Raw genomic sequence first — 288,358 nt, forward strand, 5'->3', positions numbered from 1 at the left:
CATTCGTCAATCGTGAAAACAAATGTCAGATAACGGTTGACTAGTTAACAATGTGTAATTCGACCAAAGGTTCATTTTGCGCCGGAGTTCTCCTTTAACTATTGTGTTAAAGTCATATCTTTTGTGATACTTTTGTAGTCTTTTTAGTTTCAACGCTCATTCGTTCTTCACTTTTTCCATTTGCATCTACATGAGGGCGATTAAATGATGACAGAACTTTCATTTTTGGGTGAGCTATCTCTTTAAGTAGTTCAAAGGAAGTTTCAAGCACTGATGTAGACAAATCTGAGAGATTAATGCTTGTAGGACAGCAACCCTCTCTCCACTGCAGATCCTCAGTATACAGGCACTGCCAGATGAAGATGATGTCTGTTCATACAGAGGCACTGGAGACAAATTGAGGACGTTTTTCCCTTTGTGCTGGAACTGAATTAATCGCTTGTCTGCAAATGAGCAACGTTGCAGCCCAATACTCTGGGTGCTTTTGTCGTCACTATCTGGGGCAGCAGCCACCACACGCTTGACTGCTCCGCCAGCGCCTCCCGCGTGTCCCGCTGTGACTCACACTGGGGCGAGACATTCAACAGCAGTGTGTGTGTGTGTGTGTGTGTGTGAACATGCCAGAGAAAAACAAATCTTGCACAATGCCTGTTTGTCACTTGAGGAGAAAGGAAAAGTCTAACCAAAAGGTGTGTGCTTGTGTTGGTGTGTGAGAGACTGAGAGTGACTTTTATAGAGGGTTTCTGCACCGAAATAACAGGATGAAATATCTTTTATGAGCTTGTTTTGCAGCATACATCTTTGATTGTTCTGTGACTGAAGGTCGTTCAGACAGACATGCCGCTCTGTTTGGTTTGGACTTATGAATATTTTTTATTGAAGTGTTTTCCAAGTGCAATGACAGAAACTTCTTTATGAGGAAATCAAAGCAATGAACCAACAGTAATGAACCTTTCTTATCAACTCCAGTGTTTATAATATCATTTTTCATTAAAAAGTTATATTAAAAGTATATGTAGAAAAAAGTAAAGTTTTCTAAAGAACTGGAGAATTAAAAATTCTGTCTTTCTCAAAATATGTCCTTGAATTTTCAGACATGAAAGGGTTTATAATTTTCAGCGACAACCAAAAAAAAAAAAGAATAAAGGCACAATTCTATAGCCTAATATTCTATTAAATATTTTTTATCATAATTTCTTACCTACCTACTTAAAAAAAGAAAAATGACAATTGCAGATAATACAAATAATTCTATAACCTAATATTTAATGAAAGAAGAAATATTTGACTGTATTGATTTACACATTTATTTATTTATTTACTTACTTTCATGTTTCACTAAGTGTTAGTGGAAAGCGTTTAAAAATTGTGCAACAAAGCAAACCAGAATAATACAAATAATTTAAAAACAATGTGTATCCCTTTATTTCATGACATTGATCTTGTCAACATTAAAAACTAGAATTACAAATACTAGTTGTCCCTAAAGCTTGTGCAGAACGAAGCGTCCACGCCTTCAGATCCCTTGGACGTGACTGTGATTACAAGAGGTAAAAACAATATAAATACTGTTCGTTTTCTCACACAAACCGCTCGTTTTGTGTCTTAGGCCATCAATGTGTACTTACATTTACGAGTCATTAAATCATGTTTAATTTGGACTTCTCTGTGCATGCTCTTTGAGGTGGTGACCATAGACCTCCATAATATGACTGACAGACAAGAACGGTTTGACCCAAAAATATCAAAATTGAAACTACTGCGGAAAACAAAGACACCTACATCTTGGATGCCCTTGAGGTAAGCTAAAACATATCAAAAATTAATTTCAAAGTGAATCCCTTTAAACAGGAATCGTCACACACCGCTCTGTAAGACTTTCCCATTACAGGCTCAAAGGCAGTGGTTCATTAGGCAAAATGGACAAAGATATAAATGGCTATCCACTTTTTTTTCCATCAGTTTCTTCAATTATTTTTGCACTTCTGTCAGGATTGATTGGCAGGTGTGGCTCAAAGTGGACTGTGAACACAACGTAAACGTGTCAATATAAAATCCAAATTTTGAGACGCACTTTCTCCATTGCATAATGGATATTATAACCACAGTTTTGACAGATCTATTATTTTCCACAGAAAAAAAGGTGGTTCAGGGCCGTATGATTTGGAACCGCGTGCCGCTTTTGAGAGAGGTTTATAAATCTCCTGGCCAGAGTGCATTTTGGCCAAAAGGCCAAAATGTGCTGCGAAATGGAGCTTCTTCCCTGACCGTAGGGTGCCAGACCTGGAGGGGAAGGGCCTGCTGTGAGAAGATTTGTGCTTTCACTTTGGACCCTATTTCAAAGCCCCGTCCCTCCCAGCTACAGATTCACTGCCAGTTCAGCGCTGATCCACAAGTCCCAGAGCTTACAGCTGCAAGATGAATCAATACTGGGCTGATTCTGAACTCAGCCTCTTCTACAGTCACCTCTTCACCTCTTCAGAGAGCTTCTCTTGAAGGGCACTTTGTTTTGAGTTTGGGGGTAGTACGGCACACACAGACCTATGCAATTTCACACTCATTTTAGGTGCTGACACATGTTTGGAAATGTGTCGTATTTGTAGTGTACTGTAAATGCTAATCATATCTAATCCATCCCATTGAACAGTAAAAGTGGCATCACATTACTTTTCAGTAAAAACAAGGTCAGAATGACTTCAGGATTCTGTATGCAGTGACAATTTGGATTAAAGGAGTAGTTCACTTTAAAAAAAAAAAACTTTTGTTGATAATTTACTCACCATGTATCATATCGATGTCTTTCTTTCTTCAGTCAAAAAGAAATTAAGGTTTTTGATGAAAACGTTTTAGGATTTTTCTCCATATAATGCACTTTAATGGGAACCAAACGGTTCAAGGTCCAAAAGACAGTTTCAGTGCAAACTGTTTAAAGGGCTTTAAACGATTCCAGATGATGAATAAGGGTCTTATCAAGCGAAACGATCACTCATTTAAAACATAATAATAATAAAGGTTAAGTTTTATAAGCTCAAATGGTCGCCTTGCTCTGTTCTGTGATGCTCGTTTGTGACTCTCCTGTTTGAACTCGTTCATCAAAATGAACGAATCTTTTTTCGAGTCATTTGGTCCATTCAACGAACGTAATGAACAAATTGACTTGGAAAAAGATTTGTAATTTTGATGTTCAGGAGAGTGCTTTATGGTGCTTTATTTAGTTGACATAATACATGAGATCAAATGATTGCAGAATTAATCGCGAAGTACATCTTTGATATTTGTAAACAAACTAGGAAAAGCGTGGCATTTCGTCTCCGATTACAGCATGTCTGAGCTAAAAGTCAAAAATATACATAGACTTTCACCTTAAAACATGTTTTATCCGCAATCTTATGAAAAAGAAAAACTACACTAACCACAATCCTAAGTGTAGTAGCAATGTCTGCTGATTGGTCCAAGTCGCTGTTACCATAGAAACGTTTAAATTACTATAGAGCTACCCACGGCTGTTGTTGTAGTGTACCGGGTTGCTCTGCATCAGGTCGTAGACAGCCACACCTCAGCTTTCACGCTTTTACATCGCCATATGTGACTTCAGGCAGGTTGCGGAGAGATTTGGTCCAGCGGTATCTATCGGACTCCACCACTGTAAAAAGCTAACCGGAAGAGCCGTATCCCTACCGAAAGACGTACTTCCGGTCTTCAATTTTTTCGTGACATAGGCCTATTAAGCCCTACACTCAATAAAATCCTGCATTTGAGACATGTTAATACCAATTTTAAACAGTGAGGTGTCTCAGCTGGTGATCAAATCACCTGAGACAGATGTGAACAGCTAGAACCTCCCTGTCCCGATGTAAATTCAGCAGATGATAACCTCCGTCATGTAATCCGCAATGCCCAAATCAGGTCTAACATGCTGTTTCACCTTCTGGCATCTAAACCTTGGCATTCAGTGTCTCAGCCGGAGAAAAAGAGGATTCGGTCTTGTTCGTGTCTGTGGTGGTTGGTGCAGAGATTGCTGGTGTTCCTCTGTTTGCTGCAGTGAGTTTGACACTGATAAAGTGGACTTTGCTCTCGTCTCTCCGGGGAAACGGGAGGACACGGAAAGAAATGCTGTCTGGGTAGCTAACACAGATCTCTGCTGTGTTGAGACTTCAAGCCTACTGTATATGCTGCAGTTTTGCATACCCTCGTGAAAACAAACAACTTGTGCCAAGTTGCAAGATATTTAAAGTGCACCTAAAGTATACCTAAATACAAAATCAGCACTGTCATGACAACTCTCTGAGTGTTTGGCATGGTAATGGGTATGACAATGTTGCTACTGCTGTTGTTATTGCTGCTTTTTCATTGCAAGAACTGGATGATTCCTAATCCCACCCCTAATCCGACCCATCTCCGTCCTCTGATCCCTAACTCCACCCCTAATCTGACCCATCTCCGCCCCTGATCCCTAACTCCACCCCTAATCTGACCCATCTCCGCCCCTGATCCCAAACCCCACCCCTAACCCTATCCATCTCAGCCCCCTGATGCTTAACCCCACCTTCAACCCTACCCATCTCCACCCCTGATCCCTAACCCCACCCCTAATCCGACCCATCTCCGCCCTCTGATCCCTAACTCCACCCCTAATCCGACCCATCTCCGCCCCTGATCCCAAACCCCACCCCTAATCCGACCCATCTCCGCCCCTGATGCCTAACCCCACCTTTAACCCTACCCATTTCCACCCCTGATCCCTAACCCCACCCCTAACCCTACCAATCTGCACCCCCTGATCCCTAAACCCACCCCTCATCCGACCTATCTCCGCCCCTGATCCCAAACCCCACCCCTAACCCTATCCATCTCAGCCCCCTGATCCCTAACCCCACCCCTAATCCTACCCATCTCCACCCCTGATCCCTAACCCCACCCTTAACACTACCAATCTCCACCCCCTGATCCCTAACCCCACCCCTCATCCGACCCATCTCCGCCCTCTGATCCCTAACCCCACCCCTAATCCGACCCATGGCCGCCCCCTGATGCCTAACCCCACCCTTAACCCTACCCATTTCCGCCCCCTGATGCATAACCCCACCCTTAACCCTACCCACCTCTGCCCCCTGATCCCTAACCCCACCCCTAATCCCACCCATCTCCACCCCTTAGATCTGGATCCAACTCCGCCCCTGGATCTCAATGAGGTGCTACTGCCAATCAAAACACTCTGGGCTTTTCAGAAGACTACAACATTACAGTATGTGGGAAAAAATGTGTTTTGTGAACTTTAATAGATGCTATCCTATTGTAGTACACCCAATAAACTAAATAATGAACTTTTAAATAGCATCACATGGCCTCTTTAATAGTGACTACATCCATTTCATTGTAAAACAGCCTAAACAACCCTGTTACTTACACAAAGCACTCAATGCTTTAGAAGGCTTGTATTCATGTTGACTGTTTTAATGATTTTCTGAAACTGTTTTTCCGTTTTCTGTTGTTTTATAGAGAAGAGCTGCATGACGTTTCTTCAGAAGTTCTCCTTTGGTGTTCCAAGAAAAAATAACAGCCTATAAATTTGGAACAATAAGAGGGTGAGTAAATAAGGAGAGAATTTTCATTTTTTGGTGAACGGTTAAACAAGTCATTAGGCTGAATTATTGTTCCTAATTGCCTGTGTATTTGGGAAACAACTGAGAAAGTATGCGGTTGTGATGTTTAACACCTCTGTTTGTACTCCCTTATGGTGATCCACAGAAGATGGTTGTATGAGACAGGACTAGTTTAGATTCAGTTCCACTGTGGTCACTGCACTGAGCTCAATCAGTCAACATAAATACACTCTCGAGCCGATTTACGTCTGTCTCCAAGGATACAGCAGAAAACACTGTAGTACAGACTGCACGTTTTTTGTTTTTGGCAGAGAATGAGCACAGATGTTGAAAGCTTTCTTCATGACCATACATATACGTGATTACATATTTCAAGTGTGGTTCCATATTGTTGTTCTATAAATGAAGAGTTCAGATGCAAAAGCCTCTAAGTGCCATTTGAAATTTCCTTCTAAAATGATCATTTTTATCAAGCTTATATATTCAAGTTCAGTAATTTCACTTAAATGACAATTAATAGGTAATCCTCATTGCAATTTAAGTGAAATTACTGAACTCGAATATATAAGCTTGATAAAAATGATCATTCTAGAAGAAAATTTCAAATGGCACTTAGAGGCTTTTGCATCTGAACTCTTCAAATGTACTGACTAGTTTCTAAATTTCATTTCCAGCAAAGGTCCATATTTCATCATAACTATTTCAGGATTTGTAAAATACATATTGACTCATACGTATTGACTAACCCTACCGTTTAAATGTTTGCAGTCTGTAAAATGTTTTTTTTGTTTGAGGACAAATTAAATTGATAAAAAATGACAGTGACTTTTACATTGTTACAAAAAAATCTATTTCAAATAAATGCTGTTCTTTTGAACTTTCTATTCATCAAAGAATCCTGATTTAAAAAAAAAATGTGTCACTGAAAAATTTGACTCAAAAAATAAAGACGCACAACTGTTTTCAACATGGACTGGATTCTGCTTTGCCATCATAGAAATAAATTACATTTTAAAATATATTTAAACAGAAAATAAGTTATTTTAAATTTAAATAATATTTCACAATATTACTGTATTTTGATCAAATAAATGCAGCCTTGTGGAGCCGTAAGAGACTTCTTTCAAAACATTTAAAAAAAATCGGTAACACTTTAAAATAAGATTCCATTAATTGAGGTTAGTTGATGCATTAATGAATATATGCACTAATAATGAGAAATTTTCTTACAGTTCTTATTCATCTTTGTTAATTAATAAAAATAGAACCGTTTGTTAACTTATTAATGTTAACAGATACAACTTTTGATCATGTGTTAGTAAATGTTGAGATTAACATTAACTGGGATTTAACAAATGCTTTAGAAAGATTTGTCATTGTTAGTTCATGTTCATTATTAATGTACACTCTAAACAATGCTGGGTTGTTTTAACCCAAATGTTTGGTTAAAATGTAATTTAAAAATTTTTAATTATATTTTTAACCCAACATTTGGGTTTGTCCATATTTGACCCAAATTTGGATTGAAACAACCCAGCATTTTTGTAAGTGTGCAAATGAAACAAATGAAATGAAAATCTTATTGAATCCAAATTCTCGAATTGATTGATTGATTGATTGATTTTCTGTTTGTCTTTATATATGAAAGTGGAGGGCTGCCACTTCAATACTTCCTATTCTGTACTGCAGATGATACCATATATTTACAGTTACATTATGAGAATTTATGAGAAATGATTTGTGATCCACATGGAACCAATCATAAGTTTGGATCTGGACCTCTAATTAGTACTAGGTTGTGTTGCACTTGCAGTAAACAAAAGAAAAAAATGTGGAAACGTGGTGTATCCATTGATGCAAAACTTTCTCTAGTTGCCTTTAAAAGGAAAGGGAAGTTTCTTCCCTGGAATATCACAAACATAACCGTGATTTTTCTCATTCCTGAGGCTAGTCTGTCATGCAGATTGCCTTCCAAGAGCAAAATTTTGTTGCTTTGTCTCAGATGTGTCTCCTAAAATTCCTTAGGAGGAATGAAAATAGACACAAATGAGACAATTGTTGTCTAAGTGCCATAAAATGAACGAGGACTGAATATACAAATATTATGAGAAATACTTATGAGTTCATATCAAGATCTTTATTATTTAGATGAATGTTAGCAAAGTTTGAGTCAATCTTCTTAAAAATTACAGTGGTGTTTTTTTTCAGGAGAAACGTCTTCTGATAAGTCTCCATTTCGTTTTAAAATTTCAGAATTTGTAAATTTTAGAAATGGTAAGACTCATTTCTAAGTTCAGATAGTGTATTAAAAAGATATCATTAGCAATTTTAAGTTTTTAAGCATGGTGCATCTGATCTCCGTGCATCGATTCTCCACCTGAAAAACGTCTTGGTTTGTGCAAAAGAGGTGCGGTATGGGTCGTAAAATTCACAGGCATGAGTTTTCATGTTTTAACTGTGGAAATAATGAGCGCAGGAACACTATGCGTCGCTGGTGTGTCAGTCTTACTTTTCCAGCAGCGTTCTGGGCCACATTATCCTCATAAAGCAGTTGATTGACAGGTGACGGAGGCGGCATGTTCTTTGCCTGTGGGCACAGAACCTGTGGGAGTCATTGATAAACACTCGGTTTGACTGCCGAGGTCAGCTTTCTGCAACTAGATTGACTGCAAGCCTGATGAGGGATTGCATTTCCCCAGGTTAAGTAGGACGCGGCCAATATAGATGAGTTAAGGAGTCTAAACAAACAAACTGGAAAATGTGTGTGTGTGCACGGTTCGCTCATGGGGAATAATGATATCATTTGCTTCTGTTGACGTTCTCCGTTGTGTTTAAGGAGCCATTATTGAAAAATCCTATCGGTCTCAGCGTTTCTCCGGAGGAAATCGGTCCCGTCGGTGGGTTTTGAAAGGAAGCTGAGGGGGCAAAGAAAATGTTTGCTACGCTTTTGCTCTGGTTCTACGGCTCTGATGTGTTGCCTAAGCTATTAGACATTACTGACCTTAAAAGGCAACAGAACAGAGCTAGAGAGGGCATTCATAATTCCTGTAATCGTGCACTTGGCCATCAGACAGAATAACTTTAAAATAATCATGAGCTACATATATACATGCTCACTTGCTAAAAAGACTATATTACTCTAAAGTCACTTCCATAGCAACAACCATGAAATGTTGTTGTTTTTCAGTGGTAGTTATGAATCTTGATATGAGACATGCTGCAGCAGTTCTTATCCAAATAAAGGCATTGTAGCATGACTTGCACGGCACCTGGCATGAACAGGCACACCCAATGTTCTGTTTTCCTTATTAAAAAAACGCAAATAACAGCTCATTTACGACATTCACTCGCCGGTTGGGGTGTTTATGGCTGTACCCTCAAGCGCTTGATGTTCTGATTAAACAATGTCGGATGGATATCAACTTCCTCAATGTGTCGAGGCATGGATGAACGTGCTGACAGAAGGATTCCACAACAGTGCTTCATATGATGACAAGTGTCTCTAAATTAGCATTCTGTGTTATTATGATGACCTCTTTGCAATGTAATGTTGCATGCACGTAGTTTATTTAATTGTTGCATGCACCGTTCTCCTCAAAAGTGTGCCAGAGTGTAATGTATTGTAACTTCAATATCGAAGCGCTGATGTTTGGTTTGGTGTACTAGTAATGGCTTAACGAGACATTCATGTCATGAGATAATTCAACCCGGTCTCATCCCAAGACGTCATATAACTGACGTTTTGGGACGTCTTTTGACCATACGTCAAAATTCGCCTTTTTAGGGCCCCCTTAAACGTCGGTAGATTAGGTTATGGGATCCTAACTCTACCCCAGACCTAAACCTAACCCGTCACCTAACTGACGTTAAAGGTAAAGCGTCAGTTGAATGACGGCCCGGGATCGCCATCTACCGACATTTAAGGGGGCCCTAAAAAGGCGGATATTGACGTACGGTCAAAAAACGTCCCAAGACGTCAGTTATATGACTTTTTGGGATGAGACTGTGTTAGATAATTCTATTGGGATCAGTTTACATCATCGACAGAAAGGGACAGAAAGCTCTCAGATTTCATTAAAAAAAATGTTATGGAAAGTGTTATGGGTTTGGAATGACATGAGGGAGTAATTCATGACTGAACTTTCATTTTTGGGTGAATTTACCCTTTAATGGCTTTAAACAGTAGTTGAAAAATGTCTCCCTGTTCGTTTAAATGTTATGTGAGACCAAAAATTCACTTTATGGGTTCACATCTGGGCTCTGACCAGTCCAGGACAAAACATGAGTCTGATGAACTTGTACTTGTAAGCAATTGACGTATAGCTAAGCCACGCCCTCAAACACGATGAGCCAATCACAGTGCGCAGCTAACCCAATACACTTGGACATCCTCTGCTTCCACGTCCATTGAAATGCATTAATCAGTTTTCATTTGTTTTTTTCTTGTCATTTTAAGTTTAAAATGGTCAAACGGTGTGTATGGGGTGCATGCAATTATGACACTAGGTTCCTGGGAGGCTGGGCGATGTTGTCTTTTTTTTTTTTTTACCCATTCCCAAGCCACATCTCAACCGAGATAAGTGTCTGCTCTGGATTAAGTTATACGGTAGACCACAACACCAACTAAACGTGGATAAATTAAACAAAGATGTCTACATCTGTTCTAAGTTAAGTCAGCAACATATTTGAACGTTAAATCTCTAATGTAACGTTAGGCTAACATTAGAAAACGTTAACGTTAGCTTCTAGCTGCGTTGTACATCATGTCACGTAGCTTCATTAACGTATCTGTAATTAACTGAGATAACAAATGTTAATGTCGTGCTCAATGATTCATGTAAATAATGTAGTGCCAACGATACGCGGTTTATCACGTTTACACTGTGACCTGTACATTTTTGCCTGGTTCTGAAGCTTTTCATCGAACTTCTCAACAGTAAAATTATTAATACAACCCTCAAATGCATAGTTAAGGCCCTTTAGGTGATTTTAAGATGATATGTAATCTTTCTGTCTCCAAAAATCACCAATTGCCTCCTGTGAAATGTCTAATACTGTAAGAGAGCCATAGCGCCTGTCCCCGAATGTTGTGTGGAGGGAGTGGAGTGGAGGGGACGTGGCTTAGCCATTGGTCAATTCGGACTGAAGCATTTTTCATTCTGCAATATTCTCCTGTACTCCAAAGCATTAAATGACTTTTCACAGTGAAGTAGCTCAACAATACCAGCAGATAGAAAGGCTCCTCACACAATGACATGCTTCACTGTGGTAGAGATGCATTTATGATTATATTTCTCATCAGATTTTTGAAGACACTGCTCTGGAGCATCACCGTGCAACTTGTATTGCATTGAAATTCATCACTCCACTTTGAATCAAACTTCCCATATTCTGCCAAAAACTTTATTTTGTCTTTGTTATTCTGAGACCGCATTGAAGTAATTTCCTGACCAATAAACCAATAATTGGTGGCTATAAGAAAAGCTTAGTGTTTAGCCATTTCGGGCTTGGCCTTTTTTTTTTTTTTTTGCCCAAGAGTGTATTCCCACACTTATTGTTAGTGCATGAACATTTCCTATCCTTATGGTTTTATAGGACCATCTGAAAGCTCTTAAGAGACGAAAGAAGGGTTTGGGGTTGTACACTAGGAATGTCTTTGTCTGAATCATCCCACTCTCCGTATTGGCACTTTTTGCAGTGCATGGTATGGTATTCATTAGAAATCAATTCTGCGCTGAGGACAGAATCCACATGTTACGAAAATGATGGATGTCAAATGTAAAATTGATTATTTTTCATTTGTGTAGTTATTGTTGTATGATAATGGGGGAAATTGGAGGAATTACACAACGGAGGACATTACCTTCACAAGCACTTTGTTTAGAAATCTAATTTAGAAAAGACACAGGGGTTGGTCTCAACTGCAGGAATTAATTAAACACTCCCAAATGACATGATTACGGTCAGATGATTTTTTTTACAGAAGGTTGAGTCTAAGTCTGTGTTTTGTGTACAGCCAATTATGGCATCATGCTGGATGGTTGTAATTTCAAACATTTGTCTTAGATTATTTCAAGACTGTTTTATGTCTTGTCACATACAAGTAAAAAACCCAAATGATTAATTGCCTATTTTTTCCTTAAAATCCCTATTTGGTCCTGGTGCCATTTAAAGTGTCCATGAAGTTAGTACATGAATATAGACGGGCATTTTGGATCAAAAAATACATCTTTAAAGGAATAGATCTTGTAAAATGAAACACTTTTGTCATGACATAATTTTATTACCTTCTTTCTTTCTTAAAAAAACAGCTGCTCTTTTCCATCCAATAAAAAGTCTATGAAATAAGTATAGTAGTCCAATTGATGTATGCACTATATTGCACAGTTTTCAGAAGGAATACGACTGAAATTTCCGCTGGTATGCTGATAACCCCTTGTCAGAACTATCAAAAATCATTCATGCTTGTTTAAATTGGCATTTTTGCAATTTTGTACATAAAAATGCCAACAAGTATGACATCATTGATACCATGGAATTTCTTGGATGCCACATAACCTCTTAAAATGGCAAATTTGCAAAGCACAGGTAGACATGTGTCTGGTTTACTCGCACAAATACTGTATAGCTTTAGAAGAATTATGGTCTGTTTTTATGAAAGTTTTATAGGCCTAATGATTTTTTTGTCCTTTTCAGACCTTTTCAGTGTCCTAACTACACGCGATGCCACGACATGCGATAAAAGGTATCTTTTCCATGTTAATCAGAGTTTTTGTCCTAACCAGACGCAACCGCGACACGCAAAGTTTCTAATTTAGAAATGGTTCCTATTTCTGCGACATCGCGGTTTTACAGATCCGCCCACACACAGAGATAGCCTGTTACACTGGTTATGTGTACACATTATTTATTTTTAGTTAAAAACAGGTCACTGTGCCACAAGCGATAATGGATAATTTACCTCAGATTTTGAAAGCATATAATATAGCGTTCAAAATGAATTCCATCCCCCGCTTCATACATGGAACTCCAAAATGGTTCTATATAGAACCATTTTTTTGGGTAAAAGGTTGTATTGGCCAAGTATGGAAGTATCTATATAGAACCCAGAGGAACCCTTTTTTTAAGAGTGTATAGAACCTTTTAGGGGTTCCAAATATGTAGCGCTGATAGAACCTTTTAAGGTTCTATATAGAACTTTTTCTTCTATGAGTGAATGAGTATATTTTGTTAATGTTTTGATTTGTAATAATGTTATTTCTTGATTTGATTATGTCCTTACTCATTTCCAATGCGAGTGCGGGCCAGCAGTGCGCTTTCACAGAGAGACTCCGCCCACACGTTGTTCTGAATGGCTGTGATTTTTGATTGACGTGTGGCGTCTCACAGTCGCGTCGCGTCTAGTGTGGACAGACACACTTGCTGTTGCTGGAATTTTATCGCGTCGCATCTAGTTACACGGTGTGACAGTATAAATCACTATCCATTTTAGTTGTCCAACATTTCTCTTTGTGAAAGCAAAAACAGAGGTTTGGAACAACTCGAGGGTGTGCATGACGACAGAATGTCTATTTTCAGGTGAACTGTTCCTTTAAGACTACACACACTTTACACACTACAGAGATTTGCACATGTCAGGATGTCTGCACGAAGAAGTGTTGAATTCTCACTTATTCTGACTAATTAAGCTGACAAAACGCAGGCCTCAGTATTTTCTGCCTCACTGCTTGTAAAACAGCACTATTCATTGTTTAACCGTATTCCTCTATCCTTGGAAACACCCAGCCTGCAGCACCATGTTCTGTGAAACACATTGAGAAAGCAGCTAATTAGTATGAGACCATGAGGGTGAGCAACCACTTTTTTTCACAGCTTCAGGCTAGGCTAAATTGTTTGACTTTAATTATTTTTTTTTTTTAGATATGTAAAAATATTCGACAATTTATTTATTTATTGCCCCACGGGCAATGTCTCAAAAGCCCCATTATTTGTTTTCTTCACCAGGGGTTCTTCACAATGCTCTCTCTCTCTCTCTCTCCCCCTCTCTCTCTTTACATTGGCATCACCGCTGACAGACCACATTCACACTTGCCAAAGTGAGATGTTTTTGAATGGTTCCCTGCACGTAAGCCAGACGTTTCGGCAGCTTTGTTGAAGCGAGAGAAAGAGACGTATTTATGGAGTTGCATATTGCCACTTTGAGTCTTGTTGTTTACCAGCTTTGTGACAGTTTATAGTGTAAGTGAAGTTGAAGGGGAGGCAAATTTTGGGTTAATGTTCCTGCCCACTGTGCCAGGCCTGCCAGAAGGTTCTGCTCGGCAACCATGAGGGACGTCTGACTGCCTAGTCTTTTTTGCCACCTTGTGTTCTGAAATTGATAGCTATGTTAGTCATTGATTAGCTAGGTTAGTCTGGGTTAGACAAACGGGGAAACGGTTCCAGAGCCTATCCACAAGTTTCCTACGCCCCATGAGGCCTTGCGTCAAAAGTGGGTGCGACTTCCGGTTGGAAGTAAACAAAGCGCGATTTGACATGTTTGACACTCGTTCATTCAACAGTTGACAGTCATTCAAGTTATAGCGATCCAAACTAGCTAACGATGTGGGAACACAACCTCAACGAAATTCAAAAGGGTGAAATAACAGTACCTTTACCCTCCGCAGTAGTTGATTGGGAGTATTATAATAACATTATTAATAATCAATACTCATCAAGGCATGGTGACAGACAGTTGTGCGAGCTGACAAACAATAAAAATAAAAAATACACACTTAGTCATTGTGCTTTGGTCGGAGTTTATTCAAAATTATAAATGAATGTGCTGCTTGAATACATTAACTGGCAAATTTGGAATTCTGTCAACACAGGCTTTGATCCTGAGTTTAGGTGTAACATCAGTAGCGAACAGCCAATCACATGCTGATAGAGTTTATAGAACATTAAGAATTTAAACAAATGTATACAGGAAGATTTGTCGTCTTTTGGGAGGTGATGGAAACTACAGTCGTTGGCAGGATCACTCTGATTTCGTTTTCAGCTTATGTTCAAAACAATCACGTTTAAGCCACTGAATTAGTTTAGTCCGGTTATACATACAACCGTGAACAGCACATGTTGTCCCTGAGCTCCGTAACGACATCTCTCATAAAGATTTGCGTCTTTAAATAGTAAAATAATTCTCCGAAAAACAGCTAGCCTCTTCGCTAACTAACACACAAAATACCATTGGAATGCTACTTCCGCCGCGTCACCGGAAGTTTCACCCACTTTATTTTTTACTGGAGCGCCCCTCGGAAACTTGTCGATACTGGTAGAATATTCCATTGCTGGAAAAGGGTCTCAGCCAATCAGAATCAAGAACCAGAACGAACTGTTGTATATAATACATTAACATTGATGCAAGTGTATACCCAAGCCGCCATATGAAAATGTAATACGTCTAACCATAGCCCAAGAATGGACTATTAATCAAAGCATAGAACATGTCAAAGACATGAAACCAAACACCTTGTATTCACTGTTGACTTTTCTTACATGAGGAAATATCTCTCAAGTTATTTTGGCAAAACCGACATAACCAAATTCAAGGTTATTTTGGCTAGAAGTTGGTTTCTCATACCCAAACTGTATCGAAATGAGAAATGAAGGCTATTGCTTGGCACCAAAACATGGCACCAAAAATACTAACCCACGGCGCAGCTCTTTTTATCAATAGTAATTCAGGCTATCGAATGGTTATTGAACATCAACTGTGCTGACAAAAGGAGCTGCTGATGTTATCAAAGTCAGGGCAATCTCTGTCTCCTCATGAAATGCAATGCTTCACGTGATCTCTGCGTACAGGACTAAACCAATTCGCTAAACCACTCAGAATCTCCATAAGACGTAGGTATCATGTGTCTCAGCAGACAGCTGGGACAGTGAGAGACACAAAAGACGGCAGAAAGTGTCACTCGATCCCACGGAGGTTTCACCTGCGTTCAAGGTAGATCGGTAAGGCAAAGCTCCATTGTCCGCCTGTTGAAAAGCAGAACCTGGAAAATAAGGATTCTGACATGACAAAGCTCTTGATTGATTGAGACGACATTGAGAAGCAGGGAGCAACAAAGACGCATGAAAACGAGAGGAAATCCTCCCTTACCAATGCATAATTGATATTTGTCTACCTAAATCAAATGTAAAGACGTCATACTCATACTAGCAAGTTGTGCAAGTACAGGTTGAATGAAATGTTTGGTAACCGTTCTTAAATAGATAATGCTAGAATCCAGAACAGGCTTTTCAAAGCATCCTGAATCGCAGAGTTTTTAACACAACAGCTGATTGTGTATGAAGAGGCTTATGATGCCCCTACAAGAAGTTTGAAATTTTACCATTTAATTTAAAAAATACACTTCCCAGCTTGATCTACTACGTGTCCCTTCGTTTAATGCCATACTTTTTCTATATTAAACATTTAATTATTGCAGGTTTGTGTAAGATTCTGAGTTTGGATTCCACTGTTTCTATTCATTTTGATGAATACTGAATCTATTTTTGTGCAAGTGAGATGAATAAATGCATGCTCACATTTAAACTATATGCAGTAGACTAGAATAAGTATCATGTTTACACAGCGCACACAACTCCTCTTCACTTTACTCCTGATTTCTCGGGGACAGGAGAGCTTTCAGTCAATAAATGTTGTTGTAAAATAAATGTTGTTGATATTTTGTTGTAACAATAAAACGTACGTGTTACGTAACGTTACTAATTACTTGGAAAAAAAAAGTAATCTAATTTGCATTAATTGTAATGTGTTTACGTCCAACACTGTTGATACTATATGTGATGTGTTACCCCAACACATGATATTAACATATTTAATGTTTGATTTTGAGGATGGGTTTGTCCGATAATCATTTTTGCCACTTGATGTCCTGGGTCTTGAAGTTAATAATTTGAGAAGCACCACTATAGACAATATTCATTCTTGAACGGTTAGTTCACCCAAAAAATGTCATTAATGACAGTTGTTCCAAGCCTGTAAGACCTCCGTTCAACTTCGGAACGCAGTTTAAGATATTTCAGATTTAGTCCGAGAGCTTTCTGTCCCTCCATTGAAAATGTATGTACGGTATACTGTCCTTGACCAGAAAGGAAATAAAGACATCATCAAAGTAGTCCTTGTGACTGACATCAGTGTGTGAGTTAGAATGTTTTGAAGCATCGAAAATACATTTTGGTCCAAAAATATCAAAAACTGCGACTTTATTCAGCATTGTATTGTCTATCCGCGTTCTGTTGTCAATCGCGAATTTGACGCCATAGTTCAGATTTTTCAACTCGTGCAGCAGGCGCGAATTTGAAACGCGTGAATGCACACATAGCACTAACTAAAATAATCATTCGCACATAACATGCTTGACGCGCCAGATGCTCAATTCGCAGCATTCATGCAAACCTGACACGCGAATGAGGCATATCTGTGTCTACCTTCACGCCGCAGGAATTTTTTTACGTGCATAACCCGTCTTTACATTGATTTAATCATTCGCGCTTGACGCGCTAATTGCGTCCGGAGTGAACGCACCATTAGACGTGTTTGCGAAGATTGTTTTGTTTACAGCATGCATCTCCCTCAGACTGTAAACGAAGCTCGGACGCACTGATAACAGGTCAGCAGCGTCTTACGTCCGCAAGAACGCGGATAGACAATACAATGCTAAATAACGTTGTAGTTTTTGATATTTTTGGACTAAAATGTATTTTCGATGCTTCAAAACATTCTAACTAACCCACTAATGTCACATGGACTACTTTGATGATGTCTTTTTTTCCTTTCTGGACAAGGAGAGTATACCGTACATCTCCAATGGAGGGACAGAAAGCTCTCGGACTAAATCTGAAATATCTTAAACTGTGTTCCTAAGATGAACGGAGGTCTTATGGGCTTAGACATGAGGACGAGTCATTGATGACATAATTTTCATTTTTGGGTGAACTAACCCAGATAGCAAACTGACATTGAATCAACGTGGAAATATGACATCGAAACAACGTTGATCTGACATTGTTTTGCTCATCGAATTAACGTTGAACCAACGTCAGACGCGTCATTCTTTCAAAACTAACGGAAAATCAACTTGAAATCAACGCGTTGTTTCAACGTTATGAAAGCAAACCAATTTTCGATTTCATTTAGCTTTGAAGAATGCCGCGTCTGACGTTGGTTCAACGTTAATTCGATGAGCAAATCAACGTTGTTTCAATGTCATGAGAGACGTCGTTTCCACGTTGATTCAATGTCAGTTTGCTGTCTGGGAACCCTCTGAGTATCGAGCTGTAGTCACCATCAAATGTGGGATTGTGTCATCTCGACCACTGGTCTCCGCACGGCTGTATACCCTGGAGAGAACCCACCACACTTGTTAAATTCCATCTCTCGGCTTTTCCCGGTCTTTCCCACCTCCCTCCCCAGTCATTGCCTCAGTAGTCTCGTTAATCCATTATGAATTCATTATCCATGCTGCCGGGCCCAGTGTTCTTTAATCTTTATCTTTCAGTGCCTGACAGCCTCGCATCGTGAGTGGAGTCGTCTCATGCTTTCATCGGTAAACACAATGTTTGAGCACTAGAGCAAAGAAGGGAACCCTGACCCTTAAACAAAGACTATACTAGTGTTGTGTAATACAGATGACTCTATTCCCATTGTTAATTTTATAGTACAGGGGAATTGCAGGGGGTTCATGAGTTGATGGAAAAACTAATAATTAAGTCAAATGTAAAATCTCAATCTCTATTGTTTTAATTAAGTATATCATCTGTGTTTCAGAGTGCTGTTAAAAATAAAATAATATGTAATTATCAAATATATATATATATTAATTGTACAGGACATACAATTTAATTTACAACAATAAAATGTGTATAATTTATTATTGTAATACTGTATTATTATTATTATTATTATTATTATTATTATTATACCTCTACATGGGGTAGGCCAATCTGCTTGCAATCGCGTCATTCTCTATAGGGCACAGCTGATTGGTGCCTGCTATATCAGTAGCCAATGAGCTCGCTGCTCAACCTTCAAATACTTCTCACCATTTGCTGTAGCAGTTGCAGTGTGCTCTGCTTTCCGAAACCCACCTGTGTCTGAATGTTGACGCGCCAGATAATATAATTTATTTAGCCATTAACACCAGACAGAAGGATATTCACATCACCATATAAGGAAGCGCATAAATTGATGGAAACGCATAGGTTACTGTACTGAAAGCCGAGTGCAAATCACCATGATGTTATAACATCTACTCTCGAGTAATGGATTTTTTTTTTTTTTTTTTTTTTTTTACATCTAAAAGGTTTGGCTGGCAAAAAAAGTCAAGACTTGCATTACTATTACTACCGGTGATAACATTTTCATAAATGCCAGCCCTAAATATTAAACTTTTTTTCTTTTACAAGCAATCAGACTTCATTTTGTGGAGGACTAATGGTAAAAAAAAAGAAAAAAAAAGAAAGAAAATTCGAGTTACATTGACTCGGGCCGTCCATGAGACTCTAGCAAGGAACCAGTTAGAGCTGAGGAAACTCGCATATAGCAACACCCTAGCATCATGGCAGTGATTTTGCATGGTACACCACTCAAAAATCTGACATTTGGCTTTATTCATAAAAACACATGCTAAATGAATTTACATGCAAATTAAATAGTTTATAAATCCATTCGTACATGATTTGAACGCAACAATTTATTTATGAAAGATTTTACGAACGATTTACGCAGATTTCTTCTGCTCTTGTTTCATGAATAAGGCCCATTGATCTGATCTTACAATCCAATCAAAGTCATAGACAGGAGATGAAAAATGCAATATTTTCAGAATGTGCTGTTTTAAAGATATTTCTGACCTCAATCGAATGCAGAGAACTGCCATAATCCAGTAGATGGGTAAAGCTTGTTGGAGTTCAGACAGGTCGGGATGTGTTTTTCTGGCTGTGTTAATAGTGCTGACCCCTTTCCTGTCTCTGCTCTCTATCAATGATGCAGAAGGCTGGCAATCTCCGGAGATGCTCACCATGTTCATATGTCCACACTCACCTTGCTCATCTTTCCTGCAAAGCTTACAGAGATGTATATTTAGCAGCTGAGTGCAATACCACAATATGATGGTGTTGTTTGCACTGGGAGGAAGTGATTTTTATGAAGTTTATTGGCAGGGGGAAACCCAGACGCAATTTGGAGGTTGCTTTTTCATAAAGAGTAGTGTTTTGTCTGTAGTGTTATATTTATCACCATTTTTTTAGATATTTCTCCTTAGATTCCATTTTATATGTAATTATTTATTTATTAAGTATTTTATTTTTTAGTTTGTCCAAAAAATGTTTTTTATGCATTCATTCAGATTCAGAGGCCCTTTGAGCTGCTTTTAATGTATGAAAGATTCTATATTAATAAATAAAACAATTATTATTATTGGTTATATTTGATCAGAATTCTATCTATCTATCTATCTATCTATCTATCTATCTATCTATCTATCTATCTATCTATCTATCTATCTATCTATCTATCTATCTATCTATCTATCTATCTATCTATCTATCTATCTATCTATCTATCTATCTATCTGTCTGTCTGTCTGTCTGTCTGTCTGTCTGTCTGTCTGTCTGTCTGTCATCCATCAGTACTTCTGTCTGTCTGTCTGATCCGTACTTCTGTCTGTCTGTCTGTCTGTTTGTCTGTACTTCTATCTGTCTGTCTGTTTCTGTCTGTCTGTTCATCCGTACTTCTGTCTGTCTGTTTCTGTCTGTCTGTTCATCCGTACTTCTGTCTGTCTGTATCTGTCTGTCTGCCTGTCTGCCTGTCTGTCTGTCTGTGTCTCTGTCTGTCTGTCTGTGTCTGTCTGTCTGTCTGTCTGTTTGTTTGTCTGTACTTCTGTCTGTCTGTTTCTGTCTGTCTGTATATCCGTACTTCTGTCTGTCTGTATCTGTCTGTCTGCCTGTCTGTCTGTCTGTCTGTCTGTGTCTCTGTCTGTCTGTCTGTCTGTCTGTGTCTGTCTATCTGTCTGTCTGTCTGTTCATCCGTGCTTCCATCTGTCTGTCTGTGTCTGTCTGTCTGTTCATCCTTACTTCTTTACATCCTTACTGTCTGTTTGTGTCTGTCTGCCTGCCTGTCTGTGTCTCTGTCTGTCTGTCTATCTGTCTGTCTGTGTCTGTCTGTCTATCTGTCTGTCTGTCTGTTCATCCGTGCTTCCATCTGTCTGTCTGTGTCTGTCTGTCTGTTCATCCTTACTTCTTTACATCCTTACTGTCTGTTTGTGTCTGTCTGTCTGTCTGTCTGCCTGTCTGTCTGTCTATCTGTCTGTCTGTCTGTGTCTGTCTGTCTATCTGTCTGTCTGTCTGTTCATCCGTGCTTCCATCTGTCTGTTTGTGTCTGTCTGTCTGTCTGTCTGTCTGTCTTTTCATCCGTACTTCTGTAGTTCTGTGTCTGTCTGTCTGTCTCTGTCTGTGTGTGTCTGTCTGTCTGTGTCTGTCTATCTGTTCGTCCATACTTTTGTCTGTCTGTGTCTGTCTGTTCATCCGTAATTCTGTCTGTCTGTTTCTGTCTGTCTGTTCATCCGTACTTCTGTCTGTCTGTCTATCTGTTTGTCCGTAATTCTGTCTGTGTGTCTGTCTGTCTGTTCATCCGCACTTCTTTCTGTGTCTATCTGTCTGTCTGTCTGGTCGTCCATACTTCTGTCTGTCTGTCTGTTCATCTGTCTGTCTGTGTCTGTCTGTCTGTTCATCCATACTTCTGTCTGACTGTTCGTCTGTACTTCTATCTGTCTGTCTGTCTGTCTATCTGTTCGTCCATTCTGTCTGTTTGTGTCTGTCTGCCTGTCTGTCTGTTCATCCGAACTTTTTTCTGTCTGTCTGTCTGTTAGTCCATATTTCTGTCTCTCTGACTGTTTGTCTGTTCGTCTTACGTCTTTACTTCTGTCTGTTATTCTAGCTATTCATTCACTGGCCAGCTTTCTATTGGATGACTCAAAGGACACATGCAAGATGATTACATCATGTTTTTCCTAAAACATAGGCGTACACTTGCAGTTAGTGCTCTCAAGCATCTTAACATCTCAGACCTGAAGACTTCTGACCTTAGCATTTGGTACCTGCTTTTCATGAGTGTTTAGGATGCCTGCTCTCTGCAGACTCTGGCACAGAGAGAGAAAAAGAGGGGTCAGATTGCTGGGGCAGCTCCGACGTCCCCTGGAACAGACGGGGTAAAGATGAGAGAAATAACAACAGCGATTGATGGGCGCTGCAGGCTAGCTTTGGAAAGTCGTTTCCATTATCTGTCTACACTGAATGCAAAGGTCATGTGTGACGTGAAACAGTGGCAGCAAACCCGAAAAGACTTCATGTGTAATATGCAATTACTGTAATGTACAATTAGTTTAGGATACCCAGAGAACGACCTTTTACTCATCACTTGAATGGTCTGACTGGTTAAGTGATTTGTTGGAATAAAAATAAGCCTTATGTACTCTTAAATATTAAGCTTCCAAAGGTTTTTATTTATTTATTTAATTAACTAAATTATACAATCAATGCAAAGTTCGTAATGGAATGCAGTGGATGCAATAAACCTTAAATTTTTATAGTTCAGTTCCAAATAAAACTACATTATGATGATTTTACTGCAGAAGACTTTATTTGAAGTGTCAAAGTGGTCAAATAAATGACTAAAAAAGTGTGATGTGATGTGTACCGTATATATATATATATATATATATATATATATATATGCTTAATTGGCTGTAGAGCAGTGACACAAGTTGTATTGAGGTTGATGAGTTTGGACTTCCAGAATGAATGACATGGATTAATCAGGAATTTAGGTCTTTATCATTTAAGAAACTGTAGTTGGTCCAATGTGCTTTTCACATAACCATTGACCTTAAAGTCATACTGTCAAAATTCCCACTGATGCAATCTTGTGAAATATTTCACATTCCTTCCAACATCTTTCTGTTTGTCGGACAAAGAGGACAGAGTATGGAAATTTTTAACAAATTCACCCCAGGCTTTAATAAGGTGAGTCGAGGGTGGACAAGGTTGTCTTTTATCCACTGATATGGAAAGTAAAATGTAACATAAAATGTTACATCCAGTGCTTTCAATAAACTGTGCTTTAAAAGCACAATTTCTCAAAGGAACAGTTCATCACCAAAAATCTAAAAACTATTGTGTCAGTCCAACCTATAATGTCTTTCCAAACCTGTATGACTTTCCCTATGACAGAAACAAGTGTGCATGAAATCTCTTATTGACAAAAAAACACCATCAAATATGACACCATTAATGTCTGTTCCTCGCTAACACTATCAAATAATTGTGTAAATATTAATATTACATTTTATATTTCAATACTATTATAATAGCCTACTGTATTTTTTGTTTAGATAATTGTATATTTATATTTTAAAAACACAAGTTTCGAGCACCTGGTTTGGTACTTTTATAGTGACATATTTCAAAATCCTAATTCTTGCTCTCTATAGTAATGATGAGAAAAATGCTAAAAAAAAATGCTCTATTGATTTCTCTCCATTTGTCCTTCCAATTTAGTCTGGAAACAGAGTTCACTATTGCAGATCAGATGCGTTGTGCCCTACTTCATTTGGCAAATTAACAAAAAAAGGAGGGTAAACAAACAGAGGTGTATTGTGCAATCTGTCTTGATTAAAGGTACAACATTTTAATTTTCCTTGGGATGATGCAGATCTGTTGCAGAGCTCTTCTGTAAAAACTAAACAGTGTTCCCTACTTACAGAAAACCTGGAAATATCAGGGAATTTATGAAAATGGTATTTTAAAAGTCACACTATCTTAAAAAGTTGAGGAAAAGTCATCATTTAAACATTTATTTGTCTAGACATCGCTCTTTGTGAGTGTTTGGCTGGGTCCAAGATCACATACTTTCCATAGCCTACTAGTCGAAAAAATGGACCAAAAGTGGTAAAAAAAAAGAGACATTTTTAAAAAGTACTTGTGCCTTTTGTCAGGCCAGAGAAGTACAATTTCTTTAAAATACATAATGTATTTTTCTATTTTAAGTTTAATATAGCCTATTTCATATTTAGCCTAAGTAAGTTGCGAAATGTATGTTAAGACCATTATTGTGATCATATTTAATTATTATAAAACTGGAAACGTTGTATTTTACTGTAAAAAGTAATGTCAAGTAAAAGTATCGGACATGTTTTGTCCATGTCTCAAGAAAGAATCAGAAAATCACAAAGTGCGGGTACTCAGTATAAAACTAACATAAATATTTTAGTAGACTGCAACCCTGTAATAGCTGCAGCCAAGCCAACTTATCATAATCACTCTGTCGTTTACAGATATAATTAATTAAACACAACAAATTTGCATTTTTATCTTACAAATGTAATCATCCGTTGTGTTTACATCCAATCAGTTTCCCAGTAGTGTGCTCCGCCAATCAGATTCGTCGCTTGGGTTCAGCCTCCCGCCCTGACGGACGCATTATGGGCGGTCCCTGCACTCCTTCAGCCAATCACACTGTGTTTCTTTAACCACGTTGCGCGCTACCGACGGGCGAACCCGCAAGAGTATTCTAGGCCGCTCGTGTGATCAAACAGATCTACTCCGTTCCCGTGAACATCATCGAGATTAGAGGTGTGGGCTCTCAACTTTATTCCAATGGCGGACTGGGGTCCTATGAATCTGTATTAAGGTGCCGATCGCCGCATTCACACCCGTGAGTATTGACGCTTCTCCACTCTTGTGTTATTTTTAGACGCTGGATATTTTGCGCGTGTTCCCGCTGTGTTTATGTAACGTTAACGCAAATTGTTTTTTTAGTCGAAGCTCCTGGGATCCTTACGCAAGTTAGGTGAAAATCTGGTTATTTGAGAGGGATAGAAGACGTAAAACTGGTGCATAGTAGATGTTAACCCGCCCCCGCTGCTGGAAGGTGCATATTATGGTGTTTTGTGGTGGACGGGAACGCGCGTGTAGTGTGGAACTGTAATAGCGAACGCGATGCATCGCTGCAGCTCTGGTCGGAAGCGGGGCACGCGAGCCTGTCATAATGCAGTTCCACAGTCCACAATGGAAACGCGCACGGAGGATAGATGGATAGAAAACAACGCGCTTGTGGTAGTGAGATGGCTTGTTCTGGATGAAAACACGATGTTATTAGTCAAGCGCTTTTACAATGCAACTTCCAAATAACATTTCTGTCGAAAAATGTGGTTGTGTGAAGCAGCGCCGTGGCAGAAACCCCCCATTCACTTGTGTAAATTTGGCCGGCCAGCTCAATTTAGTCGTCCCTTCCGCAAATATTTTGCATACACTGACAATTCTGTCATCATCTATCTAGTTAACTACCGTCATTGTTTGGCTTTTTTTTCCACCAGTGAAAGAAACACTATGAGTTCTCAAAACGTCAAAGGTCCTCTGTGTCATATAGTGAAGGCATATGGTGGCATACTGTTTAACGTTACCCTGAAAAGTGCTATGTAAATAAATTATTATTAATATTAATATAATTTTGATCAATAACCAAGGTGCAAGTTTAAATATAAACGACAAATAGCATATTTCAAAAACATTTATTTACTCGTATCCAAGTCACTTGAAAGTCCCATCAGGTTGGCTAATTTTTTTCTTAATGCTTTGGAAATCTGTTTCAGGTTGATGTTTTGGTTTCTGGTTTGTTGTTAAATTAGTTATCATCATTTATTGATGGGGAATGATATGTTGAGTTTATTTTTTATTTTCATCCTTTTGTGGAGGGGGCAGGAAAAATAAGATATTCTTCGTCCTGCCTCCTTTTCATTATGGTTTTATAAATTACATAAATGAGAATGATGAAGTAATTTAATGGAAAAAAATATCCATGAATGAAATAAACAACAAATCAATAATAAAAAAAACTACTCTAAAAGAGTAACAAACATATTTTATGTAGGGCTGTCAAACGATTAATCACGATTAATCACATCCAAAATAAAAGTTTGTGTTTACATAATATATGTGGGTGCACTGTGTATAATTATTTTGTGTATATATATATAAATATAAATACACACACATGCATGTATACTAAGAAAAAAATATAGTTTATATATAAAATATTTATATATAATATAAATTATATATAAATCTATATACAGTATATACATGAAAATATTTCTTAAATATAAATAATTATACACAGTGCACCCACATATATTATGTAAACACAAACTTTTATTTTGGATGCGATTAATCGTTTGACAGCCCTAATTTTAATGTATCTTACCACAAATGTTGTTAGGCTAAAAAAAGTCAGTGTTTTTTTTATCATCATTTCTCCAAAAGTTTTATCATGGCCCCCAGAGTAATTTTTTGTTTGAATATCTGAACATGCAACATATCAAAAGAAAGAACAGACCTTTGCTTTTAAACAACCAAACCAAGAAACATTTTATTTTAGCTTCAATCATGCATTCCTTTTTTTTATAAACGGTAAATGATTCCATCAACACCCCCAAAGCTTCACAGTCCTATAGCTCGTTCTGCGTCGACATTTTATTTGGTAACATTAGGCAGTTTTGATTTATATGTTTAATATTGGTGATTGCGTTACATCTGCTTGCATACATCACTTGTTTCTGCTTCTTTGCCAGTGTTTTGATCAGGAGATTCATTATTCTTTCAGAAGATGTGTAATAGCACCCCCTACTGTATAACAGGGAAAATTGCGGGGAAAGAGTTAGGCCAAATAGTCACCTTTTTCAGACCATTCAGACTGATCTCATGAAATGGCATATGTATGACACGCCAATTCATATTTCCATTTTTGGCGTACATATCAACACACATAATCGCTTTTCAGCGTGTTTATGAATGCCGTTGACTTAACGTTACATAACTGTATATTTAAATATATGACCTACCCCAACCCGTCACTGAGGTTAATAGCATTTACGAGTCTTCCCCTACCATCCTAGGAAAAAAATATCGCTCCCCAGATGTAGATCTACATTTTGCTTCTTTTCGCTCGGACATTTAACGGCGTGTACATACACGCGGAATCACTCGGACATTTAATGGCGTAGACATGCACGTGGATCTCTCAAAATGCGTATAGATAACACGCCACTTGACTTGAAAGTGGCGTATATGTTTACACAAAAGTCATGATGTCATCAAATTCTCGCTAAACACCATAATAAGTGTTAGCCTGGGAAAACCCAGACAGCTTCCGGCAAATTTAGATTTGCTCTAAAAGTTAGTCTGGCAAAGAGCTCATTAAAGCCCATTTCCAATCCGTCGAATTTGCGGCACCAATCAGAAGCGTTGGGGCGGGCTTTACACGATGACGACAGCGCTGGGATTTTGAAGCAGATTTTGTAGCCTACATTACAAAGATGGATGCCGCCATCGAACATCACTCGTTCGAATCAGCTATCGCGTCTGTTTTAAGCGATTTGAACGTTTCCTTTTTGTTAAAAACCGAGCAAGGAACAACACTCAGAGATGTTTCTCCGCCGACCGCCGCTCTGCATACGTTATCTCCTTCATCGCTCTGATTGGTTTTAGGTCTACCCGCGACCTCCGTTGGTGACGCCCCTCTGGAAATGATTTGTCTATGATGCTCTGCCAGACCATAACCCAGTTACAACTGAGAATGGTCTGGTTTAACCAGGCTAAATAAGTGTACATTTATGTTGCAGCTTTATCATATAGCTCACTCTCATCAACAAGAGTGTACTGTTGTTTTTTCCTACTTTGGTCATGTCTTTTCATCAAAAGACAGCAGTCATATTTTAATGCTCATATCAGTAGTGCTCAATTGTAGAGTTCGTCTCCTTTTTACTGTGATACTCATGAGAGGTCACTCACTGTGATATGTTTTGTCCTTTGTCAGATCTCTGGACCGTTTTATGTTTCTCATCAAGGCTTTTGAAATGGAAAAATTGAGTTGAATGAAAACTGGTTAGTATTGTATGTCAAAGCAGTTCTATTATCTTGACATCCTGCTGAAGTTATTAATGCCCAGCGTGGTGTGGTGTGTCATACACAATAGTTTTAATATTGTAAGGGAAGAGCATCCATCAAAGCAGTTTAACCATCCAACCTCAGAGTAGCCCGTGAGATAACCCGATGATGGGCTGTTGTCCTCTGCGGAAAAGAAGTGCATGATTCACTTAGAGACAGCCAATCTCATACTGCTTACTGCTTCTTAGTCATATATACCCTGAAGACTCCAAATAATGACTTGGCTGCGTTAATCAGAGATGTGGAAAAACATTATAAGCAGATTTTTTTTGAGAGCGTTGATATTTGACTAGCTGTTCTTATGTGGATGTTAAGTTGAATTCGCCACATGCTGTTATACATGCGCTTTCTCTGACACTCTGTTCGCCACTCAAACACACCGAGGTGCTGCTTATGTTTGGCCTGTCGGCCACCCTGGCTGTTAAAGAAGTGTGTAATCCGTCACATGGTATCACTGCATCCTTGTTAGCAGCTTGTTTTAGGGTCATGCCATTGTCTACATGAGCAGTGCATCAGTTAATACGTTTTCGACCAGTTCGTTTGCTGTGACGTGGAGAGATTCCTGTGCTGCGATCGTCATTGGTTGGACTGACGAGTTTAGCCACAAGGCACTCAAAAAGTGCCATTGAGTATCGGGTGTCTCATTTGATGTCAAGTTCAGAGTTGAAGGTTAGGCTTAGCTGCGTATTTGTTCTTCTCGTGGCACTTTGTTACGGCAGGCGTGTCAGATTGAATTTCATCTCGAGTCAATTGGCTGCAATTTGTCCATTGGGCTTACTAACAAAATGGCTGATAAAATGATCTGGAGCAAAACTATTTTTAAAAACGCACGTTCTAAACACCCATTCACTCCGCATCATTAACAGCTCGTTTAATTTTACTGAAGTTTATAGAGCCGCTGTCCAGGGACGTGCACAGGAATTTTGAGGGGCAGTTGCTCTGACCTGAAAAAAGGGCACCCCCCTCCTCCTCCCCCCTCATGGGCTATATGAAGGAATATATTCAGTTGAATTTGTCACCTTCCAAATTGCCTTATCTGGCCGTGTTTATGTCCAAACGCAATGCCTTATCTTATGGTCTTATTATTATTTATAAAGATTGCAAAATGTCAGAGATGAGACAAATGAGCAAAAGAGTTCCTCATATTGTTGTTTATTGTTTTTTTTTAATTATTATTATTTATTTATTTATTTGAAAAGAAATAATCTGGATTGAATGGAAAAACTCGAAAAAAAACGCTTAGATTTCGGGAAAAAATACAATCCTTTTTTGCCAATCCTGACCTCCCCCTGCATGGGGCCCTAAGCAAAATTCTGCTAAGGGGCCCTCTACCTGATCTGTGATGCCGTGAGCCATGTAAACCATTTGCCATTGCCACTCAATACCGCCCATACAATCCTCCCTCCTTTAAACAAAACAGTCAAAGAACAAGTACAACAATATAGAACAGAATGAGGTTCAAACAAACAATATTTACTGAATAAAGCATTTTTATAGAATGTTAAGATAACAAGTGAATATTAACGTAAACATAAAGAAGAAGAAAATAATAAAGTACAACCCTGAACTTTGGCTTTTGGGATTAATTTTGATTCACTCTACAGCCAGGGTATTTTCGGAATCAGTAGCCTATGATTTTTATTTATTTATTTTTTTTATGCATGTTGAAGCAAATCTTGATTTATTGTTATTTACTGAGGGATTTGCATTCATATTGACCAGAATGTCCAGCTAATCATCATTTTAAATTCAATATAGCCTATAAATCAATAGTCAATCAATGTCAAATTGCCAATACATTGGTTTCTATCTTGCATAATTAGTGCAGTTGTTTAGAGTTTTTAACTAAACTGAGACTAGATAATCAGTGTCTTTATAATGTGTACTTTGATTGGGAGTGCCATCATTCACATATTGTACAGTATTTCTGGTCTCCACATTTCTGCTTGAAAAATGCCAGTTTCATTTCGTGCACGCGCATATGAACGCAACACACGCGACGTCGTTATGTTTTCCGAGCTGCAGTAAACAAACACTGTTGTTGCACTTTGTCGTTTCTCAAAAACAAAACGTAATAAATAATGGTATTTTACTCTCACTTTTGTCAGGCAAAAAGTGATGCAAGAGATGCACTGCCTGCCCAGATAGGTTAGCAAGACCAAAAACCATCAAACTTTGCTGACATCAAACTAGAGAGGAAAGAACACATGTTTACCTGACTGCTGTTCCCGCAATTCACTCTCATGTTTTTCTTCTTCCTCTTTTCGTGACGAGAAGGAAAGTTTCGCTTCATTTTGTCATGGACTTCGTACACAACATTAATTAGCGCGCGACACGAGATGGAGGCGCGGCCTGAGTAATTTGCGGTGCCTTACCATACACACCGGTCGCGTGCAGTCTATGGTCGCGTGCGGCACTGCAGCCACGTAAACAGTTTGACTTTCACTTTCAGTGCCCGAATGGAAGTGAATGAGGCTTTGCGATTTTTATATTATTTTTTTGTCTAGGCCTACGTGAAATTCTCCATTGTACGATTTTTTTTTTCCTCGGAAGGGCAACCTGAGTCGAGAAGGGCATATGGGCAGTTGCCCGGGCAACCTGAGCAACCCCCCTGTGCACGTCCCTGCCGCTGTCATATTCTTATGTTGCTTGACATGGAACAAACAATTGTGAAACTAGTCTTCAGGGAAGTTGAATTAAAAAGCACATGTTGCTTATTCATCACAGATATAATATTCATGTTTCTTCAATCACCCAACCCTGTGTTCAAGTAGCTTCTTTTCTGGAAAGGTCCTGTTGCACAAAACCTGCACATCTTAGACAGTTAGTCGGGTGGAAACTAGCAGCACTGATTTCTAGTTAGTCTAGAGGGAAGATTGAATAATGTGCGTCAGCAGCAGTAAGTACAGTAAGTTATTGTATGGTGCGATGCACATAAATAATGAACACAAATGAGCTATGTGTGTCACGGAATGAAAGCTGCAGCTTTGTTCATGTCCTTATTCTACCCTCGTCTAGAGCCGTGTTAATGATATCGGCATCCTTAATACTTCATAAGGATATTTTTAGTGTTAAAATTTAAAAATGCTGCGAATACTTGAAAATCTGAAATCTGAAGAAAGGGCTATACTGAGTTGTTTCTAGTATATTGATAACGTATCCCACAACGAGTTGCTAAATTGCATCTGGGCTTGTTTACTTACTTAAATGTTCCTCGAAATATGCTGAAAAAGATATTTTTTTGTAATTCTGTTTGTTTTGTGTAGTTCTATTTCTATTTTGAGGGGTGCTGCTATGTTGCACAATATAAGGAGCTTCTTTTGCTGACGTAGTATGTGCACAAGTAATGCTTGATCATTATAATACAATTGCATATTTCATAATTTTCATACCAAAATTCAGCAATATATTTAAAATAGATGTCAAAAAGTGATCTCTATTTTTGTAAATTGATTTGGGTTTTGACATTTTCTTACATCCATCTTGTTAAGAATTAACTTTTTTTGAGTGGGGGAGTTTTAGACAATAAAAATACTCTCTTAAATGTTTGCTCACTTATTGTATTTGTTTTGTTTTTGTTGTTTTTTTGTTGATCATTTTTTTGCTTAAGAGTTTAAAGACGTTTTTTTTGGGTATAGGTCTAACACTGGTATTACTACAGTAACGAAATAAAGACGTTTTTTGGGCAGGTCTAACACTGGTATGACTATAGTAATAAAATAAAGTAATTAAATGTAAGATAACACTTGCTAGTCTTTTAGTCCTGTATAAATGAAATACATAGGCTAGTAATCCTGATTCCTTGCTATTAAATCTGTCTTTTGCTGTTTTATCAACATTGACAGACACATGTTGCTGTCACTTTAAGATCTGGATCCATTACACTGTTACACATGCTTATTTCGACATAACCATCTGTTTAAGGGGATACTTGCAAAAAACTTTGACACAACTTTGTGTGCTTTTGACCATTAAAGCGCTATAATCCATGAAAAATTTGGTCCATTTTGGTCCTCCCAAGCTGTTTGTGAGGCGGCTTTGTGTACATGCGCTGAGAACCATCTCAGAGAGTATGTGAGTACTGAATACTTAAAAATCGCTGCAATTTTTAAATTGGTAAGACTCAAAAAGACATGCAAATGATAAAATTTAATGTGACGATGCAACACTGGCCCAATTTTGCAAGTGACCATTCCATTAACTGTCCCGGCTCCTGAATCGCGAGAGTCTGATATGGACGTCTTCGGCATACTTGCCGCTAACCTTTTGCAAGTTTAGCGCATTTTAAGAGAGAGAAGACTCACGAGTCACGCTGTTTGTAAAATTACATCTCGCAGAAAATTTGAAAATTACTGATTTTATTTTATAATCTATGTGGACTCATTTACTATTCAAAGTGAATCAATTTTTGCGGGAATTACCTGCATATGCGCGAGACCTGCAGAAATGATTAAAATAATGCGCAATACCCACAATCCCGTGCCGAAATTTGCTTGAGAATAAAAGTCTACTCATCTTTCATCGCTCCCTGCCAAAGGAGTATACTTTGAAAGGCTTGCATGCTCAATTGTGTGCAAGAATGAGTGTAACACAGAAAATAAAGTATACCCGGGCCTTCAAAATGGCCAAACAGGTCTTTGCTGCAGTATTCTGTTTGATGGTCTCTGGCTTCGCTGTAAAATTCAGTCTCACTGTTGAGGTTTCTTGCTTTTTCTCCTCTTTTTATGCTTTGTTCTATGTTTATATTTGGAAAGTGTGACTCAAAGTTGTGTTAAAGCTGGTGAGTAAAGTTTTAAGAGCAGATTTATTGGACTGGAAGTATTGGCCCTTGGGTCACAGGGGTGGGGGAGGGTGGATGGGTGCTTCTTTAGGCTGACTAATTGGGCAGCAGCATGGCCAATGGAAATGGAGGAGCGGGATGCAGGGTTTTTGTCATGGGCCTGGTGATGAAACCGAGGCTAACATGGCTGAGACATCCTGAAAGCTTCCCAGAGGGCACATCACTGCCGCCCCATCTCCTCGTCACACAATCTGGGCGGCGCAGAACCTGCAGGTTTGCTGCAATTACTCATGCTGAATAAGTTTGTATGTTGAAACTGCGGTTGCATAACTCCTTTTAGAGCAAGCAAAAGGCCTTAAGAAAGTACACCAATCGCATCAGCTGCGCGTAGAAGGGCTGGGGCACGGCCAGCCCGTTTCATAACTTCTTATACAAAAGGAATCAACCATTAGCGAAGAGGGGGGGGGTAATGGCTTCCTGCATATGACAATGTCTGGATCTGTGAAGCACGAACTATGACTTCTCCGAACCCCCTAGTTCCAGTGCTCGAAGGTCGTCCCTCACTGCACAGATGTTTGACCACAACACGCACCTTAAGGAGACATCTTTTAGCATTTAACATGGTTGTGCGTCATCCATATTTACAGTGCACAGAATGTTTTAAAACACTTGCCCCAGTTTGTTCCAAACTCTTTCACCAATGCTGCGGCCTACATAGTGAATATAAAATGTGCATTAATGAGCTGTATGCTGTTTGTGCACTTTTTATATAGATTGACTGATATTGTTTTTAAGATAAGTTATTAGAGCCAGACCGATATTATCGGCAGGCCGATATTATCGGCCGATATTAATTGTATAAAACTGTTAATATTTTGTTGTGCGTTTCTGAAATAAAAAAAATATTAATAATATCGGCCGATATATCGGAATATCGGTTTATTTTATTATTATTAATTATAATTAATCAGCCCGTTCTCATCCCAAGGCGTCATATACTGACGCTTTTGCCAATGCATAGACATCCAACGCACATGGCACCCTTAAGCGTCAATGAGACGCTGATATATATGGGCTAGAAGGCGCCTCCTAGTTAGGCTTGGGTATCGTTTGAATTTGAACGATTCTGATTCCGATTCCTTGTTTCGATTCCGGTTCCTAACGATTCTCGATTTCGATTCTTTTAAGAGGCAGGGTCAAAAAAGTTTAGCTAACCTTGCTAACCAATGGTCTTTCTGAAGGAAATACTCCTTCTGTCACAAATACTTGTCACAAATTTTGCATTTTGCCGAGATTTCGTTAATTTTTAGAAAAGTGAAGCCACACTTTGGACCGCCGACGTAAGCTACTCATGTTCGACTCGCGCGGTTATGCCAACACTTCCGGTAGACGCTTCTTCGTTGGTGTTTAGTAGGGGTGGCACGGTTCACAAAACCCACGGTTCGGTTTGTATCACGGTTTTAGGGTCACGGTTTTCGGTTCTGTACGGTTCTTGTTATTTTTTCTTTTAATCTTTAACACTCCAGAAATGTACTTCAGCATGTGATATATAGCTTAATTATCCACACTTTAGGATACAGTATTAAAATATATATATATATATATATATATTATATTCATGCAATCATGCACAAACTGAATATGACTCTTTGACTTTAAGCACATTTTTGGACTATCTCAGAGGAAAGGTGAGATTTAGATACAGCAAGAGAGAAGAAATTGACATGCTTTTTGTTTATTTGGCAAAAAAAAGGAGAATGTGTATCACTATCTCTACAAGAACTTGTGCATTTTTATCACATAAATCTTATTAACACAAAGAAATTAACTTTCATGTATCAACTGCTAACTTTTAGCTCTTACCAAAATTCTATCTTTTAAAAGAAAAAGAGAGGAACTCTTAAAACACTGTCTTTTAAATGTCAATAGCCTATACATGAAACCTCATTGCCTATAGATAATTTAGCTATAGCAATAGCAAAGGCCATAAACATAAAGTGAAATTTAAGTTCAACCTCAACACAAAAACAGTACTATCAACAATGCTTCTATTCCCAAAATGTGAGGGTACTTTTTTCAACTTAAAATTAAAGTGCAGGGTTTGGAAACGTATGACTGAAGCTCTTATCTACACATAAAGTGCCACTGTAGTTAAATTAATAACATAACATAACATGAAATCCAAAATGTTCCCACACACTGGACTTATACCATAGACTTATACGACGCTGGCGCATCCTCCAACTCCCTCATCTCTCCCACTTGCCATTTCTCCGCGTGCCGTGACCGCGCTCCATACTCCACTTTTACTGGCTTGTTTACTAACTTGAACCGGCGCTGCACAGAGCGATCGATAATGATATCAAATACCGCGAAAGTGATGAATGCATACGGAGCCGACTCGCGCTAGACTGATGTTATTCCGGTCGCTCTGTGCAGCGCCGGTCCACGTCGAACAAGTTTATGTCGCGCGAAAAGAAAACACACGTCACATACGGGCACGAGGTTACATTGCGCATGCGTCGAACCGTGAGACGCACACACGCTCCGAACCGAGACAAGCGAACCGAACGGTTCGGGTGTTTTTTCATGTACCGTGCCACCCCTAGTGTTTAGCGGTTTCTCCTTCCGCTCGGCAGACTGTGAATATCAAAACTAGGAATTGAAATTTTAACTTTTGAACGATTCCGGGAAAAACGAAAAGTTAGTCCCGGTTCCAATCGATACTCGATTCTCGATACCCAACCCTACTCCTAGTGTTCCAACCCTAACCCTACCCCAGACCTAAACCCACCCATAACCGAAGCGTCGCACTCGCACGTGAACAAAATGGTTCTGTATTATAGTACAGGCAGGTGTCTTGGCTTGTTCTCTCTTCACCTAGACGTTTAGCCTGCGACTTTCTCATTGTGAGACAAGTGATAGACTTTGCTTGAATTTAAAGGTGCTTTAGCCTGCAAAACTGAATCCTCTTTGAACATCTCCCTGAAGTGTCTTTATACAGCTATACACGTTTTAGAAATGCAATTAAATGCAGAAAGACACGGCCAGCGAGAAGAGGTCTTGCCCTTCTATTAAATGACAGTTAGTTAGCAGTAAGCTAAGCACCAGTGACAAATGTACTTGGACATGTGATGCTACGGAACGGCTTGCTTGTATGGAGGCACTGAGAAGTGATTAAAGATACCGGTTTAGGCTTTGATATGGTTTCTCTGATCCTACACAAAGTGGTTTGTTTTGATTTGTCTGGATTCAAGTCAGATTTTAAGATCATGGCCTTAGCCACAATGAGTCATAGCATGATGCTAAGATGCAACTGCCAGGCCTTTAGCAGTTCAGCTTGGTTAGCACTGATGAAAGCTTCTGTCAGCACTGTGCATTTCACAATTATTCAAACCTTTTGGTTTTAGTGCAGTGAAATAACAACAGAGGACAAGCACATATCTGCAAGTGTGTTCTGTTGCTTTCTCAAGGAGTCATGATCGAGGAAGACTTGTGTTTTAGATGGAATGAAAGGTTCATAAATATTACACATGTGCCTCTGGGGGGAAAAATCTCTTGTTTGTTTTCTTCACTGGCATAGACTGGGTGTCTTGGTATCCTGTGGAAATGAAGTGTCTTGGTTGGAACAGTGTTTGCTATAGTCAATAAATCAACCCCACATTACAGGGTCTTTTTTTTTTGCCCAAAGAAAATGGGAAACAAGTTTCTTGTTATTTAGACTAGTGTCAAGACAAATAGTTGGATTTTCAAATAGAGTAGTTTAATTTCTAAAGGAAAAAAGGTGTGTTTTGCAGTTTCATTTGGCTGAATGGATACAGATATATTACCCAGAGGAACTGCAGTTTTCATCGGGAGAGCAACTATTTTGTTAGTTGATTAAAACTTAATGTAATTTCTTTGGTTAATCAAGAAATGCTCTCCTTCAAAATTGAAGTATATAATGAATGCTATACATTGTATTATGAGGTGCCTACTCCTCAGAGTATCCCATTACATTTACTGTTCATATGAAAATATACTTGTTAAGTGGAGGATTTCATTTAGCCACAGCTAATTTAAAATCTAAATGATATCCAGCGAAAAAAAAAAAAAAAAACACATTTCCCACAAGTTGGTATGATTCTTTAGGGTCCAGTCTTCCGTCTCATGATCCTTCAGAAATCATTTATATACCAATTTCAGCTCAAGAAACATTATGTATTATCAGTTTTGGAAACATTGTGCTGCTTCAGGAGTCTTTGAATAGAAAGTCTGTAAAAACTGCATTTATAAATTGGAAATATTTATTTGAACAATTTAATGCGTCCTTGTTAACACAGTCATCCCAAACTGCATTTATAAATTGGAAATATTTATTTGAACAATTTAATGTGTCCTTGTTAACACAGTCATCCCAAGACGTCATATAACTGACGTCTTGGGACGTTTTTTGACCATACGTCAAAATCCGCCGTTTTAGGGTACCCTTTAACATCAATTACATGACGATCCTGGGACGTCATACAACTGACGCTTTACCTTTAACGTCAGTTAGGTGACGGGGTAGGTTTAGGGGTAGGGTTAGGATCCGATAACGTCAATTAACCGACGTTAAAGGGTACCCTAAAACGGCGGATGTTGACGTATGGTCAAAAGACGTCCCAAGACGTCAGTTATATGACGTCTTGGGATGAGACTGCGCGGTCCTTGTTAAATAAAAGTATTAATTTCTTAGGAAAAGCATACTGACCCCAACATTTTGATCGGTAGTGTGTGCATATATATTGAATAAAAAATACTGAATAAAAAAGTTGCAATATAGCTGCAACGAATGGTTGTTTTAGTAATCTGTCTGAATTTCCTGTACACATCTTCCGAGAAAATCGATCAATGCTTTGTGGCCTTTTTGATTAAAACATGTTTTTGACATCACTATCAAAACCTTGGTTACCTTTTCAAATGTTTGTTTGCTCTTCCTGTTCTTAGCAATTTAAAAGAATGAAAGGCACTTATTCGATGTGCCGCTGCACCAAGATTTACTGTCCTGCTGTTTCCGCTAGCGTTCTGTGGCCCAGAGGCTGAAATGAACATCTCGTTTTTTTTGCCACTCAGTGATTGGCCGGCGGTGGATTCCCTCCGAGCCATTGTTCTGTTGTTCCGCAGCGAGGCCATCTGCTCTTTCTTCAGTGTCTTTGCACAATCTGCCTCGTTGTGTCTGTCCATCCTCCGTCTCCCACCGCAGTAGATGGAAACTTCATCACACGCTCCTCTGGCTTGCAGTGAAGGTTGTGACGTAGTGTGTGTGACTGTTGTCTGATTTTATTTGTCTCAGGATCTGCGCAAGCTTAGTAATGGGGATACAGATGTACTCTTTCTCGCACAAATGCGTAACCGCAGTTAGTGGCGATGTGGCTATAATGCATTATTGTACGTGACAGAATGTTTCTTTGCTAAATGATGGGAGAAATCGGTTGTTTTATTCACAAACGATCCAGCGCAACACAAACTTGGATGTTCTTAGCTTTCGGCCTCTGTCATGACCAAGAGAGATGCTGCTGTAGACATCACCCCAATTATGTGGGTCGGTGGATTGGCTTTCAGGAATTAATGTAATGAATAATTGATCACAGTCGCCTTCATGTGGATGCTGACTAATCGTGCTCACCTGAGGCTGTTTTTGAACTGAAGAATCTTTTTTTTTCAAGACTGGATTATATTCGTACATGGTGAATATTCAATCAATCATTTAAGAAGTTTTTTATGAGTAAGGAATCAGCACTTAGCAGATAGCTAACATTATAGCAGATAGGAATCACCAGTTAGCTAACATTTTAAAATATCTTAAAATATCTATGGTACATTCATGACGCAAGTAATGATTTCTAATTTTACGAACGAGTTGTTCTTTTGAGTTGAATCTCTAACTTAAGGCCTGTTTGAATCAGTGATTCACTTCTTAAAACTGGTTAATGTTTTGTTCACAAAAATGCAGCTTTTTCAGTAGTTTCAAAATAATTAGTCTGTTATTTAAATTTAAAAAAGGTAATATAAAGAACTGGTTTATCATTATATTTGGTACATGTTGACGCATAAACTGTCAATAATCATAAAGCTAAAAATACACTTGATTTGAGAAGTTTTAATCATGATTATTTTTGACTAATTGAAAAGAGTCATTCATACAATACAATTACGCTCACTGGTTATGCTGTATGTTTGTAGGCCCCACAATTAATTGACTTTATGCACTGCTGCACTACTTCCTGAACTTAAGCCAGCTCCCTTTTTTCCTGTCTGCCATTATTGGCTAAGCTTGATTAATTCAGGTGTGTCTGATTATTGTTGTCGTGACTACTGAGGTCAGGCACACCTGAATTAATCAATTTGGCCAATAATGGCAGACAAGAAACAAGGGAGCTGGCTTAAGTTCAGGAAGTAGTGCAGTTGTGCATAAAGTCAATTTGATATAGAAATCTTTTTTTGACATTTATAAATGTCTTTTATCACTTTTCATCAATTTAATGCAACCATACTGAATAAAAGTATTATTTCTTTAAAAAATATTTTTGCTATCTCCAAGCTTTTGAACGATTGTTTTGTTTTGGTTTGCGAGCTCACTAAGCTCCTGATTCCCAGCCCCAGTTAGCACAGTCCTCAGAGGAACTGTCAACCTCCAACTCTTCATTTCTGTCATGACTGCGCACAGCTTTTTTAATGTGTGTTTGATGGATGAGTCAGACAGTAACCCCACCATTCCTCCTTATGTCCCCCTTCCTCTGTTTGATCTCTACTTCAGGGCAGAGGTTTGCTTGAAATTATTTGAGAATTGAGTTTATTTTTTGAAGAGATTGTCTCAAGAACAACTACTACTATGAAGAGTTGAGGTAAATTACACTTAGGTAAGCTTGTATACACTTCCCAATTCCCCCAGATCAATTTTTTTTCGGGTGTACGGAGTTACGGGCCTGTATTCCACCCCTGGCACCTCACAGCCCAACTCAATGCTGGAGAGAACAGTGTCTGAGGCAGGTGGAGCTAAAATCCACTGATGAAAAAATAATGAAACGGCTGGAAAACATAGGTTGTAAGCACTCTACTGACTGGTTTTGAAGGCTGGTGGATTTTCGGTGTGGCTTTTTATTTATTTATTTTTTTTATACGTTCCCTTAGCAGAAACATTTTAATGTGACCCAGTTTTTCTCTGTGTATGGTGCAGTGGCTGGTGCTTAGGAGGCAGCGTGAGGAAGATGGACTACTTGTTGAAAAATGAATGGGAAAAATCTCTAACCAGTATTCTGGCATCTGTAGGAATTAAAGCCCCACATTTCAATTAAAACAGCCAATTTTAGAGGCACAATTTGTGTCTTTACTCTAGTAAGTGTGTGCAATAGCTGAATCAGTCTAAAACATTGTAATTCGAATGGTTTAAAGTAGAGATGGACCGTTTGCAATTTTCTTTGTCTTTTGTTCTCTTATTAACATAACAGATTGGAGCAAGAATATTAGGCTGCTGTCACTTTAAGAGTTGCACTGGTCCGATATACTGTTACACAACTTGCATAATCTTTCTCAACTAATTAGGTTCCAAAACTGACTGTTTAATTGAATACTTGTCAAGATTGGCATTTTGGCATAATTTTGGGATTTAGTAAAATTATGCACAGTACAAGCACTATTTAACCGGAGCGAATGAGACGAGTGAGTGAGAGGAGGCGGGTGTGTGTCACTTCGTCGTCAGAGAAGAGAGTGAGAATGTACAGCTGACGTTATTGCCTGTGCCGCTGGCAACAAAATGAACTATCTCGGAATTGGAGATGCGTTCGAAGCCGTTCTAAATAACGAGATCGAGATTGAGATCGAAGGCGTTGTCTTTTTATCAAATAAATAGTTTTGTGGACTAACCATTTTATAAAAGCAATAGCCAAAGCCCTGTGAAGCCATGGTTTACATCGAATTTGTAATTTCTAGTGCCTAAAAACACCCCTTAGTTGTAAACCAGAGCTTCTTGTGGCTTATTGCTTTAAAATCAGCAATACAAATAAATTAAAAATATATTTTGTTAATATAAATATAAAAATATGGAAGATTTTGTTCCTTCCATATTTAGATGATGTACTTGCATTATAAAACACAAAATGCACATTAACATCAAGCTAGTTATAGTTTACAACTTCAATCTTTCATAGTCAGAATAGCCTGTCAGCACTTAAACCTATTTTATTTTGTCAGCATGTTAATATTGTGCCTAAAATAACACTGTGGAAGAACTGAATTCACAGTAGCAAGAAATAGTTTGGCAAATTGCTTCCCATGGGCAGTTTCAGTGTTTAGTTTTGCTCTCACACCCTGCCTATCAGTGTTTTCTGAAATATCATGTGTCCACTTTTTGTCATGCCTAAATACACTCCTTAACTCTGGTAAAGTCATAATATCCCGATAGCCTTGAGTGACTTACTGCTACAAGACTAGCTATTACTTTAAAGGGATTGTCCATCCAAACAACACGACCCCGTTGACTTCAATTGTATGTACAAAAATAGTAATTTTTTGACAAATCATCTTTTTTAATATGCAATAAACAGTTACATTTTATTTATTGCAATTTTGAAGAATTATTTTGAATTATAAGCTTACAAGCTTCTATACGTTGTCATGCATCCTCTATCAAGAACACATCTGGCGGGTACTTTCATGCATTATCTTTACTTGCATTCTTGAGTTTTGGAACCGGACTTTTACGGTTGATGATGGCGTTATACGAGAACATAAGGACTCTTGATCGCTTAAGAATGCAATTCTCTGTGCAGCATCCAGGTGACCTAAAAATTTAAACATTTTTCACAATCACGACAGAAAATCGGAACTCTGCCTTTAAAACCTGTTCACCCAGGGACGAATTTTTTTGCACATTATTCGCCGACGTTTAATGCCTCGTGACTAAACAAGGGGTGCCAATGTGAGTGTGCACACCGATGCGTAAAACGCTACGTGTAAAAGATTCTTTTTTTTAAAAAACGCCTCGGGTTTGCGTCAAAAACTATCCGACCAATGAGATTGGCGCTTTTACTTACGTGTTTGGAGCTTCTGAAGTAAAACACAACTTGGGGGGGCGCTCAAACACAAAACGATCTTGCAGAGCACACGCATGCAACGGCAAAGAAGATCTACGCCAAGTAGCGTCTCCGTCTACACTGCCAGGTAGAAATAAGACGAGGAAATTGCAAGGCAAGATGAATGTAGAGCTGTTGTTCTCGTTGGTCTCGTCCCACAGCGTGTCGATCCCGGGAAATTGCCAGATCGCCTTCTGTGTGAACGCAAACACGACCCGGGATTGTGTCTTTCTGGGATTTTTACGGGTTGTGTTTGAACGCACTCACAGATCCCGGCAAATCACTGGCAGTGTGAATTAACCCAAATCAAACAATCCCGGGACAAATGCCGGGTCACATTATCCGTGTATTTTCCAGAATCTCTGTGTGAAAGAGGCTTTAGTGATGTTACATTCTTTCTCAGCCCTTAAAGGAGAACTCCGGCGAACAATGAACCTTTGGTCTAATAAAACATCGGTACATAGTCAACCGTTCTCTGAGATTTGTTTTCATGATAATCGATTGTAAAGAGTTTTATCTCTAAAAACTGTTTAGCGTATAATGCTAGTACTGGGGGCATTGACTAAGTAAAAGAAATCGCTAGTTTATACCACTAATAAGGCTCAAAATAGCCCCACACTCACACAGTAATATAATGAGGCTCCATACATGCAAAACGAAGCATTGAGAACTTTGTAAGTGTACAGACCGTTTAATAAGAAGATACTTTATGAAGACAGTTCACTTCGCGTATACAGACAGGAGCCATCTTAAAAAATAGTCTCGATAAGTCGATCCCCGAACGACGTGCTGAGTGATCTGAGCTGTATGAAGTTCAGCGAACTTCTGAACTGTATGAACCGCTTTCGGGGATCGACTTATCGAGACTATTTTTTAAGATGGCTGCTGTCTGTATACACGAAGTGAACTGTCTTCATAAAGTATCTTCTTATTAAACGGTCTGTACACTTACAAAGTTCCCAATGCTTCGTTTTGCATGTATGGAGCCTCAGTATGTTTCTGTGTTAGTGTGGGGCTATTTTGAGCCTTGTTAGTGGTATAAACTAGCGATTTCTTTTACTTAGTCAATGCCCCCAGTACTAGCATTATACGCTAAACAGTTTTTAGAGATAAATCTCTTTACATTCGATTATCAAGAAAACAAATCTCAGAGAACGATTGACTAGGCACCGATGTTTTATTAGACCAAAGGTTCATTGTTCGCCGGAGTTCTCCTTTAAACTCAAACCATTTTCCAATGCCACCTCCCAGTATATATATATATATAAGTGTTTAAATTATTAGTCAACTGTTGGCTTAAGTGAACAACTACTTGTCGACTAGGAACATCTTCAGTCGGGAAGCCTTTTTAAAGAAAGTCTCTTTCCCCCTTTCTTATATTCTTATATGTGCCCAGAGGTGCAGAATATCTACCATTACAAATTGCGTCATGGATTTTGAGGGACAAATTCTTCTCTTGCTTTGTTTCTGAATGCCATTCTTTCATGCACAGTAAAGTTCCTGTGTTTTGACCGTCCTGTTTGTCATCAGGGTCACATTTCAAGTGCACTCAGATTTTGAACGAGGCCCGGTAATGAAACCAGAATACCAAAACAATGTCAAGTGCAATGAGGTGCACTGTGGACAAGCAGAGGGTTCCTGTTTATTTTGCTGTTGTCATCTGTCTTGCTGAGATTGTTTATTTCTGCCATTTCCCCCCTTGCCCCCCTCTTCTCTTTGGGTTTTGTCAGCATGTTTTCTCTCTCTCTCTCTCTCTCTGCGTCTGTAGTGGTGCACTCTGCAAGGGTGAGTGTGATGCAGCAGTGTTTTCTAGTTCATGTCAATCACAGCCAAGTGTTTCGTTTTCTCTCTGTATATTCTCCAGCACTTGCTTCTTTAATAAAGCAATAAGCCACGAGAAGCTCTCCGTTTGGGGTTTTAGAACAAGCATGAGGTGTTTTGTTGCTTAAAACACCTTTGACCATGGTAAAATCATGTATTGTATTGTTATTGCCGCTTGACCAGTTGGATTAAAGGACCAAATATATGTAGTTGTTAGGGGTGTAACGGTACACAAAAATCACGGTTCGGTACGTACCTCGGTTTTAAAGTCACGGTTCGGTACGTTTTCGATACAGCAAAAAGAAAGAAATGCCAGAGAAATTTCCTATTTGTTTAAAGAAAAAATATTTTTAAATAAGTGTGAGTTTTCCTAGATCTTGAAACTTTCAGGTTTATAAATGGGGGTCATCTTTGAAGAATGAACAAATAATGTTTTGGTCATCACATTAAAAATAACATTTAAATATATATTTATATAATATTTGAATTTTGAAGTGCTGGAAAAAGATGTGTGAAGTACTTGAAAGCATTTCACCATCCCAGCCAAACTGGTTCCAGTTAGTGTTACTATATTAAATCCATGGTGAATGTTGCTGGTCTGTGGACGTAAAGTACTAGTTCATTCACGGCTCAATGTTTCTCCTGGTTTCCATGACAGCGCTGTTTGATCTAATAGAGATCTACGGTTAATAACGGAGAAATGTGAATGCTTCTCACTAGATCTCGCAGCGATGTTATTACCTCAGTGGCGAATTCAAATGTTTTCTTTACTGGATCTCTTAGCGCGGTGTGGTAACAGTGTTGCTTGATGGAGATCAGCTCGCGCTGCACAGATGTTGCTGGTCTGAACTGATAAACGATCCGTGAAGCACATAACGAGTAGCGCAGTTTCGTTCTGCTTTCATTACGCTTGCCATTTGATGTTGCGCAACGTTGTGTTGGCCGCGTCAGCACGAATTTTGCCGGCAGGGAAAATGGTCCAAGCAATCGTTCGGTTTGTATGCGTACCGAACCGGAAGCCTCGAACCGAAACGGTTCAATACGAATACATGTACCGTTACACCCCTAGTAGTTGTCCATTGAACTCTGGCCATTGTTTAACTTTTTAACTTTTGATCGACTGTCTTTTAATGCGGCTTATCCAATCAGAATCTAAAGTCCGACTCATTGGTTTCATGTCAAGCCTAAATACGTCTTGCAGCTTCTGTTTTGGGTATAAATGCAGTGCCTTGTTTATCTGGAAATACATGCTACGCTTCCTCTCCATCTGTCTGTCTCTGTCCTGTCTCACAGACTCTCAGCATATGAGTGACAGCTTCCGCCGGGAGCACTCATAGAGGCCATAGAGGATTGTTTCCTCTCCTTTCTTAGCACTGCTGACAGGCTGTCTGGGACATATTTGGAATCCAAGGGACTGAGACAAAAATTTGATATTTGTGTCTCCGTCCTTGTGGATGTAGCGCTTGTGGTTAAAATAAGAAGGCCGCGTTGTGTGTTTGTACTTTCCACTGATAGCTTACCTCTTCATTTGTTAATGATGGAGAGTTTTGCATTCTGTTACACTGTTACATTCAGTTTCCATAGCTCGCCTCGGTCATGTTTTAACTTGAGCTAATGTAAGGACAATGTACAATGCTCTCAATTCAAAACAATTTGAGGAGAGCTGCATTGAAATTAAACACTGTTCTAAAACTTTAAGCTGCATGTAGGCTGTATTTTAAGGCATCATTGGCATTTTGTAACTTGGATGCACTTTTTAAAATCCTTCTGGAAGTAATTGAAATTCCCACAAAGCTTTATTAAATAATTGTGTGATAAGATTTGGTCAAACACCATCAGATTGACTAAAGAAACAGTGTAGTAAATTTGCATGTGGAAATCTTTTACCCTCCACACAAAAATCCTGATTGTCTGGATTCCTATTGGAAGAATGACTGTATTTCACCTGAAAAACGGCAGTGAATGTGACGGTACCTTGAGTGTTTGATTATAATGCTTTTGAAAGCACTTTTGCACTTACTGTCCACGATATATGTTGTCACTATCCACGATACGTATTGCTGCATTTTTGTATTGTGGCACGATATAAAAAATAAAACCGTAGTTTTTACTGTAAAAAAATCGTGACTATCCACGATATATATGTTGTCACGATCTACGATACGTATTGCTGCATTTTTGTATTGTGGCAGCTGTGGTTGCCAGAACTTTACCGTAAAAAATACGGTAGGAACGTTAATGGTTTTACAGACTTAAATTAAAAAATTTACAGTAATAAACCATATTTCATTATCTGATAAAATGATTTACCAACCTTTTGAAAAATTTTAATCTGTTTTGTTCAATTGTAATACACTGACAAGCAATAATCATCACAGCAGTGCTGAGAGTTACTTGAGCAATCAAAGCTCATCAGAAGTAGTCTTCCATAAGAAGGTTAATACTTAATATTAATAAAGAACCTGCACAGTGTCATTCACACAAACATTAAACACCATCATGGTAACACACATTAAATAAAAAAAAAATCAATAAACATTAATTTAAAAACATTAAATGTAACATAAAACCCTAACTGAGTACATAACTGATTTGAAAAAAAAAAAAACTAACAAGAAAACTATGAGGAACTAGGGCTGGGCGATATATCGAGTTTGTACGATGTATCGTTATATTTTTTGAAACGATATGGAATGAGGCAATACCGTTTATATCGATACAGTAGTTTGATATGAGCACATCTGAAAAATAGCGGAGGTTGCAGTGTGAGCTGCTGCAGTGAAAGTAGCTAGGCTACGTAGTACAATTTGTCCTAAACATCACACAAGCTTATATTAATTGCGTCAAAATCACTTTGATATAGTTAACAAGTTTAAGGCAGCTTGCTGCCCGGTCAAATGCTCTGACAGACACTGTTGCTGACTGACAGATATACTTGCGCTGTTTAATGCGTTTGAGATGTGGTGCTTTCCCAGTGCTTAACTTACGTTTCACATATTCTCCATCTGTAAATGTTAGAAAGTAAAGCAAATATGTCCATTTCACAACAAATATGTCCATGTCAGAAGAGGACGAGCTTCTGCAAGTGAATCTCCGCTAAAATTCATGCTTCCTTGAACGAGCGCCGGCGCGCGCATGCGCGTGAATAGTACTACGTAGTACGCAATAATTCTGACTAAAATAAACATATTGCTAAAATATTTTTTGTTGGAGAAAATAAATGTGCCATATGTGGAATTTTAAACCTACAAGTATATATTTTTAATGAAAGTGAAAGTGATTATAATGGGGTAATCAAATGCAGGCTAATATAATTAGTTTGTGCTTTTGTTTTTGTTTTTATTTTCATTTTTAGTTTAGCCTTTAGTCAATATAAAAACAAAAGCTTTTTGCACATAATATATTGCATAGCCTATATTATATTTGTTTCCATATCCTTCAATATCAACATTGTAGGATATCATTGGGCCGAATGTGAATATATATATATATATATATTTTTTTTTTAAATATAAAGATTTTCTTTATCTAAATAGAAAACGTAGAAAGTACCGAGATATATATCGTATATCGCCATTTGACCAAAAAATATCGAGATATGATTTTTTGGCCATATCGCCCAGTCCTATGAGGAACCATAATTATTTCAACAAAAATACATACAATGTTAAGTGTCACAGGGAATTTTGGGAATGTCAAATGACGTTTTTTCACTGTAAATTATACAGTGAGTTGTTGTTTTTCACTTTCAAAAACTGTAAATTTAACGGTACTTTACAGTAAAATTATATCACAGTAATTTACCGTATATAGTACGGAAACTTTGTTAACCAATTAACAGTTTTGCAACGTAGCTTTTTTACAGTCTTTTACCGTTAAAAATCACGATTGTTTTTTACTAAGTATTGTGGTAAATTTTCCTTTAAATTAGGAATTTTAGGAAACCACTCTCCACCGAATTATCCACAGGTTAAGAAGTGACATTGCTTCCCATAAGAAAATTTTAGCTCATTTAATTTTATGCAAAAACAGTTCTGTGCCTTTTTATGTAGAGCACTTCAGCTAAACAATCTGCTTTTGAGACAAAAGCCACTTAACTAGCAGCATTATTATTTAATGAAGCAACAACCACATTCCTCGCCACCCTGTGTTTATGGCACCAGATTTAAGGGTAAATTAGATTGTTCACCTCCATAAGGATCTGCATCTTGATGTTTAAATAATTGCTGTTTTGTGTAATGACACCCACCTTGACAGGATCTGACTGTCTGTTTATTTGTTTGTTGTTTAGCCAGTCGTGTTCTAAAGCTGTTTGATTCCGGGTCTTTCTGCCGCTCGGTTATGGATCGTCGTAGGCGTCTGGTGTTAACGCTTATTTTAACCTCAATAGGAAGTTGGAACAAAGCTTCCCAGTGTCCCGCTCTCACCGCGCAGACAGGAATATTACCTCAGCGGACTGCCTGTGTCTGAACACATTTATGTACATTTTTATAGAAATGCGTACACGCTGGGATCTCATTAAGTTGTTTTGTGAAAATGCTACTGCATCAATTATTCAAGAGTTGGTTTATTGTAAAGGCTTGGATTTCCTCTTGGATTCCTGACGGTTCGGTTTCTCGTGGTCTTTTATTCATGGGCTGGTGAATACGGTGTAGCAGGCCGGTTTCCCTCAGCAGTTGTAGACGCAGAAGTTAAGTTGAGCTGCATCAATTATAGTGGTCTGAGGGACGTTTTTCTCTTTGTTGGACTCATTATTACATGCTGAATTAGTCAAAAGCCTTGCCAGATGTACTGCCCTGAACTTCGTACATTGACGTGGAGCAGAGCAGAGCAATGATGGCTTAATATTTAATCATCTCAGGTCTTAAAACAAAGGTTGCCGGATAGATTTAAACCAGGATATCTTATGTGTGTGTTTGGATGTGGGGAAATATGTATAAATGCATCATTTTTGGGTGGTTTCACCACCATATTCAGTGAGGACTTTGGTTGGAGCCTTCAGGCTAGTGTCAAAATTAAATGTTATTTATGTTATAAATACTTGCCCCACTAAAATTTTGTCTTTATTTTTTGCCTCAAAAAACATTGATTCATCCAAAAAAGTGTCATATGGATTACCGTCCCTATTGCTGTGTGTGAGGTTTTCAAGTGTCAACCGAGCAGCTCCCATTCGCAGAGACTTGCATAGATGGATGATTTATCTAAAAATCGTCACTATCCCTTTAATTTGTGACCCTGATGTGGACGCTAGTGTAAGTGTGTGGCAGTAGCTGTAAGAAAAGGGGACATATGAACCCCACCAGAGACTATGAGTTTAAACACTTTTTCGCTGCCTCCATCCCTCCCTTTATATGACTTTGGCCTGACCTTGTGGTCTGGAGAAAAATGACCAATCTATGAGTGTCCTCTGACACATCGTGCCTGTAAGGACATCATTCTGCTGACAAAGACCTTGTCATAATAGTCTCTCTGCATCTGCAATTCTTTTGTCCTAGAAAACGTATTGGTTATGCATTGGGTTGTGCTTGAACCCTGGGCAACCTTCGCTTGCGTGCGGTGGAAATTCAGCCGTTTTGAGCGTGTGGGGTGTCACCCGTGTTGCAGTGTGCAGGATAAACTTACAGGCTCCTGTTGCACTGCCGACAGTGAATTACAGTTCCTGGTGGATTCCTCCTAACGATGCAGGAACGGCGAATAACAGCGATGGAACTTCCTCCGTCTGAAAGGCCTAATTGTTTGGAGCTTGTTAAGGCAGAAAGTGTCTGCATTAGTAATGTGTGAACCTGAATGAAGGATATTGTGTCCCTGTTTTACAATTTCTGGTTTGGAAAGTGTCAATTATGCAGAAATATGGGCTTCAGCAATGATGGTTTAATTGCTGTATTGAGTGAGCGAGTCTGGGGAAAAACAGTGGCTTTGTGCTACATGATAAGCATGTAGAGCATACAAGTTCTCATGAGATATGAATGCCTGAAGATATTATTTTATACTATATTAGGTGTAAGTTGGTTTTAGTTTTGTGGTGCAAAGGTTTAGATTGTCTAATGTCAGTGCTAGAACTTTTTCCAAGAATAAATGCTCACCTGTGTATTGTGTAGGGATGCACCGATATGAAAATTTTCGCTGATGCCGATAACCGATAATTCTTTATATTTGATAGCCGATATATCGGCCGATAAATTTAAATCCAAATTTTTATATAATTAAAGTCTCACAATTAAACCCATGTCACAAGCGCACAATTATAATGATGTTCTCATTATAGTGTTATGTAGCCGATATGACAGATTTGCGCTGCACATGTTGCAACAAACCGTATTTTCCTTTTTGGAAAGGCAAGGCAAGGCAAGTTTATTTAAATAGCACATTTCATACACAATGGCAATTCAAAGTGCTTTACATAGAATAAATTAAAATAATCAAAAGAAATCAGAATAATTAAAACAGTTTAGAATAAGAAATAATGAAAAATAAAAATTATGATAAAAATAAAATACAGTAAATTAAAACCTTTTGAAGAGATTTCAATCATATTTCAAGAAATTCAAAGAAGTGTCTCAGCCCAAGGGAATAATACATTATTTATCGACTTTAATATAACGGCCACATTTTCTTACCAGGCCGATAACGATAACATTAAAAATAAAAATATATCGGCCGATACCGATATGCTGTCCGATATATCGTGCATCCCTAGTATTGTGCATTTAGATTAGTAAGCTACTTAACTAAATTAAGAATATATGTACTTATTTTATTTATACCTTCATGTAATACACTGAATGAACTAGTTTTTGTACAACGTGTATATTACAGTATATTGTGAACCCCAGATTTTTTTTTTATTGATATGGTATTATTTGTAAGTTAATTTTAAATAGGGATTGCACTCATGTGGAAGTGTTAATATTAATAGAAAAAAATATACAAATGTTTTGTACTTTTCCATTTTCATATTGGTTTTGGTTATTGGTTAATATACTCTATAAAGTTTAAACACTGTAATGTGCAACTCCAATATTAGCATAATCTTAACAATGCTGAATTATTTACTTATTTAATATTAGATGGATCACCAATATTTTGTGCACACTTAATTTCAATTGAGCTTTTATTTTCTAATTTTAAATTTAGTTGTAAGTAATGTACTTCCATCACAATTTTGTCCCTTGGGCAAAATGTAAGCTAATGTACACTATAATATAAAGTAAAAGGCAATTAAAAACTTATACTTTTGTATAATATGGTGGGAAATGATGAGATATTATTTGGTTTGCAGTATTTGAATGTCCAAGAGCATTAGTTAAACGTTGATTTCAGTTCATCTTTAAGGTTATAGGTTGTGAATGATAAAAATATGGTTTCTCTGATCATGTATTTTAGGATATAAGTGTGTTTTCCAAGTGAAAAGATGTGAGGGCCCATGGTAAAAATGATGGGCTCCTTTGATCTGTATGACAGCTGGTCAGTATTTATGCAGGACAGAAGTTCTTCTCTTCTCTACAGCCCAAAACAGCCTGGTCTGAGTAAAACAAAGGCCTCGGTGGACGAGCTGCGTAATGTTGTGTTCAGCTGTAGTCATTTAAAACTGATAAACCGAGCAGACGTTTCAGGCTCGATGGAGATGAGTTTACGAGCGCAGGCTCTCGAATGGTCTTGGTGGTGGAGAATGTTCAAGCCCCGGGGGGAGCTGCGGCGTTTCGGTCCCTGTCTCTGTGAATCAGCCCCATCGCCCAGAGACCCAACCACATCTGGCACCGTATACCACTACTGAATCCCCCATGCAACATGTAGGGCCCTATGAAATTATATACGGTATGTCATACATATACCTTTATACTTGCATTTTAATCTTTCTAGTTATTGGAATAGTGAATCTTATATAGTTCTGGATTGAGTTTAATGGTTTAAGTTAATAATCAAAAAAGGCATGTTCGATCAATTGAATATTTTGTTTTATTATTTATTAAAATGTATTTTTACCATTTCATTATTATTTCTTTGAGAAGTACAATAGTATTTCAGTCAATTTCTTCAAGTTAAACTGAACTTTTATTTTGACATGTTGCCATTTAGACCTTTCTTTATCTGCGTGTATATGATATGAGGATGGTTATAGTTTTATATATATAGTTTTATCTCTCATGGTGACATTTTTGTGAGGATAAAATGTGGACAGAGACATGCAGAATTTGCAGACTTCATATTTTTTTTTACACTTTAATAATCACAGAAACTTAATCACATTACTGTGTGTGTGTATATATAAATAAAATCGTGTTGTGATCCGACTAGACGTACTGTCCTAATTCATCCAAAATTTGCCAAATTCCGTGTTACTGTAAATTAAATTATGACTGGATTCAGTGATTCTGCCCGTGTTTTCCGCATCGCTGAAATCATAGAGCCCAACAGCATCGCGAAAGGCCAAAGATGAGGAAAAATAATGCCCTACTTATCTCCTCAGAGCTGCAGCGTAATGCTTGTTTGCTTTGCGCTTTGTAATGTGTCCTTGAGGGACGTGTCCCTAGCGCGGCGGCCGCTGGACCGCTCGTCTCTCCGTGGGAGGTTTGTGTCAGACTGCAGTCTGAGGGGATTTAGCTATTCTAAGCCTTCTCAACAATTGTGCTTCTGACACGAGCGTGCTTTAGTTTACAGGGATGGCGGAGAGCGTGGCTTTAATCCAGTCTTTTCTGCTGACGTCTCCAGTCTTGCGAGCAGCTGCGGACCCCGAGACCTCTTCCGCAGATTTTCTTCTTTGTGCGCTGAGCTGTGTATAATTATTTCAAAGCAAGCCAGTTTATTTTGCTTTCCTGCTTTTTGCTGCGGTCAGAGACGTTTTGCGGTCGTTTTCTACCCCTCTCGCTCGCTCTGGTCGGCCCCAGGGCCTGCACGGTCCTACTGTTCATCTGAGTGATGCGGTTCGCGATCGGGGAAACGGTCGCATCTAAACTTGGATGCTGTGCGCTTGTTCAGGCTTCTGCTGAGACTCTCTGTCTTTGTCTCCCTGTATGAAATGACACATTGAAACGCTGCACCCGCTGGGCTGCCGAGTGGACTCCCCCGATCTTCTTGCACACAGATCAATGGCGTTTCGGTCTTGTGCAAAGATCTCCCTAATCTCCGTAATAGTAGAAATGGGCCGCCTGCTGCTGCTGGGTGTTTGTTTATGATGAGTGGCCAGAAATCGGATCAACATGCGGGAACAAATAAGCAGTATCTGTTTTGTTGATGTAAGGACATCGCGGCATATTTACAACTGACACCTTCTTCCTGTGTGGGGCTAAACAATGGGGTGAAATGATATTGTGATTTCGGCACATTAGAATTTGAAAGGAGATTTTGTTGACGATTAATTATCAAAAATCAGTGTTTAAATCATAGGGCTGTGAACGATTAATCGTGATTAATCGCATTTAAAATAAAAGTTTGTGTTTACGTAATATATGTGGGTGTAGTGTGTGTAATTATTTTGTATATATAAATACACTCACATGCATGTATATATTTAAGAAATGTTTGATATAGATTTATACAAAATTAATATTATGCATAAATATAAATATTTGATATATTAACAAATATACATGCATATATACACACACACACACACTAGTGTTGTCACGGTACCAAAATTTCAGTATTCGGTACCGATACCAGTTAAAATTCACGGTTCTCTGTACCAATTTCGGTACCAAAGCTTAGTTTAAATTTACATATATTTAAGTGTTTATCACGGTTACAAGTATGGAAACTGTACATTTGTATTATAAACACTTTAGAAAAAGATTAGATAAAATGATCTAAAATAAACAATAGTATACACTAACACATTTTTAAAGTTGTTTGTAAAGTTTTAATCCATTATTTATTTAATGCACAATGAATTAAGTGAACAAACATGAACAATCAGGTGTTTGTAATAAATAACATTTTCAAACATTAATTAATGTTGTAAAAATATATTGTTCACTCAATGTGTTGATAACTAAGTAATGTTTATGAATGGTATCTTTGTAGCATTACCATAAAACATGTTTTATTTGACTTGACTGTCCTTTTATTAATCTAAAACTGCATTCATATTTAATTTTAAAAAGGCTTTTTAAACCTGCTGAGTTATAAAGGCAAGAATACGCCTAGAACTGGCATTGACATTAAATGACAATACTAATACCAGCAGCCTACTCTGGTGTCGGATGGATACTACTGTGCTCATGTACTCGTAAAACTACCCCGAAAGCACTTTAGAGGCCGTTCACATGTCGCGCGTGTTTTTTAATTATATTTTTGCGCGTGCTTATTCTTTCCAAAGCGCTTGCTCTCACGCGGCGTCTGTCGTTGCTATGCAACGCCAACGAGTTTTTATTAGGAGCGCGCTTGAATCACGCCTATATTTGAAATTGCGAATTTGCATGTAATCGGCCTCTTATGGCAACGTGACATTAGCCTAATCCAAAATATTTCCATATGTGGCTCTTTCCTCCTTTCGTTTCGTTTCGCGTCTAGAACAGAACTGGATTAACCTGGTACTCGGTACCTAGAAAAGCTGGTACCGTAACATTTTTTTTTTTTAGTACCGACTTGGTACCGAAGTACCGAGTTTTTTGACAACACTAACACACACATATATTATGTAAACACGAACTTTTGTTTTGGATGCGATTTAATCATTTCACAGCCCTAGTAAATTAATATTTTAAAAATGTAATATTTTTATTTTTTTTGTTAAGCTCAAATAACCACCATCTATAATCATGACTGGCTTTTTATGACCAGAGCAATTGCAATTGGTCCAATTTCTGGCTGATGTAAATTGCACACAAATTGAACAATGAGAATACAGTTTGCTCACAGTAAAAGTTGTGAATTTTAGTGACTGAGTTTAGTCCGTTTTGAAATATTGCCTTTTGAAATCGAATTGAACCAAGGAAAAATTGCTACGTAACACTCTTTAAAGGTGTTCACAAAAAAGTTTGAGTTTTACTCAACTGAAAGAGGATTGAGACAGTTTTCTTTGCGTTCACATTTGTACTTGTTCTTGAAAATGGATTCCCTCTTGTTGGTAATTAGTTGTGATAGGGTCTCATTCATGTTTTTATTTTATCCATTTTTTTTTACTTATAAAGTTTCTTGTTAAGTTTTAAGTTTTCATACAGAAGTGAAATTTTATAAACAATTATGCTTTTACCTTAAGAGTAGTCCAATTTAAAGACGTCTGATTCGCTACATCAGTCATGTCTCTCACTGGTTACAATGCCCAGCCTTGCAAAAAGAAAAGTTTGACACCCTAGGAGTTGTCCAGAATGTAATGCTGTACTTAAACCTTTTAGCCTAATCATAACCTTGATCATTTATTCGATTAATTGTGCAGCCCTATAAACCATAAACATTCTTCATTACTTAGTGATTCACCGCTGTGGCGTTCCAAATAGCTTTAATTAAACAACCTGCATGGGATTAAGATCATAACTCAATGTGACGCATGCAAAATAAAGAACTAACTCTGAACTGCAACCTCTAATTAAATGAGAAAAATATTTATTTGTTGTTTATGTCTGGCTGCTTTATTGTGCATAGATTGTCACTGCAGTTACTGCTGTTATTTCCATTAGTCATGTTTATGAACCAGAAAGAGAGGGAGTCCACTTCTTTTATTTCATGTAGAAATTACATTGGGATGCTGGCGATTGCATGATGGTTACTTTGAACAGATGATGATTTTATTGCTGAGGGTTATGGGAAACTGTGTCAGCCAGAAGCTCAGGACATGCGTCAGCACGGTTCTTGAAGGATCTCTGAAAGGGTCTGTCAGCTAAATATAGGGCGCCGTAGCGCAGAATGCCACTGGGATTCCCTGGCATTTGATTTTGTCTGCTCACAGAGCCTTGAACATCTCAGACGAGAAATTATTACGGCACTGCGTATCTGGATGTTGTCATTCCTACTGCAGTTTTTCACTAATGCATTCTTCTATGTCGCGTCATTTCTGTGCGATTGAGCCGTTTTATCTGACGTGGACAAGGAAACAACTGCATATTTGAACGTTTCAATATTTTTGAAAAATGCCCATCCCAAGCCCTTACCCTAAAACACATTTAGCCTGGTTACAATGTTTAGAAAAACAAAAAAAAAAAAAACAGTCGGTCAAAAAATCATTACCATATATAAAAATACAATGTTTAGAAAAATAAGCAGTTGGTCAAAAAATCATTATCATATACAGTGCATGAATACATACATGCGCATATATATATATATATATATATATATATATATATAATATATATATATATATATATATATATATATATAATATTTGTGTGTGTATATGTATATATATATATATATATATATATATATATATATAATATTTGTATATATATATATATATATATATATATATATATATATATTTTTTTTTTTTGTTTTGTTTTTTTGAGTACCAGATCAGCATAGAATGATTTCTGAAGGATCATTTGACACTGAAGACTGGATTAATTATGCTAAAAAATTCACCACAGGAATAAAAATATGCTAGAATAAAAATGCATTTTTTTTAATTGAAATAATATAAAACAATATTGCTGTTTTACTTTACTTTTGATCAAACAGATGCAGCCCTGGTGGGCATCACCAAAAAAATTATAAAATATAGAGTAAAATGACAACTGGAAGGCCAAGCAGAAGCTTCTGCCAAACGGTTGCGTTGGCAACAAGCAAGCGCTCTGCGCCGATCCTATTATATCTAATGCTTATTTACCAACGCCAGCCTGTCAGCGAGTCCTGTAGGACTTCTGGGTGAACGTCATGTCATGTAATTCATGAGTCAGGCTGAGTAGTTTTATAATGTGTCCCCCAGCTTATCTCTCCTGCTTTGGACGACTCTCAAGTACCCGCTTCAGTGCAAAAAAAGGAGTGTTTAGTGACCCTGATGAAATGAGGGCTGTAAAAATGTTCTGCTTTTGTCCAGAGGACGACACGTTTTGTCACCATCTTGAAGATGTCCCTAGACCTCGTGAAGTGGAATGGATTACGTGTTGGCTGACACCCTTGAACCAAAAGACTCATATGGGGTCTTCAAAGGGGCCCCGGGGCCCTTTCTCACTGAAGACTGGATGCCAGACAATCTCAGGCTGGCCTTTATTCCATATCCAATCAAACCAGATCCAGTCTTCTGCCATTTTTTGATGTTTGGCTGCTAGAGAACCAGAATGAGCATCATCCAAATTAGATGGCTGATTTGGGCCTGCCGCTTCCAAAAGCAATTAAAGAGTTGGCGTAATAACAGACCCCCTTCCCGCCTGGAAGGCTGAAGCTGTCAGATCAAATCGCAATGAATGCATAATTGCGAATTTAAATACCATTTGCAGTAGACTGAAAGCTAAAATTATCGCATTTGTCCCATGGATTTTTCCATTTATTCATTCTGTACTCAAGTGTACTGCCTAGAGGTGTGGTGAAGCCCCATGATGCATGCAGTATGGGTAAATGTGGGCCGACATCTGCGTTCGTCACTGTTCTTTCTGTGCATGGGGTTCAGTCACACCGGACCCCTTCTGCCAAGGTTCTCCTTCTGTTTGCACTGGAGCTCAAGTCTTATGCTCGCTTGATATTTGTTGCAGGGCTGAGACCAAATCAACAATCAAATAAAAAATATTTGTTTCCTCCTTTTTATTTGTTTTTTCTTCGGCCGGATAGTGAAATATGGGGCGTTCACGTGCTATTGAAAATATGATATTTTCCACTTGTGAACTGGTATTTACCAGTGTGTTGCGTTCAAGTGCTTTGGTTGTCCTAATGTGGTAAAAAGATGGAGATCCAGACCTGTTATTTAGTTAAACTATTTTAGATTTCTTAAGTCATATGCTACAGCAAGAAAATGATTTATCAAAACTCAAACGGTAAATAAAATACTGGATGTTTTCTAGATCATGAATAGTACATATTTTTACCATTCATGACTCTCGCGTTGCTCTCCGCCATTTTGAAAAGGTCTAACCTCGGCAAATCAATCAAATATTCTACGAGCTGCCCTGTGGAAAATACCACATGAGGGGGTGTTCATGTGGATTTTCCACATTGGCTTTTGGTATTACTATAATTACGTATAATTACAATCACATAGCATGTGAACACACCATTATTCGCTGTGGCTAATTTATGAAAAAAAGCTTGCCGTCTTGTTTTGTTGACTATGAACAGTGGCTATTGTTTTGACTGTCAAACAGAAAGGTCTTGATGGGCCTTGCTAGATGCCATGTTTTTCTTTTCTGACATGTTATTAGTAGACCTCAGAGGGTTAAGTTGTTGTATTGTAAATGTGTAATGCATGGATCCTGATCTCTAGATCTGCACTGATGTCACGCTTTAAAAAACGCTGTAGTAAACTTTGCTTCCAGTGTGAACAGCCTGAAGCTATCCGCATACCGCTTCTGGGTAAAATATTGTCTCGTGGATTCTGCTATAATGAAACTTGTTAATTTTGACAGACCTGAAGTGCTGTGTCTGACATGCTTTCTCATCCATTGAGATGAATATTAGTGTTCCTTTCCATTCCATTGGGTTTTGTGATTTTCCAGAAATCTGTCGCTCAGAGTCTTAGAGTGGTTTCTATCCATGTAGGATGTGAGCGTGTAAGTACTGTCAGGTTCCTCTGCTGGTCTCGGCACTTTCTGTAATTCATGACCAGGGTCATGTAATGAAGGAGAGACACTTGACAGAAAGGCTTTCCCTGCAACCCTAAATCACCAGCTCATATGAATAAAGGCCTGTACGAGCACACACACACACACACACACACACACACAGAGCCTCAGTCTGGGCCCTGGCCATCTCTAACAGGCAAGGGATTGTGGGTGTAAAGACACTGGAGGAGCAGTAAAAGTCAGCTGTTGAGGGGAGTGGAAGCCCTTGTCTAATTCCCTGTACAGTTTTAGAGCTTGTAAAAGCCTGTTACAGACAGACCCATATCTTAGGAATCATACAACTGATGTGGTTTAATTTCATGAGTGTCTTCTTTACTTTATTAAACATGACTCACTTACTGTCCTTTTTATATTCAGGACATCTGGGAAAGGTTTGGTGATTAAAATATACATTTGCAAATCATTTGTAATTCTCCAAGAGGTAAAACCATTTATTCGGTTTGTTTGGCACTCAGATTCTCACGTAAAAAAAAAAAGAAAAAAAGAAGAAAAAAAAAATATATATATATATATTTATATTTATATATATATATATATATTTATATTATTTATATTTATTATTATTTATTTATATTTAATATTTATTTAATATATTTATTATTTATATATATATTTATTACAAATTAAAAATTTTTAAAAAAAATGTTAAACATTATTATTAAAAAAATAATTGAATAATTGCTGATTTTGTGCTCAAACTATTTTTTTATCAATGTTGAAACAGATTTTTATGGAAACATTGTGCATTTAATTTTTTATTTTTTTGCTGAATAGAAAGTGTAAAAGAACATTTATTTAAAATATAAATAGCATTTATGTCTTTACTGTCACTTTTGATTAGTTTAATGCATGCTCGTTAAAAGAATTTCTTTCAACACAAGTTTAAAATATTGTGGCGAGGACGAGGGACGTGAGAGAGCGGCGCGAGGCCGGTGGCGTGAGTGACCGTGAACGACACCTGTGAGACGCACCACTCTCGCGTCTCTCGCGGAAACCTAAAGGTGGAGGTGACACAGCAGTGAAGAGTGAGAGAGGAACAGGCCAGATTTTATGTTGTGTTTGGTTTTGTGTGGCCAGCAGTCGTTCGCGAGGGGTTCCTGGCATACTTTCATTTTTGTATTTGTTTATTTATTGATTAAAATGGTTGAATAGTCGCCAGTTCCCACCTCCTCCTTCCCATCACAATTAAACCCTGTTACAAATATATTTTACTATATTGAGTGCTGCCTGTCCACTTGTCCCATACATATGTATTGTTTGCTGATTAATCATTTTTAGAAATATTCTGAAATATTTTAAAATGCATTACAGATGTGTGTTGCAAGCTCATTTGGACATGTTGATTTTAAAGTCCATGGACGTTACAAGGACATTTACAATCAAGCACAAATCTTCCAACACTGCAGAATCATTAAATCTTTCAACTGGCTCTGCTGATGTACGGCTCAAACCTAATATGTGCTTAAGGTCACGAAGAGACTTTAATAATTAATGCTTATGCTTAGTAAATATGTTTTCACCCCCATCAAGACCATGTGAAGATCAGCATGTGGTGACGACTTTCAATTACGGGCTGCGTTCTTCGGGCAAATGTCTTTGGGCTCGGACAGACTTTCTTGGAAACCTTTTGGAGTTGATGTGTCAGAGACGAAGTGGGCGTTGGTTAATTAGTCAGCCAATGAGCTGAGACGCTGGAGCGAGTGTCATTTTGAGAAGCAGCTCTTCCGAGGGGCCGTGGCGGCTGTCTGTTGCACTGATGTTGATAGATGTGATTGATAGTTTAGTCCGAGTTATTTGTCAGCCTCCATCCCTAGATGTGACATTTCGGTATTTGTTTTTTTCGAATGCTGTTGAAGCATGAAGATAAGTGGGCTTCATTCTTTGCCTGCTGTTGGACTGATGCGCTTTTCAATCAACCAATTTAAAATGTGCGTCAATTGTCGTTTGCAAACTATTTTACTTCCCTAATCTGACGCATTTTGGAGTCACTCCCCCGTCTTGTTTTATATATAATTTAATTAAATTTGTTTAATTTTAATCTTTAATTTTATTCAGTTGAGCAGACGCATAAGTCATTCATAGGCATCTGTTTAATAAAAATATTTTCCCACTATGCACTAGCAAATGGCATGACTCTAAATGTCATATTTTTTTTTAGCTGTGTAAAAAACATGACTCACCAAAACTTGTCACCTCTAGTTCAGGACACCCTGTGGTTTTTCAGTTCATACCATCCGTACGTCAGACGTGACTATTCAGAAATCACTGCCCATTATGCACTTGTCTATACTTTAGGAATCTCTATTATAAGAAAAAAATAAAATAAAATAAAATTATGCTTCATTGTTGTTGGAATATTCCTGACACTATCCACAAATGGTACTTTTTATTTGCCCTCAAATTCTGCTTTGTATTGATGCATTTACATTTGGCATAGTTAATTTCAGTCAAATTTATGATTACATAAATTACTTTACACCAAATGTAATGGCAACTCTTTACAATAAGGTCTCATTTGTTAATATTTGTTAACTAACACAAACTAAGAGTGATCAGTATTTTTTTTACAACTTCTATTCATTTTTAATGTTTGTATATACAAATTGTTCTTTGTTTCATTTAAAAAATATATTAATGATTGTGGAAATTAACATCAACTAATATTAATAAATGTAAAAATATTGTTCATGTTAACTAATAATAACTAATGTTTACAAATTAAGTGTTACCATTTAATTTATTTTGCAATCATTGGTGATCTCTAATTGGTTGAAATTAGGGATGCACCGATACCGATACCGGTATCTGGTATCGGCCTCGATACCACATTTTCTAAAGTACTCGTACTCGTTAAAAGTCCCCCGATACCGGGGACCGATACCATGTTCTGAGAAATGGGTTAATCACAGGCGCCGAGTGCCCACCCCCAGGCTCCGGCTGCAGCTCAGAGCGGAGATGGGGAGACATGTCAGCCGTGTGGAACAGTGATGCGCGGGTCAATGTATATGTATAAACAACCCGCACACTACCAACGTTTTCAACTACCCGCCCGCTACTCGGACCGCAAAAAAAGTAAGAAAATATTGTACCCGACCCTCTTCCTGACCGTATTTTTTAAAAGTAGTACATGCTCATCGTAGCGTCATTGGGCCATAAACGTGTAACAACACCGCATCGCAAGAAGACGTAGCCTACATATAACAAAGGCAGCACTTTGGTCATCATCTTTCATTATTTCGGTAAATGTCTCCCACACTTACTCTTTCTATTTGTGTATTTGCGGAGCTTCCACTCCCCAGTCTTCACCTTTTCTCTTGCCGCCTCCATCTCTCTGCAGACTAGTGATCATAGACATGGCCGGTTCGTGAACGAATCGGTTCTTTTTAATGAACCGGTCGAACCAGTACGCTAAATCGAACTGAATCATTCGCATCAGTTCACGTCTTGCGTCAGTGCTGAATCTGCTGATCCACAAGTTACTACAGTTACTCACTTTCAGACATGCCTGACAGTCCCTCCGAGTTGAAATAAACCAATATCCCGAATTATATTTTACTCCAGTAACTCTAACAGTTCACTGAACTGAGACATGTTGTTGATACTGCTGATACTGCGCATCCGCGTATAGTAATGAACGCAGAGGTACAGCGGTTCTCGGATCACACCAGTACAGAACTGAGAACTGTTTAGACTGAGCTTGTGTGTCATCTTCGTGCCAGTTATTCAGCCAATAAATAAATTCGGCCTATATATTTCATAGAAAATTCTATCTAGTACTATATAAATACAAAGGTTTAATTGGCATTTTTTTTCCAAACGACCTGACCGACCGCGACCCGAATATCATTAAAAATATTTTTGGATGACCCGTAACCGCGGCGCAGGCACCCGCTCATTTTGGATCAACCCGTGCATCACTGGTGTGGAACAATTTCAAAGTGAATGGCTTTGGATTAGGAGAATAAGTTTACTTGTAGTCAGTTGAATGTCTGTTGGGGGACCAAATAAATAAAGTGTTATCAGATATTAAGCTGATCGTACTAATAGGCTACTCTAGTCTACTAATACTCTAATGACAGTTAGTTGACATGTAATTGAAAAGTTACTTATAGTTAGTAAAGTGGACTATCGAAATAAAGTGTTACCCAAGTAATTTAATCAAGGACCTAAAAACCCGTATTTAAAAATATTTAAATCATGTTTTTGTTTTTTTTATTAAGTACTTGGTATCGGTATCGGCGAGTACTGAAATGCAAGTACTCGTACTCGTACTCGTTTTCCAAAAAAGTGGTATCGGTGCATCCCTAGTTGAAATCAACTCTGGGTTGTAGATGTTAAAGAGTCGATACCCATAATGCACTTAGCCAAGCCTTTACTTGCATTATTTCTTGTATTATTAGTGTTTGATCTGATCATCTGCTGTCAGAAGATGTGAAGGATGAAACGAGTTGAGTACATTTGAGATTTGAGTGTTTGTTGATGAGTGTGTGTGTGTGTGTGTGTGTGTCTGAGAGGCATGTTTTCTGCACTATGCTGACTGGATGTTGATGTGTCTTGAGGGAAAACAAGCTGTTGAGCGCTGGCTGATTGCTCACAATATGCACATTTTCTAATTGATTTTAATTGATTTAACGATCAATGCGTTTACACCCATTTTTTTGTGTTTTATGATCCTGGAATCATCATTTCAACTAAACAGTCGTTGTTGGGATATTTGTTCAAAATGCTATAAATCGAGTAAAGGCCAATTCACAGTGATCCAACAGACGCCGACCAATACAGACAGTCATCAGATTATAGTGCGCCACTTCTCAGGCAATCCAAGTCCCGACACACGCCGATTTAAGATGTTTGATCTGCGACACCGAGTGGAAACCGACGCCGACAGCTGTAACACACTGATCCGACGAATTGTTGCATGCCGTCTGTCAGTGCAGTGCAGTGTGAATTAGCCTTATAAATGGCTTTTTTTCCACTAAATTCACACAAGAATATATACCAATTTAAAAATTCTTAGCAACAAACAAATATGTAACTCTCTCTAAAATATGAATGCAGTTGCATAACGAATCATAAAAATACATCATTTTAATTAAACAAAATAAAAGCTAACCAAAGATTTGAATGCCACCAAGATTTCAGCCAATGGCGCCTGGCTCTGTCTCGGTCATCTCCTCTGCTCTGTCTGTGTGAGAAGCTTTCTCCTCTGAGCGAACACTGACGGGTGAAGAAAACGTGTTACTTGAGGTGTTCTAGCGTTTTCATGTCCGCTACAGACACTCCAAATGGACTCGAAGCTGCAATCCACTGTTGTGGTGCAAAATAAACACAGCAGCATGAAATGACGCACACCCACCGAAAGCATTGGGGCTGTTCGCGATCTGTGTAAATGTGTGTTAGACGGACATGTTTGACAGTTGCGTTCGCGTCGTTTGCTGCGATGACGTGTAAAACGTGGTGCTCAAGATAAAAAAGTTCAACTTTTAAAAAACATGTTTGTAGCAGCGGATATGACCTTTTGTGGTATTTGTGCCTTTGTCCATATGGACATCAGACTGCTAAATAGGGTTAGTGTTTTTTAGCCTTAATGCCGTTGCACATTGTCTACAAAGGTTTATTTATTATGTATTCAAGTTTTAGTTATTTAGGATAGGATATATATATATATATATATATGTGTATGTGTGTGTATATATATGCATACATGCATACATACATACTAGAGCTAGACCGATATATCGGCAGGCCGATATTATCGGCCGATATTAGGCATTTTCAATTACCTGTCTAAATATTCTTAGAAATAACAGTTGAAAGTTAATTTGATAAAGTTTGAAATCACTTGCTTTATGATGCTGTTATATTACCATTGTATAATCAAATACAATTATAGTATTTTTGGGAAAATACTCTATATCACCCAACAAAAAGTAGTTATGACAGACCTGCTTCTGTCAATGCTTTTCTGCTTCTCTGTAGCATTTTTCAGTTTGTGTAACTAACTGTAACTGTTTTTCTTGTTTTAAGGAAATTATTTTTTGTTTTAGTGAATATATTTTAGTTATACCACAAATACTTTCGATAGAGCTTAACTTTGGTGAACCTAAAATATTTTTTTTTAGTTTATTTTTTTTTCCTGTACAGATTTTGCCACACATTGAATTGGCATTTGAACATGGTGTATGTACATGATTGATTGTTGTACACTGCTGACTGTGGTATGTTATGTGGTATGTCACGGAATCAAAATAATAATGTGATTAATAATTGATATCATGGCTCTGCTCTGATGAGGGATTGCACACTGTATTAAACCCCAGCGTTTCATCAAGGTCATGTCTGTCTCTCAGTGAGGAAAGTGTCGAGGTAATGAAGGATGAGAGAGCGTTTCAGGCCTGTCACTTGCCCCGTTGAACCGTTGCTCTATTGCTGCTACATCTTGATCTTGATTTTCTATGCCTTGCAAACATAATCTTTTAGTTTGGGCCATACTTTTTAAAAACGTGTCAGATTTTTCAAATGTAAGAGACCACAAACAACACGATGATAAAAAACAAAACAAAAAAAAAAAACCCATAGATTTAACAGTTGTGTTCCTATAGTGTGTGGGGTAATGTGATGTGACCAAGACAGATTCCCTTCATAAACAACCCGAGTGAGAACATGGGAAATCTTGCAAGATCCTTCGTGGTCAAACATGACTTTAGATTAATCAAAAATAAAATATGACGTGCTCGAAATTGTGATATGTGTTTGGACTGTTTTTTTTACAGAACATTACAATTACCAACATGACATCATGACTTTTGCGTAAACATATACGCCACTTTCGCGCCAGGTGGCGTGTTATCTCTACGCATTTTGAGCTATCCGCGTGTATCCGCGTGTATGCGTATATGTCTACGCCATTAACGTCCGCGTCATTCCACGTGTCCGAACACGCAGTCAAATCCCCAGTCATAAATGCCATTAACCCCAGTGACGGTTAAGTTTAGGGATGGGGTTGAGGTAAGTCATATCTTTTTCTTTCCTAGGATGGTAAGGGAACAGTCATAAATGCCATTAACCCCAGTGATGGTTAAGTTTAGGGACGGGGTTGAGGTAAGTCATATATTTATATAACGTTAAGTCAACGGCGTTCATAAACACGCTGAAAGGCGATTATGCGTCTTGATAGCACGCCAAAAATGGGAATACGAATTGTCGTGTCATACACACGCTACTTCATGAGATCAGTCTGCAATTACAGAGGACAACTCAGCAACTTGTCTTTTGTTGTTTGATTAACATCGAGACAAACTGAAGCAGTAATTTTAGGCTGCTGTCACTTTAAGACCAAATTCACAGATCCAATAAACTCTTACACACATTTTCTATCTCAACTGTTTACATTCACTTAAGACATAACCGACTCAAGGATGCTTACCAAAGTGGCATTTTGTTGTGTGTGTGTGTGTATATACTAGGGGTGGCACGGTACATGAAAAAACACCCGAACCGTTCGGTTCGCTTGTCTCGGTTCGGAGCGTGTGTGCGTCTCACGGTTCGACGCATGCGCAATGTAGCCTCGTGCCCGTATGTCACGTTTGTTTTCTTTTCGCACGACATAAGCTTGTTCAACTTGGACCGGCGCTGCACAGAGCGACCGGTGAATAACATCAAACTAGAGCGGGAACGACGGCTCCGTCACTCACTTTCGCGGTATTTGATGTCATTACCGATCGCTCTGTATGCCGGTTCAAGTTAGTAAACAATCCAGTAAAAGTGGAGTATGGAGCGCTGCAGGTCACGGCACGCGGAGAAATGGCAAGTGGGAGAGATGAGGGAGTTGGAGGAAGCGCGAGCGTCCTAGTCTATGGTATAAGTCCGGTGTGTGGGAACATTTTGGATTTCATGTTATGATATTTTAATATAACGCTACAGTGGCACTTTATGTATAGATAAGAGCTTCAGTCATATGTTTCGAAATCCTGCACTTTAATTTCAAGTGAAAAAAGGTACCCTCACTTTTTGGGAATAGAAGCATTGTTTATACTGTTTTTTGTGTTGAGGTTGAACTTGTTTCACTTTATGTTTATGGCCTTTGCTATTGCTATAGCCTAATTATAGGCAATGAGGTATTCATGTATATTAACTTATTCATAAAAGACAGTGTAGTTCCTCTTTTTTTCTTTTAAAAGATAGAATTTTTGTAAGAGCTACAAAAGTTGTCAGTTGATAAATGCAAGTTAATTTCTTTGTGTAAATAAGATTTGTGTGATAAAAATGCTCAAGTTCTTGTAGAGATAGTGATACACATTCTCCTTTTTTTTTTCAAAATAAATGAAAAGCATGTCAATGTCTTCTCTCTTGCTGTATCAAAATCTCACCTAGCTGTCCTCTGAGATAGTCCCAAAATGTGCTTAAAGTCAAAGAGTCAAATTCAGTTTGTGCATGATTGCATGAATATAATTTTTTTATACTGTATCCTAAAGTGTGGATAATTAAGCTATATATCACATGCTGAAGTACATTTCTGGAGTGTTAAAGATTAAAAGAAAAAAAATAACAAGAACCGTACAGAACCGAAAACCGTGACACTAAAACCGTGATACAAACCGAACCGTCGGTTTCGTGAACCGTGCCACCCCTAGTATATACTGTTTCAGTGTGTATCGGAACCACACTGTTGGCTGAACAGTGTATCTTTCTTAATGTGCTTTTAATGACACTCTTTAATATAAAACGTATCATGCAGTTCTAAATTCTTCTAGGTAGCTGATTGTGTGGTCAACTTTATTTGGTAAATTTGGAAGAGCTGATATATAGGGATTTTTTTTCCCCCAATTGACAAGTAAAAATGCTGTCGTGCTGCATGGCCAATGTAAATCTGGACTTCAGGCCCCGACGGGGCTAGCACAAAAACCTTACTGCCCGGTCATCTTTATCTTCTCTTCCACTTCTTCTCCTCTCCCTCTCTCAGACACTCTCATCAGTTTCTCATTCAGCTGTTTTCCTCCTCTGTCCATATGAAGTGAATTTATCCTCTGGGATTGGGGGTTGGGGAGCTGTCACAGGGTGAAATGCTTCGGCAAATGCAGCATTCCATGTCAGGAAAAGCACAACTCCGGATTGTCAGGTGTGTGTGTGTTTTTGTGTGTGGCTTCTGAAGCCAACTATATGTCACCCATTTTTGCCGCTTTCAATAGGTTAAAACGCGCTACTACTCTATAATTAATCCTGAATGAAAATCATATGTTTATTCAAGCGAAACCGCTTGACATGCGAATCCAGAAATGCGAAGTGCAAATGTTTCCAAAGAACAATCAGGCCTTTGTGTGCTTTGGCCTGCATTTTTCGGGACATTGCTTTAGCATTTCTGCCACGACGCTAGAAGAGAGCAGTCAGTCAATATTTAATTTCATGTTTTATTGAGATCAATACAACATATTGACAGAGATTTTGTCTGTTGAATGGCTCAGAGGTGGTCTTTCATCTGGCGTTACTTTAGTGCGACTGGGGATGGTTTTCACTCGGCCAAGTCGATGGAATTAAGTTCTGCCATCATGGACTGATAAAGTAAAGCAATAAGCCACGAGAGCCGTGGTAAAAAGACCGTAACGCGATGCCTCGAGTGGCTCATTGCTGCTCAGTTTTATAAAACCCATATGATGTTCAAAGATACTGATGTTCAATGAAGACTATATTTTATATAAAAAAATAGTAAAATGTAATTTATTCCTGTGATGTCAAAGCTAAATTTTCTACATTGTTACTCCAGTTTTTAGCATCACATGACCCTTCAGAATTCATTCTAATATGCCATTTTTCTGCGCAAGAAACATTTCCTATTATTGTCAATGTTGAAAACAGTTGTGCTGCGTAATAATTGTGTTGCTGACTGTGATAAAAAAATCTGTTTTTTTATGAATAGAAAGTTCAATATGTTACTTTCAATATGTTAATATGTTACTTTTGATCAATGTAATGCATCCTTTCAAAAAAGTATTGATTAAAAAAAATCTTACTAACCCCAAACATTTGAATGGTAGTACGTTTTATTCTTTAATTTGTTTTAAACAAAATCGTTGACTGATATTATTTAATGATTTATGATTCATCATAATGATATGATTTATACATTAATGTGTGTGTGTGTGTGTGTGTGTGTGTGTGTATATATATGTATATATATATATATATATATATATATATATATATAGTCTCTCATAGACGGGACCAGAAGATATTTATATACATCCTCTGACACTCAAATTACAGCGAGTAAAAAAAGTCCTAACGGTTTTGATGGGTTCATCAGAAGTTTAATTTTCCAAGCTCTGTCCTCCTGACCTTTAAAATAGGAGTCACGACCTCAGTTTGTTCATTAGTCTACAGTGGATGGAGATAGGCACAATCTTTCCCGCCACTGAGTATAGAGGCCTCCATAAGTGTCATGGCCGCCGGTCTCCGTTTGTGGGTCATTATGGAAGAAGTTGCTTTTGGTAATGGCTGTCCTGCCTGACGTGTTATGGAGCGTTTCACAGACTTAATCCCTGATGGCAAATGGATGTGGATAAAGTACCAGCCCGTGGTTCTCTGCATTAAGGATCTCTCTTCTTTGCATCCCAATGGGGGAGGGGGAAACGGAGCACTGTCCTGGTTTTGAGCAGATTGCTGGCTGCACTGACGTTTTTAGCTGTCGATTGTGGTGGGATCATGGACTTTCTGGGCACGGGGAGGGCAGGGTCTGTCTTGAATGAGCTTTCGTTGTTTCCCATTTCTTTCACTTAATGATTCATAGGAATGATCATAATCAGTGACATAATGATGGATGCTTCAAAGTAGGATATGGCAGTTATATTGAATATTTGCAACGTAAAATGAAACCACATTGTGCGTGTCATTGGACTAGTTTGGCAGTCTATACTTGTTTTATGGTCATGAATGTCATTAATAGAATGTCATTAAAATTTTGTTTAAATAGCCTCTCTGGTTAGTTAAAATATGGTTTAATTTTACGTTGTAAATATTCAATATAATTGCCTTATCCTACTTTGAAGCATCCATCATTGTTATCATGTCACTGATTATGATCACTCCTCTGAATCATATTTAAGTGACATAACAATGATTAAACCACATTGTGCATGTCATAGGACTAGTTTGGCAGTCTATACTTGTTTTATGGTTATAAGAATGTTGTTAATTTTGTTTAAATAGTGTCCCTGGTTTTTATCTTGTGTAGTTAAAATGTTCAAGGAAACAATTTGTTTAATTTAGCCATTGATGGAAATTTCCATCATTTATGAGACCGCGCATCCCTGCCATTGACAAATTTCTGACTTTCCGTGATTTTTTTTTTTTTTACCGTTGTATTATACGTATATTATATTTATTACGCTTGCCAGACGCTTTTATCCAAAGCGATTTACATTCTTATCAGTTCTTGCTTTCCCTGTGAATCGTACCCATGACCTTTGGCGTTGCAAGCGCCAATGCGCTATTGTTTGAGCTACAGGAAAGCGGTAGGGGGCGCTATTCCTATTACATATCTTCTGAAAGAGTAATCTGCATCTCCTGATCAAAACACAGGCCAAGAAGAAGCAAAAACAAGCGATATCATATGCAAGCATAATCCATATGTGAAAGAACCTAAACATCGAATTAAATTAAATGTGCATTATAGTCTATAAAAACAATTCTACTGAAACATTTCATTTCAAACTTTCGTTTTTGTTCTTTTGTTAAGTCTTTCGTTCTTTGTTCTTTCTCTCTTTCTTTCGATCAAACTAAATCAGTGCCTCTTTCAATGGTTTCCTGAAAACATGACCTCCGTGTGAGGGCCTGTAGATTGCACAGAGCTGAGCCATGTGGAATACAGGACTGAGAGGACCAGATCATCTCCATGATGACCATAATCACTTCTGTTGCCTGCACTCCCAATGCGACCAGTTGATCAGCTCCAGATTACGCCAATGCTTTTCATTTATTCTAAGACGTGCCAATGCTGAAATGGCAAATATCCCTTCAGGGCGCCCAGGATGCAACATAAGTGAATCGGTGTGTGAGAGGGGGTGGGACACGCTATCAACACCGACAGCACACCTCTGGAATCCATTTACAAAACTGGACCCAATCGATCCTGCTTCTGTGTTAGATTTTGGTCGTTCAGTGATAAAGGCTACCAGATTACTCACTGAATTCATCGTATCTGCTGATGTCACTGGATGGGAAGAGCTGCCTGGACCACAAGACTGCAGTAATGACCATCATTGGGACTGCCTGAAGAATCTTTGTGAGCACACTAGCTACCCAAAAATGAAAATTTTGCCAGTATTACTCACCCTCATGTTGTTCCAACCCCTTAACACCTTCATTTATCTTCGGAACACGAATTAAGATATTTTTGTTGAAATCTGAGAGCTGGATCACTCCTGCATACGAGTCCATAGGCTTCTTGAGGAATCGAAACTTGCCGGGCTCAAAAAGTTATTAAAGACATCGTTAAAATAGTCCAAGTGACTACAGTGGCTCAATCTTAAGTTTATCAAATGACGAGAATACTTTTTGTGCGCAAAAACAAACATAAATAACGACTTTTTCAACTATTCAGTTCCTTCTCTTTTAATTAGTCTGTTAAATTTTAATTAGTCTGTCAGTCGTTAATATTAGGCTTCAATCATTTGAAACAACATGTTCGTAGATTAATGTAATGTTAACCACGCTTAATGTTAGCCAAACTCAGTCTAATAGTAATGTTAACCTAGGAAATGTGTGCCATTGGGCACATATACAATTGTTCTGTGGAAGCTAAATTTGTATTTATTAAATTAGTATTGATAAGATAGGTTTAGTATTTCTCTTTAATGTATAACAATGTTACTGTATAATATTCTTTCTCAGCCCTAAAACCATTTTCCAATGCCATATATTTAAGCAAATTAACATCATAAACGTCCAACCAATGACTTAAATGAACGACTACTATTCGTTCTTCTGCTACTAGAAAGTTTTAGTCTGGGGCAGCCATTTTTATAATGATAATTTATATTTTAATTAATTTTATATCATCATTTAACAATTAGAAGTAGTAGAAGTTTCTTTCTGTGCTCCTTTTGTAAATAAATGTTATTTATTTAGTTTGTTGATTTAATGCTGTTTTGTAGAACGTATTTTACGACATTATTGTTTGATAGGTGCCTTTAAAGTAGGCATAAACATTATTGTGCCTATGGTTGAAGTTTCCATATGCTAGCCTTGTTAAATTACTCCTTTGAAACACACTGCATTGTGGTCATTATAGATAATTCACTAGAATTGCTTGTAATGTTTTCATAATGTAACTGATCCTTAGCAATATGTAATTTTCCGCCACTATGAAAGGAGGGATTAAGACTGACTGCCTGTCTTGGTAGGGTTCATTCAAAATGCCATGCTTAACGTAGGCCTAATTGCATGTTATCGAGCAAAGGAAAAATAGAAGAACCTCCTCTACTCCTCTGCCATTTTTTTTTCCTTAAAGAGAGTAATCCATCATATTCAAACAAAACGCCAGTGTTTCTTTTCAGTCATTTACATTTCACAGTTGAACGCTTACTGGCCTGTTGTCTGCAAATGGGAAGCCTTTTAGAATGAGACACTGGCTAATCACTTTTTCGGGACAACTGATGTCTAGAGTCCTGGGCAGGAAGCTGACTGATTTCTTTTTGTACCTCAGTGTTGGCTGGATGGTTAATTTTGTTTATTGTGGTTTTGTATTTATTATTTCATTTACTTATTTAACCATTTATTTTAAGTAGCTTCAAGCCACAATGTAACACAATTGCCTTCCATATATAATTTTCCTGTATTCAGAAAGAAACGTCTCCTTTTATATCACCCTCAACATGACCATCCAATCCAAATCTCACCACTTTGTCTCCCATTCAATGGGAAATCCTCATTTAAGCATGTTTCTTTTTAATAAATCCCTTCACGTCCTTTTAATGACATTGTCTTGTTAAATCAGAGTGATGTTTACCTCAGTGTGAAGCTTGTCATTTCTTTTTTTTTTCAAGACCACTCATTCTCGGTGGTACATCATCGCTCCCCCTGCTGATTAACGGTTTCCAACTTTTCGTCTGAGCCAATTTGGGTGATGGAGCTGTTACTTGAACCTCCCCAAAATAGAGGCCGCATGGAGCGAGATGAATTTTAATCAAGCCCATGCTCAATTAGACGCCACAAACGGCCGCCTCGGCGTGAATATAAAATTGCCCTCAGACCCATAGTTCATCTTCTACAACAATCAAAATTGATCTTTCTCATTACAGGAGGTTCAGGCATGGATCAAAGTCTTAATGCTTCTCAAACAGTCATCAACGCTCATTGAATCCAGAGCCGTTGTCCCCGCAGCCATGATGTCATCGATTCTCAATTTCATCTGGGTGAAGAAAAAAAAAAAGCAATCCATTAGCGGCATGCAGAGGGGCTGTCTCCGTCTGACTGAAATGTAGTTTTGACAGAGCGAGATCCTGTCAGGTTTCCTCTTGCCACTGTGGCAGCCCAGCCTAAACTGGCCCCCTGGCCCCGGGCCTGCGGCTCAGGGAAAATTGAGTGCACTCCTGCAGAATTCAATATGACATGCTGGAAATAATGGGCTCCTGTCGCACAGATATCCATCAAGACAGACCATGGACCCTTGTAGACATTCAGCTGCAATAAATAATAAATCATGTTTGGACGATATTAATAAGGTCACTTGAGAGATGGCCATTGATTTGGTGACGCCACAGTTTCTCTACCAGGAGTGCTGATGTGTTTGAGGGATGTTACGGAGAAAATATCAGATTTTCTTTCAGGTCGCATGACTGGTTCAGACTACAATATATCAGCCCGGTTTTGGCACAATCTGTTTGACGAAGGGTGTCGTGGTGATTCGTAAATGACAATGGGCGACGGGTCGCCAGAATCGATCGTTTAATCTCGTAGAGTGTGTCATAGTGGATGACGTCCGACGCCGTGTCTGCAATGATTCACAACAACCTGGCAGATAGACTAACGTTTAATTGTTTCTGTACTCCATCACATCTGTGACGTTGAACAATAGGAGCACAGAAGCTCTTTTCAAAAATGGCGAAACGAAAGAGACGATGGTATTGGTGCTGCTAGGTGGAATTATGCATTGGAGAAAAGTTTTGTCGAGCTATGGTAAAAATATGCCTGCCTTTGTTTCCTCAAAGGACTACCAGGATAGAGTGAAAAAAAAAGATAATTGCTGGCGAATGATAGCCGAGTTGTATCAGGAACCCGTTGAGAACTGGAATTAGCATTAAGCTAAAACACTGGTTCAGTAGTCATTGTTTGTTGGCACTCTTGTTACCGGAAGTTGTTAGTTCCGCCTTCTCTGACATCACACGTCATTAAAGATAGCAAGCGTGATTGGACCTGTTTCTTCCTCTCTTATTTTTGAAAGAAAACAAAATATGCTAAAGGATCAAAAGTCCTTTATTGACAAATATTTGAGTCCGTGAATCATGAAAGACTCATTCAGAACTTGTTTGAGAAGATCATCAAAAAGAAACAAAATCAATAGAAAGTTTGCTCATTGGACATTTTACTTCATCTCGACTTTTCCATGTATGGGAGTCGTTTTGTTTTGGGCGAGTCTTTTTTGGGGAGTGCTTTTGTGTCGCTGTACCTTTAAATAGATTATTAGCAGATTGAGGCAAAGTAAAGTTGTTTAAATACAAATGATCAACAGTGTTTGTGTTTAATGAGGATTTTGATGGTGATCTTTTCCCAGTGCCACATGAGAGAGTGCAGTAATTGTGTGGGCTGTTTTAGTATGCAGAGGCAGCGACGTTATGTTTCGGGCGACTGCAGTCTGGGTTTCTGCTGAGTCGGCTGCTTTTCCTTGGCTTTTCAGGACTCATTAGGCCTGTAATGTCTTAATTTTGTCCTCTCTACAAAGCCGTACTGACATCGCTAATATTTTACCTCCTGAAATGCATCACACAATTGATGCCTGTTGGGTTGATAAGCTAATTGACTGACATTGACCCTTTTTCTTGTGTGTGTGTGGCTAGTTTAATTTGCTGTCGTTTTAATAATAGGGGGCTGGAAATCACACCACCACACCCATAGATCACATCTGGGCTTTTGGTAGCACTTATTTCATTATTATTTCTGGGAAAGCTGAATTTTTAAAGCGACTGCAGCGCTGAGAGTGCATTTTGACTGCAGGGTTATTTATATTATCGGATATTTATTCTGTCAGGTGGGAACTAAATTACACAATCTCATGCATTCCTGTGTAACACCAGAAAATTTGCTGACTCTGTGAATGCTATAAGCAATTCATTTTTTATAGAAAATGACTTTGCATGCTTCATAAAAAAACAGCCATTTTCTGCAAACATACAGAGCATTTCAGGACAAAACCACATTTTGTTGAGCTGATGTGAATGGCAGACGCTGTGGCTTTAAGGGCAGACTGACCACAGGGGTGAACCGAGTGTCAGTGCCGACCACAGTCAGTGATCACGGTTACTGTGCTCGAATCTCTGAAGAGGGATGTTAATGGTAGTACTCAGATTAAAGTGTCTGGTATTCATCTACTGCTGCAGTGGAGTTGAGATGTATCTGTTTATCTGTCTGTCGTTCTATCCGTCTGTTGTTCTTTCTGTCTGTCTCTATCGTTTTTTCTGTCGCTTTGTCTATCTGTCTGTTTCTCGTTTTATCTGTCCGTCTATCTGTTTGTCATATTGTCTCTTTCTTTGTGTCTGTCATTCTGTCTGTCTGTAGTTGTACCTATCTATCTGTGAGTCTGTCTCTTTCTTTCTCTCTGTCGTTTTATCTATCTGTCTGTCTCTGTCGTTTGATCTTTCTGTTTGATCTTTCTGCCTGTCTCTGTCGTTTGATCTTTCTTTCTTTCTGTCTGTCTTTGTCGTTTGATCTGTCTTATCTGTCGTTTGATCTTTCTGTCTGTCTCTGTCGTTTGGTCTGTCTGTCGTTTGGTCTGTCTGTATGTCTGTCGTTTGATCTTTCTATCTGTCGTTTGATCTTTCACTCTGTCGTTTGATCTTTCTGTCTGTCTCTGTCGTTTGGTCTGTCTCTATGCCTGTCGTTTGATCGGTCTATCTGTCGTTTGGTCTGTCTGTCGTTTGATCTGTCTGTATGTCTGTTATTTGATCTGTCTGTCGTTTGATCTGTCTGTCTCTGTCGATTGATCTGTCTCTCTTTCATTTGATCTGTTTCTGTCGTTTGATCTGTTAGTCTGTTATTTGATCTGTCTGTCGTTTGATCTGTCTGTCTCTGTTGTTTGATCTGTGTCTCTTTCATTTGATCTGTTTGTCTGTCGTTTGATCTGTCTATCTGTCGTTTAGTCTGTCTGTCGTTTGATCTGTCTGTTAGTCTGTTATTTGATCTGTCTGTCGTTTGATCTGTCTGTCTCTGTCGTTTGATCTGTGTCTCTTTCATTTGATCTGTTTGTCTGTCGTTTGATCTGTCTATCTGTCGTTTGATCTGTCTGTCGTTTGATCGGTCTGTATGTCTGTTGTTTGATCTGTCTGTATGTCTGTTGTTTGATCTGTCTATCTGTCGTTTGGTCTGTCTGTCGTTTGGTCTGTCTGTATGTCTGTTTGATCTGTCTGTATGTCTGTCGTTTGATCTGTGTCTCTGTTGTTTGATCTGTCTGTCGTTTGATCTGTCTCTCTGTATCTGTTGTTTGATCTGTCTGTCTGTCGTTTGATCTGTCTCTCTGTATCTGTTGTTTGATCTGTCTGTCTGTCGTTTGATCTGTCTCTGTATCTGTTGTTTGATCTGTCTGTCTGTCGTTTGATCTGTCTCTGTATCTGTTGTTTGATCTGTCTGTCTGTCGTTTGATCTGTCTCTCTTTATCTGCTGTTTGATCTGTCTGATCTATCTATCTCTCCGTCTGTCTGTCTGTCTGTCTGTCTGCCTGCCTGTCTGTCTGTCTCTCTCTATCAACACATGTGATTTAATGTATCGGCCAAGCTGAAAAAGATTGACCTTTTTAGAAATTATCGCACAGAACTTGAGAGCTGAACAAATTTACTTCTGAAAGACGTCAGTGTAAAAAAACAAACAAACTGTACAACGAATCTTAAATGCAGTCAACGGATTCACTATTTGTTGTGTGTAATATTTGCAGTTGATATATTTGTGATCTGTGCTAGATCTTGTCTTTTTCTGTTCTTTTGGCACTCCATCTCTTATTCTTTCTCTTCATCGGTATTGTAACTGTTCCCCGAGGAATAACCTCTAACCTGATTCCCATGCGTAACCTTACCCAGATCCTGACTGAACTCTTGGCCTCCTGCCTACACATTGTTTCTTTCCTCCACCTGGACACCCTAGAACAGGCGCTGCCCATAACCTGATCCAGCCTTTGTTTTCTGCTCTCGGACTCTCAAAACACATTTATTATTTACTCGCTGACAACTATTTCAGCAGCAATCCATGTCAGCTGCTAAACAAATTCTTGGTTTCAACCAGCCTGAACATTGACCTTCACGAAAAGTTGGACAAAAGTTGTAGAAAACCAAGCCATCAAGTTTAGCTTTGCCGTGTTGCATTGAGGCAGAAAATAAGACCATCCTCACACTTCCACAAACATTTTTTGGTCATCCGCCAGGGAAAAAAGCATGTAGTGAAAGATATCAGATGGATGTTATGTTTGTGAAAGGAGGTATGCTTTCAGTCTCTACACAATCTCCTTTGTCTTCCCTAAGCCGCCTAATTGAACTAGCTATGTTGTCACTCTTCTTTGGCAGGATATGCTGCCTATTTTTAGACCTCCATTTCAGGGTGGCCGTGTTGTCATCTATTTTGAAACCTCTATTGAGTTTTCTTTCCTTAGCTCTCAGGGCTGTATTTATGATAACACAGAGGGATAGTCTCTCTTTTGACAGCTTTTCTTTACACTGCAGATGATGAGGGGTAAGCCAATTTTCATTGTGAGCTACAGTCTGGGACCCTTTGAGGCCCTTCTCATGCTAACAAGTCCACTGCCAGGAACTCAACCTTGACATGTATGCAATGACTTCAGTGAGATAACATTTTCAAAAACACGCCCTAGTTAATGTCACTTGAAAGATGCCACCCGCTGTTTCTGTTAGTCATTTTCTAGATTATATTACAGTATTAAAGGGATAGTTCACCCAAAAATGAAAATTCGGTCAGTATTTACTCACCCTCATGTTGTTCCAACCCCGTAAGACCTTCGTTCATCTTCGGAACACAAATTAAGATATTTAGGATATTAAAATCGCTCCTGCATACAGTCCATAGGCTTCTTGAGGGACTGGCTCTTGCTGTCCCCGAAAAGTCATTAAAGCCATCGTTAAAATAGTCCAAGTGACTACAGGGGCTCAATCTTAAGTTTATCAAACGACGAGAACACTTTTGTGCGCAAAAAAACAACAAAAATAACGACTTTATTTCAACTATTCACTTCCTTCTCCATGGGCCTGTAGTCCGTTAACGTAGTGTGATTGCGTAGAGCTACGTCACACGTAGGCTCACTATTGGCCGACGCTGGTCATGTGTGTGTGATGCGTGTGATGTACAATAACAGAAGCTTACGCTATTAAACTAGTAACCTGACTCGCGCAGAGGGAGAAATAAACGAATAGTTGAAATAAAGTCGTTATTTTTGTTGTTTTTTTGCGCACAAAAGTGTTCTCGTCGTTTGATAAACTTAAGATTGAGCCCCTGTAGTCACTTGGACTATTTTAACAATGTCTTTTATGACTTTTCGGGGACGACAAGAGCCAGTCCCTCAAGAAGCCTATGGACTGTATGCAGGAGCGATCTTAATATCTTAAATATCTTAATTTGTGTTCCGAAGATGAACGAAGGTCTTACGGGGTTGGAACAACATGAGGGTGAGTAAATACTGACAGAATTTTCATTTTTGGGTGAACTAACCCTTTAATCTTTCAAGTCAACTTGACACTGTTTATATATGTAAACCTGTCATATTATTATCAATATTAATTAGTACAGGGACAGTGCATATTCATAAATATTTCTAGTCAATATGCCAGAATTAGCCTAAAGGCTATTTTTCATCCGTAGTCCCTAGACCGTTGGTAAGAGTCACCCTAAAAAAAGAAAAAAAATTACATAGTTCATAGCACAAAAAAAAATAAAAAATTAAAATACATTTTGTAAAATATCTATTATGTTAGCGTATATACTCTAAACGCATCAAAACAACAATCGGACAAACATCACGTAAAAAAACATGACAACACATAAGGAAAAAAAGTCAACAGTGTGCAACGAGAGCATGTGTAGAAATGTTGTAAACAGTTTTTGCTGTTGTACATTGTTTTGAGGATAAAGAACAGAACGGGGTTTATTTTAAATGGCTAAATAGTTTTTTGAAATCATATATTTACCCCCATCATGATTTCCACAAAAGATTAAGTGGCAAAAACTTTTCATCATTAATAATAGTAAGAAATGTTTCTTGAGCACCAAATCAGCATATTATAATGGATTCTGAAGGATCATGTGACACTGAAGAGTAATGATGCTGAAAATTATAGGGATAAATTACATTTTAAAAGAAAGTATCATTGAAAACAGTTCATTTAAATTGTATTACTGTTTTTCAAATTCCAAATTCCTAACTTTTGACTGGTAGTTAATATTATATTGGTTTGTATAAAGTTTGTCTTTTATTTTTTATGTGAGGATTTTTTGAAGCTTATTGCAGCTATGAAGCAGAGATGTGTTTAAACAGTGATTAAGAGTAAATGATGAAGTATAAAATATGACTTCTGTGTTTGGGGGAGTTGTTCGTTTCTCTCACCGAGTCTCCTCAGTTTAGATTTGCTCTTATTTGAATAGTTTATGATCAGGATCGGAGAGAGCCGCTTTAGCTCTGGTCTGATGTTTTATTCTCCTTTGTGCTCCAGGAAGACGTTGAGACTGACAGCAGGAAGAGCTTGTTCAAGGCTGGGAGAAATCGGAGCACCATTCGCTGCCTTATAACAGTGGGTAAGTGAATCTGCAGTGAAACGCACTCAAATAGATCGTTCACATAAAGAAAGAAAGGTGGAACGCTGCTGGTAGGATGTAGCGAATTAAATCTTGTGCAAAACAAGCTGTTGCTTTGTGCCTGTAGGGTTTCTTCAAGGGTATAGGAACTATAGTGCTAGGCGATCTATCGCTATTCTGACAATCGCAGTGATTTTAATGCATTGTGTTTTTGTCCATTGGCACAATCCCAAGTGTGAGCCTGTCCAGATGTTTTAATGTTTGCTGACCTCAGCAGTAAAAATGTTAAAGGTATACTTCACGATTTAGCATTAAGCATTGTATTAGTAGAAAACCTGTAGTATTTTCAAATGACCATGCTTTCCACCCTCACATCCCCCTGAGAATAGAGATTTATGTATTTTTTTTGTCTGGAAAAAAATCCTCAGATGACTCAAAAATCTTAATTTTGCATCATCTGAGGATTTTTTGGCCAGAGGCTAAAGGGTCTGTCCCGGATTTTCTCAACCCGCCCATAGAGGGTGAGATCTCACTCACAGAATGAACACATAGTGTCAGCCATCTTTTTTTGGAAGCTAAGCTAGCAGGCTCTTGTTCTGTGAAGAAAGCTGAGTAGTAGTGGTTACCATCCTCTTTTTGCCGCATATGTCCGGCCGTCGATGTCCGGGATTCAGCTTTTGCTTTCTACAGTCGCCATTCACTGTTTACATGCACAGCTTTTGTTTCAATCTAACTGAATTGATTCCATTGGTGAATCTGAATGTAGTGTTTACATGAACGCTAAAACAAGTGATCGGTTGATGTGCGTTTTAACATTGCTAAGAAAATTCCTGCTCCTCCGTGAGAGATACGATACCGGTGTGTCTCACGCTCATCGGTAATCACGCCACCGTTCTCCCGCGGCCCTCACTCGTCCTGCTCGCCACAGTAAACTTAATGAATGGCGACTGTAGAACGCAAAAGCCGAATCGCGGACATTTTGTGCGATCTCGAAACACATTTTCGGGCAGACTCATCGCAGAGACTCACTAGTAGCCTAGACTTGTTGTTTAACTACTGCGCTCTGTTACCGGTAGGCGTGGCCTCCTAGGGCAGTGAAGCAAGTGCATTCTGGGAGTTGTTGTCTTTCATCCACATCAGCCAAAAATACATTTTCTGGCTTTTCTCAGTCTAGAAAGCTCCAAATTCAAAAAATTTCACATTTCTACATAAATGACCCATTTTAAATACACATTCATCTTCCCTGAGGTAAAGTATCCCTTTAAGTTGGCAGGTTTTATTAATTTCTGTGAATCCTTCTGTTTTTATAATTCATGAATAGTTGGCATCGTGACTTGATGTCTATGCCTATTTTTCATAAATAAATTGACATACAAACACTGCTATTGAGTTTGGGCAGTCTTTTCTGCTCACTAAGGCTGCATTTATTTGATCAATAATACAGCAAAAGCAGTAATATTGTGAAATATTATTGCAATTTTAAATAACTGTTTTCTGTTTGAATATCTTTAAAAATGTAATTAGGTTCTCTGGTTTAAATTGTGGATGACCTATGGAAAATAAAGTTTAGTTCTCATGGTAATATGATTAATCTTTTTAAGAATTAAAGAGTTTTATTAATTTATTTAACAGAGGAGGTATGAATATAGCCTTCGTGCTATGTTTCCATGACTTGCCAGCAGAGACATACGGCAGCCTCAGAGATGAGATTACATGGGCCTGGATTCATTTACCTCTCACTTTTCAGCTCTGATGACGCCTGTCAAGTTCTGTTATTGATGTTACCAGTCAGAGCGAGTGCACTTCATGGTTAACTAACACTGATTTACTGATTCATTTCAACTATATGTAGATTTAATAATTCAATTGCGTCGTCAATAGACTTGTTTTAGTTATTTTATATCATTGCTTGATCCCTCACTGTTGATGGACTTCCAACCCCTTCACATTTGCATTTAATTTTGGCTGTTACAGGTTACTGCACAAAGCTTATATAATGACACAGATGACAGCATACTTCCAGATTTGGAATAAGAAGCATATTAAAAAGCTGCCTGGAAGAAGTGACCTGCTAGGACACAATTAATTTTCAATGAGATGAGCCAATGATCATGGCATTTATAGAGTATTCATTTACTGTGTTTCTATCCAAAGTTGCGGATTTAAAGTAGCGTTTCCTTCCATTTCCGTTTTGTTCAAGAGAACAAAATCATCAATTCCTGGAATACCTTTTTAAATAATAAGAAAGGAAGTCAGGTTACGCCACTGTGAGTCATTTTTGTACATCTTAATTGATTTACACCTCAGAGCGTGTGGCCCAAATGCAGTAAACACTCATGTTCTCTTGCGTCCGGATGCCTGGTGTTTGGGAACAAGATCGTTTGTGACAATTCAGTGAGGTTATTACTGTATATAAAATCATCTTCATGATTTTTTTATTTCAGAATGATCAAACCAACGTTTTAGATGCTAAGCAATGAAATTGCTCTATTGTTTAGTCCAGTTGTCTAATCACATCCACTGTTTTTTGTTGCGCATTGAGGGATTTATTAAGTAAAAGTATTTCCATCGTACACTCTCAGAAAAAAAGGTACAAAAGCTGTCACTGGGGCTGTACCTTTTCAAAAGGTTCACTTTTGTATCCAAAGTCTACATATTGGTACCTTAGTGGTACATATTAGCACCTAAAATGGACATATTAGCACCTAAAATGTACATACAGTATTAACACGTAAAATTGACATATTACTACCTAAAATGGACATATTATCTCATGAAATTGACATATTAGCACCTAAAAATGTACATATTAACACCTAAAATGTACATATTAACACTTAAAATGTACATATTCGCACCTAAATGGACAAAAGTTTACCTTTTAAAAAGGTACAGCCCCAGTGACAGCTTTTTTACCTTTTTTTTCTGAGAGTGTAGTGTATTCGCATGTCTTATATTGGATTAAAAAATTTGTATGTGTATTTTTAAAATGTATGCTGCTTTCCGTCCAGCATTTTTATTTTATGTGATATCCGAAAATTCAATAGTTATGACTGCAGGACGTATATTACAAATATTTCCACACATCCACTAAAAGGCTTGGATTAAAAGATCAATCTGGGGATGTTAAGAGTCAATACCGGATTATTCAAATGAAGAAATCAATGTTTTTACCCAGCGAAATACTCTTTCATTAGCAGCACACTTGAAAGTGGTTCAGCATTTACTGTGTCCTCTCAGGTCTTACATCATTTCTGTGCTATTTTAAGGAGATTAATAGAGCAGGGTCTTTTCGTCCCTTCTGTCAACGTCACAACCCGAGCTGATTTTATTACGAGCCGCTCTGCATCACACCAAGAAGCCCGTCAGATTTGAGGGAGATCAGCATGTTCATTCAGGCTGATGGGAATGGCTTTTCAAAGCTTGTATTGTTTGAGAGCCGTTTCTATGGTCTTGTTGCGCCGGCTTAGCAAAACCTTGGAGGCTTTGCATGTCCCTGGTGAAAAGCGCCTCTTGTTTTAGAAGTAAGCCATCTAAAGACATTGGTGCCTGGGGTCTGGGATATTCTGTGATTCTGGGTTTCTTTCATTTGCTTTGAGGAATTAACCGTCTTCCAAAACGCCAGCTTTAAGACTGCAGTGGGGGCTCATGGGAGCAGCGGGGTGGAAAGAGCAGATGAGCACCTGCTCTACAGGTGATGTGTGAGAGGAGACCGCAGATGAGCAGAAGTCCTTAATCAAGGGCATTCACTCTTGAACACTAAATAAGATTAATGGTACCATTTCGTCTCGTTTTCACTGTCCCACAATAGAGGTCGGTGGGGGAACCAAAATCGCATGAGTGATTTAAATCACTGCAACCGTATTTATCACAATATACTCATTTTAGATGGTATTTCATCAAAAAAATTTTCATCTACTACTTTTACTAGTTATAAGAATAAGGATGCACAATATATATTGGTACACACACAATAATTTTGAATATTTATTTTTAAAATATTAATTTTAATCACCTATAATTTTACGTCTTTGGTAACTTTGGCGATAATCTAGCACTCAATTATTGTTTTCGTAACGCTAATAACACTGTCACAAATCATAATATTTAGCAGATCACAAAATTAATGTTTTTTTATATACATTTAAAATATTAGACAGTATTTAAATGTTTTGCATTCATAATTGTAAGTGCTTTTTGACAGAACCCATTAGATTTATTTTTTAAAACTTGGTGTTACTATTTTTTGATTGTATTGTATTACTTTTATTGTCCTGCCAAAGCTGGACATTTTTCTTTGTTCACACCAGACCTATAAAAGCATCTCTATACACATAAAACATATATAAACATACCAACATCATATCTCATCAGTTCCATACATTACATTTCTCCGCTCATCACACAGTAAGTTTCAACTCTGGAGGATGAGCCACATTAGTAGCCAATAACAAGCAACCATAAATCCAAAGCAGTTCAATTCTATATTAATATGCGTCAATATGAACAAACGCCAACAGTTTTGTCATCTTTACTTGTTTAGGATTTACTTTTAGTTTAGTTTACCCAATGTTTCTTCACATTGTTTTTGAATCCTCTCCCGTTTGATGTTTCACAGTGTGGTCTGCAGTCTTCTTTCACTCTTGCCACTCCAGGTTTCTCCCTTACTTACATTTTTTCACAGATTACATCCATTCTCCTTATTACATGTATTATAGAACACAAGAGATGGAGTGAAACCCTGAAGGCAGAAATGTGCTTTCAGGTTTGATCTTTCTTTCTGTCATCATTACTATAATAAGGCCTTGCTTCAGAGTTAGGAGGAGCTGTCTTGGACTGTAAGGGATCTTCAATGACCTTTCACAATAACAACTTTCTTTTTTTTACATTATGTGTAAATGCAGTGTCTAACATGTATTCGCCTCGGCTCGTTTAGGATGTTGTGGCCCGATCCCATTTCACATCTGATAAAGCTAACTTTTTTTGCTCAAGTCTGTGTTTCGCAAAACTCATTAAGCTGTTCTTTGGCTGTTTATTGATCAGAGATGAATATAGTCGCTCCCTGTAGACCTTATTATAAATCTACTCCCTGCTTTACAAAAAGAGCCGTCTTGTTCTCATCTGAGCTTTTGGAGGAAGTTCTGCCCAGACTCCCGACGGTCCGAGACCTGGATCAGAGCCATGAGTTTGGAACAACAGCCAGACCACTATATAAAGCAACAGTGTGGTTATGAAGGTTCAAATCCCATCCGTTTTCTTTAATGAGAAAGTGAGTTGGTCTCTCATTATATTTTGCAGTACACTTCACATAGATTGCACTACTTATAATTCCTAACTTACGGTCTAGTGAAGCACCAATTTTGAAAAGATTGTTTAGTTTGTCCAGAATGTTGTTATTTCCACTAAAGAGTAAATTGCAGACATTTAAATCTCTGTTCTTAAAAATATAATGGTGCTTTTCCATTACCAGTACCAACTCGACTCGACTCGACTCAGCTCGCTTTTCGCCTTTCGTTCCTCGTTGCCCTATCGACCTCTTGGATCCTCTCTTCGGCCACCAAATAAAGGAAAGTCTGCATCTCCTCGTTTGACCACGGGTTTTCTTCCGAGTTGCCATAATAATAGTAGTAAGTTTTAGTGATATGGTACTTGAGACCGGTCTCGAGACCGATTTCTGCTTTCTCGCCTATGCCGAGTCTGAGTCGAGACAGAGTCTGTTGGTTTTCAAATACAGTCCGAGTCAAGACCGAGTCTTTGAAGGGTCGAGACCGAGTCCGTTGGATTTCAAATACAGTCGAGTCCGAGTCGAGGCCGAGTCCCTTGGATTTCAAATACAATCGAGTCCGAGTGGAGACAGAGTGCGTTGGTTTTCAAATACAGTCGAGGCCGAGTCCGTTGGATTTCAAATACAGTCGAGTCCGAGTCGAGGCCGAGTCCCTTGGATTTCAAATACAATCGAGTCCGAGTGGAGACAGAGTGCGTTGGTTTTCAAATACAGTCGAGGCCGAGTCCGTTGGATTTCAAATACAGTCGAGTCCGAGTCGAGGCCGAGTCCCTTGGATTTCAAATACAATCGAGTCCGAGTGGAGACAGAGTGCGTTGGTTTTCAAATACAGTCGAGTCCGAGTTCGGCTGTATTTGAAAACCAACGGACTCGGTCTCGACTCGGAATCGACTGTATTTGAAAACCAACGGACTCGGTCTCGACTCGGACTCGACTGTATTTGAAAACCAACGGACTCGGTCTCGACTCAGACTCGACTGTATTTGAAAACCAACGGACTCGGTCTCGACTCGGACTCCACTGTATTTGAAAACCAACGGACTCGGTCTCGACTCGGACTCCACTGTATTTGAAAACCAACGGACTCGGTCTCGACTCTTCAAAGACTCGGTCTTGACTCGGACTCGACTGTATTTGAAAACCAACGGACTCGGTCTCGACTCGGATTCGACTGTATTTGAAAACCAACGGACTCGGTCTCGACTCAGACTCCACTGTATTTGAAAACCAACGGACTCGGTCTCGACTCTTCAAAGACTCGGTCTTGACTCGGACTCGACTGTATTTGAAATCCAATGGACTCGGACTCGACCCTTCAAAGACTTGGTCTTGACTCGGACTCGACTGTATTTTAAAACCAACAGACTCGGTCTCGACTCGGACTCGACCCTTCAAAGACTCGGTCTTGACTCGGACTCGACTGTATTTGAAAACCAACAGACTCGGTCTCGACTCAGACTCTGCATAGGTGGTCTCGTCCCCATCACTAGTAAGTTTAGTAACTATCTCTGGCCGAACCATTTAAAAATGGCGGGGATATTCTGGATATTCCATCTGGCGCGTGCAATGATGACGCATTCAATGGTGATGATTCTCTCTGACCAATCAGCAGTCTGCATTGTTTTCACGTCACGTTTTAGTCTCGCCTTCGCTCACTCAGAACCTCGCCGGAGATGATACAAAAAAGTACCCGAAAACAGGTACAGGTACAACTTTTACACAGTGGAAAACCAAACAAAGCCGAGTCGAGCTGGTACTGTGTAGTGGAAAAGCACCATAAAGAAATCAAACAAAAATATCAAATTTCCGCCACAAAATTATAATAAATGATTTACTTATAATATTTTTTTTTTTGTTACTTTTTGCTTTGAATCAAAGGTTTTATCATCTTTAATCATGAATCATCTTTATGCTGGTTGTTGGTTTGGTTCAAGGCTTATTAATGCCTTATTGAGGATTTTTTTTTTAAATTACTGTGGAGAGAATGATTGGAAAAGATGCTTCCGGATGCAAGCGCACTCGCTGTTATACGATCTCACTGATGCCTGTGTAGTCACCCACAGATCCTCTCCGTGCCTACCAGTCACTGACATCAATATCATTTCTGCCGCTCCCCCCCCGCTCCTCCTACCTATTGATGGATGACCCCGTTGATGAAGAGATGCAGGACTGCAGTGCAGCATCATGCCTTTCACGCTCACGGATGCAGATCTGGGACTCCTGCAGCGGCTAACGCAATTGGAGAGAGATAAATCTCCTTGTGCTGCTGTCCTTTATGTAGAACAGCAATACATCTTTTCACTGCGATATTAAAATCTCTCTTTTATTTCATTTGTGGGTAGTGAGGCGTTAAATTCTATAATGGTCCAGTACTTTATATATGTCAGAACTGGCAATGTCGAATAAAGCTTTCATCGATCATGTTCACGGGGTAACTGCTCCTCGCTGTGTGATACAGGTCGAGACTAGAAGGGGATCGCAGGCCTTTCCACAGATCCAGCTTCAGTTCTACATGTGCTCGTATCAATTTTTCCCCCTTAACACGGAGCACTGCACACACACCTTATGTATTTCACAGGATCAGTTTGCATACTCTCACATCAGTAATTGCCATTTTCAAACTAAGCATTTCAGCTGAGAAATCATTGGCTGCATTTTACTTGTATACTACTAATGTTATTTTAGTATCATTGAGTTTTTTTTAATTAATTTTGTTGATTTATTTTAATAAGTTTTAAATTTTTCTGTATGTTTTTTATGAATTATTTAATATTTATTTTTAGTTATTTTAGTACATCAATTAAACCTAAACCTAAATGTAAATGAGAAGTGTTGCCTTGGCCACTAGCTGAAATTAAAATGTGTTTTTTATAGATAATTTTGTTTGTACTTTGTTTTGTTTTTTTATTTAAAAAATGTTTAGTTTAACTATTATATTCTTGCTACAATTATTAGTATACAATATATTGTTTATTATTAGTGTTAATATTATTATTTCACTAATATTCTCGATGGGGCTTTCAGTTATTTAAAAATATTAATAAGGAAATCATATATATGCATTCGTGTGTGTGTGTGTGTGTGACGTGTGTATACATATACACAGACACACATATAGATGTAAATTCTATTTATTTTTCAATATCTAAAAGTTATCCAAAAAATAAACGTGGTATTAATTAATTTTAATATTATGAAAATGGAAGTATTCCAAATACTTTTTTATAATTTTGCAAATAACAAAAAATGTAACAAATCAAAACGATCTTAAATTTGACTGCATATATTCTGAACCAATTGATTGTCTATTTGGTGTGACACTTTAACTTCACTTTTTATTAGCATGGATGATATACAAACTGGGTGGCCAGTATTTTTTTTCTGAAACAAATTTATTTATTCGGCTGAACCACATCCTGCTGCAAATATGACCGGTGCGATAATGAGAGAATTAAATGATGCCTTTTCCCTTTTAGCATCATTTATTTTCATTATGGGTGTGACAAATATGAGGTCTCTGGGTTTAGTCGTGGTCCTGTGGGAGTAGGGACGTGGTGTGTGAGTTCATTATTGAATTTGCTGTCAATATAAATAAGTTCAGTGAAATCCAAGGCCAGCTGCCATCCTATCATCTCCCATAACATAAATCCGAGCTGAAGCCCTGGAGGTTTGCGTCCGTCCCGATAACGCTCCACCTCTGCAGACGTGTCAATAGTACCAATTATGTAGATGTGTGTGATTTACGTCATGTGGACCGGGTAGTGTAAGGAAAACCCAATACATGTCCAATCTGCCATGATTTTAATCAAAAGTTTGTGACCTCTGCTAGATAGTCCTCTATTTGTTATTTAAGGCCGTTGACTGAGCTTTTATTAAACTCAACTTGCATCTCATATCAAAAAGGGTGGATTTTGGGAAAGAGGCTTGTTGAATCAGTTGCTGTATTAACCACTTTTTTATTTCTCGTTTGGCTAAGAAGTTGCACGCTGTCAGTGATATTGCAGATCTTTACCCGGGGAACTTGGCGTTGTCTTATCTGGAATATTCAGTGCAGATGTGTTTGACGACATGAACACTGGTTTTCTGAGGCAGCGGTGGTGCTATCTGATCAGAGCTGAATCTGTGTGTGTGCTGCCGGATCCAGAGCTCTTCTAGCGGATCCATGCGCACTTAATTCATGGGAAAAATCTGAATATCACAAAAACATTATGCCAATAAATCAGAGAATCATCACTTCTGGGGAAATGGCAATGGAAATCGAAGTTGTATCCACAGGGGAAGCCACTGTGGCTGTTTTATTGAATGTAAATTACATGCGGTTTAGAGTTATTACATAACTTGAGGCAAAGTCACATTTTATTGTGCACATTGTGGAATTGATTCAGTTAATGTGTTTTCATGATAGTTCATGCAGATCTCTTCTTCCAGAATTATTAGTGGTATTTATATTTACAGAAATGTACGCTACCGTTCAAAAGTTTGGGCTCAGTACATTTTTATTTTTTATTTTTTGATCGTTTTATTCGGTAAGGATGCATTAAATTCATCTAATCTAGTAAATAATTGCTGGAGTCTATTTAAAATGTTTAATTAATGAGTTATTGAGTTATTAAAAGGTTTGAATGAATGATTCAATGACTCACTCGTAAATATGTCACTTATGTGTGTTTCGGTGTTTTCGAACAGATATCTTGAATGAATGATTCAATAACGAATACATTTTTTACATTTACATTTTACATTTAGTCATTTAGCAGACGCTTTTATCCAAAGCGACTTACATCTGAGGACTAAATCAAACAAGTCATCGTGAAGAGGCATCAAAACAACACAAGAAGTGCTCAAAATATAAAGTTCAAACATTGCTCAGAGTAGCATAAACCAGGCAAGTAAGGATTTAAAGCAACACCAAGTAACTTTTCTTCTGCGGTCGCCCTACAGGTTGGAAGCGGAATTGTCCATAACCGCTGTCGTGAATAATTTAGCCTACTGTCACACGCGCACGCTCGCTGTTTATCCAGAACCGGCTTTGGAATCAACAATGGCAAGTGTTGATGCTGTAAAGCAGTCAAATTTTGTAGTTCTTTTGTAGTTTTGTTACTACCCGAAACCCTAAGTTACGTAGTGCAAGTAAAAGCAATACAGACCATGTCAGGCTATGGCAGACATGTCATTTAACCTATTGTAAGTCGATGTACCATCACAAGGGTCTTGGAAATATATTATGAAGGTTGAAAAACTACATAGTGTTACTTTAAAGAATATCTTTTTTGTTTGTTTTTATGTTAAGTGCTCACGGAAGAGTTTTTAACTTTAATTGTTGCCCCCTGGTGGCCAACTGTAATTTGAAAAGTTTTTTCAAAAAGTGATTTGCTCTATTTTGATAGCTTCTCAAACATCAGTCTTTATATCCGAATTATAAACTTATCCCAGTACTTCTATGATTAATATGAACATTTGTAACACAGAAGTAACGAGAATGTGTGGTTGATGGGACCAGTACATTATAAACACCTAAACATGATAATTGCTTTCACGCCAACACAGATTTGAATGATTTTGTCAAAGGTTTAATAGACACAGGGGTGCCGTTGTCATCAAAATCGTTATCTTAACAATTAATCACGTTGTTTTATTTATTTTATTTTATTTTATTTTTTCCCAAGGCACATTGGAACCTATTTTAAGGATTGTGTACTTGAGGGACCAGGCACTGTTGTTGTGTGGATGTGCAGGCCGGAGCGCGTTAAGGGTTTTCTGTTCGAACTTTGTGTTAGCGCCCCCTAAGTTAATAACTAATGATCTTCGCAACGGAAGTGAATAATCAAAACTAACTTTAGCTGGACAATAAATTTATTTTATAGCTGCTGTAAAGCCAAAACAGTCTCTGTTACTTTAATGTCCTATTATCACTGTAAAGCTGCTTTAAAACACTGTCTATATTGTTAATTATAAAACGGTTAGTTCCAATCCTTGATTCTGATTGGGCAATAGCTGTGCTTTATTTATGACCGCTTTACCCAACGGTTCTATTTATCACTGCGCAACACTGCAGTTCCTATGTTGTTTTTATTTGAGCTTTCAGGCATATTACACATTGGAACGTTGTTGCTGTTCATGGTCGGGGACTATTTTTTTCTAGCGGAAGAAAGGTTTTTAGTGATTTTACTTCATGAAAGTTGCACTAATACATTTTTTTTTTACTTTAATGTTTTGATTGTGTGGTAACCGTTTTATAAAAGCAATAAGGTACGAGAGGCTGTGGTGTACCGTGAATAGGTAATGGCTGAAGGGCATTGTTAGGCACGACGCGAAGTGGATTTATTATTGCTTACAAGTGCTCTATAAATGAAGGTGACTTGACTTAATCATGCAGCTCTAGTATTGGCCAGAATTTTATTATTGGTGCATCACTAGAAAAATCCTGAACTTCGTTGTGCGTTTTGTTACGGGCCAGTAAGCAACCACACAAAATGTCCATGAGATTCTAAGTGAGGCAAGCAAAATCCAGTTTGCCCTTTTTTAAAAATTTTTTATTTATTTTTTTTTATTCTTAGTTATGTGAATCACAGGAATGTTTCATCACATTACAGTAATATCTCAATTGTTTCTCTTATGACATTAAATGGAGATTCGAACTTTGAAATCTCACGTTTCTCAAATGTTTCTCCTGAATAAAAACGCAGATAAAAACATCTCACATATGCGTCTCAACGAGGTCTAACTGAGCGTATTCTTGCTAAAACACTATTATCTGCAATCAAAGTCTCAATATTGATTCAAAAGTTTTATAATAATTACATAGTTGTGTGAGGATGAAGCTATAATAGAACGTACCCAAAAACAAACAATTAAAATAGTGTTTTTTTTTATTTATTTAAAAAAAAAAAATTATTTAACAGTCAGACGTACATACAAACAAACCAACATAGTGCAGTATGCCCTTTTTTGTTTCCCCCTTTCATATAAAAATAATAAGAGGTATTCAATTTGAAAAACCCAACTCCTTATTAACGCTTCAAAGCAGGAGTTCGAACGTTTAGGAAAGAAGCTAATATGCAACATGCTGGTTTCAGTAGTGCACAACCACTGGTTTCACATCTGTGGGCTAAATGAAATCAGCACACTCTTTACGTTTTGGAGTTATGGGGCACATATGTGTGTGCTGGTATGAGGCTAGCAAAGGGCCGTTATGACTGAGAGCTGTTTAGACTGCCCTCTGACCCATAATGCCTTGAGCCTGTGAATCAGCCGTTTCCTGGCTGCTGGGCAAGACTGCACGTGGCATTAAACATCAGAGCCGCAGAAGTCGTTTCCACGAGGCTGAGAAGAGACCCGGCCGTGTCTCATAAGGGCCTGAAGACATTCTCTCAAAAGGATGCTGGAGTTCGGTTCTTGATTTATGGAAATCGGAACCCTTCTCTCAAATCAACTTTGATTTGAACCATATTTTAGCATAGGAAATCTGAATAATTCAGCTGTCAAGGGGGCCATTTTAAAATTATATAAAATTAGAAAATGCAGAAGAAAATGCTGTTTTCTTTCAAGCACATGCAATCGACATGTCTGGCATAATGTTAATTTTAGAGCGTTTGTGCTGGTACAACTTTATTAGTTATGCTTCTGAACTTTCTTTTTCATTTGTCCAAAAACTTTTCAATTTATCGCTGCCTTTCTTCTCTTATTTGCTGCCCAACCATCATACCTAGTTTTCAGGTGCGGTCTGTTCCTTTGTGACTTATTTTTTTCTAAAGGTCATTTTTGCCCTTAACACAGCAATAATTGCTTGAGGCCTCCCACTCCCTGAAGGCCAGAGAAGTATTGGTGGCTTTATTTTTGATGACTTGAGTTGAGGGGAATTGGCGTGATTGTATGTGACGAGGATGAGCAAAAATGTGGCATCCAAGCTCTGAGAGTGAGCAATAAAGAAATAATTTCATTATGAGATAAATGACTCCTGTCAGAACCGCCGAGAAAAAAATAAACAGTTTTCTGTTGTTTTTAAAGGTTTCCATATAGCTCTGGGATTCAGCAGCACATCAGTATTTATGATTTTATTTGGCTGATGAGTAATGCAGTTTTTTCAGCTTGGAATATTTGTTGTTTTTTTTAAAGGGATAGTTCACTTTGAAATTAATTTTTGGTATATTTTAGCTTACCTCAAGGGCATCCAAGATGTCGGTGTCTTTGTTTTCACAGTAGTTTCAATTTTGATATTTTTAGGTCAAACCGTTCTTGTCTGTCAGTCATATAATGGAGGTCTATGGTCACCACCTCAAAGAGCATGCACAGAGAAGTCCAAATTAAACATGATTTAATGACTCGTAAATGTAAGTACACACTGATGACCTAAGACACGAAACGAGCGGTTTGTGTGAGAAAATGAACAGTATTTATATTGTTTTTACCTCTTGAAATCACAGCCACGTTTAAGTGATCTAAAGGGACGGGCGCTTCGGTCTGCGCAAGCGCTGGAAAGCACCGGAAGTGATCTTTCGTGCGGTTGCGGAAAAAAAATCAACATTGTGTGTTGATATATCGAAATCGTCTTCCATGTATATCTAAATATGTTTAGATCTTCACAGTGAAGGATAACGCTTCTGATATCTCTGTGTAAACAACGAGTGACGTACACCCGCGAGAGATCACTTCCGACGCTTTCCACCGAAGCGCCCTCGCCCTCAGATCATTTGAACGTGACTGTGATTTCAAGAGGTAATGATATAAATACTGTTCGTTTTCTCACACAAACCGCTCGTTTCGTGTCTTAGGCCATCAGTGTGTACTTACATTTACGAGTCATTAAATCATGTTTAATTTGGACTTCTCTGCGCATGCTGTTTGAGGTGGTGACCATAGACCTCCATTATATGACTGACAGACAAGAACAGTTTGACCTAAAATATCAAAATTGAAACTACTGTGAAAACAAAGACGCCTACATCTTGGATGCCCTTGAGGTAAGCTAAAACTTACCAAAAATGTATTTCAAAGTGAACTATCCCTTTAATGTTTAAGAATAATCATCATCTTTAGGTGTTTAATATTGTTTTATTTACCATCCATATCAGCCTTTTTCCCTTATTAATGACCACAATAATCTTCAGTGTTTATAGTGTTTATAAATGTCAAAAAAAAAAAAAATGTATAGCTTTTTCTTTCGTTTTTCTTTACCCTCCATTAGCCATGCGTGCAGAGAGTGTTAATGATGTTAGATATCTCCGGATAGCCCTAAATTAACTTCTCCTCCCTTAAATCGGCCGTGCAAATGAACAGCTGTTTCGTTCACGCCATTGCTGTGCAGAATCAAATCAGATTGTTAATGCTCACGCCTGCTTGTTTGTAATCAGTGTCTCCTCTATATTAGCTGAATAGCAGTGCATTTTCAGAGCAGGGTCGCTGCCACGGTGATTTCATCAGGCTGTGAGATTATATGTTGGAGGAAGCATAAATACAGGTTCACTAGATTAATGCTGCTGATGTTATGAGAGTAAAGTGCTCTGCCTTCCATAGTCTATTGCGCTTGTTCCTGTTGCGTATTCTCAAACTGGCGGGTTTCTCAAACAACCTTCTCCATTATTTAGAATTTGAACTGCAGTACCCATTACAACCACTAGCTGAAAATATTACATACTGCACCTTTTACGTGAATGTTAAACTGTTGAGAAAGAAAACGCATGTGTAACATTCCATTGGATCTCAGCAGTCTGTCTTAAAGTGACAGCGACCTAATTAATCTGCTGTCATGCGTGTCATTTAATGTTAATCAAACAACAAAAACGAAAATATCTCACTGCTCTTGACTGAATCGCTTGGTTTCACTTTAATAAGAATACATGTATTTACACAATGAAGTTTCTTTGCTCTATAATAGTTTGTTGTTCTTTTGCGTGTCATTCAAGATATTTTAAAAAAGAAGAAAAAAAGTGACAGGCACAAGTGACAGACATTTGTCTTTGACAAGACTGGCTTAGATAATCCGATTTCTTTGGGTGTTGAGTAATGCAGTTTTGTCATCTTGGAATATTTTATCGGTTTTATATTTAATTTTTTGTTAATGTTTAAAAATAATCATCAACTTTAGGTGTTAAATATAGTTTTATTTACCCTCCGTATCAGCCTTTTTTTTTTGCATTATTAATGATAATACTAATCTCATTAGTTAGTTCTTATTTTATTACTGACTGTTTACTTGTCTTCTGTAAGCTTGAGTGTTTTTAATGTAAACTAGCAATTAGTTTTTTTGTGATATTGGAATTTCAATGTTAAAAATTTTGATTTAAAAACATATTTAAAGCTAAAATAACTATCATGATATATATTATTGTCATGAAATAAAATGATGCGTACCATGATATAAGATTTTGGTCATATCACGCACCCCTAGCACTATTTCTGAACTGAACTGAGACATCAGCAACTTATTCTGCTTTTCCAGATATAAGCGACGAATAAAATGGTTTTATGATACTGATTAGACCAATATTGACTTATTTTATTAATGAGATGGAATAAGTGTTTTTCATGTCAAATAATATTTATGTTTGTTAATTTGTTTGTTTATTTCTGTATTACTCATTTATTTAGTCATATTTATTTGCTTATGTACATATGTATGCATGTACACAAATACACATTTATTTAGTTGTATTCATTTGCTTTACAGTATATATACTGTATATGTATGCATGTGTAAATAAATAAACATACATACATACATACACACACACACACACACACACACACACACATATATATATATATATATATATATATATAAAGCAAATGAATATAACTAAATAATATAGAAATAAAATTAGCCACACATACACACGTAGCTCAATATTTTAGGTCTATTTGGTAGCTAAGTTGTTTTAAATAATTATTGGTTTATCTCTATTGATATTAGTTATATTAGATAGAGCCTCTGGTCATGAAAGCAGCATTTTTCATAGGAATAAAGCTGTACTGTGAAGTTCAGCACGTTCATCTCTGCGGGACCTCTGATCCTGACCGTGTTGCTGTGAGGTGCATTAGGGTTGGACTCTTCCCTCGTGTCCTTGATGGCCCGATTCCATCATAGCTGTGGGCCATATGGCTCAGTCATGCTTTCCGTCTGTGCGAAGCGCGATAGTTTCCACCGGCGTGACTGCACCAAGCCTGTCCATCATGTATTGATCAGAGTGCAGACAATGAGTCTGTGAAACCCAGACAGATCACGCGCAGCACGGCGGACGGGGAAATTAGAGTGACAGTGTCATCTTGCATAATATAGTAGCATTATCTTACCTGTAGTGTGCTGAGTACGTGTCTCAGCTGCTGGTGTGAAGTTAAGAAGCTCAGATGGGTAGTCCGGCTCGATTTCTAGCTCGCAGTGTTGTAATTTGATCAGACATTGAAAAATAAATGAGGACATTACAGGTCTAATTGTGCTTTTGTCATTCAGTTTAGCTCATACTGATAGAAGGACCCACTCGGATTCTCTTCCACAGAATTTTAACGCCTGTAATTTGCCAAGTCCTACACATTCCCACCTCTTGCTTGTTTGTTTGAATATCAAGTATTTTGGCTAATTTGATTATACTTTCAATATAAGCTAGCAGTTTAACACATTCTACTATATGTTGAAGTCACCATGATATCAACATTGACAATTCTTGTTTCTTTTATGGAATACCACAGTATTATAAAGTATTATTAAAAATGATTTATTATTATAAAATGATTTTTTTTTTTAAATCCATGTGCCTTTGTAGTCTTCTATCAAAGTAAGCTCCCCTACCTTTTGCACCGACATCTCTTCTCTGATGACTGGAGCAAGGGAGGGACCACCTGTCAATCATATGTGATCGAACAATAGCAAACAACAACAATTCCAAACAATTCCTGGTGGGAAAAAATCATGTCCGACCCTACTTTTTCTTTTCTTTTTGGCCTTTTTTTTTCCTCAGAAGCTGTTTATACATCATAATAGGGAAGAAAAGACTTCTGTTTCATGCCGACTTTAACCCTTGTATTATCTTCATTTGTGTCTACACTCATTACCTTTGGGGTCTCCAGGGATCCCAGGCAATAACATAAAATTTTGTAACAGTATAATATATATATATATATATATATATATATATATATATATTCTTTTACAAATGTAATTACTCTGTTTAATAATGTTTTTACTCAACATTTGTGCAGTTTAAGTATTTTTGAAATCTCATAAATTTCTATAAAAAAAAATAAATAAATAAATAAATATGGATTTTTATATAGGCCTTTTACCAAAAAAATGGCATTGTTTGTAAAATTCGCTTTATAAAAGTTAAAGTGATTTCTAATTTTCATTCATGGAGATAACATGGATAATTTTATATGGTTTAATGTAAGATTTTTGACAATTTGTTGTTTCAGATTTTGATGATGAATTTTGTATATTTACTATCCGGGGTTTCCAGGGACCCCGAAGATTTTTTTCACGCTAACATAAAAACAGATATCATATATATATATATATATATATATATATATATATATATAGACAGTGTTAAGAGGCGTAGAAAGTTTCATACCATTTGGACAAAGAGAACAATTTTTTTTTTAATTTGACCAAAAGTCATAGATAACCAGAGGGTTAAATCCTTTTAACAGATTTTGCCTTAAAATCATATCAGAAAATGTGGTTTATACCTGGATGTGCTGGTAATATTATTGATAACCAATGTCTTAATACATTACACTAAAACTTTTACAGTTAAATCTGCCATGGTGGGCCTGGTTATAGTGTGAACTATCCCTTTAAGAGTTGCAGCTGTGTTAATCACGGTCTTACTCACTGAATTAGGGAAACAGAATGCAGATGTTCCTCAAGCCAGGGAGGATCAGGGCCGATCTGAGCGTGAACCAGACAGGTGTATCTCTTACAACACAAAATCAGCTCGCTGACTAAACCAGTTTTTCTGGACAATGAAGAGATTAGGTAAATTTGAGTTGCACGGATGTACTTAGCAATTTTAATCCCATCCAAATGGAACGCGTCTGTGTTTCCCTGCACAACCTCTGTAAAAATGACAGGACAAATCACCTACTGTTTTTCGGGTTACTTGCCTCCTGTCCAGATAGGAAAGTTTCAGATTGCTGTGCATGTATTTTTGTGTTCGAGTTTTACATCAGATATGACCCTATTATAATTCCTTCTCTTAATATTATACACACCGTTATTTGCATGCATCCAGAACGCATGACCTTTCCGTAACCCCACATTCAGACTATTATAATAACTACAGATCCCAATCCCATCCAAATGAGAACACGAAATCGCAGACTTTTTTTAATTGTAGCTCATATGTCGTTTAGCAAACTAATCCTGTCCGTATAGTCTCTCTCTCTCTCTGTCTAATAGTATTCCTGTAAGCTGATTTTACATTGCTGTTTTATCTTATCTCTCAGAGAGCCACAGGAGAATGTCCCAGAGGGCTGAGATCTGGAAACGTAGAGACAGGTTGATTTAATACGTCTCATGCTGCCTTAGAGACTGGCAATGGAAGACACTGTCACTATAGCTGATCATCAGCATTCCTGTCTCACTCGATCCATCTTTGCAGTGACTTTGGGCTGAGGTCTGAATGTTGGTGCATAGTGCACACATTAATACAACATTACCCTCTATGGATTAGAGGCTGCATGGTTGGAAAGACATTTATTTCCCCCCCGACTCTCCCTTTTTGGATCAATGCAACCCGTTTTGAAAGTCTGCCATACGTCGCTGTAGAAAGTCGGCCGGCGCGCCGTTCTCTGGTTGTCCTCCTGCGGATATTGAGTCGGAACCGAATGAGTCCCGAGGCGAGCAAGTAACCCATTTTGGAAACTGTTAAGTGTCCGGATACTTTTTTTGGGGGGGCTGCTGTAAGACAACTTACTGACTGAAATGAATCTCTTAAAGGAGTAGTTCACTTTAAAAAAAAAAAAAAAAAACTTTTCCTGATAATTTACTCACCCCCATGTCATCCAAGATGTCCACGTCTTTCTTTCTTCAGTTGAAAAGAAATTAAGGTTTTTGATGAAAACATTCCAGGATTTTCTCCATATAATGGACTTCAATGGGGTCCAAATGGTTCAAGGTCCAAATGAGAGTTTCAGTGCGGCTTTAAACGACACCAGACGATGAATAAGGGTCTTATCTAGGACCCTTTGGGTCATGACTTGGAAAAAGATTCGTCCATTTTGATGAACGAATTTGAACTGGAGAGTCACGAACGCACATCACAGAACAGAGCAAGGTGAGCATTTGTGCTTATAAAACATAAACTTTTTTTATTTATTTTTGAAATGACTGATGGTTTCGCTCGATAAGACCCTTGTTCATCATCTGGTGTCGTTTAAAGCCCTTTGAAGCTGCACTGAAACTCTCATTTGGACCTTGAACCGTTTGGTTCCCATTGAAGTCTTCATCTTCATTCGTTTTCATCAAAAACCTTCATTTCTTTCGACTGAAGAAAGAAAGACATGAACATCTTGGATGACATGGGGTGAGTAAATGATCAACAAAAGTTTTTTTAATAGTGAACTACTCCTTTAAGAGTGTGAGATGTCCTAATACGGGTCAACCGTTTGACATCTTAGCGGTCTCACACAGGAAGTTGTTCAAACGGTCGGCGACAAATAATACGCCTCAAAGAAGTTTAGTGGAAAGTAATCACTGCTTCCTGTTGGGGCATGAACGGCTTTCTGGTGAAGGAGGTTTAGGTGAAAACGAATTCTCCAACCACGAGGGTGTCCTCCGTAAGATGATGGGCGTCCCATAGAGAACCATCATTCACTACACCACTTCATTTTCTGAATAAGGGCAGAAAGCAAGGACGAGCAAGGATAGTTCAGCCAAGCGCCGAGTTATTTGACAGAATGCAGTGCTCAGCGGGAAAGCCAAGGCAATCTGTTTCTCGGGGACCTCTGTCAGCCCAATATAGCACACTGCCAGATTTTCAAGTCTCTATATGCGAGTTGCGGTCTATTTTTCTCTTTTTCTTTTATTTTCATCATATTAATGCAATATTTCTGATTTAATTTTTCTATTAATGATTTGGTCTGTTGAAATCCTACTTGTGGGAACTAATACATGTACATTTATCTTGTGTAATGAAACGTTAGCGTGCTGACCATACGTTTTAAAGTGGGCTGCGGTTTGTTTTGCTCAGGCCAGCAGGGTTTTTTTTTCAGCTAATGTTTGTTTTCAATGATTAAGTTGTACCAGGTGTGCAAAAAAACTCTCCATTAATATTTTATAGCCAGAATCTCTTGCTTTGAAGAGCCCTTCTTGTATAAAGCCAGAATGTTCTCACACAAAAACAGTTTTTGTCTAAAATTTGGGTTTCTTCATTTGTTTAAAGATGATTTACTCACTCTCTTATCGGTGCAAACCTGCTTTTGTGCTTCAGAACGAATGCAAAGCACCATTTCTAATTCATGTGTTTTCATATTCATATTCCAAATCTTTTGAAATCAAATGATAGCTTTGTGTGATGAGCAGAAAATTGTGCTTTCTAGTGTTCGCATGCATTGACATGTTTAATGTTGTGCACACGTCATATGGACTGCATGTTTTTTCGTAAAGAGTTTATTAGAAAAGAGTGTCCGTTCAGCATTTTCCTTTTTTTGTAAATTAGCATTTTCCTTTTTTTGTAAATTATAAATATTATTAAGATTGTATGATTTTCAGCAAAAATCTTCTTGAAGATTTAGGGGTGTAACGATACCCTCATGTCACGATTCGATACATATCACCACACTGAACTCACGATACGATATTATTGCGATACTTCAAGACATATGGTAAAAGGTTTACAAAAAATTTACTTTTGATTTAAAATGCTAAATTTGGTATTACATTCTGGGTGTAAATGAATAGGCTTACACTCTTTCACTGACCAGATATATTTAAAATAATGTCAGACACTTTTTACTGGTAACATCAGACATTTGGCATTATCAGGACCCACAAATATTCCTTCATTGCATTATTATACATTAATCAACATTATATATAGTTGTTCAATGTAGTACTTACACTAAAACTCTGAAAACTTGAACTTTTTCTCACACAGTAATTTTTATTTTGGGGGGACCATCCACGATACATGTTGTCACTATCCACGATACGTATTTTAGCATTTTTGTATTGCGATAAATTGTGCCACGATACATTGTTACACCCCTATGAAGATTTTATAGCCAGAATCTATTGCTTTGAGGATCCCAATTTTCTCTTACAAAGCCAGAATGTTGCACAAGTGTTCTTTTTTGTCGAAAGAGTAGGGTTTCTTTTCCTGCAAAAAACACATTAAGTCTTAAAGGGATATTCACCCAAAATTCTCGAGTTGTTCCAAACGTGTATGAGATGCAAAAGCACAATACCAGTAGTCCATTTGACTTGATATGCCATGTGATATCACAAAGAAAGTGTGTCATGATTTATCTAATCAATAGAATTGTGGCAACAGATTACAAGCAATATTATTAACTAAATTTAACAAATAGGACAACACTGTCATGATTTACTCACCCTCATGTCATTTCAAATCTGAATCTTATGTAGAGAACTAGAGGAAAAACACTGAAAAATGTCCACTTTTCAAAATCAACTGTGCCCTAAAATGACAAAACAAAGATCATAAAAAGTAGTCCATACACTGTAAAAATGAATATGCTTTATCTAATCAAAAAAATGTGGCAAAAGATTACAAGCAATATTATTAATTAAATTGAACAAATTAGAATTGAGTAATGATTAATCAAATTATTCCTTAAAAGTTAACCATTTAAAATGAGTAAAGTTTATACCAAAAAAAATTACAAAAATATATCACTAACAGACAGATGTCAAAGATTAATTAAGAACTCTTTATTTTATATTGCCAACATTGAAGACACCTGATGTTAACAAGCAGAATCACTGAAGGAGAAAACCGTCATTTTAAAACAAAAACCGATCACCATAATGGTGACTTAAATTAATGTTTTTTTGGTTGTTGTTGTAAGTTTTACTCATTTTAAATGGTTAACTTTTAAGGAAGTAATTTGATTAATTATTACTCAATTCTAATTTGTTACATTTAATTAATAATATTGCTTGTAATCTTTTGCCACATTTTTTTTTTTTTGATTCGATAAAGCATATTCATTTTTACAGTGTATGGACTACTTTTTATGATCCTTGTTTTGTCATTTTAGGGCACAGTTGATTTTGAAAAGTGGACATTTTTCAGTGTTTTTCCTTTTGTGCTCCACATAAGATTGAGATTTGAAATGACATGAGGGTGAGTAAATCATGACAGTGTTGTCCTATTTGGATGAAGCTACCAAAAAAAAAAAAAAAAGTCCTGTAGAATCATGGCCTCTCAGAGTGTTCTGCTGTCCATGAAGGATTAGTGTAAATGTGTCCGGTTCCTCTGCTGACTGTCTAAAAGCAGGTGCTCTTTCATTCCGGTGTCAGTGACCCGCTCGGTCCCGCTGAATCTCTGCAGACGTCCTCGCGTGTAATAAAGGATTAATAGTTTGAGTCATGGCCCCATCTGCCGCTCCGCAGCGCTCAAGACTGTTTATCCCAGCACACTGTGACCTCATACTCTTGCTGTAGTACACACACACACACACACACTGAGATGTCAGAGTCCGCGGCGTGGGTGTGTTCAAGACTTCACAGCGTATTTGCCCGTCAAAAGTGCAATTCCAAATCATAGGGAACGTTTATGTTTGGTCTGGAGAGCACTTCAAATGGCATGGCATGGGGAGATAATGTACTTCAATATATCACAGCAAGTCAAGAGAGAAATGTACCCACCGGTCATCACACAATGTGAACATTTAAAATGCAATATAATGACAGTGGGTCACACAACAGTTAGGGGAAATATGAACCACATCACTAATAATGCAACGGTCACTTTCATTACATTGAAAGGTTTTGGGGATGTTTAATTCTATTAGTTTAAATATGTGATTATAACAATGATGATGATAATATTAGTAATAATAATAATTATTATTGTTATATGATACTATATATAACCGATAAGACCAATTTAATTAACCAAACCACTTTTTTTTTTTTAAACAAGTCACTTATCATTGAAACATTTCCAGGATGTTTAGTTTCTATATAATAATTGTTTTAGTATTTAGTAATACTAAAATAATAATTAACAAATTAAGTTAACTTAATACATTCACTTGTCGGCTAAATGCCATTTTTTTGAGGATGTATTGTACTAATTTAAATAATTGACATGATGTATTACATGATGTATGTATACTATGAGATATAATATTATGGTTAGACATTAAATAATCAAAGCGCATTGTCATATTTACATTTTTCACATTGCAACAGTTACTAATTCAATTCTGTAATGATTACTAAAGTTTTATAATATAATGAAGTATCATCATTATCATTATTTAATGTGTTATGTTATGTTTGTTATCTTTAAAATATAACAGCTGAGACTAATTAAATTAAATGAATCACTTTTTTATATTAAACATTAGTCACTTATCACTAAAATGAGCTATTTTGATGTATTAATGTAATTTAAAGATAAGAATAATGTAGTGATATTTTGCTTTTATATTTTTATATAACAGTTAAAACAAATTGAATGAACTAAATGGTAGATTTTTTTTCATTAATTACTCATTCATTCAGTTTTTTTAACGTATTATTGTCACAACCAATCAATTCTTCTTGTCTACATTACTTAAAGTTTGTCTGTGCAGTAATGACCTGTTGTCACAGAAAAAACAAACGTTTGCCATCTCTCTCTCTCTCTCTCTCTCTCTCTCTCTCTCTCTCTCTCTCTCTCTCTCTCTCTCTCTCTCTCTCTCTCTCTCTCTCTCTCTCTCAGTATCTTCCTTGAACCTGTGGTGTGTGTTGGTCATGCTGCACCTCATGTAGGTCAGATATAAGCTATGCGAGTAGAGACGACGACTGCCGGTAGATGAGCTGTTTAATATGATCTGTGATTATGCATGAGATCTGCTCTGGAACAGTTGGTGGGTTAAGCTCCAAGCATTTGGATGCTGCTTATAGGGTCTGAAACATGAAGCCTCATGGATGTAATTCAGCATCATAGAGCAGGACAACATCGAATGGAACAACGTCCTGCATTTCTCAGATGACCTTCTCTGATTCAATTCATTGTTTCATCATGCATCAACTGTCCTAAAAAATATTTAATTTGATATATTTATTTTTTATCACATCTGTAGTTTTCTGATTTCAGTGTGACGCACTGTAGAAAAGTGTTGCGTTAAGCTATGATATGTTTGAAGGGTGAACTAAAACTGCAGCTTGCGCAGAATAAACAGTTTAGGGTTAAGGCCATTGATTGATTCGTTGTTATTAATAGTTTAGTCAGTTATGATTATTGTTTGTTGATTAATCAATTTCAGCATATGTTAAATGCTCATGAACATCTGCTTAAACAGCTCTCTGAAGCTCTCCTCCGCAACACTCGCCGCTAGAAATGAAGCGGCTTGACGTAATCTGTGTTGAAGCAACTCTCTATAAATTAAGATTGCATTCTGCCAACACGGGAATTGTGTGTTAAACAGTAGACGACAACAAGCACTGTTCCTCCCTCATTCTCCCTGTTTCATCCTAGTTGACAAGAGTATGTGTCCGTGTTCTTACACTGAGCTGAACTCTCACTTGTAGGGATGCACCGATATGAAAATTTCGGCCGATACCGATAATTCTTTTTATTTGGAAGCCGATAACCGATATATCGGCCGATAAATTTAAATCCAAATTTTTATCTAATTTTGAGAGCCTGATTACAAAAACAAAAGTTCACCGATAGTTGATTGGTGGAACTATCGTTATCGGCAAAAATCCACACCGATAGTTTTTCCGTGTTGCGTCCGTTACTGAAGCGCCTGAGAAGTGCGCGCGGTTTTTACACAGCATGAGAGCGCTGAAGAGACTGCTGGCATTATATAGAGCGAGAGCGGCCTCTAGAGGACAAAAAACAAACTTTCACTGGCTGAGTTGTTTACGTTACATGTGAGGCTGCGCGCAGCACAGAGCGATAGCGCTGACACTTCAGACGGCCATTTAAAACAAAAACACACACAGGCCTGACCCAAATGTTTTATGGCACAATTGTTACCATCTATTTGCATTATTTTATATCCGTCTGGTCACTTTTATCCATTCATTAGCTGACAAAGTTGCGTATTTAAAATTATTGACATGATTGCTTTCTCAACTTCGATATTTATGCAGCTGAACGAAACGTAAACGAATCAGAAATGCGTTCGATTTTAAGATCTTTTCTAATCACTACAATACATCTTGTTATTTTGATTAGATAATCATCAAGTGTTCTAAAATGGAAGCAAGTAACGTGAGAGACTACAGGCTATATTAATACGCATATTGCATAATGCATATACGTAGTTCATAAAAACTAGCTAATACATCCTTGTTTACAAATTGGATTTGCAATGTTTAACCTATGCAATGTACGTATGTTTCTAAGTTATAGTTAACAAAACCTGTAATATTTTAATGTTTAAATTATTTTATGTGTAAAGTTTTAATATATTCATTTTATATATTTATTTAATTTAGCAAATTTCAGTTTAGCACTGTTTTATTGTGAGTATTATGTTTGTTCTTAATCAAGTATCCATTAAAAAAAATATATCGGTTGAATTATTGGTTATTGGCATGTCAAACCTAAATATCGTTATGGGTAAAATCCACTATCGGTCGACCTCCAATATTAAATATTACATTTAATATTAAAGAGTGTGCTCATGATTTTTAAAACCAAAGAGAACCTTAAGTTAAAATGTCCTTCATTCTATATAGATAACCACGTTTTAAAAGTGGAAACTAAAGTTTAATACTTGGGTCACATTATTAGAAATGATTTAAATGATGTATGATTTAAATAAGTTGTATGGTTAAGCTTAGTGTTGTCACGGTACCAAAATTTCAGTATTCGGTACCAATACCAGTTAAAATTCACGGTTCTCTGTACCAATTTCGGTACCAAAGCTTAGTTTAAATTTACATATATTTAAGTGTTTATCACGGTTACAAGTATGGAAACTGTACATTTGTAGCTATTATAAACACTTTAGAAAAAGATTAGATAAAATGACCTAAAATAAACAATAGTATACACTAACACATTTTTAAAGTTGTTTGTAAAGTTTTAATCCATTATTTATTTAATGCACAATGAATTAAGTAAACAAACATGAACAATCAGATGTTTGTAATAAATAACATTTTCAAACATTAATTAATGTTGTAAAAATATATTGTTCACTCAATGTGTTGATAACTAAGTAATGTTGATGAATGGTATCTTTGTAGCATTACCATAAAACATGTTTTGTTTGACTTGACTGTCCTTTTATTTAATCTAAAACTGCATTCATATTTAATTTTAAAAAGGCTTTTTAAACCTGCTGAGTTATAAAGGCAAGAATACGCCTAGAACTGGCACTGACATTAAATGACATAATTTAGGGATGCATCGATACTAATACCAGTACTCTGGTGTCGGGTGGATACTACTGTTCTCATGTACTTGTAAAACTACCCCGAAAGCACTTTAGGGGCCGTTCACATGTCGCGCGTCTTTTTTAATTATATTTTTGCGCGTTCTTATTCTTTCCAAAGCGCTTGCTCTCACGCGGCGTCTGTCGTTGCTATGCAACGCCAACGAGTTTTTATTATGAGCGCGCTTGAATCGCGCCTATATTTGAAATTGCGAATTTGCATGTAATCGGCCTCTTATGGCAACGTGACATTAGCCTAATCCAAAATATTTCCATATGTAGCTCTTTCCTCCTTTCGTTCCAACAAGTGGATTCAGAGAGAGAGAGCCATATCAGCGTTATAAAGAGGACGCAACTGTGCACGGTTCAGACATCGCGTCTAGAACAGAACTGGATTAACCTGGTACTCGGTACCTAGAAAAGCTGGTATCGTAACATTTTTTTTTTTTTAGTACCGACTTGGTACCGAAGTACTGAGTTTTTTGACAACACTAGTTAAGCTAATATGTTGGCTCGTAAATTTTATACGTGTACAGATGATGTTAAAATAGCTCTATTTAGGACATACTGTACTTCTTTTTATACAGCCCACTTGTGGTGTAAATATACTGAAGTTAAAATGAAAAAGCTCCAGGTGGAATATAATGATGCGCTAAGAATTTTGCAGTCAACTTGGCATTATAAATAAACTTCGACTGCCCTTGTATGAAATGCAGAAGCTCAAAACTTCTGCCTTGAATTTTACTTTTGGGTTCATGGAGGAACGAATACTTCAGAAAATGATGACTATTATCATTGTTGAGTCTAGAGCACAGTTGCTAGGTGGCTTTCATCCACAAGCAGAGAGATGCCAGCGAGGTCCTATGAGGTGCACGAAACCCGTGCTCAAGTTGCCAGCCGGATAAAATAAAGGTTTACCAAACTTAGTGTTTATCCCAGTAATTTAGGGCACAGAAAGCTTTTCAAGACCCAAGCTGCCTCCTTCCCTCTGCAGTTCTTCTGTGCTCAGCTCCATGAGGCTTTATCCCCGATCAACCCCATTCTGCAGGACCCGGACTGACCCTCTCCTTTCCACATTCCCTTTTCATATCCGCTACTCAATGCAATAACTGTCAAATGGCCAAACAATGACCCCCATGCAAGTTCTATCATTTTCCAGGCTTGAGACAAACAAAGTCTTCATAATTGGCCCTTTTAACGTAGACCAGAGTTGGAACGCGAAGAACAAGCATGTCAGACCATTTTAATGGAAGATTATTTTCCTCAAGCCCATTTCCAAATGGTCTAACCGTAGAGGGATAGCAAATTGCTCGTATTATTCTCGTGATTATCTCCAACAGTGTTTTCCTTTGTTCTAACTTCTTTTAATCTTGCTCATTTTAGGCGGATAAAAGTCCGATCAGACTCGCGCAAGACGAGCGTGGAGAGAGGCAACACGACACGGGTGACCGAGAGAATATTTCGCTGTTAGTTGCCAGAACGGCTGTTGTGGTTTTGGAAGCGTGATTTATTGCTGGAGCGAAAGTAGTAATTAATGATGAGGATGGAGGTGAGGAAGAGGGCAGGAAGTAGACTCTGCTTTGAAGGCAATGTAGGTAATATTCCATGCACTTATGTTCTGTTGTGTTTCTCGTTATGAGAATGCAGTTCAGACAAAATGTACTGTATATGCAAAAGTGCTTGAACAAGGCAACTCAAAATGAAAATTGTCATTGTTTACTCAATTACTCACCCTCATGTTATGTAATTCTATGAGACTTTCTTTAAGGGGCTGAACATTTTGGGGATCGAATTGGAATATTTCTGTTAAAAATTGATTGGGCTTTACAATTTGGCCCGAAACAATCTTATTGGGATTTCATGGCAATATCACTAGAATTGAATTATTATTATTATTATGTTGACTCTTATTAAATATCTTAATTAAATATCAAAAGCTATTGCTTTGTTGGCAGCAGGTTTATAAAAGGTTCTCATTGCAAATAAAATTATAAGAAATACAATCTCGGATGAAAAGATGTTTGTGTTAAGCAGTGTTTAGTACTAATCCAGATTCAGAAATACATTATCACGAGCCACACTCGTTTAACAGTGCCGTGCTTCACTCTTGAAATGCGCAGCGTATACACTAACCTAAAGGATTATTAGGAACACCATACTAATAGTGTGTTTGACCCCCTTTCGCCTTCAGAACTGCCTTAATTCTACGTGGCATTGATTCAACAAGGTGCTGAAAGCATTCTTTAGAAATGTTGGCCCATATTGATAGGATAGCATCTTGCAATTGATGAAGATTTGTGGGATCCAGGGCACGAAGCTCCCGTTCCACCACATCCCAAAGATGCTCTATTGAGTTGAGATTTGGTGACTGTGGGGGCCATTTTAGTACAGTGAACTCATTGTCATGTTCAAGAAACCAAACCATCAGAGGATGGGTACATGGTGGCCATAAAGGGATGGACATGGTCAGAAACATGGTGCCCAGGTAGGCCGTGGCATATAATCAATGCCCAATTAGCACTAAGGGGCCTAAAGTGTGCCAAGAAAACATCCCCCAACACCATTACACCACCACCACCAGCCTGCACAGTGGTAACAAGGCATGATGGGTCCATGTTTACACCAAATTCTGACTCTACCATCTGAATGTCTCAACAGAAATCGAGACATTATGGATTAATTAGCATCACAATTAAAGCATTCTTATCGAAGTGCTGCTTCTAAAGATATTACAACGTATTTAAACCTAATTTGAAGCTTGTGGACGTCAGTATTCAGCTAGTTGGTTGTTGAATCACTAGTTAACAATTGACCAGTGGTGGAGGAAGTACTGAATCTCAGTACTTAAGTAAAAGTAGAAATACCCGGATAAATATTTACTTTAGTAAAAGTAGAAGTAACACAATGACAACCATACTTAAGTAAAAAGTAAAAAGTACTTTATTTTAAATGTACTTTAAGTATTAAAAGTAAAAGTACTTGCATAACAGTTTATTATCTTAATGTCTATTTTCTAATGAAACTTGCTACTTGCTACTTAACCGGGCTTTTACCCCCTCATAACTTGAGACAGGGAAGTTTGAGGATTTAATTCATTATATTACTCTCCACATTAAGTGTGATAGGTAAGAATAAAGTGATATCAGTTCATAAAGTTGAAATAAATTCAGCAAATAAATGTTGTACTAAAATGTAAATGTTTGACAATAAATATAACAGTAATAGAATAGCTTTACAGTAAACAGTTTTTTTTTTTTTTGCAGTACTAGCCTATCTTATATTAATGACGCAAGACCATGTAAACAAACAAAAAAACACAGCCAATGTCCAAAGTTGCAATTAGTTAAGATAACGGACACAGCGCATCAATGATCATCATGTTTGTAGCATGATCCAGGGGATTAAAACGTCCAAAATATATTTCAGGCCTAGTGGAGTTGGTAACTAATAATAGTAGTAAAAGTGTAAAGTTGCATACAATGGAAATACTCACTAATGCAAGAAAAAACTACCTCAAAAAACTGTTATCTGAGCTGGTGTCCAGTAACTCCAGTTGGAATTTTCACCCCGATATGGCTGCCGCGCTACCGAAGCGCCATCTAGTGGCCGTTACCAAAAAAGCATCAGAGTTTCGCCTCTTGTTCTTCTATACTCTTAATAACTATGTTTGGCAGTAAACGAGATTAATTCATGGTGTAATTCTGAACCTCTTGGCTTGCCATAATCCTAACCAAACGAAACATATATTACACACGGTGTGTTTCCTATGCACGTAAAAACTAATTTTCGCGTATGAGTTGCATGATAAACACACTGCGTGCGAGACGCATTTAGTTGATATACTGTATCTATGGCAACCAAACGTCACTGGTGAGACAAACGTGCAACGAATGATTACGTCAGATTACGTTTTGGCAGGGGAAAAACTGATCCGAAAATGTAACGAAAATGTAACAGAAGTTGTAGAAATGTAGTGGAGTAGAAAGTATAATAATTGCTGCAAAATGTAACGAAGTAAAAGTAAAAAGTAGGCACTATTTATTGTACTTAAGTAAAGTAAAGATACGTGAAAAATGTACTTAAGTAAAGTAACGAAGTATTTGTACTTCGTTACATTCCACCACTGCAATTGACACATGCAAAACATGTTTGCAAACACTCAACCTGCCCAGAGTGCTGAAATTTGTCCTTGTACCAACCTTTTTGGGCATTTTGATTAATATGCCCGCGGTGGTTTCACACTAGTTTTCATTCAGGTCTCTGTGACGGTGAAAACACCCTGCAGATGTCCTGTCCTCCAGTGTCCTTTTCTTTCCATTCAACCTCCCTTATTTTACAACCTAGACATAAGAGCATCTATCCTGACCTCGTAATATGATTGGAAGTGTAATATACTCGAGATCAAATTAAGTCAGAGCCTGTCTTAGTTGGCCAAGGCGAGCATCTGTGGTGCACCAGGTGACTTGAGGACTATTCGGGCGAGATTAGTTGTCCAAACGAAATTAAAAGTATGTTTACGATTTAAGGCAGTGATTTGTACGAGATTGAGTTTTCTGTAGCAGATGGGATTTCCAGTACTTGATTTTATTTCAAAACTGTTGTTTTACTCACAAATTTATCTTTGAAACGCATTCATTCTCAGTCTGTCTTTAGCTTCTATAATGCATATTATATTAGATAAATATAACATGAAATTGTATATATATATTTTTCAGATATACACTACTGATCAAAAGTGTAGGATTTTGACATTTAGACATTTATATTTTAAAATGCAATTAACAAAGCTGAATTTTCAGCATCATTACTCCAGTGTTTAGCGTCACATGATCCTGCAGAAATATGCTAATATGCTGATTTTGTATGAGACACCAGCAGTTTTTTATTTTAAAACCAGAAAGTTGTCTTTGAGGACTTTTTCATCTTTAACGCATTCAAAAAAAGAGTAAAACCTGCTTGTGTGCACCCGTGGTTTGGGACACGTCTGAAATGGCATCGTTTCTGTGTTAAATAAACGTCAACTCCTACTCACAGCTAATAACAGAACAGCAAACAGCTCATTAAAACGCACTGCCATTTACACTTCAGTTTTTTTCCTCCCTCTACGTGCTGAACCATATGCGAATATTTTAGTCGATTCTCATTCTGGAACGGCTAGCCATAAACACTCTATATCGGTGTGTGAAATGGAGTCGTAATAGGCAAAGGATGACTTGCAGTGGTGCAGAGGTACAGTGAGAGCTGAACTTCTGTAAAGGACCTGAGGGAAACTGCCACTTTGACAGAATGAACCGTTGCTCGTGCTTGTCCCTGTTGTGTGGTGTGTTTAGGTCCTGTTGTATATGGAGTAAGAGGCGCTCTGGGAAGCCATTCCTAAGCACTTGTGCTGAGTGAGCCTTCCTCAGCATCCGAACTTGATGATTTCTTCATTTTGCTCTCCGGCCGTGCAGGATCCTGCAGCTTTTATCGGCCGTTCTTTCTCTCATCTCGTTGTTCTTCCTCTTTTCACTGAGCTTGGCACTGTTTACTGTAGTAAAATCAGTTCAGATGCACATCTTGATGTATTTTTGTTTGGAACAAGGGTATTTCCCCCTTTCCATTTTTCTTGCTTTTCCCCCTTCCTGTTCCTGTTCATCCACCTTCATTTTTTTTTTCCTTTTGCTTTGCCTTTTCTGTCATTTCCTTGCCTTTTTATTTTTCCTTTCATTTCCTTTTGCCTTTTCCTTTCACCTTTCATTTCTTTTCACCTTTTCTTTAGCCTCTTCCCTTCACCTTTCATTTCCCTTCACCTTTTCCTTTTGCCTTCATTTCATTTTATCTTTCCTCTTTAATTTCCTTAACCTATTCTTTTCCTGTCCCCTCATCTTATTACATTTCATTTAGCATTTTCCTTTTCTCTTTCCCCTTTCTTTTGCCCTTTCCCATTTCATTTCCTTATCCTTTCCTTTTTTATTTCCTCTTAAATTCTCTTTCCGTCTTTAATTTTAGTGCGTTTACTTTTTACTTTACTTTTGTTCCGTTTTCCATTTCCTCTTTCATTTGGCTTTCCTCAACTTGTATCTTTTCTTCTACCTTTTCCTTTCCTTTTCCTTTTCTATTTTCATTTCCATATCCTTTTTCTTTTCTTTTTTCTTTTTCTTTTCTGTTCTCTTCCATTTCTCCTCCATTTCACTTTACTTTTTCCTTTTCACAGGTCTTTTTCTTCTCCCCATTTTCATTTTTTTCTGTTCTTTCATTTTTCTTTTTGCAATCTTTTCTTATCGTTCGCCTCTCCTGTCCTTTTCTCCTTGTCCTGCAGACATGCTTGACGAACTGATGGCTCAGTATTCTGACATCTGGTTGTCTGCGTTTGGCTCCCGCTGGAGTAAATTGCAGTGTGGTTGTCGAGAGCAGAACTGGAAGCTTTGGCCTCTGAGCTCTCCAATAAAAGGATCAGACAGCTCTGCACTACACCACACTTCTTAAAGTATCACAGGTCGTGCAGGCCTAAGGCACCAGTGACCAGTACTCAAGAGGAACGTGACCTCAGTGTCTATTCATGTCAGATAATGGCCTGAAGCTATCCTCTTTGGTTGTTTGTGTACTTACCGTTCTGTTTTACTATGAGCAGTCTGATATATTCTGTGATGAACAGAGAAGCACATAGAATATTATATTACATTAGTATCAGGGATTCCTACCTGTGTTTTTGTAGCTTCAGAGAGTTATGATCCCTGTATTTCAAAAGTACACATCGTCCAGCTCTTATTAAGAATTGATATGCTTGTATTAATAACTCAAGAGGTCTGGCTTTGATGAAATCAACCCCTCAGAGGTCGCTTTATATCTACACACTAAAAAATGCTGGGTTGTTTCAAACCAAAATTTTTTTTTTTTTTTTTTTTTTGTTTACCGCTTTCTGCTCACTCTGTTTGACTTTTCGTACAATTTAAACATTTTACAGTTGCTGGTCGTCACTGAAAGCTAGTTTTGTGTTGCTTTTTATGAACTTATGTTTGGTTGAATGCATAATGATTTTAGTCTCTATATGACTTTTTAGCTTATATCAAATATTATATATATATTTTTTAAATGATATTCTATAATGTCTATCTATTTTATTATAAATGAATTGTATTATATTTTAATTGAATAGGGTCAGTAAGATGATTAAAATATTTTTTAAAGAAGTCTAGTATGAATTTATTTGATCAAAAATACAGTAAAAATGGTAATATTGTGACGTATAACAACAATTTTCTGTTTAAATGATCCTAGTAGGCTGATTTGGTACTCAAGAAACAGTTATTATTATCAATGTTGAAAACCAATGCATGTGGTGCTTTTAAATATTAATGTGGAGATCGATGCATTTTATTTCTAGATTTTTTATGAATAGAATGTTTAAAAGTCAAGTAAAAACTGCATTTATTTAAAATGGAAGTTTTCTTTAGTTTTATTTGTCACTTTTGATCAAATTCAATACATAATTGCTGGACAAAGTTAATCATAATCATCCGATCATCATCCGACTGACCCCAAACTTTTGACAGGTCATGTAATCCTAATCTTATCATATGGACCACTTTTATTGAGGGTTTTTTTGTTTTTTAAAAGGTTGACAGCCCCATCTCTTATTAAATGGAAAAAGAAACCTGTATATTCTTTAATAACTCACTTTATGTTCAGTGGAAAACATATGGATTTGAGAAAAGACATACGGGCGAGTCAATACTGACAACAAAAGATGGTTTCCCATGTGTTCAAGGCATGTACACTAACCCCAAGGGCTTAGCTCTGACTCCGCATTTCTTTTCAACCAATGTCCTTCTGTAACATTTAAGAATGTTTCTCACGTTTGCCCAAGTTTAAGCAATACAAAAAGCTATTTCCATGCCATACATTTTTCCTCTCACGCCTGCCATTTTCAGTTCTCGTGCGACTTGCCGGTAGATCGCTAATTCATCCTCGGGCTGCTCTGGGATGTGGGAGCTTTTTGCAAGTTCAGCGGAGTGGGAATTTCACAGTAGTGCTTGAGAGAGGAAAAAAAAACACACAGGAGATGAATGATGCCCTGTGCTCCCTGAGGGAAGATATCCTATGTATTAATGAGCGTGAGTGTCTGTCTCTCAGGCAGGAGGTACTAATGACCTGTCTCAGCTGATCATCAGCACCAAAGTCTCGTCTTTATCTTTATTGGAATTCAACCCATAACAAAGACCTTTTCTTTGTAACCCTGTGGAAAAAAAATCCATTTCCGCAGTCTATGTTTTATAATCCAAGTTTGCTATGTCCTTTAGTGGGCAAATTGAATTTAATGAAATGTCAGGGTGGTCGTAGCCGAAAATCCGCATGGCGCTTTTAATATCTTATAATTCAGATCATAAACAGGCTTGACTTGAAATGGATCCAAGGGAAGGAGGAGGCAGTTAAGAGATGCAAACCCATTTCTGAGAAAAGCTGAATGGCAGCTTTGTTCTCAAATTCCTCCTCCAAGAAACAACTGGCATTTCTGCGGTGAGGAATATGTCTGCGTGTGATTTATTTTGTGATCTTTGAAATCGTAGTCGACATATCGGCCCTGTTGGGAAGATTGTTCAGCGCTATCTGATCGGAGTGTTGGTGTCAAATATTGTTGTGTTTGTGCGAGTGAATGAGAGGGTTTTGACTTTTGTTTTTTTTATGAGGAAAAGGCTTGAACCTTTTGTTTGTGGCAACTGGCAAATACTGAATATATATATATATATATTGATTAGGGGTCAATATGTCATATGTCCAACTAATACTTGAATGGGATGATTAATGGAATTCTGATCGAATGGAGTTACTTTCTTCAAAAAAGGAAGCGAAATTATCATGAAAGTAGTCCATATGACTCATTCATAAGTTTCAAAGTCATCTAAAGTCATATTATAACTTTGTGTTAAAATTGAAAGTTTCAAACTGAAAGGTGTTATCCACTGAGTGAGTTGTATGAATCATTTTGTGAACAAGTTCAGTTGTTTCATTGAAAAGATTTGATGCAAAATTGATTTATTCATAAATCAGACTTCACTGTTCAACTTTCATGAATGCTTCAACGAGAACTGGGGCGGAAGTCAAGATTTTGGATGAGAAACGACTTAAATGGTCTTTTTCCTCATGAATCACAGACCATGTTTCTGATACTTTTGTGGTGCTTTTTACTTTTGATGCTTAAAGACTTTTTTGTTGGAAAAACGGTCTTCAAAATGTTTCCATTTGTGTTTCACAGAAGCAAATAACTAACAGAGGTTTGTGTTGACGGAAGAGTGAGTAAATGGCGACAGATTTATCACTTTTGGTTGAACTATTCCTTTAAAATTCAATATTTCCTGTAGCGTCGAGACCCGACCGTCCTCGTCAATTGTAATCTGAGCACATTACACTTAGCGTACCTTGTCTTTTAACACGAGCGGAGTAACCTCATGTAATAGTCTCTCATTATTTTCTCTTACTGAGGTGAAACCAGAACGTGTTTCCATTTCACAGGAGCTCCGTTTGTCATTGAGGGCCATTGAGAATCTACCCACAATGCCTTGTGGCCCATCAGTGGGTGCCGCTGGGGCTCCAAATTACCCTGTCACAGCTGCTGCTGTTCTGCATGGTTGACCCCACGGTAAGGCTCTGACTGAATTGATTAGAGCCTCGAGCTGAAGTGATGATGTGTTTAAAGAGAGATGATAGAAAGTGTCATCATAATGGATTATGCTGCCAATCCATTGGTGATGCCTTGAATGTAAAATATGAACACTGAATATTGATTTTCGGGAGTAGCAAAGCATGTCGCTTGTTTCTCTGAATTTGAGGTTCATGACTAAATCACTTTGTGAAGTCGGGTGTAAGTACTACAGGCCTAGATGGACTTATTCCATATTTTATGGATCTTTAGTAAGTCCAGAGAAGTTCCAGTCGGTGTGGCTAATTCAATGCAAAACCCATGATTCATGACTAATATTAAATATTAAAATACCTAGCATTGCGATTCAACTTCTTGTGGGTGTGATCAATTCAAAAGCCAAATGATGATTTAAAAGTGTACCAAGTCTTAAATCCTGACTGCTTCTAGCCCTGAACATATCCTCGATGATATTAATACGGCATGAATGAATCCGGGTACCCAGAGTTCTCTGCTTTTACTCGTATGCAGTTGTGTTATGTAACCTTATCCCGTTGGCTCAGTGCAGCAGTTTTTTTTTTTTCAAAGCGTTTGTGAGGTGGTACTGAAAACCAGAATTAAAGAAAGTGCTCCTTGCCTTCTGACAACTCAATGAGCTTGTAAATATTTCAGAGAGTCTCAGAGAGCAAGAGAGGCATGATAATGAAAGAGTTGTGTAGAACATGAATATGGGACTTTATATATTTAATGACAGCTCGAGGGTGCAGGAGAATAGCGACATGCTAACCGAATTAGCGACTACGTTGAAAACCCTTGCAAACTCAAGGAAAATAAACAAATGTTGGCACAGTGCAAACACAACCAGGCTTTCTAGTTTCTTATTTGTGTGCTGTAGTATCCCAGATAGCAAACTGACATTGAATCAACGTGGAAATATGACATCGAAACAACGTTGATCTGACATTGTTTTGCTCATCGAATTAACGTTGAACCAACGTCAGACGCGTCAATCTTTCAAAACTAACGGAAAATCAACTTGAAATCAACGCGTTGTTTCAACGTTATGAAAGCAAACCAATTTTCGATTTTCATTTAGCTTTGAAGAATGCCGCGTCTGACGTTGGTTCAACGTTAATTCGATGAGCAAAATCAACGTTGTTTTTTAATGTCATGAGAGACGTTGTTTCCACGTTGATTCAATGTCAGTTTGCTATCTGGGATGATCACCTGCTCCCTCAAAAGATCGTCTGAAGGTTGTGTTTGATCGTGACCATGGTCGCTATATGCTAATGACTGATCTGATTTAGCTCGCGTCCTCTGAAGCCATTTACCACCTCCAGCTCCTCTTTATTTTCCTTCCTCAGGGCTTTTTGTGTCACTGAATTGCAGGTGGGGTTAATGAGGTTTTCTCTGAACATAATTCCTGTGTAATGATATACAGCAGATTGGATGAACCCTTTGTGGATATCAGTCTTTCTGTCAGGCAAACAGTTGCATGGGTTTGGCTTGTGTGTGTCTGGCTTGCTGCGTCTGGGGGTGTTGTAGATGGCCAGATGTTGTGTAGTGTTGGGATAGAGAGCGAATAAAGTGCAGCCTACTGTTGATATCGGACTGAGGAAAGCTTGTCTTGTCGCTCTGAGCTTAAGACCGAATCAGATGGGACGGAGAACAAGGTCTTATACCATGGATGCAGACATGCCCCTTCCCCCATGATGCTATTCGGCAATTACAAGCCTTTACTTCTATGTTCAGCGGAAATGGCTGTTTGCTTTAGAGCGTGCCCACTGATTGAAGAGATGAATGCTGGGCATACCGGCTGCCAGCTTTAGACTCTACTTCCTGTTTCTCTTTATCTCATACAACAACCTTGTATAAACTAATTTGCTTTATTTTGGTCCACAGCTCTTTAGTAGTATTAAACCTGTTTTCCGTTTTGATTAGTTAGATGCTGATTGGGAGAAAATCTCTTGAGCAGTGTCTCCCACCCCTAATACCATCATCAACACTCAAACATACCTGATTCGGCTAATCTGTTCAAACGTAGACTCCAAGACCTGGAATGAGACTGTCAGATAAGGGAAACATCCAAAATGTGCATTGTTGGTGGTACTCCAAGACTCCTGTGATGGGAAAACTGTATTTCTTTATTTTCAGGTCTTTTCAAGTTTAATTACAGGTATTTAATGGCCAATTTCCCCAATCTCTTTCCCCATCTTTCTCTTCCTAAAGGGATAGTTCACCTGAATACATACACAAAACTCTCTCATCATTTACTTACCCTCATGTCGTTCCAAAAATGAATGACTAAAATACCAAAAATATTTGTTTCTGCCATTTTTGTCCATATTATGAAAGTAATTAAAATCAAAACTTTTGAATAAAGGTAGTTTGGAATGAATCTCAAACTGTATGCTGTAAATTTAACTTTGGCATGTGTTTATTTACTCTCAAATCATATAAAAACATCAATTAAACTTTTGAAAACTGGTTTCGATGTGCAAGTCTTTTGAACCGTCTCAATGTAAACAACAAAAAAGTCTATCTCTGAAGATTATGACATCATGGACATGTGTATTACATGTTCAGTCTATGTTTCATAGCCATCTAATGACCTGGCAGCAGAATACAACTAAAGTTACAGACAACTTTAGTTTTTTGGGGGGATCTTGAAAGTTTTGAACTCTCTCGACTTTCATAATTTGAACCAAAACTTCTGGAACATTATTCAACAAGTTATGTTCTGCAGAAGAAAGAGAGCCATACAGGTTAGAAATGACAAGAAGGTGAGTAAATTATGACAGTGTTTGATTTTTGGCTGGTTCAAAGGCCTGTTCAAACCGACCTCAGTTCCCACCTTGAGGGAAGTGTGAGATCCCTCTTACTCTTTCAATCTCTCTTTTAGACACTTCTGGCCTACTTAAAAACAACTGCTGTAACACAAGCTGGAGCACCTCAGGAGATCCTGCGTGGGAAAAAGCTTGAGGCCATTGTTCTGCTTCTCCGACAAGAGTGGTGAACAGTGTTGTGAAAGATCTTATCCTCAGAGGTGTAACTGGTCTGGATTGTCACTGGTTGGTGCTGGACTTTGGTAATCACTGGGTTTCGGTTTCTGCTTTTGCCACAGAGCAAAACCCCAAGCTCAATAGAAACAGGTTTAGTCTCATTGACGAATTTACAGAACGGGCTTTGTTGGAATGTTTGTGTGTGAGGTGATGGGGGGGGGGGGGGGGGGGGGGTTATGATACTTTTCTCATTTGTCCTGGCCTGGAATACTTTTTTGTTGGGTACAAGCTGCACTGCGTCACCCATCGTTTTTGTCATAGTACAAGGCCACCCTCTAAGACTTGGGAAAAGTTTAACTATAGCTACACTACAGTGCTCTGCTCAAAGCATCTTTGACAGATCACCCTCTCAATTTTGAGGGTCTTCTACTGAGTTTTCTTGCTCCCTGGAGGCCTAATCAGTGCCCAGGTGGCAAAGTTGGGTACCCGCCCTTGGCCTCAGAACTGCAGATGTCACCCGGTGGGTTCCATGAGCCCCAGCTGTGCTGGCCAGCTGGTTTCTGCACACTATCCTTACTTCTCCCTGAAGACATGACCCAAATAGCAAGCCCCAGAGAATACTGAAACACACCACAAACAAACAACCCCAATCTGTCAAGAGCAAGTAAAGAGTGGAGGTGCAAAAATGGTTCTGGATTTTTTTAAGTTTCAGGTTGATTAAACAAGTAGATAAAACATGGCCTCACCCATCATTCCACACTGTGACCTATTCGTCTGCTTTGCTCTAGTTGTCGTAACTCCCATTCTGGGGGTCCTATGGGAGTTGACACTGTTGTTTCAGGCAGTGCGATCAACGTTTGAGATTGTCTCCACTTCCGTGTTGTTTTCCAAAGGAAAAACAGTAGAGCATTATTATCATGCCAAGTCCTTGAACATACAGTCAGACCTGGACTATTGCGACACCATGCCAAGAACTCACACAGTGACCATGGATGGTACTCAATCCAAACAAGTCAACTGTGTTTTTTTGTTTGGGTTTCTGCTTTGTGTCAACTGGACCAGAACATCTTATCCTACTTTGGAGCCAGCAAGTCTGCAACAGTGCTGTTGTGTTAGAGCACTTGCACTTAGACTTGTGTTAATGACTCTTAGTAATAGGCCAAAGCTTCCAATCTCTTGTGGTGTAACTGGAGAATAGTTAGAGAAGGTCATACGTCTGTAAATGATATTGGGTTTCTTCTCTACTTGTTAGCGCATGGCAAGCAATTCCCTGCAAGTTTACTACGTCCCTCGATACCTGTACTTTCAACACGGGGAGCCAATATTGTTTATATTACAGAGGAGCTAGTTTACAAGGTACGCTTTGTCCAAATGTTTACACATCTCTGATGTATGTTTGCGCCTTGCCTGTGTATGCAGCGTTGACTTAAGGGAAATAGTAAAACCAGGCTACAGAGGATATTAGCCAGGCATCTTTAAATAAATTTTATATTCTACTGTTTGGCTGTCGGAAGTTCACACTCAGGGCAGCAGCAGTAATTTTCCCCTCGTGTCTTTTTCACTGTCTAATGGCTTTATATTTCCTGGCCGCTCTGCCAGCGTAGCTTCTGGGAGCAGGAGCGGGGGGAAACAGTGTGGCAATGCACTGCGGCAGAGATGGGCACACAAGCTTCTGCTCTCTCTATGTCATCTTCATGATCTCTCTTTCTCTCTCTGGTCATTCTTCATCCTAGCAGGTTCTGTCGCCCTGAGGAAGGCCTCTGAGTCTGGTGATGACTGAAAGCAAGAATGCTTCTGTTCTTCTTTGCTTTCCATGTGCACTCTACTGTCGCATCTTCTGGACAGCCGCCTCCATGTAATCTCTGGTACATACAGTAGGAGTACCCTTCTGTAAGTTTCAGTGAGTCTGAGTGCTTTTGACCACTTTAGGGGAGGAAGGTGATAGTGCTGCTGTTGAGGTCAACTTAAAGGCCCACTGAAGTGCCTTGAAACGCACAGCGTTGTTCAATGTGTTGATGTAATTTCAACTGAAACAGGAAGACAGGATGGGACATATTGAGCAGCTCCTTCCTTTTTTTAAAATGGCCGATAGCGTTTCGTTTATATCACAGCTCAGGCAGAGCTGTTGAGCTCGGCAAAGCCGCATTTGACAGCTTATGACAACCAGTGTAATAGATTCCCTTTTTAGATGTAATAATGAAACTGTTACTTAAAGGGGTGATGAACTGAGAAATCAAATTTCCCTTGAGCTTTCGACATCTAAGAGGTCATCATATTATGAGAATATCCTGTAAGTTTCAGAACTGAAAACGTCCTTGTTAGTCCAATAAAAGCTTTTATTGACACCAGCCTCTGAGAACGACTCGTTTTTAAAAGTGGGGAACTATGACGTCGAAGGGATTAAAACACCACCCTCGCAGAAGAAGATCAATGCCTACTTCAACACGGCCTGTTGAAGGATTCCTCTGGATTCAAATAGGACTGCATGGATAAACTTTATTTTTAATGACGTTCCAGCTGATGAGGTAAAACATTGTCCGTCTGTTCGCTTCACTTCACTGAGGATTGTTTTGTCAACAAGACTGGATTTGCAGACCGATTAAGAGTAAAGAACGTGCTGTGCCGTCTATATTGGATCTGACAGGAATTGTGCTACAAATGGACTCTTGGTTGAACATGTGGGCGAATCCGGTTGCCATTTGACAACATTGGACGTTTTCCCCCACATGCACCGATGGGTAAGTTAAACTCATTATAATATGCAAAACTGTTATCCACTCACAGCAGTGGGCGTTTATTTCCAAGTCTTCAGAGCGACACGCCCATAAAAACCGACTGTTTTTTTTTCAGGTAGGCTCACAACTTGGTTACAAAATAGCCTATTATTCATTTTGATGTTTTTAAATGCAAAAACCAAGCGAACGTCATAAATTGACCTCAGACAACAATATAATAAAATTTAAAAAGCCAGTTCATGACCCCATTAAGCAAAACAGTGAACATAATCATGCTGAGGATGTGTAGTTTGAAAAGTGTGGCATTGGTGTTATCTTTTCTACTTGTTAGTGCTGTTTGTAATGCCAAATCTGTCTAACCGTTTCTCCTTCTAATCTACTCTGTATGTCTTTAAAATATAGAATTATGTGTAGAATTCAAATGGGTTTAAGTCTGATACGCTCTGTGGTCTGCGCTGACTTTCACATATGAGCCGCTCTGTGCTATCGGGTCTCTGGACCGTAGGTGTTTCATTCGTCCCAATGGAAAGCATATTTACACTGTTTGAATCATTCCCTTTCACCTAATTAGTGGATTATGTGCCATTCACAATTGAATGGCATTGATGCGATTGTGTGAACAAGTGACTGTTTTCAGCCACAGCTTTAGCCTCTATTTATAGTGTAGGGAGCTGGATGCTTCAGTTACTAGAGAGTATTTTATTGGACAGAAAATCTGATGAGAAGTTGAAGTGCAGAGTGATGTCATCAAAATCTGTAAGAGACTGTACGTTTTGAATGCTTATATATTCTTAATATGAACCTTGTCATTGTTTTGAAGCACACTAGCTTATATTTACAATTATTCATTTAGCTGACACTTTTATTCAAAGCGACTTACAATTGCTATATATGTCAGAGGTCACACGCCTCTGGAGCAACTAGGGGTTAAGTGTCTTGCTCAGGGACACATTGGTGTCTCGCAGTGGATTCAAACCTGGGTCTCTCACACCAAAGGCATGTGTCTTATCCACTGTGCTATCACCACCCCAAAATATAAAACAGGAAAGCTAAAGATTCATAATAAAAGGCAAAAAAAAAAATGTATTTTGATTTCGTGGGGACTTTAAAGGAGTAGTTCACTTTTAAAAAAAAACTTTTGCTGATAATTTACACCCCCATGTCATCCAAGATGTCCATGTCATTCTTTCTTCAGTCGAAAAGAAATGAAGGTTTTTGATGAAAACATTCCAGGATTTTTCTCCATGTAATGGACTTTACTGGTAACCAAACAGTTCAAGGTCCAAAAGACAATTTCAGTGCAAACTGTTCAAAGGGCTTTAAACGACTCCAGACGATGAATAAGGGTCTTATCAAGCGAAACGATCACTTAATTTTTTTTAGAAAAAAATAAAGTTTAAGTTTTATAAGCTCAAATGCTCGCCTTGCTCTGTTCTGTGATGCGCGTTCGTGACTCTCCTGTTCGAACTCGTTTATCAAAATGAACGAATCTTTTTTCGTGTCATTTGGTTCTTTCAACGAACAAAATGAACAAATTGACTCTGAAATAGATTTGTTCATTTTGATGAACGAGTTCGAACAGGAGAGTCACGAACGCGCATCAGCAAGCAGAGATAGGCGAGCATTTGAGCTTTTTTTAGCTTTTTTTAAAGGAGCGATGGTTTCGCTTGATAAGACCCTTATTCATCATATGGAATCGTTTACAGCCCTTTGAACAGTTTGCACTGAAACTGTCTTTTGGACCTTGAACCGTTTGGTTACCAGTGAAGTCCATTATATGGAGAAAAATCCTGGAATGTTTTCATCAAAAACCTTAATTTCTTTTCGACTGAAGAAAGAATGACATGAACTTGGATGACATGGGGGTGAGTAAATTATCAGCAAAGGTTGTTTTTTTTAAAAGTGAACTACTCCTTTAAGATGTAGTGAAATAATAATAATGATAATAATTAATTATTTTACACCTACTGTTTATTTCCTCTCTAACTGTACAGGGCCTCAGCAGTAGAGACAATCACTCACTGTAATTAGTTTTAAAGTTAGACACCTTTTATTATTTAAGAGGTATCGTTAAACATTAGATTAACCCTAATACTAACATATATGAAACTGTGGGTTGCAAACCGTGCGGTTCTTGTTTTATGGGAACCATTTCAACCCTGACTGATTTCTCACCTAAGCTGTCTGTTGTTGGCAGGGGTTCCTCATTCCTTTATCTGTATTTTTTTGTCCTCTCCTCCCTGTTATGTCTGGAGGTGTGATTTATGTATTCTTTTATTGAATTCCTGTGCTTTGTTTAAACGGAATATGGCAGTGGTGTTTAGCGTTTTTCTCCGTTTACTTGGCAGCTTTAAAACCGGCCTCATCTGGTCTGCTTTGATCTTGAAACATTCGAACGCCGTTCAAGACATTGCGAACGTGTGTGATTTATGAAACCTCTTAGCATATGCGATACTCGACAAAGAGAAGGCTTGTAATTGGCTGGGATGTTTTACCTGCTCTGCTGGTTGCTAAAATTGCACGTGCCAACAAATGTAACTTAGAGCTTTGTTAAATGGGAAGTTCAACTATACCTGTAAACCTTAACAAGAAGAAAAGTGAGCACTGGACAGTTAGAGCTCGTTCTTAGACCACTGAAAAAATGCGAGGGTTGACAGAGGAGTAATTTTATCGTTGTAATGAAGAGTGTATCTGCAATTAGCCTTTTGTCCTCTACAGCTGAAGTTCAGGCTCTCGGATCCAAACATGCGTGACTCCCTCATCCCAGTTAGCCCGACTGAGAAGCTTGTCGTCTAAATGTCTGTGCTGGTTAAAGATCCCCCACTGCACATTTAAGCTGTGGTCACACAATGCTCTTAAATGCAGATTGTGGTGGTGGCTGCTATCTGGCTTATTTGCTCTGGAGTCGAAACTTTTCATCTCATTTGATTTGATGCTGTGGCCCCCTAATTGTGAGGGACCCTCTGGCATTTCCAGCCCTAAGGCTTTTGTTCAACCATCAAAATGTATTTATTGACCCTGAAGAAACTGGCTGAGGAGATGCTTGGACGGTTTTGGAGAGCACATTATGCCATTGTTTTAGGCGTTGCTACCACTGGCAGGCTGGAATGCTTTCTCTCTCTTTTGATAGTCACACTAACTTAGTGTACATAAGTGATTTCTGGGTTTGTTTTAACAGCATGATGAGTTTGATTTGATATTCTCTGTAATGTAGTTGAAGCTTGTTGGGAGAAAACCATCTGGGAGATGCAAGAAAAGGGCAACAGCACCCCCATGTGACCCAAATGCTGTTCTCATGCAGCAGAAAACTGTTTTATATTAAATGATTTGTTTGTTTTATGGATTAAAATATTGTTTTTGGATTATACATTTAGCAGATGCGTCTACCCAAAGTGGCCACTTGAGCTACAAGAATTACAATTGAATGTTTGAATGATTATGCACATTTTTGTCTTTCAAAATGTCTAGGCAATCCGGGTATACGTGACTGTTTTCCTTCTTATTGCTTGATAACCAAAGAAGACCTAAAATGACAGTACTTTTAAAACAGCTCAGACATTTTACTTGGAAAGTATGCAGACTGCAACTGACCTCAACAAGTTCAAGGCTGACTTTTCATGTGCACTTCCCCGCTGGTTTCCCAGTGGCCCCGCTCTCTTTGGTGTTTGACGATAGCTTTAGAAAGATGCTGAGTGCTTCTCTTCAGTCTGTGCTGAACTCAGCTGGCTAGAAGTGAAAGATGTGATTTATATGCCTCACTGCTCACTTTCTGAATCTGAGCTGTCCTAAAAAAAAAGTGTGTATGCAAGAAATGGATTGAGGGGCGCCGTCAGACATTTACTCCTGTGTATCGCCGTTTACCGTGGAGAACAACCCGCATGTCAAACCTAGGTCACTTTCTTCTCTGGAATACAAATAGAAATGTAAATGATGAAAGTAAATGGTGACCATTCATATTTTAAGACTGAAGCCGGATGAAAGCTTTGTGTAAGGAACAGACTAAAATATGTTGATTCATTATTATCAAATTTTGAGAAATATGCTACTTTTATGGTACTTTTCAAAGTGATTTTTTCGGGATACACGTCAGTTATTTCAGTCAGATTGCGCAATACAATTATTAATTTAGCAAATGCTTCTATCAAGTGACAACACTGTAAAAATATTGTTGGTTTAAGTACTTAAAAAATGAAGTAATGTGGTTGCCTTGAAATTAAGTTAATTGAAATAGAAAAATTGAGTTAATACAATGAAGGAAATTGATTTAATCACAAAAAATTCAAGATATTATGATATCTGAACTACATAAACGATTTAAGTTGATTTGACAAAAGAAAAAATGTTGTGATTTACAAATCAGGAAAAAAAAATTTCACACTTTTCTAGCACCATTGAGCCACAATAATTACAATTTGTCTAGGGATTTTTTTCTCTATTATTATTTAAATATTAGAATGATTAAGCAAACGGTTTTGTGCATGTGATGCACGATAGATGTGCAGTTTATCGAAAGCATGCTTGCACAATCAAATGTGATGCAATCCAGGTATTTACTGTTAAAAAATATTGTTAGTTTAACTTAATAAAATGAAGTAACCTGGTTACCTTAAAGTTTTAAGTTCATTGAAATAGAAAAAATTGAGTTAATACAATGAAGGAGATTGATTTAATCACCAGAAACTCAAATCTGAACTACAAGTTGATTTGACAAAAGAACAAATGTTGTGATTACAAAACTGAAAAAAAAAAAAAGATTTTTACAGTGTTTTCGTGCTTTCGTGTCTCTGCGTAAGCTAGCTCCAAAGAAGATATTTTGAAAAATGTTGACTTTCATTGTATGACTTTACATTGTAAACACTATCATGATGACAAAATTTTTTGTTTTTAGATGAACTATCCATTTAAGTGTGCATGCAGTCCCTGAAGGAAGGTGAAGTCGAAAGATACTGTATTATTTATTGAATTTGGATTAGTTTTTCTCTGCAATCCCCTGCAAACTCAGTCAAATATACATATTCTGCTCGCTGTGCCACTAGAATCAGCACTGATGCAGCATCGCTGAATGAACACAAGGAGGCTGTCAGGGTTAAAGAAACGCGCTGCGGGGAGATGTACGGGTTCGGCTGGCCACTTTTTTTTTCTTTTTTTTTTTAAATTGGGCTGTGTTTTATTTTTCCTCTATAAAGCGGCCTGCTTTTGCCCTGCAGGTCTTTCTCGTGATGCAAACAGTCATTTAAGGACCTTGAAGGATGGAAGCTCCTTCCTTTGAGCGTTTCTGCTTGCAAATGACGAGATTATCACCTTTCTTTCTTTTCCTTTCCTCGTTTTGCATCTCCAGGTCATTCCTCCCTCTGCTCGGCCAGGCCTTTGGATCGAGGCACTGTTATTTTTCCTCTTCGTCTTTTACGAGGGACGTTTTACAGCTGAGGTCGTATTGTTCTCGTGCTCACGACACGTCACCTGATGGGTTTAGCACAACCGTTAGGTCATGTTTTTGCGACGTTCACTTGCAGGTGAAAGTTTTCAGACTCTCCGTAACTTGGAAAGTTGATGACGTGAAGGGATTGAAACTAAATCTGCTGTAGCTGGAGATTGCATCTAAATGCTACTGGCAGTGTGTGAGTAGATGATGTGTCTGTGAAGTGGCGTGGTAGAACAAAGGTAGAAACTTATGGCTGTGGTTTGTTTAAAAAGTGCATCATGTTATACTGTAATTTAGTATTAAAATCTTCATTTCTGTTTTCTTTCTGCAGGCTAGGTGATCAAGTAGGAGTGCTGCTCTGACAGCAAGTGCAAACCCAGGTGTGTATCTTCTGATCTCCTCTATTCTTAGTCTAGGATAATAATTTTGGCAAATTTTGGTTCTTGACCAAAGTGACAATGTGGTGCTCTTCATGGAGTTAAGCAGTGTGTGTTGTGACTGTTCATGCGCTGATGCACAGATTCAGTCTGTTTAGCACTTACTGAATTGTATGTTATGTGGAATAATTCTGTAATCTGATTTTTTTTTAGGGAAATAGTAAAACAAGTAATAAGTCACTTTACTGTAGCCTATTTAATACAGTAAATAAACAGTAGCAGTGTGAAATATTATTACAATGTAAAAATTATTTTTTTAAATGTAATTAAATCTGTGAGACAAAGCAAAATTTTCAGCATCATTACTCTAGCTTTCAGTGTCACATGGTCCTTCAAAAAATGATATGCTAATTTGGTGCTCCATTTCTTATCAGTGTGGAAAACAGCTGTGATGCTTAATATATTTGTGATTTTTTTTTTTATGAACATAGTTCAAAATAAAACCATTTATTTGAAATAGAATTTTTTTGTAGCATTATAAATGGCTTTACTGACACTTAAAGGGTTAGTTCACCCAAAAATGAAAATTAAGTCATTAATTACTCACCCCCATGCTGTAGCAACCCCGTAAGACCTTCGTTCGTCTTCGGAACACAAATAAAGATATTTTTGATTAAATTTGAGAGCTGTATAACTACCACATTGGCTCCTAAGGGACTGCCTCTTGACGGCCCAGAAAGTCAATGAAGAAAATGTTTAAATATCCCAAGTGACTACCGTGGCTCAACTATATGTTTATCAAGCGACGCAAATACTTTTTGTGCGAAAAAACAAACAAAAATAACGAGTTTATTCGACTATTTCTTTTCTTCCTTGTAGGCCAGAAACGAGACTTCCTTAGATTTCCACGACGCATGCGCGAGAATTGCTATCTGCTTACACTACTTCAGAGCCGCTCTGCGCTACTTCAGATCGCAATTCTCGCGCATGCGTCGTCACTTGGGATATTTAAACATTTTCTTCATTGACTTTCTGGGCCGTCAAGAGGCAGTCCCTTAGGCAGCCAATGTGGTAGTTATACAGCTCTCAAATTTAATCAAAAATATCTTCATTTGTGTTCCGAAGACGAACGAAGGTCTTACGGGGTTGGTACAGCATGGGGGTGAGTAATTAATGACTTAATTTTCATTTTTGGGTGAACTAACCCTTTAAAGCTAATTTAATTGCATTTTTTACGGTAGTTTAAGTAAAGTTGTTGTATTATATAATGGACAGTGGTTCCGTATTAAATATTGAAATGGCTTGCTTGGTTTTTTAACTGAGTGTGTTCTAGTGTGTTGCCACGCTCAAACGTTTCAGTGAGGTAAAAAAAACATGCTTGCTTGTATTCACACTCAGTCATTGAGGTAATGCTGTAGTTCCGCCTAATTCCGTTAGAGGGTGTAGGAGGATCTCCTTTACACAGTGACCCCTTCATTCACACATTCTTCTGCTAATTCACTGGATACATTATACCAGTCTACAGAGCGGCCACCAACAGGCTTTTTATGCACAGAATCTAAACTGAAATATTTGCTGGTGCTTTTTATTGGGGAAAAAATGGTGCTTGCAAGTTACCGTTGAATAAACCATTTTATTTTTTTTTACTGCATATTAGGTTTTGCAACCATTTTGCATCAAAATGTCTTAATATACATTTTTGTTGGCTCTTGAGAGAAGTCTCTGGGCTTTTTATTTCGAATAGTTGTGTCTGAATGTGTGTGGTTCATTGGGTGTTTTTTGTCTAGTTATTACTGGATGAGATGCAGTGGTTTACTTTGGCCTCATGATGGCGTTAGAGTAACTTCCAGATCAGAAACTAAACGTGCTGATGTGGAGCAAGTGAGTAGATCTAGACCGCTTATTGATTAAAGATTTCTTTAATTGCACTGAAGAGCTGTTGCGTTTAATATTCTTGTGATCATGGCTGGTTCAAAGCTGAACTTCTATTTGGCCATTGGCTTTGGAAATCTTGGATATTTTATTCCAGTTTCACAGTTTTCCTGTTGCCCAACATCAAATATCAGCTCTGAGATTCTTCAGAAGTTGCAGGGATGTGTGTATGTTTGTATAAAGTATTAGACATATGGGGGAGAAGCTTAAACACAGCTGAAAGTGAGTGTGAAATGATATTAAGTTTGTGATGATTTTTTTTCCATCTTACAAATATATTAAAAATGAGCACACATCCTGTGTGAACAACCATTTAGACTATAATTACTACATTTTTAGAAACTTTATCACCATCTTTCCAGCTTGCTGTGATTTTAAAAGAAAAAATAGGCTCATATAGCCAATTTAAAAAGAAAAAAATATTTCAGTTAAAGTTTATTTTAGTTTAGAGTTGAGCTTCGTAACTTTTGGCCTTCTTGTGGTTAAAACGTAAAACCATGCATTTCGTGTAAGAATATTGTTTTGGTTGTGCTTTATCTCAGTGTGATTGTGTGGATAATTATGATACTTCAAGATAATGCTTTACAATGAACTAAAATTAGTACTAAAAACAGCATCTCTGCATCACCGTTTAAAGTTTTAAATCCCTTAGTTCTTGGTAAGGGTGATCGAAATTAATTCAAAATCTCACTCTTCGAATTAAAAAATGGAATCGCCGATGCTGCCACGCCCCCATTTCACTTTCGTCTGGCTTGCCAAGCGAAAAACACTCGTGTTGAAGTGCTGCGAGTCTATGGTCAACCTCCTCTAACTTAGCAACGGCCATTCAAAAGATAGCATGGCAACTCCAGATACAGGAGACCCATCAGCAGAACTTGAACCCCCAAAACTTGTTTTTTGGATTTCCAGTGACTTATGTTGACAACGTTCGCGCTTCAAAAAAGCCATAGTTTGCAGACATCCCAAGTCTCGCGGAAGTTCCCGGAGTCTCCCGCATATTGATAGTGGCTCCACGATGCACGCAAATTAGTTAAAATCTTTTTATGTAATCTATAGCAAGCAAGAATCTAGAGCGAGGAAGAGCAAACGTGCATGCCGAGACAGAAAAAAACTGTGCTCCAAACTGTATTGCGCGAACAGCAGAGAGGGAGAGAGCGAGAGACCTTGCGTGTGTGCCTCATGAAGCGCATGTAAGACAGAGAGCATCCTGATTGGCCGATTGATCAAAATCGAGAATCCAATCGAACCATGACCTTAGAATCGAAAATGTAATCGAATCAAGGATTTGGAGACCCTAGTTCTCAGCATCTCCAAAAAGCCAAGCCGATGTTGATTCTTGTTTTATTACGAGCTCTGTCGCGTTCTCTTTTTTCCAGACTCTCCTCTCCTCTTAAAACATGTGATTCTCTGGTGGTTCAAAATTTGCCTTGTTTTGTCAACCTTTTTCTCTCGTTGTGACAACTAACCTATACCACTCCCAAACCATACATGCGTCAACATTTTTATTCGTTTTTAACTCCAAGGCAGAGCACGCCGCGGCAGAACATGGACTAAAATAGGAAATTAAAATCATATATAACCTTGTAGAAGACTTTTGAATGGATGTCAGGGGAAAACCATGTTTTTTTTTTTTGTTTTTTTTTAAACTGAACCCATGCTTTTGATTGGCTGAGCGCTTGTTGATGTCTTTACCTGGTCTGGCGAGAGCAGACTTCTCTTGCCTCAGGTAAAATAGCAGGATACGTGAAAGACAATGGAAGTGAGAAAACACATCTCCAGCCATCTCTGTTTACCCAGTCTAACCTTGTAAAGCTCTACTAGTGTCCTCTCCTCCGAGCTCCCTGCTTCTCTCTCTCCTCTCACCAAGTACCAAAAGGAGAGGAGGGGGAGGAGAGCACGTGTGTGTGTTTGTGTGTGTGTGGTAGAGCTGAAAGTGTGGAGCGAGGGAAGGGGGCTGGCGGCGCACACCTTCACTGAGTGGCTCAGAAACACAGAACAGGACAGTGCAGTCAGGTATCTTCCTGTCTCCGTCTCGAGCGTCAGGGTCAAGCGGCCATGGCCCTGTTTGTGGACTCTGCGCACTGCATGGGGGCCTACTACTGCCTCATCAGGACCCGGTTCAAGCGGAGACGCAAGAAGCGGTCCGAGCGGAAAGGTGAGAGCGCTTTCATTAACAGGCCTGGCGGAGATCCGAGAACGAGTTTTCCACTTCGAAAACTTGATCGTACGCAGTGCTTTCTTCAGTGCGTGTGATTTTTGCATTTCTAGACAGACGTACAGTAGCCTAGTTGGGGCGAAATACTTTATGGAAGTTGACGTGTACTGCGCTCTTACATTGTAACTGTTTTTTCGAAGATTATTGGAGTATGTTTTATAAGAAAACACTTTCAGTTTTCGTTTGGCAAGTTTACTTGGCAGTTTCTGAGTAAAAATCGATTCAACACCAAATTTAGTGAACTATTTTCATTTTCCATTTGATCTATATTAATTCTTCTGTAATTTGTATCCATCATGACCTCATATTAATTGAGTGAGTGCATGTAGTACTGTTGGCTTTTTTATTTTTCACACTGCATGATCATTTGAAATGATCTAGTGAATGTGAAAAGACACTTTTTATTGTTCTGTCTGGTCAAGTCTAAAGCTTTTCACAGTTTTACGATATTCTGGATGATACAGCTCTGTACTGTACCTTTGCTTGAATGATGGAAAAATGATGGAAATTAAGAGAAAATAAGCTCAGAAATTTCAATCACAAGAATGTATAAATATCAGGCTTTGTCTGCAGGTTCTTTCCAATAATCTTATATTTATAATCAAGTATTAAATATTGTTTTTGCAAGTATCTAAAGTTGGTTCAGCAGTTTGTTTTTAAAATTAATTTTCCATGAACTAAATTAGTGTAGCTCTATTTTAGTTCTCACATTAACATATGAAGAGTTCAGATGCAAAAGCCTCTAAATGCCATTCGAAATTTTCTTCTTTAATGATGATTTTTTTCAAACTTGTATATTTAAGTTCAGTAATTTCACTTAAAAAACAATTAATAGGTAATTATCATTGCCATTTAAGTGAAAACACTGAACTTAAATATACAAGCTTGATAAAAATAATCATTCTAGAAGAAAATTTCAAATGGCTCTTAGAGGCTTTTGCATCTGAACTCTTCATATGTGTATTTTAATGTATTTTTGTTTATATTTTTGTTAGCTATGAATATTGATGTGGTCAGAATTACAGTTCATCTGAGAAAAATCAATTTTTTTTTATTGTTTTAGCCAACTAAAAATAAGTATAAATAAACATGATTAAGATCTTTAAGTCCTTAAATCTTTAAGTCTTTTTTTTTTCTTGAAAGTCCTAAAAGGTCTTACACTTTCATTTCCCCTTGAACATGCAGATACCCTGAAGATTATGATATATTTAATATATAGGCTATGCTTACATATTATTGCATTGGCATAAAAAATTCATAAAGGCAGCATTTTCTGTCGTGGTTTGTATGTGTTTTGAAGATTTAATGATTTCCATTTCTGTGGTTAGTTTAGGTAGAAGAATGAGATGCTGTTCTCAGTGAAATTGTTGTAGTCTTTTGTGTCTAATGGGTCGCCATGGTGATGAGCCACAAACAGAAAAAACTTAAATCACTTGCATGCCTTTTTAGTTGCCGAACTTTGAATTCTATTGAATTAATAAACTTTAGAAACTATATATATATATATATATATATGGAAAATTCTGCAGAGATCGTCCCTGTTATCTGACTTATTTTTATAGATCCTGAGGTGTCACACTTCTCTGTCAAGATCAATAATGCCCTGTCAGTCATGTCATATGAGCGTGGTATTTTAGAAAGGAGTGATCTAAGTAGGGAAACATTGCTTTCAGCAACTGGAACTTTTTACTTGCTTAACTCCTTTCTTTCTTTCTTTTTTAAATTAATTTTATGGGTCCTTTTGAAATGATAACTTATAATTTCGTTTTGGTAGGTGTGAAATCTTATTTAAAATGGGACCATTATTTTAAAGGCTTTTTTTTTTTTTTGCACAGTCATCAGATTTTATAGGAAGAACTAAAGTGTGTATAGAAATGTTAAAGTTAATTAGCTGCTTTCTGCGGTAGGTAATGGAGTCAAGAGTTTGTGAATGTCAGTTTGAGATCTACTTTTTCAGCTTCTTTGTCCCAAATCTGCCTTGAGGACTTTTTGGGAAGTTTTTATCTTTTTTAAGTTAATGTGTGTAATGATACTGTCCTACTTAAACCAAGTACTGTATCATTTTAAGTGTTCAGTGGGAACTTTACAGTAGAGTATGTGTGTATTTTAGGGTCATGGTTTCAGATTGAATCGGTATGTGCGATGTTCAGGGGAAAGATGGACAACTGCTAAATAAAAATGTAGAAAATAAGAACAAATAATCAAGCTTAAAGAAACAGCACAAATAAATACACTAGAGCAAAGATAACAATAAAATAGACACTGCTTTTCAGGTAGGTCTAACAGTAGTTTTCCGATACAGAATTTGAATAATCAATTGGAAAATAACACTGCATAAGTCTTCACTGTATAAATTAAAGATCAATCCTTATTAAAGTTACAAAACGTATTCAGTTAAGAGCAGTTGAGTGATTTATTTGTCATTTGTTGTTTGTTTAACATTAAAAACACAGACAGCAGCAGGAATATTAGGCTGCTGTCACTTTAAGACATCCAATATACTGATACTGGTGTCAGTGCACTTTAAAATGCTGTTGTTGTATGTGTTTCTCCACTTGTCCAGGAGCGGGGTGTGGTATTGGGTGTCACACTCAGGCAGTGTGTGGATAAGCCCAGGCTGGAGGTTTGGTGGCAGCCGCTGAGGTCTGCGTTTAGAGGTTTTATCCGAGCATTCGTCTTTTGCCTTTACATTCTGAGCCACGCGGGTTGAGAACTGAGACCTGTCATCCAAGCAAATCCTCCGCTGCTGAAGTGGCGTTTTTAAGCATGCCTCGCACCCCCTAATGCGGCCTGGCAACTTAAGGCGGCTTTGTCAAACCCGTGAGTTTGTCTCCTCCTCTTATCTAGGGCAGGATGCCGAAAGGAGGCAGAAAACGGAGGCGTGATTCTCTTTAAGAAGTCTTCTGCTAATGTAATTCCCTCACTCACGGGCCTGATTGGGCCACATTGTGTCGGCGGCGGCGTCTCTCTGTGTGGTTGTAGCCTGACGTTGAGCTGGCTCCAAGATATCTTTGGAACTTTAGGGGCTTTCCGTCACTCATGGTTCCTGCAGCATTGGTGGTATAGTGAATGTGTTGTAAGGAAATTGTGTGGCATTGAAAATTACAAAAATGACAATGCGTTTTGAAATCAGGTGTAAATAGTAGTCCATGTTGAGAATCTATACACAGTATAGCTCATAATTTTACTCCGTCTTGCAGAATCTCAAAAACGCTTTTCTTTTTTTTTTCTTTTTTTTTTTTTTTTAAAGTTAACTATTATTATTATCTTATAATACGTTCCTGTTGTAGATATTGCAATAAGACCACACTCATGCAGGCAATATATGATGAAATACTAAACTACTAAAAAATAATTTTGTTTATTGAAAGCTAAAATTAAATGAAATATAAATATTACGTACTTAAAGTACTTAAACTTGTAAAACTTGAATGAAAATTAGAAATGTTGCATTTTCAGCTAAGTGAACTAAAGTAAGTTTCGTCTAAAGCACTGTAACTGAAATAAAATAAGTTTAGTCTGAAGTACTAAAACTGAAATAAAAAAATGGAAAACTAAACTGAACTATTAAAAAAAGACAAGAGCACATTACAAAATTAAAATGAAAACTGAAAATATAAACATTAAAGCTAATATATTATAATACATAATATACTTGTGATATATTTAATAACTATAATAGTATGCAAAAATACTAAAATGACAATTAAAAACATTTTTTTTAAATGCTAAATCTGTTCTTGCAGATTGTAAAAGGACTGTGTAAATTGAAGCATCAGGATTGTAGTTGAGGTCCTTGTGTCTGCCATGTCATTTAACCCTCTCCAGTGGGCCACTGATGGCACAAGGAGGAGAGTTTTCTGCCCAGCCAGCAGACTGGAGGAAATGAAGCTTCTCGGATAGAGTGAATGGATCGTGTGCAGTCTGATAATGGTGTATCATGGGGAAGATCCTCATTGCTCTCCTCTTTATTATGCTATATAAACACACACAGCAGCTTTACATCTCTCTTTAGAATCTTCAGATGTCCATTAAACTAGATATTGGATAAGAAATCATTCTTAACATGTTTTAACTTACTTGGTTAGATTGTCTATAAACTTGCTTAACCACAACCTGAAAAATCTGACCATTGTTGCTACTATATAATGTTCTTGTGGCAATGCGGAGAATGCAACAATGCATGAGCCTAGAATCATCTATGTTGTTCACATACTTGCTTGGAGTATGTTATTTTGGAAAATATTTGAGTTGGTTGTCAGTTTATTAATTTAGATATCTCCAGAAAACTGTGTAAACGTTTTTTTAAATGTTTCAAGCCAAGATTATACATTCAAAGCTATAGATTACATTTCTGAGAACTTGCACATTTGTTTTAAACTAGATTGTTAAAAGCTTTTTGGTTCTTTTTTCATAATCTATGACATCCTTGTTTGTCTGTCATTAAGATGCATTTTGTTTTGAAAATCTAAAGCTTTGTGGCCTTTTTGTGCTATGGCTGTGTACTTTGCTTATAAATGTGCAGATAAGCACTGAAATAATTACAGCTAATGTAACAAATTTACATAGTAACCCAATTGACAATACTCTGTCAATCAGGCAATTAATTCATGATTAAAAGCAATTAATAGAGCAGTTCTCTTAAGTGATACTATTAAGCTTTTCTTTGCATATCGATTAAATTAGCTATTGTCATTGGAAAACGGAGACCATCCCAATGCCGCAGCTCTCCAGTCTAATTGAGACTCAATCCAGCGCATAGTTGAGATGACATAATTAGCCTGGATCAGTGAGGAAGAGTCGTGTGTGTGAGGTGGTTGTCATCCCTCCATCCCTTCATTTCTCAGGCTCATTAACTGCAGGTTGCAGTCTGAAAAACTGCTAATGTTTCTGAAATAATTCCTAAACAAGCTGCCCACCCATATTTAATGACTCACTCAATGCGGTCCACCAACACTCATCTCTCAGATACAGTCCCTTCTTTTTTTCTTTCTTTTTGTTGTTGTTGATATCTCTTTTTAAAGCTAAAATAGATATTTTTCCACCACTAGGGGTCACTAACCTCTTACAATAACAAAGATTGATGACGCAGATTATAAGCGGAATCATGGAACTTGCTCTCATGCTGATGGATCTAATAATGTTTGTGGATGAGTGAAAACATTCATCTAACACTACTGTGGTATGAAGCAGGTCGCGATTGCTAATGAGAGATATCAGTGACAAGACAAATTAATCTTTGTGAAGTCGAAGTTTTTCCCTGAGCTTTCGGCATTTCGAAAACGCCACGCCGATATTGATCCCTGTTTTAGTTCTCCTTTTGTCCCAAAGTCCGCTTGCCATGATCCATAATGTTTGAACGAAACAACAACAGAGTCCCGATAAACGTTACGCAGTTGTTTACTTCTGTCGCCATGGTTACTATGGCAGTACAACGAAACCATAGGCAGAAACCAGGGATAACGTGGAGATTACGTCATTGACAGGTGAGCCAAGTGACATGGGACGGGCACTATTTAAAATAAAATAGTAATTTCTCTGAATTTACAAATTCTTGAAACATTTAGGATAATGTAAGTAAACAATTGAAATAAAAATATAGCACTGTGGAAGTGGTTTATAGATATTTTGATGCAACATTCTTACAAATTGTACCTTTTAAGTGTGCTTCGTTCGTTTGTTCTTATGTTCATTCTTTCATTTATTTGTTTTCATTCATTCTTTCACCATCTTGTATTTTGTTGCCGTTTTCATTTCCTTTACTTGTTACTTGATCTTTTGTTTATTCTTCATTTAACTGTGCTTTTTCTTCTCATTCTTTTATTTAGCTATTTCATCCTTTCTTTTTGTATGTTTCACGCATTTGTTCTTTCCTTCATTTGTGTATTTTGTCATTTCGTTCCGTTTTGATTATTGGGGAAACGGTTTAGAAAGTGTTGAAAGTCTTCGCACATGTCTGTCTGTCTCTCCGTCTGTCAGTCATATCTGCCTGTGATGTTTCAGATGCTCAACGCTCCTGCCTGTCCATCACTGTTGCCTTCAGAGCTGTTAATATCCCAGCCACCGGGTGTAAAATTCACCGGCTAATCCACTGAGGCATGTACACGCACCCAGCGCTGCCTTCCTCCCCGTGGATATTGGAGTAACTGACCTGGCCTTGAATTAGGAGTACAGTGATAGTCATCTGTTGTGAGCAGCGGGTCCGCTGATGCGAGGAAAATAGGCAGGGAAGGAGACGAGCCGAGCGAGAAAGAGAGGGAGAGAGCACCAAAGCACAAAAAGACAGGATGATGCATAGTGCTGAGGCCAGCAAACTTCCTGTCTGTCCAGTGTAGGTTAGGAAAGCTGAGGATTAAACACACACCGGGCTGGATATAAGCTCCAGGGGATCATCTGTGCTCATAACCACGATTTTGAAGCAATTTGTCATGCTTCAAGATGCCACGTCAATCCCTACCCTCCCACACAAGGGTCACGGTTCTGGGGGCAAAAAGCTTCTTTCTCCATTCAAAAGTAAAATATATTCTGACAGAATTATTTTTGTAGCAAAATACATATAACTAATATTTCATTGTTACTCTTAGAAAACAATGTTTAAAACCGGTGGATCGCAAGACAAAAGGCTTGTTAACATCGGGTCACTTCATGTGTTTTCACTGATCGGGTAGCTTTCTGATCGTACTGGAAATACCCTAACTTAATGTCCAATAACTCAAACCACTTCAGGTGGCGGTCAGAGAAGTGTAAATGCATTTTTTTGTTAAAACCACTTGTTAATTTTGACAAGCACCACTAGTTTGTTCATTGCTGCTAATAAACCCATAGGCACATAACATATGTCATCATGAGCTTTAATAGAGTTTGTGGGTTTAATAGGGTCTTGTGCTGGCCACAGTCTCTCCTGGTGGTCTTCTAGCGTGAAGTCTTTGCAGGTACAGTACATGTCTGGCAGCGGCTTGTTCCCATTTTGACCACGGCGTCATTTATCAAGGCCCAGATATTAAAAGCCACTTTATCAAAGTGTCTCGTCGCAAGCTTTTGTTCAGGAACTCCTAAATGTGCCTGCAGTCTAAAAACCCTGTAATTTGCAGCGAGGCAAAAATTAGTGTTGGCAGACTAATTCAAATCTGTTATTGGTCATTAAAGTGCTGAAATTCAATAATAGAGCTGGATGTTCTCAGCAGCGCCTGGTTGCCATGGCGGCAGTCATTCGGGGGGGGGGGGGGGGGGGGGTCAGCTACTCGCGGACCATTCTGAGGTGGCCGCGCTCGTCTTCGTAACATGCCCGACCCATCAGTTCTAATCAGGTGGAGCGACAGCCTGGCCCGTCTGCAGGGACCCCTCTCCATTAGGTGCTCGGCTGGCCAGCGTCTGCCGCACGTGTAGTCCATTAACCATCGTTACGTGGGTGCAGAACCGAGTGAGGAGAGACTCGAGCCACGTTTCATGGAAAGACGGATTTTTGTGGTAGGATCACACCTCCAAAAACCATAGGATGGGACAATCTTTTCCCCTCCATGTATAGTTAATTTCAGGTACCTAAGGAAGCAAGTTGGAAATGTCTTGTGTCCCCAGTTGTATTGTGAAATATCCCTTGAGGAAGTGTAATTTATTGTTGTCTAGGGCTTTTAATAGTCAGGTAGTTGGTACACAATGAAGGTCTCTACTTCTTTACATTTTCCACCTTTTCCAGATAACAAAAGTGATGAATGCCATGACAGAGAAAGAATATATTGACTTTTTCTTAAATGTTGATCTGGGGCTGTAATGGAAGTGGATGCTCCCCCATTCTGGAAAGGGGCCCTTATTTCGTCCTGGCTGTTTGAGACTGTGGAGTGATCCATCTATGTTAGGCCACACAGGGGCTGCTATGATGGTTTAGACTCGGTGCTGAACTTTTGCACGTCTCTCATCCCTCTCCATTTGCACAGCCCATCCATCTATGTCTACTCTCTCTCTCTCTTTTTGTTTTTTACTCACTTGTTCACTCATGATAACTTTTCCTGCACAAGGCCCTTTGACCTGCGGTAGATGTTGGCAATGAGAGACACCTCACAGACTGGCTTGTGGATCATGTTTTCAGCCTTAAAAATTCAATTACCTAGTTACATCTGTGGTTATTGTGCTAACAACTTGGCATTGTATTATATTGAAGTTGACATTAAACAGAAGTTGTGATAGTCTTTTCTTCCGTGTTGTGATGTATATCTGAGTAAATCACCTTTTCGAACAAGAAAACATTTAGGGTGGGACTTGATTTTGCCAGTGGGGAGTTGATTGGGTGGTTGTAATTTTGCTATTGGTCGATCATGTGAGTGATAGGTTGTCCCTCCATTTTTGTCTAAGTTAACCATATACAAGATTGTCTTACCCTATTTTTGTTTTTTGTAGACTTTATACATCATGTTTGCATTTGCTTTCAGCTATTTTCATAATGATGTTTTGATTGGATAGCATCATTCTTGCATATACACTCACCTAAAGGATTATTAGGACCACCTGTTCAATTTCTCATTAATGCAATTATCTAATCAACCAATCACATGGCAGTTGCTTCAATGCATTTAGGGCTGTGGTCCTGGTCAAGACAATCTCCTGAACTCCAAACTGAATGTCAGAATTGGAAAGAAAGGTGATTTAAGCAATTTTGAGTGTGGCATGGTTGTTGGTTGTTGAGTATTTCCCAATCTGCTCAGTTACTGGGATTTTCACAACAACAAGCTTGATGTCAAAGGTAGGGCCAATGTCTACAAGGCACAAGTCAGGAGTACCTTGGAGTACTCTTGCCTTGCCTGGATGAACGCATCACAGACCACCCTCAGGCAGATTGACAACATCCAGAAAAAAGCACTGAAAATCATTGGGGTGGATGAGGACACTGCCCTAAGGAAATATGCAATCAGTCAGCTCAACCATCGGAGAACTGTTGCAGCAACAACTGTGCTTTTCAAAATGCACACTAAAAACTGTCCAGAGGATCTCAAAGCTCTGCTACCCCCACCAGATCTCGTCTGCCGAACCACTCGAAGAGCACGAGCAAGTCACGCACTAAAATTACCCAATTCTAACACAAAATGCTTGGGAAGGAGCTTTCTTCATTCAGCTGTAACAACTTGGAACTGCCTCCCCTCTACCGTAGTAGGTGAAATCACCTCAAAGAATATTCAGGCCTTCAAGAAGAGACTAAACAAACATCTCCTTAGCAAAAAACTGTGATATCTTGATGCTTATTGCCACTTATTACACATTCTTAGTTCTGAGTAGCTGCAGATCACGATAGGCTCTCAGGCCACAAACTGTTAAAGCCTGTATCTGCCAATGCAAAAAAAAAAAAAAAAAAAAAAAACCATTTCTAGGTTTACAAAGAATGATGTGAAAAGGGAAAAACATCCAGTATGCGGCAGTCCTGTGGGTGAAAATGCCTTGTTGATGCTAGAGGTCAGAGGAGAATGGGCCGACTGATTCAAGCTGACAGAAGAGCAACTTTGACTGAAATAACCACTCGTTACAACCGAGGTATGCAGCAAAGCATTTGTGAAACCACAACACACACAACCTTGAGGCGGATGGGCGACAACAGCAGAAGATCCCACCGGGTACCACTCATCTCCACTACAAATAGGAAAAAGAGGCTACAATTTGCAAGAGCTCACCAAATTTGGACAGTTGAAGACTGGAAAAAATATTGCCTGGTCTGATGAGTCTCGATTTCTGTTGAGACATTCAGATGGTAGAGTCAGAATTTGGTGTAAACCAAATGGGAACATGGATCCATCATGCCTTGTTACCACTGTGCAGGCTGGTGGTGGTGGTGTAATGGTGTGGGGGATGTTCTCTTGGCACACTAGTGCCAATTGGGCATCGTTTAAATGCCACGGCCTACCTGAGCATTGTTTCTGACCATGTCCATCCCTTTATGGCCACCATGTACCCATCCTCTGATGGCTACTTCCAACAGGATAAAGCACCATGTCACAAAGCTTGAATCATTTCAAATTGGTTTCTTGAACATGACGATGAGTTCACTGTACTAAAATGGCCCCCAGAGTCACCAGATCTCAACCCAATAGAGCATCTTTGGGATGTGGTGGAACGGGAGCTTCGTGCCCTGGATGTGCATCCCACAAATCTCCATCAACTGCAAGATGCTCTCCTATCAATATGGGCCAACATTTCTAAAGAATGCTTTCAGCACCTCGTTGAATCAATGCCATGAAGAATTAAGGCAGTTCTGAAGGTCAAGTCAAGTCACATTTATTTATATAGCGCTTTTCACAATACAGATTGTATCAAAGCAGCTTCACAGTGATAACATGAAAGTAGCACAACACAGATCAACAACATTGCTAAACACTAAATAACTCCAACTGAGCAAGCTCAAAGCAAGCCAAAAGCAAGGCGACAGTGGCAAGGAACCAAACTCCATCAGATTGGATGGAGAAAAAACCTTGGGAGAACCCAGGCTCAGTCGGGGGCCAGTTCTCCTCTGGCTTACATTCATATTGTTTAAATATAAATATTAAATATAAATATTGTTTATGAATCAAACGGCGCCATAACATATCGCAGGCGTTGAGTCGTCTCTTCACAGGCGTTGAGTCGTCTCATCACAGGCGTTGGGGCATCCGAAATCCCCGTGAGAGGCTGGACAAGGTGAAATGGGGTCAAACACAGTATTAGTATGGTGTTCCTATAATAATCCTTTAGGTGAGTGTACATATACTATTTAACGCCACCTTTAAAGTGCATGGACTCTTTGTTCTTAGAAGCATCAGATTGAAAACACCAAAACAATCAAAACTTTAACTTAGCAAAAGCTTTTGCCGTGGATGCATTTGTATTTCCTTTTGGCAGATGGGAATATGTTTTATTTTTTATTTCATATTCTTGGCTGTGTCTCATTTGGGTTTGTATGTTCAGATTTCATTGTAGCATGAAAGAAAGAAATGCTCAGCAGAGGACCTTGGCATACGTATTTTCTATCCTTGTTTGTCCAACTGCATTTATTGTTTGCAAGACAAGGTCGTACAGTATCAAGGCCATTGAATGCAATTAGCAAAATATAAACTCAAGGCCTCTAGAGTCCTCTAAATCGTCTCTCATTTTTTAAAGAAATATTCAGTAGCTCAAGCTTTTCTTTCTGTTTCCTCTTAATTATTTTATGTAATGGGTTTTAATGACCGTGACTCTTGTGATTGAAAATCCACATTTGCAGCTGCTGGTTTTTTTACCCAGTTAATGCATTTATATGCACTTTAAAAGTTTAATTTAATTTAAAAAGTCATGTAAAGACTTTAGTTTTTTGGGAATGTACACTACTGAACAATACATTGGGGTCAGCAAGATTACTTTACTGTTTTGAAAGAGATTAATGTTTTATTCAGCAAGGTCTCATTAAATGTGATCAAAACTGTAAGGAAATTCTTTTTACATTGTTGAAAAAAGATTTGGATTTCAAAGAAATGCCTTTCACTTTCCATTCATCAAAGGATCCTGAAAAAAAAAACATTGATGTTGAGGACTGTTTGCAAACTGATTTTGCACCAGTGCTTGTTTCCTATGCCGCATAGCAATAGCGTGTAGTGTTTAGCCTGTGCTCCCAGATCTCTGTTTTCCCTGTGCTGTCCGCTATAATCCTGTTAACACTGTGGCATTGAGCTGTTCTGTTTTTCCCAGAAGTTCATCTATGCTGCCGTATCTGTCGAAAGCCGCACCTTTGAACAAATCTTCTTGAAAACCTCAGTAGCATGAGTTGCATTTTATTGCATCACATTTATGCAGACAAGTGTTCAAAGTCAAACATGGGAGAATTCTTATTATTATTTTGGTTCTCTTGCTTGAGACATTAAGTTTCGAACTTACTAGCGTAGACATGTCAAGGTTTTCTGAAGAGTGGATAATATGTGTGTTTTTATTTATTTTTTTCTGCCTGTGTAAAAGTGAAAGGGTCTCCTTGTAAGTTTTGTTATGAAGCTACTAAAGCAATGGAGCATAAATCCTTAGCTCAGCACTGTTTGAGCCAGCATTCAGTGCCGTCGGCTGTATTTCTCAGCCTAAATGGAGCGGAGGTCACAGATGAAGGGGGATCTGAGAAAGGAAAGGATCCAGAAGCATCTGTGAGGTGGGATTGATAGAAAAGGTGGGCTGTCATCTGTCCCCAGTGTGGCGGTCACTCGACCTTGGAATGATGGACTCGGGGAGAGCAGCCATTTGTTGGCCTTCCTCCAGTGCCTGGACTTTCATAGCTACACATGTGGGTGATTTATACCCGAGCGCACATGCAGGGTGTGCAGGTGTAATGTATAAAAATGTGTGCTGTAGGGCTGTGAGGTGGTGGAAATGTGCTTTTGCTTTACTATACTGAGAGACTCCAGACTGCGACTAAGGCCATGTTTACACAAAACCGGGTATTTAGCAAAACGAATATTTTCCCCTTCTCCGTTTTCAAAAATAACATCGTTTACACACCCGCATAAATACGCCGTCGAGCGCCATCATAACTATGCCAAACCTATTGGCGGCAGTGTAGGGGTTAAGGATAAAGCCATTCAAGCCATTTAGAAACGACAAGAGAGAACCTAAAATGCCGTTTCTCCCAGTTCACGCGACAACACAACCGGCGTTTTCAGAAATCTCCACTTTGGCTGGAGTTTTTAAAAATAATTGTTTTCAGTGATAAAAACGGCGTTTTCGTGTAAATGAGAGGGCAAAGCGCAGAGAAATATCTGCGTTTTCCCATCGTGTAAACGGGGCCAAAAGCTTTGAGAGTCGGTATGCCTTTTCATCAGTTATCATGAAGTGAGCTACCATTAGTTTTTTTTTTTACAATACATCTGTTGTGTGACTGTCAACTTGAGCTTTGTGATTAATCGTTAAAAGATCGTTATCTCGATTCAAACACCCACGCGATCTTAGTCCTAAATGACAAAGAATCGCCTGTCACTATTAAACCTTGATACCGAAGTACCGAATATTTTGCAACACTAGTTGTTAGAACCTCTTGTAAATTGCATTTTTTAGTTGTCTATTCAGAATTGTGGGAAAATCATGATCTCTATTTAAAAATAAAATTTAAAAAAACGTATTCTCAATTTATTCAGAATTGAACTATGGTTAAGCCACGCCCCCTCCACTCACTCGGACAAACAGTCAACATTCGGGGACAGGCGCTATGGCTCTGTCACAGTAGGAGACATTTCACTAGAGGCAACTTAAGTGGTGATTTTTGAAGACCGAAAGATTATACATCATCTCGAAGTCACCTAAAGGGCCTTAACTATACATTGGAGGGTTATATTAATAATTTTATTGTTGAGAAGGTCGATGAAAAGCTTCAGCTCCAGGTAAAAATGTACAGGTCACAGTGTAAACGTGATAAACCGCATATCGTTGGCACTACATTATTTACAAGAATCATTCAGCACAACATTAACATTTCTTATCTCGGATATTTACAGATACGTTAATGAAGCTCTGTGACATGATGTACAACGCAGCTAGAAGCTAACGTTAACGTTTTCTAATGTTAGCCTAACTTTACATTAGAGATTTTAAAGATAATGTTCAAATACCTTGTTGACTTAACTTAGATCAGATGTAGACATCTTTTTTTAATTGATCCATGTTTAGTTGGTGTTGTGGTCCACCGTATAACTTAATCCAGAGCAGACACTTATCTCGGTTGAGATGTGGCTTGGGAAAGGGTAAAAAAGACACACCGTCACCCAGCCTCTCGGAAACCTAGTGTCGGAGTTGCATGCACCCCATACACACCGTTTGACCATTTTAAACTTAAAATGACAAGAAAAATTTAATGAAAACTGGCTAACGTGGAAACAGAGAATGTCCGAGTGTATTGGGTTAGCTGTGCACTGTGATTGGCTCATCGAGTTTGAGGGCGTGGCTTAGCCATGGGTCAGTTGTGCAGCTCTAATGAACATCAATGTTTTTCATACCATTCAGGCAAATATATATTTTTGTAACTTGAGTGGTTTGAATCACACTCAGTGATGTGACTTTTTCAAATAACTATATTGTGAAAATAGTTATTATGATTTTGATTATACTGCTTTTTTAGAGACAGATTATTTGTAAAAGAGGTTTTATGCTTAATCTAGAATTTCTGCAGGTATTTCCATACATTTGTGTACTCATTGAGCGTTTGAAGATGATCTTTGCCCTCGCTTACTCCTTCAGCTTCTCACATCTCCCCCACAGAAAGCAATCTCACATAAAACTATTATATAAAAATTTCATCCTGCACACTCGTTCACCTTGCCAGCCATTCTTTTAACTCTAGTGCAGCGTGATGAACAGCCATCTGTCAGTTATTGAATCCACTAACACAGTAAAAGAGTTTCAGCCCTCAGCCCTAGCTCCAAGAATCAGTCTTTTCAGAAAACCCTCACATCACTTGCAAAACCTTGACATTGCTGGAAAAGCAGGATTCCGAAACTGAAGCATATTCATAACCATTCTTTGTCTGAAACCGGTCAGTGAGTTCGAGGAAACTAGGAAACTAGTTTCAGCTTTCAAAGCACAATAATATCATATATGTGTGTGTGTGTGTGTGTGTGTGTGTGTGTGTGTGTGTGTGTGTGTGTGTGTGTGTGTGTGTGTGTGTGTGTGTGTGTGTGTGTGTGTATATATATATATATATATATATATATATATATACTGTATATGTATATATATATATATATATATATATATATATAAATAGATGGTTATATAAATATCAATAAATGGACATGTAGTTAGTTATGTAATGTCAGCTGCATTGATGTAGTGAAATGAAGAATTAATCTATGCTCCCTTTACATGTAGACCAGATGTTATGCAAGTATTGAACTTTATGGCTATACACCTCCTATACAACCTAGAAAGGCATCATTTGTCATGTTTTGGGCACAGATAGTGTTTTTGTCTTTATTGGTCTAAACTCTCAACCAGGATATTTGTATTGTGGAAAGTTTTAAAGGGATACTTCAATTTATTTGGAAATAGGCTCATTTTACAACTCCCCCAGAGTTAAACAGTTGGGTTTTACCGTTTTCGAATGTATTCAGCCGATTTTCTGATATTTAGACGAATATCAGTAACCAGACAGTTTCTGGTCTCATTGACTTCCATAGTATATCCTACTATGGAAGTCAATGAGACCAGAAATGGTCTGGTTACTGATATTGTTCAAGATATCAGAAAATTGGCTGAATGGATTCGAAAACGTTAAAACCCAACTGTTTAACTCTGGGGGAGTTGTAAAATGAGCCTATTTCCAAAAAAAAAAGTGGAGTGTCCCTTTAATGTTTTAGAACGAATGTCCTATGGTTATTAGTAAGCAAATGTTATTCTGTACTTAGCTAAGCTATAAGTCATTCTCCATCTCATAGGTTTGTGTGTCTTCTACAGGAAGTGAGATCATTTGTCTGTGGTCCTGCAGCCTTGTCCGTGGTGCTGAAGTCCCCGGTCTCGTTGCAGGAGTGCGTTCCATCAGCCTCTGACACATGTTGGGCTCTTGGCCACCCTGCCCCCCGGCACTCTATTAGAGCTCAGTAATTGGCGTTCAGGCGGGTGGAGAGCAGGAACTCATATCAGCAGCAGTATTATTAAATTTATTTGGAGAGCTGAATTTATTTGTCCTGAGGGCTGGTGTTTGGCTCAAGCCGACAGAGGGCCACATGTGTAGAAAACGTGCGGTTGTAGTGCATGCTGAAGAAGAGCTAATGTGGTTAAGATTTAGAGGTACCTTTTTATGAATATTAAAGGTGCTCTAAGCGTTGTCACACTTTTTTTAACTGTAGACAGCCCAGGCTCCACTAACGGCAACAAAAACAAACTGGGCCAACCAGCACCACAAAAGTTGCCCGGTCGGATGAGTCTCGATTTCTGTTGAGACATTCAGATGGTAGAGTCAGAATTTGGCGTAAACAGAATGAGAACATGGATCCATCATGCCTTGTTACCACTGTGCAGGCTGCTGGTGGTGGTGTAATGGTGTAGGGGATGTTTTCTTGGCACACTTTAGGCCCCTCAGTGCCAATTGGGCATCGGTTAAATGCCACGGCCTACCTGAGCATTGTTTCTGAACATGTCCATCTAGTGTTGTCACGGTACCAAAATTTCCGTATTCGGTACCGATACCAGTTAAAATTCACGGTTCTCGGTACCAATTTCGGTACCAAAGCTTAGTTTAAATTTACATATATTTAAGTGTTTATCACGGTTACAAGTATGGAAACTGTACATTCGTATTATAAACACTTTAGAAAAAGATTAGATAAAATTACCTAAAATAAACAATAGTATATACACTAACACATTTTTAAAGTTGTTTGTAAAGTTTTAATCCATTATTTATTTAATGCACAATGAATTAAGTGAACAAACATGAACAATCAGGTGTTTGTAATAAATAACATTTTCAAACATTAATTAATGTTGTAAAAATATATTGTTCACTCAATGTGTTGATAACTAAGTAATGTTTATGAATGGTATCTTTGTAGCATTACCATAAAACATGTTTTATTTGACTTGACTGTCCTTTTATTAATCTAAAACTGCATTCATATTTAATTTTAAAAAGGCTTTTTAAACCTGCTGAGTTATAAAGGCAAGAATACGCCTAGAACTGGCACTGACATTAAATGACAATACTAATACCAGTAGTACTCTGGTGTCGGGTGGATACTACTGTGCTCATGTACTCGTAAAACTATCCCGAAAGCACTTTAGAGGCCGTTCACATGTCGCGCGTGTTTTTTAATTATATTTTTGCGCGTGCTTATTCTTTCCAAAGCGCTTGCTCTCACGCGGCGTCTGTCGTTGCTATGCAACGCCAACGAGTTTTTATTAGGAGCGCGCTTGAATCGCGCCTATATTTGAAATTGCGAATTTGCGAATGTAGTCGGCCTCTTATGGCAACGTGACATTAGCCTAATCCAAAATATTTCCATATGTGGCTCTTTCCTCCTTTCGTTTCAACAAGTGGATTCAGAGAGAGAGAGCCATATCAGCGTTATGAAGAGGACGCAACTGTGCACGTTTCAGACATCGCGTCTAGAACAGAACTGGATTAACCTGGTACTCGGTACCTAGAAAAGCTGGTACCGTAACATTTTTTTTTTTTAGTACCGACTTGGTACCGAAGTACCGAGTTTTTTGACAACACTATGTCCATCCCTTTATGGCCACCATGTACCCATCCTCTGATGGCTACTTCCAGCAGGATAATGCACCATGTTACAAAGCTTGAATCATTTCAATTGGTTTCTTGAACATGACAATGAGTTCACTGTACTAAAATGGCCCCCACAGTCACCAGATCTCAACCCAATAGAGCATCTTTGGGATGTGGTGGAACGGGAGCTTCGTGCCCTGGATGTGCGCCCCACAAATCTCCATCAACTGCAAGATGCTATCCTATCAATATGGGCCAACATTTCTAAAGAATGCTTTCAGCACCTTGTTGAATCAATGCCACGTAGAATTAAGGCAGTTCTGGAGGCGAAATGGGGTCAAACACAGTATTAGTATGGTGTACGTAGTATTTATCATAATTAATGTTAACAAATTATATATTGATTGTTTTATTGATAAGTATTTAATTTATAATATTAATTTAATATTTACTTTTTTATTAATAATCTTTTTTAATAATTTAAAAAGCTATGCCTTTCAGAGCAGACCCACAAGACTTATTTTTACCTTGAAATACTTTTTCAAGTCTGGAAAACAAAAACACCTTGTACTCGTGAATTAGTCGCATCTTGAGTTTGAAGTTTGGTGGAAATGGGTGTGATTTAATGTGGAATGCGGGACCATCTCTCTTTTTATATGTGCTTTTCTCTAACAGCATGATTCATGACAGCTGCAGTTAAAGTTAAAGATGTGAAAGAATGTTCTCAGGTGTAAGACTAAAGTGCCCCGGGCGTGTCACCCTTCATCTGTACGTCAATACCAGCCACAGGCCACTTTGGTGAAATTACATAGTGGGCTCTGAAGTGGCATATCACAGTGAATGCCCTCACCCTCATCTCGCTGCTCTCCACTGTCATCTGGCTCTTCGTCAGCTGTAATGTTGATTGTGGATGGATGTCTGCGTCCTATAAGCCTCTCGCACAGAGATTTGAACTCTTGCAGATCAGTCTTCATTTGAATGTGAGCTGTGTGATGGCACTAAAGACTGGCGGTGAATCGCCCCCTTTTTCTTCTCTCCGCCCATGGCTCATCAAACATGCCTTTACGCCGAAACACACATCAGTCTGCTCCAAATCACATCTTTGAAAGATGTAAGAGCGGGGAATGCTTCTGTCAATTTCAATGCCAAACATGCCGCTAAACATAACCTCAGAGAAAATCATCTCTTTATTTTCATTGGAGCCATGTGCAAACCATAAAATACCACCTTCTCCTTAGGCCTGTGCGTTAAATATGTGTTTTGGTGCTCATGTTGACAGTTAGCATTCACACTCCAGGTGTAAGCATCGTGCCAATGTGTAGAAGTGTATTTGCATGTTTTAGAAGAAAATATGGTACAAATGCACTTTAAAGTACTGTTTTTTGCAAAATATGCTTTTATGAATAAATAATGTGAAATTTTACAATAAAATAATTGTTCAGACCACTTCCATATTGTGTGAAAAGACTTCTGTCAGACTTGATGCAAGTTACGGGGACAAAGCACTTTCTATTAGGTAAATCTGCCTGAATCCAGATTATTTTAAGAGATGGTTTATGAAAATGATCATTCCTCGTATTGTTTTGAATCCAAAAGTTTATTTATGTTGCTCTGTGAGAAATGGTTTAAAAATAGCATACAGGTTTTAAAATGACATGATGATAAATAAATAGTGATGTCAAACGATTACAATATTTGATTGCGACTAATCGCATTAACGTCATATTTAACTCGCGATTAATCTGGCATTTTTATCTGTTCTAAATGTCTCTTGATTTCTTTGTCACATTATTTTTTATGCCCATTTTAATGCTCTTATCAACATGGAAAAGTGGATCGGCTTGCTTTGTCCAAAAGTTTTTTATTGAAAACAACATTGGCAATACTGTGTTCAGTTTCACACTAACATTCTCACTTGGAGCAAATAATCTCTGACACAATGTAACACTGTCCATCAATAAAAGGGTGAAAGAAATACTGAGGAGGTCCTGATATTGAACAGGGGGCGGAGAATTCACATCAGCTGTGTGTGTGCTTGGCCATCATCAAGTGGTGTTTCAGACTGGACGTGCTGCGATTTGATGATAGCTCAGTTCACTTTGGTCTTGTCAATGGAACCATTTGGCAACTTTTTTTAAAGTAAAGTTTCCATTCAGAATCTTACTGGCATTCATTTCAGCATCTCGCGCTCCTCATCCACTCAAAATATGACGTTAACATACTATTTGGCCGTCTCGCAAGCCCAAACAAGTGTGTGCGGCGTGTCTGTTGTTTTGTTTGCGGTCTAGCTAGATCCGCTTGCGCTTTGGTCGACGAAGCAACAAAACATCCTCACGCGGCGCAAGCCATTGAAATGAATGGGTTTCAGAGCGCAGCGCCACGCATGCCACGTCCTGTTGCAACAGCATGTGAAAAAAAAACGACTAAGTTTGCTAGGACAAAAAGGACCGTTAATCGCGCAAAAAAAAAATTAACGCCGTTAAAATGGTTTTGCGTTAATGCCGTTAATAACGCATTTATCTGACAGCCCTATAAATAAATAAAGCCGCACTCATCATCCACTCAAAATATGACGTTAACCTACTATTTGGCCGGCCCGCAAGCCCAAACAAGTGTGTGCGGCGTGTCTGTTGTTTTGTTTACTGTCTAGCTTGATCCGCTTGGGCTTTGGTCGACAAAGCAACAAAACATCCTCACGCGGCGCAAGCCATTGAAATGAATGGGTTTCAGAGCGCAGCGCCACGCATGCCACGTCCTGTTGCAACAGCATGTGAAAAAAAAACGACTAAGTTTGCTAGGACAAAAAGGACCATTAATCGTGCGATAAAAAAATGAACGCCGCTAAAATGGTTTTGCGTTAACGCCGTTAATAACGCATTTAACTGACAGCCCTATAAATAAATAAAGCCGCACTCATCATCCACTCAAAATATGACGTTAACCTACTATTTGGCCGGCTCGCAAGCCCAAACAAGTGTGTGCGGCGTGTCTGTTGTTTTGTTTACGGTCTAGCTAGATTCGCTTGCGCTTTGGTCGACGAAACAACAAAACATCCTCACGCGGCGCAAGCCATTGAAATGAATGGGTCTCAGAGTGCAGCGCCACGCATGCCACGTCCTGTTGCAAAAAGCATATGAAAAAAACGACTAAGTTTGCTAGGACAAAAAGGACCGTTAATCGCGCGATAAAAAAACGAACGCCGTTAAAATGTTTTTTTTTTTAATAATCTTTAGCCAGATGCTGAAATGGTTGAACATCTCATTCACACAGTCACGCAAGATGAATGAAAAACATATCAGCGAGTGCACATACATCTCCCAGAAAACTGTATTTCACACTCCTTCACTTTTACATCAGCCCAGATGAGCAGAGATTTGTTATTTTTTGGTTTTCTTATTGGATTGCTTTTTGTCTGTTATTACAGAAGAGTCTGCTCGATATGATGCACTCTCAGAAATGCATGCTGGGAGTTTTAACCTCCAAGCTGGCTTTGGGATCCTCTAAAAGAGCAGATGTCGGCCTCTGTTTGTGTTTCACTAGTAACATTAATGAACTGATGTGTGTCCATGTGCTAGTTAAACTGTCTCTGGACTGTGTACTCCGAGATGGTGGGATCTGACACAGCTGTGCAAACAGGAAGTCCTATAATCTCCTCTCGCTGCCCTCCAGCGAAACCAGTCAAATGTGACATGAGTCCCAGTGTCAACACCTTGTTAGTGGTTACTCTTGATTCTGTGACTCTGGTCCAACACAAGTAGCATCCTGACAGAAATGGAAGCTGATAAATGATGAAGAACTACATCCAGTTTTCAAAAGAAGTTTAGCTTCATACTTTATATTATTTGGGGGTCTGTGAGCAGTCCCAACATCAATCGCTTCCAGTAAATATGTGAAGTGGAGCTAAGGCAATGACCTTTATGCCCTGTGTAATGATCATCCTCCAGTCTCCTGTGCTCCACAGACGCAAATGACACATTCAGCGTCCTCCTGAAACGCTGTCACCGCTCCCTGCCTGTGATTTTTGTGTCTACCACTTGTAGATTGAAGCTGATCTCTTTGCTGTTTATGGATTCATGAGCAAAATGAGAACAGCAGAGGAAGCTAAATCAAAAGCGACAGACACAAAACGAGCTCAAGTCTCCGAGCCGCTCATTACACCATAGACCATTAGCAGACCAGCAAGAGGAGAAAAGAGCAGCGAGATGGAAATCAAGGAGCCGTTTGACGCCTGCTGAAGTTTCAGCTCCGCTCAGACAAATACTCTCACAACACCACTCTCCTGACTCTTTTCAATTTTCTTATGGAATATTAATCTTTAATAGGGTGATAATTGTGGTAGCATATTTGATGTCACCCACCATTAGACCAGATTAATTAGGCCATTTAGTTTAGCTTAAGAAAGTGTCGCCCATGAAGAATGGGCCAGAGCGAACGCAGAGAGCTGTGATTGGCTTCTTTATGTGCTTTCATTGGGCTCTCACATATAGTATTGTGTGTGTGCTTTAGTATTAATAGATGGAAATGTTGCTCGATGACATCATACTGTTTTATTCATTTATTTTTATGGTGCGGATATATCAAGTTATTGCAGACAATGACTTCAAATTTTAAATTAGTTACATTTATTAGTATTTCTTATGGGCTCAAAATGTCTAAATGGCAAAGCTGTTCAGAGATCATAATGTAAACAAAATCTGAATCATGAAATTCCAAACTGTAATTATAAATTATACTTTATTTGCTCCAATAAGCAGTGAAGAGTTTTTGTTTGAAAATATAATTAAAGTCAGAGTAGTATAAGTCGTTTTGTAGTGTCATGGGCCTTCACATTAGGATAATGCTTTACAATGAACTCTGTTATGCTGCGTTCACACCGAATGCGAATAGCGCGTCAAATTCGCGCCTGACGCGTCTAGTTTGACGCTTGACCACTTTGTGTTAATTCGCTTGTCAAGAGTGAAACTGGCGCTCGTAAAAACAAAAGTTTGAAGCAAAATTTATGCGCGTGACGTATATTTATATAATTGTGTCCACGGGACCCTACGGAGGTGAACCGTTTGGCGAGTTTCACCATTTGCTCGCTCCAGGAGCTGCGCTGGATGACGGCCGCTGTCAGCGGTACTTCCGCCTGTCACGCGGCCAGTTTCAGTTTCCGCATCAGATCGAGGATCACCCTCGCCCTCATCCATCTAATCTAGCTGTCATTTTTTTTTTTTTTTGATGATAAATAGAGCCAGCTTTCAAAATGATTAACCTGTCCTGTGATTATTATTTTTTATTTTTCTCTCTCACGTCCAGACACGAACTTATGCACATATATGTTGATTGTCTTACATCATAATACTATTTCATATAATCTAGATATGGAATGAATAACATTCAATACAAAATTAACATGTCTCGTATATAGAAATAATGTTTTAAGTGATAAAATATTTGCTTTGTTGTGCATAATCCCACCATGCATTTAGTCATATTAACAAAATAATTTATTGAAGCATCCAGACACTTCACCAGGTGAGCAAGCAGCTAGGCTCCTGATTGGTTAACGCGGCGCGAATTCACGCCAAAGGCAGTGGTGGAGGAAGTACTGAATCTCAGTACTTAAGTAAAAGTACAAATACCCAGATAAATATTTACTTTAGTAAAAGTAGAAGTAACACAATGACAACCATACTTAAGTAAAAAGTAAAAAGTACTTTATTTTAAATGTACTTTAAGTATTAAAAGTAAAAGTACTTGCATAACAATTTATTATCTTAATGTCTATTTTCTAATGATTAATAAAACATTTAATTCTAACTCATTCAACCTAATAGCCTACTCCTATAATGATGTTCAATAATGATGGAAAAAAAATGTCACCATTTCTGAAACAAGCTTGCAATTAGGCAATATCATGCTTATCCTTACTATATGTTAATAACTATGTTTGGCAGTAAACGCGATTCATTTATGGTGTAATTCTGAACCTCTTGGCTTGCCATAATCCTAACCAAACCAAACATATATTACACACGGTGTGTTTCCTATGCACGTAAAAACAAATTTTCGCGTATGAGTTGCATGATAAACATACTGCGTGTTAGACGCATTTAGTGTGACCGGGTTGATATACTGTATCTATGGCAACCAAACGTCACTGGTGAGACAAACGTGCAACGAACGGACGGTCAGATTACGTTTTGGCAGGGGAAAAACTGATCAGAAAATGTAACGAAAATGTAACAGAAGTTGTAGAAATGTAGTGGAGTAGAAAGTATAATAATTGCTGCAAAATGTAACGAAGTAAAAGTAAAAAGTAGGCACTATTTATTGTACTTAAGTAAAGTAAAGATACGTGAAAAATGTACTTAAGTAAAGTAACGAAGTATTTGTACTTCGTTACATTCCACCACTGGCCAAAGGTCGGTTTTTTCAACTCGGGAGACGCGAATTCTCGTCATACGCGTGAATGCACAAATGGCACTAATTAAATCATTCGCACGTAATGCGCCAGACGCTCAATCCGCGCGAAACGAGGCGTGTTCGCGTCTTCCGTGCCGCACTCCACGCCTCATTCGCGCCGCAGGAATTTTTTTTACGCGCGTAACGTGTCTTTGCATTGACTTAACATTGAAATCATTCGTGCCTGACGCGCTATTCGCGTTCGGTGTGAACGTAGCATTAGAGAGCTTCATATGGCAATTGAATAAAACGTGTATTCGGCTGTTGAATAATATGTTGATTCTTGTTTTATTACGAACAGTCGCATTCTCTTTTTGCCAGCAAACTCTCCTCTTTTCAGGTTTAAAAAACAAACAAACTTCCCCGAAGGTTCAAGATTTAGTGTGCTTCACACTTCAAACTAACCTAACCTTCACTTTTCTCAACCATCTCATCAGGTCTATAATATGAACACTTATAATAGGCTTACTATAGTGAATCAGGGTAAGACAAACATGTTTTGGAAGAAGGATTGACGATGTATTGACTGAATTGTTCATTTTGAAGAAAAAAATACATAGTGTACCTTTTAAATGTATTCAAATCCACATGAAATTAAATATAATTGCTACTATTCTAAGGACTTGGCGTGTGCGTTTAGATTTTTTTTAATGATTTATTTTTGTTTGTTTTATCTTTTTATTTTTACCTTTAAATTAGGATAGTAGAGGACTGACAGCAAGCGAAGTGGGAGAGAGAGGGGGACGGGATTGGCACTACATGTCAGAGTAATGCCAACAAGACCTTTTCCATTATTTCATTATTCCATTATTTTTGTCATAAAACTTGTAGAGGATGATGAATTTGATCAGCAGTTTTGTACTGTTGTTCAGGCGTCTTACCTGCAAAACATACCTTTTGTGTTTCAAGATACAGATTTGGAAAGCCGTGAGTAACTATGCCTTTAAAAATATTCTATTTGAAGAAAGAGAAGGCAGGAATACTGCCATTATTTCTTTGACGGCATCTTTTCTTTCAGTTAATCTAGAAGCTCTTGGTATCGTCTCTGTGTCACATCGGCGTACAAAAGCCTCCTCGCTATAGCCTCAAGTCAACACAGCCCTGCATCTCGGCTCTATTATGAGGAATGTTTTAATGAAATGTAGAGTGTTTGTGTTGTGTTTTTCACCTGAGCTCAGGCGGCATCTGTGTCAAGGGGGACTAAAAGCCCGTTGATGTCAATAACTGTATTTTTCCTCCGAGGCAGCTGAAGATGAGGTCTAATCGAATGGATATTAAAGTCACAATAGACTGCTCCTGCTATTATGGCCTGTCAAGCACGGCCCTTTCTCTCAAAGATTAGTTTCTCCTGCTGAATATTTATACACTTACTGTAGGCTTAACCTCAGTCAATGGTGTTTCATTCCTCTTCTATCCTATTCACTACTCTCCTCTTCTTCTCTTTCCCCCCCTCTTGTTCTTACTGCTTCACTCCAGTCATCTAAATAAAGCCACACGGGATACATGATGCCATTATTCAGAGACATTATTTGAGGGCCTATACTTTCTCTTTGATACTTTCAATGCCAGTTATTTTGGTAAAGTGCAATTTTCAAGTGCACTGACTATAGTGAGATAAATGATTGGAAGGAAGTGTGTTTTATTTTTTATTTGTAACGTCCCCACTTATAGAAAACCTCAGGGAATTTTAAAATTGTGTTTTCTAGTCCTGAAAAAAGTCTTGTGAATTCTATAGCTATTGCTTCTGAATAAAGTGAAGCTTGCTAACAAGGCCATAATATGAGAGCGAATTGTTCTTTTGAGTTGATTCTTTTAATTCAAATCAGTTTGAATCAGTCAAGCTGGGTCAATCAGCATGAATATTTCTTCTGTTTTAATTCTGAATCATTTGGGATTCAGTGTGAATTTGATTTCCAGTCTGAATCTTACTCTTTGATACTTTCAATGCTAGTTATTTTGGTAAAGTGCAATTTTCAAGTGCACTGACTATAGTGAGATTAATGATTGTAAGGAAGTGCGTTTTATATTTTATTTGTGATGTCCACTTATAGAAAACCTGGTAGTGTGAGGGAATTTTAAAATTGTGTTTTCTAGTCCTAAAAAAAGTCTTGTGAATTCTAGCTATTGCTCCTGAATGGAGTCAAGCTTGCTAACAAGGCCATAATATGCAAGCGAATTGTTCTTTTGAGTTGATTCTTTTAATTAAAATCAGTTTGAATCAGTCAAGCTGGTTCACGAATCAGCATGAATATTTCTTCTGTTTTAATTCTGAATCATTTGGGATTCAGTCTTTAATTTGATTTCCAGTCTGAATCTTACTCTTTGATACTTTCAATGCTAGTTATTTTGGTAAAGTGCAATTTTCAAGTGCACTGACTATAGTGAGATTAATGATTGGAAGGAAGTGCGTTTTATATTTTATTTGTGACGTCCACTTATAGAAAACCTGGTAGTGTGAGGGAATTTTAAAATTGTGTTTTCTAGTCCTGAAAAAAGTCAAGCTTGCTAACAAGGTTAGCTTGCTAATATGCGAGCGAAATGTTCTTTTAAGTTGATTCTTTTAATTCAAATCAGTTTGAATCAGTCAAGCTGGTTCACGAATCAGCATGAATATTTCTTCTGTTTTAATTCTGAATCATTTGGGATTCAGTGTGAATTTGATTTCCAGTCTGAATCTTACTCTTTGATACTTTCAATGCTAGTTATTTTGGTAAAGTGCAATTTTCAAGTGCACTAACTATAGTGAGATTAATGATTGGAAGGAAGTGTGTTTTATTTTTTTTATTTGTAATGTCCCCACTTATAGAAAACCTGGTAGTGTGAGGGAATTTTAAAATTGTGTTTTCTAGTCCTGAAAAAAGTCAAGCTTGCTAACAAGGTTAGCTTGCTAATATGCGAGCGAAATGTTCTTTTAAGTTGATTCTTTTAATTCAAATCAGTTTGAATCAGTCAAGCTGGTTCACGAATCAGCATGAATATTTCTTCTGCCTTAATTCTGAATCATTTGGGATTCAGTCTGAATTTGATTTTGAATCTGAATCGTACCCTTAATATGAATCTTAATCACTGGACAAGACGTAGAATGTGCTTGTGGGAGCTTTATAGTAACAACTTATGATAATATAGCTGAGCAGTAGGACATAAATTCAAAATGCATGGTTTTATTAAATATGAATAATTGAGCACCAATAATAATTGAGCAGCAAATCAGCATATTAGAATGATGTTTGACGGGTCATGTGACGCTGAAGACTGGAATAATGATGCTGAAAGCATCACAGGACGATAAAATAAATAAAAATGTACTGTATTTTGTGTCAAATAACTGTAGCCTTTGTGAGAATAAGAGACTTTCAGAATCATTTCAAAATCGTACCATCCCCATAGTATAAATGTGTGTTTACATGTACGTCTATGGACTTTTCCATCCACCAGATGAAAATGATGACTTCAATCACTTGTTGAGCATAATTCAATGTGTCATTCACATTGAACAGTCTGTAGCTCTTTGCTAATCACAGTGAATGCTTATTATTGGGGGTTTGTCCAAGTCACAAGATGGAGCAGAAGTACCTGTGATTATGTATTTATCAGACAGCAATAATGGTGATCCTTTCCTCGCTCTTTCCGTCAGGTGTGGCTGTGGCTCAGCAAGCGCAGGGCCAGTCGAGGCGTTTCACCACCATGGATGTTGATGAGGAGGAGAACATGAGTAAGTGCTCATAACTGAACCCCAAACCCTCCATTTCCAGCACACTCCCCTTAACTAATGTGTCATTTAGTGAACAGTATCACGCTAAACGATCCCAGCAGAGATGTTTAAAGTAGTCTTTAGACATGGGCACGATTTTTACATTGAAACGTCAGTCCGTTCAGATCAAATCTTTTTTTTTTTTCAGTTCTTCTATGTTTAGTAATTTTTATTATTGCAGTTGACTCAAATGGTGTAAAATTTGAATTTGAAATTTAAAATGGTGAACAAACATTTAAATTATTTTAAACATATCAGACATACAGTATATAAGATTTACAGGAAAACATTCACATTTTGTTCTGTTGCTCGCTTGTATTGTGTATTGGGTGTTACACCTTCTACCTTTCAAGCATGTCCTATTATAAAATGATTTAAAGTTTCTGCTGCTTTTTGATGTTGCTTCTAAATCTTGTTTAAAGGGATGCTTCACCCAAACATGAATCTTCATTTACTCACATTTAATGAAAGAACAAATGAAGAACATTGGGGTCCAAACTACTCATTGTGCTGACTGACCTTTTTTTTTCCCCCTAATTTTTTTTTCTTTTGTGTTCCACAGAAGAATACATCATAAAACGTCATGACAGTGAGTAAATGATGACAGAATATTTTGTTTTTTTTATTTTTGGGTGAACTATTCCCTTAAGTGCATTTTTTTTTTTTTGCCACAGCAAAATGCAAAGCATGTTATAGATTATAACATTTTAAATTCATTTTTTTATTAATAAATGATCAAAGGTTTAACATAATAAAGCATAAAAAAATCGGCAAGATGATGTGCTAAATAATTGAATATTTTCCAAATTTCTTTACACTTGAATGTGTTCAAAGAAGATCGGGACTCAAGGCTGAAGAAATACACAGTCCCGTTCTTCTTTATTCAGCAGTGCTGTGAATAGAAGATTCTGGGAAGAGTTGTTAACCCAGAGGAAATGTCCCCCTCTATTGTCCCGTCACTCTGTAGCTTGTCTTCAGAGCCACTGACAATGGAGGGACCCGTCATGTATTATGGATCTGTAGCGAAGCGGACTTTCTCATTTAGATTTTCTGCCGATAGGCATATTTGATATCCAAAAGCTTTCTACCTCTGACATTGCAGCTTATTTCTCTATCAGCTTTAGACGTTAGGAGCAGGAAACTACAGGATTTTGGGCCCCCTTTTTTTTAGTAGCCTGTGTTTTCCCATTCTTGTTCTCCATAGGAATATTTACGTTTTTAAGATTTTGACCAATAAGTGCATTCGACTACATCACAGTGCACCAAGTGAGAATCAACATGGTGGCCTTTTTGACATTGCTAATACACACAAAGGGAGCTGGTGCACTTCACTGTTACTGAGCCTTTGTGTAGATAGAAACAGGATCTTTCCTTTAGAGCCATGATGAACTTCAATGTTATTTAAGTTCTCGCAGGTGTTCACTTTTACATTCCTTTAATACTCCGTATATATTTGACTGGTTACACTAAGTATAGTTTTTAGGATGTTATGCTTTTCATTGTGCAGCTGATTGAATTTTCAGTTGAAGGTCTATAATATCTCTATTAAGCTTAAAGCGGTTTAAGTTGCATTGCATTTTTGGGCGTTCTTTGTTAGTGTAACATTGACTATGTTCTAAAAGCTAGTGACCTGCTCTGGGGTCGTCTTCTAAGGCCACATCTTAACGGAAATTTAACCTCAAAAGTTTGAAAGTTAAAAAAAAAAAAAAAAAAAGCAAAATAGTAGATTAGTTTAAATGTTTTGCAGATATAGTTTTTTGTTACTAAATGGATTATAAAAGTACATTTGCAGTGTCCTGCCTAAGGCCGTGTGTCCACCAAAACGTTTTTCCACGCGCCTGGCGTATGTTTTCAATTGTTTTCAATGGAAGCGCTGCGTTTTTTAAACGCCATGTGCGTAACGAGACGCTGAGCGTTTTTTTGTGTGTTTTTTTTCACGCTGAGCGCCTGACGTTTTTTACTGGTCGTCAAGAGTTAAAAAATGTTCAACTTTGGATAAAATGCTGTGCTCATCACTGTCACTTTTTACCCAGCCGTCCAATCACAATGGAGGAGGGCCGGGACTAATACCACACCGACCAACTTTCGCAACATTCTTTCTGTACAACGGCATCAGCTGGCAGAGCTAACCGAACAACATGGATGAAAAATAAATTTTTAGTATGACACAAATTATCTGCGAAATCAGTTACAAGTAAACTGTGCTGTGCATATTCTGTATCATAGCAATGAAACTTCTCAACGGAAAAAAACGCTGCGCTGCCAAAAAGCTCTCAAGTGCCCAAAGCACGGCGTCTTCAGCAGAGCGTCTGGCGTTTTCAGCTGGCTAAAAACGCTTTGGTGGACACACGGCCTAAGATCCTTTAAAGGGCTACCTATATAGGCATCTCACTAGGTTTTGGAAAAGGGCCGTTGTTTTAGCAAGAGTGATTTCCATGCTTAAAACCAGAGTCAATCTGTGTGTGTGATGTGGATAAGTGTATAACAATTTGACACGCATAAGAAGGGTTTTGATTTCCAGATTCTGCTCCGGTATTTTGTATATTTCTCTCTCTCTGTCTCTTTCTTTCTTTTCTTTTTTTCTTTCTCCTCCACGTTCTCTTTCTTGCTCACCCCCCTTCCCCCCTCGCGTTTTCCCTGACACGACTTTCTCTCTTCTCAGATATCTTCATTTTATTTGTCCTTCTGCCTTGCACCCACTCCCTTATCCACCCTGTTGCTCCTCCTGTTTGCAGAGAGCTCTTACTCTGTTCCCCTACTGTTCACGGACGCTATTCTCTCTACCAGAGCACTGAAAGCAGTAACCTAGCGAGCTTTTGCTGAAGGATGTTATAAATGAAAATTTAGCCAAAGTTCCATCAGCTTTGTCAACAGGACATGATGATGTGTGTTTCCTCTGCAAGAGCCTCTTTTATTAAGCGGAAAAGAATTGTGTGACCTGTAAATATCTCATGAAAACATGCCCAGATCCTATTTCACCCCAAAATCGAAATAAAATAAAATTTCGCAATTTTTTTTCCAATAAAATTAAATAAATCAAGCGTAATTTTAAGGCCATTTTTGATTTAGATTATTTTTAAATGTCTTTGCTCATGCGATTTAAATATGCTGCCTTTTTTAATTACAAAAAATTTAATTATTTTTTAATTACAAAAAATATATATATATATATATTTTTTTTTAATTGATATATTATTGAAACCTTCAGATGAGTGAAAAGACATCCATTCCACACAACAACTAATAATTGCTTATGCATTTTTTGAAATTTTGAACTCTGATTTAAATCTTTTAATCGACTGAGATCCTTATTGTGAAAATGTATTTGTTTTTTCTTTTGATTTTGGGTTGAAATATGCTTGAACAGTTTTGTTACAGTAGATAAGACTATGTTCTCAAAGTTGTGTGAAATTCACAGAAGACCACTCTAAAAACTGAACCCATATTTTTTGGTGTTTTATTGCCACTATTTATATGGAGGGACCTGAAAAATTGCATTTGTCACTCAAAAAGAGCCTCATTTAATTAGTTATTAGGCTTTTAAAGCTTTGGTTTCTGTTCTGCATTAGCACATAATTTATCTCCAGTGAGATGATTGATTGACCTGGTACGAGCCATTGCCTGCAAAACTGAATGCTCAAACTGTACTTTAAATTAAACTGATGATTATGATCATTTAGATTTCATACCTCATGGTCTTCCTTAATTATGTTAATTAATCGGAAGGTTTTTTATTCAGTGTCTTCTCCGAAATTCCTCTCTTAAAAAAGTTTCACAAGATTAGTTTAAAAATGCATCATGCTAGCATACCTCGGCACACACAAAAAAAGGAACACACATCACTTGTTCGGTTACAAAGAAAGATAAAGGAATCTATAAATTTTACATTTACAAGATCCTGCAACGAAGGCGTTGTAAGTTACTCTTTCTGGGCACCGCAGGTTCATGCAGCACCGACGTAAAGGAAAACCGCAACCTGGACAACGTCTCTTCTAAGGAGGGAGCTGGCCTGGTGGAGCAGCTCCCCAACGGTAGTGGAGGAGGGGGTCGCAAGCGCCCCCTGGAGGAGGGCAACAATGGCCACGCGCACTCGAAATTCAGACCCAAGAAACGTAAGAAAACTCCCGGGCCGGTTCTGCCCAAGAACGCCCTGATGCAGCTGAACGAGATCAAACCAGGCTTGCAGTACAAGCTCCTCTCGCAGACCGGCCCGGTCCACGCGCCGGTTTTCGTCATGACCGTCGAGGTTAACGGGCAGTTGTTCGAGGGCTCGGGGCCCACAAAGAAAAAGGCCAAGCTGAATGCCGCTGAGAAGGCCCTGCGTTCCTTCGTTCAGTTCCCTAACGCGTCTGAAGCGCACCTGGCCATGGGCCGTACGCTCACCGTCAACACGGATTTCACCTCCGACCAGGCTGACTTCCCTGACATGCTCTTCAACGGGTTTGAGACGCCGGCACCGCCCGAGGAATCGTTTTTTCTGGGCTCCAACGGCAACGGCTCCTTAAACCCGCTGGGAGAGTATCCCGTGCCCCAGGCGCCAGGTACGAACAGCCTAGTTCAGGCGCCCCTGCAACCGCCCTCCTCCTTCGCCTCCTCGGCCAGCGGCAAGAACCCCGTCATGATTCTCAACGAGCTGCGGCCAGGCCTCAAATACGAGTTTGTGTCGGAGAGCGGCGAGAGCCATGCTAAGAACTTTGTGATGTCCGTGACTGTGGACTCGCAGATGTTCGAGGGCTCGGGCCGAAATAAGAAACTCGCTAAAGCCCGGGCGGCCCAGGCGGCTCTGTCTGCGCTCTTCAACATGCAACTGGACCAGACCCCATCTCGCCAGCCCATCCCCAGAGAGGGCCTACAGCTGCACCTGCCACAGGTGAGAGATCCGCACCTCAGACTCAACTGTCTTTCTTTTTTGCCCTGAAGACTAGGGTTGGGTATCGAGAATCGAGTATCGATTGGAACCGGGACTAACTTTTCGTTTTTCCCGGAATCGTTCAAAAGTTAAAATTTCGATTCCTAGTTTCGATATTCACAGTCCGCCGAGCGGAAGAAGAAACCGCTGAACACCAACGAACGAAGAAGCGTCTACCGGAAGTGTTGCAGGGTCCCCGCGGGTCCTTAAAAAGTCTTAAAACGTCTTAAATAAAATTTTCGCTTTTTAAGGCCTGAAAATGTCTTAAAATCTGAAATTTCAGATAAGGAGGTCTTAAATTTCACGTACGGACCTTAAATTTCTTGTCCGACTCGTCATCCGTTTTTTTGTTTTGTTAACAGACTTTTATGGGCATTCATGCTTGGTTGCCAGATTTAAATAATTAAATCCCCAGTCAGAGCTTTTCTGTTAAAAGAACACGTTTTCTACCCGGTCTTGTCAATAGTATCTGGCAACCATGCTCTACACTGCTGAAGAAGCGCTGATGATCTGAAAACAGACAAGTATCTGGAGTTCAGTGATATTCATTTGAGATTATCTACTTGAATTAATTAAAGTGTCATTCAGTTGGTCTTTATTCTGTCACGAGCTGTTTGTGCGACTAAATCTGCGATCAATACAGGCTAATATCCAGCAGTGTTTTTAATGTTGATCATATTATTGCATATTATTGCTGTTTTGCAACGAAAGCCACTGCAGAACTGCAGCAAACAGTGGTGATTCGAATTTGTGAGATTCAATGACCCGTTCATCGAAACAAGGAATCGGAATCAGAATCGTTCAAATTCAAACGATACCCAACCCTACTGAAGACTATATGCTACACAATGATTGATTTATTTTAAAGGGATACTCTAACCCAAAAATGAAAATTCGGTCATCATTTACTCACCCTCAAGTTGTTGCAAACCTGTATGAGTTTCTTTCTTCTGCTGTACACAAAGGAAGATATTTTGAAGGGATAGTTCACCCAAAAATGAAAGTTCTGTCAGTATTCACTCACCCTCATGTTGTTCCAATCCCGTAAGACCTTCGTTCATCTTCGGAACACGAACTTGGGAAGATATTTTTGATGAAATCTGAGAGCTGGATCACTCCTCCATACTAGTCCATAGGCTTCTTGAGGAATTGAATCTTGCTGGGCTCAAAGTTATTAAAGACATCGTTAAAATAGTCCAAGTGACTACAGTGGCTCAATCTCAAGTTTATCAAACGACGAGAATACTTTTTGTGCGCAAAAAAACAACAAAAATAATGACTTTTTTTAACTATTCATTTCCTTCTCTCTCTCTCTGCCTCGAGTCAGGTTACTAGTTTAACAGCATATGTTCTGTTGTTGTACGTCACACGCATCACACACATGACCAGCGTCGGCCAACAGTGAGCCTCTGTGTGACGTAGCTCTACGCTATCACGCTACGTTAACCTACTAGAGGCTCATAGAGAAGGAAGTGAATAGTTGAAATAAAGTCGTTATTTTTGTTTGATTTTGCGCACAAAAAGTATTGTCGCTTGATAAAGTTAAGATTGAGCCACTGAAGTAACTTGGAGTATTTTAACGATGTCTTTAATAACTTTTCGAGGCCGGCAAGTTTCAATTCCTCAAGAAGCCTATTGACTAGTATGCAGGAGTGATCCGGCTCTCAGATTTCATTAAAAATATCTTAATTCGTGTTCCGAAGATGAACAAAGCTCTTCCGGGGTTGGAACAACATGAGGGTGAGTAAATCCTGACAGGATTTTCATTTTTGGGTGAACTAACCCTTTAAAGAACGATTGGAGCTTTGGCACCATTGTATTTTTTTTTTTTCTACTATGGAAGTCAATGGTGCCAAACAACTGTTTGGTTCTAATCGTTCTTCAAAATATCTTCCTTTGTGTTCAGCAGATGAAATAAACTAATACAGGTTTGCAACAACTTGAGGGTGAGTAAATGATGATTTTTGGGTGGAGTATCCCTTAAAGGGGTTGTTCGTGCAGAGCATGTTGTTGTGTTCAAATCGCTAGATGATGAACTATGAACAACATTGAAACACAATGCGACAGGCATATACATGAGGGTTGGATTCTAACATTAAAAACAGCACGACAGGCACATCTATGTGTCATAAACGGCCTTTAACCCCTTTTTTATTCAATCTTTTTGAACAATACTTTATTTATAACTCACTATGCAGCAGTATAGTAATGGTTTATTTATACCCTAGAGATAGGCAGGCCTAAACTAGTAAAGAAATATTGTATGAGAAGAAAATTGCATTATTTATAGTTTAATAAAAGTTATAGAAAATGTTCCCAAGCACTCTGCAGAAACTTTAATGTTGAATCTCAGTTAAACCTTTTCTTGTTCTGTGGATTCCTTTAACACACACATCAGACTGTCTGATAAAGTCGTGATTTTATCTGATGTGTAAAAATCTGATAAATAAAAGACTGGTCTTTCACATCTCAGAATGTTTAATCTAAGTTTCTGATCCATTTAAGTTTATCGGAGATCATCGTCTAAGCCTTTATGTCGGGATGCACAAAGCAGGCCCATGTTCATTAGGAACAAAGCCTAATGGATATGAAGATGGGCTCTGTATGTAGCTAAAATAACTTTTCTTTTAACCCTTATATATAATATTTATTTATAATAATATTTATTTATATATATATATATATATATATAAATTATTATTTATATATAAATATATATGACATGAAAGGGTTTTTATATATTAATTTAGTTTTTGCTTTGTCATTATATGTACCTATATAACATAATTTATCTACATACATTTTAATATATATTTTTAAATTACCATGTTGAGACTGAGCATTTTTGAGTTTTTCAAACAAAAAAAATCTAAAATGATGCATTTAATTGGCCCGAATGATTCATTTAAAATCTAATTTCCAGCTCCTAATGACATTGTAACTTTGAACCTTTAAGTAATTAAATTGGACCTTTAAATAAAAAGCGCATTGAAGCATTATGGTATTCGCAATGTTTCTTAATGCCGTGTCTCTAGCAGAGTATTGTGATTATGTCATGCATATTCAATATATTGCTCACCCCTACCAGTGAAACAACACAGTGAGCCGAAATGACCAACGATTGGCGTTTGTGTGAGAAGACGTCTATTTACACATTTCTAAAATCCTCTCTTAATCCTGCTTATGAGATAAGGCCAGGCCTGGAAGCGACCCAATCTTAATTAACATCTTCCTCTGAACCGTGTCAAAACAAGAACATTTTGTTTCAGCCTGCCCACTACCTGTCCACTAAAGAGCAGTCCTGTCAGCCGCTTGTTTTGTCTCTGATGCTGATTGCTCTTGGGCCGTCTGTCTCTGTGACACATACAGCACCATGAATGCAAGACCCCATTATCCATTCCTAATCTGATACCCACAAATTTAACATGCTGTCAATATGAGACCAGAGGCCGGATAGGTGTATTTGTTTCAACCAGATGGCAAGAGGTTAAATAGACTCTCGTCATGGGACAACTGATCGCTTTAGTTTTTCCTTCACTCATGTGGCGATACGTACCGACCTTACATCAATGATGGAAGGTTGAAGAATACTATAGGCCATAATGGCCGTCTTAATTAGGAGCAAAGATTAATGGGAACAAAGATTGGCTCTAACACATTGGAGTGGATTGTAGGATTTAGCTAAAAAAATATATATATATATATTTTTTTTTTTTGTCGATATTCTATCATAAATGGACATTATGATACCATTACTTATTATTTTAAATATATTTAAATGTATTTTTTTAATTTATATATTTAGTATTTTACATTTATATAGCATTTGGTAGCTTAATAAATTGCAAAAGGCCACGTCGTCATGATTATTTCACTATTAATGTAGCATTTCTATTGAAAACATTCTCAAGAATGTTATTTGTTGTTAAAATGTTTTTTTTTATCTCTGCGTTAGCCTCCTTTTTTCCACTTTCTTAGTTTCCTAGACTGCTCTCCTGTGTAATCTGTCAGCGTCTAGTTGGCCAGCGAGTTTCCAGTCATCTGTCCCCAGGCGCTAATGGGAAATGAAAGCAAATAAAGATGATGTTGGAAACTAGTGTGTTTTATCATAAGAATAAAACACAGCCTTCTGTTCGCTGGGAGATTTCTCTGTCTCCTGATAATGTATTGGGATGCTCCGCTTTAAAACTCCCATTAGCCGTCTCCGACTGAGTGACTCAGCGAAGTATTTGGGAAGCAGTGTTAGACTAATGTCTCTAATTCGTGCCCATTCGGCCATTGATTTTTCCTTGGCATAATCATTTTCCAGCATATTAAGGAATGTGAAGTGGAGGGCACTGTTAGTGGAAAGGAATCACCGAGGTGCCTGAAGGGCTTCGATGAAATATTGATATTATATTGCAGCAGCAGTAGGTGAATCTGAGGTCTACGGTAAATTCTGCTTTACAGTCATCCGTAGAGGGAAGGGTCAGTTGAATGGGATAGGCTTGTTCCATTACAAATCAGTATAATTGTATAGACTATTTTGTGTTGAAACTATGCTTTTCATCTTAAAGGACAACTCCGGCGCAAAATGAACCGTTGGTCTAATAATGCATTGGTACCGACTGTAAAGAGTTTTATCTCGAAAAACTGTTTAGCTTATAATGCTAGTATTATAGGGCATAGAATAAGTTAAAAGAAATCACTAGTTAATACCACTAACAAGGTTAAAAAATAAACCCTACATGAGGGTCCCTACATGCAAAACAAAGCATTGAGAACTTTGTAAGTGTACAGACAGTTTAATAAGATGATACTTTATAAAGACAATACACTTTGCATACAAGCGCAGGAGCCATCTTGGAAAACATTCTCGACCAGTCAAACCATTGGAGTCTCATATACTTTTTCTTGTAGTTAGTCACCCATATATTTTAATAAACAGATATAATTCATGCATTTCCATGTAATTAGATTTCACAAACGTAATTCCGATCGACCAGCTCATTTAGCACGGCATTCGGGGTTCGACTGGTCGAGACTGTTTTCCAAGATGGCTCCTGCCTGTATGCGCGAAGCGTATTGTCTTTATCAAGTATCTTCTTATTAAACTGTCTGTAAGTTCTCAATGCTTTGTTGGGCATGTTGGGCATGTTAGTGGTATTACCTAGCGATTTCTTTTTACTTATTCTATGCCCTGTATACTAGCGTTATAAGCTAAACAGTTTTTGGAGATAAACTCTTTACATTCGATTATCATGAAAACAAATCCCAGAGAACGGTGGCCTCTGTACCAATCTGTTATTAGACCAAAGGTTCATTTTGCGCAGGAGTTGTACTTTAAATATTTCTGAGAGGAAAATCATATTCAAATCTTGATTTTGTCCATCAGGAATTGATTGGATCATGAGAAGTGTGTATTACATGTCGAAGGGAAGAGGATAAAAAGGGCGAGGATGACTTTTATGACTTAATGTAGAATTTAGTCATGAAATCTGTACTGTTTTCGGTAGCACTTTATTTTACAGCCCTGTTCCTCATGTACTTACTACTTACTACAGTATCTGGGTAATAACAAGGCACTAATCCTGAAACTACCCCTAAACTTAACCTTAACCCATGTAATATATTACCCAGTACCAGTGGTGGAGGAAGTACTGAATCTTAGTACTCAAGTAAAAGTACAAATACCCAGATAAATATTTACTTTAGTAAAAGTAGAAGTAACACAATGACAACCATACTTAAGTAAAAAGTCAAAAGTACTTTATTTTAAATGTACTTTAAGTATTAAAAGTAAAAGTACTTGCATAACAATTTATTATCTTAATGTCTATTTTCTAATGAATAATAAAACATTTAATTCTAACTCATTCAACCTAATAGCCTACTCCTATAATGATGTTCAATAATGATGGAAAAAAAATGTCACCATTTCTGAAACAAGCTTGCAATTAGGCAATATCATGCTTATCCTTACTATACGTTAATAACTATGTTTGGCAGTAAACGCGATTCATTTATGGTGTAATTCTGAACCTCTGTCTTGGCTTGCCATAATCCTAACCAAACCAAACATATATTACACACGGTGTGTTTCCTATGCACGTAAAAACAAATTTTCGCGTACATGAGTTGCATGATAAACACTGCGTGTGAGACGCATTTAGTGTGACCGGGTTGATACTGTATCTATGGCAACCAAACGTCACTGTTGAGACAAACGTGCAACGAACGGACGGTCAAGATTACGTTTTAGCAGGGGAAAAACTGATCAGAAAATGTAACGAAAATGTAACAGAAGTTGTAGAAATGTAGTGGAGTAGAAAGTAGAATAATTGCTGCAAAATGTAACGAAGTAAAAGTAAAAAGTAGGCACTATTTATTGTACTTAGGTAAAGTAAAGATCCGTGAAAAATGTACTTAAGTAAAGTAACGAAGTATTTGTACTTCGTTACATTCCACCACTGCCCAGTACTTTCTTAGGCAAGTACATGTAAGTGCACGTACTGTACAATAAAGTGCAGCCCTGTTTTCAGTATTGCATGTCTGCCTGTAGCGGATGTGTGTTGATGTATTACTGATGTTAGCATTGAAGTGTGACACCTGTGTGTTCTTTACCAGGTTCTTGCAGATGCCGTTTCTCGTCTGGTAGTGGACAAATTCAGCGAGCTCACGGACAACTTCACGTCTCCACACGCACGGCGGAAAGTTCTGGCGGGTGTTGTCATGACAACAGGTAGAGTTCTGCCTAAGAATTGGAACTGAGAACAAGTTCTTATACAGAAATGGTCCCATTTTAAATAATATTTTTTTTTAAAACACTGAATATCTGCATTTTGCCTCCAAACTGCTCTAAGACAGTTCTTTTACAAGTAATCCATCAAAAAATCTCAAACTCATTAGTAATCGTTATGAATCAGCCTAATGAATTACTTACTGACTGCTTTAATGGTGTTCCATGTACTTGAAATGGTCTACTTTTACTAATACTAAATAATCAGAAAAGATATTCCTAGACGTAAGTGAAATAGTTTTCACGTGTGAGTGTTGTGTGATTTTTGTTGGTTCAGTTGTCAGTCCTGGCATGTTTCCACCTGTTTTGAACGCAGGCACTGATGTCAAGGACGCTCAGGTCATCTGCGTCTCCACGGGAACCAAGTGTATAAACGGCGAGTATATGAGCGACCGTGGCCTGGCGCTCAACGACTGTCACGCTGAAATCATTGCTCGTCGCTCCCTGATCAGGTATCTCTACATGCAGCTGGACCACTTCTTAAGGTGAGACGCCGCCAATGTCTCTGTACGTCTCGTTTGTCATCATAGCATGATGGATGATGTTTAGTCTAGCAGAAAGGGAAATTAAACTCATAAACAGGTTTTAATTGAACATTTTGTTATTGTTTTAGATAGAGATGCAGACTGAATAGTGATTAATCATGACATGGGCTTTTGCAATTTATGAAACACCAAATGCCATATAAATGTTAAATATAAAAATATAATATAAACTTATATATTTAAAATATAACAATATATTCATAATAATGAAATGTTAGTATTGATATGTGCATATGAAGAGTTTGGTTCCAAAACGCGATAAACGCCATTTTTAAAAAAAATGAGTTACTGCAAAAATCGGACTTTTCAATACCGACCAGATACAAAACAATGTTTAATTTTACGTAAAATGGGATATCTGCCGTGTTATTATGTAATGTTTTCTCCCTTTCTTTCCAAACCGCGACAAACGCCAGTCTCCCTTTTCTGCAAAATGCCACATATCCGCTAAACCAATCACAACGCACCATTCCACGCAATGTAAACAGTAACGGCAGCGCTTTAACTAACCCGGCTTCCTAGGTTTTCTCTATTGTGTCCTTTCGATCAACAAACAAACAAAGAAATGAATAATTTTGACAGCATTGGTGAACCTGCGGAGGGTAAGGCATCCTGCATGGGTAAACGTGACATCGACATCGAATCATTTACGTGAGGAAGAAGATGGACTCGGAAGGAGGAAATGCCGGCTGTTGCTTGTTCTCACACGACAGCATCAAACTTCTGTCACGCTGACACACTGACCCCCAGAGGATCTTTTGGAAAACTTTCAGTTGTTTTATTCAAAGTCAACGAAAACCGAGCAGGACCAAGCCAGTTTACAGCTGATCGCCGTCAAAAAAGTTTGACAACAGCGATATGCATAACGTTAGATCATGCTTAATAAATCATAATTCATGATGATGTGCTCGTCTTAGTTAATGTTTTAATTAAGGTTTTGTTCATCCATGAAGTCATGAATGAAAAACGTTGAACTGTTAAAAAAAAAAAACTTGATAGTTCCTGATGATATTAATATGAATTAATGCATAATTCATTTATCCATGAATTCATAATTCATGACATGAACCCTTAAAGTGTTACCGAATATTGTTATATTAAAGCAATGGATTTATAGTATGCACAAGAAATTCAATGTCTATAAAATTTTATTTTTATTAATTGCATTTTGAAAAAATTATTATTGGATTTATTGCATTTTGGGGAAAAAACGATCTGTTTTTATAATAAATCTTTGGAAATCAAAACCTGGATTTCATTTTTTAATGTTATTATAACCTACAAATGCTATGTGAAAATTTGAAACCGAAAATAGTGGTTTTCATCTTCCCATTTTCTTGCTAAAGAAAACACAGTTTTACTCAAATTCATCAAAATGGATTTATAGCAGTTTGGAACCATACTCTTCATATATATATATATATATATATATATATATATATATATATATATATATATATATATATATGATATATGTGAGATATATATCTTATATACTGACCACACCTTTAAATGTTTAGAATCTTGCAGTCACAATAGGTCAAAATAATTGCAATATGGTCATGCAAGCATTGTATGTCTTTGTACATGACAAAAAAAACCTCAAAATGTGATTTTTCTATTGTTTCTCTCTGAATTTAGCAACAATAAAGAGGATCACCAAAAGTCCATATTCATGCAGTGTGACAAACGTGGCTTCCGGCTGAAAGACAACGTCCAGTTTCATCTTTACATCAGCACATCGCCCTGTGGAGACGCTCGGATCTTCTCTCCGCACGAGGCGGGCGTAGAGGGTGAAACTTAGTCTTTATTCAATCAAACTGTTGAGGACGTTAGTTTACTCAAACACTTGTTAGAAATAAATGATCAAAACTGAATAGTTGTTCAATTAAGATCGGGATGGGCCCTCTTACGATCAGGTCGCATTTCATTATAATTTCACTTGACTGTCTGACTGCATTTCAAAAACAAATTTCATCAGTGTTTTTAATTAGCTGGCTTTGTCGACGACTCTTGTGAACTGATTAATTCTGCTCTTGAGTGTTGCATTATAGACCATAAAATTATTCAGCTGAAGCAAAACAAACAATTACTCTTCTTTAACTTATTGTTTGATTAAATTAGTTGATTAGTTGAAGTAGATTAACGTTTTCAGAAACATTGCATGGAAGTGTCCCTCTTTCTTTTAAAATGTTTGTTTAACTCTGTTCTCCTCAGACCAGGGAGACAGACACCCCAACAGGAAGGCCAGGGGCCAACTGAGAACCAAGATCGAGTCTGGAGAGGGAACCATCCCGGTGCGCACGAGTAACACCATACAGACATGGGACGGAGTTCTGCAGGGGGAGCGGCTGCTTACGATGTCATGCAGTGACAAAATCGCAAGGTAGTAAACATAGCATGTAAACACACATGTACATATGAGCCTTGCTGTAAAACCCAGTGAGCTGATTAACTGATGTTCAGGAACAACACTAATCCCAGCGGCTCAGTAATGTTTTGCACTTAATGTCATTAAGTGGTGTCATCAAGAGTTCTTACATTATAGCTAATTAGTAAAAGAAAAAAAGAACATTAGTAAATGTATTAACTAACATGAACTAACCATGAGCAATACATTTGTTACAGTATTTGTTAATCTTTGTTGATGTTAGTTAATAAAAATAAAGCTGTTCATTGTTTGTTCATGTTAGTTCACAGCGCATTAACTAATGTTAACAAGATTTTAATAAAGTATTAGTAAATATTGAAATTAACGTTTACAAAGATTAATAAATGCTGTATAAGTGTTGTTCATTATTAGTTCATGCTAACTAATGTAGTTAAATAATGTTAACTAATGAACCTTATTGTAAAGTGTTACCAAAAAAAACTGTATATTATTGAGGTATCATTATTTTTAAAATGTCATATTTGTATATTATTATTTTCCAAAAGATCTTATTTAATACGCTTACATTTTTCAGTGTAAATGATTTAATTTAATTTAATTTAATTTCAGTTTAAGAATTTGAAATAAAAGATGAAGCATATACAGTATTTAATAAAATTAGGGGGGAAATGCCCCTTATAAAGGTTAAAAAAAATCTGATAAAATTAACAGTGAAGCCTTTGTTTAGGCTTTTAAAGTCCCTGTGAAATCAAAATTGAACCTATTTACTTTGTTAGCGCATATTACTAGTCTTGTGGTGAACAATTAATCCGTGCAAGTGAATATATATTAAAAAAATGTTTTACCTTTTTATTAATCTTTAATCAAAATCTGAAAAGTTACTTCCGGTCTGGAACAGTTTCTTTTTCTGATGACGTAGGTTTCACAGTTTGGGTGGGGAAACGCTTAACCACTCCCCTCAAACCGTTAGTTTGCTATGAGCGAGAGATGAAGAGGAGGAGCGCTAGAGTAAAACCCTGCCCTCTGTTCAATATTCCGTTTCACTTGGAAATACGTCACAGGACTGGAGAAAAATCGTTTGCAACTTCCGGTTCACGGGGACTTTAAGGATATGTAATTTTGCCAAAATAACCTTTATTTAAAAAAAATATATATTTTAAAGCAGCCTAATTCAGTGTGATATGTTACCTTATCATCATGCTTAACACATGATGGTGAAGATCAGGTGCAGATATCTAAATCAGAGAATATCGTGTTTGAGCAGTTGGCCTGTAGATGATTCATTTTTAACAGTGTATTCAGGTGAAGTCTCTAGCACACAAGCCCTAGAGCCCCCATTAAAGTTCAGGTACAAGTCAATGCACAGACTTCCTTTGTTCAATTTGCACACTGAACATGGGTTGGAGTTCCTAATTTTGAACTCTCAAAGTGCTCTAGATTAATGAATCTAGACCCGGACACACCTCGAGGGTACCACAGTCCACCAACGCAAATAATGTGGGAAAGACAATATATGATAGCCTTGCAAAATTAAAAATCAAATTATCTTACTATTAAAACACGCGCTTTAACCAGGAAAAACCCTGGGATAAAATCAGATCCCGGTATGTTACATGGATTACGGTAATAATCCATATACACTGCTTTTTTTCCTTTCTTTTGCTATTTTACAAAAGAAAATATTCCAACTCGCTTCACTAAGCTCATCACAATGCATTCTGGGGTGTCCTTGTCTGTATAGGATGTAATGTTGCATTCAAATTTGGCCATAATGAGCATAAATTCCTGCCTACCTTTGCTTCTATTATATCTATGTTAGAAGTTGCTGCCTAGTTAAGCAGTTCACTAAGTTTTGGAGTGATGGTATTGTCAGCCCTCTTCATTAGAATAATAGACGGCTCAGCAAAAGCAGTAGTCTGGAACCTTCTGGTTAATCTCACTGCACTGGCTAGACGCTGTACCTGTCACCGTTGGGAAGAGAACAAGGGCTTTGTGAATTTAATTGCTCGTTGGCTATTACCGGACTTCATAATTGACAGGGAAAGAGGTGCATGGGTTCAACATTACTATAACCCTAGTTAAATAAAGAAGACAGTATTATCGGAGTACGAGGGAGCGTTCATTTATCCTGTGGGGTCAGTGTGGCGATGTGCGTGTCCCGGCCGCCCAGCAGCTGTGAGTGAAGAGATAAGAACATGTCATAGACAGCTGTGACCAGAGAGCACAGGTCCTGTCTCTGCTAATGTGAGAGAACTCAATGTGCATCTCCACCACATACACCCCCCCCCCCCCCCCCTTTTTGATAAAATAAAATGCAATATTCAAACTTAAATGGTTGTACTGTAATTCAAGAATGCTTTGGAATATATTCCCATGTTTGGTCTTGCTTTAAAGAAAACTCAGCAGAATATTACTGAAGTGAAAACACTTCAAAAAATGAAGGTAGGAGAAAGTTATGGAAGTTTAAATTTACTGTAAATCAAATATACTGTACTATATATATTTTTTATTTTATAGAAAATAAATATTTTACATAATAGTTTTAACTCTAAAATTGCTATAAAATCAAAGCCATAAATCTAACCAAGTTATGTTCCACATTTGAAGTTGATATCACAAAAATTGAAGTTCCCATGAGATTTTATTTAGGCGTAGTACCAAAAATAGCCACCAGGTGCCATTGAATTCCATTTAAGTTAGTTGTATACATTCTGCCTCAACAAATTAATACATTTCTGTCCAAATATCAATTCTGGCACAAAATTTGGAACCTTGAGCCACAGACTTTTCTGACAATATGCGTTTTGTCAAGATTAGAAAAGGTTTTGATAATAAATTATGAAATATAATGATGCCCAGAAGGGGCAGAGCCTGATAAAATAATTAAGCATGAAAACCCAAAGTTTCAATTATTTAAGGTTTTTATGATAACGCAATGTTCAATTATAAAACAGTTTTCTCAGGATGAATTCTGAGTTTGTAAGCTTTTAAATGATACCTAATTTATGATAACTACTAAAATTTGTGATATAATAAAAAAAGGCGATAACAAAACATTTTAGATTTTAGAGGATAATAGATATATTATAATTTTTTAGAGGATCATATTATATATATATATTTTTTTTTTTAAAATACTAGATTATATGTTTTATTATCAACTTTTAGCATGAAAACCCAAAGTTTCAATTATTAAAGGTGTGTGCGTCAACTTTTTGTGACAAAGATCAAAACCTCTTATAGTGCAGATTTATTTGGGGAAAATAATGTGTTAAAATCATTACCACACAATGCCCTGGCCCAGACCTGTACATCATCTTAAATTACATGCACTTTAGTTATGGACATGATGCAGGGCAACAACTGACTGTCATGAACCCTATTATAATGCATTTAAAATGCCACTAAAATTCCCCTCTGTGTTTTTGTCTATTTATATCACATGGTTTAGCAATATCACACAATATTGTCTGTTGTTGCTCACTTTCACCAATGAAAATAGTTCCAAACAAAGCCACAGCAGAACTGTTGAACGTCTCTGAGCAACACAGCAGTGTTTCACAATTGGGTTCATAGTCATTATTCAAATTAGGTGAGCAGTGGATTCAATGACACTTTCATAAAGACGGCCACTTGCTTCGTTCCTGAATGAATCAGCCGTTGGAATGAATTGGTTGAATAAGGCCACAGTAAGAATAAGGCCACATATACATAACATGGTTCAAGTAATGGAAATGTAATGGAAAAATTCACATGGATTCCCATATCCTCACTCATATGTGGAACATCCTTTTTAACCTAAGCTTTTCCGGGTTAGTGCGTCTACCTTGGGTCGTTTCTCCAAAAGTATAGTGTAAATACAGGATATGGGACACTTTTGAAATATGTAAGAAGAAAAAAAAAGCAGTTGTATGGCACTTTATAACCCTATATTTTTTTTTTTCCGTTTGTATTACTAAAGGAGATAATGACAAAATATGCTATTCACTGAAGATTGTGTTTATAGAGCTTTTTAATGAAAAAAAAAAAAAACATTTAACAACAATGTTGATGGCCCTGGGTTAACCTTAAAACACGCATGTATTAATGTCTATATACAAATGCATCAGTTGAAGTATCGAACTATAGAGAGACAATAAACCTTCATGTTTTCAGTATCTGTTTGATACTGTATTTGCTGATTCAGTTTATTGCTTTGGTTTTTAGAGGAAAGCGGTATTTAGTGAGGGCTGGGCTAGTTTATGTGTTGCTCAGGGACGGTCTGACACACTCACACACAGCAGAACTGATGTTCACAGCTCACACTCAAGGAAAAGCAGCCCATCTGCTGAGATGAATGAGCGTGTGGTGTTGATAGAACGCTGTGTCTCCTCCGTCAGGGCCTGTACCTGCTCTGCTAGACACATGACCGGGTGTGAGGCTCAAACCGGGGCACAATGACTGCAGGGGAAGTGTGTTCCTGTGAATTTTTAATGGAAGGTGCTGATCCAGTCATGTCTGAAATAAGAATAACAGTAGCTCCAAAACAGGCAGAATGGCTTTTTGTTGATGCCATATCTTTAGCTTAAAGGGATACTTCACCTCTGGAAATATGAATGTGTATTTAAAATGGGTCATTTATGTAGAAGAAATGTGAAATTATTTTTGAATTTGGAGCTTTATAGACTGAGAAAAGACAGAAAATTTATTTTTGGCTTATGTGGATGAAAGACAACAACTCCCAGAATGCACTTGCTGCCCTAGGAGGCCACGCCTACCGGTAACAGAGCACAGTAGTTAAACAACAAGTCTAGGCTACTGATGAGTCTGCCCGAAAATGTGTTTCGAGATCGCCCAAAATGTCCGGGATTCGGCTTTTGCCGAAATCCTCTTCCTGATCACACGTTTTATTTTTTATTTTTTAGAACATAATTAAATGCAAAACAACTCCTGAAATAAATACTTGTAAATGAATTGTTTTTGTTCTTTTTTTATGTTTGACTTTGATTTCAATTTAGAGTTACTTCTAACACATTTCATCAAATAATTGCAATATTCACATTTTGCATTATAGTCTGGATTTGTCAAAAGTTTTCCAGGATGTGTCATCAAATCTAGTTTAGCCGGTAGATTAGATATGCGTCTGCAGGAACTCTGAATACACTCCAGTGTGTTCAGTGATTGGTTAAAGTAGTTAATAGGAGCGATTGCTAAAGTTGAACTGTGTCTTTCTGGCATTGGAGGCTGTTGATTGGTCAGGCTGAAAAGAAAAGCTCTAATCACTTGAGTCTGTGATCTTTTCAGCTGCATACAGCAGGTGTTTTGGGGAGCAGATCTGGGTTTGATTAGGCCTTTTGATTGTGAATGGCTGAGGAGGGAGACCCAGTGGGTGAGTCTGGGACCTGGAAAGAAAAGATGGAAATGAGGTGGTTTGTAAGAACAGCTCTAATTGAACAATTCATCCACTGGTGCTGTTTTTATGTTTTTTTTTCTGGTGCTGGTGAAAATTCACATCTGGGCTGCTGGCCAGATTGCTTTTTTTGCTCTGTTGTTTTCATGTTTTGTGATTCTTGTAGTTCCTGATTGTCTATGCTCCATCTACATGGTAATTTGTAGTGTTTTAGATGGTGAGATTAGAAATCCATTATGTAAAAGTGCTGGAAGTACTTCAGGCTAGTAGAAAAGAAAAAAGCCGAGTGAATGCAGTAATGGTAAAATGCAGTGGTTGTCAACTGGTGGACAGTTCTGATGGGGTTGCATACAGCAGAGGGAAGAAAATATTGAAAATGCCAATAATAGAAAGTAGTATATACCAAATATAAAGGTATTTCATCATAATTAAATTGTAATAATTAGGGCCGTCAAACGATTAATCGTGATTAATCGCATCCAAAATAAAAGTTTGTGTTTACATAATATAAGTGTGTGTAGTGTGTATAATTATTTTATACATATAAATAAATACACATGCATGTATATATTTAAGAAATATTTTCATGTATATACTGTATATAGATTTATATATAATTTAAATTATATATACATATTTTATATTTAAATAATATTTTTTCTTAAATATACATGCATGTGTGTGTATTTATATATATATGTATTTACAAAATAATTATATACAGTGCACCCACATATATTATGTAAACACAAACTTTTATTTTGGATGCGATTATTTGCGATTAATCGTTTGACAGCCCTAGTAATAATTATAATTAATCATATAATACAATTGGGCAGTGAGTCTGCTCTGATGGTGAGCAGCAGGGGAAATCAATGCAAAATGTTAATAATAAAATAATTCTAAATAAATTCTGTAATTAATTATAATAAAATCCACCACATGTCTTTTCTGATTGGGTTGCGAACAGCGGGAGTGGGGGGATTAAAGAATAATGTCAATTATAATATTGTAAAATAATTATTTTCTAATTAAATGTGACAATTCTAATTGACTATAATACAAAATCAACTGCAGGTCTGTTCTGATAGTGTTGAGTACAGTGGGAGTGGGGGGGGGACAATGCAAAATGCCAAATAAAAAATATTAAATGCAATTATTAATTATAAAAATGGACCCCAGGTTTGTTTTGATGGGGGTTGCGTACATCGAAGAGAAAAGTGCACCTAAAATAATTCTGTGTCTTGTTTGTTCCTGTAGGTGGAACGTGGTGGGCATCCAGGGCTCTCTGATGAGCTACTTCACTGAGCCCATCTACTTCTCCAGCATCATCCTGGGCAGCCTGTATCACGCTGATCATCTGTCCAGAGCCATGTACCAGCGGATCGCTGACATCGAAGACCTGCCCCAGCAATTCTCCCTCAACCGCCCCCTCCTCAGCGGTAAGACATCATACGGCCGGCTCCCGTTTACACTCCCAAATCATTGAAAATGGCACCGATGTCAAATTGTATTACCATTTACTAGATGGACAGTTTCCCCCAACTTGCCTTCAATTTCCTGTGGTTTGATGAATTACTGGGATTTATATGGGCCTTCTCTCCATCTCACCATCACACACACCGACGACCTGTTTCAGTCATTCACCTCATGCCTGAAATCGCAGATGCCCTGCTGGCTGGGCAAAACTCCGTGGTTCAGCTATAGTCAAGCTGGATTTTAAGTGGTTAGGAAAAACTACCTACTAGAAGCTAACTAGTGTGAAGCTATGTATAACGACAGTAATAATTTTGAATTTAACCAGTCGTATTTTTATACATGGTACAAAACCATGTTTTTTATGCCCTTGATTCAAGTCACTGAATATTTAGAAACTGCCGATACCGAGTCCCGATTCGATACTTTTTATCAATACTATTCGATACTTACTATTTTTGATACTTACTATTAAAAAAAAAAAAAAAAATATATATATATATATATATATATATATATATATATATATATATATATAGATGCATGCATACTGTCATCACAATTATGAATATAGGACTACTGATAAGAAATGTATGCATGTGACATGCTAGAACATACCTCACTGGTTCTCACGCATCACTCACACACACAAATTGAGCTTGTGTTTCCTTTTAATGGCGGTTGGCAAACCGACTTGAAGGAGCTTACCACCGCCTACTGTTATACAGATGCTCTTGGAGAGAACTTATCCTTTCTCACTTTTTGTTCCTCGTGAGAATTTTTTTATTAAAAAAAAACAAGCCTTGACAAATAATGTCTTCACTTTTGTTCTGGAAATATTTTAGTTATGTCAAGTCGTCTGCATAAAAGGTGCCACAATGTATGTTCGCACCAAACACCATTTCTGGGTTCAGTTGATGAGTGTATTTGTGTGTTTGCAGGAATCAGTAACGCTGAGGCCCGGCAGCCAGGAAAGGCCCCCAACTTCAGTGTGAACTGGACGGTGGGAGATCAGGCTCTAGAAGTCATTAACGCCACCACGGGCAAGGATGACATGGGCAGACCCTCACGTCTCTGTAAGCACGCCATGTACAGCCGCTGGGTGCCACTACACACTAAGGTAAGACTATCACAAATTTGAAAAAGAACCATGCAAATATACATTTGAAGCATGTTAAAAACAGGATTTAGTTACCTCTTTCCACAACAAATCCTTTATATTTAATGGTAAACAGAAAAGGAATAAAAAATATAATATACAAGACAACCATGTACGAAAACGGTTAAGCGTTTCCTTTGCGTTTTTTACCTTGTTCACTATTGTAGTTGTGTAATTACATATAGTTATTTGTAATATACAGTATAGTATATAGATTATACAGAATATATATATATATATATATATATATATATATATATATATATATATACACACTACTGGTCAAAAGTTTTAGATCAGTAAGATTTATGTTTTTAAATGAAGTCTCTTCTGCTCTCCAAGGCTGCTTTATTTGATGAAAAAACAATGACAAACAGTAATATTGTGAAATATTATGACAATTTAAAATGACTGTTTTCTATTTTAATTTATTTTAAAATGTAATTTGAAAGCTGGATTTTCAACATCATTACTGTTGCTGATTACACATCAGTTTTCAGTATCGCATGATCCTTCAGAAATCATTCTAATATGCTGATTTTATGCTAAAAAAATATAAATTATTATTTTCAATGTTGAAAATGAAAACAGGCGTGTACCATCCCCCCCCCCCCCCCCAAAATTCTCTGATGAATAGAAAGTTCTAAAGAACAGCATAATCTTTTCTAACATTATAAATGTCTTTACTGTAACTTTTGATCAATTGAACTCATCCTTGATGAATAAAAGTATTTTTTAATTTCTTTCCCCCAAAAATAAAAAATCAATTCTTACTGACCCCAAACCTTTGAATGGTAGTGATTAATGTTACAAAAGCTTTCCGTTTCAGATCAATTCTGTTTTTTGTTTTTTTTTAAACTTTCTATCCATCAAAGAATCCTAAAATAAAAATGTAAAAAACTGTTTTCAACATGGATAATAATCATAAATGTTTCTTGAGCATCATATTATAATAATTTCTGTAGGATCATGTGACACTGAAGACTGGAGTAATGATGCTGTAAATTCAGCTTTGATCACAGGAATAAATTACACTTCACTATATATTCACATAGAAAACGGCTGTTTTAAATTGTAATAATATTTCACAATATTACTGTTTTTTTTTTGTATTTTTTATCAAATAATTGCAGCCTTGGTGAGCAGAAGAGACTTCTTTTAAAAACATAAAAAATCTTACCAATCTAAAACTTTTGATGGGTAGTGTATATGTGTGTGTATATGTACATTGATGTGAATTTGGAGTTTGGACACCCATGCTAAAATTCGCCTAAAAAGAGGAATAAAAAATCATCTTTTGGATATTGATCTTAATGCCTTAATTGGAAAAATGAGGAAAACTCCAACCTTTAAGGACACAAATTTTCTTTGTGAATGAATAATGTATCATAAATAAATAAATGTTTTTCCTTAAAATTAAGTGTGCATAAGTCAGGACACCTCTATGTTAAATTCCCATTGAGTCAGGCAGATTTTTATTTTTAAAAGCCAGTTATTTCATGGATCCAAAAATAAAAATCTGCCTGACTCTATGGGAATTTAATATAGGGGTGTCCTGACTTATGCACCCTGTATTTTAAGGAAAAACATTTATTTATTTATGATACATTATTTATTCACAAAAAAAAGGTTGGAGTTTTCCTCATTTTTCTAATTAAGGCATTAAGATCAATATCCAAAAGATGATTTTTATTCCTCTTTTTAGGCAACTTTAGCATGGGTGTCCAAACTTATTCACATCACTGTATGTATATGTAACTAATTGTAGGTGTGTTTATGTTGTTCACTATTATCAAGTAAAATCAAATGTACTGTAATTCTTTCTCTTTCTCGGCAGCTCTCGTCAACTCTGCGAATCAAAGTGCCCAAGCCCAGCTCGTACCACGAAGCCAAACAAGCAGCGGAGGAGTATCACACAGCGAAGCAAACGCTCATCAAGGCCTTTCACAAAGCGGGCCTGGGTGCCTGGGTGAAAAAGCCCATAGAACAGGACCAGTTCTCACTGAACTCTTGAACAGGGGGACATAAAAAGACCAGGACATGACAACAACCAGCTGTTAATACTTCACTTGATGTGCGGGTGTGTGTGTGCGTGTGTTGCTGTTTGTTCTCAGACAAACTAAGAGCCCTTTAGTGTCTGTCATTTTGCTCTCTCTGTGTGAATCATGACTTTGCCTTTATAATTTGTAATGTAGAAGCAGGTTGTCATTTAAACGTGCGTTTGTTTTGAAGTTAGCGGCACTAGCCTTCCGCAGATAACAGGATGTAATGTCATTTGTAACTGGAAAAAAAAAGTTATTTTTAGTTTTTCGAACTATTTTCACGAGAGACGGTTGTTCTTCTGACAAAACCTCGACGCCGTAAAGTGTACGTTACGTGGCTTCAGGTCGACCACACAGCTGTGCGCACGGGTCTGAAGGTTTCCTGGTCCAGCCTACCCAAATGCTGGCTCACCTTTCGAGCATGATTCTCCTTGATATGCAAAACATAAGCATATTTATATTTTTTATTCCGTTCCCTCTGGATTTTTAAAGGGGAAGAAATTCACATAGATCATCACTATAACGCATGGTCCCTTTAGAATAGATAGGCACACTTTTGTCAGGACTTTAGTGTAGAATTAGCGTACACGGTCTTTCTAGAATAGGAATAGATTTCAGATTTTAATTTGACCTCGGAGGGAAACTCGATTTTTTTTTTTTTTTTTGCGTACGGTTCCTTTAGTACGGAAGCCCTGAACCGCAACCTAAAAAATAAAAAAAGTCAGTAAAAAAAAAAAAATCTTAAAAAAAAAAAAAAATCTGTAAAAAAAAAAAATCTGTAAAAAAAAAAATCTGTAAAAAAAAAAATCTAGCATTTCGAGATTAAAGTCGAAATGTTTCGAGATTAAAGTCGAAATGTTTCGAGATTAAAGTCGGAATGTTTCGAGATTAAAGTCGAAATGTTTCGAGATTAAAGTCGAAATGTTTCGAGATTAAAGTCGAAACATTGTGCAGTGCGCGTCCACTGGCTCAGAGCGCGCGCGCGCGTGTGTGTGTGAAGTCGAACTGCCATGGATAAACACAAAATAGTAGCTTTTTACTTTTATCTGGGCTTTCAACAAAATTCTACACACGTCACACGTGCTACTGAGGTGTTTTCGTGCTCGTCTAGTCAACACTATCTGGGTCGAGAACACAACAGTAACTGTTCGGTCTCCTCTTCCCCGTAAATACGCTCTGGATACATTTTAAGTGCATCATTCTGTATCCAATCATTTGGCCGGATGTGTAGGCATATATGAAAGCGCTATAAATGCCCTATTCATTCATTCATTCATTCATAAAGCTGGATTTCTCCATCCAGTCTGAAAAGTGTTTTCCGTGTTGGTTTTCCTATAGGCTAAAGTCTATTCCGGCGCAGTATATTTTATAACGTCCTATAATGGTAGCCTAATGCTGGTAGATTGGCACCTGTTGAATTTCCTTTGATGAAACAAAACACACACACATACACAGTGTGAAACTCGCTATCGCGTAGAAGCTGCGCGTGTGTGCTTTCCATTGTCTCACATTGCCGCACACACAGGCATTCATAATGGCCAATAGCGAGTTTCACACACTGTGTGTGTGTGTGTGTGTGTTTTGTTTCATCAAAGGAGACCGAAAAGCTACTATTTTGGGTTTATCCATGGCAGTTCAAATTCACACACACACACACGCGCGCGCTCTGAGCCAGTGGACGCGCACTGTTATGAATGCACAATGTTTCGACTTTAATCTCGAAACATTTCGACTTTAATCTCGAAACATTCCGACTTTAATCTCGAAACATTCCGACTTTAATCTCGAAACATTTCGACTTTAATCTCGAAACATTTCGACTTTAATCTCGAAACATTTCGACTTTAATCTCGAAATGCTAGATTTTTTTTTTTTTTTACAGATTTTTTTTTTTTACAGATTTTTTTTTTTTACAGATTTTTTTTTTTTTTTTAAGATATATATTTTTTTTTTTTACTGACTTTTTTTTTTTTTAGGTTGCGGTTCAGGGCTTCCGTACTTTAGAGCTTGGAAACGAAAACTGTATTCTCAAACGGTAAATTGAATTGGATAATTTGAGTATTCTTATGGATGCAATCAAAGTTCATTGATCTTATTAAACAATGTTTCGTGGCTATTTAAATTCCTCAGAGGTCTTAAATGCATGTGCGAGCAGCCTCGCTCAAAGAAAGCCCTTTATCTGGGCTAAATACATTAGTGGCCTGTAATGGACCATTTTAGAAGCCCTTCTTTTCTTTTAACGTTTCTACACTGTATTGACTTAAAGCGGCATGGAGTCCATCGAATCACTCGGACGGCGGATTTCCCAGAGAGCCTGATCTGCTAACGTGATCGAGTTACACTCGCGTTAAAGGAACAGTTCCCCCACACGCACTTCTATTCTAATAAATCAAATAATAGCTGTGCATGACGAACTCATTCGAAACGACATGTAGGTGAGTTAATAATCAGGTTGTTTCTGGTCTGAACTCGTCCTTCGACGTGAACGTGCTGCATTAAGTCACTGCAGATTTCGAGAGTTTTTCACGATGGCAGAACGGTCTGAAAAAAACGATGCACGTTTATTATTAACAAAAGTCATCTCTGCATGCGGAAGCGATAGTTTGCAGGGGCGACTCTGACTTTCACTTTATCCTTGCATCTAGTTGGAGGATCTTTTCTTTTCCTGCACAGACCCGAATCCTCCGAGACCTTGTCCTTGAGGAAGAGGTTTTCCCTCCGCAGACTTGTGCTGTAGGAAGGTCTGAGCCAGGAGCTCAGGTGCTCTTTGATTTATGGCTTATCCAGTGCTGCATGTTTGACTGGTGAGGCTATAGAGAGCTAGGAAGCAGAACTATTTTCTGTACCGATCGTTCTTTTTTTTAAGTTGAGCTTTGGTGGTTTTCACATTCCAGGAGTGTTGCTGTATAATATAAACTCCTGGTGGGATTTATAACATTTCAGATAGATGATTTGACACACACAAGGCTGCGTAGCTGACCCAGACATGAGTTACTCACCCTAAAACCAGTATGCTGTAGTTTTTTCCTTGGAGGTTTTTAAAGGATCTTTATGCAGCTCTTTCGAGTAGCTCAAAAAGGACTAAATATCGACATAAATCCAGCATGACATATAATATTTCAGATCTCAGAAATCATTTGTGTGAGGAATAGATTGAAATGTAAGGAATTATTCAATAAATGAAATCAGTTTCCAGTTTTGTTCTTCAAATTCTTCCCATCTTCAAACGTTTGAATGGTGATGTTTTTGAAGAAGTCTCTTATACTCACCAAGACGGTTTTTATTTGATAATAAATACAGTAAAAAATTTGATTTTTTTTTTTTTTTTTTTTTTTTTGCAATAATAAATAACTGTAAAAAATATTGTTGGTACTTAAATGAAGTAACCTGGTTGCCTTAATTTTTTAGCTCAGTGAAATGGAAAAATTGAGTTAATGCAATGAAGGAGATTGATTTAATCATCAGGGGTGCGCAAATTACAACTTAGCCTAGTTGGTAACGCTTTCTTTTACAGTCCAGTTACCCATGTAAATACTGTGTACTTATTTTAATAACTACTACAATTACTGGGTAATAACTAGTACTAACCCTAAACCTACCCCTGTTCCATGTACTTACCTTATATTAGCCAGTACTTTCTAGGTAAGTATACTGTAAGTACTGTACTGTAAAAGGAAGCGTTACCGCCTAGTTTTGACATAAATGGGCACTAAGTTACAACTTCCACACAACTAAATGTTTTTATGTTGCACCATTAAACTTAGTTTAAACGTAACTCTACGTTCCAACTAAATAAGCTTATGTTATTCATGATCAAGTATCGTATTAAATGGATCTTATTTTTACCGTTAGTTAGGTGAGGCAAAAGAAGTTAGAATGAAGGATAAACTTAAATTCATGGCATTTCAACACAACTTTGAAGACTGCTGTTGATTCATCGAGGCTAAACGTCGTATTATGCGACTACGCGTTACTTTACGGAGAGTTTACGACCTATTAGCTACGTTCTACCTTAAATGGTGCATCGGAATAAAGTATAGAGTTAGTTACAAACTAGCTAGTAGTTACTAACCCTCTAGTGTGGACTTTACGTTACAATTTAAGATGGCTGGTGCAACCCTACCCAGAAACTCAAAATATTATGTTATCTGAACCACATAAATTAAGTTGATTTGACAAAAGAAAAAAATTGTTGTGATTACAAATCATGAACCGTGTAGAATATATTAAAATAAAGTCATTTATTCCAGTCTTCAGTGTCACATGATCCTTCAGAAAGCATTTGAATATTCTAACATTCTGGTTCAGTAAAACATTTATAATCATCATCAATGTTTAAAACATTAATGCTGATTTAACATTAAACATTAATGCTGATTTAAGTATTTTGTAATAGTATAAATATCTTTACTATATCTTTTGATCAGTTTAATGCATCATAGATGAATAAAAGTATTTATTTTAATTTTAAAAATCTTACTGACACCAACCTTCTCTATAAAAAAAAAAAAAAAAACATTTGAGAGGTGCAGCATAAGGAAAGATTTTCCATTAGTACAGTCATAAATATTGAATATTGACTACTTTTAAGGTGGTTTAATGTTCCCTTTCCTTGAAGATTTATATCATGGCCATCATGAAACGCTGCATTAAGATTCTTTAAAAGCTCTCATGTTGTATCCCGAAGAAAAGATAACCACATACAGGTTTTTTGTACTGTAGGTGAACTTTTCCTTTGATGGGTCGCAGAGCCTGTTCTTCCATAATACTTCCATGAAATCAGACCTGCTATCATTCCATTTCCCGCTCGATGGCGTCAGGTCTGTCCAGCAGGATGGTTGTTGATTTTAAACCTTTTAAAGAAACCAGCAGTATGCGTGTTTGTCCGTCCATTGGTTCGAGTGTGTGTGTGTGTTTGTGCACCTGCTGCTGAGCCCAGTTGGCATTCTAGCAACAAGACTGAGAGATTGCTGTTGAATCTTCACCAAAGATGTCAATTTACTTTTCTTTGGAAGCATAAAAAAAAACTGAGACTTTTTTTTTTTTTTTTTTTAAAGACGAGAAAGTCATTGGTGCAAAGATTGTTCAGCATTTTACAGTTGAGTTTTGTTCTCTCATATTCGCTAATGTATTTTTTTGTTTTGTCTTTTGAGTTGTATCAGTCGGGACTGGCTTTGGGACTTGCTCGTTCATTCTCAGTATGGTGCACTGCTGTAAATATTTTGTGACCCTCTCCAATGCTGTTACGGTAGACTCCTTGCATATGTATTACTAATTTTCATTTTTCACTCAAAAAGCAACATGCAATTTCTTTTTAAGGTCTTTACTGACCGTGTCCTTGCGGAGGCCGTAATGCGTTTGTGACGGGCCCGTATGAGCGTGTGGGGATCTGCAGTACTGTAATGATTAATGACTGTAGACTTTGACTCCCTTTTGCTCTAATGGAAACGATTACGGCCTGAAATTAATGAGCACAGTCGGTTCTACATAAATGTGGCTCAGCAAAAAGTAGCTTTTTCTGCTGGTGACACTTTTCAAGGGCGCGAGACTTCTGGATTTTTTTTTTTTTTTCACTAAAAACAATATATATTCTTTCTTTTGCATCATCCTAATTTCGTCTCCCCCCTTCTCTTTATCTGTCGTCTTCTATCCCGGATGGTTTTGATGGCGTGAGACGTCAGCCGATGATGTAACGATTATTATTATTTTTTTTTTCTTCATGGTGTTTTTTTTGGGAATCTGAGCCGTGTCTTAGCAAAGAGTCCTGAGTTTCGTCCCCCTGGTCCTGGCCAGCCCGTTTCTAAACGTCTTGTGATTTGGTGACTGTACAGTGGAGTCCGGCGGTGGTCCAGCTCGATCTCGGTCCACCCCGTCTTTTGCCTGTCCTTCGTAATATCCACATGGGTCACCTGCATGAGCTACTTCACCGAAGCTGCACCCAGCATGACGACATACTTTAAAAAAGGACTTGTATGTAGAAAAAAAGGAACAAAAAAATAGATCTATACATAAAATTAAAAAAAAAACAAGAAATAAAAAAGATCTTAGTTTACCTTTGCATATTAGTGTTGTGTTTTTTTTTGTTTTTTTTTTTTTTTTTTCCTACTCTCTGGTTTATTTGAAGAGTGTGTGTTTGTGTGTCTACTTCATAAAACTATTAACCCTAAAACCATATTCTGGACAAATGTGGGCAAAAATAGTTATTTTTAAAAAATACTTCCCTTGATCTGAGTGGTACAAGTTTGCCTCCTGGACACACTTTTTTTTTTCTTTTTTTTTCTTTTTTTTTTAACTCAATTCTACAATGTTAAGTGAGTGGAAAAATGGGCACCCATAGAAATGAATGGGAAAAACTGTCATTTAGAGTATTCTAAAATTAGCCAAAATAAGACACCAGGTGACAGCAAAGTCACTTCATCTTTAGGTTTTAGCTCTAAGAACTTATTGGAATGATATTTTAATGTAGGTTAAAAAAATAAAACGTAAAAATAAGCATAATTTAAAAAGCATTTTTTAAAGTAAATAATTTCCAAAGTGAAATGGAACCTCATAAGTGAGTGATTTGGAGTTGTCTGTAACTATAAATAGTGCTCCACATGGGAGACTCAACTCGAAATAGATTTCTGTGGCATTTGGTGTGCTGCTATGATAAGAAATGAATAATATATGCATTAAAATGTGGGTGCGTTTTATTCATCGCTCTAGTAATTGCACTGATCAGGGAGTCTGTCCAATGTGATATCATGAAGTATTCGCGATTAAACCGTTTTCAACATAGATGATAAGAAATTATTCTTGAGCACCAAATCCGCATATGAGAATGATTTTTGAAGGATCATGTGACACTGAAGACTGGAGTAATGATGATGAAAATGCATCACAGCAATACATTACATTTTAAAATTTAAAATGTTGTTTTTTCCTGTATTTTTGACTTGCAATGGTGAGACTTTTTTAAGAGGCTTTTCAAAAAAAAAGTTTGAACTATAGTGTGTATCAAAAGAGAATGTCTAATTGAAGAGAACTGGCACTGGCTGTTTACTTCCGGTTTCTGGACTGGCTGCAGTAACACATCTCTGTCCATGCGGGGGTGCTCGCGGTCGAGTGCAGAATGAATGGGAGTCTAGAAATCCACTTTTCACAGGATGTAATATGTTGTCAAGTAATTTGAAAGTTGCATTCAAAAGGGAGGTCTAAGAAAATACACTCAGCTGAAAATGGCATTTTTAAGTTCACTTATCTGTTCTAAAATGTGATGACGTCACACAATAGCAGAATGCTAGCGTGTTCCGGCCAACAACGGCCTAACCTGTAAGAAATCAAAAGGACATAAGTACTCGTTCATTCGACTTTTGGCCTACAATCTATATTGAACTTGCGGAATCAACAATAAAATCTATGTTGATTCAACGACAAGCAGGAGAAAGAGACACATTTAGCCGTTTAGCCCCATAGACTCCCATTCATTCTGCACTCGCCCGTGATCACCTCCAGTGGAATTCTAATGGAACTGCAACCAAGGTGATACACAATGGGGCTAATAGGAAGTGCCAAGGCTCTCCGTTAGACGGGCTCTGGTATCAGCTGTCATCTGATTTTTTTTTTTAAAAAAAGGAGGGGTTGTTTTTTAAGAAGTGTCAGTACCACATCAGACATTGTTTAACCCTTTTATGCACATTTTTCATTTTCTAGATCTTTACAAGAAATTAATTTCATCATTCAGTATTCCAGGTGTTCCTCAATTAACTTGTTTTAGATCATTACAAATCCTTATTTAAATTTTTCCTTTCTTTCTTTTCAAATAAAAATCGTTTTTGTGTCGCTTTGTGTCACTGAAACTCTTTTGGACCTTGAACCGCTTGGTTCCCAGTAAAGTGCATTATGTGGAGAAAATCCTGGTATGTTTTCATCAAAAACCTTAATTTCTTTTTGAATGAAGAAAGAAAGACATGGACATCTTGGATGACATGGGGGTGAGTAAATTATCAGCAAAAGTTATTTTAAAAGTGAACTACTCCTTTAAGTCTTTGCTGCCAAAAAAAAGACTTGTTTTGTTTTGTTTCATGAAAAAAGATCTTTTTGCCAGCCAACACTTAAGATGGGGAGTTAAAGTTTTAACCTTTAAAGTTCCCTATTCATGCAAACAGGAACACAGTGGGGGTTTTGGAACGGAGTGTGTGTCTGTGATCAGTCCTGTTGACACTCGCTGTTGGTACTGCTTCATGCACAAAGTCTGTTTGCTTTTGTATTTCTCACACATCACACCACTGCTGCTGTCAAGGTTTAGCTCTCCACTTCCACAAGCCCTTGTAAAGTTTGCTGAGGTACTTTCAGGACGACAATGCTGGAGAACTTCTTCCAAAACTTCTTGCTGATGGGAATTAACTGAAATCCGATGGACTTAAAGGAGTAGTTCACTTTTGAAAAAAACTTTTGCTGATAATTTACTCACCCCCATGTCATCCAAGATGTCCATGTCTTTCTTTCTTCAGTCGAAAAGAAATTAAGGTTTTTGATGAAAACATTGCAGGATTTTTCTCCATATAATTCACTTCAGTGGGAACCAAACGGTTTCAGTGCAAACTGTTCAAACGGCTTTAAACGATTCCAGACGATGAATAAGGGTCTTATCAAGCGAAACGATCACTCATTTTAAAAAAAAATAAATAAAAGTTTTTGTTTTAAAAGTTTCTGTTCAAACTCATTCATCAAAACGAACAAATCTATTCAATTTCGTTCGTTGAATGAACCAAATGACACAAAAAAAGTTCATTTTGATGAACAAGTTTGAACAGGAGAGTCAGGAACGAGCATTACAGAACAGAGCAAGGCGACCATTTGAGCTTATAAAACTTAAACTTTCTCTTAAACGATTGTTTTGCTTTATAAGACTCTTATTCATCGTCTGGAATCGTTTAAAGCCCTTTGAACAGTTTGCACTGAAACTGTCTTTCGAATCTCGAACCGTTTGGTCACCAGTAAAGTCCATTATATGGAGAAAAATCCTGGAATGTTTTCTTTAAAAACCTTCATTTCTTTTCGACTGAAGAAAGAAAGACATGGACATCTTGGGTGACATGGGGGTGAGTAAATCATCAGCAAAAGTTTTTTTTAAAAGTGAACTACTCCTTTAACTGGGAATTAATCTTAAATCGTCAGACTGGGTGCACCATTGGATGCTTGAACCAACAAACAGTGCAAGTTTATGTGTTGCCATTTCCCCTCCCTTAAACCCAGTGTCTCTCATTGAGTCTGGCTTAGTAGTCAGATACTTGCTGCTCTTATTAATAATGAATCCGTAACCAGTGAGACAGACCCACTCAAAAAGCCTGTCTGCCCAGTGGGATTTGCTTATGATGTACCGCTGGGAGTTGATCTCTTTTTCTCAAGTCGGAGTCGTCCAGGGAAGCCCTGAAGTCTTCTGCGCTTGCTGAGATCTTAAACACATTGAGATTCATGCTTCTCTTCCACGTGTGCGGGGTACTTCTCCTTCATCTGGATTAACAGAGGTAATTATTCACCAGCTAATATGGGCTGAGAAATAGGAGGTAAATTCACTGCAATCGAGGTTCCCAAGCTCATGAAAAGCTAGAATTGTCAGAGAATTTTGCTTCACAGATTGCACTGCTTTCTAAATATTCACAAGATGACTTTAGTGTCTTAATGGAGAAATTTTGCACAGTAAAATTTTTTTACATCTTTCATTCAAAAGATGGTCTGGAAAATAGTCACTTTAGGGGACAAAGACACTGACAGGTTATGATGTATTGGTTTATGTCAAGTTGTCATAAACAAGACATCTCAAACAATGTCATAACTGAGCGAATGACACTTAATGACAGTTGTCATAAACATGCATAAAACTTCCTTCATATTCATAACGTGTCATCATGATTATGAAGGTGTCATGTTAGTCTTATGCACACCCCTTCGAGTAAAGTGTTACCCAATGTTCACTGAAACGTACTTTGGGAGCCAAAAATGGTTCGTCTATGGCATCACTAATATTAACTTACAGTTTCAGAGATTTCAGTCTTTCTGGAGTGATGACCCACTGAACTGATAATTTCAATTTTCAACACGAATTTTCTTTCATAGAATCAGTATTTTCAGAAAGATCCTTTATTGGACCAAACAAACTGACATTAGCCTATTATTCCAGCCATGATGAAATATGAGAAATATGAAATATTATTCCTTTCTTGCAGTTCTCACACCCTTGTGAAGCTTCAATGCATAACTTCATGGAAAATATCATTGATAATTTTCTTTGAATTGTGGCTTTCTTTTCTTTTTTCCAGCTCTGATTCTTCAAAGAAAGTTGTCCACCCACTTATGTGACTGCGCTCTGCCTACAACTTCAGAGAACATGCTTCATAATCATTCATGGACACACAGACACAGGTAATGTAATAGCGTGAAGTGTGTCAATGAAATAATTGGGCCAATTTTAGTTGTAAAAATGTTGTCCGTTTATATTGTGATTAAAAAGTCCATCGGGATTTAAGATAATTCAACTTCTCTGATATAGAACCACAGTTTGTCATAATGAAGTTTCCTTGGCCATTCGTTTGCTTCTCCCTGCGGTGGCTCGTTGATTTTCTTCAGTGATCAGCTTAATGGATCCGGAGACCCATGTTCCTCAACAGATGGAGATATACTCCTCTAAACACCTCCACCTGCTATACCATCACTGCTGCATCAGTCCTGTCTCTGTGTAAATACCTCAGAAACATGTTCACATTTTATCCCGAAATAAAGAATAAAATATATTTTTTGATATACTGTAATACAGTAGAATGTTTTTATTAAAGGTCCATTGTGCAACATTTCATGTTAAAAGTATACCCGTTTTCTAACCCATACATGCTTAAACAATTGCCTGATGGGCTGAACGAGCCCTTCTCTGATCACTGCGATTGCCTCTATAATCCTGTATAGTAAAATAAATAAAGAGTTTCGGAACGTCATGCACGTTCATGCTCACCTGGCTATGTCTGGCAGGTTTGTATATTCGCCGCCATTCTCCGTATCAGTGAAGACAACCCGAGCGACAAAACTTTAGTCAACTTTCGACAAAAGTAGAAAATGGATTCAAAGAGACCGGCTTGTAGTTCATTCCAAACCCCAACGCAAACTCCACGTAAGACAAAGAAAAGAAAACTTAAGACTTTTGACAGGCGTCGGAATAAGACAAGAGTCAACATCGGGAAGGCTTTCAACAAATGAAGAGATTTCCGCTCTGCTCTAGGGCTCGAACGGGATCCTATACAAAGTAATAACTTATGTTGTTCATGAATGTGTTTCTATAATGATACAATCCATAAGTGGATACTGTAAGCACAAAAAACAGTATGGAAACAAAAACCGAATTTTTCTACTACCCCCGTTTTCCCCTTACTTAAGTGTGTAATCTACTAAAATTCCTTTCCTTTTATATATATTTAAAATGACTTGCAGATTTATAACTTTATTCCCTCGAGTGCATGTGGTCCATGAGTGTGCACACTTCTGGTTGCAGTTTCGCTTGTCGCCAGAGGGGGCGTAGTTCTGCAAAAACTCAGATACTTGCACAATGCACCTTTAAACAACGGATTTTAAATCAGAATAATAAAATGGAATTGTACTATTAATACTTTTCATGAGATTCTCCCTGGGTATGTTCCTGACATCAAAGCATGTCTCTTAAAGGAATAGTTCATCCAAAAATAAAAATTCTGTCATCATTTACTCACCCTCAAGTTTGCTTCAAACCAAATACATGTATTTTTTTCTGCTGAACACAATAAGGGGATATTTTGAAGAATGTTTGTAACCAAACAGTCAATGGTGCCCCACAACTGTTTGGTTACCCATATTCTTCAAAATATAAGAAAGAAACTCATACAGGTCTACTGATAATGACAGAATTTACATTTTTAAGTAACCTATCCCTTTAAAATATATGTACTTTAGTGTTTTTTGCTGTGTAGGCTTTCCCCCCAGAAGTCTTCTAAATCAGAACTGAAAACTGAAAGCTTCATTACCTTCACCTCCCCTCTGGTTCGAAATGGCAGCAGTGCTGTCTGGAAGTTTATTAGCTGGGGAGTTTCCGGCCCCCGTCTCGTCCATCTCGACCACCTCTCCTCAGGACGGCCTCTGTCCTTTGCTGACTGTGTTGTTAGATTATTTTAAAGTAGAAAGCTTTCCCCTGGCCCCGTGTCGCATATGTGATGGATGAAAAGATGAAATGCTTACTTATATGGATGTTTATTCCATCCATCCGCATTCATGTGTTAGCATGAAATCTGTCACAAGCTGTCTGAAACGTTTCCTGTGCAAATTAACTCCCACGTATTTCTATTTCGGTACAGAAATAAGACTTAAGATATATACGATACACTCACCTAAAGGATTATTAGGAACGCCTGTTCAATTTATCATTAATGCAATTATCTAATCAACCAATCACATGGCAGTTGCTTCAATCCATTTAGGGCTGTGGTCCTGGTCAAGACAATCTCCTGAACTCCAAACTGAATGTCAGAATGGGAAAGAAAGGTGATTTAAGCAATTTTGAGCGTGGCATGGTTGTTGGTGCCAGACGGGCCGGTCTGAGTACTTCACAATCTGCTCAGTTACTGGGACTTTCACGCACAACCATTTCTAGGGTTTACAAAGAAAAAGGGGAAAACATCCAGTATGCGGCAGTCCTGTGGGTGAAAATGCCTTGTTGATGCTAGAGGTCAGAGGAGAATGGGCGACTGATTCAAGCTGATAGAAGAGCAACTTTGACTGAAATAACCACTCGTTACAACCGAGGTATGCAGCAAAGCATTTGTGAAGCCACAACACACACAACCTTGAGGCGGATGGGCTACAACAGCAGAAGACCCCACCGGGTACCACTCATCTCCACTACAAATAGGAAAAAGAGGCTACAATTTGCAAGAGCTCACTAAATGTTGGACAGTTAAAGACTGGAAAAATGTTGCCTGGTCTGATGAGTCTCGATTTCTGTTGAGACATTCAGATGGTAGAGTCAGAATTTGGCGTAAACAGAATGAGAACATGGATCCATCATGCCTTGTTACCACTGTGCAGACTGGTGGTGGTGGTGTAATGGTGTTGGGGAATGTTTTCTTGGCACACTTTAGGCCCCTCAGTGCCAATTGGGCATCGTTTAAATGCCACAACCAACCTGAGCATTGTTTCTGAACATGTCCATCCCTTTATGGCATCCATGTACCCATCCTCTGATGGCTACTTCCAGCAGGATAAAGCACCATGTCACAAAGCTTGAATCATTTCAAATGGTTTCTTGAACATGACAATGAGTTCACTGTACTCAAATGGCCCCCACAGTCACCAGATCTCAACCCAATAGAGCATCTTTGGGATGTGGTGGAACGGGAGCTTCGTGCCCTGGATGTGCGCCCCACAAATCTCCATCAACTGCAAGATGCTATCCTATCAATATGGGCCCACATTTCTAAAGAATGCTTTCAGCACCTTGTTGAATCAATGCCATGGAGAATTAAGGCAGTTCTGAAGGCGAAAGGGGGTCAAACACAGTATTAGTATGGTGTTCCTAATAATCCTTTAGGTGAGTGTTGTTAGAAGGCCATTAAATGTAGTGTAGGCAATTTTCGGAGAGGCTAACAATAGCGAGCTAGCGTTGAAAGTTTTTTTTGAAAGAGCTTTTAACTCTGCATTGCATGAAACGTGATGACGTGTGATGTCTACGCAAGAGGGTGCACGGAGATATGGAAATACATGTTATAACAAATACATGTTGACAGGCAAGTAGGACATTGTACGTACAGTACAGTCAGCATAATGTCTGTAGGAGGACCATCACAATAAAGAGCAGATATTCAGTAGACAGTCTACTAATACTCTGACAGTTGGTTGACATGAAGTTGCAGAGTTACTCAGTCAACAGGATGTTCTAAAGGAACATGCAAATAAATTGTTACCTGGAACCACATACTACTCTTATTTCTGCCATAGAAAGGTATGATAACGGTAGAACGAGTAGTACCTGGCCTACTAAGAGGTTCTGAATTCAGCAATTCATTCGGGATTCGCACTTCTCCAGCTGCGTTGTGATAGTTTATATTCAACAGAACGATTTGCACACAAACTCTTCAAACACTGCATCATATCTACACAGACTGCGAACTCACATTCACAACTCGTGTATGATTTATTTCATTCAGGAATCATGAACACGTTGTGTTCGTTCACACTTAAATGTTTAATCTTGTGTTGAAATTTACTGTGTCACTTTTTGATTTATGTTTATGCTTTCATTATCAAAGCTATTGAACCTCAAGTGTTTAGCCCATTTCTCTGCATATACAGCAATTAGTTTACTCCCTGGAGACATTCATCTTGATCTTCATGAATCCATAATGTGCTTTTATATATCTAATTTTCACTGAGGAGTCATCATACTCTGTCTGGGGAACCTCATTCAGACGCGCCTGCAAAGTTTCACATGAGCTCACCTGTCCAGTTGTGGTTCAAAATGAAGCGGCGAGCAGGCACCGGCCGCCTTAAAAAATATCATACATCATCAGATTGCATTCTGGGGACAATGGGATCTGCACTCATTCAAGGCCCAGATTTCCATTTCAATTTTCTGCTCAGTGGAGTTGATGTATGTGGCGAATCGCTCCACAGCCTCGCTCTCCACCGGCCCGTTCCATCTTCACACCATTTATTAGCCTGGAATCCCGGTGACCTTGTCTCCCCGCGCGCGCTGACGCCACACCAGCTGTCACCGAGAGCAAAGAGAAGTGCCGCGCTACGAGACGGGCCGCAAACCCCAGGACATTACACTTATCTGAATCCAGCACACTTCAATTTGGTTTGGACCCTGCATCTGGGCCCCATTTCAAGCTGTTGGTTAAACTTTACATTCACTCTCCGCTGGAGAAGTTTGCAGGGGTGGATGAAGAGATGTCACCACGCTTTTCTGACTCGCATATTTATTGGTGGTTGCATGAAGATGATGAGCTGAAACAATATATTGTTTTAGTGGTCGTTGTTATTGGTTGTTGCTATCAGCCTTTTTATTATAACTCTTGTCACTATCATTGCTTTTACAGTTGTTATTGCTATATTGTTGATGTATAGTTGCTGTTTTCATCGTAGAATGTGCCGTTTGTTATGGTGTGCATTTCTAATAGCCTGGGGTTTTTCAAGCTGGGGTCCAGGGACCATAAGGGTGCCGCTCGGGGGTAAAAATTGAGAAAAACTGTGTAAGAAAACTGAATTAAAATAAATGAATAAAAATTACAAATTAAACAAATAAGTTAATAAACGAGGGCTTTAAACGACACCAGACGGTGAATAAGGGTCTTATCTAGCGAAACGATCGGTCATTGAAAAAATAAATAAAATTTTTTAAGTTTTATAAGCACAAATGCTCGCCTTGCTCTGTTCTGTGATGAGCGTTCGTGACTCTCCTGTTCGAACTTGTTCGTCAAAATGAACGAATCTTTTTTCGAGTCATGACTCCAAGGGTCCTAGATAAGACTCTGATTCATCGTCTGGTGTCGTTTAAAGCCCTTTGAAGCTGCACTGAAACTCTCATTTGGACCTTGAACCGTTTGGTTCCCAATGAAGTCCATTATATGGAGAAAATGCTGGAATGTTTTCATCAAAAACCTTAATTTCTTTTCGACTGAAGAAAGAAAGACGTGGACATCTTGGATGACATGGGGGTGAGTAATTTTAAGCAATTTTTTTTTAAATGTGAACTACTCCTTTAACTTTGCTTAATAATTGACAAATTTTGCAACACTAACACACAGTTATTCCCATGATTCCCCTGTGTCTTTGATGTATGGTTTCATTTCCTGTGTATTAGTTCCTGTTTCCTTTGTTTCTATTTTTGTCTTGTTAGTTTCCATAGTTGTTAGTCTCAATGGTTATTTGTCTTCACACACACACACCTGTTCCTCATTAGCCACTTGTATTCCTGTGTATGTCAAAGACTAAATTTACAAAAAACGTTCACACGTATTAAAAAACACGTGCTGTCAAAAACGTGAGATGCAGGTCAGTAGAAGGAAAACAGGTCTAGAAACGCGTTTTTTAAGAAGTTGAACTTATTGTTCGAGATGCTGCAAAAAACGTGAGTGCAATGGTTAAAGGCTCCCGTCTAGCTAAAAAACAATGGAAAAGTAGGGCAGTGGAGTGCAAAAATAGCTTTTGCTTTGAAAAACACGAGACGCGGGTAGTGGAATGGGTAAAAAACGCAACGCAACGTCTCGGCTCTCAAGATGTATCTTTTAATGTTGAACTTAATGTAACGTGGTTTTCGAACGCCATGTCACGCGTGAAACGCTGCAAAAGATGCAAGCACAGCAGTCAAACATGTCCGTCCAGTGCAAAAGTACACTGTAAAAAAATATTGATGGTTTAACTTAAAAAAGTAAGTAACCTGGTTGAATGATTTAATCATCAGAAACTCAAAATTATATGTTATCTGAACTAAATAAATTATTTAAGTTGATTTGACAAAAGAAAAAATGTTATGATTACTACACTGTAAAAAAAATATTGTTTGTTTAACTTAAAAAAGTAAGTAACCTGGGTTGCCTTAAAATTTTAAGTTGATTGAACTGGAAAAAGTGAGTTAATACAATGAAGGAGATTAATCAGAAACAAAAAATAATAAGTTATTTATTATAACTCATTAACTAAATAAATTATTATAAAGTTGATTTGACAAAAGAAAATATGTTGTGATAACAAATCTTGAAAATATTTTTTTTACAGTGTAGTGCAGTGGAATGGAAAACGCGTTGTGTGAACGGGCCCTTGGCGTTGTGGCAGTAGGCTAAGTTTCACATTTTCTTCAAAAAAAAAAAATATGTATATATATATCTTCTTTTTGTTCCTATCTTGTTTTTGTTGTGGTTTACATGGAAATTCTGGTATTTTGGAAATCTTTATGCTTTGCTATTGCGGACTCTTGCATTGCTGACCAACAGCTGCTTGAGTTTTTCTGTGGTGATGCTGCTGAGGAAAGAGCTTTCACCTCACAATAGAGATCTGTTGGTGTTTGTGTGCCCTAGATTAAGCCGGCCTGTGATTACATTGTTTCCTGATGTCAAATAAAACGCTACACGCCCGTTCACTTCACACAACCATTTAGTTAATGTCCCCGAGAGTTAATTGGCCCCGTTCCCTCTGCCATATTGATCTATAGAAACGGCTCTTGAGGAACGACCTGAGAGTCCGCAGAGAGACAGAAGAGACGTCGTCACAGGAATGGATAACATTTATCTGAGCTCAGACCTTCGCGGGCGCCACGATATTCTGACGAGGAATTCTTTGAAGCTGACAGAATAATTAAAATCATCGACCCAGTCTCTATTGATGGGTGAGAGAGACTTGGAGGAAGAATGAGAGCGAATTAGCATTTTGACCTTCCTGTTTCAATGGCACGGATGCCCCTTTCTTTCCTGGGCACACCGTAGACTCAAAGAGACATCACACACCTCTCTCTGGCAAAGGTGTGTTACGGGACAAATGCAGAGAGAGAGAGAGAGAGATTAATGTCACATTACCTATTCAGATTCTCATTGCAACAGTTTCCACAAAGCGAGGGCATATTTGAATATCTAAATTGTCTGTGTGGAGCTAGAATGGCAGCTAATGGGTCTTTGCCCTTGTCAGATTTCAGAAAGTCAAAAAGGATTGTAGAATTTGACCAGTGAATGTGTAACTATTGCTGCCTCCCCATACTCAAGAAAATCACAAAATAAAATAGCAAATGTTGGTACTATTATACTTGCACTGTGTATAATACAATGTGTTTTTGGACCCCACTGTATAAATATATAGAGTAGTAGGGCTAGTTTTTTTTTTTTTCAGAAAACATATCTCAAGGTGGGTTTATTTTCTAAATTCAATTTCTGTATAGACAAACCTTAAAGTCTACAAAATGGCTGTTTAAATTTAAACATTTACACCATTTATCGAACACACATGATATAGTTGGTTACACTTATCCTACAAGCTGTCTGACTGCTCTCCTTATCATCTTTTCCCTCGAACATGGTAGATGATGATGATATTGTTTATTTTATTAACTAATGATATAGACAACAGTAGGAATATAAGTCTGCTGTCACTTTAAGAATGCACGGACCGAATATACTGACACACATCCGTTCACTTTTGACATATCCAAGAGAATACTTGCCGAGATAATCAATTTTGTGTATGTGTCCGTTCCGTTCAAGCACAAGTAAAGGTGAAAGAGGATTCAATTTGGTGTTCGAGCTCTCTCTCTCTCTCTCTCTCTCTCTCTCTCTCTCTCTCTCTCTCTCTCTCTCTCTCTCTCTCTCTCTCTCTCTCTCTCTCTCGTTCTCTTTAAAGTCGTTTGAATGAGTAAATTCGCAAGACAAAACACAATAAATTTTAACTCTAGATGGTTAAATTTAGCAGTTAATACGTGAATCACACATCACATGCGTGCCTAACCGTGGCGTCTGGTCTATAGGCTATAGTATCGATCAATAATTAATGTAGCTACACACTTATCATCATGATTGCTATCTTACCAGAAATGAAGAAAAATCTTTCTCCAGTAACTAAGTAAACCCCTGTCTGTCCCCAAAAATGTTGGGAAAGCACTTCCCTCCATTCTGTTGCGCATCATTTATTTTTAACACGCATGCGCACGCACGCTTTGCAGTGATAATAGGAAATGAATGCAACAAAGATTGTTTTGGATGTAGGCTTACTAGAGGAAAGTTATTGTCTAGCTGAAGTACGTTTTTAATCGATTAATTCCCGTTGTAAAAATCATTACAGCTAATGATTCTTAGCAATATTGACAGAAAACGTATGTGTTCTGGCCATTCATTTCACGACAACTCCGTTTGTAAACTATAAGCTATTCTGTATGAGGCTCTTTATGTTATATTATGTGCAGGACTGTAAAATAAAGTGCTACCCAAATTATCATTAGCCTCATTTATTTATTTATTTATTTATTTGCATTGTGTTTTATTTTAGCCTATATTTTTATAAACTCCTCTATTTGCACTCCAGCTTAGAATTTCTTTTCCACTATTAATAGCCTGAATTATTGTCAGTCAACCTTAAATAACAGAGGTCTCAAAACCCTCAGCCTCTGAAATGTTAAATTGCACTTCAGAGTCGTTCGCATTTTATGTATGACCGTCTCACATCTGTCCTTGAGTAACAGTAGAGCTCTCAGAAACATCCTCCAGAATTGAAGAACATTGCTACATTCACCCAATGAAACAACTATATATATATATATATATATATGTATATATATATATATATATATATATATACATATATATATATATTCTCAGTGCAAACACTAGTCTCTCACCGTGAAATGAATAGTTAACTGCAGATAATCGATGGTGTGATGGCCTCAAGGAAGAATACACTTTGGCTTGAGAGCAGCTGCCATTAAAAATGACAAATGGGATCCATCTTGAACTGTTGGGATATGGTGTTGTTTGAGACTCCTCTTAGAACTGTGTTTGGAAGAGGGGCTTTTCTGTTTTTATGCATTCAGGTCACAAGAGCCTGTGTGTTTTATTGGTGCCTGAGAAGAGGGGAACATCTAATCATATCAAAAACACCAAATCATATTTTTATGAAGATGTGCAGTTATACAGGTCGACTTGCTGGACTTTTTTTTTTGTCTGACATTTTATTGGAAAATTTGTATAAACTACCATGAAAAGTTTGCGGTTTTAAGGCACAATTTATTTTCTTCTTTTCTCAATGCATTGAGAAACAGTAGTATTGTGAAATACGATTGCAATTTAAAAGAACTATTTTCATTTCATTCATTTCATTTAGCTGCTGCTTTTATCCAAAGCGACATACAATTGCTATATACTGTATGTCAGAGGTCGCACGCCTCTGGAGCAACTAGGGGTTAATTGTCTTGCTCAGGGACGCATCTCACAGTGGATTCGAACCCAGGTTAACTTAAGTATATTAAAATATAACTATTTTAGTATACTTAAGCTGAATTTTCAGCATCCTTACTCCCTCATAAATCATTATAATATGCTGATTATGCTGCTCAAGAAATATGTATTATTTTCACCAATGTTGAAAACAGTTGTGCTTGCTTAATATTTTTGTGGAAACATACTTTTTTATGATAATTTTTTGATGAATAGATGAATGGAAAGAAATGGTTGACGAATAGAAAGTTCAAAACATTGTCCTGTCACATTATAAATGTCTTTTCTGTCACTTAAATTAAATTAAATTTATCCCTACTCAAAAATCCCTACTCAAAAAGAAGTAGCACCTTGTATTTCCTTCAAAAAAAAAAAAAAATCTTACTGACCCCAAACGTCTTTTTTCAAAGGGAAATATGTCAACAAAGGAAATAAAATTGTGATTTTCGTACCTGAAAATTACATGAAAATTAATACAATCTTTTTCTCTTGATTAGATTGCTCCGCTCTACAATATTTGTATGCTTTTTATGCTGGACAAGAGGGAGTTGCTTCAAAAAGTAAGCACCGAACACATTCATTATTTGTGCAATTTTCTTTGATTTGACTGTGACCATCCTTGCTGTCCTTTGTCAAGGGCTTACTGTGTGTGTGTGTGTGTGTTGAGAGAGTATCGACAGCGGCTCTAGAGTTGGCAGTGTTATTGGTGAGGTGAGAGGGTGTGTGTTGGCTCATCTGTGGCGTTAATAAGACTGTTCCCGCGTCTGTGACCAGCGTGTGGCTGTCAGTCAGAGCCGTAACCAGGCATACAGCATTAATTCACTCTGTCGGTGGAGGAATGACCATACTGCTCCGCTCCATTACTCTCTGTGACCCTGGGCCGGAGGAGGATTAAAGTCTGTCACAGTGTAGTGTCACCTCCCCTAGCTTCATTCAGCACACTCAGCAACTCCTGGCTCATAAAGCTGCTTTTTCAAATCCTGTTGATATTTTTTCAGACTTCATTTTGCAAAATACCACACACTCATCTAACACAACTTGCATATTATTAATTCATGCATTCACTGATAATCAAACCCATGATCCTGGCATTGCTACACCATGACGGTTTAAGGTGCTTATAAATAGTTACATTTATATCCTAACCCTGTCTCATTGCCAGATTTTTGACTTTTGAACCACCTGTTTAGACACCATGACCTATGTAAAGTGCCCAACTACAGTTTGTTTGTGCTGTTGACACTGTTTTAGTCAACACTTTGTTTGTGTAACCTTAAAATTTTAAGTTCAGGCAACTTGAAGTGTGAAGTTGTAAACTGACAACTTGAATATTTGAGTTAATTGCAACACGTTAAATCCTGGAAAGTTATTTTAAAGAATTGTTTTATTAATTATATTTCATTCTTATTTACTGTTTTTTTTAAAGTTGTGTTTCACAGAAAAAGAAGAATCAGTCGCTTTAGTTTAACCTGGAAAGGGCCAAATGCCACACAAACTCACATACTCCCTCCCATAAAGCATTGCAAAGGTCTCTTTACCCTCTTTTAAACAATTTCTATTTGAATTTTGTGGCAATGCTCCTCAAATGTGGTATCTTATAAAATAATGACTTAAAGTGAATTGCATCATTGTTTATGATTCAGTTACATTATGCATAATGCTTTTGTGTGTTTTTTACCTTTGTCTTTTTATCTTATTTATTTAAATATTTGTTTACATATATTTATTTATTTCTTTACTTATAATATACTAAAAAGTATACTTTTTGAGTATCAATTTTCCTATTTGAATTTTCAAAAAGTGATTATTTCACAAGACCTCAAAAAGCAAAGTGGTGCTTAAGACATTTTTGGATGATCGCTCTAAACCACCACATGTTTATATGCAAAATTGGACATTGACATGTTTGGCAGTCCACCTTTTAATTAATTATACTTAGCACATTGATATTGTACAAGTAATTTACTTAGAGCTTAAGCTTATTTGCCTATAGAATAAAATTAATGATTTTGACACTGGCTTACTTCTGTACATAGTGTGCTCTGCCATCTAGTGTATACTCTGTGTCATTACATACTGCTAGATCATGTCTTGTCATGTCTCTTAATCCTTATATAATGGAGGACGTCGTTGCCTTGCTTATAGTTAATGGAATTAGTATTTGTTTATTCCTGGTGATCTTTGTCAAGTAGAGCACTTTTTTCTATTGTTGGCTAATACGTCAAGTGAACCCAGAGACTGTTTCTTATATTCCTCCTCTTTAATACATTTACATCATTACTGTTAAAGTTCGGTGAATGAACACAGAAACAGTAACACTAACAAACTCAGAGTTGAATATTGCTAGTTGCACAAAGAAAGTCCTGTGTGCAAGTCTTGGAAGAGGTAAGCTGTTATCTATCCATCACAGATCATCATGTTCCTCGTGCTCTTTTGGAAGCAGGATCTTGGCTTTCATCATGTTCTCTTTCACTGTGCACAAAGAAAGATATAGGAAGGGGAAACGATTAGCGCACGCTTAATAACTGGTAAATCAAATATTAAATAACATTAGCACATTCCGTAGCATAAAGTAGCAAAGAATGTATCACAATGGATGAGCGTGAATAAACAAATGAACAGCTCGGTTCTGCTATTGGGAGCTTCAGATAGTCTCTGAAGAGCTCCTGCCTCTCAGTGGAGCTCATTAGACAGCAGAAACACACTCACAGAAGTCTATGTCTTCTGACTCGTACGTGTACATTCGGTTGGCGTACTTTCCAGTGATATCAGCTCGCACAGTCAGTGAGGGATCTAGGTGGAGGAGAAGAGAAGATGGAAAAGAGTGATTCTCATGACAACTTAACCTAAACACCCCCAAATCAAATCCTTTTACATAAAGAACATGAAAAGGCAGTGCAACAACTATTACTATGTGAAAATACTTTTAAAATTTCAATATTAGAAAATAATATAATGTAATAACACAATTAGCCTATACACAATATGTTCCTTATCACAATTATATTCATTTCTTTGTGCCAGAGACTGTGCAGCGACCTAATGACAATATTTGTTGCTTCTCGAAATCCCATTGATGACAAAAGAATGCATTCTCATTCTGGAGCGTCATCTAACTGACACTTTTGACCATGCCTCTACCGTTTGACCACCGGGTTAGACCACTAGGAGGCGCATCTCATATGCCATGTGCGTCGGGTGTTGACGCGCATGGTCAAAAGCGTCAGTTAGATGACGAGAAGATTGGGATGAGAACGGGCTGAAGATTATACAATATTATCAGATAATCTTTCCAGGTAAACTGAATAAGTCACTGTTTAGGAAATATGTGAGAACTCACCAACAAACATGATCCTGGGGACATAGAAGCCGTCAGGGGCCAAGTTTTTATCGGTGGTTTCATGCTGAAAATCACAATCGCTAGGTCAAGAACATTCTTACTGTATTAAATGCATGTCTTACTCCAGTGTCTGTTGAATATTTCACAATATTTGTACTGTACCACTAAATTGAGCATGATGAAATCTGATTTGGCCAGCCTTTGAATAGCTGCATGTTCAGAAAAGGCCTTTTTCAGAGCTAAAAGTGAATAGAGTGGAAGAAGAGATTAATACATTCATATGCATAGCATTTTCTGTATACTGAAAGCAAATACTTATATTCACTGATTATCATCTAAAACAGGGGTTTTCAACCTGGGGTTAGAAAAATGGTGTAAAATAAATAAATATAAGATATACTGTAAATAAATAAATGAATAATTTGATTAAAATATATAAAAAAGTTTTCAAATTAATACATACAATGGTGGCGCTATAGCGCCAAAATAAATTTAATAATGTACCATAATACAATTTTTCCAAATAATTGTTATTATGTTATTATGCATTAGAAATTGGGCTAATAGAACTATAAAGGGTTCCCAGTCAGTCAGTAACGTTTGACTTTACGCCGTCTAGGAGCCCAATCGCCTCCAAGTGGTAACTAAACGAGCCATTGAACATTGGCCAGTGAGATTTGCATGCCGAGTCACACCCACCCGTACATACGGGTATAAATATGACCGGCATTACTCACTTCATTCATATTTTGCATTCACCTTTCTAGAGAAAAAGTACATTTCTGAAACAGAAAGAGCAGATGTGGGCTCGTCGTGGGTTCTCTCTGCTGGGGTGAAGGCGCATCCAGTGGTGTCTCGCATTCAAGTTACTGTGCACGGAGAGGGTTCAGCGTTTTACCCCTTGACATTTCAGCATTCAGAGCAGTTTCCATAAAAGAGCAAGCATGGGCAGTCAGTGTCTTTTTCAAGATGTCTTTCCATCTGTGTGTTTCTGGATGCAGTCGACTTCATTTGACGGCCATGATCGCAGTCTCTCATGCCTAGTCAAACGGCATTCTGAGAGAGCGTTCGTGGATGGTGCATGCTCTCACTGGGAGAGCATGTCCATGTTGGCATTGCGGTCGTGACTCTCCTTCTTGAATACAGAGGCACAAGTCCCCTCTGCTGCTGCACAGCCCCCCGCCGCTTCCAACCCGATCTCACGACCAAGTCGTACGAATTTGACGAATGATTAAAAAGTGGCTAATTCGTAACAATTCATACGACCTCACTCGTACGAATTCATACGATTTTGCTAAATCGTACTTAATTTACGAATTGGCCAATTCGTATGAATTCGTACGAATGACCTACCCCTTACCCCGCCCCTAAACCTAACCATCACGTGGGTTTAGACAAATCGTACGAATTAGTATGAGTGAGGTCGTACGAATTAGTACGAATTAGACACTTTTTAATCATGCGTCGAATTCGTACGAATTGGTCGTGAGATAGTGTTGGCCGCTTCTCATAGTAGAGCCATGGGTCTGGTTAGCACTTTTAGAGATCTAAGGTATACAGTTGGTGCTTCTCTGCTGGGCCAGCCATGTGCCATCAAATTGCCAAATGTTTGCGCGGGTCCTTCAAGTGAGGCATCCTGTGTCCCATTCTGCACTCCAGATGAGGATCGAATGTTGATTTGGGGAGTGGGCTTTTGTCCTCTGGAGAGGATGAGGAGGCTGAGCTGCCCCCCTCCAGATTCAGAGTTGATGGCCATGCTTTCTTGGGTCACCAAGGGCATAGGGCTCAAGTGGTCCCTCATCAGTGTCCAAATCGCTTGCAGTTAGATGATTGGTTCCTGGGTGCCAGTGTCTTTCTTCCCGGAGTTGCATGAGTTGCATGTGAACTCATGTTCAGAACTCGTGTAAGGCACCTTTTACAGCCAGAAGCCGCTCTTCTGCCTCCTCCACTCTCACTACCTCTACAGAGACCTCCCTTCAAGCCGGAGGAGTCAGTCGAGCGTAAAAACCTGCCTTTAAAGACAGTACTCCTGACTGTGCTCGCTTCTCCTAAGAGGGTGGGGGAAATGCAGATATTTTCGGTCAGCGAATCGTGCCTTGAATTCGGGGCCAGCCCTGTCTCACATCATCCTGAGACCCCAGCCCGGGTACGTGTCCAAAGGTCCCACCACTCCCTTTGGGAACTAGGTGGTGAACTTGCACTGTTCCCGGAGGCAGACCCAGCCCCCACGTTGCTATGTCCTGTTCGCACATCGCGTGTGTAGGTGGACCGCAGGCAGACCTTTAGAAGCTCACAGCAGCTCTTAGTCTGCTTTGGAGGCCAGTAGAAGGGAAAAGCTGTCTCCAAACAGAGGTTGGCCCACTGGATAGTGAATGTCATTGCCTTGGAGTACCAGTCCCAGTGAGGGCTCACTCCACTCAGGGTGTTGCTTCATGCTGGGTGTTGGCGCACGGTGCCTCTCTGGCAGACATCTGTAGCGCTGCGAACTGGTCAACAAGACGTCTAAGACGTCTCTACCCATGTGTTTGGTACAAACAGGTAATGTTTAAAGGCTGGCTTGGTGTCTGGCTTGCCGTGCCATTCCCACGTAAAGGGGGATACGAGCGCCTACTTGCTCTTCAGGTGAGTTCCCTGCTTGGCAAACCCTGAATCGAGTTCATCCAGCATCCTTCGGTTGTCAGATGCGGCGGAAGAGTCTGACACCAGGTCCGGTCCTTGTGTGCATGCCCTGCCGGTCAGCCCTTGTACTGGACTAGATGCCCATATGATGTGATTCCCCACTCGGTAATCCCATATATGGATTTTACACAATACGGTTTCCATGTCGGTAACCCTTGTCTTACCCTGGACAGTTCTGCTATGCCCCATCTCTCCCTGGTTAGGTAGGACCTATACCGCGGAGATCTTCCATATTTAGCTCTGCCCCGTTCGTTAAAGGAACCGCAGGTACTATTGCCGGCAGAGTAAGTCCTGTCCCTTCCATCCCATTTGGTATGGAGGACTACCCCGTGGGCTTACTTGGGGCGCTGGGTAGGTTATGACATTGTGAGAGCAGTTGCCAAATCCATCTGCATCTCCAACACTCGTAAGACAGTTCAGGAAACCCATGACGTCAGTCCAACGTAACGTTCAACGTGACTGACTGAATGGGAATGTCTAGGTTACTGATGTAACCCCCGTTCCCTGAAGGAGGAACAGGAGACATTGTGCCCCTGCCACAGCCCTGAATCATTGCTGAATGGCCTGGATACTGGTTTGGCTTCTCAGCAAAGATGAATCTGAACTGGCCAATGTTCATTGGCTCGTTTAATTACCACTGGAGGTGATTGGGCTCCCAGGCAAGACCACATGACGTCAGTCCAACATAACGGCTCCATTCCCTCCTTCAGGGAACGGGGGTTACGTTAGTAACCTAGATGTTCTTTTGGGCACTTCATACAGTATATAGAACCTTTTAAGGGTTCCCATTATGGGATCATTTTATGATTTAGTTTTAGTTAATTATTATTGTAATAAATGTTAATAAACTGGGCCGGCCAGTTTCGATCCCTTTAGAAGCCTATGGAGGAGTGATCCAGCTCACAGATTCAATCAAAAATATCTTAATTTGTGTTCCGAAGATGAACGAAAGTCATACGGGGTTGGAATAACATGAAGGCGAGTAATTGCTGACAGAATTTTCATTTTGGGGTGAACTAACCCTTTAAGCATGCTTGCATATATCTACGGCAAAAGGAAATAATATATTTTTAAATTTCATTACTGATAATGTAGACAGTTTAAAAAAAGATGCAAGTATGCAAACCTTTACTGTACTGACAATCCTCCAAATGATGAATGATCATCAGTGGCTTCTTACTACGGTAAAACAGATTCATTGTATTTAAAATCTGATTATTCATAACATGCAAGTGAGAGTGGAGTTTAATGTGATCGCATAATCTTTAGGTACCTCTTATGCGCTTTATTCAGTCCCTCCTCATACGTCTGAACCCAGGTGATGTCATCGCCCCAGCCTGAAAGAAACGAAACACTTTGAATTGGATGTTATCCTACGATCGATTTTCCATAGTATAAGAATAAATTTGACTTATTTGGTTCTGTTTGTGAATATGTAATTCATTGATACCTCTTGAAAGAGTTTGGACTGTCTTTTTTTTCCTTTGAGTAGAGACGTCACAGAACACAAAGCATAAAAATAAGACAGAGAACATCCAGTGCTGCATGATTATGGTATGTACTGATGCGCTGAGAGAGAGAAATGAGAGAAGGAAAAGGAAGTCAAAGGTGACCAATCCTCTAAATATTAGTTCGTTTTTAAGGTTGGGCCCATGCACCGACATTGCATAGCATTATGTCAAATTGTTGACAAGAGCTGTTGAACTGGACAAACGTGCTTCTGAAACTTTGTTCTAAAGAGTGACAAATGTTTAAATGAATATAAAACAGCTTTTTCATTTGAGGATTGAGATTTGTAATTTAACTTGACAATATTCATGAGACCTAATTAATATTTTAAACTACAACTTTGCCCTGTATAAAATGCTATTACGAATTCCTTAAAGATTTCCCTTGACATTCGAATTGTAACTACAGCTTTGTATACTCTTAAACAACATGGTTTTAATCGTGGCAGTTTTGGAGTGAAATAAAAAAGAAACTCAAGCATTGCAAATGAGAATTATGTGAAACTAATAAGGTACATAGAAGTGCTCCAACAAACAACCCAGCCTTTATATACAGTATGTGGATAATTCATTTAGTTTAAGCTTAATTCTGTCTCATAGCACACAATAAATCATTTCAAGAAATTAAGATAATAGTATTTGCAAGTAAAAGAGAACCTACCGGGAGTGAAACAGGTGAACCAGAGTTATTGTCCCTTTCTCCAAGCATTTTGCACGTCAGGCATTTTATAGTCTCACTCTGTGCAACCTCCCAAACAGGTTTTGCATGCAGGTAAAAAACTGAATTCCTCTGATGTTTATTTAGCCAATCACAGAAACTCAATATACATCTTAATATTGTGTAGTATCTGTAGACAGTTCTTTTTACATCCAAAGATCTCTGCTTTCTTGTCAGTTCATTAGAGAAAATATTCTTTCACTCATTCCTATGTTCTATTCCAGGTATGAGGTTTGAATATAGGCTAGTTATGCAACAATCTCAGAAACCTGTCAGTTTTAGGTGGAGCCTACGTGCTTAATAATTATCCTGTATTTGTATTGACCTGATTTGAGGCCTTAAAAGTTTTAAAAGTAGTTTTGTTCTTTCTATCTAAAGATTACCCAGCTGAAAAACACAGTTTAAGATGGTTTCTAGCTGGTAATTTGCTGGTTGATTGACAAAAACACCACATTCCAAAATGCATCAATTTAAGCTGGATTTTCCAATTCACACTGCCCCAACAAATGCCAAAAAAAAAAAAACCCAAACAGTAACATCCAGCAGTTGGTCATTTGAACCCTTTCACGCACAGAGGTCATTACAGAGGATGGCTTTTCGAAAAGTAGTTTCTTGTGAATGCATGGGTTTTGATGGCATTGCACACCGACCTCTAGTAGGCTAGACTTTAGTGCATCATCCTAAAACCTTATGCACCAGAGAAACGCTCATAAGGGTGCAGCCATCTTTAGAACATTGCCTTTGAACTGATGTTTTTGCTCTGTGCATTGCTGTCCAGTAAAAATCTTTTTTTAAGTGGATTTACTTAATGTAAAGTTAAGTTATCATGAGGATTGTAGGCTAATGTTTAAAGCAGATGTCTTCATTTTAAAACAAGCCGTTCATGCATAAATATGCAAGATCGCTGTGAAAATACAGACTGGAAGACAAAAGAGACAAAATGAGGTCTTTAAATTTTTTACAGTCTATGGTCTATACATTGCCACCAAGTGACCAAGTGGCAAGCAAAGGGTGGCAAGCCGTTATATGTGGGTTTTTTTCCCCTCCAAACCAAGGCCAATCAGAAATGCCAAGTTGCTCCGAAATATCAAATCCATTCCTTCTATTGAGAGTGATGAGTCACGTGCCGATTTGGGCGGGCTCTGAGCCGGTCGGCCATTATGGTAGGAGACGCTATCGATTGCCAGGGGCAACACCTTTGAACTTCACAGAGGCGTGACAAAACATTCCAGAAATAGCTAAAGAGAGACAGCATTAGTGTAGAAAGACAATCCCAGAAAACTCTTGCGGGTAAAAAAAAAGTTGTAGCATCAAGTAACAACTAAGGAGTCATATCATTGTTTAATATCATATCATATCATTTTCCGTATTGATTTAATATTGGAAGGGGGAAAACAGGGGAAAAAAATCTTGACTGTGTTTATTATCATAATTCATGTATGAAAGGGTACCAGCACACTGATCAAAATAGCTAATAGATAATAGATTTTTATAATGTGTTTGTTTTTAAATTATTATCATATTATTCATAAATAATTGAATTGAATTTATGTCAGTTATTGTATTATTATTATTTTATTTATTTTTGTTTTGGTACATTTTTAGATTTACTATTAAATTTAAAAATATTAAATTGCTATTAAATTTATAAATAATACATTAGTTAAAAATAACTAAATCTGTATATCTGTGTTTATTGTAATTTAGTTAATGAATTACTACGTATTTATTTATTTTCCATCTGGTGGTTTGTGGCACTTAACACTGATATTTGTTTCAGTTTTGGTCTGGAACAAGAAGAGAGACCTGGCCAAAAAAATATATAATGTAATACAACACAACACAACATAATATAATTTAATAAAACAATCCATTTGGACAGCTAGCTACTCTAACAGTCACAACAGTAGACAGCTACTGTTGTTTGTTGTTGTCATGGACACCTGTAGCCTTTGACGACTGCCTAGGTTCCGCGCAAGCGCAGGATCAGCACAGTGGAGGATTGTGGGATAGAAAGCTATCGCCACGGCAACAGCATAGTTTAGCGAGCAGAAATCTGCTGCTAGCAGAACAGTTACGGCGATTAATTACTAAAGAAACCTCGTTCACACAAAAAATACTGGTTTAGTTTGTGGCCATGAACGAATCAGTAGCCAAAAAGACCCAGGAGGCTCTGGGAAAAGTGATCAAAAAGCCTCCTCTGACAGAAAAACTGCTCAGCAAACCGCCGTTTCGATACCTGCACGATATCTTCAGTGAGGTGAGTTGCTAAAAACATTATTATTATGACATAAGTGCTGTTTTAGTTCCCTCACTGTCTACATATTCACAGTCACACGGTTCAAATCCTGCATATAGATCTCAACGTGCTAGCCTGCTAATGTAGCCTGCGCATAGTCTTCACAGATAGTTAAATCATAACGTTAACGTTAGATCAGTCTGAAGGTCCAAACATCTCATATATTAGCTTTGATATTTGAACACCCAAAGCTTTTGCATTAGTCTCAACATTTAGATTATGTTTGTGTTTTGATGGTGGTGAGCAAGCTAATGGATTATTAATAACAATAACAGTTTTAAACAGTGTCAGCAATGTCATCTTTCTTTTAAAATCAGTTTTGGTTTAGCAGCTACTGTTATGACATACTCAGCTCTGGCTGAGCTGATTATCTTGTTTCTAGGCATTGCTCTGTCCACATGGTTATGCAAACAAAACTCAAGGGTCCACACACATCATGAAGGCAGATGATCTTGGGATTCAAGTCAAGAGATACAACACAGTGATCTACTTCTAAATCTTATGGCAGAATATCTGGAACCAAATTGTAGTGATGAGTTTATGAAATGATATGCCTCCAATAAATGGCAGCAATTGTAAACAAACAGCATCATTCAATGGTTGTTCATTTGACGTGAACCAGAGTGCCCTGTTACACTACAATGCACACTGAATTTAAAATATCAAATGAGAATTAAAAGACAAGTAATTAAATTGTATTTAGAAGTTATTTAATTGTCATGTCATTTTATTTATTCTTGTTTGGTTTTGTTTTATTTAATACATGTACTATTAAATTAATGTCTATGTATAATAAATAGATGTCACATTTAGTTGATCAAATTATATACAGAAAATATAAGTAAGCTACAGTGGGATCGATAGGGTGTGCGCGGGACATCACAGTCGGCCGGAGTAACTGCGGTTACACCCACTGAGTGGCAAAAAGATTGAGCAGCAACATTGGTTTACAGCGCGAATGATGCGGAAAACACACAAAACACATCTAAAACCGGAAAGAGCTTTGAAATTGACTGGATAAATAGATTTAACAAGAAATCGGAGGTATATTTTTACAGACTGCCGAAATCTACATAACAGAGAAGCACAACAGGCAACGAAAAATGGATTTGCAGTTGTCATTTTAATCATACCCTATTTATTATATTGACAACTCATCAATTAAATATTTACCATCATATATTCTTCATAATTGGATCTTTTTAAATAAACACTGACATCAAGTTTTATGGCTGGACGATATGGCGATATGCAGTTTACACCTTATACCCTCTTTAGTATCGCTGAGTGCCGTTCTGTAGAGACACTAAATTGGTCAAATAAAATGTTGGCCAATCTCTACTGATGCACCTACTTATTTTTATTACAGCTGTTTTTCAATTTTTAGAACGATAGTAAAGTGGTCAACTATAAAAGAACACATTTTACATTATTTATTGACCAAAATATGGTAAACAAATCAATCTATCTTATATTTAATCTTCAGCTCTACACACTGTTCATTCTATCAACTAACTTCATGAGGTGCATTCTAGGGCACATTTGATCACATGAGCATTTACAATACTAAAGCAATTTGGTCGAATGCATTTTCCACTAGGCTACCTCTGGAAGTGGACAATCTCAAAACATTTACACCTGTATCTAGACCGTATTAGGTAAATGAAGAGGACAGTTAAGGATGAAGTGGGTGTATTTGTAGCCTGTGGGTTGTAAGCTCAGCTAAAATTAGCTATACAGATAGAATCACCCTAAAGGTCACACCGTCCATCTACTGTATGGATCAGGGTTGCCAGGTCTGCACAACAAAACCCGCCCAATTGCTAATCAAATCTAGCCCAATCATGACCCAAAATAGCTCCAGGGCCAGGGGTGGTGGTGGTGTTCGCTTCAACCTGCGAACTAAACTACCTGTGGCAACAGTGTAAAAGTAGCCCAATTGGTATACATACTCTCCTCATATTGCATGCCATAGTATAATGTAGTATTTTGTAAATCGTTTCTCCATCATTATGGTTTCATTAATGTGAACAATTTGCAAAGGTAATGATAACTTTCTTCCAAAACCTAGTGAGCTGCCTGTGTAGCGCTTTGTTGATGTCTACGTAGAGTGTTCCAAATCAATGGCTCATGAGGTTCTATTTCAGACAGTAGACAATAACAGCAGCTTACTAGGTTTTGAATCAGAGTGTATGTCTTTAGATTTTTGAATTATGAACCTGAATTTAATCTTTTGTTTACCCATTTGTTTAGGTAATACGTACCACAGGCTTTATGAAAGGACTTTATGGAGAAGCAGAGATGAAGTCAGACAATGTGAAGGTAAAACATCAATAAGAATGTGTGTTTCCACTTTTAAAGGAATGTTTAGGTGCACAGTTTTCTTAAGTGTTTGACATACTACCATTCAAAAGTCGATTTAGTTTTTTTTAATTAAATTAACACTTTTATTCAACATGGATGTATTACATTGATCAAAAGTGACTTTTATATAAGATATATAATGTTACAGAAGATACAGTGTCACAGTTTCCACAAAAATATTAAGGTGCACAACTGTTTTAAACATTGATAACAATACAATTTTTTTCTTGAGCATCATATAGGCATATATTATAAAAACATTATAATGATTTCTAAAGGTGACTGGAGTAATGGCTGTTTAAAATTCAGTTTTGTCATTACAGGATTAAATTACATTTTATAATATATTAAAATATATGTTAAACTGTAATAAAATTCTGCAATATTGTTTCTGTATTTTTGGTAAAATTAATGCAGCCTTGGTGAGCATACGACTCTTATCATAAATCTTACCAACTTTTACCAATCTTTTTTACTGTGACTTGAGTTATATTTGTCAAATCCTAATGTTAAATCCAACACTTTTAAAAGCAACAGACGGCGACAGATGTACGTCACTTTCATAGACATTCCACAACCCGACAAATAGCGAAATAGCGAACATATTCATTTAGCGAAATGAATTTATTCAGCAGATGTCGACACACTGATCTGACAAAACCCAGGGGTGTCCATTGCTGTCTGTGTCGGTGCGGTGTGAATTGGCCTTAAGAGGAATTTTAGGCTTTATATATGTGTGTGTATGTAAATGTGCAAACCAGACACTTATTCTTGTGCATTCCAGTACTACTTTAAATCATATGACAGTTTTATGTTCCTCGCAGTCTGCAATTAATCCACCTACTCAGCAGTGTTACAACTGACCTGTCTCTCTCTATCTGTCTGATCTCCTGCCTCATTAAGTGTTCTTGGATTCTAAAGCCGCAGTATCTCAGACTGTGTGTTTTTGCTGTTCAGGTGTTGACATTGATCAGATAACTGAGTGTAACTCAAGACTCTCCATTTAATTAGCGTGCCAAAGTTCCACGTCGTGGTGATCCATGAGGTGTGATGAATCTACCTGTTAAAAGCTTGGTGCCTTTAACTAGCTTTACTTGGATCAGTATCACTGTGACCCTGTTAGAGAGGCAGGTGACTAGCCTACCACATCACTCTGTGTGCAAACGTCTGATCCTTCTCCAAATGCCGGTCAGTCTAAAAGAGCTGTGGCCTTTGATGTCCCAGCATGCATAATAAATGATCTCCCCACACCTGTGTGAAGCAGTCCAGCGCTACGGGATACCATGACATTATAATGTTTTGATAGCGCCACAGTTTTAACACCTTTCCGGGGAATCTACTGACTGTCTATTAACTGGGATGTCATTTTAACACGGAAAAAAATACACAAAAATGTATGAAGAGTTCAGATGCAAAAGCCTCTAAGTGCCATATGAAATTTTCTTCTAAAATGGGTCATTTTTATCAAGCTTATATATTCAAATTCAGTAATTTCACTTAAATGACAATTAATAGGTAATCCTCATTAAATTTCACTTAAATGACAATTAATAGGTAATCCTCATTACAATTTAAGTGAAATTACTGAACTTAAATATACAAGCTTGATAAAAATGATCATTCTAGAAGAAAATTTCAAATGGCACTTAGAGGCTTTTGCATCTGAACTCTTCTATATGTATATATACAGTATACAGTATATATATATATATATATATATATATATATTAGAATTTTTTGGCTTTGCATTGTGATATTTTCATGACAATTTGTGAATATATATATATATATATATATCAATTGTAATGTATAGTTTTTGCACTTTTTATATTCCCTTTCTGACAACATTTCTTATTAATTTATGCTGATTTAAAAATGTGTTAATGAGAAGCAAATAAGTCTCACCATTGAGAATAATGCAAATTCTCAAAAGTATCTGTAAATATGAAGGTAAAACTTATTTAATGTCATAATGCAAAAAATCTTAATGGTTCTGAAACGTGCTTTGTTTTATGCTAAATATATTTCTTTATTTTGTTTTGAAATGTATGTGGCATAACCATGTTTTCATGAAATTCGCCCTGAAATTAGCCTTGTGAAACCTTTTGATCGCATGGATATTGTGTAGTTGGATATTAAATGCTGCTGAATGTGTAAAATCATAACAGATTACATCAGCATACAGGTTGTTCTGCCGCTGGGGCCTCATTAGGAACTCCATCATGTATGAAATAATTAAATGGCAATACGGACAGTTACACTTCATCATAACCAGCAAAGCAGAAATACAGTAAAAGAGGGTTTAATGGAGTAGTCGGACGCATTATCAAGCTGTCGGTGATAATGTATGTTCTTTTTTGTTTAAAGGATAACTTTAGGTTGTTTGTGTACAGTGCAATTAAGTCTAAGCCTGAAGTAACGAAGCTAAAATTTAAATTTTATTGAATTAGAAAAAAAAAGTTGACCTATTTATGCAAGATTTTGATTAAATCAAATCCTATACCAATATTCTGTCAGAAAGTGTGGCACGCATGTTTTATGAAATGTTTACAGAATGAGACTGACACCACAGATTATTTACATGATAAGATAAAGTTACAGATCAGTTTTTGACTTTTAATCTTAAATCTTTTAAAAATGTGTGGACTTCTAAATGTATAAGGTTATTTACATTTATTTTATAAGGTCCAATTATGACCGGTATTAGAATGTTCAGCAATGCTATCAATGAAAGTAAATTATTGTTTTTCTATTGAGTGTCCCTGGATTTGGCTAGGCTATTTAGTTTCTAGATAGGTGACCATAGGTCTGTAAAGACTGAAAACCCAAGGCCTAAAGATCTGTCCAATGTATATTCTCTGCACCATTGGTTGCCCCAAACAAATTGCAATCTGTTTGTTGAATTGCCCCAACTGTGCTAGCAATGACAACCTTGGCTTATCCAGTGGAGTGTGTGTTTTGGAACTCCATGTTTAAACAGTAGAAGACTAGGGATGTGTTTAAAAACTGACAAACATTATGCTTGCAGTTCTGTTTCACCTTCTCAGTTCTCTTCATGTACCCTGCAGGACAAAGACTCAAAAATTGCGTTCCTCCAGAAGGCCATCGATGTGGTGATGCTAGTCAGTGGAGAGCCCTTAGCTGCCAAACCTGCTCGGATCGTAGCCGGACACGAACCAGAGAAAACCAACGAGCTGCTGCAGGTCATTGCTAAATGCTGTCTCAACAAGGTCAGTCCTGTGATTAAAGAGCACTCAGCTATTGTACTTCTGTCCTGCAGGATTTGCTCAAAGCCATTTAACTAGTGAATGACTCAAGACTAATATGTCCAAGCAGGGGGTAATTTATACATGTATTCATTTAATTGCACCCTAGAGCTTTTCTGAAGGTTAAGGAGCAATGGAACATTGCCATCAGCATTATCAGGGGAACCCACTGATGCCTGCTGGGCGAAGAGCAGGTGTGAACAATGGGCTAAATGACAGTTCTTCTGCTCCACAGCACACTGGGATATTTTATACATGTCTTTGAGCTAAACATTTGACCTCATGTTGCTCCGGGATGATTTTAGGTAACTTTGAATGGAAACTTCAGGTGAAATTGGTGATGGTGTTAAGGGGATAGTTAACCCCAAAATGAAAATTTTGTCATCATTTACTAATTTCTTTTTTTCTGTGGAATCCCAAAGGATGTATTTTGGGGAAAAATGTTTTTGCTGCAGTTCTTCGATGTAATGACAACGGGCTGACCCCATAAAATGATCATATAGTAGTTAATATATGTGTAACTGTGCGCTAAATTCCAAGCCTATGATACTCATTATAGCTTTTGGTGAGAACCAAACTGAAAGTTATTCTGCAATTTTCTTTCCTTTCTTTGCCTTTTCCTTTCCTCTTTCCTCTCTCCCTTTCTTCTTTTCCTTTACTTCTCCTTTTCCTTTCTTCTTCCCCTTTCATTTCCTTTTCCCTTTCCTTTCCCCTTCCTTTTCCTTTTCTTTTCTTTCCTTTCCTCTTTCCTTTTGCCTTTCCTTTCCTTCCCTTTCATTTCCTCTTCCCTTTCCTTTCCCCCTTCCTTTTCCTTTCCCTTTCCTATTCCCTTTTACCTTTCCCATTCCCTTTCCATTCCATTCCTTCTGTCAAGTTTGTGTACATTTAACTTCTTTTATGGCAATTTTTTTTATTAATCCTTAAATATAGGTATCAAACTTCAGTGAAACAGTGATTCTTTGTGCTATGGATGGACATAAATGATACCTAAACTGTGCGGTTTGTTGAGGATATCTACTATTCATTTTCAATTATACAGTTTTTCAGCTGGTGGGTAGTAAAATTAAATAAATTGTGTGGAAAAAAATAATTCCTAGACTTGCATTGAAGAAGTGACCTGACGGCTCTTTTGACTTTTCACTATTTAGCACCCAGAATACACTAGTAACCACCTCGCGCCTACCACAAACATTTAAACAACTGTAAATCAACACAAAGTAACATAAGTATGTTTATGTTGTTTAATTGAAATAAAACTGAAATAAATAAATCTAATCTGAATACAAATATTTAAGAAAAATTTAAAAAATGCATAAAGACAAAAGTACATAACAAAATTAATAAAAACTTAAACTAAACTAAAAAGAAAGATGAAAATATGAATAAATATTATATTAATATAACACAATGAGTAAATAATACTATACAACACTTTGATCACACACAATACTAGTTTTGTAGTAAACATGTTTCTTAAGAATTATTTGTCAATTACTCACCCTCATGTTGTTTCAAATATGTATGAGTTTCGTTCCTCTGTTAAACACAAAATAAGTTATTTTAAAGAATGTTGGGAATCAAACAGTTGATGGTAGCCATTGACTTCCATAGTAGGAAAAAATACTATTAAGGGCTACTGTCAACTGAAATTGGTTTAGAGCTTGCAGAGTGTTGCTTGGGACTTGTGTTGATTTTGTCAAGTTGTTGTTAAACAGCGTATCCTGTCCTTGTTCTAGCTCTCCAGTGACGAGGCTGTTAAGCGGGTGTTAGCAGGAGACAAGCTGGATCAGAAGGGGAAGCCCAGCACCTCCAGATCCCAGGACAAGGAGAACAGAGAGGGCAGGGAGCGCCACCGAGACCGAGAGGTCAGACCCGTTGACCCAGTGACATTTTCAGCCAAACCAGAATTTTCTGTTGTCTTAAATCACAATTCATTCTTCAACTTGGGCATTTGTGCTATGTCTTTTTCTTTCACTCGTTAATTCTGGAATTATAAATAATGTTTTGCAATTGGGTCCTGAAGAAGCTCTAAGGGTTATTTTAGCATTAATGACCCGTTTACGATACACTATCCCATACTTGTTTTGTTTATTGCTATGAAAACCTAATGTTGTCTCTGGCTGTTATTCAGGAGAGGAATGGCATTAAGGAGAGCAGTCGAAGCAGAGAGCAGAAAGATCCAGATCAACCGAAAGATCCCGAGAGCAAGAAGGACGACAAGGACCGCCGACAAGATGCAGAGAGGTCTGACAAGGGACGCGAAAGAGACCGGACAAAAGACAGAGACAAGGACAAGAGCCGGGATCGGGAGAAAGACAAGACCAGAGAGAAGGAACGCGAGCGAGAGAAGGAGAAGGACCGCAACAAGGACAAGGAGAAGGAGCGAGATAAAGAAAGGGATAAGAAAAGAGAACGGGAATCTCACAAAGACAGAGATAGAGAACGGGGAGACAAGGAGAGAGATCGCGAGCGTGAGAAACGAAGGGAGAGAGAAAAAGACAAAGAGGAGAAGCTGAAGGACAGAGGCGATAGAAAGGTTTGCTCACCAGATTTTATGACTCTGTAGCTTTGTTTGCACACCAGACACAGTGGCAAATGAATGACCTATTTTACCTGCCTTTTTTTGTTGTCTAATTCAGATAATGAAACTCTTGCTCTTAAATTTCCATTTAAACCTAGAAATACAGTTTTAGGATTGTGAAAATTTAAACAAAGAAAAGTGACGAAATATTTATACACACACACACACACACACACACATATATATATATATATATATATATTACATTTATTTTATTATATTATATATATATATATATACAAAATGTATTTTATTATATTATATATCATATATATAATAATTTTGACTTTTTCCATAGATCAAGGCAGCAGAGATCAGCAAGTCAAAACCTAACCCAGAGATTGAAAGTAAAACACATGAAGCTGAAGCAGAAGAGGTAAGATTGATCACTGGCTCATATTCCTGTTCTTTACTCTATTCACGCCCTTTGCGTTTGTTCTGTAGGAATGGGTCATCAATGAGGCTTGTTGACGTAATTTTCCTCATAGTTCTTTATTCTTTTCTTTGTTCTTCTGAATTGGAGGCCGAGGGCGGTGAACTGGAGGTACGAGTCTGTTGTGATTTCAGTCCCTGCTTTGCTGCGGAATAATAGGTTTTTTGCATAGTTAGAATTGCTCAATGACAGCTTTGGTGGGGCAATAACTTTCTAATCAGGCCTCGACAATAAGGATTTTTTTCTGCTGCCCTGCTTGAGCCATTAGTTAAGAATTTTCTCTGGTCTCTCGTACTCATCAAGGCTGCATTTATTTGATCAAACAGTTTAAAACTGATTTTTATTCGACTACTTTTTTATTTATTTATCTAATTTATTCCTGTGATCAAAGCTGAATTTTCAGCATCATTACTCCAGCCTTCAGTGTCACATGATCCTTTAGAAATCAATCTAATATGCTCATTTGGTGCTCACGAAACATTTCTTGCTTAAATATTTTTGTGTAATACATTTTTTTTAACAGTCACAAGTCACTTCATGTTATCACTGTGAAGCTGCTTTGATACAATCTGTATTGTGAAAAGTGCTATATAAATAAATGTGACTTGACTTGACTTTTGATCAATTTAATGCATTCTTGTTGAATAAAAGTATTGATTTTGTTTAAATCTTACTGATCCCAGTCTTTTAAAGGGTCACTCCACCTCTGGAAAGATTAATGTGAAATGATCGGTTTGTACAAGAAACTGAACATTATTTACAACATTGTTACCTGTAATCACCAGCCTGTGTAAACGGTCCTGAGCACATTCATGGAAGTCTGGAGCACAAGCTTCCTCTCGCATGATGACTTAGAGCACTGACACTGTTTGTATACAACAGAGAGGGAGGACACCTGTGCCTATCCTGGTTGCTGAAACCTATGTAAAAGTTTTTAAATAAAATTAAGATTACGTTTACTTGCGCAATCTTGATTGGGAAAATGGACTTTTCAAAGATACCCAACGTTTGAGCTCACGCGCAATCGCGCATACGTCATTATGCGACAGGAAGCTTGGCGCTTGCATTACAAAGGACCATGGTTTCAACCAAAAACCCAAAAATGGCCTGAGAGATAAGTAATTAACCTCAAATGTTCCGCCATGTTGCTCCACATCTATGTGCCTTTGCAGCTTCTGTAGCTTCTCATTTGGAGTAGTGAGCTTTTTCTGTTTTGGCTAGTGGTGCAGCTGTTTAAAGCAAGTGTACTATACATGTAAATGTGAAAGTCTTAAGGATCTCTGTTGCGTTTTGTTTTGTCTTCATTCAGCCTACAGATTTCTCTGAAATCCAGGTAATTTCTCTTTGTCCCAAGTGAATCTGTTTCGCTTATGATAACGTTTCATGTCTGCAACAATAGCCCAGAAGATTTTTGTCTTAAAACGTTTGTAAAGAAAGAAGGCTCAGGTGATCTTGAGTGAAATCAGAGCTCCTAGTGATAATATATGAAGTGTTTCCTCATTCCTTTCAGGCTGAGAGTCCTTCCCGGATGCCAAGGCCCTCATCGGCTAAAGGACAGAGGCGGTGGCCCAAAACAAGAGGTCAAGGTACTAAACATGTCTTCCTTAACTGACCCTATTAATTATTGATGTGCAGTGCATTGGTGTTTTGGGAATATCCAACTTGATCTGTTTAGTTGTTTTGAGTCTGAACGCATGAAATAAAATGTTTACAAACCAGGCTAAACAAACTGATTAATGTAGGATTGTTAAAACTCTCACAGCCTTAGAATTTTTTTCAACACCATTATAAAAATCTCAGCAGCATATCAGATCTTGTTTTATGTGATTCGTCTTAAACTATAACATAAATTGTGTATCTCTGTTACAGATGAGACTGACAGCGAAGGAGGTGAGTGTTGTTTTATTTCGTGAATACCGGTTACCAAGGTTCAAAACTAACTTTTTGCCACACCCAATAATAAATATAATACTTTTCATTTATGTAGCGCTTTTCCCAAGCTTAAAGAGCTTTTCAATCAAAAACAAAAATACATCATAAACAAGGCCAAATACTAGAAACTATACAATACTGCTCATTCAAATATTTGTATATTTTTCACTACGGATTATGCATTTAATATCCATAGAGTAAAACAAAAAACAATCACGAGAGTTCGTTAGGTTGAAGTCCATTTTATGAGTGTGTGAAACCTTGAGAAACATACTTTATGAACAGGACAAAACTAAAACAAACATAGAGCCACAGTGTGAAGCTGCAGCCAAACTTGTACAGCATACTCACACTTTTTAAATAAATAAAAAAAAACTATACTACCTGCTAATGGTTGATGACTTCAGAAAAGAACTGGCCAGCAAATTATAGTAATTATTTTTTTATTATTGTTTATAGGTTTTATTATAAAACCTATTTGTAAAATAAATTGAGAGAAGGGTTGCTGCATGTTGCGTTTTGAAAAACACATTATTCTTCTGCAGAGACGAGTTTGTGGAGAGCAGCATTTACTGCAAACCAAGCTGCTCCGAAACTTAGAAAACACCAGATCACGAAATGCTCATGTGTCAGTATTTATATAGTCATAGAAAGGAAATAAAGCAGCTAAATAATCATTGTTAATTCAAATTCAGAATTTCGACTTAATAAATTAATTTTGACAAGTGCTGTCAAATCGATTCAAATGATTTAACATAAGTTTGTATATATATATATATATATATATATATAAAATGTATTTATATAAAATTGTAAAATCTCAATTATTCATTTTGACAGCCCCAATTTTGAATGTTTTTTTCCAAAACATTTTTTCTTCCAGAAGCGGACATCCCTTCACAAGAGAAACCAGTCCCAATTGAGAATGGAGAATCAATGGATTCTGTGCCAGCCCAGCCAATACAGAGGTTCATTTGTTCTCTTTCTTTCTTTCTTTCTTTCTTTCTTTCTTTCTTTCTTTCTTTCTTTCTTTCTTTCTTTCTTTCTTTCTTTCTTTCTTTCTTTCTTTCTTTCTTTCTTTCTTTCTTTCTTTCTTTCTTTCTTTCTTTCTATGTGCTAATGATCACAAAAGTGTATTGACTTAAAAAACAAAAACAAAGGCTAAATTTCCATTCAGTGATAATAAAGGAACCCAGTGAGATAATTTGCTGAGGGGATTGTGGGTGAATGGAGTGTATCATGTATTTTCCCGTGAGAGATTGTCTGGCAGTGGTCAAGTCACTGGCAAGTCACTGATGCAAATCCCCTACTTTCACTGCACTGTACCGCAAGATCAAACCACAAGATAGGTATCACTCTCATCCAGATCATTACTCTTGGTCTCAGGACTATTTCTGTAAGCATTTAGCCATGTAGGAACTTGCCGTTTACTTAAACTCCCCACACATAAAGTCACATGCGTACCTTACAAAAAGTGCTTGTGTATTTAATGCGAACATATTCATTCTTCTTTTGTTTGCATTGTTTATGTGAGTAGAAGATTACCACGGCCCAGCAGCGCTCGACCGGCAGCCCCCCGCGTCAAGCGACAGGAGAGCTACACTGATGTGACCCCAGCAGAGAGGTGAGAGATCTTGCTCATCAGGCTCTCAGTTTCACACTTTACATTAAAGGGATAGTTCACCCAAAAATGAAAATTCTGTCAGCAATTACTCACCCTCAATGTTGTTCCAACCCCGTAAGACTTATGTTCATCTTCAGAACACAAATTAAGTTATTTTTAATTAAATCTGAGAGCTGTCTCACTCCTTCATAGGCTGCTTGTAATCTATATCTGACTGCCCAGAAAAGTTAGTAAAGACATTGTTAAAATAGTCCAAGTGGCTCAGCAGATGAGAATATTTTGTGTGCAAAATAAATAAGTTGGCCTCTGATGTGAGTTCACGAGAGCGCCACGACGCATGCGCGAGACCTTAATTTGTGTTCCGAAGATGAACGAAAGCCTTACGGTGGTTGGAACAACATGAGGATAAGTAAGCCACAAGTGAGGATGCACTGATACATAAACTAATTTTACTACCGGTATGGGGTTCTTACCTGAAATACCCTCTTACTATTTTGTGATGGGGATATATGCTACCTTTTAAAGGATTTGAGGCGATATCTTTTTTTCCTTAAAGAAGTTTTTTTAATCTCATCAAGGCTGCATTTATTTGATACTGTAAAAACAGTACTATTGTGAAATATCATTACAATTTAAAATAACGCTCTTATTTTTATATATTTTTAAAATGTAATTTATTACTGTGATGTTAACGATGAATTTTCCTCAGCCATTACTCCAGTCTTGAGTATGGAAGATTATTTCAGGCACAGAATAAAAAAGAAAAAATGTAATTGTGAGTGTATATCGCACTTGTTTTCTCAAAAGTTTGTCTCAAAATTTACTTTTTTAGGTATGAACTCGCAATTGTGAGTTATAAAGTCTGAATTATGATATTTGAAATTCTGAGTTGTGAGATAAAAGGTCAATTGATACAATTTTTTTTAAGTATTCTCTGATGAACAAAGTTTGGAAGAACAGCATTTATTTGTAACATAAAAAAATTGTAAACTTGTTTATGTTCACTTTGCTACATCCTTGCAAAATAAAATTATAATTTTCTTTAAAAAAAACTGATCCCCAACTTTTGAACAGTAGTGTATGATAAAAAGATGTTTATTTAAAACTATTGAATTTAAGCATGACTGGGTTTTCTCAGGCTGGGCAGTGGCAAGACACCCGCAACGGTCATTTTGGATGACAAGAAGCTCTCTGAAGATGAGGAAGATGAAGATGGGCATTTTGTAGTGGAGGAGGCAGTTCCACCTCCCCCTGACATATCAGAGATGGAGGTAGTGAAGGCAGGCTCTCTATCCATGTAGTATTTCAGTAAGAAATCTGCCTCAATTTACTTGTTAATATTTTGTTTTACAGCGTAATTCACTTGAACTGCAAGGGGATGACAAACATGGTAAGCCATGTCCAAGAATACAAATAAACTTAAAAAATGATGATTGTTGTGAATTAACCCTTTAAAGACACACGTGAGAAAAATATGTATAAGCGAAAATCATAAGAGACTGAATAGTTTTCATTTGTTCATAGGTGGGCTTGTGAAAAAAATCCTGGAGACAAAAAAAGACTATGAATCATCTCCATCCACAAAGTCAAAAGAACAGGTATGGCATTGTTTTAAGCTCCTTAACACCACTAGGTGGCGCTGCTATTCCATCTTACACTGTCCATGTTTTGTTGTTTTTTTACAACAAAATTCCAGAAACATGAGTAAATGCATTTCAAAATCTCTTCATCAAGGGAATAAGCAGTTTTGTGCTCTAAACAATACTTCAGGGATGTGTCTGTCTCTCTTTTTATTTCCAAAGCCTGACCCAGTGCACTGTCAGTTTACTAAAGAAAGCAACTTTGCAAATGGAGTGGAGTAATGTAATTGCAGTCCCTCAGAGGCACTGAAGTGTTATTCTGTTCCACTGAGCTTAAATAATTAGGGTAAAATAAGCATGATGGCTCCATGCATGCTGTTTAGATATTTTTGTGGTTAACATTGTTAACAATTGTGGCCTGTTTGTTTGTGAATTTTGTTGGGTTTGGTTACTGCATTACAAATTGAAAACCAGGCCGTGTTGGTGACTTTTTTTATACGCTTGCTTGTGATTTTGGTTAATTTTTTAGTTTTTTTTTTTTTCAAAGTTTCAGTGTGGTTCAGGCTATGCAATTTTCTGTTCTAGCCATAACATTTGTGGAAAGGTTTTTCAGGACAACTAGAAAATCATTATAAATTTAAAGTGGTACTTCATCAATGTCTTTGCTTGCTTTGGACTAGAAGTGGTCGATATTGCAAAAATTCTATTTTCTTTTTCTTAGATGAAAAAGATTATTTTTCATCTCGTATTTCAAGAGTATTTTGCAAGTCACTTAAATAAAAATGAATGACAGACCATTTAGGCCAAAGTAGGGTTGAGCAATACTATCGAGATCTTAGTTATTGTCATTTTATCTTTGTTATTAAAAATAAGAACAAAGGTGGAAATAATAGGACACAAACAAGATGATATTGCTTATTAGGTTAATATAAGACTACTTTAAGACCTAATGCACAGGTCTAATCAACTACTGACATGCATCCAAACTGTTTAGAGATATATTTTTTATGTAAACTTTTTGTGAATTTGAGTTCATAGTCCCCCTGTGGTGAAAATCAAGTTTTTAATGTTGTTTATATGTCTATATGGTGCTTTTAATATGCTTTAAGACAAACCATGTGCAAATTCATAAGTCAACACCATTACTGCGAAGTATTTTCTCCTTAAAACTGCAGTGAACCAAAGTCAGTTGCAGATTGAAATCGTTGGTGTTTCTGACAACACAAACTACCTTGTAACCAATCAATTGTCAACATGTGATCCTCTCAGCTGGTGTTAGTGGAGGCGGGGCTAATTTGCACGGTCATAGAACCTTGTAAACTAAATGAGGCAAGAGTTTAGGTACATTCAAGCAATTTTAAGGCATTTTCAGGGGAAAAAAACATTTAAATGTATCATTTTGGTGATCAAAGATGAGTTTTATGGGATGAAATTATTGACTATTGATCCTTAAGTGGAATAAGATGCGGAATAAAACTTCAGAATTCGCTCGCGGTATGGCAGGCTTTTAGTGTGTGTGCGCGTTTCGAGTGTGTGAATAAAAAGTTTAACTGGCAAGGCTTTAAAAGGCATGCAAATAATAAACTTTCATGGTGGAGAAGAACTGCAATGTCACGTGAGTGTAACCCTTCCGGCCTTACTAAACATGTGATGTGAATTTACGTCGCATTGTACAGTTTGTTGGGACGTTGATGCCAGAACTGCAACTGATTGGATGTGCTTTAATGTGATCTCTCTTCAAAGGCAGATCGTGGTGACATTAATCGTTCACAATCTAAAATCGTGATATCGCACACCCCTTCTTTGGGCGGTTTGTGAGCCAGGGAAGATGGGAACAATGTGAATTGAGTGTTGAAGTCATCCTGTCTGTGCCCTGGTGGAAAGGGTGGTCTGTCCTGGGTGGTCCACACTTGCCGGAATGTACGCTACGGTCTATCTGTCCGTCACTGGCTGTAGGCCTGATGGATGCAACGTTTGGTGATGGCCTTCATGCAGAACCCTCACCCCTTCACCCTGACTTCCCTTAGTCTCATGTGAGTTGGCAGTAGGAACAAATAGAGATGTTGGGAATTGTGGCACTGTTTCAGATTTCATACAACAGTTCTGGATCTTTAATAATTATTTAATTCTCGTTCTTTAATTGAATGATTCTTTTAGAATCATTTTTGATTTTTGACTTTCTGGGTTTTCCCAGGCTAATGTGAAACTGTAATGATGCTGAAAAATTCAGCTATGCCATCAATGGAACACACAACATTATATATATATATATATTGTATCAAATAAATGCAGCTTTGGTTGGCAGAAGATGGTAAACATTATAAATTCATACTGAGCCCAAACTTTTGACCAGTAGTGTATGTGCTATTTTTATAACCTCATATTAATTCAAAAGCTACATTGAAATTCATTTATTTAAAAATGTTTTTCTTTCTTCTCCATGAAATGTAAGTAAATTAAGACTTTGATGTCAAACCTGCACTGGAGTTGCGATTACCTTTCCTTACGTGAAAAAGATTGGTCAATACATTCTTCAACTTTTACAGATTTGGAAAGACATGAGGGGAAGTAAATTATCACAAAAAGTTTCATTTAATTCATTTGGTTACAGTCCTCAATGAACAGACGTGAGCTCTGTGTGCTTTGCCGCCGGCGAGATCTCGTTTGGTGTTCAAACTCAACCGCACACAGTAAGCTGCTTCCAGCTGGCCCTTGCAGCGAGCGCGTCTCCCTCCTGTGTTCTTGATTTCAAAACAATCAGACTGGATTTCCTTTCAATCCCAAATAATCAAATTAGATTTCCCCCCATCAGACGCAGGCCGACTCCGGGCTGGAACCTGAGCGCTGCATGGCGCGCTCCCCTAATTGACTTAATTTAGCCTCATCAGCTTTCTAAATTCTTTGTCTTAATTGCGGGGCATGAAATGGGCGTGTGTTTTTGAGGTAGTACATGTCAACTGGCACTCTGCACCTCTCCTGTCTAGTCAGCTGTATGAAAAAGAATCCTGTAATGACTTCCTTCCTGACTTGAAAGGGGGGTGAAGGTCAACGCAATAAAGCGGCTGCTCTCCTGTAATCACGGTGTAGCATCCAGGGTTAAAAATGTAAATATTGAGCTTCCTTATCCTCCTCAACAGGTTTGGAGTTACAGCACTCATAAATCACTTCCCAAATATGAGCTTTCGCTCTCAGATCTCTCCAGGATTTTGAGTTTACGGTGATCCCCACATCAAGCGCGGATGACTTAATCTCTTCGGAATGACCACAGAATTTTGAGTTTTGACTATTAGTAATTCCGAAAGGTGAAACCGAGCCAATGACTCATTCCGTGGCTTTATTAGCTCGAGCTTTCCGTTCCACTTCGTAAGTGAAGATTTACCTCGCCAGGGTCGACAGAACTTCATTTATCAAGATCTGCTGGACGTTATAATTTTCATTTGACTGAAACAACAGGCCGGATGCGATATTATGATGGGCCATTTCCTATCACGGTGCGTTTTGCTGAAGAATTTGCCGTACGTTTTGCAGCTGACCTCTGTTGTGACCTTCCAGATCACGTGTATATTATTGTAAGATACTTCTTGTAGGGCGTCTTTTTTTGTTTTGAGAGTATTGGCCCCTGACAGCAGCTGCGTTTTCATAAGCATTTTTTTCCCTCTTCCCTTTCCCGTCTTTTGCGCAATCAAATTAGCCTGATGAAGGTTTGCAATGTATAAATAAACCCCATGGCACACAAATGGATGGCTGTTGAGTGAACACCACACCAGCTTGTGCTCTGTCGAACGGGCAAGAAAATAAATAGTCATCCCTTCAGGCCTGTGTCTTTGTAAACATCTACCTTTTTTGTTGGATATGTAAGGGAAATGACTCTTGTGGCGTTCCTCAACGTTTTGCCCTCATCGAGAGACGATTGACGTCCTCGTGGAATGATCCAGAGGTTACGTTGAAAAACAATGATTTAAGTGTCTGAAGTCTGATAGCTTAATTGGAAGGTACATTTTAACCAATCATTTCAGTTCTCATAAGTTGAACTGTCATACACTGTTGCTCTGTGGTGATGGTGATCTCAGCGGTGACCCCCACGGGGCCGAACTGACCCTTCCATCCTGTGTATACCACTCCGCCTCTATGCACTTCACTTCATCCCAGCTATTTTTATGATGTTGCTGGACGGGGCCCATGTTTTCCCCAAGGAGGAAACCCCTAAACATTGCTAAACAATTAATCTTTCCCCTTTGGACCCACCATGGAGCAATATACCAGTAGCAAGCTGTCTAAAAAGGACTTTGCCATTGAAGCCACTGTCCATGTTAAAAACCTTCACCGTGTAGTTTAAATAAAATCCTCTGTAAAAGAATAATGCATTTTGGTCATTTTAACTGCTTATGCATACTCACTCAAAAAAAAGAAATGCAACAGTATCTCAGTTTTTTTAGCATCCCAAAGCCATTTTTTTTTAAGAAAGCAAGGTAAAGTAGTTCTGATCTGTAAGTGAAATATGTTTACCAATCAAAAAGTAGTACATTTTTTTGATCGATCATACCTGATAAAACCTCCCCTCCTGAAAACTAATCTAAAAACGTTCTCAATGCAAACTAGGAGTGAGCGTTATACAGGGTAATACGAAAAAAAAAAACTGGTAGAACTATGTTAACTGGTATACATATTTTGTGTATCATATCTATTGCAGTTATTTCAGTGTTGGCTCCAATGATGACTTGGCACCAGTATAAAAAATCTTGTTTACCAGATTAGTGAAAGTAATTTCGCTGTCTGAATATGTAGTGATAAAGACTGTGCACGTCCTTCTATTAAGTTGTCCTGTCCTCACAAGCTGCACTCAAAAACCAACAAAATGCCATTATAGTCCGATTCTCAGACAAATGATTTTTTTAAGGATTATTTTCACTCAAGTTACTGTTTTGAATCAGTCTGACATATATATAACTCACTGAATTCATCCTGTTACACAAACATCTGACTCTCACCAAAGCTAGTTATCCTTACTTTCACTGATATCCGTTTCAAAATGAAGCAATTTTTGTGTACTTGTGAAAATGTACTTAACTTGTGACTTCTGGTTGTGTGGAACCGAACTGAGACCTTTTGCTATGTTTGCACCTCGTGTCCAGACTAAAACGAGAAAAACGAAGACCTAAAACAGAGAAGTTTAGAAACGCTGCAGCTCCGTTTTGCGTTTTGAATCTCCGGAGGGCGTTTTAGTGTAGACGAGACAAAACGGAGGACTTCAGAAACGCTGACGCAGGGGCTGACGCTCGGCTCTATGATTGGGTGTTATCAGTCATGACGTATCCTTCCCTGATTCGTCAGCCACCGTTTACACCGGCACTCGCATGCCCAGTGTTGGTGAATGGTCACGTGATCTACGTTTTCAGTCGTTTTAATGTGGACGGAGATCATTTCTAATACGCCGATAAAACGCTGGTGTGGACGGAGATCGTATTTGTTTTAATTCTCCGTTTGTAAACGAAAACGCAGTCGTGTGGACTGGGCCTAAGTTTGGCTGTCATGTTTACATGTAGTCTAACTGTCTGTGCATGTACTGTCTACTTTAAAGGGTAACTAAACCCCTGGTCAGAGCCTGACTCCACCCACTGGCAATATTTGAAAATGCTGAAAAACTGGGCAGACCCCAGCGGAGATAGAGGGGACGAAATAGATGCTAAAACACTCTATCCTGATCGTTTTCAATACTCACAATTCCAATTCCTGACTCCATACAGTGGTTTTTGGAAAGATCAGGTACCAAGAAAACCTGGGTACGTCACAAAGTGCGGAACATCCAATAGGAAAATTCAACTGCAGTAGCCACCGTTCAACCTGAAGAGGGCAGCACAAAGATGTTTTTACACCATATATTGATAACACACTTTATAAACAAATGTCAATAAAGTTACTCGAATCAATGACTGGTAGTAATAAAGATCCATTCTTACAGATCATTAACTAAAAAAAGTTGGTTTAGTGTTTAGTTACTCTTTAATGAAAGAAAATGCTCCTCACACTAAACTTCATGACTATAAAAATAAATATCAAAATATATTTATATTTATATAATCTGGAAGAAAAATGTGCGTATTGTTAATTATAAATGTTTGCTTATCTCGCCCAACCCAATGCAAATGTTTTTGATACTAGAAGAATCGAACTAAACTGCAGTTTTGAGGACTGAACTGCATGTCTGTCCAAACAGTGATGGACGAGGCGAGTGTTTGATGCTGCTAGTGATGAATAAATGACTACATCATATTTAAAGTTTGTCATACTTGTCCTAACAGAAAAAAATAAACTGTTCTCATTTATAAGCCCAGTTTATCTCATTAATCGCGTAAGAACTCAAGTTTCAGATCCACAGAACCATGACGCAGCAAACCGAATGCTTCTCAATTTTACCAGTCTCAGGAGGATTGCAATTCCATGATTTTCTTTGCCAGAGCTCTCATTTGAAGAGTGGAGCTCTGCTTTATTTAGTAGTTTTTCATTAGCACTCTATTAATCATGCATTTTGCATGCATTGCTTCATTAAGCAAATTGGGCTCGCAGCCGAAGGCTTAGATCCACATAGCGGGGTAATGAGGCATCCCGGAGCAAGAGGCTTCGGCCCAACGCATCAGCGTCTCTGGAAGCCACCTGCCCCAGGCACACCGACTCCACGTCCCGCTTGTGTCACTGTTCGAGATAATGGGAAAACCTGTCCTCGGCTGCCTCGCGCAAAACAAATATTTTTCTTGGGTCCGACTGAAGAGAGGGGAAAATGAGAGCCCCTATAAACGATTGATTTATGTCCTCTGAGTTTTTCTTTTCTTTTCGACTGAGGGGTGAGGTTCAGGAGGACGGCAAACAGAGCGAATCTAGCCTGGCCTTCTCGCTCCACGAACAGTGAGCCGAATGTGCTCGCCGGTGTTTGTGTAGAGGGGGTGTTTAAGGGCCAGAGAAACCACCCACATTGCAGACAACTATTAGACATTTCAATCTGAACGCACTTGTAAACCACAGAGAGAGAGAGAGATCGGGGGGTTGAATTTGGGTGAGTTTTGTCTTTCTCTCGGGCGTTTGTCACGAGTCCTAGAGAAAAGCAGCATAGTTAACCTTTGAAGTGTTTGCAATATAGTTACCGGACTCTGTAACGTTTTAACAATAAACTTTCAGTTTCAAAACATGGATGATTAGAGACCGGCTCTTTATGAAAATATTTTCAGATTTCAAATCTTAATAGCGTTTGACCCACTGTTTATCTATCTAGTACTATGGGATCATTTTATTTATATTACATTGGTCTATATTCATTGTTTGAAATGTATACAATAATAATTTTAAACCAAATTGTGCGTGCGTGTGTGACGACAGATTATATGTTGATTATAGGGTTATGAATTGATCCATTGAATTGCATTAAACTTACCAACACTAACACCATTTTGGCTTCTGAAGTTTAAGTCACAGATGTTATTGAACCACCTGACTTAACGCTCTTAATAGAGAGATAGAGGGATTGTGAAACTGGTGTAATGACGCTTAATTCCCAGATAAAACGCTAGTTTAAATCAGCAAGATATTTACAGTATTGCTTAGTTGCATATTGCCAGAAAAATAATTGCAAATATGTTGTAAATATGTCCATTATATCCATGTCACCTTTTGAAGAGTTCATGTAATGCTCTAGTTTCTGGAAATTGAATTGTCATGTAGCTCAGGTTTGACATGTTCTCTCTTCGAAAGGAAGATGTTAGTGTTTGTGGCCGTAATGACATGAATTGCTTGAGCAGTTCAGCTTGAAACGAGGTAAATGTGAAGTAGTTGTTACCAAATACTGTTGTAAAATAACTTCGCTGCCATTGCCTGTTACTAAAATAAACAAAGTCATGTCTTGCATGAGGGTGTGTGTGTCTGAGTGGGACCGAGGCAGTAAGAGAAAAGCCTGTTTGGCCTAGTGCCACACACAGCCTGTGGCCCCAGCTGAGTAAATAGACACGGGCCCCGTGTGCCAGGGGGGGCCTTCTTGTGCTTGGCTGAAGGGTGACTGGGGCACACCAGGACCCCCCAACCACACAGCATACAGAGCAGGCCTTCAGTAACCACTCACTCACATTATGGATCCCATGTCTCTTTCGTTTTGATCTTTATATACATTGCAAGGTTTGTATAATTCCTGCCTTGAAATTCTAAACATTTGTAGCCTTGACATTGAAAACCCACTAAATGCAGACTTCTCCCTGGTGCTTTTTTCCCCCCCAAAAGTATATTGTTGGTAGGTATAGATTTCCTCTAACCTCATTCATCTATAGCATACATCTGAAGTGCTCCCTCATGGGAGTGACTTCCCACTAGTCATTTTTCAGTTGGAAGCTTAATTTACGCAGTCGCTTGAGAATCAGAGGAAGCGAGTGGCCATTAACAGCCCAGACGACTCAACTCTTAAAGGCATAGCTCACCCACAAATGAACATTTCATCATCATACACTCCCCCTCGTGTTATTCCGAACCTGTATTTCATTTGTGGAACGTTAAAGAACATTTCAACTGTTTCTGTCCATACATTGAAGGTCAATGCGGTCAAACACTTATTTTGTGTTTTATAGAAGAAAAAAGGTCATACAAATGGTAAATGGACTGCATTTATATAGCACTTTCATAGGTCCAATGGCCACCAAAGCGCTTTACATTTTTGCCTCACATTCACCCATTCACTCACTCATTCGTACACTGACGGCGATGTCAGCCATGCAAGGCGTCATCCAGCTCGTCGGGAGCAGCTGGGGTTAGGTGTCTTGCTCATGGACACCTCGACACTTGGTCAGGTGGAATCGGGGATTGAACCACCAACCTTTCAGATTGTTGACAACTTACATAAACCACTGAGCCACAGCCGTCCAATACAGGTTTGGAATGACACGAAGAGGTTGAGATCTCAGTAAAAAGTCAGGAGATGTGACATTGTTTTGAGACGGCTGTTGTTGATCTGTATTCTGTGGTCCCGTCTCTCTGCAGGATCGGACGCTGGTGTCGGAGGTGTCTCGTAAGAGAGAACGAGAACTGGTGGCGAAGGAGATTGAGCGCTTACGTTCGTCCATACAGACGGTGTGCCGTAGCGCTCTGCCCCTAGGCAAAATCATGGACTACATTCAGGAGGATATGGACTCCATGCAGAATGAATTGCAGACTTGGCGCAAAGAGAACAAGGAGAACGCACAGGCTCTCTTACAGGAACAAAGGTGCATATTACCTCAGTGAACTGCCTTGTTGTCTACTGCCTACGTAAGCAGAATCCTAACTAAAGTGATTGATTTGGAACGCTCTGCGTAAGCAGAATCTCAGTTGTCATTCAAATAAATGCTCCTCATGCAATCGCACAGGAGTTGAGCTAAAGCCAGTGTTTTAATAAGCATAAAATTTAAGTAGTCCATTTTGTCGTTAAACTTCAAATAATAATCGAGTCCCAAATAGACGCCAGTCTCTTTCACACGCCTGGTGTGGCTGCAGGTTTGGGTAAATAAATGCCGGTCTCAAATAGAGGCCGGGTCTGTTTTTTAGTTTCAGGTTGTTAATCTTCTAAAACCAGATCTACCGCTTTTTTTTTTAAGCGCTGTCTTGCGCTCTCTCTCTCGCGCATATTAATCAAAACAATTGACACGATAGTAAAAGGTTGGAAGAGCACAGTTTCACGTGGAGCATTTGGACATTTTTAGAGATTAGCGGCTCTATGAACAACATCTCAACACTAAATTATAAAGGCCGTCTCATATAGACGCCTGTCTCAAATACAAGCTGGTGCAGTTTGACGATTTGGGAAAATAAAAGCCTGGGCTATTCCAAATTATATTACAATTTTGTTCAATAAAGTATTAGTTTTTTACTTGGTTGGATGAGGCCAATTTTAGCATATTTTTTCATTTATTATTATTTGTATTTTTTTTTGTACTTTATTATTTTATTCTTTTGTTTTATTCTGTTATTTATTTAGTTTTTATAAATATTAACAATTACATTATTATTATTATTTTTTGTTTGTTTGTTTTGTTGCAAAATTGGCCACCCTATTGGTTACCGGCCATTACGTACAAATAACTATCGTCAGGATCCGCTATAATAACTCTCAACCAATGCATCCCAATCTTTATCATGATTGAGATATCCAAATGCTTTGATAGTCTCGTTCTTCTGTGTTAAACCGTTTCTATCTATGTTTCAGAATCACAGACACCGTTGTGGAACCTCTGAAGTCCGAGCTCGCTGAACTGGAGCAGTTAATCAAAGACCAACAGGACAAGATCTGCGCAGTCAAGTCCAACATCCTGAAGAATGAGGAGAAGATTCAGAAGATGGTATCCAGCATCAGCTTCTCCTCACAAACATGAATATCAACACATCCCAAATGATAGCTGAAGCACTGAGCAGTGGTGAGAGCTCCTGTTAATGGACCTGATGTCTTTGAGCCGGCACTGGAGCGACTGCAGAAGGTCAGGAATCACCCTCCTCAAACCCCCTTCAAGTAAGGTGCCTTCTGTAAGACCCAGGATCTGTTGGCGGTGGTACACACTCGCACGTCTGCAGTAGATTTGCACTTGTCACTTACTTGAGAGATAAATGTGTGGTCACCATATTGATGTGTCCTGTATTTTTTTTTAAATGATCTCCATATTCTCTTGGGAAAACAAAATGACTGGATAATTTTATTTTGTTTTTCCATTCAGACTGACAGGCTTTTGTCTCACAAGAAAATCTTGGCAATGATAATATAGGATTATAATTGTCAGTGATATATGATTATATATTTGTATGTGTGCATAGACACAGCACACACACATATATATATAATTTAGTAAGCAATAAAGATGCCCTTTAGAATTGCCAAAAATTTTAGACACACTACACACGCACCTCTGCACTTTGACCAATGAGACCGTCATACAGCACATCATTTACCTGTACACATTAAAAACCTCTCAAGTAGCTTAATGTAAGTTTTAAGAAATGAGATGGCATGAATGTGTTTTAAGTCAATTTATCGTGTAAGTCAAGAATCAAATGTACTTGTGTATCTTTCAAATTCATATAAATAATGGAAAATGTTCATCTGGTATTTCATTTACAAAAAAAAAAAACTTTTTAGAGGGCTGTTGAGTTTTCTACTGCAATCTGAGATCCATGAAGCAATTATTACATTGAAAACGTATATTTTAATAAGGTTGAAATGTTTGCAAAACTGTGTTAGATGAAGCAATAACAGGTCCGATCTGTGGAAGTTGATCAGCTGGTCAAGCGCAACATTTTGAAAATCTTCAACACTTTATGGATACTGTGGTGACCATACAACGGCAAACTTTAATATACAGATTATACACTACGTCAGTATTATCAGCTGAACACTATGTCACACGATACTGTTTGCTATTTATTAAAATCTACTTAAACGTCAATAAATTATCAATTACTTTGTAAAAGAGCCGACCATATACACTGTAAACGATTTTTACCACACCCATACCTTTTACTGTACATTTTGTGTATATGTTGTTTTGTATCATAGTTCACAAATGAATATTAATTTTGTAGTGAAGTCTAATAAACAGTTACATTTCTGTTAAAAGTGTGAATTGTGACAGATTTACAGTGACTACAGTTTGGAAAACGTCATGTTGGTGCCAAACAGTTGTTTAGGAGGACCTAACATTAGGGTGGGATTGCCTGATTGACGAACAGTGCAAGTCAAGTGGGAGTTTTCGCAGTGTCTGTCTTTGGTTGATCGGAAAGAAATACAGCATTGTTATGTTAAACAGAACGCACTATGCAATGAGAAAGTTTCAAATATCATGAGATTGCATGTTTTTATTCTGAATAAAAGCAGATATTTAAGAAGTCTATTAGAATTAAAAGAAGTCTATTATGCTGATTTTATTTGACCAAAAATACAGTAAAAACGGTTATATTGTGAAAAATTATTACAATTTCAAATAGCTATTTTCTATTTGAATATATTTTAAAATGTAATTTATTCCTGTGATCAAAGCTGAATTTTCAGCATCATTACTCCAATCTTCAGTGTCACATGATCCGTTGTAAATCATTCTTATATAATGATTAGATGCTCAAGAAAAATGTATTGAAAACAATTCTGCTTCATATTATTGTTGAAACTAATACATTTGTTTCAGGGTTCTTTGAACAACATTTATTTTGACATTGAAATGTTTTGGAACATTACAAATGTCAATTTAGATCAATTCAATTGATTAAAATTGCTGAATAAATTGTATCCATCACATTGGAAATGTCACTCAAACGCATTGCATTGTGGGAAGCATCGATGTTCTCAAATTATAGTTGTGTTCTATTTTGAACAGTCATTATTTTTCCAATTCTGTTTGCTGGTGCCAGTGACACAAGAATTACACACGTCAACTTTAAGTAAACATTGCAACATTTTATTTAATGACCGTATTCAATTGCATTTCAGAGCTACGATAAACATGCCAAGTGAATGTTTTTGACGAGTTCACAAAAAGGCCTGTACGTGTTTAACGTGTCACACACCGCGCTTTGGAAAGCTGACCCGGTGGGACATGGCGAAAACACTGAATAACATTTTAAAAGCCTGTATCAGCACATCAGTTTTGACTTTTATTCTGGCGGAGCTTGAAACAGCTGCACCGCAGGCTCACACGCACATACAGCGCGAGCACTCGATCGTCTATTGAGTAACAGTTGGCTGGGGCGTTTAGGATCAGGATTTGGAGGCCCTTGAAAACCTGGGCACCTGCCTGAGATCCCTGAGCGAACGTTTGGATTAGGTCAGAGCAAACAGGCCGCGCGCCCTGCAGGGCTCTTTTGTCTGAGTGTTCTCCTGCTGTGGGCCCTGGAGAAAACACCAGCCGGAGGGTCCTTGGGACTGTCAGAAATGATTGTGCTGCAAGAAGACCGGTGAACAGGTGGAACTTGGTTTCCTTCATTAAATGCTCTAAAGAAATAAGTCCTTTTTTATTTTACTTTTGGTCAGAAGTAGCTCAATGCACCATAACCAGCAAAGAAAATGCTTTAGTGCATGACCTCCAGGAAGAGCCGGTCCGTCATTAAAATGCTATTAACAAAGATCTTTTTTTTTTCTGAAAAGTAAACCTCAATACATTATTATAATTGCTCATATTTAGGGTTAGGGATTCAAAAAAAGCCACTAACCATAAATATTAAACTTCAACATGTAACTCGTCCTACACAGAGTGACATTATTCTTCACATTTTTCGCTGTGATGTTACTTTTCTAAGTGATTACTCAAATGTTTTGACTTGGCTTACCATAAAACTGATGTAAAACCCTCCTAATAACCACCCAGAGCATTTTAACAATGGCCAAGTGTACCGAAGGTCAGCTAGAACTGTGAACTGTGCATGTAAACCTCACTCCCCTGGTCTCAAGAGGTGCGCTAGCAACTGGTGCTAGAGGTGGTCTTTAGCATTAGGGATGTCCCGATCCAATCAAGTGATCGGAAATCGGGCCCGAACAAGTGGTTTCAGACTCGATCGGAATCGGATATAGCCTACATGTATTTATTCTCAGTATTTTTTAACACATCTATAGTTAAGGCCAAATTATACTTCTGCGTAGGGTGCACGCAGGAGGTACGGCGTAGCGTATGCACAGACGCATACCATACCGCGTACCCTTTGCCGTAGCCTGACGCGCACCTCCTCAAAAATTTAACTACATAGACCGCAAGATCTGTGATTGGTCGGCTTGGTAGCATCGCATTTCCTGTTGATGTTTATATGTTATTTTGTACACAAATACATTAATAAATTACATTTTGATGGTTGAAAGTCTTGGTTTTGACAAAAATTCAGATATAAATATAATTTAAAAATAAATAAATAAATAAAAATCAGTATTTAATTTATCAGTATATTTATGCTTAACATTATAAAGTTGATGACAACAACATTGCCATAGCAAACTGTGAGATATGTAAACTTGGGATCTCAAGAGGTGGAAAGAAAAAGGCTACATTTAACACAACAAACCTGAGTTGTCAAATGTTAAAGTAAGGTGAATTAAATAAAAAATAAGGAACATCCTGGAATCTGGATCTGTTTTTTCACTCTTCTTTATTCTTTTTTTAAATATATTATAGAAGTATCGAGCCCGTTCTCATCCCAAGGCGTCAAATACGGCGCTTTTGCTAAAGCGTAGACATCCAACGCACATGGCAGCCTTTAGCGTCAAATGAGACGCAGGTATATATGGGGCAGAAGGCGCCTCCTAGTGGTCTAACCCTAACCCTACCCCAGACCTAAACCTACCATAACCAAAGCGTCTTATTTGACGCTAAAGGGTGCCATGTGCGTTGGATGTCTACGCTTTGGCAAAAGCGTCGTATTTGACGCCTTAGGATGAGAATGCGTTGAAGTACCGAATCGGGACTCGGTATCGGTAGATACTCAAAATCAAATGACTCGGACTCGAGGGCAAAAAAACCTGATCGGGACATCCTTATTTAGCATCCTTTGTTAGCACGCCAGCCTACCATGGCAGAAACGCTGCTTCGAATCCCGTGCAGAATGGTGCAAGTAGAACCGGAGGGGTTACATTGGTGCCGTGACCTGGATGAGAGTGAGGTTTAGGGGGTATAACAGAAGCTAGCTAGTAAGAGCTGTAACCCTAACTCCCCTGGCCTCAAGAGGCGAACTAGTGATGCTAGAGACTGCGGCCTTGTTAGCGCGTCCGCCTCCCATGCCGAAAACTCTGGTTCGAATCCCGCTTGGAGCAGTGCAAGTAGAACCAGAGGTGTTACACAAGCAACCACATAGCAATCCTAAAAAAACACTTCGAACACCTACATAGCTTCATGCTGAAAATTATCCAAAATCCCTATCAATGGTAAAGCAAAGGTTATTGATAGTTGTTTTGTAATGCAATGTTTTAATGTCTTAAATTGTGTGCACCTGCCCGGGGACTGCGGATGAAAATTAGCTTCGGCTAACTCTGGCACAAAGCATCTCTTCGTAAGACTAATGTATTTTGTGCATTGTCCCTGATAAATAAATAAAGGAGAAAAAAAAAAGGAAAAAAAGCAACATGCTAAAACCACCCAGAATACATTGGCAACCCCATAGCAATCCAACGGCTGGTTATTGTGTAGCAAATTTTGCACATTCAAGGTTCACATTTTAGTCAAAAAACAATTAAAATGTGTCAAAGCTGTTGTAGTAATAGGCATATTTCAGCCCAAATCTGTTGTATAATTCTGAGATTTCAACAGTGTGAGCTGAACGAGAAAGCTCTCTGACTGATGTCTCTTATTTTCCTGCACAGAGTAGCTTGTGTTTAGAAAGTTGTGCGTGGTAGCTCCCTACGGTCCAGTTCTCTTCAGAGACACATGGGGCCATCAGGCTCGCTGTTTATTTTTAAAGCCCGTAGGCCAGCGTACATGCTTCAGCTGTCGTCAGGCAGCAATACGGCATGCGTCTGCGGCTCTTCAGTATAAACTTCCAACAATGACCGGCTCAAGTCACCTACCACAGTTACAGAGATTCAAGCTTTGGTCCACACACACCGCACTGGACTGAACTCTCCTCGGGTCTCTGAGTCAAAGAGCAGAAGGTCAGTGAGTATATGTGAGGATCTCAGGAAAACTGTCAAAAACATGTTCAGGTTCAGCTCTCCTCTCAGAAAGCTAGATTATTGTTAATGCTCATTATTCACATGGTATATATGGCACTGCCTTTAATTAAAGCTTATGTAAATAGGTAGGGGGGCTACTGAAGACTACAGTAATGACAGTCTACATATAAAATAATGGAAATTGCAAAAATATCCTCAACATAAAACATATAGCTATATTACAATAAAGACATCTTGGTGGAAAATAATAAATAAAATATTTAAGACCTCTGTTACTAGCATTTACTCTTATGGAAATGGCATAGTGTTTATGCTTTAACTGCTTGTAATTAATATTTTTGCTTGCATACTTGCGTATATTGTTGTCTCTGGCATAATAAATTGCTTTTGGTTGTCTAATTATCAATTTTAAGTCACACTTTGAATTAATTAAAGCATTAAATAAGAAGGCTATTCAAAGATCCTGATGTATCAGTCCACCTTAAGATCAGATGAGCCTGAGCCAGACAACTGCAAGTCAGCCAATCAGAGAAGCTCTTACTGTGATGATGCAGTTATGAGTCCATGCTGCTGCTAAAAACGACATCAAGAGAAAGACGCTCACGATAGTTTTAGTCATTGGTTGTGGTTTATGACATGATTTTGAAGTAGGCTGACAGGACATGATGGCTGATAGAGAGAATGTCGAGCGCCCAAACACAGCTGGTATGTGATTGTACCTCTGATCCGAATGTCTGACTTATTCTAAACATTTATATTAGAATGAACATACGTTTTTCAGCTGTTCAATACTGCCTTATGTTCAATGCAGGTCTATTATGGACTGTGTAGGTAAAGCCATAATTGTTGAAACGCCTCTTACACACTCAAGTGAAAGATATCCTCGTACATTGCTGAAACTACGGTCAATGTACCCATTTGAACATAACCATGGGAAAATGTTTCTAAAGTGCTGTTTAGTGTTTACTTCATGTGTGATAAAGCAAACATCGCGAGAGGCACGATGGCTGATGATGTCGAACGTGGAGTGACGAGCGTGTCCACTGACAGGAGCAGAGCGGGCGCTTTCAATTTATTCCGGAAGTTCAGCTACAGGCTAGGGTGGAGATTGTTTAACAGATATAGTAATTCACGACATTTTCAAATATCTGTATGAAAAAGCAATTTCTATGGAAGCTTGTTTCCATCAAAGAATTAAAAAAAAAAACTTTATCTCACAATTCTGACCTTTTATTTTAGAAGCGTAATGAAAAACTTGCAATGGGCTCTATGCACGGCGTTATTTCCGGTGAAGGTGTAAGGATGCTCGATAACTTCCGCCGATCATAGAGTCCAATGCAATAGCGAGAATTTATATTGAATTTTATACTCCATGGTAGGGGTGGCACGGTACATGAAAAAACACCCGAACCGTTCGGTTCGCTTGTCTCGGTTCGGAGCGCGTGTGCGTCTCACGGTTCGACGCATGCGCAATGTAACCTCGTGCCCGTATGTGACGTGTGTTTTCTTTTCGCGCGACATAAACTTGTTCGACTTGGACCGGCGCTGCACACAGAGCGATCGGTGAATAACATCAGTCTAGCGCGAGTCGGCTCCGTATGCATTCATCACTTTCGCGGTATTTGATGTCATTACCGATCGCTCTGTGCAGCGCCGGTTCAAGTTAATAAACAAGCCAGTAAAAGTGGAGTATGGAGCGCTGCAGGTCACGGCACGCGGAGAAATGGAAAGTGGGAGAGATGAGGGAGTTGGAGGATGCGCCAGCGTCGTATAAGTCTATGGTATAAGTCCGGTGTGTGGGAACATTTTGGATTTCATGTTATGATATTTTAATTTAACTACAGTGGCACTTTATGTATAGATAAGAGCTTCAGTCATACGTTTCCACACCCTGCACTTTAATTTTAAGTGGAAAAAAGTACCCTCACATTTTGGGAATAGAAGCATTGTTGATACTGTTTTTGTGTTGAGGTTGAACTTAAATTTCACTTTATGTTTATGGCCTTTGCTATTGCTATAGCTTAATTATCTATAGGCAATGAGGTTTCATGTATATTGACATTTAAAAGACAGTGTTTTAAGAGTTGCTCTCTTTTTCTTTTAAAAGATAGAATTTTGGTAAGAGCTACAAAAGTTAGCAGTTGATACATGAAAGTTAATTTCTTTGTGTAAATAAGATTTATGTGATAAAAATGCTCAAGTTCTTGTAGAGATAGTGATACACATTCTCCTTTTTTTTGGCCAAATAAACAAAAAGCATGTCAATTTCTTCTCTCTTGCTGTATCTAAATCTCACCTAGCTTTCCTCTGAGATAGTCCCAAAATGTGCTTAAAGTCAAAGAGTCAAATTCAGTTTGTGCATGATTGCATGAATATAATATATATATTTTTTTAATGCTGTATCCTAAAGTGTGGATAATTAAGCTATATATCACATGCTGAAGTACATTTCTGGAGTGTTAAAGATTAAAAGAAAAAAATAACAAGAACCGTACAGAACCGAAAACCGTGACCCTAAAACCGTGATACAAACCGAACCGTGGGTTTTGTGAACCGTGCCACCCCTACTCCATGGTTATACTAAAGAAACGTTAGTCACAAAAACAGATAAAACAGACACCCCTCGTTGTGTTTATGCTTCTTTTTAAAATTATATTAAATAAACATAACTATATATAAAATTACATCTAAACGTATGTACGTTTCGTTTCAAAGACGGGAGGACAGTAAATTTTGAAGACTCTGCCATAATCCCGTTTTCTCCGGTTTTCCTCCGCTTTAATCTACACAACCGGAAATGGACGAGCATCCTTACGTCAAATGCGGAACTTATGCGTGCATATAGCCCATTGCGAACTATAAACTGCAGAATTGCGTGATATAGTCAGATTTGCTTGTCAGAATTGCGTGATTTAAAGTCGCAGTTACGTGTAAAGTAGAAAGTCACAATTGTGAAAGTCAGAATTGCATGAGATAAAGTTGCTATTGTGCGTAATGAAAGAATTGTGAGATAAAAATTCCCATTCCCAATTCTTTCTGAGAAGAATGTTTTCCTCCAAGTTGGACTTTATATCTCACAATTTTGGGAAGTCGGAATTGCGAGAAATAAACTTGTGAGATAAAAAGTTCCTATTATTTTTTCAAATGTTTTATTCTGTGGCGGAAACAAGCTTTCATACATTTCAGTAGGTATTGAGAAACAATCTTATAGTTAAATGTGAGACACTTTGGTTAAAGATACAAATGTGAGAATTTACTTTTAGGAATTTATGTCCATAGAGTGAGCTTTAAATAGCTTCATAGTTTTTTTTTTTTTTTTTCACCTTTATTTAACCAGGTTAATCGGTTGAGAACAAGTTCTCATTTGCAACCGCGACCTGGCCAAGACAGGCTAAAAGTGCAAGGCAACATAAAATTACACATTGTGTACAACATTCAAGTGTATAATCACACATACAAATTTTCAGGTTCAATTAAAATGCTGAACAGAGTACAAAAATGAAAAATAACTTTGAAGTACTAAATAAGAGCACAAGCAGTATAGTTGGAGGATAGATATGGTGCAGTGTAAGTTATTACCAACATAGCTGTGCATTTACACAAGATGTAATATTAACATGTACAGTGGTCCGTTAGTAGTTTAGAAAGTGTTGCTTTAAAAGTAATGATAGGTATGAAGGATTCTAGTTTGAGAGTTTTTTGTAAATTGTTCCAATCGTTTGCAGCAGAAAAGTGTTTATATAAGAAGCTTTTCAACAACTAAACATACGCCTATCATACAGATCTATCTTGATTTATTAATCTGGTCTCTGTTAGGTCGTAACCTGAGGGAATGGCTCCAGGAGCAATTCGGCGACAGGCCTCTGGAACCGAGTGAGGACATGCGTCTACACAACGCTGCCCATTTGGGAGATCTAGACACTCTCAGGACCCTACTACAAGAAGACAGCTTCAAACAGTGAAATTTCATTCATTCATTCAGTCAGTCAGATGGTGATTCAAATGGTGATCTGGGTTGCTATTAGATTGTGTTAGCTGAAATGTGTAACATTTAATTCCTTTTTAGGCGAATCAATGAGAAGTTGATTTGGTCATGTGGTTTGTTGCCCTGCACGCCCCTGCGTATTGCTGCCATGATGGGTCAGAGCGCATGCGTGGAGTACCTGATCTCTCAAGGAGCTGGAGTGGACCTGGTGGATGTGAAGGGTCAGACACCTGTGTTCGTGGCTGTGGTGAATGGACACCTGGACTGTGTGAAGATCCTTCTGAGAGCTGGTGCTGATCCGAACGGCAGCAGGCATCACCGAAGCACACCTATATACAACGCTGCACAAGTGGGCCGAGTGGACATCCTGAGAGAGCTGATCAGGTAGGATCGCTTAACACTGATATATCTTTCAAACTCTGCCATTACTGAGTGACTAATTTGAATGTGCAGTCGTGGCCTAATGGCTAGAGAGTCAGACTGGTAACCGAAAGGTTGTGGGTTTGATTCTCAATACTGGCTGGAAATGATTGAGGTGCCCATCAAGTTTATATTTGAATGTATTTGGCATTTTTTGGGGTATTTAACAAACAAACAAAACAATGATGTCGCCTCGGACGTTCTCTCGGTATCATTTTACTTGTAAATGTAGTTGTAAATATGGCTGAAATCACAGCACAGACATTGTCTTTAACTTGCAGTATGTACATGGTGATTTTGTCAGACGATCAAAATGTTAGCAGTGCCAAGCAGCGGTTAGGAATATGACTGCACTCGTTCAACAGAAACAAAACAAATATGTAAATGAGAATAGCTTTATTGGGATTTTAGTTCTAACCGAATCTAGTTCATTAGTCTGTATGTGGCCTGTAATACACACAGGTTCAATGCTGATGTTGATATTGACCATCGACTGGAACAGAGGGCTATGGACGGCACCAACTCTTTGGCAACTCTGGTAGTCTGTCCACTGTACATCACCGCTGTTTACCACCACTTCCCCTGCTTCCAGATGCTTCTGAATGCCGGGGCTAACCCAAACTACAACTACAATGGCCCCGTGAACAGGGAAGCGCTGGTCAGGGGCCGGGCCTCCTGCATACTGGATGCAGTTCTGAAACGCAGATGCGAACCCGCCTTTGTTCGCTTGCTGTTGGACCATGGCGCTGACCCGTATCTAGTCCCCTGGTACAAGCCCGATCCTGACAGCATGGTCAATGCTGAAGCCCTTCAAATCTTCCAGGAGGCCAAAAGTAAGTTGTAGATGATGTCATGTTACTAATGGGTCACACTAAAAACACTAAAAAGCAAAGCCTCTGTGGGCAGTTTTTGTAATCAATGAAATTTCTTTTAATGAGTTACTTTTCTTTTTATAATATGCAAAAAATGTAAAGGCACATTATTCATAACTAACGTTTACTTTTGACTCTACCAATACAGTATAAGGCATTTCTTAGAAAGAAAAATAAATAACATTGTAAGAAATGCATTATTTTCAATACATTGGATAAATATGTGCAACAAAAAGGCATCTACAATAAACAAATAAGCAGGGTAATTGCATTTGCTTAAAATTATACAACACGTTTTATATTATATATATAAAGTATATATATATATACACTTTATATATATAATATATAATATATATATTATATAATATATATAATTATACAACACGTTTATATGTATACACTTTATATATATATAATATAAAACGTGTTGTATAATTTTAAGCAAATGCAATTACCCTGCTTATTTGTTTATTATATATATATATATATATATATATAAAGTGCATTGAGCTCTGTTATTACCTGTGTGCTCACTAATATTGCTTTCTAACACAGGAAACCCGAGGAGATTGATGGACATGTGCCGCATTAGAATCCGGAAGATCATGGGCAAGGAGCGTCTGCCATGTATCTCTTCCCTTCTGCTGCCAGAAATCGTCAAAAGGTTTATGTTTCACATGGATTGATGTGGCTCTGCTTCTCCATGTAGATGGTCGATTCATTTGAGGGCCAGTAGGTAAGTGGCCACTCACTTGCACTGGAAACCAATGTCTTCCAAGGTAATGGCATTTTTCTGTGTTGGTTCTGGGGGAAAATCTGTGGAATAAAGCTGAGAATACTACAATTTTATTGTGAGTACATAATAGCTAAAATATTTAATAAACGCGCTGTTGCTGCCATTTCAGAGAGTTTTAGATACTCAGCTTGCCAAAGAACAATCACTGCAATACCACTGTAACACACTACGTTTTGTGCCTTATTGCTTTAATGAAGGACAATATTGAACAGCTCTGATGCGAGAAAATCATATGAAGATTAGTCCTGTATTTGTTATTTTAGCTAGTGATACTGCATTAAAGTAATGACTCTGGTGCTTTTTGATGTTTTTACATCACCAACATGTGAATAATATAATGCTGAAAATATTTTCCTTCATAGCCCCTGTATTTTTTCAATTCCCAGTTGTGTGAAGTGTACATCTGTACTTTATTGAAGCAGCTTCTACTGTCCTTGAATATTTTAATTTGTTGCACCTTTTGTTTTCCAAACTTTTTTTTCAATCCAGATAAATATTTTTTTTTTACTCTGATACATTCTGATTGTCTTGTTATTCATTACCCTGATTAAAATGTTGGAAGCGCATAGAAAAGTCTAAACATCCTGCCCTAATAGCGTTTTTGCCGTTATTATTATTACAGTAGTGTCAACAATAGCACTTAAATACTTACCATGGCTGCATTTATTTGATCAAAACAGTAATATTAGGATACCTTATTATAATTTAAAATAACTTATTTATATTTTGGTATATTTTAAAATTTTATGTATTCATATTACAGCAAAGCTGAATTTTCTTCAGTCATTACTCCTGTCTTCAAGTGTAACATGAGCCTTCAGAAATCATTTCTGCAGAAAAAATTTCACAACTTTTTATGGTTGCTGTTCGATGTAGTAATGCACACGATGAAAAGAGTAGAAAACAAATATGGTATTCATTAAATCCACAACTTCATCATGGAAGATCATGGGAGTATATAAAACGAAGAACATAGAAGTAAACACAAGCGCTTTTAATACCTGGTACACATTGTACAATTTTGGGCTGTCCCAGAGGAAAGATGACCAATCGAGGGGATTTCTGTGGTCGTGGCTCCTAAACTCAAACTCAAATTTATTATATCCATCTTAAAAACCACGATAACAAAACAGAACATACACCTTACAAAACTATTATCAAGAAATATTTCTTATTATCATAAAATTTCTGTGTAAACAGTGACACTTTTTTTGTACTTTTACTTAGTTATGAAACTTGAGTATCACTGTTCATTTCAATACTGATATGAAAAGCCTATTGCTCCCATGAGCTTTGTTTTCTTCGTGTTTGTGTTTAACTTGCTGTGTGTGTGTGTGTGTGTGTGTGTGTGTGTGTGTGTGTGTGTGTGTTTTAACCCCAGGGGATCATTATTGTTTTTCTCTCTCAGCATGTAAATTATTCCTAAAGTTCATGATTGAAAAACATAATTACCATTAAGCACAGGAAGTAATTTATACTTCCTGTATGATGAATCCTGTCTTTACAGAAGTCCTGCCCACAAGTCTCTCAGGGATCTTAGCAGACATCATATTGAGCTATCATATCTCACAATCATAAAATGGCCTCTGATGTGCACTGATTCCACTAATATAAGGTTTTCAGCCATATCGCAGATTTCCCAAGCTTCATCCATCAGGATCACTCTCTGGGTACAACTGCCTTTTGTCCTTGTCTGACTATAACTTTAGTGTGCTGTGTGACATTAAAACCACATCTTGCTAAAAACCACAAACAGTGGAAAGCAAAGCATGGGAAAGCCTGGACTCTGCCAATGAATCACCAGTGGACTCATAGAACTGCAGTCCCTTTATCTGCTTCTGCCCAATGGGGGAAAGGTGTGTTCACACACTACTAAGTGCACTCTTGTCCGTGAGTACCCTGTAATAATCTTCCCTCGGTGCATTTTTGCTGTTATGCTGCCATCGAACACTTGAATTTTCAAAGCTCCCTGTTTAATGTCAATATGTCAACAGCAGATCTTGAGTGACTGTCATTTTTCTCTGATTGTTTTCAACAGCGGATCTGGAAAGAGGCCACTTTGAAACCCCTAAACTCTTAAGAGCAGGATGCATGTTCAGATGGGTGGGCCCTGGCTGGATCCCTAAAGTCATCCCAAAATTCTCATCTGTGATTGGCCATTTCCCAAGTCGAGGATAGGATGTTCAATACAATCTCCTTGATTTGAACTGCGGGCGGGAAGCATGTGTAAAAAAGGATTCAATTGGACTTCGGCCATCCAAAATAAATATGTAAGTAGACTTTATAATATAACCTAATAAATGTTGGCCTTGTGGTCAAAATCAAGCTTTTAATGTTGTTTATATGTCTATGTGGTGTTTTTAATAAGCTTTAAGACAAACTGTGTGCAAATTATTAAGTATTAAGTATTTTCTACTTAAAACTGCAGTTTACCAAAGAGAACGCGGTTTGAAATCGCCAGTGTTTTTTACGTCACAAACTACCAAGTCAATGTGCAGGCGAGCTTTAGCCAGCCCGAACTCATAAAAAGTGTGTATCTATAGCACGATTTTTAATTTTTTTGTAACATATACGCCAAAAATAGTTTTTGCGAACTCCACACCCCTAATCCTGCCCAAGTGCGTATCATTTGTACGGATTTTTTTTTTTTTTAGCAAGTGAACAAAAAAAAAAACAGAAAACAAAGGTAAGGAGAAAGGCATGTGGTTATTTAATAACACATTCAGTGGTATATACATGACAAAACATTACAACCAAGGCACTAATGTAGGGAGCCCCTAAGGGGACACGGTGAAGGTAAAAAAAATTTGATGGGAGTAAAACATTTTTGTCAATGCTTTTGTGTTCTCTTACAAATGTTTGGTGTTCCCCCAAGAACCTTTGCCTTCACTTGCAAAGAACACAAATTTTAGTGAAAAGTTTCAAGAGAAAGCAAAAGCAAAAGCATTATTTTTCCTCCCATCTCATATTTCTTTCCAACACCATGGGGGCTCTGTCTGTACTCATGGCCAAGCTGCATCCCAGCAACTAGTGACCTTTATCCACCTTATTTTGCAATACCGTTTTAGTCAAGTGGCATCTCTTTTACACAATAAAACGAAGTAATATTAATATCTATAATCTGTAGTGGTGTATTGTGATGTTAAATCATGACTTTATTATTCAGTCAAGACTATATTCCACTGTAAGATGATGGTTGTTTGTGCATTTAACTTTATCCAAGACATGATCTCTGCTTTTTGTTATGGCTGTAGTACAATGTAAGACATTTCATGTTTTTTTTACTTGCTGCCTTGAAAATCAAAGTTGAAGACTGCCTTTCTTTCATGTTAAAACACAACCAACACCAATCAGATCACCTTTTCTCTTTGTCTATCTGGCTGTTCACCACTCAGTTTCAGCAGCCAAATAATTCTGAAGTTATAAATGTAAGGGTCAAGAGCCCAACTAAAGCTAGTACTGATCACCATTATGGTGACTAGTTATTTTCTCCTTCAGTGATTCTGCTTGTTAACATCAGGTCTCTTCAATAATGAGCATTCATCACTCAATGAATCACTTAATTAGCTCATTAAATCAAATTGAAACAAAGGAACTTTTCACTTCAAAGTGATTTTCAAGGCAGCAGGTGAACTCACAGTTTAATGGGCGTATATTGACTCAGAGCTCTAGATGGCACTATCTTCATGTGAAGCCTCACCATGCCTTCTGTCTCTCCACAGGGACCAAACATAAGCATTTTCTCTTGGGCATTGTTATGTATGCATGCATGCATGTATATACAGTACGTAATTATGCATTTAAACATATATTTTGCCATTTAATGGCTCATCAGGGTTTATTTTTTGTCTTTATCAAGACCTCCACACTCTTCTGCATTCAACATTTCAAAATGTAGGTTTCTTTTTTGATATAACAAACATTTATATTTTTGGTTTGTAGGTTTTTAGCAGCATTCAGATTCCCAGAAGAGTGATTCTGATTCTGTCTGATATTTTGACTATTGTTGAAAGATAAAGATTAATTTTTCCTCTTTTATATTTAATTGTTTTTCCATAAACCAGCTGTAGTTGTAGTTTATCAATTGTTTTATGATGCCATTAACTGCATTCTTGTCTTATAAATGTTTTTGAAAAGTTTTCAATGAAACAATGAGACAATTTCCTCATGCATTTAATTTTGGTTTTAACGGAAATGCAATTAACTACAGCTTAAGATTTTATATAGGCTTATAAAAGTGCATGTGTGCTTGTGTCTGTAAAAAAAAAAAAAAGAACGTTTTGTCTATTTGTTAAAATTGAGTCACAGCTGCATGTTGTTTAGTTCATTTTCATCTCGTATCTCACCTTCTATCAGAGTAATTTGCACTTGCGTTCGTATTTTATTTTCCTTCTATAATTGCAGCACTTTTTTTTTTTTTCAAACAGTGATCTCATACCTTTGACTAGCTCGATCTTTTTGTTGTTCAGTTTTCCCCCTCCTCGTCCTGCTGGATAGTTCACATTAAAAAAAAAAAGTTTGCATGTGATTTAGATCGGGTATTATTAAAAATGTGCTGTTCCTGCCAAAAAAAAAAAAAAAAGCTAGATTTCTAGAAATTAAACACTATTGATATGCAGTCCAAGTAAAACACTATTTTTTTTGCTTGTTTTGTGTCAGGTCAATATAACAGGAAGGGTAGCGATTAAATAAATATTGGTAATTTTTCATTTCTGTGTCATACACATGCAAAATCAATTACAATAGTATTTCCGGTGCAGTTCTCCTCTCAAACCGCCGTTTGCGTGTCAGATCTCAGACAGTAAAGGAAGGCGACGCTTAAATCCGTGGCTTGGTTTAAGACAGGAAATATTGAATGAAGAAAATTTACCAATAAATCTGTGTTAATTAGGAAACCAAAATTGCTTAATGCCTCTTAATTTTAACTTATTTCCAGCAGCACCGGCAGTTGTGAATTGCGGTAGAGGAATGAATGTTCCAGACTAGCTCCTGCCTCCTGAAAGTGTACAGATCTGAAACTAATAAAAAAGCAAACTCAACAAACAAGTCACATCTTTGAGTCCTTGCAAGAGCATTTGGCAACTCATATTGCAGGTCAACAGCCTTTTAGCATTTGGGTTTGTGTTCATTAACCTAGTTCGATTAAGAGATCATGCACATTAGCTGTAGATTGTTGTTTTATTGCAAAACATTAATCTTAAACCACACAAAACTGCTAAAAATAATCTCGCAGAATGTTTTACGTTTTCCCTCATGCGAAATACCACACAGTCCCAGAGTTTTTCCAGCTTTTTAAGTACAGAGGCTTTGTAATTGATAGTATTCATTAAGCCAAACTACCCATGGTTAATTGCTTCTGTGAAGCTTTGGCTCTGGGGAGCAGCTCCACAGCTGAGCTGAACCGTTCGCTCTTGGCCGAGGAACAAAGCTATCAACAGACATGTTTGAGGGCATTCGGGCTTCCTCTTGAAATTAAGCAGGAATTGTCACTCGGCTGACGAACCGCCGTCAGACAACAGCATCAGAAGGAACCCTGGAAAAGATGAGGACAATAACAATTCCACGACCACTATGGGAATGCAGTAAAATGTGTTTTCCTGCAGCCTGGAATCCCAGACTTAAACATGCAGGCACAGAATGGAGTGGAAAGCGGCCTGTGAACGCCATGCGTGCCGGTTCACAGCAAGAACGGGTTGAGTCGCGGGATTGCATCATCGTGTGTCACGAAACCCCCTACCACCAAATCCAAATCCACCACACATACTCCTGAATCATGCTATTACGTAACTCTGAGCACATTTGCAGACTGTGTCGCTTTCTGCGATTCGGATCAAGTGACCCTGAAGTGGAACCGTGAACAGCGTAGGAGGATATGGGGTGTCTCATTTGGACGGAGGCCCTGCAGCGACTCCCTCGGCACTTCCTCTTAGTACGACCCTTCTGACAGAGGGTGGGAAAGGATCCAAGCCCACGGCCCAACGCCACATCAAATCAACCATTTCCTCCCCCGATAAGACGGCACAGACGAGCTTCCCAGATTTCCAATGAGAAGGAAAAGAGATGTTTAGAGGATCAGTCCTGGTGGAGGATGATTTTGGCTGTCTTTGTTCCTTCCCACCAAAGCCTCTCACGTTTCTTCTTTAGCGTCGAGAGATGCTCAACTCAATCTCACGTTGTTTTCAATAAAGGTATATTGCATAAATACCTAAGCCGCCTTCATTTCCAACAGTGGACTTTGATTTTGGCACTTAACCTGGAAATTAGCATCCCCCTGGAAGCCTCGACAAACCCCTAATATGATTCTTGCATGTTTTGTTCTTTATCTTAAAGGGTTCGTTCACCCAAAAATTAAAACTATGTCATTAATGACTCACCCTTTATGTTGTTCCAAGCCCGTAAGACCTCCGTTCATCTTCGGAACACAGTTTAAGATATTTCAGATTTAGTCTGAGAGCTTTCTGTCCCTCCATTGAAAATGTATGTACGGTATATTGCCCTTGTCCAGAAAGGAAATAAAGACATCATCAAAGTAGTCCATGTGACATCAGTGGGTTAGTTAGAATGTTTTGAAGCATCGAAAACACATTTTGGTCCAAAAATATCAAAAACTACGACTTTGTTCAGCATTGTATTGTTCTGTTGTCAATCCGCGTTCATTGACGACTTCATTCACAGTCTGAGGGAGACGCACACTGTAAACAAAACAATCTTCGCAAACATGTCTAAGGATTTCGACACTGAGGAAGATTTGCATTTTTTTGGTCAAATTGTGAAGCTTTAACATAATCACCAGACTAAAGGACCACCTACACGGCGGTCATATGACTTTAACATCACCATCACTAAGCTTCTGAGCTCTTTTAAATCTTTATTTTAAAACATTTTCCCTGAAAGTTTGACTTAGAATAGTTTTAAGATCATGATTGTAAACGCAAGGCTGTAAAAGCAGTTAACCAGTTCGGCTTGATGATATTGAATGTCCTCGACAACCTCTGTAGTCCCATTTACACACAAGACAAGTAAAGGCCTAGGAGTTATTACTCATGTACCTTATATCCTAGTATAAAAATGTGAAAAGATCCAGACCTTATTTCAGGCATTTAACCAAACAATTCAAAAAACGGCAAGTGCTAAACTCGTTTCTCGGTTGAAATTGCCTATAAGAAATTGCCATCATCATTCCCGCAGCACTCTATTGCACAGCATTTAATGCAGATTGCAAATATACATTCATAAACTTATGATTTAACAGTAGCGGGCAAAGGAAATCATGTCAATTTGAATGTGCACCAGCCCAAAACCCAATGTATGTCATGTTTGTTTGCCTTTTCAGCCAATGCACTCACCTAGTGCTCTTTGCAAAGATGCAAATGGATTCAACCTGAGACCCAGGAGCCTCTAAGGAAGCCCAGGTGGATTGGATCGATTGGCCGTGACGAGGCTATAATGTGAAGAGTCAGCACGTGAATAGGAAGGTACACACACCTCGACTTAGCTGACCCGTGTGGCAGAACCTGATACTCCCCGAGCGGAGCGGAGGGCTCCTTTACCTCAGCTTGATCTCTAACTGCCTCTTCTCTTTAGGTTCCTGTCAGGAACATGCATTTCCTGTCTACTTGTTTTTTTTCTGACATTAAGTTGGAGAGACAGGTGTGTTCTTGATGCTACCTTAACCTGACACCCAAATAGTATGTTCATTTTTTTTTTTTTGGCTAATTTGTTTAATCAAGAGATACCTGACATTCCTGTTTTGAAACAGCGCAGGGTATATTTATCTTGGGTGGTTGTGCTAAAATACGAAGCGTGCGGGGCCTGTGATGATTGAATGTAATAGTTGCATGAATTTCCACATGGAATGTTTATTTGGAGCAATGATTGCTGGGTACTCTGAGGTGTGTTAAGAAAGCTCGCACTCTCTCGCTGGATCTCGTCAGCATTGCGTGACAGTGGAGTGAGGATCCGGTCCTTGGTGAATTCCATCGTGAAGTATATTGCTCTTGTGGTTTCAGACGGTTTCTGAAGTCACGGCGAGGCTTGTTGATTTATAATCTCAGATGTCATCCTTCACAATGACTCTCCTCTGAGACAGACCCTCCGTTCCAAGCTCATTCGACAAGAATGCTTCCTGTAGAAATGGGCGCATTCAGTCTTCAACCAAAGCTTTGGGTTGGCTTTAGTTAGGCACGTGCTGTACTGCCTAACTTTTCTCAAGTTAAACACTGGACTGTAAATGTACTCTTAAAATCACAGCAGACTTTTGACTTTTGACAAGCATGCTTGGCTCTTTAGAAGAGTGACCCTAAGTGACGAGGGAAACTCCGTAACGTATGATTAATGAATACCCGACTCACCCTGATTGGTTGTGGATGTGTATCGCGTCGTATGCCCTAGGCCATTGCACATGGAGACACAAATAACCACTTTTTTATGACCTACGTTGCTCCAAACCTCCAATGTTTCATCCCTGATACACGCCTCCCTCTCGTCAAAAACTCATATGCTCATTAGTATCCACATCCTCTGTAATTTACTCATCAAGAGGACAGCATCCTCAATTTGCTGAGCTGATTTTGTTTGTCGTTTTCTGGCCCATATTTTATTGCCAATGAGCATAAACTCCATAAACCTTCAGGGTAAAAAAAGGGTAAGAAAAGCTGTCAGGTGTCAAGATGGCCCTCAAAATTACCTCTAACTCATTCACATTCATTGGAGTAATGCCAATTCAAACATTCAAAGTGGATTTTGAATGCAACTTCCAAAAACTATTTTTATCCTTCATAATTGCAATAATTTGTATGATTCTGGCCAGAGTCGTGCCTTCTGCAAATCATTTACTTTACTGAAACTTAAAGGAGCATTGCGTAAGTTCTGAAATTTCTAACCGTTACTGACACCAGTGGCCGTTATGGCACTTTTCTACTACACCGAACCAGCTCGACTCGACTCGGCTCGGCTAGCCTTTGTTTGGTTTTCCACTGTGTAAAAGTTGTACCTGTACCTGCTTTCGAGTTTTACCTGCTTTTTTTTTTGTATCACCTCCGGCGAGGTTCTGAGCGCAATAAGGCAAGCTTAGCTGATATTAAAATGTGACGTGAAAACAATGCCGACTGCTGATTGGTCAGAGAGAATTGTCACCATTCACCATTCATCATTGCACACGCCAGATGGAGTCTCCAGAATATCCCCACTATTTTTAAATAGTTTGGCCAGAGATAGTTACTAAACATACTGCTATTATTATGGCAAGAAGAATACACCGTGGTCAAACAAGGAGGTGCAGACTTTCCTTTGTTTGGTGGCCGAAGAGAGGATCTAGCGACGGCTTGATAGGGTAATGGAAAACGGGGCAAAAATGGAATGGAAATGGTTATGGAAAAGGGCCATCGGCTCATCGAGATTTACCAGGATCAAATGCCGCTCCGATGTTGACTCTTGTCTTTGCCCGACACCGGTCACTCTCTATTTTGGTCGCACTAGATAAGGCTTTTTTTTTAACTTACGAGGAGTTTCCGTGTGTGTCTGGATTGTGCTGGAGGCTGGTCGCTTCTTTCCGTCGGTGAGTCCTTTTGAAAGACTAGTAAGCAGCAGAAATCGCTAGCAGTAATGGTTGCCGTACGGATGGAAGCCTGAGTAGATGAGAACGCGCATGACGTCATATTTTGTGAATTTTCGCGCCAATTCGAACCAGAGTCAACCGACTCCTCCATACACAATTTAGACTACAGGCTGATAGAGGCAACCGTGGTGCACTGTAAAAAAATTTTTTTTCAAGATTTGTTATCACAACATTTTTTCTTTTGTCAGATCAACTTAAATCATTTATTTAGTTCAGATAACTTATTATTTTGAGTTTCTGATGATTAAATTAATCTCATTCATTGTAATAACTCATTTTTTCCAGTTCAATCAACTTAAAATTTTAAGGCAACCAGGTTACTTACTTTTTTAAGTTAAACCAACAATATTTTTTTACTTTACAGTGTGGACAGTCAAGGTGTCATTCTTTCTATTACATTATGGTTGGCTCATAAATGTACAAATGAAAACTCTATCTTAAAGATTGTTTTTAAGTAAAATCCTACATATAGCCCCTTTAACTGAAGATTCTGTTGCCATCTATAACCACTATCATGAATATTAAAGGGATACTCCACTTTTTTTTTTGTAGGCTCATTTTACAACTTCCCCAGAGGTAAACAGTTGAGTTGTACCGTTTTCGAATTTTCTGATATTTAGAAGAATATAAGAAACCGGACAGTTTCTGGTCTTATTGACTTCCATAGAAGGAAAAAATATACTATGGAAGTCAATGAGACCAGAAACTGTCTGGTTACTGACAGTCTTCTAAATATCAGAAAATCGGCTGAATACATTCGAAAACGGTAAAACTCAGACCTGGTAAAATGGTAAAATGAGCCCATTTCCCCAAAAAGTGGAGTATTCCTTTAAAACTAGTATTCCTTTCTTGACTTTTAATCCAAAATATGCAATTTCTTTATATGAATTATATTATTAAAATTTGAAATAATATTTGTGTTTATTTTATTTTATGTATATGTGTGACCCTGGACCACAAAACCAGTCATAAGTCACACTATATTTCTGGCAATAGCCAACATTGAATGGCCAACATATTTTATGCCAAAAATCATTGTCCCATGAAGATATCTTGTACATTTCCAACCATAAATATATAAAATTTATTTTCGTGAGTTGATGCAGCAACATCAAGGACTTTAAAGGTGATTTTCTCAATATTTAGATTTTTTTTTCCAGATTCCAGATTTTCATCTCTTCTCTATGGCAGTAAAAAATAATTGTACATGACACTATTGAAAACAGTGCTTAACAGTAATTGTTTTAGACCATGAATTTCTCACTGAGTGTCAGCAGCGCACTGCAAATGACAGAACTTCCTCTGATTACCCCTCAAGAGGATGTGATATTAGATGTGTTTGTTTGCTTGCTTTTAACTCAGCCTTTCTAAAGCTGTGTACCGTCTGCTCGCTGCATTACAGGCTGCAGGAGGAAGCGAAGGACAGATCTTCAGGAACTGGAGAAACAGCTGGTCACTGGCCTGAACTGTGCGTGTTCCCCAGGCCTGTGATCTCATTCGCACGATGGACGTCCCTTGACGTGGCGAAACAGCATCTGACTTTTCGTTCATCACTAAATCAAGCTGATGATCAGGATCAAGTCCAAACAGCTCACATCATGCAGACATTTTATAAAGTTGTATCCACTCATGCTTGACTTTATGTGTTTTTGTGTATTTGCAGAACTGTTTTATGGGGTATAATGAGAGCGGAGAGTCATTCAGTGGACAGACCAACATTAACTCGTGTACAGAAGAGAATATACGGTAAACTGAGGTACTGTGTCTCAAAATGGGGTGTACATTTTATATTATTATGGTTTCATTCTGCTCTATGCGGATTGGTCGAACATCATAGATTAATCACAACATTTTCATTCTATTGTCAATTTATTTTTAGTTTTATACATCTAAACAGTACTCAATTTGTCCTGCATAATTATAGAAAACTAAAACTATTTTAAAAAAAATTAATGCCAATGAATCATTCCTCATTTTGATTTAGTTTATCTTGAAATCCTAAAATAACTACAACTGAAATAATTATTAATAAAATCTATACAGACATATTTTTTTAAATAATATTGAAAATGACAGAAGCAAAACAAAATCAAAGTCAAAATATTAATAAAAATTATAGTAGTATCTCAAAATCAAATAACACTGGTGGGGTTTAAAAAAATATATATTTATTTTTATTTAAATGTATTAATTTATTTTCTATTTATTTTTCATGTTTTTCATAGCTATTATTATTATTAATAATTTGTTTGATTTAGATTTATTTATATATATAAATTAATTTATAGATGAAAATATATAGCTGTGTTTATATTTTAGGAAGGGGGTCACTCATCATATTTATGGGGTCTCGAGCATCAAAAAGTTTGAAAAAACCTTTTGTATCCAACAATACAGTGTTCCTGACTTGACCATTTCCAGTCAGATGAATGAATATTGGTCATCTGATCAGACTGCCAAGAATGAATGAACAAAATTGGATGAAAAATACATTTCTGAGATGATAACTATGCTGAATGAATCATGGACCCATACATTATGGGGACAAAAGATGGCTTTGAGTCCCATGATGAAAACATCTTACGAATCATACTAAGTAATGTTTGTTGAAAATGTAAAAATGCAAAACGTTTTCTGTGATGGCTAGATTTAGGGTTAAGGGATAGAATATACAGTTTTGTACAGTATAAAAATCATTGTAAATGGAAAGTCCCCATATATACATGTGTGTGTGTATTTCTCATATATTTTTTGACAGTATGGTGAAGCGTTAGCTGTGGATTGGCCCAGCTAAACTAGCCAAACTCTGTGCATAAACATTTCAACCCCTGATGCCGTTTTATTTATCGCAGCGCACTTCCACATCCTCCGCGAACGGGCGGCATGTTGCTTTGATAAAAGCGAGTCGGCCGGGGTGTAGGTGGGGTGTGCTTTGCATGCAACAGGCCACTCCACACTGTTATTCTTCTCTCGGTGTTTGATGGATGGGAGGTTTGCCAGAGAGCTCGTGTGTGTGTTTATAGTGTCAAATGCGTACCACATGTAGGCTCAGGTCTGTTTCTGCACCGTCTCTCTCTCTCTCGGAGAGCATCCTGATGGCAGACAGCCGTAATCATACCGTCTTACTCCTCCTCGGCATGCGCTGCACCTGCTTATGGTGCTCAAGTACTTTTACAGACCATTTCCAACCGGCTTTCATTCATTAGTTCAGTATGGATTTATTCTGATATACAAAGGCTAAATGGACAGCTCTGTGCCAGAGAGCTAATGGAGTAGAGTGGATCCCAGTGTGATTTATACAGGCAAGCTGTAGGGAAGTTCATAGCCTACTGTACATCATCCGTTTGTTGGTGGAAGTGGTTTTTTTTTTTTTTGTACAGTATATACCATATCTAAAAACAAAATAATATTATTTAACAAAGTTAAAAAGTTCATTTAGTCAGTCGGTCAAAACGTTAACAAAGATGAACAAATACAGTAACAAATGTATTGCTCATGGTTAGTTCATGTTAGTTAATACATTAACTAATGTTAACTAATGAACCTTATTGTAAAGTGTTACCATTTTTTTTTTAAGTTTCAGCGACTTTTTAAGTGATTCATCCTAAAGAGACATTTTAATGCACTGTTCAAAATAAATATTGTATATTTTAAAGAAAGAGATCACTTCAGACTGAAGCGCCTGCAGTCTCAGATCACTTGGACGTGGATGTGGTTACAAGGGGTAAAAACGATACAAATACTGTTCGTTTTCTCACACAAACCGCTCGTTTCATGTCTTAGGCCATCAATCTGTACTTACATTTACGAGTCAGTAAATCGTGTTTAATTTGGACTTATCTGTGCATGCTCTTTGAGGTGGTGACCATAGACCTCCATTATATGACTGACAGACAAGAACGGTTTGACCTAAAAATATCAAAATTGAAACTATTGCGGAAACAAAGACGCCTACATCTTGGATGCCCTTGAGGTAAGCTAAAACATATCAAAAATTAATTAATTGAATTATCCTTGTAAGAGCTCGTCATTTGACCTCATTGGAACAATTGCTGCTGTGGCTGTTCTTCAAATAGAACGTTTCAGGATGTAGATGGTTAAGTATATAGTTGACTTGTTTACAGTTTACCTGGTGAAATGATCAGGAATAAATAAAAATGCATTTCTTTTAGATACATATGGCATTGTAAAATTCAATTATACTATTTGAAGTTGCCATACTTTGGCTTTATTGAACTGACGTCGCTGCTTATGTACCTCTGAGCGTAGCACCGCAATGTCTGTGCCGCTCGGGATAATAGTATCTACTTAAGCTTTTATTTACGCCCTGCAAAAAGCACTAAAGTGCTTTACCTCCAGCAGGACAGCAGTTTTAAAACTCTTCCATTTTAGTCACTGGAGAATGTGACATACTGACAGTGTCATAAAGCACCGCTTCATCAAAGCCTGGACGCTCAGCAGGCCATGATAAAAGCATCATCACAGTCTTTTTCTGACTTCATAGCTCTCCTTATGGAAACCGAAGACGAGCGATCGAGGCTTTGGCTCCCTCCCAGACTCAACATGCTCACATTTACCCTTCTCCAACGGTCTGGACGCCAGCCGGAGACAAAGGGCAGATGTTGTGCATGGTGTGTTTCTTCTACAAGGTTTATTTTCTCGGTCTGTGTATACATGCAATTTGTTTATTTACTTCTTTAGTCTGTACAGTATCCACCAGAGGCTCACTTCCGCTGAGAAATGATTTTGTTTACAGGGCAATTTTCACATATGCAAAGGCATACACGCTGCTCTCTGTGATGGCAAACCACTTCCTAAGATGGGACCGATCACACACGTGTCAAACAGGGGCATGAAGGGTTTTTTTTAATGAAGTGTTTACCAACCTTTTGCTATTATGTACGCCTACAGATCTAGCGGTATGGCTCAAGTGCTCCTTCACTCACAACCAACCTGAAACGTGTTCTCCACTACAAATAGGAAAAAGAGGCTACAATTTGCAAGAGCTCACCAAAATTGGACAGTCGAAGACTGGAAAAATGTTGCCTGGTCTGATGAGTCTCGATTTCTGTTGAGATATTCAGATGGTAGAGTCAGAATTTGGTGTAAACATGGATCCATCATGCCTTGTTACCACTGTGCAGGCTGGTGGTGGTGGTGTAATGGTGTGGGGGATGTTTTCTTGGCACACTTTAGGCTCCTTAGTGCCAATTGGGCATCGTTTAAATGCCACGGCCTACCTGAGCATTGTTTCTGAACATGTCCATCGCTTTATGAGCACCATGTACCCATCCTCTGATGGCTACTTCCAGCATGATAATGCACCATGTCATAAAGCTCGAATTATTTCAAATGGTTTCTTAAACATGACAATGAGTTCACTGTACTAAAATGGCCCCACAGTCATCAGATCTCAACCCAATAGAGTATCTTTGGGAAATGGTGGAACGGGAGCTTCGTGCCCTGGATGTGTGTATGGTGTTCCTAATAATCCCTTTAGGTATATATATATATATATGCACCACATGGAGATCTGATCTAATCATCATGAGTCCATCTGTGATTACTGAAGAAACTGAGACAGACTAAATCCAGAAGAACTGTGGCAACATCTCCAAGACGCTTGAAGAAACCTTCCTGCAAAGCTACAGTACATTGAAAAGTTTTAGGCACTTGTGTAAAAAATGCTGTAAAGTGAGAATGCTTTAAAAAAAGAGTCATAAATAGATTTTATTTATCAATTACCTTCTGTTAACTAAATCAAATCAATATTTGGTGTGACCACCCTTTACACTTAAAACAGCTTTTGTCCTAGGTACACATACACCAGCTTTGCATGAAGGTTTCTTGGAGACGTTACTGTAGTTCTTCTGGATATAGTCTGTCTCAGTTCATCTAATCCCAGACAGACCTTAGATCAGATCTCTGTGTGGATCATAGCGGCTATTGTCAGACTCCTTGTTTTTATAAAAATCTCCCTGGATTATTACAATTAATGGCGAAATGAATGTTTGGAAATGTAAACTACCCAGGTTGAACCAACGTCAGACGCGTCATTCTTTCAAAACTAACGGAAAATCAACTTGAAATCAACGCGTTGTTTCAACGTTATGAAAGCAAACCAATTTTCGATTTTCATTTAGCTTTGAAGAATGCCGCGTCTGACGTTGGTTCAACGTTAATTCGATGAGCAAAATCAACGTTGTTTCAATGTCATGAGAGACGTCGTTTCCACGTTGATTCAATGTCAGTTTACTATCTGGGTAATATATCCTACTCACACACTACAACTGTGTACAGTATATATAGGTGAAAGTGACATGTGAAGGCCAAGTATGGTTGCCCATACTGGGAATTTGTCATCTGAATTGAACCCATCCAAGTTAATGCACACATATAGTGTTTAATGAACACACACACATTGGAAGCCACCCGAAGCAGTGGGCAGTAGCGCCTCCTGCCAGTGTTGAGACTCGAACCCTGAAACTTTGGCTTACCAGTGTCACTTTCTAAACATTAGGCCACGATTGCCCTCATATACACAGTATATATATGGTTTACCAGTGTAGCGTGGTGATCAGTTGCACCCCGGCCCACCACATTGCCTCCTGCGGCGGAGTGGGAATCCTGCACGCCCTGCTTCCCCCAACTCCTAATTCAAAGCACATTTCACCAAGTGCGGCTTAGAGAGGGGATGTGGCTAAAACAAATAAAAGAATCATAAAGGAGGGATCAAAGCGGGCCTGCAAATCCATTCCTTCTGGGTAAAGAGCCTTTCATAAAAAAGGGGAAAAAAAAAATATGAAAAGAAATCCCACATCCCGACTACATATCTCATGGAACGGATCACTGGCAAACGCGTGCCTGCGCCGGATTGATGGAGCGGACACTGTTGGCAGGGCTCGACTCGCGCCTCCACTCTGAGCGAGTGCGCATGGGGCCGTTTTCATAACTCGCTGTTATCAAGCCTTTGGGGAAATACGTATGTGTGTGTTTATGTATGCATAGATGGGGGTCTCGAAAACAGATGTTGGCACGGACGTATAAACCATTATAAAGCGCAGGCCACCAGGAAGTCGGTAATGCTCTCAAGGCGTCGCTGCCTGGGCAGGAACATTTGGTGACCATTGTGAAGATATCCCTCAACACAGCTGCAAAAGAGCGCGAGGGACTGACATAACCTGCTTCATTTAGCCTCACAGCTGAGTAGACAGGCATTATCCTACTGAAGGGTGAGGGCTTTTCCATCACACAGACATCCGCCACGCGTAGTTAGAGGATTCTGGGTAAATCTGGACCGGAGCTACACTTCGCACGCAGTGCATACTTGCAGAGTGATGCGTCTGTGCTCGTAATTTGCAAACGCTGTCGTTTCACACTCGATTGACAGAGTTTCGCAACAGATCGTTTTTTAAAGGGAGACAAATAATGTTGTGAGTGAAAATCCACGGCTAGGTTCGGATTTATTTTACACAGGATCAAAGACATTGAGGGTTTTTTTCACAAACCGCACAATGACTGACTTTCCCCAAGTAAGACAATGAATCTTCGAACCCTCCGAAAAACCCAACAAAAACACATTACCGTAATGGGCAATACATATTCCAGAGTTGTCGTATTGTAAACTCGGCAGATTGTTTGACGTAGAATTGACACAAGTTTATTTCCCAAGCTCTCGATTCCTGCCTACACACAAAAGAGTCACTGTGTGACAGTTTCCACACACAAAGTCTTTGTAATTACCACAAAGGACATACCCGTGGGGTAAGTCGATAACTCATCCGCCAAACAAACTCTGATGTCGGTAAATGATGCAAAGACTTATGATTTGGTGCACAAAATAAAACTAGTGTTTGGTTTGTGGTTTGTCCCTGAGCACAACAGCACTGTATGCTGTTCCTCTGACCTGTTGTGAGAGTACATAACTTACTGAAAGGAGCCTTGTGCATCAAAGTGGATGAGAAAAGCCAGTGTTTCATGGTAAGAATGGGCTGGTAATGAAGATGGTCCATTGTCATTGTGGTGTGGTTGACGCTAATATATTTTGATCACTGCCACCACAATGTGAAGGATCCTCCACTTACCCAACAGGCAGAGTGCAGAGGTTTAGAAAAGAAGCATTTTTTTTACACTACTTTCTGTTCACTATATCAGACTGATCTCATGAAATGGCGTATGTATGACACGCCAATTCGTATTTCCATTTTTGGCGTGCTATCAACACGCATAATCGCTTTTCAGCGTGTTTATGAACGCCGTTACATTACTGTATATATAAATATATGACCTACCCCAACCCCGTCTCTAAACCTACCTGTCACTGGGGTTAATAGCATTTGTCAGTCTTCCCCTACCATCCTAGGAAAAAAATATCACTCCCCAGATGTAGATCTACATTTTGCTTAGTTTCTCTCGGACATTTAATGGCGTGTACATACACGCGGATTCACTCGGACATTTAACGACGTCGACATACACGCTGATAGCTAAAAATGCGTAGGCTATAGATAACATGCCACTTGACTTGAAATTGGCGTGTATGTTTATGCAAAAGTCATGATGACTATATAAATACTCCTGTTTTAAATGGTGTACCAATATAGGCATTTAAATTGAAACAATATGTATTTAATTATGTTAGTTAGCTGTATGCTACAGAAGTTTGTTCTCGCATGACCTCACTATGACTTGACCACATTGCATGTAAGTGACATCCATTTGGAAATAATATATTTGGAATTCTATTTGGAAATAAATTATTTAGCATTTTTTCACGCGCGTATGTGCGCATGCAGGAAATTTGTTGTAATTTGTCAAGAATACCAGAAATAACGCAGGATATGACATCACCAGCCCATTTAAAGGAGTGGTTCACTTTAAGAAAAACTTTTGTTGATAATTTACTCACCCCCATGTCATCCAGGATGTCATTTGAACGAAATGACTCGAAAAAAGATTCGTTCATTTTGACGAACGAGTTCGAACAGGAGAGTCACGAACGAAATTCACAGAACAGAGCAAAGCGAGCATTTGTGCTTATAAAACTTAAACTTTTTTATTTGGCAAAATTATTTTTTGAAATGCCCGATCGTTCTCTAAATAAGACCCTTATTCATCGTCTGGTGTCGTTTAAAGCCCTTTGAAGCCGCACTGAAACTCTCATTTGGACCTTGAACCGTTTGGTTCCCATTGAAGTCCATTATATGGAGAAAAATCCTGGAATGTTTTCATCAAAAACCTTAATTTCTTTTTGAATGAAGAAAAAAAGACGTGGACATCTTGGATGACATGGGGGTGAGTAAATTATCAGCAAAAGTTCTTTAATGCCATGGCAAGGTTCTAATTTTTCAAAAGTTAAATAAGTATATTCTGTTTTTACATTTGTTTTAAACAAAACATAAATGCATGCGTTTTCTACTACGTTTTTATGAAACGAATTCTCCTTTTCGTCTTTTCTGATTTGTCACTGACCCCCATATGGAGTGCTGGAAGAAGACGATGTAATGAACAACAGCAGATCAAGGGGGAAAATCTTCCCATGGCCATCGCAGTGGTATAAAGCGTCAACCAGATTTCCCGCTGACTGGTGTCGTTACATAATAAAAGATAGAGTGACCCCTGCTAACTGTGCCGTGCCGGGCCCCCTTGTCGGCCGTATGGAGTTAACGTCCCAGCCTTGAAACGAAATAGTTCTCAGCTATTAAAATACCTCTGAAAATGGGATGCTTATCAAATAATATGAACCAGATTGCCCCGTTTTCCTTCTTGCCTGGCAAGGACTGTAGTTGAGAAGATATCTACACCTTTCATGTCGCTTTTGAAGTCCGTGACATTATACGGGCTTTGAGCGTCTGGGAATGTTGCGTAGATATAGAGGCTCTGAGCAAGAGCATTGGTTTGTAGGGCCTTGTTGCATCAAACCTCGTATTCGGTTCGAAAAGGTCATTGCGTATTTCCAGCAATCTGCTGTCCCATTTTCTTTGAAAAACAACTGCAAAGTTGCTGTGGATTTTGCCAAAGTCATGCTTTGGTGAAACACCACCGTCCATCTAGTGAGCACGGATGAGTCTTTTATCAAATACTGTGAAATATCTTCCCCGTGATTTTCCGGTGTTAAAGAGTCCGTCTGATTTAACTGCAGGCAAACTTGGAGACTCTACCAGGCATTCGAATCTGCTCTGTCAAAGCCACTTACCATCACAGACATGTCCGCTACTTCAGACAGACGTATTTCCATACAAGATCATTTAGGTTAGAAATTCGGCCCTCAAAAGCAGCCTAGGACATGAGAGAGAAGCGTTTGGGAAAGGTTTAGGAGAACGGAGGGCAGACAGAGGTCAATGCTTTTAATATTCTTCTGTATGTGGATGAGGGCAGCCAAGCTCCCAGAAGACTCTCAAATGACAATTTCAGGTGGAGTGTGTGTGTATGTTTGTCATAAATGTGTGCTTTCTTTCCCCCTGACTGGCTGATTGCAGCTGAACCTATGGTTCACATCAAGAACTTTTAGTCTTGACAAGATACAAAGACTTTGATCCAACTCTGACTTAATAATGGCAGATGACATGATTGTAACGTAATGCTCCGACACAGAGATTGAGAACCCAAGTGCAGTGGTTTAAATTACAAAACAATTGCTGAACAAGAGGATGATATAGCACAATGCACAAGACCCCAGGCTCAAAACCAAGACACTGTTAACATAGACTTTAAAGTTAACCGTTAACGTTCACATTTAAGACCAGACAAAGAATAAAGACACTATAAAAAAAGCATATGTGTGGAGGTTTTTCCTAGCAGCACTTGACTTGCTATGGAAGCTTATTTCAGTCAAATTTAAAAGTTTTAATTGTGCAAACTTTTTCCTCCCAATTCAAGTCTATATCTAACAATTTTGACTTTTTTTCTCCCATCATATAAACTTTCAGTTGTGAAAAAAAGTTGCAATGACGCTGATTTTTATTTTTTATTCCATGATGGAAACAAGCTTCCAAAACTTTAATTTTATTGAGGAAAAAAAAAACCCAACAACATAAAGTACGTTTGTGGCTCAGAACTATTTGAAAAAGGGTGCAAAAAAATCAAAACATTGAGAAAATCGCCATTAAAGTTGTCCATTTACAACCCGGTCTCATCCCAAGACGTCATATAACTGACGTTTTGGGACGTCTTTTGACCATACGTCAATATTCGCCTTTTTAGGGCCCCCTTAAACGTCGGTAGATTAGGTTATGGGATCCTAACTCTACCCCAGACCTAAACCTAACCCGTCACCTAACTGACGTTAAAGGTAAAGCGTCAGTTGTATGACGGCCCGGGATCGCCATCTACCGACGTTTAAGGGGGCCCTAAAAAGGCGGATATTGACGTATGGTCAAAATACGCTCCAAGACGTCAGTTGTATGACTTTTTGGGATGAGACTGTGTTACCATTTATGTTTGTGATTGTGCTGCATTCACTCACAAAAAATAAAGGTTTTATATACAGTATTTACGGTAGAAATGTACAAAATATCTTAATGGAACACGATCTTTACTTAATATCCTAAAGATTTTTGAAATAAAAGAAAAATCGATAATTTTGACACATACAATGTATTGTTGGCTATTGCCACAAATATACTCATGCCTGGTTTTGTGATCCAGGGTCACATTTTACAAAATAAATTCTTTTGTGTTCTACAGGAGAAGAAAGGTCATTTGGAACAACATCAGGTTAGGTAAATTTGACTTTTTATTTTATTTTGGGGTGAACTGGCCCTTTAAGTCTGCAAATTGATAGGACAGGCCTCTCTCACCTACTCCTGTAATGATTAAACTGATCGTTATGTTTGTTTTTGAAATGATTTTAATTTTGAGAGGTCCAAAGAAAATATGTCTTGAATGAAAATGAAATGAAATAATAATAACATGTTTGCTGTAATGAACCTAAATAGACTATATTTACACATTCAACATTCAACCAAAGTCAGTACAGGACAATCCAGACGAGAATATTAGAACGAAAACAATGATAAAACACTAGACACCTTAAAGAGTCCACACAGAGCTAGACACCACAATATTGTTCGGTGTAATATTGTTATGGTATATTTTTTCGTTTTTTAATATATGTCCTGTGTTTCAGGCTGAGAGACAGTGAGGTGCACTGACTGGCTCAGGCTGGTGGACAGGAATTCTTTATATGGTTATCAAGGTTGAGTAAACATTTCATGGCATGCATGTGCAGTTTAGCCGTCTGTCTTTGACATTTAAGTCTGGCGGTCACAGTCATGCGCGCATTCTTTCGGCATGGCTCATATTCTTCGTGTCCAGTCCAAGAAGTCTTCCCTCTTGCTGCTTTTCAGGAGGAAATTATTTTTCATTGCCCCCGAAAGAGCAGTGCCTTGCCAAGCGGTGTTGCTCCACGTTCTGCCGGTGTGATGCCAAGTCCTTTCCCTTTGGCTCCCTCAAGAGTGTCAAAGACTTTCTTTAACCCTGCTGAGACACAATAGAAGTGAGTAGTTCTGATCTTCAACAACAATTATCTGGACCCAACAAAAATTATGTTTTGCTTCTGAATGAATCGATGTGTGTGTCTGTTATCATACTCAATTGTAATCTTGAGTATGGGTACTTATTTCAGCCCGTTCTCATCCCAAGGCGTCATATACAACACTTTTGCCAAAGCGCAGACATCCAACGCACATGGCACCCTTTAGCGTCAATATGAGACGCAGATATATAATGTATGGGCCAGAAGGCGCCTCCTAGTGGTCTAACCCTAACCCTAACCCTACCCATACTCTGTGCATGTTATATTGATGCTAAAGGGTGCCATGTGCGTTGGATGTCTACACTTTGGCAAAAGCATCGTATATGACGCCTTGGGATGAGAATGCGTTGCTTAGTTTTAATAATTTCGAACGCAAAAAAATATGTTCTATGTAGTGTGAATCATAGATTTCCATTTAAAAGGCTAGATATCTTAAGGCGGAGTCTCTATTGTCATCACCGCCGGCCATCTTGTTACAGGCAAGCTTTTTGGCGGGCTCTGTGGTACCTGATGTAAGATGAGTGATTATACTACATATAAGGGAAGTATGCAATTTTGGACGCAGTTCAATTACATTTTTTTTAACAAATCGGTTGAATTAGTGAGTCAATTACTCACTCATGAATATAGGCAGTTTATTTATTTTGAACAAATCGGTTAAATGAATGAATGACTTACTGACCTCCCGGCGAATGCCGATGCAATCTGCACAGACAAAAAAAAATCATAATACAGAATAAAATTATATGAAGAAATCATGAGAATAGAAGCCAATTATTTTTGTTGCTTGCTGGTGGTCTAAATACACACTTCAGCTGCTGGTGTTATTCTGAATGCAATCTCTCCCTGAAATAAAGATTTCGTGTCTCAAAGGCATTTCTTTAAGGTTGTAAAGTGCAATATTATCCCTTTGTTGTTGGTTTTCTTTCTATTGTGTCCACGTAAGCCGTCACTTCTGACATAATGTGACTGCAAATAATTCTAAAGTGACATTTCGGCAGCATTCTTTGCTCTTGCGGTTTCTTTTGAAGAGTTTGTTTTCCTTCCATTTTCTTGAAATTGAATTATTATAGACTTCACATAAATGTCACCATTAAAGTAGGTTACCCACATAATTCCCATTTCAGTCAGCAGAGCTTGTTGTGCAGTGGAAAAACGCACTGTTGCCATGAGACCGATGAGTTTACAGCCAGCAGAGGATTAGCATTAACACAACATCTCATGTCGACACACAAGCTCACCTCTACTGTATCTTCTCTGAAACTCATGCAGGTTTTTGGCAAAAACGTAAACTCTTCGGCCTGCTGCCACGCAAAATCACCCACAGATGTACAGAAAGTTCTTGGATTCATTCTTGAGTTTAACCTGTGCCCTTTAGGCAAATGCAAATGAGTGAAAGTTGACGATCGGTTCAATGTTTACTGTATAACGAATCAAAAACCAACACTGCTTTGCAATTATTTGAAGATTTTGAGATGTTCTGTTATTGTGCTATCAACTATTTCTGATCAAACCACCTCTAAACAGAACATTATATGGTTGGTTGCTCTATGTCAATCAGACCTGATTAAGTAGGCGGTTCTTGGCCAGAATAAGCTGCAATGTGGACCAATTTGAACCATCATGTCCAATGACTCATTCTTTTTGATGCATGTTTACCTTTAGCAATCTGTTTCTCATAATCTACTGCTTTCTGTTTTTTCTTCCCTTTTAATTGATCTTTTTGTGTGGTAGGATTACAGGCTGACAGTGTTGGCTACGATTGAAACACAGGAAGAGAAACACCTTCAGCACAACACATTGTGAGTCTCAGAGCAGAAGGCCTGATCATGTGTGAAGGTCTGTGTAGTACATGAACAGAAAACCATAAACCCTGTAATAAGTTTGTGATGTTTTCACCACTGACAGTCTGCTTATGATTTAAAAGGGGGAAAAATGGCTGTCATCTAGCGCTGGGTGTGCACTGGGTCTTTTACAACTGTTACTTGTCAAAATGTTCAAAATGGCCCCAGTGAGATACTGAGTATAACAGCCAAGTCAGATTGTGCAACATTAACTTTTATATCAGACTGTATGATATCGGATGTTCATGACAGCAGCGACTGGGCTTTGACATGCAAAATTGAAATATTACAGCACAAACTCATGCTAATATTTACAGTGTCTGGAGTCTATCATGCTTGGTAAAAAAAATAATTCTACATTCTTTAGAGCAAACATGGAGGTGAATTTGTTTGTACAGTGTGAAAGTCCCACTAGAATTGCTATAATTAAGTAAGCAGTTAGTATCAACATTTTGAAGGAAACATTCTCCGTCTATTTCTTTCCCACACATATAAAAAAAAGGTTGCTGCCTTAAAGGAGTAGTTCACTTTTTTTATCTTTTGCTGATAATTTACTAACCCCCATGTCATCCAAGATGTCCATGTCTTTCTTTCTTCAGACGAAAAGAAATTAAGGTTTTTGATGCAAACATTCCAGGATTTTTCTCCATATAATGGACTTCAGTGGGAACCAAACAGTTCAAGGTCCAAAAACATATTCAGTGCAAACTGTTCAAAGGGCTTTACACGATTCTAGACGATGAATAGGGGTCTTATCAAGGGAAAAGATTGGTCTTTTAAAAACAAAAACAAAAACAAAAAAAAAGTTTTATATGCTCAAATGATCGCCTTGCTTTATTCTGTGATGCAAGTTCGTGACTCTCTTAAACCAAATGACTCGTAAAAAGATTCGTTCATTTTGATGAACGAGTTCGAACAGGACAGTCACAAAGGCGCATCACAGAACAGAGCAAGGCGAGCGTGCCATGAGGCTATTACTAACGTATGTAACTACTGTCTGCACTCCCCCCTGTGGTAGGGGAAGGAATTGAACCCCTTTTTAGGGACTCCTGAAGGTAGCCATCTTAAACAGGAAGTGATGTGGCAAGGGCAAAGGGAGACAGTTTTTTTGACCTACAATACACAACACTGTTTGTTTTGGAGCATTTGGAGTTTTGTCTTCAAGTTTTCACCTTTTTGTTACAATAAAGCTCAAGTCTTGTTAAAACAGATGTAGCGTCAAATATACTTTCGAAAGGAAGCCACTACAGAGCGTTTGAGCTTATAAAACTTACATTTTTCTGTTTGTTTATTCATTGTCTGGAATCGTTTAAAGCCCTTTGAGCTGCACTGAAAGTGTCTTTTGGACCTTGAACCGTTTGGTTCCCATTGAAGTCCATTATATGGAGAAAAATCCTGGAATGTTTTCATCAAAAACCTTAATTTCTTTTCGACTGAAGAAAGAAAGACATGGACATCTTGGATGACATGGGGGTGAGTAAATAAACAACTTGTAATTTTTCACCTTGTATGCTTAAGTCGTTTCAACTTAAATGACATTAAACTGACTTCAAAATTAGTTGAATCTCGTATAACATAAAAAAAAGTTGAAAACTGCTTAGCTCAGTTTGATGATTTAAAGCGATGTAAAAACATATGTTGTTAGATCTTATTGATCATGTAATTTTTACTGTGTGTATGTCAATAATAGTTTTGCTTCTGTTTGTTATTTAATAGATGGATGTTGTAGCAAAAGTTATCCTGCAAGACAATGACCAAAGACACTGTCATAACTCAGTTAGAGGCTATAGTCACAATTAATCTTTGAGCGTGTCACACTGAGCAATTCAAAATAACTTTTACAACCTTAAATTTGTCTCAGATGGCATAAGCGGTGGCCAAAACGTGGCCTTGATTTGCTTGCTTCTGTGTAATGACTTGATCTTCCACTCTTGATTTCTCCTGCAGTGATCTAATGCTGTACGAAACAGCAGCTCATTTTGTCATGCTTGTAGTTTGTCTTATTCAACTCCTTCTCACCAAGTTAACTGAAAGTTTTACCACAATAGACGTGAGTGACCTTTTCCCAGGCCTTGAGGGTTGTGGTCATGAGCAATTATGGTCTTTTGGCTTCTGTAGAGGATGCTTCTTTCTTTTAGTCTTGCAGAAAGAGTCTGTGGCCACATATTTGAAACAAAAGTAACATGGATGCAAACTATATGAGCAAGCGAATTGTTGTCTGGCTTAACACTGAGGGCAGCCAGGAATTGAAATGAGCATATGATGATGATTATTGTTTTCTTTTTCATGTGTAGGGGAGTGCGGGATTCCCGCAGGTCACAGTCATGAAAAACACGAAAATATATGGGCATTTCAAAACATTGGTATACTTTTATAGTTTTTAACAATATTTTGAAACATTTTTGAGGAATTAAGTGATTCAGATTTGTCTTGGCTCTGCTACTTTTTAATTTTTTTTAATGGTCTTTTTTTATTATGCTTACAAACAAACAAAGATGACAATCATAGCATACAATTCTGTTACAAAATTACAAACATATATGGACAAAAATGACAACAATATGCACAGAGTCATCTTAACACAGCTATCTAAAACAAAAAAGAAGAGGAAAGAAAGAGAAAAATAAATAAATAAATAAATAAATAAAATGAGGGTCAAGAGGGCAATATATTCTACACAAAATTTAGAGTAGGTCTAACCAAATTGAAGTCATTACAAAATAAAAGTGTTTTTATTGCTTTCTTATTTGCTGAGGATGAGATGGTACATTTCAAACTCTTTCAAAAAAAAAACTATAAAAATTGGTTTGTTGTTGGAGAATTTACATTTATGGATATAGAATTTCCCAATAAAATAAATTAAATTGGTAACAAAAGCAGGCTTTTGTTTTATCGGGATCAAAGTCAAAGTATCCAAAAATAATGTCTTTTAAGGTTGCTGATATATCTTGCTGGATATTACCTTTAATAAACTTGCCAATACTTTCCCATAGTTGTTTAAAAACATGATCAAAATAAATGATAAACCGTTTCTTTGTGAACTTGGCAAAAGGTTTTATATTTTGACATTTTGCAGAGTCCACTCTGGCTGTGCACGTTCATGTGTTTTGGAGGAGGCGTGGCTTTAGAGAAGGTAAAAGAGGGTGGGATCGTAAGCTTTCAAAGCTATGCTATTGCTAGCCTCTCTGAAAATGACCTACCCTAAAAATAATGGCACAACTTACCTCACTCTCTGTTACATTATGCCTGATGTTATTGTACAGAGCTGCAGGTATTCTGTTAAGTTTCCACAATGTTTGGCTTTTTTATGCTTTACTGCATCTGTGCCTTGCATGCAAATGCCTCGTCATATAGTATTTTAGGGATGCAAGTGCAAACAAGCTGGCACAGACCCCACTCTGAGACCTGACACTTACTTCCGCCAACTTATGCTCTCCACTCAAACCATGCAGACCTCCTAATTGTTCTCATATGTCAGCCTGGTGTATATAAAATACAAACTGTGTTTTGTCGTCTGGGATGAATTATTAGAATTCGTTAAAATGCTTGAATAATCTTCTTCAATATAGTTTTTCTATATTGGTTGATCCTGCTTAAAAGTCTTATTATGCATTTGTTTGTTTCCTGAATGTTAATTTAAATCAGCTTTAGAAATTGTCATTTCACTAACATGCATATTTAGTTAAGTTTTATCAACATACATAATTAACTTTCATTTATTTGACAGATTGAAACTGATTTCCAGAATGCTTTGATTTACTCAAATCTTTAAGGAGCCAAACAAAAATTGCACTTTATTGATCATACAATGTCCTAAACTATTTTAATGATTAAAAGAGCTCTTTTGCATTGTTTACATTTCGACTATACAACTGCTGTCGAATAATTTGACATTTACATATATGCAACGTATAAGACTGATACTTTCAAGTGACATCTAAAACTAAAGTTTGACTTCATATATATATATATATATATAAGAAAATCTAATATTTTACAATGCAATAGCTGCCGCCCGAGTACTGGATAGCATTGTGAAAGGAAGCTATAAAGAGCTGTCAGACTCATTACTCTTTTAGATGAGATGTGTCCACCTCCTCTTTCTGCTTTATAGAGCTCAGCCAAAACGGCAGATTTCTTTTCACAATATGTCTATAATTTCTCCTAAATGCCAGCTGATATGCACATTACTCTTAGAGTTTGTTTACCTCAGTAGATTAATGACATTTTCATTGATACTTATTGCGTTATTGTTTTTGTTACGTAAAACTACCATGTTCTTTTCATTTTACCCCTAAGTGAACTTTTAATACAAAAATAATTATTAACCAAATAAATTGTTGAAATACAGCACTGTCTAAATAAACGGCCTACATATGTATTAAAGTGTACTCTTGATCCATTATTTCGAAACAGCATTTTTAGTGCCCCATCTATTATCAGGCAAAACTGTCTGATAATGAGCCAATAATAAAACTCTTTTGTTGGTTATGTTTGGATGCTATACCTGAAACACATGACCAATACTAACAATAGCCTCCTCCAAGCCATGATTTACCAAGCGTACTTGCACTGACTCAATAAATGATTATTCATGAGAAAGACATTTTAAACACTGACATGAGTCATTTAATCAATGTTATGGGGATGGAATAAGCAGTTCATGAGTCATTTTATTAATGTTTCTGCTAGTGAACCAGTGTCTAAGGCTCTGGGAACATGGCACCATGGTTTTGCTGTCATCGTGGTTTGTAAATTAGCGTTATCAAACATGTGACCCCCTCACTTTTTTTTTTTTTTTTTTTTGCAAACTGATTTTGCAATAAAAGACTGTATTGTTGATAAAGTTTTTTATGGGGAATTTTAATAAGATCTTTTAACATGTCGAAATTTGATAAATCCAAAATATATATACATAATTTATATTTATGAATAACACATTTTATTAAATATATACATGCATGTGTGTGTATTTATACAAAACAATTATACACAGCACACACAAATATATTATGTAAATACAAACTTTTATTTTGGATTAATTGCAATTAATCTTTGCACAGCCCTAATATATATAATTGAGTTTTGTACTTTATTCAATATTTTCTGTGTGTGTAATATGATGTTTATTTTCCATGTATTACATTTTAGTATTATTATTACTATTTTTATTTGTACATTTTTAATTATTTTTGCTGGGTCAAATATGGACAAACCCAATGGGTTTAAAAATATTTCATTTAAAAAATTTAAACCAATGTATTGGGTTGTCCATATTTAACCTAACAATGGGTTAACATTGTTATGTTAACATTTTTTTAGAGTGTATTTTACATATATATATATATATATATATATATATATATATATATTTATAATATATTTATAATATATATATTTATAATATATTTATAATATATATATTTATATATATTTATAATATATATATTTATTCACGCCCGAATGCGGGATTTCCGTGTCGTGTAAAGCTCTCACTCCTACCAGCCACTTCGACATAAAGAATTTTATATACAATATATATATATTTTCCAATTGTAGTCTCTTAACAAAGAAATCTGAAATAATAAACTAAGTGCAATGTAGTATTATCAAAAAATATTATTGCACTTATTGCATTTAAACAGTCAAATATACACAAAATAATGTCAAAATGCTTGGCGAGTCACGTAAATACAATCAATTATGGTTTAAGTAAATGTAAACAGTTGAGAAAGAAAATGCTTGTGTAACAGTTAATGTGTCTGTGTGTCAGGTCTTAAAGTTACAGAAGCCTAATATACCTGCTGCCAAATTATGAGACAATATTAAAAATATATTTATGACAGCTTTTCCCCATGGAATTGATGTAAAAATTGTGGCTCTAACTTGGAAAACCACTAACCACAGTGGCTAGTGAGCAAAAAAGTTAATCCCTCTATGGGGATATATCCCCATGCTATTCTTTTGCCATTGCTTATTTTGTCCAGGTCTCTGAGTGTGATGACCGTGCCTTACAAAACCTTTCTGAGCAGGTTCTTCATGTTTGTTATTCTTAAAATGAGAAACAACACGTTGCAGTGATTATGTGAACATTCCTCTTATTCTTAATCTGGTGACTCCTGACGACTGCTCAAGCTAAAGGCAGTGTATTGGCGGCGGTGCACCTGTGCGGTGTACAAGAGCTCTATTCTTTATCCTACAGTGTGATAATAAATGAGGGCTCTAAGCATTCACATATGACCTGTCAACACGATCGTCTATGCAGAAGAGCACCTCACTCCTTTAGCAAGGGACGACAGAGTTCGGTATCTGGCCAGTCTCTTTCTTCAGCCACACATACTCAAGAGCCAGAGAGCTTTGACCCCGGGAACCTCAAGGCCATTCAGCAGCTCAGTTGCAAGAGTTTGAGATCTGCAGGAACAATTAACACCCCCTGCCATAAACTCACTCTGAGAGGGGGAGAGAGATAAAGAGATTTGTCTTTTAACAGAGAGGGAAGATCTGGAAAAGACAGTGGATCTGATCCAAAACATATAGTGAGCTGATTCACTGGCTGCTACCTTCTCAGCGTCATAACTGCATAGGAAGTATTTTTCTAGTGATGCTTTACTTTAAATTATGTATTCTGAAAGATTAAATAGATAAAAATAGCTTGCAAGCCATAGAAATGTTCCAATTGTGTTATTTTGATCAGTTAATTTCAATTTCAAAATTCAATGAAAACAGATTCATAATTCATAATTAGTCTTAAAATCAGAGATGTCATAAAAAGCGTTTGTTTTAGTATCTAGAAAAATAAAATAACATTTAATAGGGAAAAATGTTATATGTAATCACAAATCAACTATTTTATATTTTTGTGTTCTTTGTACTTTTATAGAGGCCGAAATCAGCCTTTTTTTTTTTTACTTTTCCAGTCGTTTGTGATTATTGAATTAAGATCCAATTCCGATCAATGTGTACAGCTAAAAGCAAATGACACTGGAAGCCAGGCACAATAAAATTACAAATGGCCGCATCCGCTCTTACCTGAATAAGAAGGTGAATGTGTTTGGTCTGAATATGTCGATTCTAAAGGCAACGGCTGACATATTGCCGTCTCTGCCCAGCCCACGGGAGGACTGTTTATGCAAGAAGATTTTGTGAGCCTGATGCCTTTTCCAGACATGGCTGAGTGATGGAAAGAGCCGGAAAAGAGGGGAAAATGTCCCATAGTTTTAATGAGAGGAAGAGACTGTGGTGGTGTCACAGCTCACAGACAGTAGATGTAGGACCTCTTGCTGCTGCAATTTTGGGGGTAACGCGTGAACTCATGTTATAGACTTGGAGATTTTTCTATTCATTTAATTTACTGATAAACACAATTGAACGCCTCTCCATTCCCCGCTCCCAAATTTGAGTTCATGAGTATTCAGGATTCATGATGAGATTGTGATTCTTTTGTAAATACTGTTATATGATGCATAAAAAGTCAGCTAAGTTTGTGGTTGTTTTGTAACGTTTTTGAAAGAAGTCTCTTCTACTCAACAAGGCGTTTATTTGATCAAAAATAATGTAAAACGCTAATATTGTGAAGTATTTGATTACAATTTTAAAAAGTTTTTTTTTTCTTTTTAACCTTCAAATGGTCTTCGTTTCCTGTTTACACTTCTGGGCTTTGGGGTCTATACGACCCCAACAATTGATTGAGTAATTGTACAAAAAATATAAATTTTTAATCATACAAATAATATATCTTTTTTTTTTTTGTTTACTTCTCATCTATTCATTAATGCTGTGTTTTTGGAGATATAAAGTACTGTTGTATCCATATACTACACCATTAGCTTGCATATGAAATATTTTTTTATGATACATTGCATTTATGCTCTAGTACTAGGCCTTCATTTCTGTGTAAAAATGTTCAGATTTATGCCGGATTTTTTTTTTTTTCTCGACACATGAAGAAAATATATTTAGATATTTCGTTTTTTTCACATTTCCCATTCATTTCAGTGTGGGGTCATATTGACCCCGAAGACCAGAAGTGTAAACATTTTTTTTTTTTACGTGCCTTCAGAACAACCAAATCAAGCCCAGTTTTTTGTGTGAGTATAGATAGAAAATGTATGAAAAGTCACAAAATCTTATTCCACTGAGATGAAGGGAACCTTTTTTTTAATTAAGTAAAAGTCGATTGGGGCCTTATAGACCCCATGACCTGATTGAGGGCTATATATATTTTTAAAAAGTAATTTATTCCTGTGATGCAAAGCTGAATTTTCAGCATCATTACTCGTGTCACATGATCCTTCAGAAATCATTCTAATATACTGATTTGCTGTTCAATAAATATTTCGGGAACACTTTCCAAGTGTTTCCAAAACTTTCATTAGTTAACATTATATAGTTAATTATCATCAACTAACAATAAGCAATACATTTGTTACAGTTTTTAATTAATCTTTGGAAATGTTAGACAATAAAAATACAGCATTGTTTATTCATGTTAGCATTAACTAAATATTAACAAACAACCTTTGATTTGAATAATGTATTAGTAAATGTTGAAATTAATATTAAGAAGTATTGTAGTTAACTGATGAACTTTATTGTAAAGTGTCACCAACATTTCTTATTATCACAGTTAAAACACTGGGTGTGCTGCTTTATATTTTTGTGGAAACCGTGACCAACAGCATTTGCTTAAAATACAAATCTTTTGAAACTTTATAAATGTCTTTATTGGCACTTTTGATCAATTTAATGCATCCTTTCTGCATACAATTAAATGTATTCAAAATTTGACTGACCCAAGACTTTTGAAAGGTAGTGCATGTCATTGCATGCAAACTCGTCTGGAGAAAACTGTATACTTGAATTTCCATGTATAGCCTGATTAGTTGCCTTTTATAAGGCAATATCATGATGCACTACTATTGAACGTACAATAACATTCCCCAACTCCCCACAGGATGTCTGAATGGGTTGTTGAACAGCAAGATTATTCTGTGTGATGCTTATAAAAGAACAATTTCCAATGAAATGAAACTGAAATGAAACTGGAGAGCATCTCCAACATGCTCTGATTATATTAAACCAAACCTGAAAGCATGCCTTGAATATTAAGGTTCTCTGTTAAACAAGGATGTTGTTTCCTCTCTCTCACTCTCTCTGAACCCAATTACTAAGTGAAATGTGCACCTGGAATGTGAGGAGGCACACTGATTGTTTAGACATTGTGTTTATTTGGCCAGATCAAGGCACTGATCCAGCAGGCCAAACACACATATGCGGCACAAACAAATGACTCGGACAATCAGCTAGTTTGCATTGCTAATGTGATGAGACAGGATTAATTCCAACAAGTGCAACACAAAGACCAAACAGTGTTCAAGGGAAACACAATGCGAGTCAAAAGTTTAGACACTTCACTGAATTTGTTTGTCAAGATCGTAAAAACCTGTTGATCTAAAGACTTTTGCTTAAATCGTTTGTAGACAAATGTAAATTGTGTATTTTTATGTATAAACAAAACTTGAATCGTCATTATTTCTCCCTTTTTTGTGTGTTGGCGGAGATAGTGAAGGAAAAGCAGCTTGTAAGTGTAAAGTACACCAATGCAAAACATCAGGGTTATAATATTGCCTTCAAATCCTGGAGCGGCCATGTTGAATCTGTAGCACTAACTAAACACTATTTAACACTGATGTCATTTTGTGTGCAGCCATTTTGTTGGCTTCCTCAAGCCCAATCTAAGTGGTCACCAGACCAGAGATTTGTGTGTGCACGTTCAGTTGTTCTGGTCTGTGTAACTCACTTGAATAACTAAACAGTATGGCTTATTAGCAAGAGTATCGAGACCTTTGCAAAGCAATGCAATGAAAAAAACAAAAACAGCGAGAGTCAACAAATGCATTGCACTAGTCTAAGTTGACTGTGACCCCAGAGTTCAAAGTATATAATCACCCTGATAAAACTGATTGTGCTCAGAGTGTGTAGAAGTAAACAGCGCTGAACTATCACTGTCTCATGCCCTCTATACACAGCAGAGCATGTCTGACATGTGACTGAAGCTATTAGAGCTCTTATCTTCAGTCACTGCAGTGGAACAAACACCATTATTTCAGCACACAGAAAGTTGTTTGTCATACTCTCTAGTTATCTGGAAAGATTAAGTTTGCAATAACCCAAACACAGAGACTGACGCCTTGGCAGTGAGAACGGGTTGTCTGATTATAGTTTTCTGTGAATGGAGAAAATGCACAGGATACATTTTATTCACATATAAACATTCATCAACTTACACATCAGTTATGGTAAATGGAAGCTTAAGCATATTCGCTTGACGTGCGAGAACCAATTGTGTTGCAGCAAGTTTGAGCCTCAGTAAGAACCAATGAGCTTCTGTTTATGTTTACTGATTAATGTTTATATGAATAAAAGACTAGATTAAATCGGCTCAATATATAAAGTCATCGTGTCTCTTCAGAAAATTTGGACTTAACCGCTCAATTCACATGGATTAGTTGGCAATCTTTTGAAAAGTTGTGTAGACTGTTAATGGGACAGAACGCTCTCAGATTTCATTAAAAAGATCCTCGATTGTGTTCTGAAGATGAATGACAGTCTGATTTGTAACGACGTGAGGGTGAGTAATTAATGGTAGAATTTGCATTTTTGGGTGCACTATCCCTTTAAGAATATTGTCAATGTACAGCGATTTAGCGTCTCTGAGAAAACTTCGACGTCAAGGGCACAACATTTTATCATAACATTTTTTTTCATCATTATATGTTTTGGTGTGACTCCATCCATTAAACATCCACAATAATTTTAGTAACGTTTATTTATATTTTTCCATTCACTTATATTATTTAAAACAAGACAACTATTCATAAAACACAAACCGGGATATGGATCATTACAGGTTAAAAAACAGGTGTGAAGGAAGTTGTGAGGTTGTGGTTTTAATTATATTTTAAAAACAATTTCCAAGATGGCAGACTAAACAGACGGTTTGGTGCTTTAGATTCAAGGGCCGCATGAGCCAAGTCAGCCAACTCAGTGTTTTGTATTAAATCCGCACAGATTTCATTCTAGATGGGCGATTTCAATTTCACACAAAGAATTGTAGATGTACATGGTCTCTATGGTCCTTCCAGTAGTTGAGTGTTTTGTTGTGCTTTGGAGAATGGCTGATCTCTGCATCTGACAGCAGTATTCTTCAGGTTTAGGATGCCTGCTGTCTGCAGAGCAGAAGGTTCTGACAAGCCTTTCCTCGGGATCCACTTCAGGTTAAAACGCACTATTCCTTTTTAAATATAAATACATTTCCTATGGTTTAGTTCCGGACAAAGAGCCTTAGAATTTAATAACAAAAAATAAAGTGCTTTTGTATTATAAAGTGCTTTACTAATTTTCCAATCTAAAAAAAAAAAGCGCAGAACTTTAATGCTCTCTATTAAGATACATTAAAAATGAAACGAAAAAAATAATTCTCTAGGCTAGGTACTGTTTCTATGCTCTAATAAACGGGTTACTGGTCGCTTAAATAAATAAATTGTAATTTGTAATTTTTCATAAACATCACGTGGTGTCAGTTAGCCTAAGTTACATCATTAAAAACTAGCTACATGACTATACCAAATATATATATATTGTATTTTGTTGTGTCGTTTAAAAGTTATTCTAAATAATTAGGCTACATGCAATGTGAAATTCGTACAAATGTTAATGTTTATCTTCAAATTAAATATTTAAATATGTAAAATTTAATAAAATAATAGTTGATTTTTATTAAAATATTTACATTTAAATATGCGTTTCCTATAACTACAGTAAAACATTATAAAACTTTACGTGAACCGACCGTTGGGAGGAATTTTACAAAAATGTGGAAAATATTTCATATTTAAGAAAAATAAATGACACGTGCATTGTTGATATTTTAATACATTTATATCTGAACATACTGTATGAAGATATACTTTTACAGGTCATTTTTATTAGGCTACAAGCAGATAAAGCTCCAGTGTTTGTCTATAGACAATTGGCCGCGAATATCTAAACATATAGTAAAATTGTCAAGATTATTGTTCAGATATTTTATTTAGCCTATATGACAAATTTATTTAAAATTGATTAGCGAAAGGTTAAAGTATATCTTATTTTGCAATAGAAATAAATCTCTTAAAATAATAATCCTTAGGGGTATATAATATAATCGCTTATATATATCCCTATATATAATCGATTGTTTATATTGTTGTTATGAAGATAAGGCTAAGACAGGTGTCTTGGACTTTGACCACCCATGTTCCAGACGACTAATTCAATTTAATTCAAAACGCAAATACTTCAGAACGTCCAGTTGGTGCAGTAAATATTAGTCCACTGCTTGAAACGAATAGGAAACAGCTTAAGATAACTTTATGATTGCGGTGACACGTGCTCTGAGCATCAACCGATGCCTGAAGTGCTTTTGAAATGGCAGAGTTATTAGGAGGAGGCACGCGTCCTAATGAGCTCCCTTTCAAACCTGTTGAATAGAGACAAGCACCCTGCGGCGAGACCTGGAGCTATTTAATGGCCATTACGCACAGGGCTTCCCAGTTTACGCACGATAGAAGCTCTCCTCACGCTGTTTTAGTGACATCTGAGAAAAAAGGAGGGGAAATGGAAGACATATTTTTTGATTTTGATCAAGATGCTGCCACAGACTTTCCCTTCTGGGGCCAAATGGACCCTAACTCTCAGTTCCAGTCTCAGATGGACACGCTGCTCTTTGACTGCAGCGCTATGACAGGTCAGCTGTCCCCCTGGTCCTCGTTCGGGTGCCAGTCTGTGTTCCCAGAGGCTCAGCTGACTTTCACGGACTTAGACACGCAGTCTCCGCAGCTGGAGGTCGGTGCTGAAGTGGACAGCTCCTCAGTCGACGATCCCCATGAGAACAGCAATCGCAGACAGCGGCGCTTGACGTCCCATCATCCGTACAAGGTGCAGCGCCACGCCGCCAACATCCGGGAGAGGAAAAGGATGCTCAGCATCAATTCTGGATTTGAGGAGCTGCGCTGCCACGTGCCCACCTTCCCCTACGAGAAACGGCTCTCGAAAATAGACACATTAAGATTGGCCATTGCTTACATCGCCCTGCTCAGAGAAATCCTCATGTCAGGCTGTGACCCCAAGTCATATGTGGATGAATGCATGAAGAACGGCTATAAGAATCAGACCAATGCCATCTGGAACACAAGTGGTAAGAAGACAGTTTGAGTTCATTAAATATATATCAAATGTATTTAATTTAGATGAAACATTTAAATTCATATTATTTTTTAAATGAAACTTTTCACTCTAATGTTTTATATATATATATATATATATATATATATATATATACACTCCAAAAAATGCTGGGTTGTTTCAATGTTGTTTCAAAAATGCAATTAAAAAAAATTACAGTTGAAAATTAAAGTTAATTTAAAATAACATTTTTTACCCAACATTTGAGTTTGTCCTTATTTTATATATGTGTTATGTTATATATATATATATATATATATATATATATATATATATATATATATATATAAAATAAGTACAAACTCAAATGGTATATATATACAGTATGTATACCACATGACCAGAATGACGCCTACACTCAACTTCTCAACTCAACTGTTTTAACTCAAAAACCCAAACGTTGGATTAAAAATGCAATTTAAAAATGTCCATATTTGACCCCAAAACAGTATTTTTAGAGTGTATCAAAGATGAATTATAATTTGAATCATAATTTATTAATCAGATAAACAACAGACAGATAGATAAATGGATGGGTAGATGGTCAAAATTACTGGTGGGTTTGACTAAAATACATTTTAGAGCTCCAGTAAAATGTACATTTGTTCATTTTGCAGTGCAAATCAAATGCATCATCCATAAAAAATAAATAGAAATTAGCTAAATAATTCAGTGCCTTCTTGGTTTGGAAAAACATCTTTGATCACTTTTGAAACATGACAGGAAAATTAGATCAAACATTTGTGCTGTCATTGCAGCAATTTTATTCATTCAAACCAGCATTTTAAAGTATTAGGAACAGACTGGATATTTAGCAACATCCACACATTGTTTCCCTCTGTTTGTGGGGCATATGAGGTAAATGGCTTGTTTATTAGGAGTGCATATGCAAATACGTCCTCAATAAGGCTTATGTCACTCCAACAGGCGTTGTTTTACATGATTAAACAGTTCCCATTCTTTTTATTGACTGTGCAGTTTATTCCCAGCTGTCTGTTTTCAAAAACTTCCCTTTCTGAGACACAAGTATTTTCACTGAGCTGAAAGGGAGCCGTGTACTTTAGTTAACCACATCCCAGGGTTCCAGCTCTTCAAGGGGGAGGGTTTTAATGAATAAGTGTGCCTTTGTTAGCCTTAGACCAGCGACTTGTTAAATGGTCTTTAAAATGTATCTAAAGCCTCATGTTTGCTCTGCTTTTGTGTTCTCCAACTCCAGATCTGACAGCTCGGCTCTCTTGGATAAAGTGGGATTAACTGCACTGTGGGCCGGGAAGAGAGATGCCTCCTCTCCCTCCTTTCTCACGCTCCTCTTCAAAGCTGGCATGGCACGACGACACCACGACATCTGCAGACTTCTCACCGTGTTACACCTCCTGGCACTCGGGACACTTTTTTTATTCTAATTTGTTGTGGGTTACAATCAGACCCCTTTTGCTCATCCAGACGGTCATTGTTTGTTGTAAATGAGGCCTTATTAGGACAAAGCCGTGGCACTTGTCCTTGTGTTGCTAGATCAGAGAATGGGAATTCGGTAAAAGTTCTGTTTTTTTTGTGCTTCGCTGTTAAAAGCAAATGTTTTAAAGGGTTTGGCCTGATGACCACATTCAGATTTTAAATAGGCTAAGTGGCACCTTAAAATTATTTTGAGCAAACGCAGGTAGTTTATCACAACAATATTTATTTGTTAAGTTATAATTTTTATTTATTAAAAATGTTCTTTTTAAGTCTTTCTTTTGAAGTTTGTTTGAGTGACTTTCATTTGCGTATTTATTTGAATATATTAATTTGAAGGCCTATATAAATGCTTGTATTTAAC

The 288,358-nt window shown here is 37.9% G+C and overlaps 5 protein-coding genes and 1 long non-coding RNA gene across 13 annotated transcripts in view; 4 read left to right on the top strand and 2 right to left on the bottom strand.

Annotated features, from left to right (window-relative positions):
- Positions 1–5,545: 5,545 nt before the first annotated feature.
- On the top strand, positions 5,546–183,723 carry adarb1b (adenosine deaminase RNA specific B1b). Of its 3 annotated transcripts, none has more exons than XM_089133390.1 (13): positions 5,546–5,585; positions 78,964–79,045; positions 127,000–127,048; positions 158,456–158,533; positions 159,135–159,161; positions 162,514–163,442; positions 170,088–170,202; positions 170,576–170,744; positions 172,446–172,597; positions 173,022–173,190; positions 179,846–180,027; positions 181,003–181,181; positions 183,058–183,723. In XM_089133390.1, exons 4-13 carry the CDS (start codon positions 158,506–158,508, stop codon positions 183,232–183,234), a joined length of 2,127 nt encoding a protein of 708 aa, XP_088989516.1. In that variant the 5' UTR covers positions 5,546–5,585; positions 78,964–79,045; positions 127,000–127,048; positions 158,456–158,505; the 3' UTR covers positions 183,235–183,723. The 3 variants fall into 3 exon arrangements, with proteins under 3 accessions (XP_088989516.1, XP_039539244.1, XP_088989517.1); XM_039683310.2 differs by lacking the exon at positions 5,546–5,585 and adding an exon at positions 24,191–24,360; XM_089133391.1 differs by lacking the exons at positions 5,546–5,585; positions 159,135–159,161 and adding an exon at positions 24,191–24,360.
- Positions 183,724–205,470: 21,747 nt separating this feature from the next.
- Positions 205,471–211,509, bottom strand: agr1 (anterior gradient 1). Its single transcript, XM_039683501.2, has 8 exons — positions 211,418–211,509; positions 210,699–210,817; positions 210,522–210,585; positions 210,375–210,427; positions 206,732–206,808; positions 206,570–206,633; positions 205,939–206,022; positions 205,471–205,701 (listed from the first exon to the last, which is right to left on the bottom strand). The coding sequence occupies exons 2-8, from the start codon at positions 210,793–210,795 to the stop codon at positions 205,634–205,636; spliced, it is 507 nt and encodes a 168-aa protein (XP_039539435.1). The 5' UTR covers positions 210,796–210,817; positions 211,418–211,509; the 3' UTR covers positions 205,471–205,633.
- Positions 211,510–213,442: 1,933 nt separating this feature from the next.
- ift54 (intraflagellar transport 54) lies at positions 213,443–239,433 on the top strand. Of its 3 annotated transcripts, XM_039683496.2 has the most exons (17): positions 213,443–213,734; positions 216,027–216,095; positions 219,206–219,367; positions 221,140–221,268; positions 221,535–221,939; positions 222,283–222,360; positions 222,508–222,528; positions 223,727–223,750; positions 223,928–224,003; positions 224,287–224,307; positions 225,233–225,317; positions 225,887–225,973; positions 227,112–227,244; positions 227,327–227,363; positions 227,498–227,571; positions 236,563–236,786; positions 237,764–239,433. In XM_039683496.2, exons 1-17 carry the CDS (start codon positions 213,612–213,614, stop codon positions 237,927–237,929), a joined length of 1,914 nt encoding a protein of 637 aa, XP_039539430.2. In that variant the 5' UTR covers positions 213,443–213,611; the 3' UTR covers positions 237,930–239,433. The 3 variants fall into 3 exon arrangements, with proteins under 3 accessions (XP_039539430.2, XP_039539434.2, XP_039539433.2); XM_039683500.2 differs by lacking the exon at positions 222,508–222,528; XM_039683499.2 differs by lacking the exons at positions 222,508–222,528; positions 223,727–223,750.
- Positions 239,434–243,734: 4,301 nt separating this feature from the next.
- On the top strand, positions 243,735–261,600 carry asb1 (ankyrin repeat and SOCS box containing 1). Of its 4 annotated transcripts, XR_016169338.1 has the most exons (9): positions 243,735–243,892; positions 247,004–247,145; positions 247,254–247,556; positions 248,055–248,425; positions 249,023–249,203; positions 250,887–251,119; positions 251,302–251,533; positions 256,597–256,738; positions 260,282–261,600. XR_016169338.1 is itself a non-coding variant. In XM_039683119.2 (5 exons), exons 1-5 carry the CDS (start codon positions 243,850–243,852, stop codon positions 249,151–249,153), a joined length of 990 nt encoding a protein of 329 aa, XP_039539053.2. In that variant the 5' UTR covers positions 243,735–243,849; the 3' UTR covers positions 249,154–250,880. The 4 variants fall into 4 exon arrangements, 1 of the variants encoding a protein (XP_039539053.2); XR_016169337.1 differs by having other exon boundaries at positions 250,887–251,533; XR_016169339.1 differs by lacking the exon at positions 256,597–256,738 and having other exon boundaries at positions 250,887–251,533.
- Positions 261,601–271,262: 9,662 nt separating this feature from the next.
- On the bottom strand, positions 271,263–273,140 carry LOC148978387 (uncharacterized). Its single transcript, XR_016169340.1, has 3 exons — positions 272,656–273,140; positions 272,097–272,119; positions 271,263–271,356 (listed from the first exon to the last, which is right to left on the bottom strand). It is a non-coding gene; the product is annotated as an uncharacterized LOC148978387 (long non-coding RNA).
- A 12,361-nt stretch (positions 273,141–285,501) lies between these two features.
- Positions 285,502–288,358, top strand: part of LOC120487036 (protein Fer3) — a 9,612-nt gene continuing 6,755 nt past the window's right edge. The window contains exons 1-2 of the mRNA XM_039683205.2: positions 285,502–286,495; positions 287,759–288,358. The exon at positions 287,759–288,358 is cut by the window's right edge and continues 6,755 nt beyond it. Coding sequence (XP_039539139.1) covers positions 285,826–286,495; positions 287,759–287,796 — 708 coding nt within the window. The 5' untranslated portion in view covers positions 285,502–285,825 and the 3' untranslated portion in view covers positions 287,797–288,358. The remainder of the gene's footprint in view (positions 286,496–287,758) is intronic.

Source organism: Pimephales promelas, chromosome 7 (assembly GCF_988280905.1).
Source record: "Pimephales promelas chromosome 7, fPimPro1.hap1.1, whole genome shotgun sequence".
NCBI lineage: Eukaryota > Metazoa > Chordata > Actinopteri > Cypriniformes > Leuciscidae > Pimephales > Pimephales promelas.

What these genes read in the sequence shown, in the direction of transcription:
- adarb1b (XM_089133390.1), top strand. Translation starts at nt 158,506, where the DNA reads ATGGATGTTGATGAGGAGGAGAACATGA. An exon ending in TACAGCTGCACCTGCCACAG is followed by an intron (nt 163,443 to 170,087) that starts GTGAGAGATCCG and finishes GTTCTTTACCAG; the next exon opens with GTTCTTGCAGATGCCGTTTC. An exon ending in CAGCTGGACCACTTCTTAAG is followed by an intron (nt 170,745 to 172,445) that starts GTGAGACGCCGC and finishes CTCTGAATTTAG; the next exon opens with CAACAATAAAGAGGATCACC.
- agr1 (XM_039683501.2), bottom strand. Translation starts at nt 210,795, where the DNA reads ATGCAGCACTGGATGTTCTCTGTCTTATTTTTATGCTTTGTGTTCTGT. An exon ending in AGTCCAAACTCTTTCAAGAG is followed by an intron (nt 210,586 to 210,698) that starts GTATCAATGAAT and finishes CGTTTCTTTCAG; the next exon opens with GCTGGGGCGATGACATCACC. An exon ending in CCCCAGGATCATGTTTGTTG is followed by an intron (nt 206,023 to 206,569) that starts GTGAGTTCTCAC and finishes TCCTCCACCTAG; the next exon opens with ATCCCTCACTGACTGTGCGA.
- ift54 (XM_039683496.2), top strand. Translation starts at nt 213,612, where the DNA reads ATGAACGAATCAGTAGCCAAAAAGACCCAGGAGGCTCTGGGAAAAGTG. An exon ending in AGGACAGAGGCGATAGAAAG is followed by an intron (nt 221,940 to 222,282) that starts GTTTGCTCACCA and finishes CTTTTTCCATAG; the next exon opens with ATCAAGGCAGCAGAGATCAG. An exon ending in GCAAGGGGATGACAAACATG is followed by an intron (nt 227,364 to 227,497) that starts GTAAGCCATGTC and finishes ATTTGTTCATAG; the next exon opens with GTGGGCTTGTGAAAAAAATC.
- asb1 (XM_039683119.2), top strand. Translation starts at nt 243,850, where the DNA reads ATGATGGCTGATAGAGAGAATGTCGAGCGCCCAAACACAGCTG. An exon ending in CGAGCGCCCAAACACAGCTG is followed by an intron (nt 243,893 to 247,003) that starts GTATGTGATTGT and finishes GGTCTCTGTTAG; the next exon opens with GTCGTAACCTGAGGGAATGG. An exon ending in AATCTTCCAGGAGGCCAAAA is followed by an intron (nt 248,426 to 249,022) that starts GTAAGTTGTAGA and finishes TTTCTAACACAG; the next exon opens with GAAACCCGAGGAGATTGATG.